The sequence below is a fragment of the Lissotriton helveticus genome, chromosome 12 (genome assembly GCF_964261635.1).
Source record: "Lissotriton helveticus chromosome 12, aLisHel1.1, whole genome shotgun sequence".
NCBI lineage: Eukaryota > Metazoa > Chordata > Amphibia > Caudata > Salamandridae > Lissotriton > Lissotriton helveticus.
In genome coordinates, this window is record NC_136073.1 from 802,757,679 (window position 1) to 802,995,126 (window position 237,448).

General features: G+C 47.0%; 1 protein-coding gene across 5 annotated transcripts; it reads left to right on the forward strand.

Moving 5' to 3' along the window:
- Positions 1-69,890: 69,890 nt before the first annotated feature.
- On the forward strand, positions 69,891-225,022 carry ANXA9 (annexin A9). 5 transcript variants are annotated; one of them, XM_078669116.1, is made up of 15 exons: positions 117,011-117,315; positions 117,400-117,686; positions 119,029-119,435; positions 160,657-160,719; positions 165,378-165,474; positions 170,934-171,028; positions 174,252-174,365; positions 176,042-176,132; positions 180,087-180,166; positions 181,415-181,474; positions 187,290-187,380; positions 196,109-196,204; positions 198,060-198,118; positions 223,290-223,412; positions 224,287-225,022. In XM_078669116.1, the coding sequence occupies exons 4-15, from the start codon at positions 160,672-160,674 to the stop codon at positions 224,347-224,349; spliced, it is 1,017 nt and encodes a 338-aa protein (XP_078525242.1). In that variant the 5' UTR covers positions 117,011-117,315; positions 117,400-117,686; positions 119,029-119,435; positions 160,657-160,671; the 3' UTR covers positions 224,350-225,022. The 5 variants fall into 5 exon arrangements, with proteins under 5 accessions (XP_078525245.1, XP_078525243.1, XP_078525242.1 ...); XM_078669119.1 differs by lacking the exons at positions 117,011-117,315; positions 117,400-117,686; positions 119,029-119,435 and adding exons at positions 69,891-70,008; positions 77,619-77,728; XM_078669117.1 differs by lacking the exons at positions 117,011-117,315; positions 117,400-117,686; positions 119,029-119,435 and adding an exon at positions 108,080-108,167.
- Positions 225,023-237,448: the final 12,426 nt, after the last annotated feature.

Here is a 237,448-nt window from a genome sequence, read left to right on the forward strand (position 1 = left end):
TATTCCATAGCACTGGAAGGGACAACTTAATGCGCGCCTGTGTACAGGGTTCAAGTGCAGAATGCCATTACTTAGAGTCAGGTAAGCCAGTGAAAGATTAAATTACATCATCCAGTGCTCCATCTGTAGCAACATATTGGTGGTGCTTTGCAGTAATAATTTCGATGGGCTGATATTTAGGATTGGGGCTGTGTGAGTACGAAAGGACGAGGGCCATAGAGCAAATAAAGAAAAACCCACACAGGACCAAATTCAAAGTCAGACCCATGAAGGTTTATTCAAATTTAAGAATCATTATAGAAAGCAAAAAGTAGATAGTCAGTATAAATCAGCATTAAAATACATCCTAAATCAAGAGGAAATCTAAGTATAAAGTCAGATAACAGTCTGCCATGGGGGACTGGGAAGTATGAAAGTAAGGAAAAGTCTGGCACACATCCCATAACAAGCATTTGCAATGCAATAGGTCTTGCATTAGGAAAGTTTGAGCTATTGGTATTGTAAATGACACATTTTGTATTCATGTGTTGGTTTTGAAAATAGCTAAATTAATAGCTTTGTCATTTACAATTCCAATAGTTTTAACTTTTGCAAATGTGACACCTATAGCATTTGTAATGCAATATGTGTTGTATTTACGTGACTTAGATGTATTGATATTACAAATAACAATGGCTTTTAAATGTTTTACTTAAATAAAAGTTATTGTCATTTATAATGGCAATAGCTTAAACTTTTGTAAATAACTTTTGTGAAGATTATGTTCAGTGTATTTTATTGTGACGAAAATCCAAGAACAGAAGTGAAATATTAACATCTTTTTATGACATTTGTAATAAAGCTTGAAACATTGAGAGAAAATATTTGAACCAGTTGTTGTTGAATGGTTGCACAGATTGATGCTGTGGTGGTGCTGAGTGATGTTGTGGTGGCGACGAGTGATGCTGTGGTGTTCAGTGATGCTGTGGTAGCGCATAGTGATGTTGTTGTGCCCCTGAGTGATGCTGTGGTGGTGCTGAGTGAGGCTGTGGCGATGCGATAGATAGAGTGATCGCAATAGATAGAGGGAGGGCGATAGATAGATAGAGGGAGGGCGATAGATAGATAGAGGGAGGGCGATAGATTGAGGGAGGGAGGGTGATAGATGGAGGGAGGGCGGTAGATAGAGGGAGGGCGATAGATAGAGGGAGGGCGATAGATAGAGGGAGGGCGATAGATAGAGGGAGGACAATAGATAGATAGATAGATAGAGTGAGGGCGATAGATAGAGTGAGGGAGGGCGATAGATGGAGGGAGGGCGATAGATAGAGGGAGGGCGATAGATAGAGGGAGGGCGATAGATAGAGGGAGGGCGATAGATAGATAGAGGGAGGGTGATAGATAGATAGAGGAAGGGTGATAGATAGAGTGAGGGAGGGCGATAGAGTGAGGGAGGGCGATAGAGTGAGGGAGGGCGATAGAGTGAGGGAGGGTGATAGATAGAGTAAAGGAGGGCGATAGATAGATAGAGTGAGGGATAGAGTGAGTGAGGGCGATAGAGTGAGTGAGGGCAATAGAGTGAGTGAGGGCAATAGAGTGAGTGAGGGCGATAGTGAGTGAGGGCGATAGAGAGGGAGAGTGAGGGCGGTAGAGAGAGTGAGGGCGGTAGAGTGAGGGCGGAAGAGCGAGGGCGGTAGAGACAGGGTGGTAGAGTGGTAGAGTGAGGGCGGTAGAGTGGTAGAGTGAGGGCGGTAGAGTGGTAGAGTGAGGGCGGTAGAGTGATGGCATGAGGGCGGTAGAGTGGTAGAGTGAGGGTGTGAGGGCGGTAGAGAAGTAGAGCGAGGGCGGTAGAGTGGTAGAGTGAGGTCGGTAGAGTGAGGGCATGAGGACGGTAGAGTGAGGGCAGTAGAGTGGTAGAGTGAGGGCGGTAGAGTGGTAGAGTGAGGGCGGTAGAGTGAGGGCGGTAGAGTGGTAGAGTGAGGGCGGTAGGGTGGTAGAGTGAGGGCGGTAGAGTGAGGGCGGTAGAGTGGTAGAGTGAGGGTGGTAGAGTGGTAGAGTGGCAGAGTGGCAGAGTGAGGGCGGTAGAGTGCTACTGTTAAACGGTTAAATGTTGTAAGAAAACAAGGAGAAGAAATCTAGAGTCGAAGCCTAACCACCGCCCTTCTCACAGAAATAGCATGTTTTACGTAATTTCCAACTCACGTGGATAGCAGGAACACATATTTGAAAGGTTGCTTCTGCAATAAAAGAGAAACGATTTTTTCCCACTCAGCCACGTCAAAACATGCAAACAAGTCCCCTAAAAAACGAGAAAAAATTGTGAGCAATGGCACAACATCTTAGAACACCCCTCTTCATGGAAGTCATCATTCTTGTAACATGAGCTATTTCCTTTTTCCTGGGGCTGATAGAAGGCTGACGGAGTGTATTCTGTTCAACACTTGGAAAAAAGTTTTCAAGGAATGTGTGATATATTTGTAAAAATGGTATATACAGCCCTTTACTCCTGGCACCGGAGCTGAGAGCTGCTAACTTGCTGGTAGAACAAAAAAAAATCACGTAATTATTTCCAGACTTCTTCAACTACAGTAGGCAAAAATCAAGTAAAAGTATAACTGTTAGTAAAAAAAAAACTAATCAGTTAGCTGCCCGGCACTCCTCTTTAGGAGCTCTCGCTGGTTTTACAAATGGATGCAAAAATAATACATGGTCTACTTTTTTTTTTTAAACATGTATTTTGCGGTGGCTTAAACACCATCCAATATTGTGTAGTATCGAGTTATATTCTACCTGGAGGAAACGCACACTCCTCCTGTGAACGTTACACGGTAGTGGCTGCCAGCTGACCAATCGTTTAGTGGGCCAAACGCACAGAGAGCATAGTGTCATAAAAATACATAAAAATAGCAAGGAACAAACAGGGGTGTCGGCACCGCGCCGGAAAGGGGAGTTAACAGAGAGGTATGAGGTAACACTGTTATGGCCGAAACTTTGTATGTATTTTCATGAATGCAAAAAATGCAAACCTATAGAGCTGCATGTGTTCAGGGCGATTTGTAACAGTGGTGTCTATGGGAGAAAAGTGTGGCTGTGTCTATGTATGGGGCGTGTGCAAATATTGAGGTGTGTGTATGCATCTGTGTTAAAGTGTGCATGAGTCTGTGTAGAGGGGCTCATATGTTTGTATGTGGTTTTATAGTTGTCAAATTCTTTGTAATCGTTTTACCGCCAACATAGAGAGAGGCAAAGAGGAAATACGGAATGACAGAAAAGAGACGGGTGAAAAGGAAAGCAAACAAGAGAAAACTAATGAAGGTTACACTTGAACAAGCAAACATCATGCAACCGAAGTAGTTTTCCGTGGATAACCAAGATTGGGTGCATTGGCTGCCGTATGACGTGTGAATGCAGCCACTATTTCTGGAAGTGTGAGTAGTGAACAAGTGTGGCCTTCAGGATCTGTTCATGCTGACATTAGTCACAATGGTAAAGGAAATATGAGTGGTTCACGGTTCAGGAAGGTTCCTAAAAAATTTGCTGACTCTATTAGGTATTAAGTAATAGACATGTAAAGTTTATTTTAAATTGTTTTGGGGTTTGGGGGGTGTAATGTTGGCATGTCATCTTCTGCACTTCCAGCGCGCGTTACTGTGCACTATTTAGCTCATGAGATGTATACTGCAAGTGATGTAAATTAATGTAAACTCACACACAGAGCGGATCCTGGCAAGACTTCGAATGGCAAGTCAAAGATGCTGTTTGACCTCCGAGCCAGATGAACGCGGCATGCTGTGGGTGATGTTAAAAGTGGAAATAAACCAGCTTTTCTTAAATAACGCTGTGTTGACTTCACTTACTACAATAACAGCTAAAAGATGCAACTGATAAACACTTGGAGCAGATACGATGAAGATTTAAAAAAAAAAAAGTTGTGACGATACAAACCTGTATTGCTTGCCTTCAGTACATGCTATAATTCCATGTATGCCAAATAGTGAACTGAAATCGTAGCTGCTTTGCATGACATACCGGGGGTCAATTAAGCAATCTGCAATACGTCGGGGTTCAGTAGAATGTATCTCATAAGCTTGCCAAAGACAGCCACAAGACAAAACAAGTAAATAAAGGATCACGAGAGCGAGGCCAGCAAGTTTGGGAGCGCATTCCTTTGAAGTCTGATGGGTGGGGGGGGGGGGGGTGGTTGGGGGAGCACCTTCCTTTGAAGTCTGATGCCGAGGCTCAGACAAATGGTGGTGTGCGAGCGGCTTTCTTTCAAGTCTGATGGGGGGGGGGGCGGGGGAGCAAATGGTGAGCGCGAGCCCGGCGCACGTGCACTGGCCATAATCCGCATTCCAAAGCCCTCTGACAGGCTTTCCTGGAGCCCCTACATAATTCTCGCCGGCGCAATGCGCAAGCGCATTGGCTCAGCGAGACCTAAAAAGCACATTTTATATTTTCAGAGTAGTGAAAAAGAATGCTTTTGGCATGGTGAGAAGCAGTGCCATAGGGCTTACCTAATAAAGCTCCATAAAAATCAAGGCTATAGTTATTTATTATGTTACATGAAACAGGCTACTTTAAGAACCGCCTAAATAATTAATACATAATGATCCACTTTACCCAACAAACAAGGGAAAGACATTGCACTACTAATCTATAATCCATTTAAAATTAATAGGAATATATTTGTGGCTGCAGGCAGAAGCAGCCTTTATTATTGCAACACTACGAGAATATCTCCAACTTCGCTTCCTCCGAAAGCGCATAGTTTGTTACAGTTCAGGAAGCTGCACCCTGAAATGAATCCCATTTGACTATTTTATGAAAATGAAAAAACGCAGAAGAGGAAAGAACTGTGAGGTAAGCCATATTTCTACAGATGTCAGAACAAACATGCAAAAAGGTTTATTTGAATTAGTTTTGTGCCCAGGTTATGTTAACGTAAACATACGTAAATAAACATGAATTTCTAACTATTAGAACACTGTGTCAATAGACAAATAGATAAAATGAACTGACTCAAAGACAACATAGCATTAAGTATATTTTTATTAAAAGATCGAGGTCTTGGCTAACACCAAACATGAAAATTTTAACAGAGAAATTTCATTGTGGAACACAGGGGTACATTCCTACACTTTCTACAACATTTTAACCTGGATAATTCTGATGTAACTTACCTTATGCTAAAATTGTTTGTGGAATTGCATTTATTTGAAAAAGCCTTTTGAATATCTACAAAATTCAGACTAATGCCTTCATTTTTCTTGCTGTGCAAATCCAGATCAGGGTGCAAACTGGAGTTTGCACAGAACTGGCCTTATAATTTGTATGGTAACACTGCACCCCACGTGTTTGTGATCGCACTATTTACCATAGGTAAAATCAGGCACGTATTGTATAAGTTAACACTGCACATTCAGAATTGCCACACCTCGAACATTGGAAAATCGCAGTATTACCAGGTTATGACGCAGTCAAGAATGATACAAACAAGAATGTAAAGAAGACCTTAAGAATTCTGCAGCGGCTGCGGCTCCTCCGTTAAGGCGGAGAAGCGTCGCCCCCATGTTGCAAGCGCAGCAGGTACACACAGACTAATAAAATGATCATTATCATTTTATTATTCGTGCGCCGCCAGCCGTGCAGGCGTGATGGTGGGGACGGGGCGGATAGATTCCTGCGTATTGCAGGGTGACTGCTCTGCTCAGTGCGCATGACAGATTGGCCGGCTGCCTACACTTCAGAGCCTGCAATGCCAGTGCTGTAAAACAGCCGAAGGATTGCGGGCACAGGCCCACAGCTTTAAAAAGAGCCGTGGGTGAGCCTGCTCCAACCAATCTTGGAGCTGCTTTAGCAGCTCCAGGATTGGTTGAATTTGTATGCAGGAAGTAAACATCCTTATTTCCTGCTCGGTGTCAGGCGAGGGGAGAGGAAAACTCGTACTAATCCGCAGGGTAGTAATAATTACGTTTCCCTGGACTGAGATTACCAAAGGGTGTGTCATAAAATTAGGGATGGACGCAGATGCACGAAGTCCGCCCTCTATTTTCACAGAGAGTGTGGTGGCTGTGTTTAAGCTGGTTTCTGGGTGCTTTAAAGTCCAGTCATACTTCCAGAGTCTGCTTGATTTGTAGGAGATGCTTAATACCTGGTTGAATATTTGATCTGATAAGTAACAGCGAACTTCACATCATTAGCATGTCTGTCATCTTGGATAAAGAGCACAGCAGAAAACAAACTACAACAAATATAACTATTAAAAAAACAGCACATTTTTGTTTACTTTATTAACACAGTTTAAAGGTGTAATGCCAACCTCCACTTTTCTATTTAAAAATAGTGTCCTTTTCATCCATTTCTGAACTCAATTGCACATTGATATGTGGAAACATAAATTGTGAGTCATAAGAAGAGCAAAACAGACTACAAAATGTTCTTTTCACATTTGTGTATGATTATGTTAACTTGCTGTTCAGAAAATAAGCAGTTTTCAGTTTAAGTGAAGAATATATAACGGCATAAAATGACTTGTAATGTCACTTCCTGTCATGTTATTGTGCAATATAAATGCTAATTAGTCCCCCACAGTTTTTTAGGTCTTAGCTAGGCAGCGCATGCGCTGTCTCGAAGAGACGTATTGTGTTCTTTCTACCTACTGGCACCCGCGATCGAGCAGCCCCTGAAGCATTACCATCGGTCACTGCACCGTTTTACCCTGAGCGACCTTAATCATTGCCCCCACTGTGGCTCCATTGGCGTTCTCCCGCTGGATTCAAGCATACGGCTCTCCAACAACCTTCCTCGATCTCCTTAGATGCTCCCGCTACTTCCCCGGAGCACTTCACCCTCTGGCTGACACTACCCCTTCCCAGGGTCTGTTCAAATCGACTCTCCCTGTACTCGCCCACCCGAAGCCTCGATTCTGCTGGCTGTCAGATGGCAAATGAGGCTTTTCACTATTAGGCATTTGTTACATGTCCTGATGATGATCCGTATAATGTGGTAAACGGATCGAAACGCCGTCGACAACTAGGCGCACCCTATACACATGAAAAAACCTATATGTCCTTTAAAAGTGTAAAGGTGCCAGTATTGTTCTGTTCTATAATCATAACTGTGCAATTAACAAGTTAACAGAATGCTAAGCTTTTTCCTATAAGCCCTTTGTGTGTGTTTCCCTTCACTTGACCCTCTTCCCTGATGTCTAATTGTGTGATAAGCTGGGTGCAGGCTTGTGCTCTGCCTTGCATACTGGTTGTGAATTGTGTTTATCATTGTTTGAAAAGTAAATACTAGACCTCTGCCTGGTTGGGTATGTCATTTGCATTATAGAAACGACTGTGTCTATGTTCATTGTTTTTGTATTAATGCTTGTAAGGGACCACTGTTGCCTTAATAGTGTTCTATCTGTGGTCTTACAGGTCGCCCATCTCCTACTATTGGTAAACATGAATGTCGCTCTCATTTTCTTTGATGCCGTTCGTCATGGCATGCGGGTGTCATGCTCTCTTCTTGTGTTTGGCCCTCCCATAGCGCATGGACTAAGTACATGCCTCCATCCACTGCTCCCAGTATGCAAATCTATTTTTTTCTTTGTTTTCAAGCACTCAATAGGAGTACTTGTGTTTTCAGGTGGTCTCCTTTGTACACATACACACATACCACTAAAATGCATGTGCGTGTACATAAACAAATGCATTTCTTAAAAAGATGTTAACACCCAAGCAGCACTTTTCAGTTAAAAAAGCGCTAGGATGCAGCCGGGCAGGCCCACGTCATAGCGCTTTTTTGTGTTTGGAGGGGCGAGACAATAAACTGAACATAGGGGGGGTGAAGAGATTCTTCATCGGCTCAACATCCTGTGATACTGGGCTTTCAGTGACTTTCAGCCATGCTGAACAGCAGATGTGTTGCTAGACAACATGGCTAAAAGACATTCACATTGACAATGACAATTAATTGCTTGAGTATTGCAAGACCTACTGACTTTTTCAAAGCTTGTCTTAGGACTTGGGCCCTGCCATAAGGGTCTAGGTGGATGGAGCATCAGATGTCCACAATCTTCCGAGTCCAGTCCAGTAGATGGCGCTCCACACATCCCGTGTGCTGGCTTGATCAATGCCGTCACAGCGTATCAACAAGAAGCTCCTTGGCATCAAAATGTTGACACTGTCGGTACCGGTCAATGCTCTCTGGGACATTGAGGCGAGCCGGTCCCCCTGACGGTGCCAGGCACGGCTAGCTCTGATATATCTATAATGATCAGATTTTTGAAAAACAAGAACGTCCATGAACATAGAAGCAGGGCTACGATTTTGCACCAGCGACTGGCACTGAATGACTAAATTGACACTGTTTGCAAATAAAGAAAATACAAACAAGGATAAAAATTAAAAGTAATTAAATTAAAAGTAATTTTACACCCAACATCATCTATGTTAATTAAGTTGCTTTCTGCCAAAGGCTGCTGACTAATCGTGCAGTGCAACACATGAAAAGTTGCTTCTCTCTGTGTTAAGTTGAACCTCTTTGTTTGTATTTTCTTTTTTTGTGAACAGTGTCAAGGGACACCCAAACCAACAAAATAGGTTGTTGGGGGAATTTAAAGGTTGGTGTTGCCTAGCATGTGTTTGTTCTGTTGCATCTATTTTGAGTCTATGGAGTAACGGCATCTATGTAATTGGTGGGTGTGTGTTGGGATGACCTATCGGCCAGGTCGGGTCGCAGTCAGGTCTGGTTGCAGCAGCAGCCGCCATAAATGAAAGGTGGTGGTGAGGGTGGGGTCACGCGTGCAGGAGGGGGGTTAGAGATAGAAATACAATATTAAAAAAACTTTGCTTTTGCCGCCGGCCGTGTCCAGAGTCGCATCTCGTTGCGCCTCCTCTCTTCTTACTCTGTCCCAGCAGCCCCTTGGACAGACTCCCTGTCCAATCGCCATGCTGCAGAGCAGCGCGGGGATTAGTATTAACGGGCAGGAAAGACGCCATGCTCAGACCAGGCAGTCGATGAGTTTCTCCAGCCCGACTGCTGAATGCAACCGTGCTGGAGAAACATTAAGTGCGCATGTGTGTTTTGGTCGACCTGAGACAGCCGACCAAACACACATGAGCACTTAGGGAGCGAAGTGCATGTAGCATTCCTCCTTCCCCCTCCATTGCCTCGGCCCGCCCCTCCAAACACCGCTGGCTCAGAGCCATCAAATGCAAAATAAAATGATGCAAGAACATTGTTTTATTTTACATTTGCTGGCTCTGAGCCAGGCAGTGGGACGACGCTCATCCGCCATTACGCAGGAACCACCACTGTTGGGTCAGTTCTGGGTGGGTGAAGGCTGTGAGGATCTCACAGGGTGAGCCAGCACTCTGCTTGTGCAAGGCACTGCTTGCTGGGATATTTGTGTCAGCTAGCCCTGCGATGGTCCCCGGAACTGCCAGATTGAGTACCAGCTGAGCAGACACCATCACTCTGATAGGTAATGCTAGCTAGATTTCCCCGGGGAGCCACTACTCTCATGGTGCAGACAGTGATGTCTTAACGCATGGGCACGCTGGGCAGTTGCCCGGGGACCCCATGAGCATAGGGGTCCCATGCAGGCTGTAATTTAACACAAATGTTCCGTTAAACATTTTTATTCCTGTGAGTGATTGTGTAGTCAGGGCTCAGTGCACTGCTTTGCCCGGGGGGCTATAATGCTATTAAGACGGCCCTGGGTGCTGGCACTGCTGGCTAAAATATCCACAAGAGCCACTACTCTGATGGTACTAGGCACTGCTAACTAGACTAGCTCAGTAAGTCAACACCATGGCGTGCAAGGCACTGCTAGCTCTAGTGTTCATGGGAGTCGGGTCTCTGCCATTGGCCGCTAACGCCACCTTTATATGCAGGACTGCGTCGGTAGACTATGACAACAAGAATAACTCACCTGTGGTTACATCTGCTTGTTTTACATTCACCATGGCAACCCTACTTCGCTTGGACATTTGGCACCTAAGCAAGTCATGTCCTCACCGCCCTCCTGTCAACTAAAAAAAACACATATCAGAAGTAGTTAAACCTGTACCACTTGTTCACCATTAAACCAGTGTAACTGCTGAGCAAGTTTTGAGATGACAAACATCTTCCACTTGTGCAAATCCTTACTACAATTATATAAACACATCTAGTATTTTAACATCATCTGCCACAATGTGGTTTTTCCTGACAGCGGCTAATTTGTTACAGGCATTAGCAAAGTCGAAACGTCTCGCCTTCAAAAGACGAGTGTAGAACTATTGGATTTTGCTATTTCTTATTTATGTTTGCATAGGCACTCCAGGACACTTTATTTTTAATTTACTGTTCTAAAATAGCCTTTGGCCATGCTGGAGTGGCTACTTAAAAATGCAAAAATGGCCGCCTTTTCCATCAAAATGCATGCACACTCCTACACACGTGTGGTGGCTATCATAGATTGTTTTTGTTTCTGTGAAAAAAACATTTCTGAGTAACTGCTGGGGCCCCATCACGAATGGACGACATGGTGACGCGATAGTTTATTTTATAAAGAAAAAGAAAAACCATTGCAAGATGGCTGCCATGCGAGTCGTGACATGCCGGATTCCGTTTCTCAATTTGTAACTTGCTGTCCCTATTTAAATGGTAAATTAAAGTGTACAGAATTACCATAACAAGAAGCTGACAGCCCTTTAGCAGTTCACAGTTTCTGGGTCCTTAGAAGAAACAGTAATTCAAAAATATAAAAATATTTAAATATGAGTAGGTGGACTGGGAGGAGTGGTGGAGCAACTGGGAGCAATGGAAAAGTAGGGGCTTGCAAGCAGAAACAGATCTAGAGCACACAAAGAAATGCAATTAAAAAGATTGATAAATATTAAAATATAGAGCAGGAGAGCAACGGATAAGCAGGTCCGGACTGGCCGTAGAGGGCACCGGGCATTTTCACGGTGGGCCGGAAGGGTGGGGGCCGGTTTTGGAGCAGTGGGTGCAGTTTTTGTTACCGGGGCCAGTTTTGCTGCAGTGCTGCAAAATCGCCCCCCGTAACAAAGCAACAGCAGTGTTTTCCACCAGCACACCCCCATACCGGCGCCAGTCCAACGTAATTGCCAGAGCTGGTTTCCAGTCCCACGCCGGCTCGGCAGACAAGTAGGGGGAACAGAAAGATAGAGTTTGTGTCAGAGGGAAAGAGTGGACAGGAAGAGAAGATGTAAAGATATTTACTCCCATGAAAGAAAAATACAACTTGCATTGGTAAAGCCAATAGGTTTCACCTACCCAAGATCTATTGGCTTTGTCGAGGTTTGTTTACATGTTGCGCAGCAGCGCGAGCTGTGCAACATGGCTTTAAGTAAAAAAGAAAAGCGTTATGACGCAGTCAGAACTGACCGCATCTTAGTACTTTAAAAAAAAACTTAACCCCTTGCATGCTGCCGCGATTCTGCGCCTGTGCGACACATTCCGATAGCGGGTGCGGTCATGACGGCCCCAGCCGTCATCAGCACACGAGCACCGTAGTGCTTGCCGGCTGGAGGCCGTCATCAGCATGCAAAGGGTTAAAACCATGTTGCACAGCATGCTGTGCTGCTGTGCAGTATGTCCCAAAACAGTGCGAGGGGTTGGGGAGGGGTCAAGCAACACGAGGGGTAGGGGTGGTGCGAAGCCGATGGCATGAAAAGGGGGCCAAGGGTGGTGAGAAAATACGGTGGGAGGAGGGGGGATTAAAACAGGGACGGAGGAGGAAGGGTGAATAAACAACAGTATCAGGAGGAAGGGGGTGGGTTTTGAGACAACAGAGTGAGGGATGGGTTTGAACAAAACAGGCAGAGGGGTGGGTTTTCACCCAACAAAATGGGGTGGGTTTTGACACAATAAAAGGGGAGGGAGGAGCGAAAATACATCAGAGTGGGAAACGGAGGGCGGGAGGTGGGTGAAAAAGAATGATAACGGGGTGTAAGAGAGGGACTGCCGAGGCAAACACTCTCCAAGAGTGTATGTTATGTTATGTTATGTTACTGCAACTTATAAAGCGCTACAGCTGCCCCAGCAAAAGGGCATCCTGGCGCTGATACCAAGAAAGACTGACATGAGCAGATGGAGCAGACACGGACTATGGTGCAGGGAAAGCGTAAGTCTTAATGGCCTTCCTAAATTCTAAATAGTTGCTAAGGCCACGAATCTGCACAGGGAGTGCGTTCCAAAGAATGGCCGCTCTGCACCGGTAAGAGCGTCCGCCAGCACAAACTCTTCGTGTCCGGGGAACCACCACCAAGTGCTGGCCCTGTGAGCGAAGATGTCCTGAGCGGACATATGGCAAAAGGAGATTAGCCAAAATAGTAGGAGTGGCCAATTTCAGAGCTTTGAAGGAGATGCACAAGGTTTTGAATTCAATATGCTTGGCCACAGGTAACCAATGAAGACGGTGAATGGCATCGGACAGAGAACAGGGCCTGCGCAAACTTAAAAGGGTTCTTGCTGCTGCGTTCTGTGCCCTTTGCAGCCTCAGAACCTCCGCCTTGTTGGACCCCAGATATAGAGAACAGGCATAATCAAGTCTGGACAATACAGAGGCCTGGATGATAACCTGATGCGTAGGTGCATCAAAGAAGCCCAGCAGGGGTCTAAGCCCCCGTAGGAGTCCAAAACAAGTCCCGAAAGTATGCCGAAATGTTTCAAAAAAGAGTACCTGCAGCAGCCAGCTGGCTAGTGGAAGGACACTGGCCCAGGAAGCTGTACTTGATCCATGCTCCACCCGAGGCCAAAGACTAAGGCCATGGAGGAAGCCTGAGGCGAGGAGGAGCAGCTGACCAATAGGAAGCAGGGAAAGAAGAATGACGAGGGAGCCTACCAATGGTGAGGAAAGGTAAGTAATGGGCGGGCTCTTTAAGTAGTTTTTTTGTTTTTGTACAAGAGATGTTGCAAATTCTGAAAAGGCGAAACCTTAAAATGGCTCCCCTAAAGACAGCAGTGGAAGGATACCACTCTTTTGTAAAGCAGATATGCTCGAAGAGCAGAATAAACACAGTGCGAGGAAAGGCATCCTAAAAGAGCAAAAACTTGAGAGACAACCAAAGACCACTTATGTGTTGCATTGTGCCAATAGTTCTTTGACCCATTAAAAATAATGGAGTTGCCCTGTGTCCCTCATAACCTAGGCATTCAATGTTATAAGCTACAACGGTTCTATCGGATAACACAATTCTCAGCAAAAATAACTGTGAGATGTTGAACTATTCAACATCTATGTTAAGGGGTCACAATATGATCCCCTTATTTGACACAAAAGGGATGTTACTCCTAGTTTTCCCTTACCATCGAGTGAAAAAAACTCCATGTAGAATAATGAAAAAACCCAACCCAACACACGAAAACACAAATATCTTGTGATATTTAGGTATATTCAAAGTCATATACCAAATTTTTATTTCAAACACATCATTATTTTCTTAATTTATAAACGTTTGTTTTTTATGTATTGTTGTCCAAAACCCATACAAAAAATATATTAAATTAACATAGATGTTGAATACTTCAACATCTCGCAATTCTTTTTGCTAAGAACTATATTACCCGACAGAACCATTGTAGCTTATAACAATAGTTCTTTGACAACAGAGAGCTAAAGGTGACTGTGAGTGAGACCTATAAAATGAAATGTGAAACAAGCATTGGCAAAGCCAATAGGTCTCACCTATACAAGAGCTATTGGCTTCGCCAAAGTGTTTAGTCATGTTGTACACCAGCGTGGCTACTGTTTAGCATGGCTAAAAGTTAGTGGTGTGAAGTATTGTAGAGCGGAATGGCAAAGAGTGGAGTAGAGTGTTGTAGAGTGGAGTGGCACAAAATGGGGTGGGTTTTTACACAAAAGGTGAGGGAGGAGCTAAAGTACATCAGAGTGGGAAACGGAGGGCGGGAGGTGGGTGAAAAAGAATGAGAACGGGGTGTAAGAGAGGGACTGCTGAGGCAAACACTCTCCAAGAGTGTATGTTATGTTATGTTATGTTACTGCGACTTATAAAGCGCTACAGCTGCCCCAGCAAAGGGGCATCTCGGCGCTGATACCAAGAAAGACTGACATGAGCAGACGGACCTAAATTCTAAATAGTTGCGAAGGCCACGAATCTGCACAGGGAGTGCGTTCCAAAGAATGGCCGCTCTGCACCGGAAAGAGCGGCCGCCAGCACAAACTCTTCGTGTCCGGGGAACCACCACCAAGTGCTGGCCCTGTGAGCAAATATGTTGTGAGGGGACTGTAAGCGTGGAGTGGGAGCGGACCGGAATAACAGGCGTGGAGGCCGTATGTAGTGGGCTATCTCGTAGCCGGTTTTATTAGAGTACAGTGTTCAAGGGATGAGGTACAAGAGAGAAGAGGGTTCTGGATTGCGGCTGTTCCGGCTCTGTGGTGATGGTTCCTCGCTTGGGGACGGTCACAGGTCGTCAGCTGGGTTGGCTGGTCTGCTGAGGCAATGTTCGGTTCAGTCGCGGGACGGTGGCTCCTCGGAGGTATGTGGAAGGAGAGAGAAAAAGTGGCCGTTAGTTCTTCTGGTCAGAACTACTAGTTTGACCTTTCCCTTCACCGGGCGTGTGGGGAAGAAAGCGAACGTGAGGCAGGGTGGGGAGAGGTACGAGATGGGAAGAGGCAGCACGGTTAAGGAGGAGGGTGACTCTGTGCCGGTATGTGAGGGGTAATATAAACAATCGTGATAGTGACACACACGGATATATACACTATTTCACAGTGCGAGGTGTATGGTGAGGGAGGAGCTACTATACAGATACTATATTTACAGGCGGTACTATTTACACAAAGGGGGAACAGGTACTCACTTGGCCCGCCGCAACTCTGTCCTCGAGTTGCGGCCGCTCTCCAGCTTCCTCCTCTGGCCTCCACCAGTCCTCCGTCCAGACGTCGTCTCCTGCTTCTGGTTCCTCGCTCTGCTCCCGGGGTTCATCGCACGCCGTCTCCTGCCACGAGTCTTCCTGCTTGAACGCCCTGTCGTCCGCTGTTCCGGCTTTTCTGTGGTCCGCCTCTGGACAGGGGGAGGGACTTCCGGGGTTACGGGGAAGCACTTCCGGTCTCTACCTCGTCGGGACCGGTTCCTGTAAGGAAGAAGAAAGGGGTGGAGTCCTGGTTGTTATGGACGCCCGTGTACCGGAGGACTGCCGGCAGGACCGGGAGGGGAGGCGTGGCATCGGCGAGGTAGGGATCGCGGTCCCATCACATTCCCTTCCCCTAGCTGTCTTTCTTGATCGGGTAGGAGGGCAAGGGTATCGAGAAAGATAATCTGCGTTCCCTTGGTCCGCGCCTTTCCGATGTAAGGTCCTGAACCTGAAGGGCTGTAGGGACAGGAACCAACGAAGAACCCGTTCGTTGTGTCCTTTGTTACGGGCCATCCATTCCAACGGGGCATGGTCTGTGTAAAGGAGAAAATCTCGTCCTTCGAGATAGTAGTGGAGGCTCTCTACTGCCCATTTGATGGCTAGTGCCTCTTTTTCTACTACGGCGTAGTGTCTCTCCCGGGGAAATAGTTTTCTGCTTAGAAAGAGAATGGGCCGCTCGTCTCCGTTGTGGTCCTTCTGCGATAGGACAGCCCCTAGACCCTGTTCGGAGGCGTCGGTCTGGAGTATAAAGGGCTGGGAATAGTCGGGGCTGATGAGTACGGGACTAGACATCAAGGTGTGTTTAAGGTTCTTGAAGGCCTGTAGCAAGGAGGGATGAGGCTGTCTTAGAGCCTCTTCTGTCTTTGTGGTCTTCTTTAGGAGGTCTGTTAGGGGGGCTGCGACCTGTGAAAAGTTAGGGATGAACCTTCTATAATACCCCAAAAGGCCTAAGAATGCGCGCAGTTCTTTCCGGTTTTGGGGAAAGGGAATGGAGTGGATGGCGGTGATCTTATTGTTTTGAGGGTGAATCAGTCCTTCCCCCAACAGATATCCCAAGTACTTCACTGTCTGAGCGGCCAAGGTGGTTTTTGAGGGGTTGATGGTGAACCCATAGGAACCCAGGGAGGAGATGACGTTGTTCAAGTGGCATAAGTGTTGGTCCCAGTCATCACTGTAGATGATTATGTCATCCAAATAAGCCCCTGCATATAGGAAATGAGGGCGTAGCACCAGGTTCATGGCTCTCTGGAAAGTGGCAGGGGCCCCATGAAGCCCGAAGGGCATCACGGTGAACTGGTACAGTCCTTCGGGGGTGGAGAAGGCCGTCTTCTTTTTGTCTTCTGGTCTTAAGGGGATCTGCCAATAGCCTTTGCAAAGGTCGAGCGTGCTGATATATTTGGCCTTTCCTATGCGTTCAATCATCTCATCAACACGCGGTAAAGGGTAAGTATCAAAGGATGAGATCTTATTGACTTCCCGGAAATCGATGCAAAATCTGACCGATCCGTCGGGCTTTGGTACCAATACAATTGGCGAATTCCAATTGCTAAGGGAGGGTTCGATGATCCCCATATGGAGCATCTGCGCTATCTCCTCCTTTACAATGGGTCTTCGGGCCTCAGGGAGCCGATAAGGTCGCTGGCGTACTGTTTTTCCCGGGTCAGTCAGAATGACATGCTCGATAACAGACGTGAGGCCAGGATAGGAAGAGAACACCTGCTGCAATGGCTGCAAGGTGGTGCGGAGTTCCTGTTTCTGTCCGTCTCTTAGATCTGCGTCCATACAGGCCTCATAGGGGAGCTCCTTTTCTGGGATTCTGCTAGCGAGAACAGGACGGGGTCCCACCCATTCCTTCAGTAGGTTCACGTGGAATATCTGAGTAACTCGTCGGATAGGGTCAAGTTCTATTTCATAGGTCACTGGTGTCACCTGTCTCATGACTGGGAAGGGGCCTTGCCATTGGCCCAGCAACTTGTGGTCTGAGGAGGGCATTAGGAGGAGTACTAGATTGCCAGGTAGAAAGGACCGGGGTTTCGTTCCTTTATCGTATTGCTGTTTTTGCTTTGCTTGGGCTGTCACCAGGTTCTGTCGCACAATGTCTCTTATCTGTCCCAGATGGGTTCTAAGGTTTTCTACGTACTCGGGGAGGGGTCTGGTGCGGTCGGGTTCGGCCTCCCAGGCCTCTTTGGCCATGTTCGGCAGGGTCCGAGGGGGTCTGCCATACAGAAGCTCGTAGGGTGAAAAACCTGTGCTACTCTGGACCTTGCAGCGGATGGCAAAGAGAGCTAAGGGTAGCATCTCCTCCCACCTCTTGCTCTCCAGGGCTAAGAGTTTCTTTAGGGTGGTTTTTAGAGTGGCGTTATAACGCTCAACCAGCCCGTCGGTTTGGGGATGATAGGCGGAAGTTCTTATTTGTTTAACGCCTAATTGGGAGCATACCTGCTTCATGAGTGCCGATACAAAGGGTGTCCCTTGATCCGTGAGTATTTCCCTTGGGAAGCCTACCCTGGAAAAGATGGAAATCAATGCCTTAGCTATATTCTGGCTAGTGGGTTGTCTGAGGGGTACGGCTTCCGGGAATCGGGTTGCGTAGTCCACCAGGACTAAAGCATACCGACACCCACTTCTGGATGGTAGCATGGGACCTATTATATCCATCCCTACCCTACTGAAGGGAATGTCTATCAGAGGTAAGGGCTGAAGAGGAACTCTGGGGGGCCGATATCTGCTATTTTTCTGGCAAACGGGGCAGGCGCGGCAGTACTGTTTTACTTGTTGGTGGATGCCGGGCCAATAGAACTTTTCAAGGATCGCCTGCCCGGTCTTCTCATCGCTGAAGTGGCCCCCGAGAAGGTGACTGTGGGCGAGAAACAGTACCTTATCGCGGAAGGGTCCTGGTACTATTAACTGAGGTGTTTGTTGGGGTCCCCCTTTTCTATATAAAAGGCCGTTCTTCTTATAGAAGTATGGACCTACGTGCAACGGGTCTTCATTGTCCAGGGCCCGTCCCCATGCTTCCTGCAGGATGGGGTCCTCCTGTTGTGCAGCGCGAAATTCCCTGTCGGTTTCCCAGGGATGGTCCTCCACCCTAACCGGCAAGGCCATAGAAAAGTTCCTTTTCTCCTTTTTCTTTTGTGTTTTGGTTTTATGTAGCCTGGCGGTTGTGGGATCTGAGGGAGGAGGGCCGTTGGAAAAAGGGGCTTCTGACCACCATGTTTCTAAGCTGGCGGTGGTGTCGTGTAGGAGGCGAGGAAGTCCGGGATAATCACTGCCCAATATTACTTGCTCTGGCAGAGATGGTACCAGACCCACAGTTAGCATGCTTCGGTGGTCCAGGGGGTGTTGAACTCTGATCCTGGCGGTAGGATACACCTTCGTATCCCCGTGCACACACTGGATGGCTACGGTACCGGTCACAGGTCCCACAGGGTGAGGTAGCTCCTGGGGTCGGAGCACGCTCTGTCTACAGCCTGTGTCGGCAAGGGCCAATACCGGGTGTCCATCTATCCGCACTGGGCGGTGGAAAACAGGAGGGGTGGAATCCGCAGAGAGGCACACATAGTTCCGGGCGAGTCCTACCTCCATCGGTTCTTCTTTCTGGGGACATACCCGGGCGATATGTCCATAACCCCCACAATTGTAGCATTGGGGACCGGGTGGAGGTGGTCGGGGCATCACCGGGTAAGGAAAAAGAGGGGGAGGATCGGGTTTCCTGGCCAAGAAAGGTCTTGGGGCTCGGCTGTGTCCATGCGCTTGGGGTCTATGGCTGTGTTCTTCTTTGGGTTTCTGATAGTCCTGGGCCCGACTGTAAGCGCTGGCGATCTCTATCGCATTGTCCAGTGTCAGACGGGCATGCTGACGAACCCATTTGTGAGTGGCAGGATGGAGAGAGGCTAGGAACTGCTCCAGATATATTTTGGAGAGTATTTCTTCTTTGGTGGCCGTGGAGGATTTCAGCCAAAGATCAGCCAGATCTTTGATCCTGAAAGAGAGAGCTCGTGGAGTCTCTTGTGGTCCCTCTTTGGCTTGGCGTAGACGTACCCGATAGGTTTCATCGTCGATGCCTAGTCTTTCAAGGATACAGGTCTTGATGTCCTCATATGGGGTCTGTCCCTGTAGATTGGCCTGTTGGTATGCTGCTTGCAACTCGCCAGTCAGTAGGGGACCAAGATAATGACCCCAACGGTCAGGGGGCCAGGCAGCGGCTTGGGCCAGCCTTTCAAAATTAGTGAAAAAAAAGTCCGGGTCTTCTCCCGGTACGTACTTTTGAAGAACCACCGAGGGAAGAGTGGTGGTGGGTCTTTGCTGACCTAGGACATCGGTGAGTTTGCCCAATGCTTGGTCTTGGGCCGTGCCCTGGCCCTTCAGGACGTCGTGTAACTGTCCTCTGTCCTCCTCGGCCGTTTTTAGGAACTGCTCCATCAGCTTACCCAGTTGTTCCTGGGAGTCCGCTAGTTTTTTCACCGCGGCCTCCATGCTTCCGGGGGATCCCACTTCTGACACCACCTGTAAGCGTGGAGTGGGAGCGGACCGGAATAACAGGCGTGGAGGCCGTATGTAGTGGGCTATCTCGTAGCCGGTTTTATTAGAGTACAGTGTTCAAGGGATGAGGTACAAGAGAGAAGAGGGTTCTGGATTGCGGCTGTTCCGGCTCTGTGGTGATGGTTCCTCGCTTGGGGACGGTCACAGGTCGTCAGCTGGGTTGGCTGGCCTGCTGAGGCAATGTTCGGTTCAGTCGCGGGACGGTGGCTCCTCGGAGGTATGTGGAAGGAGAGAGAAAAAGTGGCCGTTAGTTCTTCTGGTCAGAACTACTAGTTTGACCTTTCCCTTCACCGGGCGTGTGGGGAAGAAAGCGAACGTGAGGCAGGGTGGGGAGAGGTATGAGATGGGAAGAGGCAGCACGGTTAAGGAGGAGGGTGACTCTGGGCCGGTATGTGAGGGGTAATATAAACAATCGTGATAGTGACACACACGGATATATACACTATTTCACAGTGCGAGGTGTATGGTGAGGGAGGAGCTACTATACAGATACTATATTTACAGGCGGTACTATTTACACAAAGGGGGAACAGGTACTCACTTGGCCCGCCGCAACTCTGTCCTCGAGTTGCGGCCGCTCTCCAGCTTCCTCCTCTGGCCTCCACCAGTCCTCCGTCCAGACGTCGTCTCCTGCTTCTGGTTCCTCGCTCTGCTCCCGGGGTTCGTCGCACGCCGTCTCCTGCCACGAGTCTTCCTGCTTGAACGCCCTGTCGTCCGCTGTTCCGGCTTTTCTGTGGTCCGCCTCTGGACAGGGGGAGGGACTTCCGGGGTTACGGGGAAGCACTTCCGGTCTCTCCCTCGTCGGGACCGGTTCCTGTAAGGAAGAAGAAAGGGGTGGAGTCCTGGTTGTTATGGACGCCCGTGTACCGGAGGACTGCCGCCAGGAACGGGAGGGGAGGCGTGGCATCGGCGAGGTAGGGATCGCGGTCCTATCACAGGGACATATGGCAAAAGGAGATTGGCCAAAATAGTGGGAGTGGCCAATTTCAGAGCTTTGAAGGAGATGCACAAGGTTTTGAATTCAATACGCCTGGCCACAGGTAACCGATGAAGACGGTGAATGGCATCGGACACAGAACAGGGCCTGCCAAACTTAAAAGGGTTCTTGCTGCCGTGTTCTGTGCCCTTTGCAGCCTCAGAACCTCCGCCTTGTTGGACCCCAGATATAGAGAACAGGCATAATCAAGTCTGGACAATACAGATGCCTGGATGATAAACTGATGCGTAGGTGCATCAAAGAAGCACAGCAGGGGTCTAAGCCCCCGAAGGAGTCCAAAACAAGTCCCGAAAGTATTCCGTAATGTTTCAAAAAAGAGTACCTGCAGCAGCCAGCTGGCTAGTAGAAGGACACTGGCCACAGGAAGCTGTACTTGATCCATGCTCCATCCGAGGGCAAAGACTAAGGCCATGGAGGAAGCCCGAGGCGCGGAGGAGCCGCTGACCAATAGGAAGCCATGAAAGAAGAGTGACGAGGGAGCCTACCAATGGTGAAGAAAGGTAAGTAATGGGCGGGCTCTTTAAGTAGTTTTTTTGTTTTTGCACAAGAGATGTTGCAAATTCTAAAAAGGCGAAACCTTAAAACTGGTCCCCTAAAGCCAGCAGTGGAAGGGTATCACTCTTTTGTAAAGCAGATATGCTAGAAGAGCAGAATAAACACAGTGCGAGGAAAGGCATCCTAAAAGAGCAAAAACTTGAGAGACAACCAAAGACCACTTATGTGTTGCATTGTGCCAATAGTTCTTTGACCCATTAAAAATAATGGAGTTGCCCTGTGTCCCTCATAACCTAGGTATTCAATGTTATAAGCTACAACGGTTCTGTCGGATAACACAATTCTCAGCAAAAATAACTGTGAGATGTTGAACTATTCAACATCTATGTTAAGGGGTCACAATATGATCCCCTTATTTGACACAAAAGGGGTGTTACTCCTAGTTTTCCCTTACCATCGAGTGAAAAAAACTCCATGTAGAATAATGAAAAAACCCAACCCAACACACGAAAAAACAAATATCTTGTGATATTTAGGTATATTCAAAGTCATATACCAAATTTTTATATCAAACAAATCATTATTTTCTTAATTTATGAACGTTTGTTTTTTATGTATTGTTGTCCAAAACCCATACAAAAAGTATATTAAATTAACATAGATGTTGAATAGTTCAACATCTCACAGTTCTTTTTGCTAAGAACTATATTACCCGACCGAACCATTGTAGCTTGTAACAATAGTTCTTTGACAACAGAGAGCTAACGGTGACTGTGAGTGAGACCTATGAAATGAAATGTGCAACAAGCATTGGCAAAGCCAATAGGTCTCACCTATGCAAGAGCTATAGGCTTCGCCAAAGTGTTTTAGTCATGTTGTACACCAGCGTGGCTACTGTTCAGCATGGCTAAAAGTTAGTGGTGTGAAGTATTGTAGAGTGGAATGGCGAAGAGTGGTGTAGAGTGGAGTGGCACATAGTAAAATGTATTGGAATGGTATAGAGTGAAGTCGTGAACAGTGGCTTACAGTGGAGTGGCGTAAAGTAGAGTGGAGTGGTGTAAAGTGCATTAGTGTAGAGTGCTGCAGAGTACAGTGGCGCACAGTGCAGCGTTGTAGTATGCAGTGACATAGATTAGTAGAGTGCAATGGCGTACAGTGAAGTGGTGAAGAGTGGAGTGGCATAGAGTGCAGTGTAGTAGTGTACAGTGGCGTAGAGTAGAGTGGCATAGAATGCAGTAGTGTAGAGTGGTGCACAGTAGAGTGGTGCAGAGTACAGTATAGTGGTGTAAAGTGGAGTGGCATAGAGTGCAGTGGCGTAGAGTGGAATACTGCAGAGTGCAGTGCATAAAGTGCAGAGTAGAGTCGTGTAGAGTTCAGTGGCAAAGAGTGCAGCGTAGCAGAGTAGAGTGTCGTAGAGTGCAGTGGTGTAGAGTGGCGTAGAGTGTAGTGGCATAGAGTGCAGTGGCATAGAGTGGAGAAGTGTGGCTCACTGGTTAGAGGAGGCAGACCCTGAAGCAGAGGTCAGACCCGGGACCAGGGTTCAATTCCCGACGCGGCAGGGTCTTGAGCCAAATATCCACGGACTCGATAATTCTCGTTTCGGTGCCTACTTGAATCACGGGTACACACTCTGCAGCTCTGGGCATTAGCTTGCTTAATCTCCACTACCGCCCTCCCGCGGCGGGATGCCTGGCTTTCACCTTGGGGATGCCCAGTACAGGTATCTCACAGGGAAAAAAACCAGGACGGGTTCCCAAGGCAAGCGCCGAGATGCCTCCGGGTAATCGAGCGCTATATAAGAACGCATAATAATAATAATAATAATAATAATAAAGAGCAGTAGTGCAGCGTATAGTCCAGTTGTGTGGAGTGCAATGACTTAGAGCGGAGTGGTTTCAAGTAGAGTGGCACAGAATGCAGTAGCATAGAGTGGAGAAGAGTGCAATAGCATAGAGTAGATGATTGTTTCAGAGTAGAGTGAAGTGGCATAGAGTGCAGTGGTGCAAGGTAAAGTGAAGTGACATAGAGTGGAGTGGTGCAGGGTAGAGTAGAGTGATGTAGAGTAATGGCGTAAAGTGGTGTAGAGTAGAGTGGCATAGAGCACAGAGTAGAGTGACACACAGTGGAGTGGCATAGAGTGTATGGGCGTAGAGTGCAGTGGCATAGAGTGCAGTGTTGCGGAGTGGCATAGATTGTAGTGGTGTAGAGTGGAATGGTGCAGCGTAGAGTGGAGTGGCCTAGACTGGAATGTAGAATGCAATGACGAAGAGTGCAGTGGTGTAGAATAGAGTGGCACAGAGTACATTGGCATAGAGTGGTGCAGAGTAGAAAGGTGTTAAGTGAAGAGAAGTGGTGCAAAGTGGAGTAGCGTGAAGTGACGCATAGGGCAGTAGTGTGGTGTAGAGTGGAGTGGGGCTGAGTTCAGTGGTGCGGAATGGTGCACAGTAGAGTGCAGTGGCGTAGAGTGAAGTATGCATGTGTGGTAGCACACTGCCATTACAGACAACGCATTATCAATCTAAATGATCATTACATTTGCACAAACATACAGTTTAACTAATAAAACTATAAAGCGCACAAACAATGATGTGTGGAACTGGCATCACATAGTGCATTGATTAGTTTTGATCATATTAAAGTATTTATTTCCAACACACTTAAAAATTAACAAAAACTTGCTTCATTTGTGCTTTACTAATTCTGATATATTCTGAAACGCTTGCACAGTTCATTTAAATGTTGTTGTGTTCTAGACGACAACCCTTTCCTACCCCCCCCACCCCAGTATCCAGCAAAATTGTCAAATGCATCCCCTCACTTTGAAGTTAGAGAAAGAAAAGTAAACACCAAGCTCCCTCGGAAAGCCCAGCAAATGTGACAAAAAAAGAACAAGATTTAAAGGTCTGTTTACAGAAAGTGAGTTTGTGGAAGAATAGAGTAAACAAGGTTTGGGCAATGGGAGGGACAAACTCATGCTGGACAGCCTAAAGCAAATATAGTCAGCAAATAGAAAGCCAGAAAATGTGAGTTACAAACCACAATGATAAGCAACGGGCGGAATGCATTCATAGGTCAACTTTCTGAATGTGCCCACAATGTCTTTATCAAACCAGACGGCTGCGCTGTCTTGTATGCTGTGACCTAAAAAGATTCTCTTACTTTGCTCTCGGTTTGAAATGAAATATGTGGAATAAAGTACCCCCGGCTGTATTTCATAAGTATTTGAAAACTTGCTGAAATGTTTCCTGAAACTTTAAGGTTCTGGTGGATTATGTGGCAAGGACAGTAAATCCATAATACGAAAACACTGCTGCCGCATAATAACATAATGACAGTAGCCCTATTTATACCTTACTCTTTAAATACATTACAACCTGTACACCCCTCTTCTTCAGTAGTCGGTGTGAGATTTGAGACACCCTCCGAGGCCACAGATCTTCCTGGTATGAGGCATTAGAGTGGAAATCTGCTGTGAGGTAAAAAGGCAGTATGCAAACGTGTAATATATGGCAAGCAAAAAATGTGAGCAAGAGATGGAAATATTTCAGCTGCATTTAGTTTATATGAACATATACATTGGTTCATGATGCAACTAGGCAGATCGCAGGCGCAACGACAAACAAAGGGCGCCACAAAACATGTACACACAAAAGAATAGATATGCTTCACAGTTAAAGTGCCCACAGTGGGTTTCTGAGCCGCCATGTTGTAAAGTGGGGTGGGTGCAAAGTCCATTAACTTCTCTACACTGTAGCAGCTCTGCCTAGAAAAGGCAAACAGGGCCTCGTGAAGAGCTCTCTTATCTGAAGACTTTGGACTGTCAGAGAAAGTTAACATAAAATGACTCTGGAGCTACTGGGATTATTAAAGTTTAATTAATGCCTGTTAATTTACTCCTGGAGTCCTTATATTTCCCTGTGGTCCAGCCAGCAGGGATTGAGCGTCAGAGCTCGAGTGAGTTTCTCGTGACGTCAGAACTAGTCAAATATAAACTCCATTCCTTCTACAAATGTCACAGGCCTTCCGAGTTTTATAGGGAGGGGTGATAGGTGGAAACCTCTCATTCTGCACCAGAGAATGAGCTCTGCACATGAGCAGGTGTTTTGGGCATTTTTGCAAGTCAGATTGGCTGAACAGTATCCAATTAGTTTGCAGCTTGGTGTCCTGGCCAATCAGATTTAGGGCTCCCGGTTTTATAGTATTTATTTTCTTTACACTTCCATCTGTATTTATCCATATTTATTTTTTGCTAATTTTACCCGCATTTATCAATTTTTAGTTCGGGTTTTCTGAGACAAATGAAGCAAAAATAGTACATTTCCACATGTATTTAAATGATAAATGTAAACTCTTATCTGAATGTGTGACAGATTTCAATAATATGAAGTCCGACGGATGATAAATCAATGTATATATATGGAAAATTAAAATTTTAGTATCAACCTTTTGCATATCTACTTGAATTAAAGCCTCATAACAATAATGTCTTTATTTTTGAATCGCTTTCCAGTCAATCTACACAGCTATTGGCCTGGCAGTCATTCCTGATAGTATTCGGAATCACTCAAAAAAGATACTAATTTCCGTTTTTATCCACATTTACATATAAATACAGACAGGAAAATAAGTGGTTTTCTTTCTGTATTTATCTGTAAAAAACAGTAACAAGCGTTTACGATGCAATGGTCTCGGCTTTGGTAGAGTTAGAGCTATTGGCATTGCAAATGGCATTTTTTTCATTTTTCATTTTTTTAAAAACATAAATAAATGGTATTGTCATTTACAATGGCAATAGATGAGCATTAGAGAGTAGCAGAGAGTATTAGCGGACACAGAGCCACACACACACACACACACACACACACACACACACACACACACAGCCACACACACACAGACACACACACAGAGAGCCACACAAACACACAGAGAGCCACACACACAGCCACACACACACACACACACACACAGAGCCACACACACACACACACACAGAGCCACACACACACAGAGACACACACAGGGCCAGACTGGCTACCGGGCAGTTTGAAATGCTGCTGAGCTGGGGGCTGATTTCGTTGATGGGGACCTGCGGGTACTAAACGAAATTCGTTTTGCTTTTATTATTTTGAAGCACACGCAGGTCTCCAATAAGGAAATTAGCCCCCACTGCAATTAAATCAGCCCACAGCTCAGCAGCATTCCAAACTGCCCGGTAGTCAGTCCAGCTCTGCACACACACACACACACACAGAGCCCCCCCCCCCCACACACACACACACAGAGCCACACACACACACAGAGAGCCACACACAAATTAGCAAGAGATGTGAATAAGCAAGATGGCTGTGGGCTGAAAAGTAGAGGCTTGAGTCAGACAGAGCAGCAGGACATAGTGTTACAGTGAATGGTACACTGAGGAGTACCCCTGTATTTTAGTCTTGCTTGGGGACCAATAGAGAAGGAAAGTACACACGGAATCCTTGTAGCAGTTGACCTGTGACTGCCCAGGGCTTAGCCATAGAGCAGTAGTGCACCAAAATTGATTGTAATGCTTATCGAATGTTGCGCAAAATGTTGTGCAGTCCCTACATCTCACAAACACAATAGTGCTGGAGCCTGTGGCTTACACAAATGATAATCCGTCCTCCCCCTCTTTAGTTACTCACAAAACTTCCGTGCAAACCCTCCCCCACTCTCTAGATTCTTACCTGCTCAAAGGCCGGCACCTCTACACCCATGGAGGATGAGCTTGTAGCGGGCGGGTCGCTTGGCCTGGGGGTCACTGTCGGATTCTGGCCGAGCTCGCTTCTTCCTGGTGGCCGAGAAGTGGGGGGTACACAGGGCGGGCGGGTCCGTGCCGGGCGGCGTGTGAGGCAGGGAGGGCTCGACGGTTCGCGAGGAGCTGAGTGCCGCAGGCTGCTTGCGGCTCTTATACTTGCGCAAGCCTTTCTTGCCTGTTCCAATGCGAGTAGTATGTGGGTCACGCTATGTGACCAAACATAACGGCCATCTTTATTTGGGGTGCAATGTAATTTTTTTACAAACAGATTGCTATGAGGTGAAAAGACGGGTGGGGGAGAGGAGGCGATGTGTCTGCTCACGCTGCCTGCACGCGCCAGTCGGCCCTCTGATTGGTTAATAAGGAACACCAATCAGAGAGCTGACTTGGGCATGCAGGCAGCGTGATGAGGGGCTGCTCTCTACCGATGACGTCAGGGAGAGAAAGAACAGCAAAAGCACACCCCTCTATCCCAAAAAGACGGGGCTTGAATGGAGTGAAGCCCCTCTCCTCCAATGGCTGGCCTCCGTTTAGGAAGCCAGCCAATGGAGAAGAGGGGCGGGTTCAAGCCCCCCATACTGTAAACATAAAATCTCGGCTGCGTGACACTGCTGCGCAGTGTACGCTAGGCCAAGACCTAAAAACGGAACACAGTGAGCCTTGATCATATTAGATACAATTTCATGGTCCCAGCAGCCTTATATGTAGCCGGAAGAACGAAGAAGTTTGCACTAGATTCTGTTTTGAAGGAGGAGTCAGAGGTTTTTATGAGATGGGTAAGGCAAGTAGCTGCCTAGGCCCCCAACTTCCACCGCTCCCTCCCACATGGAGTGATATTTTTCTCTCTGATCCTGTATGTTAACACCAAAGCTTTAAGTGGGCCGGGTCTCACCGGTGCTGAGCACCAGCAGTTTTTTAAAGGGGCCTCAAAAGGGGTCTCTATCGTGCTCTGTTTTGTGCCCTGGCACATGCGGTCCATTTTTTTCCAGACTGCAGTGACATCGATGTATGGTGCTCACACTGCTCACTTCTCACTAGTGGAGAAGTTACGGCATGACGTCATGCCAGGAGAGCGTTGTAGGGGAAGGGAAATCCTTTGAAGTGTCATTTTCTCTCTGGATTACCCTCCTCTTTTTGAATCTCAGGAGCAGCAACATTGTCGTGGTGTGACCAGGGCTCTAAGTGGAAGCTTTTACAATATTATATACAGCCATAGTTGCTGCTTATTTATCTTATGCAACTAACAACCATTTACAAAGACAATAGTGCTGACTTGGGGGGGAGGAGCCAAACTCGCGAGCGTAATGGTCGCCTTTTAGCTCGGCTCCCGCAGCCCTCCGGCCTGATCGTATATCCTGTATCATATCCTGTCCGGAGACGACACATTATCGGAGAATTGGAGACAGTGCACCTCGCTTGTACTCACCGTTTGGCCCGGAGGTTTCGACGTGCAGCGGTTCCGAAGTTGTGCCCTCCGTGGAACCTGGACCGGGACCTAGCCTGTGGGATCCGACGACTGTCGGCCCCGGTCGAGAGAGTGACCCAATGATGAGAGCCGTTGTGCGAACATCCCGGCGATCCTGATCCGGGCCTGCCCTGGTGGCCGCGAGGCTGAGATGGGTGAGATGCGCCGGGGACTGATTCTGTGAAGGGGTTCCCCCCCGCCGCTGCTGTGTCCGGCGGCCCTGGACCTCTGTGCCCGGACTCTGCTTGTTGGGGGCGCCGGTGCTGGCGTAGGCGGAGACCCGTATTGGGCGGACATCCTTTCTGCACCAAGGCTGCCATTGCTGGGAACCCCCCGGAGCTCTGTAAAGTCCTACATTTTTGAACTGTTTTTTGAGAGTCGCGGAAGGTGGCGACTGGGCCGACTTCGCGAAATGGCGGACGACCCTCTGAAACTTGTATCGCCTCGTGGCGGCGGGCTTGGGTTGCCTGATTGCGCGGGGGTCCGGTCTGGTGAGCGTGAGCTTACAGTCGGAGATATCCTGGAAGCTCTGAGATCCCTGCACGCATCCCTGGCCCCCGATGTCCCTGTGAGCCCGCCGCGATCTGCCGCCATTTTGAGCAACCGTTTCTTCTTGCCCCCCTCTTGTTTCAGAGACTCCATTGCCTCGCCCCCCTCGACTGCTGCAAGTGTTGCTGCCGCTGCTCGACGATCATTTTGTGTGCCAGTGACTTTGGAGCTCCCCGCTTTTCGAGGTTCGGACCCCGGAGACTTGGACATTGTGCCGCGGCCCTGTTTGGCTCGGATGCCTAGAAATATTGATGGACTGCCGCCTGCACCTGCATCGCTGGCTACGCATTTGTCTATTGCAGAGAAACCCTCGCTCTCCCAAACGGCGAAACTCAACTCCTGTTCTTCATCACCCGTGCTGCGATTGCTGATGCATTTAAACTCTCTACTCGGACTTTTGCTCACTTGCGGACCGATTGACCCCCCTTGTCTACATGGTAGTCATAATTTTTTTCGATGGTGTGCTGGTCTTGTATTGAGTAGCTCATTTCACATTGTCATGTGGTGGGTGGGATTGGTGGTTCGGAAGGGATGGGGGTGATATGTACGACTCCTGGTGGATTATTGGTGTTCGACTTCGTGGCGCAGTTGTTTGTACCCATAGCGCGGTGGGAGGTCCCCTTCTCTGTAAGTTTTATGGTGCTTGAAATGGTGTCGTCCTGGTCTGTTTTTAATGCGATTGTCTGGTTGGGCGGAGGGCTGCGGCCGACTGTATTGATTTCTGTTTTCATGCTCCTCCCTCCTGTTTTCTTTATTTCTGTTTCTTTTTGTCTCGTTCTTCTTTCTTTCTTTTCTTGCTATATTTCGGGTTCTGGTTTAGGGCGACAGGCACGCTGTCTGAAGGGTAGGCCATAGCCTTCTACAGGGGTGCAGGGTGGGATGGGTGGGTTGGGTTCTATTTGTTGTTTGTTTTATAGTTCTATGGCCCTTTTGTATCTCTTTATAGTAATGCCGCGTCTGTCCTTGCCTCCCGTGGTATGTTCGGGGTGGGGTGAGTGGCGTCGTTGATCCTCCTCTTATGGGTCGGTTGCTTTTAATCTCGATTGCTGTACCCTCCTTGTTGCTGATACTCCTGTTTTCTCCTGTACTCTTGCCACGGGACGCCTGTTTCGGCGTGGTCTTCTTTCTTTCGTTTTTGTATATCATTTCCTTTTATAATTTTTCCGCCTTGTCCTTCTCCCCTTCCCCTCTTTCCCCCCTTTCCCCCCTTTTCCTCGCCCCCCCCCTTTTCCTAGAGGTCACTATGACGGGTTAGTTTTTGATGTAATGTATATCCGATCCCTCTGTTCTGGCTCGGCTGTGATGTTGGGTGGTGGGCATGTACAGATTATAATGATCACGTGTCGATTGTGTTTGAATTATCCCTATCTCCCTGTGTGTATTGTGTTGCCTCTCCTGTATTACGGCCCCGTACCCCCTTATTGTCGCTGAGGATGGTTTTGGGACTTCGGACTCCTCTATATCGAAAGTGAGCCTCTCGTACCCCTTATCCCCATATTATAAAATTAACCTTCTTTGCTCCTGTTTCTTGGCCGTCTGGTTCCTATGTGTTTTCTCCCTTTTTACGATGGTATTGCCTCTGATTCTTGCTGATTGTATCTGTAATGTTTGCCTTAGAATTTCTGACCGCTTTACATATTGAGGCCGGCCGATTTGGTTGTAGGCCTAGACTTGTATATCCTTTTGACGCTAATAAAGGTTTAAAATTTTTTTTTAAAAAAAATAGTGCTGACTTGTTGTAAGTATGATGTTACTTGTTGTCCCACATATCTGGAGGCAATGACAGAAACATCAAAATACAAGTTGGGCGGCACGCTATGCTAAGCACAGATTTTTAGCTTATGTGTTTTTAAGCCACACCCTTAATTACACTGGCCACACCCCTTTAAGAGACCATCCAGTTTTTTCATCCCACTTAAAGCCCTGGTTAACACATCTCCTCCCTGGTTACCTCTGACTCTTCTCTCTTTGCCCAGGGTCATCTTAAGGGTTTTCGGGTGCCAAGCAAGGCATGTGTCTTATTGTTTTTCTAAATACTTTTATTGGTTGTAACTTATTGGCAATAAGGTACAGTAAGCAAGGCTGGCTTTTTGCCATGGCCGAGCTGGGCCCTGGCCCAGGACGCCTAATGTCAGAGGGGCGCAATGACCTTGATTGCAAACCCGCTTTTGGTCTTTCGTTTTATTTTAAGGTCGCAGGCGCCCAGTACCCCCCCCCCCAATCATCTCGCCCAGCCCCCTCCCAAGGCCTCTCAAGTCTAATATAGCATCTAAACTGGCGATTTAGGTGAGGGGAGCGGGAGGAGAGCACCTTCCTGCGAGAGCACCAAACAAATCAATGCAAATAAATTGTAAGTGGCCCTAGGCTCGCTGCCTGCCTCATGCTCACTGCCCTGGTGTCATGTTTCCTTTAAAAACAAAAGTATGCGCTTTACACAGCGTCCAGTGAGCATCAGGAATCTTGTGTAAAGTATTACACTTCCCATGCCGTCATCACTTACCTGCCCCCCCACCCCCCTCTTTTTAGGGCTAGGCCTCCGCCCACGAAAGTGGGAGGAGTTTCGAGCTCCTAATGTTAAAGAAAAAAAAAAGTATCTCCTAGGGCTTTGGCGAGACACATTCCACACATTCCTTAGTGTGTTATGTCATCTGGCCAGTGATTCGTCTTCGCTGTGGTGTCTTTTTAATAGCCTTGAAGTGATAGGGTAAATGTCATTTTGGTCGGCCATGTTGGGCATTTTTCGTTCGTGTGCGCGCAAAGAAGTACATTAATTATAATTAGGAGCTGTCAGGGTGCCTCCGTAAGTGAATCCAGATGGCCGGGCGCGTTCACCATTCAGCAGCGCTCAGCGCGCAGCTGCTGCATGCCAGGCCGGGAAAGGGCTTCATTAGTTCAAGAACAAGAGTCTGACGTTCTGTCATGGGCTGTTCTTGTAATCTCAGTTTCATTTTTTTTCTGGAATGGTCCGTGGCCGGTGTGAATGGAATTGTTCTCTCGAGTTTATTATGTTTTTCTTTGCAGCAGGTTTTGTTTTCGGAGCTGAGGTAATGAATAGCAAGCTGGCAGGCAGCGCCTTTTAGAACTGTTTGCTTTCTGGGCAGAGTCCTGCAGCGGTGTTGAACTTCAGCATAGTCTGACAGCCTGCTGTATTGTTTGTATTTTCCCATACTGCCTGCGTCAACTTTTTTCCACACACGAATTTCCAACAGTTTTGTTCTCTCTGAATAATGCGCCTTGTTACTTCCTTCAGACAGCAAGCAGAGTTTTAAAGGAATGATTCAAGGAGCCCGTCAGTTGTTGACACAACGAAAGGTGAGGTAACTGTTTGCTTGCAGTTACGGACCTTCGTTTGGGGTTTTTATTGGTATTGTTTTTCCTAATGGGATTGGTGTTTGCGAGAAAATTGACTGCCCACAGCTGCGCTTGTAAGACGCGCCTGGCAAAGCGTGTCACGAGGGCTGCGTGGGGCTGATACAGATGCTCGCGCCCTATCAACATTGGGGACTGTATATTGACCGTCGTGCTGAAAGGCGGAGCAGCAGAAGTAGGTTTCCGTTCTTGACTTAAATTCTATTCTTCCGAGCTCTGGGAGAAACCCCGAATGGAATCTAGGTATCCTGCTAGTTGCAGCGTTTGCGCGATGGCAAAAGAGGAAGTGTGCTAAGTTTTATTGTTTTCATTTTTTATAAAGTAAAGAACATTGGTAGGAAAGTTTGTAGAACTCCCCAAGTCTAGCAACTCGGAACACATACTTTGATTATGTCGTTTTTAGAACAGTCTGCCAAAGAATTCATTTCACAACTTGTAAATGCAGTTTGAGAGTTGAGACTGCAGTTTGAGAGTGCAGTTTGAGAGTTGAGAGTGCAGATTGAGAGTGCAGAGTGCAGTTTGAGAGTGCAGAATCAGAGTGCAGTTTGAGAGTGCAGTTTGAGAGTGCAGTTTGAGAGTGAAGTTTGAGAGAGCAGTTTGAGAGCAGTTTGAGAGTGCAGTTTGAGTGCAGTTTGAGAGTGCAGAGTGCAGATTGAGAGTGCAGTTTGAGAGTGCAGATTGAGAGTGCAGATTGCAGATTGAGAGTTGAGAGTGCACGTTGAGAGTGCACATTGAGAGTTGAGAGTGCAGTTTGAGAGTTGAGAGTGCAGTTTGAGAGTTGAGAGTGCAGTTTCAGAGTTGAGAGTGCAGTTACAGAGTGCAGCATGAGAGTTGTGAGTGCAGTTTGAGAGTTGAGAGTGCAGTTTGAGAATGCAGTTTGAGAGTGCAGTTTGAGAGTGCAGTTTGAGAGTGGTGTTTGAGAGTGCAGAGTGCAGTTTGAGAGTGCAGTTTGAGTGCAGTTTGAGAGTGCAGAGTGCAGATTGAGAGTGCAGTTTGAGAGTGCAGATTGAGAGTGCAGAGTGCAGATTGAGAGTGCACGTTGAGAGTGCACATTGAGAGTTGAGAGTGCAGTTTGAGAGTTGAGAGTGCAGTTACAGAGTGCAGCATGAGAGTTGTGAGTGCAGTTTGAGAGTTGAGAGTGCAGTTTGAGAGTGCAGTTTGAGAGTGCAGTTTGAGAGTGCAGTTTGAGAGTGCAGAGTGCAGTTTGAGAGTGCAGAGTGCAGTTTGAGAGTGCAGAGTGCAGTTTGAGAGTTGAGAGTGCAGTTTGAGAGTGCAGTTTGAGAGGGCAGTTTGAGAGTGCAGTTTGAGAGTGCAGTTTGAGAGTGGTGTTTGAGAGTACAGAGTGCAGTTTGAGAGTGCAGAGTGCAGATTGAGAGTTGAGAGTGCAGTTTGAGAGTGCAGATTGAGAGTGCAGATTGAGAGTGCAGATTGAGAGTGCAGTTTGAGAGTGCAGTTTGAGAGTGCAGTTTGAGAGTGCAGTTTGAGAGTGCAGTGTGAGAGTGCAGTTTGAGAGTTGAGAGTGCAGATTGAGAGTTGAGAGTGCAGTTTGAGAGTGCAGTTTGAGAGTGCAGATTGAGAGTGCAGTTTGAGAGTGCAGTTTGAGAGTGCAGTTTGAGAGTGCAGTTTGAGAGTGCAGTTTGAGAGTGCAGTATGAGAGTGCAGTATGAGAGTTGAGAGTGCAGATTGAGAGTGCAGTTTGAGAGTGCAGATTGATAGTGCAGTTTGAGAGTGCAGAATCAGAGTGCAGAGTGCAGATTGCAGTTTGAGAGTGCAGTTTGAGAGTGCAGTTTGAGAGTGCAGAGTGCAGTTTGAGAGTGGAGAGTGCAGATTGAGAGTGCAGATTGAGAGTGCATTTTTAGAGTGCAGTTTGAGAGTGCAGAGTGGCAGTGAGTGCAGACTGAGTGCAGAGTGACAGCGAGTGCAGACTGAGTGCAGAGTGACAGCGAGTGCAGACTGAGTGCAGAGTGACAGTGAGTGCAGAGTGACAGTGAGTGCAGAGTGAGTGCAGAGTGAGTGCAGAGTGAGTGCAGAGTGAGTGCAGAGTGACAGTGAGTGCAGAGTGGCAGTGAGTGCAGAGTGGCAGTGAGTGCAGAGTGGCAGTGAGTGCAGAGTGGCAGTGAGTGCAGAGTGACAGTGAGTGCAGAGTGACAGTGAGTGCAGAGTGACAGTGAGTGCAGAGTGACAGTGAGTGCAGAGTGACAGTGAGTGCAGAGTGAGTGCAGAGTGAGTGCAGAGTGAGTGCAGAGTGAGTGCAGAGTGAGTGCAGAGTGAGTGCAGAGTGAGTGCAGAGTGAGTGCAGAGTGAGTGCAGAGTGACTGTAGAGTGCAGAGTGACTGTAGAGTGCAGAGTGACTGTAGAGTGCAGAGTGACTGTAGAGTGCAGAGTGACTGTAGAGTGCAGAGTGACTGTAGAGTGCAGAGTGACTGTAGAGTGCAGAGTGACAGTGAGTGCAGAGTGACAGTGAGTGCAGAGTGACAGTGAGTGCAGAGTGACAGCAGAGTGACAGTGAGTGCAGAGTGACAGCAGAGTGACAGTGAGTGCAGAGTGACAGTGAGTGCAGAGTGACAGCAGAGTGACAGTGAGTGCAGAGTGACAGTGAGTGCAGAGTGACAGTGAGTACAGAGTGACAGTGAGTGCAGAGTGACAGTGAGTGCAGAGTGACAGTGAGTGCAGAGTGACAGTGAGTGCAGAGTGACAGTGAGTGCAGAGTGACAGCAGAGTGACAGTGAGTGCAGAGTGACAGCAGAGTGACAGTGAATGCAGAGTGACAGTGAGTGCAGAGTGACAGCAGAGTGACAGTGAGTGCAGAGTGACAGCAGAGTGACAGTGAGTGCAGAGTGACAGTGAGTGCAGAGTGACAGCAGAGTGACAGTGAGTGCAGAGTGACAGTGAGTGCAGAGTGACAGTGAGTACAGAGTGACAGTGAGTGCAGAGTGACAGTGAGTGCAGAGTGACAGTGAGTGCAGAGTGACAGCAGAGTGACAGTGAGTGCAGAGTGACAGCAGAGTGACAGTGAGTGCAGAGTGACAGTGAGTGCAGAGTGAGTGCAGAGTGACAGTGAGTGCAGAGTGACAGTGAGTGCAGAGTGACAGCAGAGTGACAGTGAGTGCAGAGTGACAGTGAGTGCAGAGTGACAGTGAGTGCAGAGTGACAGTGAGTACAGAGTGACAGTGAGTGCAGAGTGACAGTGAGTGCAGAGTGAGTGCAGAGTGACAGTGAGTGCAGAGTGACAGTGAGTGCAGAGTGACAGCAGAGTGACAGTGAGTGCAGAGTGACAGTGAGTGCAGAGTGACAGTGAGTGCAGAGTGACAGTGAGTACAGAGTGACAGTGAGTGCAGAGTGACAGTGAGTGCAGAGTGACAGCAGAGTGACAGTGAGTGCAGAGTGACAGCAGAGTGACAGTGAATGCAGAGTGACAGTGAGTGCAGAGTGACAGCAGAGTGACAGTGAGTGCAGAGTGAGTGCAGAGTGAGTGCAGAGTGAGTGCAGAGTGAGTGCAGAGTGAGTGCAGAGTGAGTGCAGAGTGAGTGCAGAGTGAGTGCAGAGTGAGTGCAGAGTGACTGTAGAGTGCAGAGTGACTGTAGAGTGCAGAGTGACTGTAGAGTGCAGAGTGACTGTAGAGTGCAGAGTGACTGTAGAGTGCAGAGTGACAGTGAGTGCAGAGTGACAGTGAGTGCAGAGTGACAGCAGAGTGACAGTGAGTGCAGAGTGACAGTGAGTGCAGAGTGACAGCAGAGTGACAGTGAGTGCAGAGTGACAGTGAGTGCAGAGTGACAGCAGAGTGACAGTGAGTGCAGAGTGACAGTGAGTGCAGAGTGACAGCAGAGTGACAGTGAGTGCAGAGTGACAGTGAGTGCAGAGTGACAGTGAGTACAGAGTGACAGTGAGTGCAGAGTGACAGTGAGTGCAGAGTGACAGTGAGTACAGAGTGACAGTGAGTGCAGAGTGACAGTGAGTGCAGAGTGACAGCAGAGTGACAGTGAGTGCAGAGTGACAGTGAGTGCAGAGTGACAGCAGAGTGACAGTGAATGCAGAGTGACAGTGAGTGCAGAGTGACAGCAGAGTGACAGTGAGTGCAGAGTGACAGTGAGTGCAGAGTGACAGTGAGTGCAGAGTGACAGTGAGTGCAGAGTGACAGTGAGTGCAGAGTGAGTGCAGAGTGACAGTGAGTGCAGAGTGACAGTGAGTGCAGAGTGACAGTGAGTGCAGAGTGGCAGTGAGTGCAGAGTGGCAGTGAGTGCAGAGTGACTGTAGAGTGCAGAGTGACAGTGAGTGCAGAGTGACAGTGAGTGCAGAGTGACAGTGAGTGCAGAGTGACAGTGAGTGCAGAGTGACAGTGAGTGCAGAGTGACAGTGAGTGCAGAGTGACAGTGAGTGCAGAGTGACAGTGAGTGCAGAGTGACTGTAGAGTGCAGAGTGACTGTAGAGTGCAGAGTGACTGTAGAGTGCAGAGTGACAGTGAGTGCAGAGTGACAGTGAGTGCAGAGTGACAGTGAGTGCAGAGTGACAGCAGAGTGACAGTGAGTGCAGAGTGACAGCAGAGTGACAGTGAGTGCAGAGTGACAGTGAGTGCAGAGTGACAGCAGAGTGACAGTGAGTGCAGAGTGACAGTGAGTGCAGAGTGACAGTGAGTACAGAGTGACAGTGAGTGCAGAGTGACAGTGAGTGCAGAGTGACAGTGAGTGCAGAGTGACAGTGAGTGCAGAGTGACAGTGAGTGCAGAGTGACAGTGAGTGCAGAGTGACAGCAGAGTGACAGTGAGTGCAGAGTGACAGTGAGTGCAGAGTGACAGCAGAGTGACAGTGAATGCAGAGTGACAGTGAGTGCAGAGTGACAGCAGAGTGACAGTGAGTGCAGAGTGAGTGCAGAGTGAGTGCAGAGTGAGTGCAGAGTGAGTGCAGAGTGAGTGCAGAGTGAGTGCAGAGTGACTGTAGAGTGCAGAGTGACTGTAGAGTGCAGAGTGACTGTAGAGTGCAGAGTGACTGTAGAGTGCAGAGTGACAGTGAGTGCAGAGTGACAGTGAGTGCAGAGTGACAGCAGAGTGACAGTGAGTGCAGAGTGACAGTGAGTGCAGAGTGACAGCAGAGTGACAGTGAGTGCAGAGTGACAGTGAGTGCAGAGTGACAGCAGAGTGACAGTGAGTGCAGAGTGACAGTGAGTGCAGAGTGACAGTGAGTACAGAGTGACAGTGAGTGCAGAGTGACAGTGAGTGCAGAGTGACAGTGAGTACAGAGTGACAGTGAGTGCAGAGTGACAGTGAGTGCAGAGTGACAGCAGAGTGACAGTGAGTGCAGAGTGACAGTGAGTGCAGAGTGACAGCAGAGTGACAGTGAATGCAGAGTGACAGTGAGTGCAGAGTGACAGCAGAGTGACAGTGAGTGCAGAGTGACAGTGAGTGCAGAGTGACAGTGAGTGCAGAGTGACAGTGAGTGCAGAGTGACAGTGAGTGCAGAGTGAGTGCAGAGTGACAGTGAGTGCAGAGTGACAGTGAGTGCAGAGTGACAGTGAGTGCAGAGTGACAGTGAGTGCAGAGTGACAGTGAGTGCAGAGTGACAGTGAGTGCAGAGTGGCAGTGAGTGCAGAGTGGCAGTGAGTGCAGAGTGACTGTAGAGTGCAGAGTGACAGTGAGTGCAGAGTGACAGTGAGTGCAGAGTGACAGTGAGTGCAGAGTGACAGTGAGTGCAGAGTGACAGTGAGTGCAGAGTGACAGTGAGTGCAGAGTGACAGTGAGTGCAGAGTGACAGTGAGTGCAGAGTGACTGTAGAGTGAGTGCAGAGTGAGTGCAGAGTGACAGTGAGTGCAGAGTGAGTGCAGAGTGACAGTGAGTGCAGAGTGACAGTGAGTGCAGAGTGACTGTAGAGTGCAGAGTGACTGTAGAGTGCAGAGTGACTGTAGAGTGCAGAGTGACTGTGAGTGCAGAGTGACTGTAGAGTGCAGAGTGACTGTAGAGTGCAGAGTGACAGTGAGTGCAGAGTGACAGTAGAGTGCAGAGTGACAGTGAGTGCAGAGTGACAGTGAGTGCAGAGTGACAGTGAGTGCAGAGTGACAGCAGAGTGACAGTGAGTGCAGAGTGACAGCAGAGTGACAGCAGAGTGACAGCAGAGTGACAGTGAGTGCAGAGTGACCGTGAGTGCAGAGTGACAGCAGAGTGACAGTGAGTGCAGAGTGACAGTGAGTGCAGAGTGACAGTGAGTGCAGAGTGACAGTGAGTGCAGAGTGACAGCAGAGTGACAGTGAGTGCAGAGTGACAGTGAGTGCAGAGTGACAGCAGAGTGACAGTGACAGCAGAGTGACAGTGAGTGCAGAGTGACAGTGAGTGCAGAGTGAGTGCAGAGTGACAGTGAGTGCAGAGTGACAGTGAGTGCAGAGTGACAGTGAGTGCAGAGTGACAGTGAGTGCAGAGTGGCAGTGAGTGCAGAGTGACTGTAGAGTGCAGAGTGACTGTAGAGTGCAGAGTGACTGTAGAGTGCAGAGTGACTGTAGAGTGCAGAGTGACTGTAGAGTGCAGAGTGACTGTAGAGTGCAGAGTGACTGTAGAGTGCAGAGTGACAGTGAGTGCAGAGTGAGTGCAGAGTGACAGTGAGTGCAGAGTGACAGTGAGTGCAGAGTGACAGTGAGTGCAGAGTGACAGTGAGTGCAGAGTGACAGTGAGTGCAGAGTGGCAGTGAGTGCAGAGTGACAGTGAGTGCAGAGTGACAGTGAGTGCAGAGTGACAGTGAGTGCAGAGTGACTAGAGTGCAGAGTGACTAGAGTGCAGAGTGACAGTGAGTGCAGAGTGACAGTGAGTGCAGAGTGACAGTGAGTGCAGAGTGACAGTGAGTGCAGAGTGACAGTGAGTGCAGAGTGACAGTGAGTGCAGAGTGACAGTGAGTGCAGAGTGACTGTAGAGTGAGTGCAGAGTGAGTGCAGAGTGACAGTGAGTGCAGAGTGAGTGCAGAGTGACAGTGAGTGCAGAGTGACTGTAGAGTGCAGAGTGACTGTAGAGTGCAGAGTGACTGTAGAGTGCAGAGTGACTGTGAGTGCAAAGTGACTGTAGAGTGCAGAGTGATTGTAGAGTGCAGAGTGACTGTAGAGTGCAGAGTGACTGTAGAGTGCAGAGTGACAGTGAGTGCAGAGTGAGTGCAGAGTGACAGTGAGTGCAGAGTGACAGTGAGTGCAGAGTGACAGCAGAGTGACAGCAGAGTGACAGTGAGTGCAGAGTGACAGTGAGTGCAGAGTGACAGTGAGTGCAGAGTGACAGTGAGTGCAGAGTGACAGTGAGTGCAGAGTGACAGTGAGTGCAGAGTGACAGTGAGTGCAGAGTGACAGCAGAGTGACAGTGAGTGCAGAGTGACAGTGAGTGCAGAGTGACAGCAGAGTGACAGTGAGTGCAGAGTGACAGTGAGTGCAGAGTGAGTGCAGAGTGAGTGCAGAGTGACAGTGAGTGCAGAGTGACAGTGAGTGCAGAGTGACAGTGAGTGCAGAGTGACAGTGAGTGCAGAGTGACAGTGAGTGCAGAGTGACAGTGAGTGCAGAGTGACAGTGAGTGCAGAGTGGCAGTGAGTGCAGAGTGACAGTGAGTGCAGAGTGACTGTAGAGTGCAGAGTGACTGTAGAGTGCAGAGTGACAGTGAGTGCAGAGTGAGTGCAGAGTGACAGTGAGTGCAGAGTGACAGTGAGTGCAGAGTGACAGTGAGTGCAGAGTGACAGTGAGTGCAGAGTGGCAGTGAGTGCAGAGTGACAGTGAGTGCAGAGTGACTGTAGAGTGCAGAGTGACAGTGAGTGCAGAGTGACAGTGAGTGCAGAGTGACAGTGAGTGCAGAGTGACAGTGAGTGCAGAGTGACAGCAGAGTGACAGTGATTGCAGAGTGACAGTGATTGCAGAGTGACAGTGAGTGCAGAGTGACAGTGAGTGCAGAGTGACAGTGAGTGCAGAGTGACAGTGAGTGCAGAGTGACAGCAGAGTGACAGTGAGTGCAGAGTGACAGTGAGTGCAGAGTGAGTGCAGAGTGACAGTGAGTGCAGAGTGACAGTGAGTGCAGAGTGACAGTGAGTGCAGAGTGGCAGTGAGTGCAGAGTGACAGTGAGTGCAGAGTGACAGTGAGTGCAGAGTGACTGTAGAGTGCAGAGTGACAGTGAGTGCAGAGTGAGTGCAGAGTGACAGTGAGTGCAGAGTGACAGTGAGTGCAGAGTGACTGAGTGCAGAGTGACAGTGAGTGCAGAGTGACAGTGAGTGCAGAGTGGCAGTGAGTGCAGAGTGACAGTGAGTGCAGAGTGGCAGTGAGTGCAGAGTGGCAGTGAGTGCAGAGTGACAGTGAGTGCAGAGTGACAGTGAGTGCAGAGTGACAGTGAGTGCAGAGTGACAGTAGAGTGCAGAGTGACAGTAGAGTGCAGAGTGACTGTAGAGTGCAGAGTGACAGTGAGTGCAGAGTGAGTGCAGAGTGACAGTGAGTGCAGAGTGACAGCAGAGTGACAGTGATTGCAGAGTGACAGTGAGTGCAGAGTGACAGTGAGTGCAGAGTGACAGTGAGTGCAGAGTGACAGTGAGTGCAGAGTGACAGTGAGTGCAGAGTGACAGTGAGTGCAGAGTGAGTGCAGAGTGACAGTGAGTGCAGAGTGACAGTGAGTGCAGAGTGACAGTGAGTGCAGAGTGACAGTGAGTGCAGAGTGGCAGTGAGTGCAGAGTGACAGTGAGTGCAGAGTGACAGTGAGTGCAGAGTGACTGTAGAGTGACTGTAGAGTGCAGAGTGACAGTGAGTGCAGAGTGAGTGCAGAGTGACAGTGAGTGCAGAGTGACAGTGAGTGCAGAGTGACAGTGAGTGCAGAGTGACAGTGAGTGCAGAGTGACAGTGAGTGCAGAGTGACAGTGAGTGCAGAGTGGCAGTGAGTGCAGAGTGGCAGTGAGTGCAGAGTGACAGTGAGTGCAGAGTGACAGTGAGTGCAGAGTGACTGTAGAGTGCAGAGTGACAGTGAGTGCAGAGTGACAGTGAGTGCAGAGTGACAGTGAGTGCAGAGTGACAGTGAGTGCAGAGTGACAGCAGAGTGACAGTGTGTGCAGAGTGACAGTGTGTGCAGAGTGACAGTGAGTGCAGAGTGACAGTGAGTGCAGAGTGACAGTGAGTGCAGAGTGACAGTGAGTGCAGAGTGACAGTGAGTGCAGAGTGACAGTGAGTGCAGAGTGACAGTGAGTGCAGAGTGACTGCAGAGACAGTGTGTCAGGGTGCACATTGTGTGAGTGTGCAGAATGAGTGTGCAGGGTAAACAGTGTGTGACTATGCAGGGTGACATTGGGAGTGTGCGGGTGAGCAGTGTGTGAATGTGTAGGGGCAGTGTGTGAGTGTGCAGAAAACACCACACACACATACACCACACACACATACACCACACACACATAACGCACACACAAACCACACACCTCAGTCTCTCAACACCACACACTTGTCACCTCTCAACACAACACACTCACCACCACACTCACTCCCCAGGCTCACCCCCACAGACTCACCACCACACACTCACCAGCACACAGAAAACAACACACACAACAACACACCCCCAGCCGTCAATGAATGCTTTCACCATGCACAAACACCAACAACCATCATCCATCTGTGCACGCTTTTACCAAGCACACACCCACCAGCCGTCAGTGCACCCTTCCACCAGGCACACACACCTCCAGCCGGCAGTGCACTTTTCCACCAAGCAATCGCAGTATGGTACACTTTACTTTTAAACATATTCATATAAAGCACAGCATGCCACCATTGGTAAAATTACAATTCAACCAACATACTTCCACTACACACCACATGCACACACTCCATAACACATGGCAAAAAGACATTGGCATTTACAATGCCATTAGCTCAAACTCAAATAAATCCGAGCCCGATTGCATTTCTAATGCTTGTTATATTTCTTCTTGGTTGCAGGCGCTGGGAAATTGTCTTCCACCCCCTTGAATTAGAAAATCTAGTCCTATTAAAGGTGAAATGAAAGTCGAGAGCCGCTCTTCTTTCTGCCATAAAATAAGCAAATTGCAGCAAGGAATTGGCATTGTAAATTGTTCGTTTTGTCTGAGCGAGAAAGAAGAGAGAGATCCCAGTGGGTTGGTACGCGTTTTATTGTCCCCAGAAGTATGAAGGGATGAGTTGGCCATGCTGTGCTTTGACGCTGTATTGCTCAACTTACTGAGTTATCTTACTTATTTTTCTTAGTGCTTGCACATGCTTTTAAATGTGGATGCACCCTTTCACGTTGGCCAAAGAAGGAAGATTCTGTTGCATGTAAGGCTTTTCTCATCCAGTGTTTGGAAGGTCTAAACGTTTTGACTAATTATTGCTAGAAACTGGTCTCCTTGAACACATAGAAATGTAAAAAGAGCCCTGCACTGGTTTTGAGAGTAACTGGTGAGGGTTCCTGCCTACAGCAACAGATTCCCCCATAAATTAAATTCTCAGAATCTACTTGAACAGACATGTTGAAGAAAAAAAAAATGAAGTGACGAAAGATGCGGCATACATTTTGATAAGTGATAGGCCGTGTGAAGTTGGGAGGGTAGGTACCAGTAACCATGGGGAGTGTAAGGTCTTCCATAGAACACCCCACAAGTACTGGAATACCCCCTAAGTGTCCTTCAAAACCTCTGAATTCGTTTGGACCATTTGTTTGACAATTATGCTATGAAAGTCCCCCTTTGGTACTGTGTTTTTGTTTTTCTTCAGGGTGAACCCCCCCCCATCTGAATGTATTTAGTAGGCGCACCAGCTACTATTGCTTCAAGCAGGCACAATGCAAGCACTGAAGACAGCAAAGACGTTATAGCTAGGTGAAAATTACAGTTAAGACTTACCGGTTTAAATGAACAAAACCACTGACATTTACCAGTTACACTTTTCTGAAATAACTATAACTCGCAGCCCCACCATGCAGAGTGTTGTCATCAGTGATGGGATTTCAGATGCTGCAGTGATGTTATTAATGATGTCACAGATTATATTAAAAGTGATGTAATATGTCAAGTAATTAGCAGGGCATGGGGACGGTGTGAGTTATTGTTGCTTGCCGGCACCCATAACCGGTGCTGGCAGGAGTCGTCTATTGCTTCGCTGTGGGTACCCCAGTGTTCAACAGGGGCATCCACATCTTGCCTTCACTTTGGGGGCCGCGAGGGGATCCCGGAACCCCCACCGTCCCACCAGGCCATCGAGACTTCTCCCCAGCCAGAGCTCATTTTGGTGCTGCCGACAGCCGGCTCACTCACTTTGTCTGCCCTGATAAGGGCAGCATTTTTGTTGCTGTTCCTGCCAGGTGGGAGCAAAGTTGTGTTCCCTGCCCAGGCGATGGCCGTCAGGGTATGCCCACACTCTCCCGGATAGGTCACAGCAGGACACTGCTTGGATACGGCCCTGAGGGTTGGGGCCCCAAGGGCTAATCTACAGCTCTGGGAGGGGATCTGACTTCCCCTTCCTCCTTTAAACAACTGGCCCTGGGAGAGGGGTCCCCAGGGCCTCATAGAGGCTTGGAGAGGGGGCCACATGCCACTTTCATACATGTTTAAACCATCCTGGGGATGGGGTCCCCAGGACCTCAGAGGCCACATGCCCCTACCCTAAAATTAATAAATGTCTCACAGAGCAGCGCATACGCTGGCTCAGGCGAGACTTAAAAACCGCCTCATGCATTGGTGTACCCAGGGCCTGAAGAAGGGTGGTGGGGGTAGGGGGGTGCATGCTCGGCTCTCACTAAGTGAACCTATAGGTCCAATGGGATGATTTTTTATATTTATTTGTACAGCGCACTAATCACCGGTGAGGGTATCAAGGTGCTTGAGAGAGGTAGAGAATAAACTGCAGAATAGAGATGGGGGAGAAGGAACTGAAGAGCATGGCAGAGGAGAGTATGAACTGCAAAGTGGAGAGATGGGAACATGAACTGAATGTTAGAGGTGGAAAGACGGAACTGTAGACTAGAGAGAGGGAAAGAAAGGAGTGTACATCAGAGTTGAAAGGCAGAAACTGCACAGAACACAGGCAGTGCAGGGCAAAGAGTGAACTCTTGAACTGTAGGCTGGAGTATGGGGAAGTAGGTCCTGCAAAATATTACAGAAGATCAGTGGATCCTCTGCAAATTTGCAGTAACCTCTTTGGGTCCCTTTGGGACTCGCCCCACCAGGCCTATGGGGCAGGGTGTCCCTACTCTGCCTCCCTACATGGTTTTTTATGCCTTTTTTTAGGACACGGTTCTGAGTCCAGGCCATAAAAAAGCTGCTGCAACATCTTTGTTAATGATGGATCAGGCTGAAGCTTTCCAGGAAGAAACTGAGGTATATGAGACTTTTTTTGGGAAAGTTTCATGAAGATTCGTCAAATGGCGCCAAAGTTATTAGCAAACCAAAAATGCTTTTCTATATGTTCAATGGGGTAGATTTGCCATGCTGTATGTTATGGGGCCTTCTAGGAATGCTGCACTGCACGGCATTGCTCTTACACAGTTCTGCATGTAAGGCATCGCCGTAATCCAAGCATCCGTTTCGTAAAGACCCTACTACCGTTGGTGACCAATCACGCGGAGCCAAGGGATAATACACTTAAGCCTCCTAACATAGAAGGAAGGAGCGGTGTGTTTGCTTGCTTGTTTGAGGTATTATGTTGCGCTAACCTGCCGCTTCTCGCGACTGCATAGCTCTTTGAGACACTGCAAGCATGAACACAAAAGTATTTAAAATAGAGGAATGCAAACAGGCCCAATGAACAATACTAGCGTTGGGTAAGTGGTGCATGATAACTGAAATGAGGTCCAAAGTGTGTCCATTTCCTCAATTTTTCTAGCACCTAGCTCATACAGACCAAGAGATATCGATTTTATTTGAAAGGTCAATTATCTCTGTTCTCCAGCGCCGAGATACTCTTTTGCAGTAGCGGCTCCTCCACTAAGGCGGAGGAGCGTTGCCTCACTGAACAAAAGGAAAAATAAAATGATAATACCTCTTGGTATTATCATTTTATTTTTGCCACGTACGTCAGTGGCTCGCGGGTGGGGCGGGGCTGGCGGAGAAGGGAGAGGAGTGGTTTTCACTCCTGAAGTGTGCAGGATTGTTTGACAGGCCCTCTCGGGCCGCCCCAAGCAGTCCTGCGCACTTTGCATGTCCCCCACCAGGCTGCTTTACACAGCCTGGTGGAGAACATGCAAACCCTCCCAGTCCACGTCTGAGCGCCGATCCGCTCAGACTAATCACAACACTGCATTGTAGCATTGTTATTGGCTATGGGGAGGCAGGGAGGGCGGGTGCTTCCTGCTGCTGGCCGGTACTGCAGGAAGATGCCGGAGGGAGGGAGGGCGAAGGAGAGGCGGCGGCCAGGACGTTTTCAGGTAAGTGTTTTTTTTGTTTGTTTGTTTTTCTTTTTTGTCCCTGCCCCCCACCCTACCACCCGGGTCTGGTAGCAGCCGCTACTGCTCTTTTGGAGTGAGTCCACTCGATATAAACGACTATAACATAACAGCGACCACCTGTAACCATGTCTTCTGATCCACAACTTAATTCATTCACCCCTTGCCATCTGGATTTCACTTATGCCAAGGTGCACCTTACTACAAACAGGCATAGTTGCCCCATACTTTACCCGAATTTCCATAAAGCCCCCAATGTGGATGACAGTCTTGCCGGATGAACCATATTTGAATCAGCCTCACATCTGACAATCTTAACAATCTTAATAAAGCAGGGTGTCCAACAAAGGCCCAGGAGCGCCCTATTTGAGTGTCTGGTATGAGAATACCATTGGCAGAAACCCCCTTACTTAAATATTGTGACGTGTCATCAATAAAAGTATCGCCCCGTTGCAGCTGATAATATAAAGTCTACACTCTCTACTATATTTTTGTAAACAATATTTAGAACTTGATATGTATATTAGACAGTATTTCTGTGAACAATATTTTGAAATACAAGCATTCTCAGAAAAAACGTAGCTATTGAAATTCATTTCGCTTCACTTTATGTATGTTTTTTATGTTAATATCTTGAAGATCTGTCATGGATCTGGCCTTCCTGGACCGTCATTGGACACCTTTACTCTAAAACATGCAGTGATGCTCCATTGGGGATAGAGACGAATGCCAGACTATCGCTTTTACTGGAAACATGGCTAACTACATTTGTGGTGAGTTCGACAAGCACAAAAGTTCTGCTATCCCACGGTGTTATTTTTTTTTGTTTTTTTGTTCAACTTTCCCCTTTCAAATGTTCACTGTGTGCCGCCTGACCCAATGAGACCACTTAGGGGCCAACTTTCAATTTTCTTTAGACTTGAATATTGGCAGGATTTTTAGGGCTGTTAGTAAAATATTATTTTGCCTCCTGGGGTACTCCCCTACATCTATCTGGAAACTTTGCTCTTTTGGAGCATTCTATAATAATTTGGCCTGCTGCCCTACCTGGCTTTATGGAAGTGCCACTGGTCTGCTGGGAGTCCATGACAATATGGTGGTAAACCTATCAGGCCCCTGACCCTCCATTAAGAAATGTGGAGGTCAGGCAAGCAGTCTCCCTGTCCCCTGAAAAAGTACTTGACATTTAAAGATATAAAGTCCTCTGATCCTTAGCAATCTCTTCCCAAACATTGAGCAGGAATATCTACCAGAAGGAGGAAAAATGTGCCTGCTAAATTCAGCACTTAATTTGTAAAAAAAACAAAAATTGCCAGGGCCCTTGTCAGGAGGCCACCGCAGCTTGCACCACTCATTGCCCCTGCCAGCACTGCCATGACAGTTCCTATACAAGTACTCATCATTACACTGCTGCAAGTGACATTTCAGACTGCTTAAGGCCCCCAAAGACATAAGAATAGCAGGTATTAGTTGTTTTTAATGTATATTGAATTATTAGCACAACTGATGTTCTGGTTATCTCTAAATCCCACAAACAGTGCCACCATGTGGCAGCTGTCATAAGTGCCGCTGCAGAGAACTGGAAAACACTGGCTCAAATTAAGCACTGCTGCAAATTGGCAATATGGAAATTCAGTTTTCCTGGTTCTTTCACCAAGAATTCACCAAAGCTTCAGGGACGCCTGAGGAGTTAGAAAACTTCTACCTTTCTGGGTAGTTTCCAAGACCAGGACTCACTTTCTTTACACTGTGCACATAACTGTTTCCATGAGGTGCTAACAGTGCACCCAATGGGCAGGAGGAAAAACTTGACAGGTGAATTCAGGGAATTGTATCAACCCTTAGAATATCTTTGTACAAGAATATCAAGGGAAAAAATATTCAAAGGTAAGTGCATATACAGAAGTAAAGATTTACTATTCCTAACTCCACACGCATGTGCCTTAACGATATCTGTACCATATGGGTACATATACGTGGAGTTTGATATAGAAAATCTAGCCTTACGCACCTGTCGATTTTTTTTCTTCTTATTTTGTCCTCAATTATTGTTTTCCATCGATATTCTGGGGTTGATATTCAGGGTGCCTGCCCACTCAAAGATGCAGAGTTGGCCTTTAATGTTTGGGCGTCCTCAGTCCTAACCCGGGGCGGCTCCTCCATTAGGGCGGAGGAGCGTTGCCCCACTGCTTTCTCGCAGTGCGAGAAGCAGAAACATAAATTGGTATTTCAAATACCATTTTATGTTTCTGCTTCTCGCGCTGCGAGAAAGCAGAAGGGTATGCCTGATTGGGTGGGCAGGTGGGCGGGTCGGGGAGCAGTGGTTTGCCCAATAATGTGGGTCTTGACTGTTTGGTCCGCCCTCTGGGGCCGACCAAACCAGTCATGCGCACTCTGCATTTTCTCTATGTAGGCTGCCTACATAGATAAAATGGCCTCCCTACAGGCGCCCGAATGGGCGCCGTCAGCACCAATCACAACACTGCCATTGCAGCATTGTGATTGGCTTAGGGTAGGGGAGGGAGGATGCCTGCTTCCTGACGACGGACCCGGCCAGGAGCGGAGGCGGCGTGGGACCCGGTAAATTAAGCTTTCTAATTTATTTTTAATCCCCCCGCGTGAACACCCGCGTGACCCCCCCACCCGCAAGCCAAGCGAGCCGCGACTGGTCCTAACATGTAGGTGCAAGAAGATCTGGCATCCCAAAGCCACCTGAATAGGGACATAGGGATGGGACCACTCTCATTGCCCTGTGAGACTGATCCTGGTCACATCATGAGCGCCCTGACGCAATCTCACTAATTTAGTATAATTTTTAAAGATACTTTATTTTCCAGTGTCTCCAATAGGAATTAAATATGGGCAGGATACTGGACAGTCTCAAAAACTCTGTCCGATTCTGTACCACACTGCCCCTGTCGGTAATGGGCAGAGTGGCTTTGAGTAAAATGGTACTCCTACCCCGGTGCCTCTATAGGATGCAAAAGGTACAGGGTTCGACTAGAGATACTGAAGCTGCATTTAGACAAGGTTGGTCTTGGACTTCCTGATCTATCGCTGCATTACTTAGCAGGTCTCTTGCAGTATGCAGTGATGGAGTGTGAAGATCACCCTAACTGGGAAAAGAATTTGCTTTCGGGGTCCACTGGGACTGCTCGGCTCCCCCGTTTGCTGATGTGTGGTCAGGGACTACTGCTGAGAACCCCATTTTGTGTTGATCTAGTGGCAAGAGCATGAGAAATGGCAATTAGGTAAATTATAAAGAAGGCACCATACACCCCACTTCTCCCGCTTTGGAGGTTGCACCCCTTCTTGCATATCCGTGAGTCTATGAACATCGAGGGCTGTATAGATGGGGCTGTCGGAATGTGGGAGACTTGTATTTGAATGATAATTTTATAACCATGGAGGAAGTGGAAATGCACTTTGGAGTTGATAACCAACAGTTCCTGCAATATGCAAGCATATCACGCAAAACAAACTTTACAACACAGTCATTACATCGTACTACCTTTACAACCCAGTCATTACAACGCAACATCCTTTATATTGCATACCAATACAACGCAGCCATTACATTGCATGTCACTACAACGCATGTCATTACAACGCATGTCACTATAACGCATGCCATTACAACGCAATATAAGGTAAGTAATGGGGAATAGTATTTTTGCCTCTCCCCTATCCAACACTTACCCTACTGTTGCAATCACTGGAGTGAGAAGAATAGTAATTTTTACCCCTATACCCCTATACTATCCAACACTTACCCTACTGTTGCAATCACTGGAGTGGGAATAGTAATTCTTACCCCTACACTATCCAACACTTACCCCACTGTTGCCCTAAAAGTAATATGCATTGTAATGGTATGCGTTGTAATGGAATGCGTTGTAAATATAGTTTCTAAAAATGCACGCCATGTAAAATCATGTGTTGTAATGGATGTTGCGATGTAAAAACTACGTTATAAAGGCATGCGTTGTAAATGCTTGCGTTGTATCATCATGCATTGATATATCACTTACAGTCCATGAGATTTGGCCCACTTTCCCAGGGGGCTCGGAGCAGTCCCGGGTCCTCCAGGAAATTTTGGACTCTGGCTCTTTTAAGGGGATTATATCCTGACTAAATGTAATCTGATAGACGGACGTACGTTGCCCTGAAGCGGGCAGCCTGGGATAGGGAATTCGAGTCGCCATTGTCGAACATGGAATGGTGTAGAGCTCAAGCGCAAGTGTGTGACGTGGCTAGCAATGCCTGCTTTGAGCTGGTGCACTTTTATTTTCTTTATCACGTATATCTGATACCGTCTCGTCTGCATAAGGTGTACCCAGCGGGATCAGCAGGATGTACTAGATGCTGGATGTACTAGATGCAGGATAAAACCTGCAGATTTTTGTCACATCGTATGGACTTGCACGCAACTTTTCGCATACTCGATGACATGCGCATTGAGTAACACAGGGTGACAAGGGTAGCCGTGGAACTTTCAATACGTCACTGTTTTCTGGGACTACTACCTTTCCCTAAGAAGGGGAGAAAAATGCACTATATGTGTTTGCCCAACTGGGCCTCCTGCTGGCACGACTCTGTATAGCAATACACTGGACCAGCCCCATCCCCGGCTCTCACCAAGTGGAGGTCAGATCTTTTGGAAAGAAAAAAATGTCTTCCGCATAAATGGCTCAACTTTTGAAGAAGTGTAATCCTTTGCATCTCTGGGGGGGTGGAAATTAATAGAAACCTCAACTGAGCTTCACACATTCAAACTTGAAAAGCATCAGCAAATGTCATTGTAAGACTTTTAGGAAACATGGACATCGATATTGATTCTTCAACTTCATTGATAAGGTTTTCTTAACAAAGGTAGGAAGCCAAATTTGCTATGGTGCTGAACTTTGGGGTCTGGATAAGTGCATTAACCTTGAAGGCTGTTTCAAGAGGAAATTTGGAAATCAGTCTTTAACCGCTCAAAAGAATTTCCCACTGCAATCCTGGAATTGGATATGGGTTACACTTCCATCGAAAATAAATGTCAGACGGCTCCCAAAAAATACAGTTTAAAAAGATTCAAATCATGCCAAAACATCCTGGTGTATTGAGCTTGGGAGGAACATGTCAAGCTGAATAGCAAGTCCCCTTTTAGAACACTCCGGCTTATAGAAAGTAAGAGACTTAACTTGGCAGTATCCCAAGTCCTGAATAATCTTTAAAGGATCTCAAAGAGACAAATAAACTCTATGGCTACCAAACAATGCTTGTACCTTGCAAAAGAACTGAGAATGTGTGCACGGGACAATCTATCCTACCTCTCTTACAGGGGAATGCTCAACCCTTCGCCGAGTGCACAGCAGTATTTAATTCTGTTATCAAACAAGCGGGAAAGAAGGCTTATTGGATTGACAAGAGAAGGTTGTGTATTAGTAAATAAAACCCTGACCCTAAGAAATATAGCATTTTGCGCTAAACGACTGTGTGGTGCCACTAAAGATCTGAGAATGTTTTTATTAGAACATTGAAGTGTTTAGCGCTTCACTGAAGACAATGGAGTGCTCTGGGCTTCTAATGTCCGGTAGAAGCCCGGAACCCCAACATTCCAATGTTTGTTCACAGCTGTTACTGTGAAAACAAGCCTCAAGGAGCCCAAGGGGATTTCAATCCCCTCAGGCTCTGTGAGCCCTTTATTTGTTAGAATATTTTGCCCTCTAGTGGCAGAATGTTCTAATAGCCTATTGGCCCTCTGTAGCAGTGCTATACTGACAATAAAGTCCTGCTCCCTTGTTAAAGGGACTCGCCTTCGGCTCAGGCCTTTAACCCTGGAGCCGGCCTTTAATGGCTGGTTTAGCCTGCTACGGCAGGCTATACTAGACTGTCCAAAGTACCTTTTCATAAGATCAAGCACTATCAGTAAGTTGCTCCAAAGAGAACAGACATGCAACAAAATGGACTGGAATATTTTTAAGGAAAAGCTAGGACCGGAGGGTAAAATTGGGGAATTAAAAATGATAAGGGGTTAAACATATAGTATTTAAATATGTATATATTTTCTATTGTGTGAAAAGCAGCTTGGTTAAGTGCGTGGGCCGAAAACACTGTTAACAAATTCCAAATTCAGTCCTAATTTTAAGTGGAGTGCTTAGCACAGTGAGACTGGAGGTGAGTCGATCACAGGCTTGTTCAGACTTGGGGCCTTCGGGTCTTGAAGGACAGGATACTTCGTCATAAACGTGCCAAATATCCCATCCGCCGTATTACAAGTACCATAGGATATAATATGCTTGTAATACCGCAGACGGGATATCTGTCATGTTTGTGATGGAGTAACCCATCCGCCAAGATCTAATCTGTCCTTACTTTTAGTTAGGCAGGGCCTCTGTAATTGTGTGGCAATGGAGGGGCAAATTATGCGGCAAGAAAAGCCACATTTTGGGGCAGCTCTATTTTGTTTTTTCCATTGTAACATGCATTAATACTGTCTAGGCAAATGTTTCACCTCATTAGTACCTATAAAGCACCTGAATACTGTAATCAGCAACCGAAAGGTGACTGGTTAACATTGGCGCAGGGAAGCACCCATGCTCGCAGCTTAGTCAGAGTCTACCCTGAGGCCAGAAGGGCTGGTGAATTAGTTATTTATAAACCTCTTCTGTCTGCAGACAAAAAACGTATAAAAATCACTTTTAGGAAATATATATGAAAGAGGGTGTAAGGCCATGGGCTGACACGCACAGAGAAGGAAATAGAGAAATAATTAAAATAATGGAGAAAGAGAGGGATGAATAGACTAAATTAGCATGAGAGAGAAAGGTAAGAAGGAAAAAGTAAGGCTGGTAGACATAAGATGGGTATCTAGAAAAGGCAGAGAAAAGGAGTAAGAAGGAAGGAAGTTTGACTGGAAGGAAGAAAACATGAAAGGAAAGAAGGAAAAAGGGTGAAAGGTAGGGTGGAGGAGGAAGAACGAACAGGTGGAAGGGTGAAAGGTTGGCTACAAGAATGAAAAGTATGACACGTGAAAGGGTGAATGGACAGATGGCGAAAGGTGAACGGATGGATGGGTGGATGAATGGAATGGATACATGAGTATATTGATAGGTGGGTGAAAGGATGGATGTATAGATGGGGTGATGGATAGATGTTGGAGATGCCTAGATAGAAAGGTGAAAAGATGGACAGATGGATGGGTGATTAGATGAAGGGTGGATAGATAGATGGATCATGGAAGTAAGATTAAACGGTGAAAGGCATTTTCATAAGAAAGGTTGTGTTTGGTCAGTTTGTGTGTTCAGTGTGATTGGAGCCATGTTTCAGGTGGGAGGGATTTTCATTTTCTGACTACTCTCTTGCTGATTAGCCTTTACAAAGGTTGTGCCACTGCCGCACATGGTACTTTTTTAATGTTTGATATGTTTAATCTAGAAACAATTTGTGTTGAAATCTGAAAAATGTGTAACAGGTGGTGGATTGTGTGGCAAGTGTGATAAATCCATAATTATGTGGAAAACACCGTTTGCTCACGAACACACAATTCCAGTGGCCCTACCCAGAGGTTAATATAATCACACCCATTGCATACATAGGTGGATGCCTCCCTTCTTTGTGTCACACCTCAGGGGCGGCTCTAGGCTCATGGCGGCCCTGGACAGGGAGCGTAGGTAGGGGGCCCCGGAAGAGGGGTCCGGGCGGAGCGCGGAGGCCGTGAAGAGGGGGTCAGGGTGTTTGGAAGTGGAACAGAGCCGGAGGCCGCCAAATCCCTACCAGGGGCCGCCACACAAATATGTATCCATCCTCAGAGGATTATTATATTAAGGATATACCCCAGGGGCCGTGGTGGCCCCTGGGGTTTGGTGGCCCTGTGCTGGTGCACAGCTTGCACATGCCTAAGGCCGCCCCTGCACACCTGTCAAGAGAGAGAACCTTCTAACTATACCAAATAAAAGCCACTTGGGTTTCACTGGCAACTATCGTTTTGATAGTTCTATCCTATTTAAGTGTGAATTAAAGAAGTCAAGTTTATAAGAGCAAAGTCTCTGACTGCACATTGAACATGGACTTCTCTTAGATGCAGTGATCAAATTTAAGATCTTAAGGACAATTTACCAAGTTTATTCCAAGGAAGGCTAGGGCATCTTCAGAAACTAACAACTCACTTATACCAAACTCTGCTCTGGGATCGTGGAAGTCTAACACGATCACCAAGTTGGGATTCAGAAACATGGAGGTGGACGGCTTGGAGTCCAGTGACTTAAACACAAGAATGTCTTAACCCCATCCTTGAAAGCCAAACCTATCCTCCTTAGTTGCAGGAAACTTTTTAAAATAATTCCCACCAACAACCAGACCAAATAGGATCTCTTTCCTACACATGCCTGATGAGGATCTCGGTGTGGCTGAAGCGAGCTGCCTTGGTTCTCCACTGTGCAGGGCCAGAACTGGTCCCGGAAAGAGAAATCAAAGAGATGTTAGTAAGTCAGTCAATGTTCCCATCACTGATAATTGGTTCTGGTGAAAAACCACCACATCTGGATTCAGATCATTGAAAGAACAGTTCCCTTGATGCTACTGAAGAAGTCACACTCCTATCCTCCCCAGTGTTACCCTTAACCCCTTCGCTGCAGGGGGTAATTCCCTTGCTGTGCTGGGGGGGGGGGGGGCGTACAGCGCCCCATGCTCATGACGAGCTCAGCTCGTCATGAGCCACGGCGCTCCGGTGCTCATGACGAGCTCAGCTCGTCACAGCTGCATCGGTTCCCGTGGAACGCTCGCACAGCAGGGGAATTATCCCCGCGTGTGAGCGATCCACGGCTCATGACGAGCTGAGCTCGTCATGAGCACCGTGCCTCATGACGAGCTCAGCTCGTCATGAGCATGGAAGTTTTTAACATCACATAATATGTATTTGTAAAGCACATGTTCACCCAAGGGTATATTGGCACTGAATAACCTGTTTTTTGTTACCCAACTCAATGGTACTTATTTTATCGACCTCAGAAGGATGAAAGGCTAAGCGGTCCTGGCGCGATTTGAACCTGACACCATGAGGTTGCACACAGGTCCGTATAGTGGACGCCTTTGTCCACTAAGCCACCAGACCCCTTACTAACCTTTTCGTCTACCGTTCATTCCCAGAGTAAAACTTATTAGGGGGCATATTATCAAGAACGGTGTTAAAGAATATTGCCGGTTTAGAGGCCGAAAACTGCTGCTAAAGCGGCGAAAATGGGCTTGATAATATGGCCTTGGCCTTGTGAATTCCACTAGAAGTCCATGTTCTGGTGTGAACATGGGCTTCTATTGGAATTCTCCAGGGCATATTATCAAGCCCATTATCGCCTCTTTAGCAGCAGTTTTCTGCCGCTAAACCGACGATAATTTAACACCGTTCTTGATAATATGCCCCTTTTTGAGTTATCCTAACCCGTCCCTTCCACTGCCCTGACATCTTTAAGAAGTAGCTTTAAGAATGCCAGGAAAAAAACTCCTCCACTAGAGTGCTTTGAAGTGGCTGAAAGGTGAAACATAAGTGTTATAGAAAACTACCATAAAAATGTGTGGATTGTGGGAGCCTCAGATAAGTTGTATTTATATCAACCTTCAGAGGACCCTCCATTGAATTAGATCTTGACTGCTCGACCACTGACATCCGGGAAACTACAATCTTCGTCTAACCATTGCAAACTAAAAACACCCAAAAACGTGTGCCAAAGGGGATAGATAGTTTACTGTGTAACGCTTAAAACTGCCTCTGGTCTCATACAATCAATGAGATTGGAACACAATCCTGAAACATTCTAATAACAAGTTTTTACTGTTATGGTCTTATGTAGGCCTCAATGGACATTTCGCCATCCCATCACGGTGGTACAGTTCATGATCTCTCGCAACATAGCAGAGGGCCGCCATCAAAATTTAGGGATCCCACATGCCTGATCAGGATCCCTCTGCTGTGAATGGAACTGAAACTGCAAAAACTACAAGGTTGACGGATGGAATGATTGAATTAATCTCAGCCACTGGCAATGACGGGGCCACATCCCAATCTGTTAGAAATGAGGTTACCAATTCTACGGGGGGTAGCATGGAGCAGAGCGGGCAGGCCAAACTCCTGAGGACATGTGTGAAGCATCCACACAGTACCCACCGACGACGCACCAGGCCCACTACAAAAGAGACATGACACTGGGTTGGAAGTAAAAGAATAACTCATGTATTGTCTCCAACCTGTAAAGGGAAACCCAGTAAAGCACAGTAATCACCATGGGGCGCCAACTGGCGCCAGGGCAATGGATACCAGGGGGATTATTGACAAGGAAAATGGGAAAAGTAAGAAAAAGGTAAGTCCATTAGTGTCCAGCTGAAATCAAGAGAACGTTAGCAAATGCATGTGACACAGGATCAATATTGCAGGGCCAACTCAGGCACTAATCCTTGGCATCACCTTAGCAGTAGGCTGTAAGCAGGAAATAAAACATGAGGCATAACACACAGTGTGATCTACATTAGCATCCCCTTCAAAAAGAAACATTGAGCATACCATATTAACAACCAGCCTAGACATGCAGCAGCCCTAAATCCTGAGGCAGGAGTAAAACCATTTGGGTAGAGGAATTTAGGCAACGTTTCATTACACAGGCCTCACTAGCAACCTGGAACTTCAGTGGAAGCAATTACATAGGGTAACCGCCAGCAACTTTCATAGGTCCCCTGGGTGCATCATCACATTTAACATGGGGCATCAATAGCTCTTTGGAGAACCCTGGGGCAGGTAAGTGCACCATCAAATAAAACATTAGGTGCAAAACATTGACATCAGACCTACAACAGTTTGTGCTTCAGGCTGTCGCCCAGTTCAGGGTATAACTACCACCTAAGCAGGGCCAAATGGGGGCACCTAAAACATTGTATCCTAACATGAGGTCCCCAAAATTGCAAGTCATGGGGGGGGCGGGCACCGACCCTGTGCCCCGACTCCAGCCCCCAACCACCACTCCGCTGAGCCCTCCACTCACCGGGCTCCTTACGATGCCTCTGCGTCTCCGGGGTGGCTCTGTAGATGCTGCGGGGCTCTCTCTCCACCGGGAGCCCTGCAGGCGTCGGGCCGGTCTCTTCCGGGCAGGCGCGGGGCTTCCCTTTCTGACTGGGAGCCCCGCGGGTCACAGGCGGCACTCTCTCGCAGCCCTGGGGCCCTGCTCGGCCCCTCCTTGGTGCCCCGGCCGCCTCACTTCTCCCAGCTTCACCCGGGCCCCTCTGCCTCACGGGGACCCGGGACTTCAAAGCGGCCTCCGCAAGGCTGCTGGGGTCGTCAGCGGCGGCTTGGCCAGAGCGGGTTAGGCTCCGGCCTTGCTTCCTCTTGGTCTTCACCCGGGTTCCCTCCAGGGACCTGGGGCTCTCGTCGGCCTCCTCGGGCTGCCCGGGAGGCAGCCAATCAATGCGCAGCGGGCTGGGGGGTGCGGTTGGTGATGTCACCGGCGCCCCGCGTGACACAGGCACTCTCGGCTTCACCAGGCCGGCGCGGCCCTCCTCAACTTCGCGGCGGCCCTCCCCCGGATCCGGGGGCCGCCGCAACGGCAACAGCGGGGCAGGCTCCTGTGCCTTCAGGTGGCGCGAGGCAGGGCCAGCACTCCCCGGTCCGCGGCGATAAGATCGGCAGCAATGAGGGGTAGGTTCCCTCTTTCTTCCCTCAGCACACAAGCGCCGCCATTACAAGGGGTAAGCACCAGTTTATAAATCTTTCATCAGGCGGGGCAGGCACCTGCAACAGGGCGCTACAAAGCGGGGTAGGCTCCCGCAGTGCTCCCTCACGCAGTCAGCTCCTTTCTCGGGCCACACAGCGCTTCGGGGGCATAAATCTGGCGCTGTAGCGCTTAGAGGCACAGCGCAGGCCCTATATGCAGCGCTTGGTAGGCAGACAGCTCCTGAGCAACACAGCGCTCCCCAACAACAGTTCTCCGGGGCTCCCACAGCGCTTAGCAGGTACAGCGCTCTCAGATTATAGCACTTGGTAGGCAATCAGCAGGACAGTCTTGGTCACAGCGCTCTGGGGACACAGGCAATCTCCTGCAGGCCAGCGTTTCCAGGCACACAGCGCAAGGGGGGTGGACAGTCCCAGCAGCAAGCCCCAGGGTAACACTCCTCACCTTCTGGGGGGGTCCAAGATGCTCCTTCCCTTTTAGGCTCTTCTTTGCACAGCGCTTCGTGGCGCAGGGTCCCGGCAGCTTCAGGGACCTAGGGGCCCGGGGGACAGAGCAGTAGGCACTACTGGGCCAGGTCAGCAGTTAGTAGGGGCGTCATCAAAACAGGGTGGTAGGCTTTCACCATCACCACTGCAGCGTGGCCCTCCTCCTACACAGCAGCCTGAACTCCTGAAGTGGGGCTTCACAAGTCCTGGGGACAGTAGGGGGGTCCCAGATGGGTGCAGGGTCCAGTACACAGGCCCAAGTGGCGGTATCCCCTGGCAGCAGGTCCCCTCACGTTCCTGTCCCAGCTCTGTCTCTGCACATGGTGGCACATCCCCCTTATTGATATCCCCCTCCCAGACAGTGCCAGCAGCTTCTGGAATTCTCTGGCGAACTGGTTTAAACTGGCTCAGGGGGAGGAGTAGAACACCCTGGGTGCCAGGCTTTCCCTCCAAATGCTGGGGTGGCTGGGTACCTAACAACTAGACCGCTAACCTACTGCAGTCAGGTGCACAACGCACAGCCATGGCATCCATTTTAAAAATAGCAGTTCACCAGGGTACATTTACACAATGGGGGGAATTGACAAGTGCTCACACACATGACATTACACATTAACATGGCGTCTCACACCCCACATGGCCTATACAGTAACCTTTATCATGGGGGATACATCACAAATTAGGGGGGCGAAAAGCTAAAAATTTTGAGGAAAAGGGCCAAGTCCAACACAATCCATAATTTGTTGTCCACCACGTCACATCAGTTTGGACCAATCCATATGCAAATCAGTCTTGACCCTGCTCCAATGGGAACAGTCCAGCCCAAACTGCAAGGGCTGTCTCCCCTGAACCGGAACACAGGCAACCCAGGACTAGTTGGCTTGGCAGTTCGGGCTGGACTGTTTCTATTGGAGCAGGGTCAAGACTGATTTGCTTTCAAAGAGGGTTCATACAGTTCTTCAATATTAGAATCTAGGGGGATCTGATTCCAGACTAGATGTTGCGGAGGGTATTCCACCTCCTCAGCCTCCAGGAGTTTCTTATACCATTTTGAGATTTCCTTTCTCTCAAAGTGTACCTCTTGCAGAGTTTGCTCCGTCTCCTAATCTCCATGTATGTCCCCCTTTTCTGCTGCAAACCAAGAGACTAATTGCAGGTATTTAAATCTTGAGAGACTGCTTCCAATCCTAGCTCTTAAAACCTCCCATGGGTGGACTCCTTCTGAGGATAAAAGTTCTGACCATATAGTGATGCCTGCCCTTCTAATTGATTTTGCAAGGTAATCCTTCAGACATAACGGGGTCCCCAAGGATTCCCAGATTGGAGTGAATTCAGAGTAATACCCGATCCCCCATCTACATCTGACCTTATACCAAAGACTAGGGAAGTCCTAAGTACTTTCAGATGCACCTTTTTGAAGTACCTAGGTGCCCCGAATTTGTACAAAAAAAAGTCTCCCCCATCGACCCCCCTTGTCATTTCAACCAATAGTCTGACCCAAGATGTCTCCTCTGGCTTCGCAAGTAACATCCGAATATTTTTAAATTGAAAGGCGACACAGTACCATCCTATGTCTGGAAGGGCCAGCCCCCCTTTAATGAGCCTATGTCTCAACTTTTTCCATGTCAGTCTAGCACCCTTATGAGCCCAAATAAAACTCACGATCTTACTTTGAATTTTACCAATATCCCGTTCTTGGAAAGTTAAGGGAGATGGCATTAAACAGGTATGTTAGTTTGGGGAGGATGACCATTTTTACTAAGTTGACCCTGCCGAAAATTGTTAGGGGCAGATTCTTCCACCTAGCAAATAGTCGGTACACTTCTTTTATAGTCTTGTTCAAATTAATCTAAGGAATTTTATCTAAATCTTTGACCATAGTGATGACCAAATATTTAAACTCATGGCTCATTCTACCCCAATCCCCCCAGTTATCAATATTCCAACACATTACCTCTGTTTTAGAAGTGTTGGCTAAATACCCTGAAAGAGATCCAAATTCCTCTAACAAAATCTCAACCCTTGGTATTGCCACCACCGGATTGTTAGTATATAGCAGCAAGTCCTCCGGGTATAAAGCAACCTTGCTGCTATATTGGTGGGATCTAAAAGGGATAATCAGATTGTCCGCTCTTATTGCTTGTACCAAGGGCTCTATATAAATGTTAAATAACAGTGGTGAGATGGGGCATCCCAGTCTTGTTCCTCTTAAGATATTGAAACTAGACGTTATCATACCGTTCAATAGACTTTTTGCAGAGGCCCCTTGATAGCAATTTATCAGGGTCTGATTAAAAAATGGGCCCCAAGCCCAACGACCTACATACCTCCCAAAGATATACCCAACAAACTCTATTGAACGCCTTGGCCGCATCGAGTGCCACAATGGCCAAGGGTTCCAATCGTACCTTGGCCAGATCTATATTGCCGATTTAATTATTGTGTTTGTTCCTGGATATATCTTTTGGGTATAAATCCTTTTTGGTCAGCGTTAATCAACTGTGGGGCAATTTTAACCAATCTCCCATCTCAAGTGCTTCACTATTGAAATATTGAGGAAAATATCAAATTTAAAATGAATTGAGTTATAAAAAATACACAATAAATTAGCATCAAGTGCAGCAACACATGAAAGTATTTGTCTATGAAATACATCTTTGAATCTCAATATATCTTCCTTATACATGCATACCCTTTCTATGTAGTCATAAAGCTCTATATTTATTACATTACTCCTACTGTAAAAGAAAAGAAAAAAGAAATACCTTTTACTCGTTTGAATGCACTACTCTGTCTCACCCAGTACCGCTCTCAATATATCCTCTGCCTCCACTCTCGGACTCATCCCAAACCTCATTCTATTACTATAATCTCCAAAATAACCCTTTCAGGACTCTTCCTTCCTCTATCCCTCCTGGCTCACCCCAAATCTCATTTTACTACTATGATCTCCCAAACAACCCTTTCTAAATTCTTCCCTCAAGTATCCCTCCTTTGACTCATCCCAACCCTCATTTTACTGCTATGATTTCCCTAATCTCTTTCTAGAGACTCTTTCCTCCTCGATCTCTCCTTTTATTCATCCTAAACATCATCTAACTACTATGATCTCCCAAATAACACCCTCTAGACTCTTCCCTCTTCTATCCCTCCATTATTCTATTCAATCGTACTAACAGACTCAAGTGTCATGCTCAAATTAACTCATATTTCACTGTAGTAATCCACAGCATGGCAAGTTTCTTTCAGGTAATTTTTATTTTTTCTATATATATTGTTTTGTGTGATCAAGGAAAACATTTTCTAAGACCAAAGGGCCATTTAAAGCTATTTGTTAATGTGCCATCACCCTGTTGCCATAAAGCATGTTCCTAAAGTGGTCTGCTATTAACCTTCTGTCCTTCAATTATGGCCATATTCAACTGTGCCATAATGAAATTGTATTTATATAGTGCTTTCTACCCCTGATGAGAAGTAGAAGCACTAAATGGTGAGTAGCATGTTGTTTTCAATCTGTGGGCTACAGCCTGCCCCTAGGCTTACCATTTGCTCACTTCATTGTCACTTTTGTATCTTTTGTGCCCATTATTCGATGACATGCATGCGTCATGTCTCTTCTTATATGTTGTCCTCCCCTAGAGCATGGACCAAGTATTTGTGTCCATCCACTGCTCCTGTTTTAGGAGCTACTTTTTTCTTTGTGTTGCAGCACTCCATATGAGTGCTTGTGTTTTCAGGCCCTCTCCCATATCCCTGTTCCTGTTGCTTCCTTTCCCTCCCAAACCCCTTCCACGAGCCGTTCTTTTTTAGGGCTCGGGCCTGCCGTACACTGCGCATGCAGTGTCGCGCAGCGAGAGTCCTTTTCCCGGGGAATTGAAAATGGACCTGGAAATTCCACGCAGTTCGTGCGTGTTATTTCCAAGGTCCATTTTCATTGGCCTTCGAGTGCGTGCTGTTTTTTAACAGAACACGCAATAGGCCATGGGCAGTCGCGTAGCTCTGGCCATGGCCTATTGGTGTCTGTTACGCGCACCAGAGGCCATATGTTTTGAATTATTGCGGCTTGACAGCCGCGATAATTCAAAACATATGCTGGCAGTGGCGCGCGCGCGCCACTCACCGTTATTTTGTTTTTTTTACAAAAGCGATCACGCTACTTGTTTTTTTTTAAGAGTCCGGCTGAAGACCAGATAACACGGAGAATTTTTGATGTGATGGGGGAATTATTCCAGAGTTTGGGGAAACGCATGCGAACCGGGTGTACAGCTTTTAATATGCAGGTGTGAGGGTGTGAACCACGATAAGGCGCTACAGCGCAGACTTTGTAGTGAGACATTCCTCGTACAAATAGTGATTTTTCCAGTCTAGTAGAACTCTTTATGCAAAGGCAGGGTCCGGAAGCGGATTCTCCAGCAGACGATGTACAACTATGTGCTTGAGCCTGTCACACTTTCTTAGTTTATAAAATGTTGAATTCTCTGAAGCTCCCTTAGCGAAGAGTCGAATAACCCTTAAAACAGGATGTTCGAATGAATCCTTTCTTGAAACCACGCGAACAGGGACCGCTTGGGGGCTTTCTTTAATAATCTTAGATATAAACAATCGGATGAAAGCGCATTAAAAGGAAGGTGAAGCCCCAGCCCCACCAGTGTGTCCGAGGTACAGGTGTGGGAAGACATCACAGAGAGCGGGAGTCCTTGAGAGACAGGCCTGGTGTGTGTTGATTCGTATATTGTGGGTCTCCAGCAGGGAAACGCCAGATAGTGATTGCAATATTAGCTTTTATTGTTTATTCTGGCCGGTGCCAGGCGTGGGGCGTGGCCGCCTGCTCACACTGCTGCACGCCTCACACTGCTGCACGCCACACACTGCTGCACACCACACACTGCTGCACGCCACACCCTGCTGCACGCCACACCCTGCTGCACGCCACACACTGCTGCACGCCTTACACTGCTGCACGCCACACACTGCTGCACAATGCACGCCACACACTGCTGCACGCCACACACTGCTGCACGCCACACACTGCTGCACGCCACGCACTGATGCACGCTTCACACTGCTGCACACAGCATGTCACACACTGCTGCACGCCTCACACTGCCTCACGACACACACTGCTGCGCGCCTCACACTGCTGCATGCCTCACACTGCTGCATGCCGCACACTGCTGCATTACTCACACTGCTGCACTCCTTACACTGCTGCATTACTCACACTGCTGCTGCATGCTGCACACTGCTTTACGCCTCACACTGCTTTACGCCTCACACTGCTGCATGCCTCACACTGCTGCACACCTCACACTGCTGCACGCCGCACACTGCTGCACGCCTCACACTGCTGCATTACTAACACTGCTGCATGCTGCACACTGCTTCATGCTGCACACTGCTGCACGGCACACTGCTGCATGCCTCACACTGCTGCATGCCTCACACTGCTGCACGTCGCACACTGCTGCACGCTGCACACTGCTGCATGCCTCACACTGCTGCACGCTGCACACTGCTGCATTACTCACACTGCTGCATTCCTCACACTGCTGCACTACTCACACTGCTGCACTACTCACAATGCTGCATGCCTCACACTTCTGCATGCCTCACACTGCTGCACGCCTCACGCTGCTGCACGCCTCACGCTGCTGCACGCCACACACTGCTGCGCGCCACACCCTGCTGCACGCTACACCCTGCTGCACGCCACACCCTGCTGCACGCCTCACACTGCTGCACGCCACACCCTGCTGCATGCCTCACACTGCTGCACGCCTCACACTGCTGCATGCCTCACACTGCTGCATGCCTCACACTGCTGCATGCCTCACACTGCTGCACGCCTCACACTGCTGCACGCCTCACACTGCTGCATGCCTCACACTGCTGCATGCCTCACACTGCTGCACGCCTCACACTGCTGCACGCCACACACTGCTGCACACCACACACTGCTGCACGCCACACACTGCTGCATGCCACACACTGCTGCACGCCACACACTGCAGAGTGAGAGTGACAGCATGAGTGCAGAATGAGAGTGACTGCAGAGTGAGAGTGACAGCATGAGTGACTGCAGAGTGAGAGTGACTGCAGAGTGAGAGTGACTGCAGAGTGAGAGTGAGAGTGACTGCAGAGTGAGAGTGACTGCAGAGTGAGAGCGACTGCAGAGTGAGAGCGACTGCAGAGTGAGAGCGACTGCAGAGTGAGAGCGACTGCAGAGTGAGAGCGACTGCAGAGTGAGAGCGACTGCAGAGTGAGAGCGACTGCAGAGTGAGAGCGACTGCAGAGTGACAGCAGAGTGAGAGTGACTGCAGAGTGAGAGCGATTGCAGAGTGAGAGTGACAGCATGAGTGACTGCAGAGTGAGAGTGACTGCAGAGTGAGAGTGACTGCAGAGTGAGAGTGAGAGTGACTGCAGAGTGAGAGTGAGAGTGACTGCAGAGTGAGAGTGACTGCAGAGTGAGAGCGACTGCAGAGTGAGAGCGACTGCAGAGTGAGAGTGACTGCAGAGTGAGAGTGACTGCAGAGTGAGAGTGACTGCAGAGTGGGAGTGACTGCAGAGTGGGAGTGACTGCAGAGTGGGAGTGACTGCAGAGTGGGAGTGACTGCAGAGTGGGAGTGACTGCAGAGTGGGAGTGACTGCAGAGTGAGAGTGACAGCATGAGTGACAGCAGAGTGAGAGTGACAGCAGAGTGAGAGTGACAGCATGAGTGACAGCAGAGTGAGAGTGACAGCAGAGTGAGAGTGACAGCATGAGTGACAGCAGAGTGAGAGTGACAGCAGAGTGAGAGTGACAGCATGAGTGACAGCAGAGTGAGAGTGACAGCAGAGTGAGAGTGACAGCAGAGTGAGAGTGACTGCAGAGTGAGAGTGACTGCAGAGTGAGAGTGACTGCAGAGTGAGAGTGACTGCAGAGTGAGAGTGACTGCAGAGTGAGAGTGACTGCAGAGTGAGAGTGACAGCAGAGTGAGAGTGACAGCAGAGTGAGAGTGACTGCAGAGTGAGAGTGACTGCAGAGTGAGAGTGACTGCAGAGTGAGAGTGACTGCATGAGTGACTGCATGAGTGACTGCAGAGCAGTAGCGGTCGGCAGTAGGTGTTTCTGTAGGGCGGTGACGTGAGCAGGGGGAGGGGCAGAGTGGGGGTAGTAATGTATGGATTACGGAGTTTTACAGGTAAGTAAACATTTAAATAAATAAAACGAATTTCGCGGCGCGCACTGCATCACCAAATGTGATGCAGTGCGCGCAACAAAATTAGTTTTATTTATTTAAATGTTTACTTACATGTAATACTCCGTAATCCATACATTACTACCCCCCACCTTGCCCCTCCCCCTGCCCACATCACCGCCCTACAGAAACACCGACTGCCGACCGCTACTGCTGCAGAGTGAGAGTGACTGCAGAGTGAGAGTGACTGCAGAGTGAGAGTGACTGCAGAGTGAGAGTGACTGCAGAGTGAGAGTGACAGCATGAGTGACAGCAGAGTGAGAGTGACTGCAGAGTGAGAGTGATTGCAGAGTGAGAGTGACTGCAGAGTGACAGCAGAGTGAGAGTGACTGCAGAGTGAGAGCGATTGCAGAGTGAGAGTGACAGCATGAGTGACTGCAGAGTGAGAGTGACTGCAGAGTGAGAGTGACTGCAGAGTGAGAGTGACTGCAGAGTGGGAGTGACTGCAGAGTGAGAGTGACTGCAGAGTGAGAGTGACTGCAGAGTGGGAGTGACTGCAGAGTGGGAGTGACTGCAGAGTGGGAGTGACTGCAGAGTGGGAGTGACTGCAGAGTGGGAGTGACTGCAGAGTGGGAGTGACTGCAGAGTGGGAGTGACTGCAGAGTGGGAGTGACTGCAGAGTGGGAGTGACTGCAGAGTGGGAGTGACTGCAGAGTGGGAGTGACTGCAGAGTGGGAGTGACTGCAGAGTGAGAGTGACTGCAGAGTGAGAGTGACAGCATGAGTGACAGCAGAGTGAGAGTGACAGCAGAGTGAGAGTGACTGCAGAGTGGGAGTGACTGCAGAGTGGGAGTGACTGCAGAGTGGGAGTGACAGCAGAGTGAGAGTGACTGCAGAGTGAGAGTGACAGCATGAGTGACAGCAGAGTGGGAGTGACTGCAGAGTGGGAGTGACTGCAGAGTGGGAGTGACTGCAGAGTGGGAGTGACTGCAGAGTGGGAGTGACTGCAGAGTGGGAGTGACTGCAGAGTGGGAGTGACTGCAGAGTGGGAGTGACTGCAGAGTGAGAGTGACTGTAGAGTGAGAGTGACTGTAGAGTGAGAGTGACTGCAGAGTGAGAGTGACAGCAGAGTGCACGGTTTCTACAGGCACACACACCACCAGCCATCAGTACACACATCAATTGTTAACGCATCCACAATAAAGTATTGTAGCAATCGCAGTATTGCGCACTTTACATTTAAACATAGTCATCTAAAGCCCAACTTGCCACCATTGCTACAATTCCAATACAACTCACATAATTCCACTACACACCGCATGCATACACTCCATAACAAATGGCTAAAAGACATTGCCATTTACAATGCCATTAGCTCTAACTCAAATAAATCCGAGACCTATTGCATTTCCAATGCTTGTTACACAGAGTGGTTGTGCGGGTCCACAACAACACCTCTTAGAGCAGATGTTAATTTGACCTCCTTGGATGTGGGCTGGAATCTGCCATTGTTTATTTTTCTTGTGGCCTCAGGAGATCTTTATTGTTCTCCCGAGGCTCTTGGTTGTTCTCCGGAGGCTGGTGGTTATCTCCTGTGGTGTTGGTTAAGAGAGTAGGCTGGAGTAGATTGGTGCACTGGCTGAGCTGTTCCCTTTTATTCCTCCTGGCCTTGAGAAAGGTATATTACTTTCTCCAGAGGCTCTCGTTCGTGATATCCAAGTGACGTGTGGGGGAACGACAGCACATATGTATAGACACTTGATGCTGCGGTCCTTTGGCCCGTGATTTATTATTCGGCTGCAAGGAACACTCCAGGCAGAGTGCAGTGCTAGGGCTAAAAGACGTTAACATTGTCAAAGCCAAAAGCTCTTGCAGCGGCAAGACCAATTGGCTTTGCCAATGCTTGTTTAACATTGCTTTTGCAAGGGTCTGGAAGTTTCACACTGTTACCACACCAGTCACTTACCCAGTCACTCACCCCTCCACTGCTTCTCTATTCACAGCACTCCTGTCCCCATTAAAAAAAATTTTTTTTTTTGCTAGAGCTGTCAGCTGTACCTTACTAAAGGCTACACAGTTTTCCTGCACATATGTTATTCTCTTATTGAGCTATTATGCTAAGTTAAGACTAAATCTTTCAAAGCTGGCAGTTTTATGTGTAGCAGTCACTTATTTGCATGCACCGCCGACCATGTAGGAATGTTTTCTATTTTTTATTTAAATCTAAGATGACAGTCGCGTCTTTAAATGCTTGCATGATGGCATCATGGAAGGATTTATTTTTAAACAATAGCAAAAATGATTCTAACAGGGCTGTTTGGTGCCTGCGACTACAGCTTGGAATGTTATTTTTTCTTTTCACTACGAAGGGTTGCCCCCCTCGCACTGCAGGGGCTGCACGGCTGAGTGTTACGTTCCTACCTCCAAAGTGCTGTTGATGGACCGCGTGATTCTGAGCAGGTAAAGGGACCGAGCAAGACATAAAAACCTTTGTCCAATCACTGGTTCTCTCCAGATTGGACTACTGCAACTCTCTACTTGCTAGCCTCCCCAAAACCCACCTATTCCCTCTTAAATCCGTCCTCCATTCAGCGGCCGGTTTCGTATATGGAGCCAAAGGAAACGATCACATCACACCCACTGATTTCTCTTCGCTGGCTTCCCGCCGAAGCCAGGTCAATTGACAAGACTGCCTGCATCACCCACAAAGCCTTGCACACTTCCACCCCTAGCTATCTGGTGAATAAACTCAAAATCTCAGGCAGCTCTAGATCTTCATGCAATGCTGAAAACTTACTGCTCGAGCCCCCTACTGTCAAAAGGGAAAGACTAATGGCTCAGTCCTTCTCAGGCAATGCGGCTAGAATATGGAACTTGCTTCCTACAATCCTCCGACTCACTGCCTCTATCCAGACTTTCAAAACAGATCTTAAATCTCTTCTCTTCCAAAGACACTTACAGGAATAATTCAACCCTTTTTCATGACCCTCAAGGCCGCTTGGCATTCACTTGAGCTCAACATTAAAAATATGTATTATATACCTGTATTAACTTAATTTTGCCATCACTTATTTTATTTTTACCTCTTTATCCTGATTGTCTTTGTAACTTGTTAGGGTGTTAATCTCCTTGTGTAACGTACTTGGGGGCCCATTATGATCACGGACGGACTTGAGTTCGTCCGCGACCATAGAGGAGGAGGGAACCTCCGCATGGACTGCGGAGTTCCCTCCTGTCCAATTAGGATGTGACCGCCACCCTGGCGGTCACATCCTCTATTTTTACCATTGCGGCGGGTGCGGCTTCAAGCTGCACCCACCGCAATGGTAAAAATGCATACATTGCATTTGTATGCAGAAAGCGGCAGGCACCGTGCGGTGCCTGCCGATTTCTGCATACAAATGCAGGGGGGTACCATAGGTACCCCCCATGTGTGCCCTCCACCCCCCTTCACCCAGGGGCCCGCAACGGGCCCCCGCAGTGAAGTTCCACATGCTTTTCCACGGCGGAAAACCCGCCGCGGAAAAGCATTTTTTAAAGCCCATCCTAATATGGCTGGCGGTGTCTGAGAGACACCGCCACCATATTAGAGCTGCGGACGGAAACCAGGACCCACCAGCCATCCTAATGTGGCGGTGGGTCTATGGTGGGTCCGCTGCGGTTTTTCCGCATCCTCCGGGCCGGCGGTGGCTTCCGCCGGCCAGGAGGATGCGGAAAAAACGCAATCGTAATAGGCCCCTTGGTTCTATTGTAAAGCGCTCTGACACCTTTGGGTAAATTGCGCACTATATAGAACTGCATTAAATAAATAGATGGCATTTAAACAAGGGACGCTTTCCTTGGAGACGCTTTCGAGTGCCACCAGTGTCCAAACAGTCGTCATCCCACCCCTGTTTACACAGTAAAACAGCACACCTGAGCTCTCAGCCCCGGCTCGCCTCAGACGAACTGTGTGAAAGTGTCCGGAGCACTGGTCACCACAGTTTAAAGCACTACCAGCCAACAGCTTCAGGGTTTTCCTCTGAGGTTTTTTACCACACGTATACTTAACTGGTAGTGGGGAAAACACAACATTCAGAAGAAGTAAAAATCATGTAGGGTAAGCCGAGAAAAACTATTTTGGATCACGTCACGGAAATACGTCATGGTTATGTGAAGTTACGTCAGGACCAGGCGTCTCGCGCTCAAGCAGTACCGCGAACGCAACATGCGCCATTCGGTCATGAGCGCGTGTACACACCAACGCGCGCACGTTCACGCAGGCAGACGCAGAGGCGTAACACAGGCGTCAACGGTGCAGGGGGCACTTATCTTCAAATGGTGGGGGGGGGTGTTTCAGACTGAGTGGAGGCCCAAGGGCCGCTCACCACGGTCTGCTGTGACAACCCCCCCCCCCCAGCTTTTTATGTTACACTATTGGGCACACAGACCTGTGGAGTGACGCAAAACGATGCCCCCTTCAGATTGTGAAGATGCGCCCCCGGGTCTCCCATATTTCAGAGATATATATTGGTTTAGGGCTGAATGGAGTGGGGCCTTGACGGTTGGGGGGCCCTGAAGTTTTTGGGGTCCCCCTGCGCTGCAGGGGCCTGCAATACGCACCTGACACGGAGCAACATTCACTCACATGCTTGCACTCCCACAAACTCCACGGCCTTCCGCGCGCACCCGCAGACACCTGCACACACCCGCAGACACCTGCACACACCCGCCTGCACATATCAGGCACCCTTGGCCTTTTCCCAGGCAGCTGAAAGGAGATTACAGCAGAGATTCCAGGCTCGTGGCCACAGGGGGAGGCGGGATCCCGCCTGGCAGGTTCCTCCTAGTGAGGCCCACAATCACACCAAGGAATGCAGCTCTGCACAGGGGCACACCCTGCCTCCCACCCTCCACGCTGGTGCACTCATGTGAACTCGGTGGACAGGCCCAGCTGTTCTTATCTGTTGGGGGTGGGGGGTAGACGGGCCTGCATGGCCTTATCTGCAGAAAAAAAGTCCTCTGGAATGGACTCCCGGGGCCTTATCAGCTGAGAAAAGACAGGTCGAGGGCTTCCCTGGTGGTCTGCACTTGCAAGAAGCAGGCCGACTGGACTGACCGAGATAACGTAACTCAGTGAGTTAAGTTTCACTACTGGATCTTTGTCTATCCTGCAGCTTTAAAATCTGCAGGGCCTATTCAGCCTTTCTTCCTTCTGATTTCCCTAAAGTGGGTACCACTAAACTCGGTAAGAACGCCTATTTTTTTTTTATAGTTTAGTAGCAAATGCTATTTAAACAAGCATTGGAAATGCAATAGGTCTCGCACCATTAGAGTTAGTGCTTTTAGAATTGTTCATGGGTTTTTTTTGTAAATGTTTAGCATTTTTGTTTCCTGTAGCCAATGCTAAAGAATTACAAATAAAAAAAGCCATAAACATTTCTTAAAGCTCTAACTGAAATGGTCTGAGACCTATTGCACTGTGTGAGGGTGAGGGGTTGAGGATGAGTGAGGGTGAGGGTGAGAGTGGGTGAGGGTGAGTGAGGGTGAGGGGTTGAGGGTGAGTGAGGGTGAGGGGTTGAGGGTGAGTGAGAGTGAGGGTGAGTGAGGGTGAGTGAGGGTGAGTGAGGGTGAGGGGTTGAGGGTGAGTGAGAGTGAGGGTGAGTGAGGGTGAGGGGTTGAGGTTGAGGGTGAGGTGTTGAGGGTGAGTGAGGGTGAGGGTGAGTGAGGGTGAGGGTGAGTGAGGTGTTGAGGGTGAGTGAGGGTGAGGGTGAGTTAGGGTGAGGGGTTGAGGGTGAGTGAGAGTAGTTGAAGCTGAGTGAGGGTGAGTGAGAGTGAGGGTGAGTGAGGGGTTGAGGGTGAAGGTTTGAGGGTGAGGGTGAGCACACAAGCTTAGGAGTATGTCTTAGCACAACTTGCCCTCACCAATCACCTTTCACTTCTCAGGGCCTATGGACTTTCAAGGCTACAGATAGCATCTGCCATGTGCCTTAGAGGAACATTTATGTTTTAAAAATGTATTTGACAAATAATTATCGATCCATAGTTCAGCGCCGGCGAGATTATGCATTTTTGATATTTTTTGTTGCTGCACAGGCACTCGTGAGCATCATCTTTACCAGACTATACTATGGGTGGGCCGAGAGTTAGGCAGTCCAGGATCTGGGTGTTGCCATTTTAGAATGGCCCCTTACTTGCCAACTGATGGAGAATTGTTGGGTGGTCTCACTACTACTCGCTGATCTTGTAATTCATGCTCTAATACAAATGAACACTAAATAGCTTTTTATTCACCATCTCAGCAAGAGGCCAACAATTGAATAAGCAGAGTGTGAACCCTTCAGTGAACAGCACCAGTGTAAGTTGTGGATGACTTGAGGATTGTCGCTCATATTTTAACAGATTCGTAACTATTTCACATACATCTTTTTAGTACGAAAGATTCGCTGTTTTTTATTTTCTCATCTCTGATGCATTTTACTTGTTTCTTTTCATTCCTGCATAAACCATAGAGCCAACTCGGCACAAACGTGTTATAATGTGGTCAGAGGGAGGGGCACTAGATGACGAGATGTGGACTACCGCCACATTATGCAAGCTTGCCAGAGCCTCTGTGCCTTGTGGTAAACTACAGCTGTTCTTGAAGTGCTCAGAGCTGCTTCTTCATTCAACGTAAGCCATCGCTTCACTCCAATGAGAGCATCTGAGCATCCTGAAATTGACGTCCTTTGCATAATAAAAGTGTTTACATACCTCAAGCTTCTTTCTCTAGGATTCTTTCTGTAGGATTTCCTTCTGTTTCCTGCTCAATGGTTTCTTCAATGAAATGTTCTTAATTGCTTGTTTCTTTGCTGATTTTTTGGAGAGCAGAACTAGAGCACAGCTTGTAGCTACTCCTTTCAGTCTTTCGTCATATTTCAGTTACTGGTGCGTGTACTGCATCATTGAGGCACACGGCCCTGGTGCTGGGTGTGCAGGGTCGATTTTTACATTGACACAAACATGGGAAATAAGTGGTGCAAATTGAAATTATACTGTTTTCGTGCATGCTATTTAAAAAACAAAAATACGCTATTCCCTCAAAGTTATTACCAGCAAAATAACGAGAGTGTAGTTTGCACAAAGCTCTAAAATAGCACTGGAAACAAAGACAACAAGTGAAAGCAAGTTGCGGTAAAGCGGGTTTGGGCTTTCATTTAATGTTATTCCCGAAATGTGCTCCAGGCAACACGTTAATCTCTTTGTACGTCGTGTTTGTGCTGCATATTTGGAGGCTTGACAATAACATGCTAGTTGGGGCTGAGCAACACCAAAATGGTTAAAGGGACTGTAAGAAGGGACGGTGCAAGGAAAACAAACTGCGAGGGGCGGAAGGAAGGAGACAATGTAAAAAAAATTCAAATGAAAAGAAGCGAGACGGGTCAATTACATGTTCCCTCCAAGCGCAATGCCGCTGCCAGCAGCGGCAGAGCAAGAAAGTCAGCACAAACAAACGGTGCGAAGAGGTGGCTCAACATATAACGATGCCGACTTTGGAGAAGGAGAACAGGGTTCGAGCCTCAGCGTGGGCGGCATCATTAATTATAAATTAAATAAACTGAGATCTCCTGCATATTAAATATAAATAAATAAACAGCGTGCGTGGGGTGAGGGCAGGAAGCTGCCAGCTATTTAAAAAACAAAAATACGCTATTCCCTCAAAGTTATTACCAGCAAAATAACGAGAGTGTAGTTTGCACAAAGCTCTAAAATAGCACTGGAAACAAAGACAACAAGTGAAAGCAAGTTGCGGTAAAGCGGGTTTGGGCTTTCATTTAATGTTATTCCCGAAATGTGCTCCAGGCAACACGTTAATCTCTTTGTACGTCGTGTTTGTGCTGCATATTTGGAGGCTTGACAATAACATGCTAGTTGGGGCTGAGCAACACCAAAATGGTTAAAGGGACTGTAAGAAGGGACGGTGCAAGGAAAACAAACTGCGAGGGGCGGAAGGAAGGAGACAATGTAAAAAAAATTCAAATGAAAAGAAGCGAGACGGGTCAATTACATGTTCCCTCCAAGCGCAATGCCGCTGCCAGCAGCGGCAGAGCAAGAAAGGGACTGTAAGAAGGGACGGTGCAAGGAAAACAAACTGCGAGGGGCGGAAGGAAGGAGACAATGTAAAAAAAATTCAAATGAAAAGAAGCGAGACGGGTCAATTACATGTTCCCTCCAAGCGCAATGCCGCTGCCAGCAGCGGCAGAGCAAGAAAGTCAGCACAAACAAACGGTGCGAAGAGGTGGCTCAACATATAACGATGCCGACTTTGGAGAAGGAGAACAGGGTTCGAGCCTCAGCGTGGGCGGCATCATTAATTATAAATTAAATAAACTGAGATCTCCTGCATATTAAATATAAATAAATAAACAGCGTGCGTGGGGTGAGGGCAGGAAGCTGCCAGATATGGAAATACCAGCATCAAAGAAAACAAGACGGAGGGAAGAGAGGGGAGGGGGGAGGGGGGAGGAGAAATGCGACACGGCGGGAAGGGGCAGGCAGGATGACTCAAGGGAGGGGGCGGAGCGGGGCAGAGCGGCATGTGGGTGTGAAGAAGCCGGGCCTTTGAAGTGAAGCTAAGCTTCACTTCAAAGGTGTCGGAGGAATGCGGGCGGCTGTGCACGCGCTTTTAAGCTCAATGCACATGCGCATTGAGCTTAAAGTCACGGGCACTGCAAGGAATCGCCACGATTCCTTGCAAGTTAGATAAAGAGTAGATGAGCCCCTATAGTCTCGCTTGCTCGATGCGCATGCGCATCGACAGGCGAGACCTAAAAAACAAGTGCTTTTAGTCTTATTTTCATTTTTACCTTTGATCTTTTCTTTTTGTCCCCCCCTCCCCCACATTCACTGCCCCAATCTTTCTTTAACAACATCCTTTACCTGTATCTCTGTATTGGTATCATTTTTTATTGCAAGGGCTTCCTCTGGATTTCAACCTTCTTTTTCTCGTTTTCCTCCCATTTTCGTAGCTGTATAATTGATTTGATTTGTTTCTCTCTTGCTCATTTTTCTTTTCTTCTTTACTTTTCCATTCGTTCATCATCGAGTCTCTATCATTTTTGCATACTTTTATCTCTTTATGTAGTATTTACATTTTTTACCCAGCTTCCTTCTTTTTAGGTCTCGCCTGTCGATGCGCATGCGCATCGAGCAAGCGAGACTATAGGGGCTCATCTACTCTTTATCTAACTTGCAAGGAATCGTGGCGATTCCTTGCAGTGCCCGTGACTTTTAAGCTCAATGCGCATGTGCATTGAGCTTAAAAGCGCGTGCACAGCCGCCCGCATTCCTCCGACACCTTTGAAGTGAAGCTTAGCTTCACTTCAAAGGCCCGGCTTCTTCACACCCACATGCCGCTCTGCCCCGCTCCGCCCCCTCCCCTGAGTCATCCTGCCTGCCCCTTCCCGCCGTGTCGCATTTCTCCTCCCCCCTCCCCTCTCCCCTCTCTTCCCTCCGTCTTGTTTTCTTTGATGCTGGTATTTCCATATCTGGCAGCTTCCTGCCCTCACCCCACGCACGCTGTTTATTTATTTATATTTAATATGCAGGAGATCTCAGTTTATTTAATTTATAATTAATGATGCCGCCCACGCTGAGGCTCGAACCCTGTTCTCCTTCTCCAAAGTCGGCATCGTTATATGTTGAGCCACCTCTTCGCACCGTTTGTTTGTGCTGACTTTCTTGCTCTGCCGCTGCTGGCAGCGGCATTGCGCTTGGAGGGAACATGTAATTGACCCGTCTCGCTTCTTTTCATTTGAATTTTTTTTACATTGTCTCCTTCCTTCCGCCCCTCGCAGTTTGTTTTCCTTGCACCGTCCCTTCTTACAGTCCCTTTAACCATTTTGGTGTTGCTCAGCCACAACTAGCATGTTATTGTCAAGCCTCCAAATATGCAGCACAAACACGACGTACAAAGAGATTAACGTGTTGCCTGGAGCACATTTCGGGAATAACATTAAATGAAAGCCCAAACCCGCTTTACCGCAACTTGCTTTCACTTGTTGTCTTTGTTTCCAGTGCTATTTTAGAGCTTTGTGCAAACTACACTCTCGTTATTTTGCTGGTAATAACTTTGAGGGAATAGCGTATTTTTGTTTTTTAAATAGCTGGCAGCTTCCTGCCCTCACCCCACGCACGCTGTTTATTTATTTATATTTAATATGCAGGAGATCTCAGTTTATTTAATTTATAATTAATGATGCCGCCCACGCTGAGGCTCGAACCCTGTTCTCCTTCTCCAAAGTCGGCATCGTTATATGTTGAGCCACCTCTTCGCACCGTTTGTTTGTGCTGACTTTCTTGCTCTGCCGCTGCTGGCAGCGGCATTGCGCTTGGAGGGAACATGTAATTGACCCGTCTCGCTTCTTTTCATTTGATTTTTTTTTACATTGTCTCCTTCCTTCCGCCCCTCGCAGTTTGTTTTCCTTGCACCGTCCCTTCTTACAGTCCCTTTAACCATTTTGGTGTTGCTCAGCCCCAACTAGCATGTTATTGTCAAGCCTCCAAATATGCAGCACAAACACGACGTACAAAGAGATTAACGTGTTGCCTGGAGCACATTTCGGGAATAACATTAAATGAAAGCCCAAACCCGCTTTACCGCAACTTGCTTTCACTTGTTGTCTTTGTTTCCAGTGCTATTTTAGAGCTTTGTGCAAACTACACTCTCGTTATTTTGCTGGTAATAACTTTGAGGGAATAGCGTATTTTTGTTTTTTAAATAGCATGCACGAAAACAGTATAATTTCAATTTGCACCACTTATTTCCCATGTTTGTGTCAATGTAAAAATCGACCCTGCACACCCAGCACCAGGGCCGTGTGCCTCAATGATGCAGTACACGCACCAGTAACTGAAATATGACGAAAGACTGAAAGGAGTAGCTACAAGCTGTGCTCTAGTTCTGCTCTCCAAAAAATCAGCAAAGAAACAAGCAATTAAGAACATTTCATTGAAGAAACCATTGAGCAGGAAACAGAAGGAAATCCTACAGAAAGAATCCTAGAGAAAGAAGCTTGAGGTATGTAAACACTTTTATTATGCAAAGGACGTCAATTTCAGGATGCTCAGATGCTCTCATTGGAGTGAAGCGATGGCTTACGTTGAATGAAGAAGCAGCTCTGAGCACTTCAAGAACAGCTGTAGTTTACCACAAGGCACAGAGGCTCTGGCAAGCTTGCATAATGTGGCGGTAGTCCACATCTCGTCATCTAGTGCCCCTCCCTCTGACCACATTATAACACGTTTGTGCCGAGTTGGCTCTATGGTTTATGCAGGAATGAAAAGAAACAAGTAAAATGCATCAGAGATGAGAAAATAAAAAACAGCGAATCTTTCGTACTAAAAAGATGTATGTGAAATAGTTACGAATCTGTTAAAATATGAGCGACAATCCTCAAGTCATCCACAACTTACACTGGTGCTGTTCACTGAAGGGTTCACACTCTGCTTATTCAATTGTTGGCCTCTTGCTGAGATGGTGAATAAAAAGCTATTTAGTGTTCATTTGTATTAGAGCATGAATTACAAGATCAGCGAGTAGTAGTGAGACCACCCAACAATTCTCCATCAGTTGGCAAGTAAGGGGCCATTCTAAAATGGCAACACCCAGATCCTGGACTGCCTAACTCTCGGCCCACCCATAGTATAGTCTGGTAAAGATGATGCTCACGAGTGCCTGTGCAGCAACAAAAAATATCAAAAATGCATAATCTCGCCGGCGCTGAACTATGGATCGATAATTATTTGTCAAATACATTTTTAAAACATAAATGTTCCTCTAAGGCACATGGCAGATGCTATCTGTAGCCTTGAAAGTCCATAGGCCCTGAGAAGTGAGAGGTGATTGGTGAGGGCAAGTTGTGCTAAGACATACTCCTAAGCTTGTGTGCTCATCCTCACCCTCAAACCTTCACCCTCAACCCCTCACTCACCCTCACTCTCACTCACCCTCACTCAGCCTCAACTACTCTCACTCACCCTCAACCCCTCACCCTAACTCACCCTCACCCTCACTCACCCTCAACACCTCACTCACCCTCACCCTCACTCACCCTCACCCTCACTCACCCTCAACACCTCACCCTCAACCTCAACCCCTCACCCTCACTCACCCTCACTCTCACTCACCCTCAACCCCTCACCCTCACTCACCCTCACTCACCCTCACTCACCCTCACTCTCACTCACCCTCAACCCCTCACCCTCACTCACCCTCAACCCCTCACCCTCACTCACCCTCACCCACTCTCACCCTCACCCTCACTCATCCTCAACCCCTCACCCTCACACAGTGCAATAGGTCTCAGACCATTTCAGTTAGAGCTTTAAGAAATGTTTATGGCTTTTTTTATTTGTAATTCTTTAGCATTGGCTACAGGAAACAAAAATGCTAAACATTTACAAAAAAAAACCATAAACAATTCTAAAAGCACTAACTCTAATGGTGCGAGACCTATTGCATTTCCAATGCTTGTTTTTAATTGTTCTAATGTCCTCTCTTTTTATTTCTATTTTGTTTTCTTTCATTGTTTATTCTTGCAGTCACTTTTTTATGCATCCCCTTTTTTTTACAGCTCCATCTTTGTTTCCATCTTTCTAATTCCACCTGGACTCTTTCCATCTTTATCTTATTTCTTTTTCCTGCTCTTTTTTCTTTGCTTCTCTTTCCCTCTCTTTCCCTTCTTATTGTTCCTTCTTTGCTTCTTTTTTTAATCTTTCACTTTCAACCCATCTTTGTCTCTCTTCTCCTATTTTTTTTCTCTATCTTTGTAAACATGTTCTTGATTGTTTTTTCATCTTTCTTTCCATTTTTATTAGTCATTCAGCAACCTACACATTGCGTACTAAAGAACAAGATTACTGTACTAGAGTGCTGCTCCCACGCTCTATCACCATAAATTCAGACTGCTGTACCCAGTCTTGTGCAGGTATACGATTTATGTAGTTCCAATCATGTGCCCAAATGAATGTGTTGCTTTGTTTGCTTTCATTTTATTTTCATCTTCTCCTTGCTTTGTTCAGTCTTTCATTTGATCTTCTTCCTTCTATCTTTACTTTTTATCTCATTCCTTCCAAATTTCCTTTCATCTTCTTTCTCCTGCCTCAATTTACTTCTCTCCTGTTTTACTTACATTCTCTGCTTTCCTTCTTTTCTGTCATCTCTTTCCTTCCAGCTTTACCTTCACCCCATTACTTTCTTCCACCTTTACTCTCATCCTCTGCTTCTATCCTTGCCCTTATTACCTTCCACCATTTTCCACGCTCTCTCGCATTTAGGTTCTCATGTTGTTTTAGATCTGGGTGTCAGTGCAGCTGTCTGCTGGGCCCATTTAAAAAAAAATTGTAACAGTGTAGGCTCGGGCACCTCCCAAAGGTGTAATTCACTTTCACCTGATGTTATTGGCTGTTTCATGTATCATTCTGCTTCTCGTGAAGTGTTTGCATTACAGTGCGTGAATTACTACTTTACATCTCAAATTACATTTAACCATGACACACTAAACTCTTTATCTCATAGATGCATTGTTTACAGTAAGCAATAGTTTCTGTTTGAGTTTTCACTGCAGCAGGATTTTTTGAATGCATTAGTCAGGATTCAAAATGCAAACCGGGCCCATTGGCTTTGCCGGTGCTTGTTATTTTTGCCATCTTCATAAGTTCATATTATGTCTTTAATATGTTTGTCTCCTTTAACAACCCCTACAAAGACACAACTCTGACATGACATGCTCCGGAAGCAGTGGTTCCTTTGTAAAAAATAAAATAAGTGCACAGGCCTTCGTCAGGTGGCCACTGTAGCTTACTCCACCCACTGCCAGCGCTGTCACTACCAACACAAAGCGATACAAAAGGGGATGATAGACGGAGCGCTTGAGCAAATCAAACACTCACCCCCAGTCAACTGATCTGGGTTTAATCCATCACCATTCTTTAGCCCACTCAGCCACCCTAGTTCAGACATGGCTATATGCAAATCAGTCTGACCCTGTGCCTCATGGGAACAGTCCAGCCCGAACTGCCAAGCCATGTCTTCCCTGGACCGTAAACCAGCATCCTGGGACCGGTTTCGGATTCATAATCCTCATCAGCCAGGCTATCTTGAATCCAGTGGCCAAGTGAGCAAGGGACTCGCGTCTGAGCATACCCAGCCAACTTAGGGCGAACAAAGCGATACAAAAGGGGATGATGGACGGAGCGCTTGAGCAAATCAAACACTCACCCCCAGTCAACTGATCTGGGTTTAATCCATCACTACCAACACAACTACAAACCATCACACTCCTATAAGTGCTACAATTCAGACTATTCCAGACCCCTAGAGCTAAATGAATGGTTTGGGAGGCAGGTATAAGTCCATTTAGTGTATATCTAATTAATCAATAAATAAAAAACGGGGGCTCATGGTTTGATCCCTGGCGCCGCGGCAGGTTAGACCAGCACCATGTGACTCTGGGCAATAACTCACTTAATCTTCCCAACGGCCCCCAGCGCTGTGACACCCTTAGGGGTAATTGTTAGCGCTTTACAAATACCGGTATTTCATTTCACTGTTGTTGTGCTCATCCCTAAATTAGCTAAACAGCACCGCCATGTGGCTGATTGTAATAAGCTCTGGTGTTGGCAATTAAGTGCCAGTCCCAAGCACAGGCTCAAATTAAGCACAGTCTGAAAGTGCTTTTTATAATCTTCAATCTGAAAAGCTTGGAGTTAACAGCAAAGCTAAGAGTGGCCAAGCGCACCAATTCAATCAGCCCAGTGGCAACTTCCGGCCCTGCAGATCATAGCACACATAACAATCCTTACGTTTTCGTCATCACTGTTAGAATATGGTGGCTCCAGCCAGATCCGCAGATATCATTGAGCCAGATGCGAGATCCAGGCATGACCCAATTCAAAATTAGTACATCCCAATCTTAATGTAGCCCGGGGCAGTGTGTGACCACCAGGAGAGATGTTGCAGCATCTTCAGGAACTCCAGAATTCCTTTAAAGCTTTGACTGGCACACTTAAAAGTCTAGCACTATCTGCATTTATATGACAAGTAACGGAGCAGTTCTGGATGGTTGGAGAACAGCTGGAACACAACCAATCTGAAGGCACTTGCCTATATCTTCAAAAGTTGTAGAGACACAACCCAAGATTTGAAAGTGGCTTTTCTCACTTCCTTTTTAGGTCTCGGCTAGCCGCGCGAAGCGCGTCTCCGCCGAGCCCCTTTTGTCGGCATGTGTGCTTCCCAGGAGACAGTCCTGGCCGCGCGCATCGCCTTGGAGGTGATTTGAAAGTGACACGCGAACGAGCGCTGCGGCCAGGCGCTGTCGCCTGGGAAGCACACACGCATGCGCATACACACACAAGCGGCCACATACATACAGAGAGACCCCCCCCCACATGCACACACGCACATACAAGCTGCATTCATGGGTCGGTCCCAAGCACCCTTCTCTCCCTGCTCCCCGAACACCAGCCCAGCTCCCTCCCAAGCTCCGGCTGCGGCTTTACCTTTGCAGCGGCGCCGAGCCGGATGCGCGCTCAGATCTGAAGGAACAGATCCCACGGAAATGGAACCGGGAGAGCGAGCTCCGCCGGGAGGCTCACATCGAGAGGCGCGGGGAGTGGGGCAGCTGCAGTGCGCTTCCACCGACTGCAGGGGGGTGCCACCGAGCGCCTTCCCGAGGAAAGCGGTGGGAGGCAGGGGCCGAGCTTGCGGGAGGAGGTAAGGAGAGGAGGGAGGAGAAACGAGAGCGCGCTCGAGGGCCTGACTGACAGAAGCACGAGGAGGCAGGACTTCTCACGAAAAACAGAATTGAGCTCTAGTTGACACCCCCGGGGTACCTAAGAGTTGTCGGCGTGAAGGAGTAGAAACGTCTCGCCCTGTGGGTATTAGTACTATGATCGATTCGCCCCAGGTTGCAGGGGGCTCAGAACACACAGCTGCAGGCATTCCAACCACATGGCTCTTCAGTTAAAACAAGCATTAGCAAAAGCACTGGTTAGAAAGTCGTGCCCTTCGCTGCTACAAGATGGAAATACCCAGCAGTTATTTCTGTTACACAAAACCAGCCCTGGTCCGTGTGCCAATCTGCAGTATCTGCAGAAAACATCCTTTTCGAAAGCCCCATCTGCTTATACATAGGAGTAAAATAATAAAAATGCCTTCAAAAGTGCAGTGCTTAATAAACTTGGGATAAAGCAATCAATATTCAGCTGACTAACATAGTTCTTTATTTCATGTAGGCTATTTGCAGGGTGCCACGTGAAGGAGGAGGGGTAGTTTACTAACTGTGGGTCACTGGACATGTTTAGCATGTGTGACATCGAGCAGCAGGTGACAGCAGCCCACACACCGGTTCAGCTGCACATAAGCTGTTGGAGACAATGACTTTACTTTCAAATGGGTCGTAGATGGGCTGGATAAGAGGACTGAACAAGAAATAAGATTCCTCCTTGGTAATAATCCGGGTTGGAGGGGGGGGGGGGTTCTCAGGTCACATGCATAAATCAAAAGGAGGATCCATTCAGCCTTTGTCTTTCCAATATCAATAATCTGAGTAACCTAAACAGGATAACATCAGTTTTGTGCAGCACTTAGAAGCTGAGAAAGGTTGTTTTTATGATCTGTACAAAAATATAAGAGTTAAAAAAGGTTTAGTTTATCATAACTTGATTTTTTTATTTTTATTAAAAGGGCAACTCGCCCAACTTGCAGTAGGATCTACCCTAGAACCAGTCACATATCAGCAACCCAACTGCTTTTTTTGTCATCAGTGCCCCATAGTCCAAATCACCCTAGATTAAAAGAGGCCACAAGTAATGGCCGCTGGACAGTGGTGCAAGAGAGGGCATTGGTCGTCTGTCATAAGACCTGCTTCGATTCAGAGGAGCTCAATCTGCATACAAGATCAGCCAGAAGGTATGAATGAACCCATAGAATGTTCGATCCGTATACACAGGCCTGCTGGACTTATGCACCAGCGGGGAAAGAAATTACGCAAGGAAAATCAATAAGGCAGGAATATTAGCCAATTAAGTAGGAATATTATGCAATTAAAAGCAAGTTGAGCAACACATTGTGTGGTATTATCCACTTATTTTGACATTTTAATATACACTGATGCAAAGGAAACTTAGTACTATAGAAAATGCACAGTTAAAAAAAAATCACACATTCAGCTGTTCTCCTCCTCACACACCCCCACACACTCACACACACACACACACTTACTCTCCTATCACACATATAACACACTCCTTTCACTTATACATACAGCACACACACACTCCTATCACTTACACACAAACGCACACTCACAGTCCACACACACACACACACACGCATACACTCCTATCATTTAGACATACAGCATTCACACAAAATAACCCACCGATTATGTTTTGGGAAACTGAAGGCAGTGCATTAAGCTGCAAGTGTGGCTTGGAAAAAAGATGGCTGCTTGTCGTTTGGAGGTACTAGGCCTTGTGGGCGAAAACCTTTAGTAACACCAATACAGACTTTACTAAAAATGTAATGCAACCCATTGTCATATACAATGCCAATAACTCAAACTTTAATGCTGCGAGACCTATTGCATTGCAAATGCTTGTTTTTTTTTAGTCCTCCTACATACAACCAGAAGATATATGCTCTAGATGGGATCTCTCTGTGCCTTTCACACCGACAAACTCGATTGCCGCCCCAATGTCTGTGTGCGGCAAACAGGGTTCACCCTTGTCCAACTCCCTTTCCCTTCGACGGACCATCATGGGAACCAGGGCGGACCAGACCTCAAACCTCTGGCAAAATAGTTGGACCACCGTTAGTTCTTGTCATGATTACGAGCACGCATACAGCCTCCATCCCTCACCTTTCCCGGTTTCGCCTGTCACGTATGAATGCATCAGGGACTACATATCCCACAAGGCTTAGGGGCCTATCTCAGATAGCCAGGAAGGAGCACACTCCGACTTAAACCCCGCCCCCTAAGGAAACGGTGCTTGACAAACTGCCTACGGAGCCTTGGACCTGTTTTGCTGTTTCTAGGTTTCCCTGTGTCCTGCCAAACTTCACGTTTTTGCCGGGATTGGGAACGCGCTACTTGAAGCGCACCTTGCATCCTGAACTCTTAAGTACTTGTTCCTTTGTTTTGCGGTGATTACCGCGGAACCGGTTTGGAGCCCGCGTCTCTGTTCACAGGAGCCGAACAGGAGACGCTGAGACATTTGCGCTGTTTGGGAGCGTGTCAGAAACCTCCCTACAAGCTGAACTCTGACATACACCGAAGCACTTCTCGGCGGACGTGCTGTAAGTCTCGGTTCAGGAACCGAACCGAAGAACTTTGATCATCTTGTTTTACTTTGCCTTCTTGACTTTGGATTTGCGTGGGAGACCAGAGTTCTTTCACGTCCCCTTTATTTTTGTTACGAAGTCACTCCGGAGTAACGTGAACAACGTGAGAGTCGGAGACCGCGCATGTAGGCGCTCTCCTCTCACAACACGCGAAGATCTTCCCAGCGGTACTTCTCTCGGAACCCTCCGACCCTACAGGTTTACCAACACCCTTCCGACTGCGCATCAAGGCACTATCCTCCCAAGGCACCCTCTACCACTAGAACGTTCCTCTGGAGAGAGATCCTGGACAAATTCCTGTAAGTGCGATAGGGGTTGTGTCTTTCTGTGTACTGGTGGGGAGTGTGTTTGCGGTACTTCTCATTCTGTTCTTGTTTTCTTCTATATGCAGGGGTCCCAGAGGGAGTATAGAAGACTGTCACCTATTCCTGTGACGGAACAGGCTTCTTTTGTTATTTTGTCCCATTCCCCTTTTCCCGTGAATACTTCACTACCCATAGTGCACTGATACATTGTGGTGAGTTTAGTGTTTAGGGGAAGTTGGGAAATACTCTTCACGGCTTCGTTCCTGCTGGCCGTTCCTAAGGTTAGTGGCTTATTATTTTTGGTGCTACTGACACCTGACAGTTCTTCACCCAGGCCAACAGTGCTGACCAGACCTTGTCAGCACTCGCTTCATCGCAAGCCATATCTGACTTACTGACCATCATAATATTTTTTAGACAGTCAGCAAATCTGGGAGGAGCTTCCGACTTCCATTCTCTACATATTTCTCTCCTGGCAATGACTATCACATAGAATAGGAATTGTGAAGCAAAGCTATTCATGTTATATCCAGATGGCAGACCAAAAAAAACCAGTCTAGGGGAACATATAATCTCACTTCCAAACTCTATGCATTTAAGAAGATTTGGTCTTTGCATGCCATACGAGAATGCAGGGTGTGTCTGCAAGTGCAATTACACTAATATTCATGTAGTGAGTTCTTAGTAATACGTTTTTATTACTATACTAATTGAATCATTTTCACAATATTGGAATAATGACAGATTGAGGAAAAGTATGGCAACGTTCTAATACCTTGATCTTTGATGCAGGTGCAGAAGCCGCTCACCTGTAATAGCACAGTTGTATCTTGGGGCATGCCAGTAACACAAGGATATCGGAAACAAAAGCATTAACACACTGTGCTACCCTCATGAAGTATGAATCTGTTACTTGCACACTGTGCCCTGAAACAAGCACAATAACCACTGGTGTGATTTTAGTATGCTTCTCTTGAGCGACCAGAGAATACACACATCTCTTCAGCAAGTGCATTAACCTCCAGAGTTATCTTAATGGTGCTATACCTGGAACCTTTCTGGAGAAAATATATATTTCTGCAGCAGGGCACTTAACCCTGGTGTTTTCAGTGTGTGGATCCTGCATGTGTTCACTATCCCCACAGAAAAAAGAGGTGTTGAGAGGGTCCCTACTGGGCTTTCTTTTTCTGTCCTCCCTGGCTCTTCACCACCACCTTAAAAATCTGGAAGCTACCTGCAAAGGAAAATAAACAGCAGAGTGACAACCTTAGAGGCGGTTCCGGTCTGAGCTGCGGAAAGGAAAGGAAGAGGTCCAGAGGGTGCCCTGGCCAGGAAACCATAGCCGTGAGAACCAGGCCTATGAGGACCAAATGGACCAGGAGCAGGAGGACAAGAACCACTGGACCAGGGTCAGGACGAAGGCTAGGCTGGGCACCAGAGGATTAGGATAACAGAGGCTGGTTTTACCAGTGTCAAAAGGGATGACAGGGGGAACAAGAATAAGACCAGGACCTGGAAACCATGACCAGGGAGTTCACGAACAGTCAGGAGGACCAAGAGAACAAGGAGCCTGTGGAGTAGCTGACCAAGGACCTGGAGGGCCAGGGGATCTAGGAGAACCAACACTAGGAAGAACAGGAGAACCAGGACTGGGTGGACCAGGAGAACCAGGACTGGGTGGAACCTGGAAAAGGATGAACAGGAAGAAAAAGCCCAGTGGGACCAAAAGGCCTATCCTATGGGAGAGGATGTGGCTTAACGGCTAAGGCGGCCGACCTTGAAGCTGGGTAACCGTGTTCGAGTCTTGGCAGGGATGCTCAACATCCTGTGATTCTGGGCAAATCACTTAATCTCCCTGTGTCTAACAAAAAATGAATGTGTCCGTCTGTAACGCAACTGGTGCTCATGTTAAAGAGCTCTGATACCTGTGGGTCTAGTTCACGCTATATAAAACTAAAAAAATTATTTTAATAAAAGCATGCCTATATCGACCAAGACCAGGAGGTTGACAATGACCAGCAAGACCAGGACCCAGAAGACCAGGAAGCTCAGGATGAAGACCCCGAGGATGAGGATGTGGAGTTCGGGGCCATGAGTATCGGGAGGACCAGGATCAAGAGGACTAGTTCAGGACCAGGAAGAGGAGGGCCAGGAGGCTGAGGAATCGGAACAGGTACCAGAAGGACAGAGCTCCAATGTAAAAACCAGGAGGATGGAGGTGAGGACTTGTAAAAGACAGGGGAGAATGGGTGGAGGGAATAACCAGGGCTAAATGAACCAGGGCCAGAAGGATCAAGACCAGGGGCCAGATGTAGGTCGCCAAATACCGGTCGGTAACGGCCGATTTCGGCCGTTACCGACCGGTATTTGGCTTATGAGATGTAGGTGGGTCTGAATTTACAGATTCGGTATATTTACCGATTCGGTAAATTTACCACTTCGGTATTTTACCGAATCGGTAAATATACCGATTCTGTAAATCCATATGTAGGTGACACTCCTAAGAATGCCACAGGCCCATGAGAGTCGGTATTTTACCACCCAATCCTATTGGGTGGTAAAATACCGAATTCAGGTGTGCATGCACATCTGTGCCATGTGACACACAGGCCTGTACTTGGGGTGCTGGAGGGTGTCAAAGTGACACCCCCTGCACCCTTGCAGGATTCGGTATTTACCGAATCTGTAAATACCGAATCGGTATTTCACATTGATTCCTAAGGGCCTCAAGGCCCATAGGAATCAATGTGGAATACCGAATCGGTATTTACAGATTCGGTAAATACCGACTCTTACAGATTCGGTAATTTTTTACCTACATCTGCCTCCTTCCTATTTACCGACTCTTAAATACCGATTCGGTATGAGTCGGTATTTAAGAGTCTGTAAATAGGAATTACCTACATCTGGCCCCAGGTGAATAAACATCAGAAATAGGAGGACCAGGGCCTAGTGAGAAGCCGTAATTTTAGGAGGGTAAACAGTGTTTAATTTGAGCCGATGGGGCCCGCCAGCACTCATTATTGAAGAAAAACGTATTTTTCCTTTTGAGCAAGGGACAGAGAAAAACCCAACAAATGGAGAAAGAGGAAGAAAAAGATAGAAAAACAGTGACAGTGAGAAAGCAAGGATAAAAAATCCTACAAGAGTGAGAGAAAGAGGCAGGGAGCGTCTGATGGTGGATTAAAGAGGCATGTGGTGGAATAAAGACTACGCTGCCATGGTATTTGGCAAATGAACTTCTTTGTGATACAAAATGGGATGATGGCCGGAGCGTTTGAGCAAATCAAACATTCACCCCCAGTCAACTGATCTGGGTTTAATCCATCACCATTCTTTAGCCCACTCAGCCACCCCAGTTCAGTCATGGCCATATGCAAATCAGTCTGACCCTGTAACTCATGGGAACAGTCCAGCCCGAAATGCCAAGCCACGTCTTCCCTGGACCGGAAACAAGCATCCTGGGACCGGTTTCGGATTCATAATCCTCATCAGCCAGGCTATCTTGAATCCAGTGGCCAAGTGAGCAAGGGACTCGCGTCCGAGCATACCCTGCCAATTTAGGGCGAACAAAGCGATACAAAAGGGGATGTTGGACGGAGCGTTTGAGCAAATCAAACACTCACCCCCAGTCAACTGATCTGGGTTTAATCCATCACCATTCTTTAGCCCACTCAGCCACCCCAGTTCAGTCATGGCCATATGCAAATCAGTCTGACCCTGTGCCTCATGGGAACAGTCCAGCCCGAACTGCCAAGCCATGTCTTCCCTGGACCGGAAACAAGCATCCTGGGACCGGTTTCGGATTCATTATCCTCATCAGCCAGGCTATCTTGAATCCAGTGGCTAAGTGAGCAAGGGACTCACGTCTGAGCATACCCTGCCACACTTAGGGCGAACAAAGCGATACAAAAGGGGATGATGGACGGAGCGTTTGAGCAAATCAAACACTCACCCCCAGTCAACTGATCTGGGTTTAATCCATCACCATTCTTTAGCCCACTCAGCCACCCCAGTTCAGTCATGACCATATGCAAATCAGCCTGACCCTGTGCCTCATGGGAACAGTCCAGCCCGAACTGCCAAGCCATGTCTTCCCTGGACCGGAAACAAGCATCCTGGGACCGGTTTCAGATTCATGGATTCAAGATAGCCTGGCTGATGAAAATTATGAATCCGAAACCGGTCCCAGGATGCTTGTTTCCGGTCCAGGGAAGACATGGCTTGGCAGTTCGGGCTGGACTGTTCTCATGAGGCACAGGGTCAGACTGATTTGCATATGGCCATGTCTGAACTGAGGTGGCTGAGAGGGCTAAAGAATGGTGATGGATTAAACCCAGATCAGTTGACTGGGGTTGAGTGTTTGATTTGCTGAAACGCTCCGTCCATCATCCCCTTTGGTATCGCTTTGTTCGCCCTAAGTTGGCAGGCTATGCTCAGACGTGAGTCCCTTGCTCACTTGGCCACTGGATTCAAGATAGCCTGGCTGATGAGGATTATGAATCCGAAACCGGTCCCAGGATGCTTGTTTCCGGTCCAGGGAAGACATGGCTTAACAGTTCGGGCTGGACTGTTCCCATGAGGCACAGGGTCAGACTGATTTGCATATGGCCATGTCTGAACTGGGGTGGCTGAGTGGGCTAAAGAATGGTGGTGGATTAAACCCAGATCAGTTGACTCGGAGTGAGTGTTTGATTTGCTCAAACGCTCCGTCCATCATCCCCTTTTGTATCGAAATGAACTTTTTTGTGCCCAGACACTTATTCTTTTACAAATCAAGCACAGCAGGAAAGCTATGAGAAGGGGAGGGGAGACAGGAGGGGAAGACCATGAAGTACAGAAGAACAGGTTAAACAGCAGAAGGACCATTAAGATGGGGAGGAGGAGGAAAAAGACGGAGGGCGAATTGATCAGGAGAAGACTCATGAAGAGCAGCATAAGGACGGGGGGGGGGGGGCAGGTGGAGATGGAAATCAATGTTTTTGGGAACGGGTGTAAAGACACAGATGTGTAGTTTCTCAGACACCGCCACAGTCCCTTCTGAGATCCCCACCTTTTCCGGCCTACTTAAAGCACAGCCCAATATGTTTAGGTATCTTAAAATACAATCTATCACCAATTAAGTGAACCAAAATAGCTTTATTACAAACATTTTCCTTGTTGCCCTTTTCGCTTGCAAGCTCTGATGCTCCCCGACAGGTAATGGGGACGCTGTGACACACATTCTGGCAGGAAGAAAGAAATTCCGGCTGTCGCTCCATTAATGATCCAAGAGCGCCCTCTAGTGAATTTGCTAAATCATTGCGTTAGAAGAGACGCATCAATGAATCCAATGCGGGAAAATGTCTAATGACCCGTGGAGTGGCAGGAGGGAGGCCTTGCGCAGTGGGTGACGTCAAGATCCAGCGTCACTGGTGCTGTAACCACTGGCAGTACGGTTCTAGCTATTTCGAGAATCTTTTTGCATCTGAAAAGTGCAGGTGAACTCCCATTAAATGTATTCCAGCCGTGGGGAGAAGTGCGGTACTCTCCCTTTCAAATTTGCAGGTACTCAGTACCTGCTTAAGTAAGGCGCAGAAAAGAGCAATACTAAAAGCATTGCACAGTGTGGCAATGAAACTCATGCGTAAGTGTGTGGAGGGGCTTCGTGCCGAGCAGTACCTAAGAGGCACTTTTGCAGCCCACCCCACCCTGCCCTCAAGCCCCTCTCCCCCCCCCCCCAAAAAAAAGCTTGATGAGGCTTGTTCTGATGTCATGGGGTGTTTTCACACCTCTCGAAGTTTGGGCTAGAAAATCCCTATTTACAGTGGCTTTCAGCTTGTTTTCCCTGCCAGAGTGTGATATCGGCTCCTCGACCAGGTGATGGGAGCCAATATCATGTGGCTGGCAGGTATGGTACAGTGACCATCTCTCATCCGTTTCCAACAATCCTTGGTCTACCCATCCCCTTTCCATCAATTCCCTGGCCCTCCGTGAAATCTGGGCGCCCCAGGCATAAAACATCATGGTTGGTGTCTACAATGGCAGCGCATATTTCACCATGATTGGCATTCCATTTCCCCTGGATTTTGGTCCATTTATTCAGACAGTCCCTACTTTCATAGATGAGACTTTCTGCCAGCATGCACCAGTCCATGTCACTCTTCTAGTCACTCAAGCGTGTTGCAAGCTCGGCCCTCCACATTCCCGCGTGGTTACGTTTGGCCACCATCAACCCCAGTCACATCCAGATCTGCTCCATCTGGGTAAGGTCAGTTGCATCCCAGACATTTAGGAGGCACCACTTTGCGGATAACTCCTTTTCACTTCACAAACGACCACCGATTTCCAATATTGTTGAAGGACCGGGCAGCTCCATACCATGAGAAAAAAAATATCTACCTGATCACATTTTCTAGTACACAGTGTAGTATCAGCCCTACCCATCTTCATCATAGTAGTGCATGCATAATAACATCTATGCAGGATTATTAGTTGCACTAGACGGAACCTCGATCTTCTGGCCACCTCCCTAGGGGATGGCAGGATCTTGAGCCATTTCTCATCTTCCAAGCCCTCAAGGGAACTCTTCCAGTCTTCTTGTAGACGGACCAGGGTGACATGGGAGTTATTTATTAGTTTCCTATAAATGAGGGAGATTGCCTTTATGGGCATATGTTGGTCTAATAATCCATCTTCGAGCGGGGTTGATTCAGGGGGATCTTCAGCCCTGGGCAGGCATGGGGTATTTGTACATGCCGGTAGGTTTCAGTGGATGCCAGTTGGTACTCGCTGTGCAGGTCTACAAATAGAATCACCCCACTCTGCTTCCACAGGTCCCCACCCTGGACAAACCAATGAGGTCCCACTTATTGAAACTCTGCTGCGTAGCAAGGGTCCCCTGCTGTACAGTGTCCCACAGGGGGGCGGCCCATGTAACCTTGCCTTGCCAACCCACAGGATTAAATGTGGGGTGCCAAAGGGTAAGTGTGACTATATACTATATATATATTCCTGCTACTTAAAATAAATACGGATTATTACTCAGGGAAGATGACATTGTTTACCAGTCCTGCTCTGTATGGATTTTAGTTTGGTCCAGTTCAAATGCTCCCCCTTCCTTTTGCAAACAACCCTTCCCCCGTTCTTTGAAACTCTGCCTTGCCCCCATCACCTGAGCTCCCCATTTGAACTTCTATCTTTCACACCTTTGTCTACTTCTGCATGCTTTAGGCAGGGCTTAATTTGTAAAATATTAAGAGCCACTGCTGCTTGCACCACACAGTGCCCCTGTCATGCTGCCAATGACAGAACCAGAACAACTACAAACCATCACACTCTACAAGTGTGACAATTAGGACTATCCCAGACCCCCAGAGCTGTGAGAATGGTTTGGGCAACAGGTGATTGTAATTTTTAGTGTATATTGAATTAACAATTAACTGTTGTTGTAGTCTTCTGTAAATTAACCAGACAGCGCCACCTTGTGGCAGACTGTCACAAGCACCGGTGTTGGCAATTAAGTGCTGGTGCCGAGCAACCGAAAACACTGATTCAAATTAAGCACTGCTTAAGTGCAGCTCCAAAGTGGCAGAAAGGTGACGCAGTGGCTTTATATGAACAATACAAAAATATATAATAATGCCGCTGTGGTATCCAAGTGCTGTTAGCAACAGAAGTTCATTTGACTCTCAGCTCACTGGCCCTAACCCTTCAGACCGGAGAGGAAAACTAGGCTGAGCTGGCCACAAACACCATTAGGCAAGACAAAGCTGAAAATTGAAACACTTACTCTGGGAAGCCACAAATGGATCAGAAAGAGGGCCATGTCACAAGAATCTTGTTGTGGGCATAATGTTCCATTACACAGGCAGGAGCCAGCATAGTTCCGGCTCAAGGATATCTTCCGGGACTGGAACCTGATTGTATCCACCCAATGTCACTTCTGCAGACCTATTTCATCCAGTGTGCACCGCCAGTGCTTAATATGTAACTAAATAAGTGCCTAGGCTTTCGTCAGGAGGCCACTGCAGCTTGCACTACACATTGCCCTGCCATTATGCCAATGACAGTAACAACAGAACTACTAACCATCTAATTTCTACAAGTGTGACAGTTTAGATTATTCCAGGCCCCAAAGCTATAGAAATGGCGTGGGCGGCAGGTAATAGGCATTTTCAATGTATACTAAGGTAATAATTGACAGTTGTTGATGACATCTCCAAATTTGCAAGATAGCGCCACCTTGTGGCAAACTGTCACAAGTACTGGTGTAAACACTTTCGGTGCTGAGCACCAGAAACCATCAGCTCAAATTAAGCACTGGTGCACCCAAAGCTCTGCAAAAGATGCATCAACTCACAATCCTATCTTATCTCCTAGCATGTGCATAGACTGCCATAGAACAACAAATTGCACCATAAAAATTTCAAGGTGCACTAATTTGGAATATGTTGCCACTTGGCTTGCTGAGCGAGCCTCGTTTTCACTGATTCTGGAAGTTGTTTGAAGCATTTCTGTTTGAAACGTGCTGCACTGCTAAAATATCAACAGTATTGCAACATTTAAATAGCATTTAGTACCCCCTATGTGGGGCACTGAGGTGCTTGCCTACATGGGTAGCATGCTACGTCATATATTGGTTGTGTGGTTGGAAGGGTGCTGTCTTTATTTTGATGCTATGTAGAAAAGCAGACCAGTCCTTTGTCACACTTTGTCTCTAAAAAGTGCTGGCTTAATTTTTTAGATTCATTTATCCTCTGACTCACATATTATTCATCCAAATGTACTGAAATTGTTTTCTAGTCCATATTTTAGTCTGCAATATAATTTGTTTATTAATATTCACCAAAAGGTATTAATTTCCTGCATCACCACTCCTCATATTCTTTCTGGGGAAAGTGTATTTACATCAACCTGAACCACTATATGAAAGGTGAAATTAAGTTAAAAATAGGCTTTGCGAAGAATAAAAGATAAGTCTATTTTATTCACAAAAAGCAGAAGTATTTAAGGGTTGCCGGGGAGAAGAGCTACAGAATGAGACAAAAAGACACCGAAACATGTCGTCAAGTCATTCACTGAGCCTTCCACGTATTTCTGCTGCTTTGAGTCTCGAGGGGTGGTGTGTAGTAGGGGCCTACGAGGTACTTACAAGGGCCTGCACACACTTCAGCGGTTGTCCAACAAGTCTTTTAATGATTAACTAGTGTTTTTATACACACATCATGAATGACAGGAATCTAGGCTGGCGGTATTTGTTCAAGGAAGCAAAATACTGATTTCATGAACTGTGACTGAGTACGAAAGGAGGGGCCTGAGTAAACACAAGCAGGTGAGTGACGTTAAGTAGACCTTTTAGCTAAAGATGGACATATTATTTTACAACACCATTTAAAACATTAAAATAATTTGGGAATATCTGCGAATAAGTCTTACATACACATTGTCAAAATATTGGTTCCTTTTGGCTACCTGCCGATGTCAGGGGTAAAGAAGACATTTTGCCGTGCTTGTGGCCCGAAAGACACTATGGGGGATATGTACAAGGAAGTGGTGGAGTGAGGCGTTATTCTTCCTGGTTGCACCATATTCACAAGAATGTGGTGCAGCCTTGCATTTCCCCCTGCAATGGCGCTAAGTTTAGCAACTTAGAGCCAACACAGGCACCCTTGCACCATAGTGCAAGGGTGTCTGTGTGCAGGGGAGGATTATTTATATGTAGGAAGGTGTCCCTTCCTGCACATAAACAATCCTAGAAATGCCTTTCTGTCACTTTAATGTGTGCTGCTTCATGCAGCACACATGAAAGTGACAATCACATTTAAAAAAAAGTTTGTTTATGTACAGCACCGAGACCGCCCTCATCGCAGCCACCGACGACATCCGAGCCCTGCTCGCCAACGGGGAAACAGCGGCACTCATCCTCCTGGACCTCTCTGCAACGTGCAACACTGTCTGCCACCGCACTCTAGTCCAACGCCTCAGCAACATCGGCATCCAAGAGAAGGCACTGGAGTGGATCATCTCGTTCCTCGCCGGAAGAACACAGAGTCCGCCTCCCCCCATTTCGATCCGAGGCCACCGAAGTCATCTGCGGCGTACCGCAAGGATCATCACTCAGCCCCACCCTCTTCAACGTCTACATGAGACCTCTTGCAGTCATCGCACGCCAACACAACATCAACATCATCTCCTATGCCGACGACACCCAGCTTATCCTCTCCCTCACCAGAAACCCCGACACCGCCAGAACCAGACTACACGAAGGGATGAAAGACGTTGCTGAGTGGATGAAGAACAGCCGCCTGAAACTGAACTCAGACAAGACGGAAGTCCTCATCCTGGGATCATCACCCTCCGCCTGGGACGACTCCTGGTGGCCCCCTGCCCTGGGCACCACTCCCAAGCCAACAGACCACACACGCAACCTGGGCTTCATCCTGGACTCCTCCCTCTCGATGACCAGACAAGTCAACGCCGTCTCCTCATCATGCTTTCACACCCTACGCATGCTCCGCAAGATCTTCCGATGGATCCCGACCGAAACCAGGAAGACGGTCACCCAGGCACTCGTCACCAGCCGACTGGACTACGTAAACACCCTCTACCCCGGCACCACAGCCAAGCTACAGAAAAGACTCCAACGCATCCAGAACGCCTCCGCCGACTCATCCTGGGCATCCCCCGACGCAGCCACATCTCTGGCCACCTGAGGGACCTGCACTGGCTCCCCGTCAACAAGAGGATCACGTTCAGGCTCCTCACCAACGCAAACAAGTCCCTCCACGAACTGGGCCCCAAGTACCTCAATGACCGCCTGACCTTCTACACGCCCACCCGCCAGCTACGATCCACTAGCCTCGCCCTCGCCTCTGTACCACGCATCCGAAGAGCCACCGCCGGAGGAAGATCCTTCTCCTACCTGGCGGCCAAGACATGGAACTCCTTCCCCATCCACCTTCGGCTGACCCAGGACCATCTCGCCTTCAGGAGACAACTCAAGACCTGGCTGTTCGAGCAGTAGCTGACCCCTTCCCCCAAGCGCATTGAGACCCTTCAGGGTGAGTAGTGCGCTATACAAATGCTAGGATTGATTGATTGATTCATTGATTGATTACAGGAAGAGACACCTCGGAGTAATACATTTATCCTTGTTTCGCCAACTTAAGACCAGGTTTTCCCTGGTCTTAATGTTGGCACTGTGTAACAGCATGGGTCCGCCATATGCTCCTGTTCACGACCCAGAGACCGCTCATCAGCTCTCACCTACCTCCTCCCCTTCTTTATGCTCCCTACAGAACGTCAATATTGAGTTTCAAGATCAAGACAACGATTCAGTAGACTGGCCCTTTAACGTTGAGACGGCTGAGAAGTGGGCGGGCCCACACCAAGACGGGGAGACGTCTTATACGAGCACCGGCCAATCAGGAGTGTGCTTGTTCACCCGGAGGGAGAGAGTTGACGAGTGGAGCGGTGAGGAGAGGAAGAGCGTTGCGGAGGAGGAGGTTTTCGGAAACTACGAGGAAGCTGAGACCGGAGGAAGAACAGCGAGTAGCTCGGAGGGAAAGCCAGGAGGCCAACGACTTCACGAGTCGCCCAGCCATACACCCAGGGAAGGTGTATGGCTCACTCAGGTACGGAACAGAATCAGGGGTTGGGTCGGACGTAAGGGCGGTCCCAGAATGTGACATTGGTATCCCCGCGTCCCGGTGTTTCCCTACCCTGAGCACTATCCATCACTTGGTCACTGTCTATAAACAAAGTGCAAGGGTTGTGACTCCCTTCACTCCTTTTCCCTGACATCGATATATCTCATAGAATAGTTCACTCACAAAGTGCTGTCTTGTCTTGTTTATCTCGAGAGTCAAGACGGAGCCAAACGAAGTAACTCCTCGACGGACCCGGGAAAGATCTCGTCGAGCTGAGCCTACGAAGTCCTGCCCTCGGAGGTCCGAAAGGAGTCGTTCCCCGCGTCGGACTTTGCCCAGGAGAACCACATGCACTGACTTTCTGTATAAATCAATAAACACCCATTAACAAAGACCCGCTTGTTGCCCATTACTCCTGCGCCCGTCACACACTGCCTCCCAAGAACGCCACACTTGTACATAAGGGGCAGCAGCAATATGAATGGGTGTTGCAGTGGAACGACCACTGCAACTCCCTCTGCCCACCCCTTTCACGCTAACATAGCGTGAAAGGGGGCCTTATGTACAAGGCAGTGTTAAGCCATGTTAAGTGGCTTAACGCTGCCTTGTACATAAGACGCAGCCCCTATCGCTCCACAACGTCACTATAGGTGACGTTGTGGTGGCGATAGGGGCTTGTACAAATGTCCCTATGTTGCATATTCTTGTGGGATTTTCAAGGAATGGTTGAAAATTTGACAGAACAGTAAAGCCCTAGGTGAGATGTTGTAGCGCTTACTAACCCTACATTAGGCATTGAAGCGCTTGTGCATACGGGTCGCAAATTAAACCTTGCAGGGTGTGTGGTTAGAAAAATATTCTTTTTTGTTGTGAACCTTTGTGGGAACCATTTTGATGCAGTGTGTGAGGGACACGAGTGACCATTGAAGTGCCTTAAGATCTGGTTCGTGAATCGTTGTGAAGAGTACCAGAAATACAAATGGGAAATCGAAAGGGTTTCCAGGGCAAGGAAATAGGATAATATTAGCAGCCAAATAAGTGCTCTTCTTGAGCGGAGTCGCCAGTCACTAACTTACAACCATGGTATAACCAGGGCTACTGGAATTATGTGATTCTGCGGCCGTGGCTTTTTTCCGCATAATTAAGGACGTGCCACATAAAGCAGCATCTGCTGCCTAAACTGACGTTTAAACAAAAATAAAACTTTGTTTCTAGCTCAAAAGGTAACTAAAAACATGGTTATGTGTTTTTCACACCTCGGAAGACCCTTTGTAAAGGGTAACTGGTCATCTTTCAGTTACTTATTTATGTGTTCTCTTGTTAAACTGGTACTAATGAGGTGAAATCTTTGCTCAGAGAGTGTTACCAAGGTACAAGCATTTACAATGCAATGGTCTCGTCTTTGTTAAAGTTCGAGCTATTGGCATTGCTCATGACATTATTTTTGTTTTTAAAACTTATAAACAAATGGCATTGTCATTTACAATGCCAATAGCCAATCCAATCCAATCCAAAAATTCTTTATTTCGGTCGTAGAGACCATAAAAGATACAATAGGCATACATTTGAACATTCATAAAAGGGAAAAATGCAGTTACAAGAATACACCAGAAATTGATTACTAATTTTTTTTAAAAAAAGAAAAAAAACACATCATACAGATTGCTTGCCAGGCTGTTCAAGTCAGATGAGAAGAGACACCAATTCATCATTAAAAAGGACAGTTCATGGAATAATTTGAAAACACAATCCGTTGGATAAATACAATTATCAGTATTCACGGCAGTTATGCATTTAACAATTTTTTCCTAATCAACCACATAGCATGAATGAATTTTGCCACTGCAAAAACTATATGGGGCAGGGTGCTGGTTCTTAATACTCTATACGCATGCATGTGGGTCCTAAATCCCAAATTCCTGCATAGTGGGACCAGCCAGTATTTCCTCGGTCTCTGGTATGCCGGACAAAAAAAGAAAAAGTTTGTTTCATCTTCATCATGAGAATTGCACCCTGGACAAATTTTGTCATCAGCGTGAAGCCAGTTACAGGTGAAGCATTTAAGTGGCAAATTGCCGTACCTCCACTGTATAAACAGCTTCCTGGCTAAAATTGGGTAAATGATATCCATAAAACCTTCGAATGCCAATAGCTTAATCTCTTGCAAATGTGAGACCTATTGCATTTGCACACACACAGAGCCACACGCACCCACACACACAGACAGAGCCACACACACACACACACACTGACAGAGTCACACACACACAGAGAGCCACACACACACACACAGAGAGCCACACACACACAGACAGCGCCACACACACAGACAGAGCTACATACACACAGACAGAGCTACAGACACACAGACAAAGCCACACACAGACAGAGCTACACAGACAGAGCCACACACAGACAGAACCACACACAGACAGAGCCACCCACAGACAGAGCTACACACACAGACAGAGCCACACACACACAGACAGAGCCACACACAGACCGAGCCACACACACACAGAGCCACACACACAGAGAGCCACACATAGCCCAACACACACACACACAGAGCCACACACACAGAGAGCCACACACACACACAGAGCTACACACACACACACAGAGCCACACACACACACACAGAGCCACACACACACAGAGCCACACACACACAGAGCCACATAAACAGAGCCACACACACACACGGAGCCACACACACCGAGCCACACACACACACAAAGAGCCACACACACACACACACACACACACACACACACACACACACAGAGAGACACAGACACACACAGACACACACAGAGCCACACACACACACACACACACAGCCACACACACACACAGGCAAGTAAAACGATCACAAGCAGGTAACAGAGGCACAAAAAACTATCACAAGCAGGGAACAGAGGCACTAAAAACGATCACAAGAAAGGGAACAGAGGCACTAAAAACGATCACAAGCAGGAAACAGAGGCACAGGAACAGAGGCACTAAAAACGATCACAAGCAGGGAACAGAGGCACAGGAACAGAGGTGCTAAAAACGCTTTCCATTTACATCCAAGGAGATACCTGGCTGCTGCAGTTCTGTGGTAAATTCCTGATCAGGATCTTTCTGCGGGTGCACAGCTCCCAGCGTGTTTTCTGCAGCCGGTTCTGGATCTCTTCGGGATCCAGCTCCCCGCACCACCTCCAACTCTTGGGAGGTATGGGTGGGGGCGGGTAGAGCGGGGTGCCGCTGCGCCATAGGCCACGGGCCGCCGCCATTTTGCCCCACACGACTCCTAGATGTTAGTTAAAGGTGGCGCTCTCCCAGACGGAAACGTGAGGCCCCTCTCCCACCGTAAACCCGGACTAACAGGGCTGGCAGCAACTTGGCTTCGGGGAAAGACCCAGGCAAGCCACGTCGCAGCTCAAGCATAGGGCGCCACCGGGGCCTAAAAACGATCACAAGCAGTCTGCTGCCCCTGAGCTCCTTTCCTAATCGGAGCTGGAGCCTCACGCAGGAAAGCAAACCGCCTATTCGAAGGTGCCCTCGTCCTTCCCTGAGCACCAACGCGCCCATCTCTCTGGGCCTCTGCAGCACAACGGCACACCCTCCAACTCCCGTATACCTCGATTGGCCGGGTCGGGCTCCTCCATTCTCTCCGCAGGCAGGGGGGTGTTGCTCGGTCGTTCCGCCCTTTCCGGTACCACTAGTCTTCCGTCAAATGTGAGCACGAAACCAGCAGCATCCATGCAATACTGCATAGAAGTGCCGGCACTTATATATTAGTACACCTGCACCTTAAAGAGAAGTACTGGACTGTCAAATGCCAGTATAGCAACGCTGCAAAAAAGTACTGGGACGGTTCCTTCCCAGTACATCAGCAGCCAAGCAGGGAAGTACTTGCTGTGCCCATACAGTACTGCAAAGAAGTGCTGCCTCTTGCTAGTATAGCTGCAACTTGAAGCAAAGTAATGGACTGTCAAATACAAGTACAGCAACCCTGCAGAGAAGTACTGGAACAGTTCCAGTGCATCAGTAGCCAAGCAGAGAAGTACTTGCAGCACCCATGCAATGCTGCATATAAGTGCCGGCACTTCCATTCGCTTCACAGCTGCAACTTGAAGCAAAGTACTGGACTGTCAAATACAAGTATAGCAACACTGCAAAAAAACACTGGAACGGTTCCTTACCAATACATCAGCAGGCAAGCAGAGAAGTACCAGTAGCACCCATGCAATACTGCAATGAAGTGCCAGCACGTACTAGTACAGCTGCAACTTGAAGAGAAGTACTAGACTATCAAATATGCATTTCTTATACAGAAGCCATGCTCAAAAGTAAAGTACTGATACTGTCTATTTCTGTAAAACAGCGCTACCGCTAAGTGCTGATATCGTCCATTACTAGCATGCCATCCCCAGAAACAAGTACTGATCCTGTCAATTACTAGCATTCCAGCCCTACATACAAGTGCTGATCCTGCCCATCACTAGCAGAGTAACCTTGCCAAGAAGTACTGATATCGACCATCAATATCACGCCAGCCCCAGAAACAAGTACTGGTACTGTCCTTTGCTAGAATACCAACGCTACATGCAAGTACTGATCCTCTTCTTTACTAGCATACCAGCCCTACAAGCAAGTTCTGATTCTGTCCCTTATTAGGATACCAGCCCCAGAAACAAGTACTGATCCTACCCATCACTAGTAGAGCAACCGTGCTGAGAAGTACTGATATCGACCATCAATATCATACCAGTCCCAAAACAAGTACGGGCCCTGTCCATTACTAGCATACCAGTCCTACATGCAAGTACGGGCCCTGTCCATTACTAGCATACCAGCCCTACATGCAAGTACGGGCCCTGTCCATTACTAGCATACCAGTCCTACATGCAAGTACGGGCCCTGTCCTTTACTAGCAAACCAGCCCTACATGCAAGTACGGGCCCTGTCCATTACTAGCATACCAGTCCTACATGCAAGTACGGGCCCTGTCCATTACTAGCATACCATCCCTACATGCAAGTACTGGCCCTGTCCTTTACTAGCATACCAGTCCTACATGCAAGTACGGGCCCTGTCCATTACTAGCATACCAGTCCTACATGCAAGTACGGGCCCTGTCCATTACTAGCATACCAGCCCTACATGCAAGTACGGGCCCTGTCCATTACTAGCATACCAGTCCTACATGCAAGTACGGGCCCTGTCCTTTACTAGCAAACCAGCCCTACATGCAAGTACGGGCCCTGTCCATTACTAGCATACCAGTCCTACATGCAAGTACGGGCCCTGTCCATTACTAGCATACCATCCCTACATGCAAGTACTGGCCCTGTCCTTTACTAGCATACCAGTCCTACATGCAAGTACGGGCCCTGTCCATTACTAGCATACCAGTCCTACATGCAAGTACGGGCCCTGTCCATTACTAGCATACCAGCCCTACATGCAAGTACTGGCCCTGTCCTTTACTAGCATACCAGTCCTACATGCAAGTACGGGCCCTGTCCATTACTAGCATACCAGACCTACATGCAAGTACGGGCCCTGTCCTTTACTAGCATACCAGCCCTACATGCAAGTACGGGCCCTGTCCATTACTAGCATACCAGTCCTACATGCAAGTACGGGCCCTGTCCATTACTAGCATACCAGCTCTACATGCAAGTACTGACCCTGTCCATTACTAGCATACCAGTCCTACATGCAAGTACGGGCCCTGTCCATTACTAGCATACCAGCCCTACATGCAAGTACGGGTCCTGTCCATTACTAGCATACCAGCCCTACATGCAAGTACGGGCCCTGTCCATTACTAGCATACCAGTCCTACATGCAAGTACGGGCCCTGTCCATTACTAGCATACCAGTCCTACATGCAAGTACGGGCCCTGTCTATTACTAGCATACCAGTCCTACATGCAAGTACGGGCCCTGTCCATTACTAGCATACCAGTCCTACATGCAAGTACGGCCATGTCAATTACTAGCATACCAGCCCTACATGCAAGTACTGACCCTGTCCATTACTAGCATACCAGCCCTACATGCAAGTACTGACCCTGTCCATTACTAGCATACCAGTCCTACATGCAAGTATGGGCCCTGTCCATTACTAGCATACCAGTCCTACATGCAAGTACGGGCCCTGTCCTTTACTAGCATACCAGCCCTACATGCAAGTACGGGCCCTGTCCATTACTAGCATACCAGTCCTACATGCAAGTACGGGCCCTGTCCATTACTAGCATACCAGCCCTACATGCAAGTACTGGCCCTGTCCTTTACTAGCATACCAGTCCTACATGCAAGTACGGGCCCTGTCCATTACTAGCATACCAGTCCTACATGCAAGTACGGGCCCTGTCCATTACTAGCATACCAGCCCTACATGCAAGTACTGACCCTGTCCATTACTAGCATGCCAGCTCTACATGCAAGTACTGGCCCTGTCCTTTACTGGCATACCAGTCCTACATGCAAGTACGGGCCCTGTCCATTACTAGCATACGAGTCCTACATGCAAGTACGGTCCCTGTCCATTACTAGCATACCAGTCCTACATGCAAGTACGGGCCCTGTCCATTACTAGCATACCAGCCCTACATGCAAGTACGGGCCCTGTCCATTACTAGCATACCAGTCCTACATGCAAGTACGGGCCCTGTCCATTACTAGCATACCAGTCCTACATGCAAGTACGAGCCCTGTCCATTACTAGTATACCAGTCCTACATGCAAGTACGGGCCCTGTCCATTACTAGCATGCCAGCTCTACATGCAAGTACTGACCCTGTCCATTACTAGCATACCAGTCCTACATGCAAGTACGGGCCCTGTCCATTACTAGCATACCAGCCCTACATGCAAGTACGGGCCCTGTCCATTACTAGCATGCCAGCTCTACATGCAAGTACGGGCCCTGTCCATTACTAGCATACCAGCCCTACATGCAAGTACGGGCCCTGTCCATTACTAGCATACCAGCCCTACATGCAAGTACGGGCCCTGTCCATTACTAGCATACCAGTCCTACATGCAAGTACGGGCCCTGTCCATTACTAGCATACCAGTCCTACATGCAAGTACGGGCCCTGTCCATTACTAGCATACCAGTCCTACATGCAAGTACGGGCCCTGTCCATTACTAGCATACCAGTCCTACATGCAAGTACGGGCCCTGTCCATTACTAGCATACCAGTCCTACATGCAAGTACGGGCCCTGTCAATTACTAGCATACCAGCCCTACATGCAAGTACTGACCCTGTCCATTACTAGCATACCAGCCCTACATGCAAGTACTGACCCTGTCCATTACTAGCATACCAGCCCTACATGCAAGTACGGGCCCTGTCCATTACTAGCATACCAGTCCTACATGCAAGTACGGGCCCTGTCCATTACTAGCATACCAGCCCTACATGCAAGTACGGGCCCTGTCCATTACTAGCATACCAGTCCTACATGCAAGTACGGGCCCTGTCCATTACTAGCATACCAGCCCTACATGCAAGTACGGGCCCTGTCCATTACTAGCATACCAGTCCTACATGCAAGTACGGGCCCTGTCCATTACTAGCATACCAGCCCTACATGCAAGTACGGGCCCTGTCCATTACTAGCATACCAGCCCTACATGCAAGTACTGGCCCTGTCCTTTACTAGCATACCAGTCCTACATGCAAGTACGGGCCCTGTCCATTACTAGCATACCAGTCCTACATGCAAGTACGGGCCCTGTCCATTACTAGCATACCAGTCCTACATGCAAGTACGGGCCCTGTCCATTACTAGCATACCAGTCCTACATGCAAGTACGGGCCCTGTCCATTACTAGCATACCAGCCCTACATGCAAGTACTGACCCTGTCCATTACTAGCATGCCAGCTCTACATGCAAGTACTGACCCTGTCCATTACTAGCATACCAGCCCTACATGCAAGTACGGGCCCTGTCCATTACTAGCATACCAGTCCTACATGCAAGTACGGGCCCTGTCCATTACTAGCATACCAGTCCTACATGCAAGTACGGGCCCTGTCCATTACTAGCTTACCAGTCCTACATGCAAGTACGGGCCCTGTCCATTACTAGCATACCAGTCCTACATGCAAGTACGGGCCCTGTCAATTACTAGCATACCAGCCCTACATGCAAGTACTGACCCTGTCCATTACTAGCATACCAGCCCTACATGCAAGTACTGACCCTGTCCATTACTAGCATACCAGTCCTACATGCAAGTACGGGCCCTGTCCATTACTAGCATACCAGTCCTACATGCAAGTACGGGCCCTGTCAATTACTAGCATGCCAGCTCTACATGCAAGTACGGGCCCTGTCCATTACTAGCATACCAGTCCTACATGCAAGTACGGGCCCTGTCCATTACAAGCATACCAGTCCTACATGCAAGTACTGGCCCTGTCCTTTACTAGCATACCAGTCCTACATGCAAGTACGGGCCCTGTCAATTACTAGCATACCCGCCCTACATGCAAGTACTGACCCTGTCCATTACTAGCATACCAGTCCTACATGCAAGTACGGGCCCTGTCCATTACTAGCATACCAGCCCTACATGCAAGTACTGACCCTGTCCATTACTAGCATGCCAGCTCTACATGCAAGTACTGGCCCTGTCCTTTACTAGCATACCAGTCCTACATGCAAGTACTGGCCCTGTCCTTTACTAGCATACCAGTCCTACATGCAAGTACGGGCCCTGTCCATTACTAGCATACCAGTCCTACATGCAAGTACGGGCCCTGTCCATTACTAGCATACCAGTCCTACATGCAAGTACGGGCCCTGTCCATTACTAGCATACCAGCCCTACATGCAAGTACTGGCCCTGTCCATTACTAGCATACCAGTCCTACATGCAAGTACGGGCCCTGTCCATTACTAGCATACCAGTCCTACATGCAAGTACGGGCCCTGTCCATTACTAGCATACCAGCCCTACATGCAAGTACTGACCCTGTCCATTACTAGCATGCCAGCTCTACATGCAAGTACTGACCCTGTCCATTACTAGCATACCAGCCCTACATGCAAGTACTGGCCCTGTCCTTTACTAGCATACCAGTCCTACATGCAAGTACGGGCCCTGTCCATTACTAGCATACCAGTCCTACATGCAAGTACGGGCCCTGTCAATTACTAGCATACCAGCCCTACATGCAAGTACTGACCCTGTCCATTACTAGCATACCAGCCCTACATGCAAGTACTGACCCTGTCCATTACTAGCATACCAGTCCTACATGCAAGTACGGGCCCTGTCCATTACTAGCATACCAGCCCTACATGCAAGTACTGACCCTGTCCATTACTAGCATACCAGCCCTACATGCAAGTACTGACCCTGTCCATTACTAGCATGCCAGCTCTACATGCAAGTACTGACCCTGTCCATTACTAGCATGCCAGCTCTACATGCAAGTACTGACCCTGTCCATTACTAGCATACCAGCCCCAGAAACAAGTACTGATCCTGTCCAATACTAGCATACCAGCCCCAGAAACAAGTACTGATCCTGTTCATCACAGCTACATATTACATCCTTACCCCTCTCCTACTGAATAAATTTACTGCACGTGTTCATTGTGTGACGCATAGATTTTTCACAGTCCCTATAGCTTAAGTGATGTAAAATGAATGACAGCACTTCCACTCTAAAAAATTGCTCCAGCATCCCTAGCGCATGCCAATTGCAAAATGTAATTCATGCAGAGCCCTTGTTGGTACACTTCTTTTGAACAATCCTGTTTCTTCGCAAGTCTCGAAGGAAGCAGCATGCTGTAATTTAAATAGCATGGGCTCAAATCTAGCTTGCACTTCTCAGCTTTTACATCAGTAGTAAGTGCTAACACACAAGTGCTGAAAAAGAACAGTCTTTACAAATGAAGCATATATACAGATAACCGTATTACCATCTGTAATTCACATCTCAACAAAACATAATGGATGTTAAAAGGACAAATTCGGAGGCCTTCTTGCAAGAATCTAAAAATACAGAGATATAATTAAAAGCAATGAAGGAATATTTGCACGAACTTTATAAACCACAATTAGAATAACCACCTAATATGGTCCTTTTACCAGCAATACTTAAAATGCAGGTATCGTCGGGGAGGGGGTTTTATCAAAGAGTTTTTATAGCGCTTGTAACCTATCTGATTCTGTTTCTAAGCATTCCTAATGTTTAAAGATAAGGGAACAAAGGGCTAAAGAGATTATGAGGGCTTAGGTTATATTTTATTCCAATGTAATAATCAAGTTCATTCTTTTGCACACTTGACTCACTAAAGGTAGCGATAGAAAGCAGAGAAGGTTTATCCCAGGGTATGGTACAGAGATTCAGATACAGCATACCGCAGTAGTGTCAAATCAGTGTCTCCACTAGAGATTAGGAGCATCATTTATAGGGCAGAATGGACTGAATCCCTCAAAATAACTCCATAACTCATAGTCCACTCCTTGGACATGCTTCACTCCACCTGGACCCACCGTACATCCTTTTCTGGATGTACGGCCCTCCACCGCAACACAGACCATACTTTTGGCCCCATGGAAGATGTTTGTGAGTATCCATGGTGTACATCATTAAAAGCCACTAACAAAGCCCAAAGGTGAGACCTATTGGCTTTGCCAGTGCTTGTTTTCACTTCCTGCACAAAGATCTTCCCTTGTCTCACGTCCTAACCCGAGGAAGAGATATCTCACAATCTACTAATGAGGTTTTGTAGTGTATAGGAATCGCAGTGTTTGTATTAAAAAGCAATAAATGAGCTGGCACTGTCTGAAGTGCAGCATTCCTTACACTAATATCTCTGCGCTATCACCACGTGTTCCACCCCATTGCAAGACCCTCAGGGAACGTCACACTTGTGCACACTCCCTTCAGGTTGCACATATTTGCAACTCACCAGGGACAGAACCCAGGATCTGGATTCTGCGGCCTGCAGGTTTCACACAGATCTCTGCAACAGGTGCCTCGTGAGAGTTATAAAGCGCTACATATAAGCAACTGCAGTGCAATACCCCCACAGCTAGCTTATTGAATGAGTGACCTAGAGGTTACAAGAAGGTAGATTTCTGCAACCGGCACGTTTGTCATGCCTGGGCGTGAAATTCGGCTCAGGTCGCGGAGTTTTACCCGCTCCGCATAGTGCGCGGAGTTCCGAAAAACTCTGATCCACATAACAGAGCTGAAGTTTTTTTCTCGCTCACGCACATTGCTAAGTTGGCGAGCAAGGAAAATCTTACTCCAGACCACCTCCCGGCGAGATTTCCCCTACGCGGGCAGTCGCAGATGGTCACCACCGCTCGCATTGGGAAACCTTCCGTTCGCGTTGAGGAAGCTGTCGCTCGAGTAGAACATCTACTGGAGCTGCAGAAAGAGCAGCGCCCTCTTGGGCTGCGGGTGGTGTCGTTCACGCTGATTTTACTGCGCAGGAGTGGACAAACACCCAGTGCTAAAAATCAGCATGACATCATGCACTCCACCACTTGCGGAACTCTGCGTATGTTTTTGGTCACTTCGCGGAGCTCTGCGCAAACTCTGCCCAGGCCTATGGGATTAGATACTGCAACCAACAGGTCAAAGGTGTTTTCAGAAGGTATACTAATTCATACATTATTTGATGTGTTTGGCACCTGCCCAGTACCACAGATATCGGAACCTGGCATAACAAACTGCTAATTTTACTGAGATTCGAATTTGAGGTATGTGGATTGAACGGCAGTCTCTGCAGCAGGCGCGTTATCCCTCTCAGCTACACAATCTGTATCACCCAGCCTCTCCCTCGTCCGTCCAGTTTCTTTGGTTGCCAGCACGCAGGGCCCACAGGAGGTAACCCCGAGGGACGGCCGAGCCTGTTCCGCAGCATTCCTGCCTCCCAGGCACATTCTGCGGGACCGGTTCTAATCCCGTTCCACGGACACACCCCGGTCCCCTCCCGAGATACCGCAGCCTGGAGAGGCGGGGGGCGTTTCACCTCATGCCTGAGTGCGCCCCGTGTCAGACTGTATAGATCTTTATCATGATCTGACTGCTTGGATAGCGCAGTGGGTTTAGTAACTGTTGCAGGAATGTATGTGCTATCTTTGTGCAGGTCACAACTTTCCAAGTATTGTAAAAAGACGAAGGCCGGGTTGCTCTGAAACGACAGACCTGAGGGGGGAGCTGCCATGTTTCCAGTACACTATTATACATTTTATTATAACGATTGAACATTCTAAACCCTTTTGTTAACCCAATATCAGGGTTGCAGCAGTGAGCACACACAGACATCTCTCCATTTAGTGGCCCATGTATATATGTTCCAGCGATGTCCAGAGACATCCCCTCTCTGTGATCTGTGGCGCATTGCCAGGTCTCCCTTACCCGTGGTCACCAGAGCAGTCATGTTGTCAATGCCAAGGCCATGTGTGTGAGCATCCCAGTCAGTCCAGGTTTTCCCTTTGCATTCTGGGACGTGTAGTCCCCTTTATCCCATTAAAACTCTGGACTACAGGTCAGGTACACAATGTAAAGAAAACAACCGAAGTGGAGACCACGCAAGCATGGGCCGGGGGAACTGGCGAACTCAGTGGCTTATTTACAAGCCCCTTGCGCCGCCGGTGCGTCACTTTTAATATGGGGGGGGGGAAGTGACACACCGGCGGCGAAAGGGTCTAGTAAATAAGCCCCTCTGTGTTTACCTGGACAAGCCGTTGTTATGTTACAAACACAACCAAACATGACGCACCGTGCTGTAATGTAACACCAAGCTGCTGTACCATGCCACACAATTCTTCACCACACAAGTGTCAATTCACGTTTCCCTGCTAAGGCGCCTGTCACTGCCCGGAGAAGCCCCCGGGGAGCACAGGGTGCAGAAATAGCGCATTACTGAGCACAACGGGCTCCCAGCAGCTGCCGTGAGGCTGCTGGGCGTGGCCCAGCCGTCAGTCACGTGACTCCCGTGCACTTGGCCCCGCCCTTAGTGTCAGGACAGGGGCTCCCCACACCTTCACGGTTATCACGGAGTCCTCTGCTGTACTGTCCGGGAGGACCGCAGCCAGGTGGGTGCGAGAGTGTGGGCGTGTGCGTGTGGCACGGCAGCTGTGAGCCGCCTCGAGTGTGCACTGGTGAGGGCACACCTGTCAGGGCAGGGTTACCGGGGCGGCAGGTTTCCCGCTCTGTGCTTCCCCTTGACCCCTGAGACTTATCGCAGGCATTGATCGACCTGCAAGGAACTGGATACAACTCCCAGTATGCATCGGGTTCATAACTACAAGGACTAGACTGAAAGCAATAATTTGTAAAATAAAGCCCAGGGTTAAAACATAGTATTATGTCAAAACATGGTAATTCACTCAAGAGTGGTGTGTTCAGTTATTCAATTTTGGTGTTTTATAAAGTGTTTCTATTGGAGGAGTTACTTTATGTAAGTGCTAGCTTTTTATTTACAACCTAGTGCATTCAAGGATTTTTAGGCCTGGGACTACTAGAATGGAACCACTTAGAGTGGTTTACAGGAGCTTAAATCCCCGAACTGGAGCTAAGTGTTCGGTGACACTGGTTTTTAGGTCAAAACCTACCAGACATTGCAGCTGCCTGGTTGGGAAAATATTTTTGGGTAACATTCTGAAAGCTTCCCTGGGAATGCATTCTGTGTGTTGCTTACCATTGATTTGTAATTTACATTTGCTTGCTTTTCTATTTGCTGGTTTTATGTTTTTTATGCTGCCCAGAATGTCTTTGTTCCGCCTGTGGAGCATTGCCTGTTTGCCACCACTCCTTGCATTCTTCCCTGAGTGTTCTCATTAGCTTTCTATTTGCTGGCATGTTTTGTTTTAGGCTGTTCCGTTTGTCTTTGTACCTTCTGTGGAGCATAGCCTGTTTACTGTATTCTACCACAAGTGTTCGCTTTCTGTAAACAGACCTTTAAGTGCTCTTATCTTGTCATATTTGCTATGCGTTCAAAGACTGAGGTCAAAAGTCAGGCTGTGTCTTCTGAGGGAGCTTGGTGTTTACTTCTCTTTTGCGGACTTCAAAGTGAGAGGATTCATTTTACAATCGTGCTGGACTCTGTGGGGTGGGAAAGGAGCATTTTTTTTCTAGCACACAACAAAATTAAAATGTCAGTAAATGAACTGTGCAGATATTTCAGACTATATCAGAATTAGGAAATCCCAAATGAAGCACATATTTTGGTAATTCTGAAGTATGGTGGAAACAAGTATTTCAATACAATCAAATCAATACACTGGTTGATGCCTTTTCCACACATTATCATTTGTGCGCTGTATAGTTTTATGAGTAAAACTGTATGTGCAAATGTAATGGTGATTTCAATTGAAAATATGCTGTCTATAATGGCAACGCGCTACCACACCATGCATACTCCTCTTTATGCCACTCTACGACACTCCACTCCAAGGCACTGAAGTCCATGACACTTTACTACACTCTATGCTACAACACTCCACTCTACACAATTCCCTCTTTGCCACCCCACAATACTTTACTCTATTCTAAGCCTTCCACTCTATACCCCTCCACTCAATAGCACAACACTACACTTAACAACTCTCCACGCCACTGCAGTCGACCCCACTCTCCTCTACTAAGCTGCAGCCAAGCTGAGCAGCATCCATGCTGCTGTACAACATTGCTAAAAAGCATTGGCAAGGCCAGTAGCTCTTGCATGGGCGAGATCTATTGGATTTGTCAATGCTTGTTTTTACTGCTAACACTAGCTGCCACATAAGTTATTGTTGGTCTCAGTGGTGCTAGAACAATTTTCAGAGTAGGGGTGCTGCCATCAATGTTACATCATTGTAGTCATAGCAACTCTGAAAAGTCCAAGTGCAACACAAAGAGGAAGTGTAACAAATGTGCCACGCCCAGGAGAGCGGTAAGGGCGGAGGATGTACATGGATGGTGGCTGTTGGAGCACGCTGCTGTAAATATATTACACAGGCCTGGTGCGGCAGTACACTGCCATTTACAGACCGCACGTTTCCATGGAAATGGACCCACATTTACACAGGTATGCAGTTTTACTGCTAAAATTATACAGCACATAAAGGATACTGTGTAATATTTATCATTTGCGCATCACAAACTAAAGTATCTTGATTTGATCCTATTAAAATCTTTGTTTCCACCAAACCTCTGAATTACAAGAAAAATGTGTTTCATTTGTGCTTCCCCAACTGCTGACATATTTTTTTTAAACTATTTGTACAGTTCCTTTACAGATATTTAAATGTTGTTGTATTAAAAAAAAATGGCACCCTACGCCATTTCCTTTCAAACTCCCTGTATCCCATCAAGATCATCACTCAGTTGCTTTTACCAAAGTCTCTCAATTTGCAGCCAGAGAAAGAAAAGTAAATCCCAATCTCCATGTTAAAATAATAAGCAGCAATTTGTCAGAAGACATAGTCTGACATTTGACCACTATTCTTGAAACACACAGCAAATGTGACAAGATTAAAAAAAATGTTAAGACCTCTTTCTTGCTCCTTCACTTTCTGAACTCCAGCACGGTTCTTATGGGGGTGCTGCAGCACCCCACACCCCTACTTTCATCACCTGTTTCAGCAACATGCTGGAAGGAAAAGGCTATACCAAAGAATGATGCTGGATTATACCCAGATCAGTTGACTGGGGGTGAGTGTTTGATTTGCTCAAACGCTCCGTCCATCATCCCCTTTGGTATCGCTTTGTTCGCCCTAAGTTGGCAGGGTACGCCCAGACGTGGGTCCTTTGCTCACTTTGCCACTGGATTCAAGCTAGCCTGGCTGAAGACGGCTGATTAGCTAGAAACCGGTCCCAGGATGCTTGTTTCTGGTCCAGGGAAGGCATGGCTTGGCAGTTCGGCTGGACTGTTCCCATGAGGCACAGGGTCAGTCTGATTTGCATATGGCCATGTCTGAATTGGGGTGGTGGAGTGAGCTAAATAATGATGATGGATTACACCCAGATCAGTTGACTGGGGGTGAGTGTTTGATTTGTTCAAACGTTCCGTCCATCATCCCCTTTGGTATCGCTTTGGAAGGAAAAGGCTGTCTGTTGGTCCTGTGCCATATGTCGCACCTTCAGCCAGTCCTGCCTTTTTATCCTGCAACACGTTGCATGCTGGAACTTTTGAGTGGCGTTAAAAATAAAACTGCAAGACCTTAACAGGGACCATCTGTCTATAAGCGGGACTAGCTTAATAATGTACATCCGCCTTGCATGTATGAATTGCATATCTAGAATGTATATAGATGTATGTTCCTTACTCCACTATTGTGATTGCACAATTAACAGTGGTTTCAAAAGCCATAATTATATCATGCACATAAATTATGGATGGTCCCCAACCGCATACCCGAAACAATCCTATCAATAACATACAATACCAAAATATGCATATGTTATGTTGAGCAATAAAACATGTAAAAGAAAGAAGAAGCAAATGTTCTTTATTCGGTTAAATAAATAACCATAAAGGACATAAAACAGGCTAAAACCACCGTAAAAACCAATACAAAAATGGAAAGCAAGACTCGTAATGCAAAATATATAAAAAACAAGTCACACTATCAACAAATAACATTTTAAAATACACAATCGATAAGAAACGAGTGAACTTGTTTACAGATACCATATAATCCAATGTGAATATGAACCTTTATCTTTTCAATGTTTGGGCAGCATTTACAACCCCCACTAACCTTGCAACTGTCAGCAGATCCCATAGGGATTTCTATACGATCAAGTGTATTGGTTCTCGGTTTCTTGTGCATGGTCGGAAGAGTGGATTTAAATGGACATCCAGTGAAGAAAAACACAGTTCTCTTTGCCCAGTTCTGCGTTACTACCTTGCAGGAAGCTGCCTGGTTTATTGAGGACTGTGTGAGTTCTGACTTGTAATGAGACATAATTCACCGGATGGACCCTTTAAGGTGTGTAGATGAGTGTAACCGACTCCCTCCATGTCATCACGGACATTCTTTCGAGTCCTGAACGTATGTGTGATAACCTAATTAATGCATTCTGGGTGTTTTGTTTGCTTCTATTGAACAAATTGGACTAACACACATGAAAACAACGAATTGTTGGTGAAAAGTTCAGGACTGGAGACAGTGTACTTAATGACCGGGAGTGAGGTGGTCTCCTATTGCAGACTGTCATGTTTTTATTCAGCGGGGTCTTTCATCGATTGGCAGGTGGCTTGTAGCAGCACTTATGCCTGAAGGTGCTTCCGATAGTGAGTGAGATGTCGGTTTGTGGTTGGGTACGTAATGATCTGTCTAGTAAACAGCACCTGAAGGCAGGTGCTGTAGACAGCTGAGTCTTCGTTGATTTCCATGATTCTCCTACATCTCCCCTAAAGGGTGGAATGGACTTCTCCTCCACATCAGATTCTCTGCCTCCTCTGTTCTTGAATTCCACAAGAAGCTGAAGACCTGGCTTTTCAATTAACCAACCTACCATAGGCAGGTGTGAGCATACACACACCAGCACAGCACCAGGATACCCTCACGGGTGATAGTGCGCTGTGCAAATACACACCATTCTAGATAATCTTAATGGTCCGTATTCATTCAGTAGTAGCGTTCCAGTCTACCAGATGCGTGTCCATAGGAGTCATGCTTTGGGTTTGAATGTATTAACATCCTATTTAGGTTCAAAGGAGGCATTGTTTTACCTCCTAAATGTGTGCACCTCGATTCATTTATTTGTCAAGGGCAGCCTGACATTTCAAGGAGAAATGCTGCCCAAAAAGACAGAGTTGGTACATAGACCAACACACTCAAGGCATAACTCAACCAGAGGAAATAATTGAGGCGTTTTTTTAAATATGCAGATTTGGAAACAGTCATCAGCGAAACAAATCTCACTTGTAGACGGGTCACTGGGTGTTGTATTCATATATATCTATTTATGCTTTAGATATGAGGGCATCTTTAGGTTTTGTTTCATCCTGTTGTCTCGAGATTGCATGTTTGAAACTAGTTTAGTTTGGGCGTGTTGGGATGTCTACAGACAGGGACCTACAAGGGGACAGGATAGAAATCAGGATGCCACACATGGCTTAGGTGGGACCAGCATGTTCTGGTTTCTGTGTCATAAATTCATGGTGGAAGGTTAGCTGGTCAAAATGTTGGGAAAGAAGTGTAGGAAAAATCATGAACCACTTTGAAAGGGTTGTCAACAGTTTCTGGACTACCTTGTTTTTGTCCTCAAGAGCCACCAAGCTTCATGACGAAAGGGAGCGCTGAGTGACAGCCGGGGCAAGTTGAGGAACTGCAGGAGAAGTTTAGCAACTTGTCCAATGTGGGTAAATGGGAGATGAAGGAGGCCCCCAAGCAGTTTGTTGCAATAATCCAATGTGCTAATAATTATACAATTAATTAATGCTGCATTGGACTGGAATGGGAGACACTGGACTATCACAGAATGAACAACCAGAAGTAAGGTAGTCAGTGCAAGGATCTCTCAATCCTCAGCATGTCGGGTTAAGAGTGTAAGTCTAAATCTTTATGAAGCAGGAATTCCACCCTGTGTTTTTGCTCTTTTTGGTGAATGCTTTGCTGTCATCTTTTTTGTCATCCTGAGATCTTTGAGTCCCAGAGGCTACAATTGTGTGCCCTCTCTTTCTCACCAACAAAGACATAGGCTGCTGAATTTTGTCTATTTGCTCTTAGTTAATTAAAACCGTTCCACATTTAAATCACTCAATACAAAAAAAATACACACAGAGCAACTACGTAAACAAAGTGCGTGCCACTGTTCAGAGTTCTATACGTGCAAAATAGTTATCGATTGTGAGGCGTGACGTTGATAACCTGTTGGCTTATTCAGAATTAATGGCCAGTATTATTTGCACAGACATATGTACATTTAAAATCAAGTTTATGGTTGGCCCTGAGATTGTCATGGAATATTTGTGCGAAATATAAAGTGCTCTAAGCGCAACTATTAATGTTAAATGGCTATTTATGTCAAATACATTTAACATCTGCCTAGAAAGCTTGTTCTGTCTTTGCACTCAGGGTGGAGGGGATCGAACTGGATAAATTGAGGTTACCAATGATTGTTCATCCATAGTCACAAATTGGCATCAATATGTCAGGAGCACCAACTGCCATAGGCTGCTTGTTAGTGGGTACCAAAATGAAGCTCACACTTGAAGAAGCAATCGACCTCGACTTGTTATGGGATCCTGCTTGCTTTGTTGTGGTGTCGCTGAGTTCAGGTGTAGGACCTTTTAGTCTTCCCCAGCAGTAATGCCTATTGGTCCCATGTGTAACATCCACGCAGTCCGTTATCAAGTTTTGCCTGGTAAAAAGCCTGTAATACATAAGTGAGCTCCCTACTAGAGCCACGTGTGTCTGATATAGCACCTCACCACTAGAGGGACATACTTTTATTGCCACCCACCTCCCTCTGAGGCACAGAAATATCCATTGCCTTATATGGAGTTATGTTTTTCCGTCTGGTAGCTGGCTGGAATATACATGAAACAAACATATATGCTTCCGGCTGAATGGCCAGACCATTCAAACTTTGAACAATGCTCAATTTTCATTGGGTGCTGGGCTTATGTCCACAGAACAGGAACAGAATAAATAATGGTCTTAAAATCACCTTTGGTTTAGACTGTACTACTAGAACAGCATTAGGATTAGAAGGTGTCGGACGTCATTACCCTGCACCAATGACTTTTCATGTTCGTGACAATGCCTTACCTTGCACCTCATTGTTGAAAGTGATGCCTGCCTGGGTCTATCCGGCAGCATGTTCACTCCACTGGTCGTGGAGCCTTGAGGCGGGGTTGGGTCGCCGCCACACTCCATCTTCGATGTGTCGTTGGATACACTGTCTGCACATTACCTCCACAGGGCAGCCTTGAGGTCCACCTCTCATGCCCAGATCCGCCTAGGTCATTGTTGATTAACATTTAAGAGCCTTTGTAAGGAGTCTTGAGGTCTCCTGTCTTTCCTACAGCCCTTGCCTGAGCCTAATCAAGAAAAGACCGATGCATAAGCAACCACAGGCGGAAGAAAAACTGCACCAGAAATGACCTACTGGCCAAACAAATATTTAAGTTAACTTATGGGACCTGGTGATCTCTGAGGAGGGCCTCTGGAATTATGCAGTAATTAGGGCCAAAATTATGTATCAGGTTGACTAAATAATTTTAGTATTGAGTGACTGAATGTTCTAGGCGTGAGACATCTGGAAGGCTTGGAGTTGGATGCAGTTCCTGGTGACTTGAATAATAAACTTATATCGGAGTACAGGTATCTTCACCTTGGTTCATTTCTTGTACCTTTTAACAGTGGCGACGAGGATGGGATATGAACCTATGTGTGCAAAGTACAATGGATTAGCTTCGTGGGCAACTGCACAGCAGGTTAATTGGATACAGAAAAATAAAAGGCAAATTATGTGGCAAGTTGCTACCTTCTTTGTCAGTACTGTTTTGCCATTGTGACACATTAATATGTACGGTCAACCGTTTTGAGTCATTAGAACCTGCAGGACTCCTAGTCAGAAACTTGGAGGTGACCAGTTAACCTTTTGAAAAAGGCCTGAAATGGTGACAAGCCACATGTATTTTAGTAATGATATATCAGCTTGAGCGAGAATGAATATTTATTGTTTAAGACTGCAAATTTTGGAGCAGATGCTACATTATGTAGCAAATTAGGTAAATCCACATCTGGGGGTATAGCACTAAGGCTTAAGAGTGTTATAATTCCAGGTGACCCTTGACTAGAACTCGAGGTACCAGGAGACCTCGTCGTCCTTGGGACATGATGACATTTTCGAAGGGAAAAGACAAAAATATACTTTTATCAAAAAATGCAAAGGGGCACAAAGACTGCAATAACACGGTATTTCTGTACTTCCCAACAAAAGTCTCTCATAAGAAATTTCCTCTCCAGAGATGTTTTCAGATCTAGCGTGCTGAAAAGTGTTAGGATAACTGTCGAGCACTAGCCACGTCTTCTCTTTTTTTATTTTTTAGTCATTCATTTATTTATTTATTTATTTTTAAGGCACACAAATACTATCCAAACCTTACTGGCCCACAGGATAACACTGGTTTATTCTTTTCTGGTTGAGGCAGCCGTTCTGAATACCTACTCGGTTAACAATTGCTCCAGTATTTCTGCGAGAGCCAAGGTGGCAAATGCATTTGGGGGTGTTATCTTTTGAGTTACTTGGACTAGAGACCTCGGGTTGTCACTGTGAACCATTATTTCAAACTGTCCCTTCTACGTGTTTAATACCTATACCGTACACATATTTCAAGTGCGCACCAGGCGATCCTAGTGCAGTCTCCATAAAGTGAATTTTCTTTTGAATAGATGTAGCCCTGACTGGGGGTTTACCGTAAATGATTTTATTGTATGTTAACACCACCTGCCAGGAGCAAGACCTGGGCTGCTGTACCCCAAATACCAGTGCTTAATTTGTGCCGGTGTTTGCAGGTGGGCCCATCAGTATTCATTTTTGCAACCAGCGCTTACTGTTCCCCCTCACCAGACTTTCACCAAGAGAGAAAAACAAGGAGAGAACGGTAGAAAGTGACAAAGAAGGCAGGGATGGAAAACGACTCCGACAGAGTGAGATGAAAGGACAGGGAGTGTCTGGTGAGGGTTTGAAGAAGCCCTGGGGCTCGGCACACTTGACATCTGAAAGGCCCGCCGCGGGCTTCTGAGCAGGACTTTGGCCCCGTCACTTAACTGCAGCTCCCACTGCAGAGTCCAGCAAGCCTCACTGCCCAGATACACTGCCCACCACCCTCGGCCAGGCGGGGGAGCATGTAGTGTAGCCTTTACGACAGTGAGGTGGGAGAGGCTGCCTCGTGGACTTTGCCCCGCACATATGTTTCTGAAGCTCGGTTTCGGTTTATATAAGAAACAAGAGGCTTGGAGTGAGCTTTGCTCTGTGGAGTCTTCACGCGCCTTGGGGTTTTGTAAGAGCCGTTTGTGTATCTAAGGCAAAGGCGCTCTGGCAAGAAAAACCGGCGAGTAGGCATTCTTGGGCTTTTTCCAGGCATTAAATGGACCAGGAAATGGTGCAATTATTTGTTGAAGACAATTTTTTTTTAAACCGAGAGGACAGAAGCTCACAGCCTGTGCAGCTGCCACCGCACAGGGTGCACGAAGTGAGACGCCCCGCAGAAGGTCCCAAGAGCGAGGACCTCTTCTGAAGGTGCTACGCTTGAGGCCATCAGTGGAAGGGTCACTGGTAACGAACCACCGCAGAAGGTCCCAAGAGCGAGGACCTCTTCTGAAGGTGCTACGCTTGAGGCCATCAGTGGAAGGGTCACTGGTAACGAACCACCGCAGAAGGTCCCAAGAGCGAGGACCTCTTCTGAAGGTGCTACGCTTGAGGCCATCGGTAGAAGGGTCACTGGTAACGAACCACCGCAGAAGGTCCCAAGAGCGAGGACCTCTTCTGAAGGTACCGTGCTTGAGGCCATCAGTAGAAGGGTCACTGGACACGAACTACCACAGAAGGTCCACAAGCGAGGACCTCCTCTGAAGGTGCTACGCTTGAGGCCATCGGTAGAAGGGTCACTGGTAACGAACCACCGCAGAAGGTCCCAAGAGCGAGGACCTCTTCTGAAGGTGCTACGCTTGAGGCCATCAGTGGAAGGGTCACTGGTAACGAACCACCGCAGAAGGTCCCAGGAGCGAGGACCTCTTCTGAAGGTGCTACGCTTGAGGCCATCGGTAGAAGGGTCACTGGTAACGAACCACCGCAGAAGGTCCCAAGAGCGAGGACCTCTTCTGAAGGTGCTACGCTTGAGGCCATCGGTAGAAGGGTCACTGGACACGATCCACCGCAGAAGGTCCCAAGAGCGAGGACCTCTTCTGAAGGTACCGTGCTTGAGGCCATCAGTAGAAGGGTCACTGGACACGAACTACCACAGAAGGTCCACAAGCGAGGACCTCCTCTGAAGGTGCTACGCTTGAGGCCATCGGTAGAAGGGTCACTGGTAACGAACCACCGCAGAAGGTCCCAAGAGCGAGGACCTCTTCTGAAGGTGCTACGCTTGAGGCCATCAGTGGAAGGGTCACTGGTAACGAACCACAGCAGAAGGTCCCAAGAGCGAGGACCTCTTCTGAAGGTGCTACGCTTGAGGCCATCGGTAGAAGGGTCACTGGTAACGAACCACCGCAGAAGGTCCCAAGAGCGAGGACCTCTTCTGAAGGTGCTACGCTTGAGGCCATCGGTAGAAGGGTCACTGGACACGATCCACCGCAGAAGGTCCCAAGAGCGAGGACCTCTTCTGAAGGTACCGTGCTTGAGGCCATCAGTAGAAGGGTCACTGGACACGAACTACCACAGAAGGTCCACAAGCGAGGACCTCCTCTGAAGGTGCTACGCTTGAGGCCATCGGTAGAAGGGTCACTGGTAACGAACCACCGCAGAAGGTCCCAAGAGCGAGGACCTCTTCTGAAGGTGCTACGCTTGAGGCCGTCGGTAGAAGGGTCACTGGACACGATCCACCGCAGAAGGTCCCAAGAGCGAGGACCTCTTCTGAAGGTGCTACGCTTGAGGCCATCGGTAGACGGGTCACTGGACACGATCCACCGCAGAAGGTCCCAAGAGCGAGGACCTCTTCTGAAGGTACCGTGCTTGAGGCCATCAGTAGAAGGGTCACTGGACACGAACTACCACAGAAGGTCCACAAGCGAGGACCTCCTCTGAAGGTGCTACGCTTGAGGCCATCGGTAGAAGGGTCACTGGTAACGAACCACCGCAGAAGGTCCCAAGAGCGAGGACCTCTTCTGAAGGTGCTACTCTTGAGGCCATCGGTAGAAGGGTCACTGGACACGAACCACCGCAGAAGGTCCCAAGAGCGAGGACCTCTTCTGGAGGTGCCACGCTTGAGGCCATCGGTAGACGGATCACTAGACAGCAACCAGCTCAGATGATCCAATAAACCAGACCTCATCCTCCAGGCGTCACAGGTGAGATCAGCCGCTGAAAGTTTACTAGCGTGGAACCACCACAGAAGGTCCAACAGAGTAGAACCAGCTCTGAAGATCCCACACATTAAATAAACCGTGGAAGACCGGACAAGGGAAACGGGATAAGAACAATCACAAACATCCAAGGACACGCACCACCGTAGAAGTCCATCCACCATACAATAACTACTACGAACGGTCCAATAGGTGAAGCAGACTAAGGAAAAACAACCAAAGAAAACCCTACAGACTACGACATCTGTCGAGCATCCATTTGTGAGACGCACACTACACAAATTTCACAAGACAAGAACCATCTGACCAGGCCTTCATCGTACGTGTTCTGCTCAGGTGAGTGTCGCACAAAATACGAGGTCATTCAATGGAGATCTTTTGTGTTTGTTTGGAATAAGACCTGGCCTTTTTTTAATAGTTGAGTGACCCTGAAGATAGCAGGGTTGAGGCAAAGAATGGAAGCCTGGATGAGGTGACATGGGGAGGGCACAAGACCAATGTTGTAAGGAAAGTGGAAGCAGGGGGTCGTTCGGGGAAGAATGGAGGTGAAGATTCAGAGTGCTCATGGACGCAAGGTGTGCCAGGGGATGTCAGGGGGAGGGAACCTTCCTGCACATCTTATGGGAATGTCCTGAGATTGCACACTACTGGCCCGGGGTAGTAAAGGTCATATCCAGGGTGGTGGGTTTGACAGTCCCCCTAGACGCAAAGTGGCTACTATTGATGATTACAACTGATGCTGACTGGTCCAGACACCAGGGTCTGTCTGTCTTTTGCTGCAGGAGTGGCTAAAAGGAACATTGCCAGAAAGTGGGGGGCACCGATGCTGGAGGAGTGGAAGCGGGACCTCGATTGGTGCCAACGTGCAGAAGAAACAGTATATAAAAGAAGGGGGGCCATTAAGAAATGGGGGAAAATCTGGGCGCCTTGGCGGAAATATAGAGGGTGATCTTGAGATCCTGACTCATGTTGAGGGTGTTGTCTGCCGCCTATTCTTCAGTGCATTGTATCACTTCTGCACAATGGTGTCTGCCTGTAGTGTAACTCTGACTATGTATACGGTCTGCAATTTTCCTGAGCTTTAATAAAAAGAGAGAGAAAAAAAAAAGATTCAGAGTGCTGATGGTGGGTGAATGGAAGTAAAAATGAGAATGGAAGAAGGGTTTATGGGCAATCGGAAGTCTAGATGGAGAGAGAAAGCAAGAAAAGTCAGAGGTGAATGGAAGTAAAGAAAAAAATGGAAGAGTAGAGGTCCTAAGTGAATGGGAGTAGAGATTGACAAACAGGAGGAAAGGTTTGTATGTGAATGGAAGTAATGAAGAGAATGCGAAAATAGAGTACTATGCAAATAGAAGAAGGGGATTTAGATGAGTGGAAATAAAATAGGGCCAATCAGAAGGAGGTTGTCACAGGAGGAAAGAGTTTAAAGACTGAGTTCGGCTCAGGAGGAGGTCTCAGAGAAGAACGGAGAGAAATATGGGGTGAACGGAGGTAGCGCCCGCTGGGATGTCCCTACGCGGATGAGTCGTGCGCTATATCAAGATTTAAATAACATAACATAATGAGGGAGTGGAAGTAATAAACAATGTATCTAGGAGTGTGTCTTTCTGTTCGAGGTGTGGGATCAGTAGCTCCAAGACTACAACACCCTGGATGGTTTCCTGCAAAATATCGATAGTAAAAATATCTTCAGTCATAAGTATTGGAGCTGAAGTATAGTTTACAAAAATATCACTCTATCGGGTATAGATTTTCTCTCATTAATTCTAATGGGGTAATATTTAGGATGCTTCATTTTTGTCGGGAAAAATGTAGGCCTCTATAGTTTGGTGCACGGTGCTTAATTTTTGTAAGAATACGTGCAGGGGCCCAATGTTTTGCACATGAACCCACGGCTGGTGCTGTGGGAGGTCGGGTGCCGAATACAAAGGCTGCGTAGTCTTCATTCGCCTACATGTTTCTTTAATCCACCACCAGACACTCCCTGCCCCTCTATCTCACTTTTGCAGGTTTTCTTGCAGGTTTAGGGGCATAGAGTGCATTGGTGTAGAGTAGAGAGCAGTGGCATATAGTGCAGTGTTGCAGAATAGATTGGCATAGAGTGCAGTGGTGTGTTGCGGCATGGAGTGGCGTGGTGCAGAGTGCAATAGAGAGGCGTGGACTGCAATGGTTGAGTAGATTGTCTCAGGGTAGAGTGAAATGGCGTAAAGTGCAGTCTATTGAGGATAAATAGATGCTGGTCGACTAAAATGAGTGCCTTAGCTTAAACTGGGAGCCATGGACAAGCTCTGGGAGCAGGTGTGGGTATTTATTTTATTTATTTATTTAGTTCATTTGTATAGCGCAACAGCTACCCAACAAAGGGTTTCCCGGCGCTAAAGATCCAGTGGTTTGATTTAAATAAGGTCTTTTAGATGTTAAACAGCCAGGTTTTTAAGGCTTTCCTGAATTTCATGTAACTTGTTTTGTTCCGAAGTGTCGGTGGAAGAGCGTTCCAGAGTGAGGGTCCAAGAAATGAAAAGGATTTGCCGCCCATCCGTGACAACCTAATTTTAGGAATCACAAAATGGTTAGCCGTAGCTGATCGAAGAGTTCGAGATTATTATGCTATGACTCTTCATCACTGATTTGTGTTCTGCTACCTTTTGGCTAAATTACCAATATAGAAATACCATATACCTACCTACAAGCATACATACATACACCTAGATCCAGTAGTGGCGCTTCACAGTGGAAGCTTAATTGGGAGGCTAGGTAGTTACTACTTGTCAGTTGGCTGATGCCTTCTTGGTAAGACCTAGCTGGTGTTCATTTTGTCAGTGGAAAGGCCCTTTGTCACGTGTAAACTTTGGCTAGTCTCAACTTTTTAGCCAGCATCACTTTGCATGCTAGGATTTGTAGGCCATGCTTACAATGTTAGAGGTAAAAACTACGAGACCCCGAATGCAATGTGCTGATTGATAACTCACCATGACTACTTAAAGGTGTTACACATGACAGGGGCTCACCCACCAGTGAGAAACCATTTAGGGCAGTGATGAGCTGTGCTCTTTTCAAAATAGTGTCAACACCATTTTTAAGTGATCTCTAAATTCAGCACTACCGAAAGGACAAATTATTTGTCAAAAATCCATTCTTTGCTTCTCTTTTTCGGTATAAAAAGCAGTTACTATTATCTTTTAATCTGGTATTCATTTATTTTCTAATTAGCAGCTTATGAACATTTCGTTAATTAGGAGTGTTATTTTATGCATTTACCTAAGGTATATATAAAGCGAGCTAGATTAGAGAAGCAGTGAAAGGTAACATTTATAAGACTATAGCGTATAGATATCCTTGACCACTTGCTTGTCACCGGGGCCACTGGAGTTATGTGGTTCTGCAGCCTCAACTTTTTTCGCATATGGTTTTGACACATTTGCCACATAGGACCTAATTACGAGTCTGGCGGCGCAAGGACCGCCAGACTCGTGGAGGAGTGGCGGTCCAGCCACTGCCGCACCGGTGCTCCGACCGCCCTATTACAACTAGGCAGGTCTGCACCACCAGTGCCGACAGGTAACCACTTTTCCCTTGAGGTGACCAGGGGTTGTAGAGGCAGCAATATGCTTGGCAGGACCGATGCGGTCCCGCCAAGCATGTTATGAGTTTCCTCTCCGCCAGCCGCTGGAGGTTCTCCTGCATGTACACCATGGCGGAGAGGAAGCAAAGGGAGCCCTACAGGGCCCCTGTGCCTCCTCCGCATGGAGATGCATGCAGGCGGCACAACATGTGCCCCCCTGTGTGCATGCCCCCCAGTTCCTGAGTAGCACGGACTTTCGAACTCATGCCGTGCAGGAACTGTTTTTGGCAACCCCATCACAGTGCCCATTTTCAGGACACCGCCATGGAAACTTTAAAAAAAAGCCCGCCAGGCTCGAGAAACACTCATACTATGGCGGGAAGCCCGACCACGGGTTTGGCGGTGCGGGAATAGGCTGCCGGCATGGCAGTCCGCTCCAGCACCGCCAAACTGGTAATCAAGACTATGGCAATGTAGACTCGCGCACAGTGGAAGGCCCTTTGTAAAGGTTAACTGGTCATCTTTCAGTTGCTTTTTTCTGTATTTGGTTGTTAAACTGGTACTAATGAGGTAAAGTCTTTGCCAAGACAACATGACCATGTGTAAAATGTACAAAATAATCAAGTAACAGTATCAAAAAATGTGCCGCATAATTTGCCTTGCGGCGTCATTTAGTCAACCCTGCCACATAATGTGGTTCTTCCCTGCCGCATAATTCCTGTAGCCCTGCTTCTGATGGCACAACCTCATGTGACCCGTCCAAGGCTTTATACTTAGAGATCCTTGTTATTTGTCGATACTCTGGTTCTAAGCAAATCAACAAAGACTAAAACTCCAATTTCGCACTGATTTCTGAAGTGAAAGATTAAGACCGAAAGGGTGGTGTACTGCTAAAATAGAGAGAGCTGGCATCCCTTGGTGGAGGGGGGCCGGGAATGTAATAGGGTCATCGTGAGGGAATATCAAGGGTATGGGGCAGATGTACAGAGCCCGTTTTAGAGAATCCTCGCCCTTCACTCGTCACTCTTCATTCATCATCTCTCATTTATCATCCCTTGTCCATCATCTCTTGTCCATAATCTATCCTCCTTTATCTTCCATCCCTCATCTTTCATCCTTTGTCCATCATTCCCCATCTCTCATCCATAATTCATTATTCCTCATCCTTCGTCCCTCCCTCCTCATCATGGTTCTCCCAGGAATAATTCCAGGTTTGCACACGCCTTATTCACATGCTGGTGAGTCACAGAACATGCATAGGACGGGGGAGTGGTTAAACTTTAATTTTCAGTTTAATAATAGATTTTTGTGGCTATTTCATGTCCTGACCAACGGCGGCCCCCCGCCCAGCAGCGGAAAAAATAAAAAATAAAACAATAATAAATTCTTGTTTATTGTTGTTTTATTTTGGCTGTCGGAGCTGAGGCATGTGGGGCGGGACCAGAGATGACAGGCTGGTGGAGGAGTGTTCTGCACTGTAATCACTGAGCATGGCGGTTTGGTGGGCTGTCTCAGGACGGCCAAACCACCATGCGCACTGAAGCTCTCTCCAAACCGAGCTGCATTGCCGGGTTGGAGAGAGCAGGCACAGGCTCCCAGTCTAACTGGGAGCGCAAGTCCACGGTCCTCGGGCCAATCCTGGTGCTACGGTTATGCAGCATTATGATTGGCTGTAGGGGATTCTGGGAGTCTGGGCTTGAAGTGCACGGACCAAATACAAAATAGACCTAGACCTAGTTGGCACTTAAACTTTTATTTCTTTTAAGGTATACTGAATGTTGCATAATCATTGCCAAACTTACTCCCCATCTGTTAACAATCAGGGTAGTCCGTATATCCTAATGATGTGCCTCCTTTAACAATCGCCCATTCCCTGAGAGTAGAAATCCAGTTGCGAGACAACACAGATAAACACACTTAGAGTCTGGTAGTAACACAAGAAGACCGAAAAAAGTGTGTGAGAGCAAGATGGCACCTCACGGGTGCACCACCAACGGGAACCTGGCAGGTACTCACCAGGGTTGCCCTGTTCTCATCATTGGCACCATCAAGCTCATGAAAGAAAAATGTGTCCCATAAGCACAAATAGAGATATTTTGTGAAAAAATGCAGTGAAAGAAAACCACAAAACAACCAAAGAGTGTCAAAACAACATATTAACCGACACGACAACACAGATATGCAATTTTATTCTGTCTCTGTCTCTAGTGTTGGGTGTGGAATCTAAAAAAGTGAGTGTGGTTACTAACTATCCAACCAACACCACTTTACTTGCCAACATGTTTCATTGCCATTGGAATTTTTGGCAATTTCTTCAGGGCGTCATGTACATTAAAACCACTGCATAAGGACAACCTAGTCTCTGCAACCTCACTCGGCCATCAGAGCTCATACCAGCCGGGAGGACAATATCATCGTATATCTGTAACCCCAAATGTGGGTCGTTGGACCTTCCCTTTCAATTTGCACTGTTACCGAAGGTGTCCGGCGTAAAATCAGCACGGAGCCAGATCGGAGCGTGGATGCAGGTAAACTCCTTTTTATTTTTTTGTATTTTGTTGTCCGTCCCCAGTTTTCCCCTGCCCCGCCACTTTGCCCAAATGCTGGCCGCTACTGGTCCTGACCAGGACTAACTCCTGAATATATCATGAGGGTCAGGCGAGTGAAGTGGCTATATAATGATGTCTCACCCACTCCCTCCCACCCAAATACCACAGGTGTTTTCCAGCTGTTAGTGCCAGACCTGTAAAGTGTTGCTCGGAGAGCTATGCAGAGTGTGCTTACTACCTGCTCTGTGCCCTGCTCTTTGTGTGACCACAGATAATCCAATAGAGATCATATACCTGCTGCCTCTCCGTCCTCCAGCGCCCTTTTTGCAGCCCCCCTCCCCCTCTATCAGCGCCCTCTTGAGAGCTGCACCTGGTCCACGAAGAATATGGCAAAAAGTGCTGCCCTGTCTAGTAATTGCTTTGAGGGGAACCCTCTGCTGCTTTGCCTTCCATGTACATTTATGGCTCTGTCTATACAAAACTCAATGAAATTTAAATACTAAAACTGGAACTGTAGCCCTTTGAGGGGAAGGGTGAATGGGTGTGTTGCTAGCTTTTCAGACCCGTTTTAAAAAAAAAAAAGTACACTAATTGGCGCATCCTTAGAATGGAGACAATCTACTCAAACAATACACATAGAAGACATTTAATATACATTCTGAAGTAAGTATCCTTAGGTCTCAGTAACTTGCCACCAACGTTGTTTTTACACAGTTCCAGACCACTTGATAATCAAGATGTGATTTCTGGGTTACTAAAAAGTGATTCAGGCATTTTATTGGATGTCTAACTTAGAAAAAACAATAATTAATATTTCTGATTTATATCCTGCACTCTTCACCAGTCACTATTATGTGAATAGCCGCAGTGAGAGAGCCTCATTATCCAGTCAGTACTTACACCACTTCCACAGCCATTCCATCTTTATCTGTTGGTCTAAACTTTAAAGAAGTTTAATCTCTAGTGCTGCAAACAGCATCTGTCTTGAAAATAAGCTATTTTTGGGTTCATCTGACAGAGCATTTCACATCGGTGAAAGGAGCACAGCAGACAAGTACTGTCTGTACCTCTGTGTGATGCAAGTATTAACCCCTTCGAATATCCTCACGTGGTCAATTTCAGAAGTGCAAGTGACCGAGGTGATCATGCACTGACCCAAACCTGCGACCAAAAGATTGCACACGGACCACTGCAGTCTATGTTGTATGTTCTCTGTTCACACATATCTGTCTTCCGTGTGGTCAGTGTGAGCATACGCTATAGGAGATGGTACAAAAGGGGGTGGTGATGGACGGAGCATCTGAACCAATCAAACACTCACACCCAGTCAACAGGGCTGAAGACGGCTGAAATGCCAGAAATCGTTCCTCGGAAGCTTGTTTCCGGTCCAGGGAAGGCATGGCTTGGAAGTTCGGGCTGGACTGATTTGCATATGGCCATGTCTGAACTGGGGTGGCAGAGTGGGCTAAAGAACGGTGATGGATTAAACCCAGATCTGTTGACTGGGTGTGAGTGTTTGATTGGTTCAGATGCTCCGTCCATCACCACCCCCTTTTGTACCGCTTTGTTCGCCATAAGTTGGCAGGGAATGCTCAGACGTGAGTCCCTTGCTCACTTTGCCACTGGATTCAAGCAAGCCGGGCTGAAGACGGCTGAAATGCCAGAAACCGGTCCTCGGAAGCCTGATTTGCATATGGCCATGTGTGAACTGGGGTGGCAGAGTGGGCTAAAGAACGGTGATGGATTAAACCCAGATCTGTTGACTGGGTGTGAGTGTTTGATTGGTTCAGATGCTCCGTCCATCACCACCCCCCCTTTGCTACGCTATAGGAGAGGCAGGCAACCTGTTGTTTGCAAAGGCTGCTTTAGGAATTGCTCCTTCCTCTCAAGATCTAGGATAGCACAGCTTTTATAAAAGTGCTGTTTGGCGCTACACAACATTAATAACAAGTTGCTTATTCATGGATCGTGAGTCCGGGGTGTATGCTCATTCCACCGGCGCAGGCGTCGGAGGCTACCCTGGGACATGCTAGGCATTTGGCCTCGATGGAGTCACCTTGGCATTACGCCCAACCAAAAACTTGATGAAACAGGCTCCCACGTGGAGGGGCAGTAACCGAACAGCTAGATACATGTCCCCTGCAGGTGAGGAAATCCATTCTGCCCGTACTTTACCTTTTATAGCTTTTTGTCTTCATATTACCACTGTTGCTCCCATGTTGTACCACCCCTTGGTTCTTACCACCCGTCCCTCATACTAACGGACCTCTTCCCACCACCTCACTCTGGCATTGTCTCTGGCCGGCCCTTAGCACCTGCTGCCACCTGCAGTGTTTTCATTCTGCCTGACCTCTGACCTCACAGTGAGGGACGTGTTTCCTGTTCCGTGCTCAGGACGTGATGCTCGCAACCACTGGGCAGCGACGGGCGGAAGAGTGCAAATTGCACTGAGATCGGCCACAGCGCAGGTGCCCTCTTCACCCGAATGATGGAATGGCAGTGCTTAATTTGAGCCGGGGCTTTCCGGTGCTCGGCACCGGCATCTAATTGTCAACAACAACACAAAGAACAGTCTACCACATGGTGGTGCTGCTCACCTTTTTTAAAGAGATAAGCAAAACAACGGTTGTTTATGAATACAAAATACATTACAATTGCTCATACCTGCCTCCCTAGCCATTCCTTTAGCTTTGGGGACATGGAATAATCTGAACTGTCGTATTTGGTAAACAACTTTTACAACACAACTTTTACCACGCAGTGCCTTTACAATGCAACTTTTACAACGCAAACCATTACAACGTATTGCGCTGGGGGGCGCTCTAGGATAGGGAATAGGTTTAATGTACTATCCAACACCTTCCCTACTATCCACGGGGACTGGAGTTGGAATAGTAAATTAAACAATTCACTATCCAGCGCCTAAAAGCACTATGCGTTGTAAAAACCGCGTTGTAAAAGCATGCGATGTAAAAGCATGCGTTGTAATGTCATACATCCGTCGTATTTACATGGAAGAGAGATGATTATTAGTTTTTTTGGCAGCGATGACAAGGGCGATAGGTGGTACAAGCTGCAGTGGCCTCCCGGTCAGAGCCCTGGCCCTTAATATTTTACAAATTAAGCACTGTGGAATGGACCCTATAGACTTGTTTGTGCTGTTCTGTAAGCTACATGCAGAGATTGTATGTATGCTGTGCTCATCTTAGTGAATAAAACAAGCACTGGCAAGCCATATGATCGCACCCATGCAAGAGCTATACGCCAATATGTTTTGGCAATATTATACACCAGAGTGGCTGCTGTTCAGCACAGCAAAAAGTTAGTGGGGTAAAGGAGAGTGGCATGGAGTGTCGTAAAGTAGAGTTGAGTGATGTGGAGAGGAGTGGCATGGAGTAGTGTACAGTGTTGTGTGTTGTCATGGAGGTAGTAGAGTGTCATAAAGTGGAAGGGCATAGAGTAGAGTGGAGCACACTGCCAGAGTTGAATAGAGTATCATGGATTGGCATAGAGTGTCCTGGAGTGGTGTAGAGCAGAGTGGAGTGGCGTAGAGAGAGTTGCATAGAGTGGAATAGAGTGTTGTAGAGTAGAGTTGCGTACAGCAGAGTAGATTGTCATAGAGTGGAGTAGAGTTGATTTAAGGTGCGTGGAGTGGCATAGAGGGAGTTGTGTAGTGCGTTGTAGAGTGGAGTAGTGTCAGAGTGGAGTAGAGAGCTGTGAATTGGAGTGGCATAGAGTGTTAGGGGAGCAAAGGTTCATGGAGTAGAGCATCATAGAGTGGAGTATCGTGGCGTGGAGTGTAGTAGAGTGGCCTAGCATGAAGTGCCGTAAAGTTCAGTGGTGCAGAGTAGATTGGCATAGAGTGCATTGATTTTGAGTACGATGGCATAGACTGCATTGGCGTAGAGTAGTGTAGAGTGCAGTGACATAGAGTAAAGCGGAGCAGAGTAGACTGCAGTGGTTTGTAATGAAGTAGCATAGAATGGAGTGGCGTTGAGTGCAGTAGAGTGGTGTAGAGCCGAGTGGTGCAGAGTAGAGTGCAGTCATGCAGAGTAGAATGTCAGAGAGCAGGGTAGAAGAGTGGTGCAGTGTAAAGTGGTGGAGAGAGCTGTGACATAGAGTACAGTGGTGCAGAGTAGAATAGAGTGACGTAGAGTTCAGTGGCACAGAATGCAGTACTTGTAGAGTGCAGTGGTGCAGAGTAGAATAGAGTGACGTAGAGTTCAGTGGCACAGAATGCAGTACTTGTAGAGTGCAGTGGTGCAGAGTAGAATAGAGTGACGTAGAGTTCAGTGGCACAGAATGCAGTACTTGTAGAGTGCAGTGGTGCAGAGTAGAATAGAGTGACGTAGAGTTCAGTGGCACAGAATGCAGTACTTGTAGAGTGCAGTGGTGCAGAGTAGATTGGCAGAGTGCAATGGTGTAGTGTGGAGTGGCGTGGTGCAGAGTGCAGTGTTGAAGAGTATACTGTTGTAGAGTGCAGTGGTGTACAGTAAAGTGGTGTGGAGTGCCTTGCTATAGAGTGCAGTTGCGCAGAATAGAGTCACATAGAGTGGAGTGGCACAGATTAGAGTGTTGTAGTGAGCAGTGGCATATAGTACAGTGGTGCAGAGTAGAATAGCGTGACGTAGAGTTCAGTGGCACAGAATGCAGTACTTGTAGAGTGCAGTGGTGCAGAGTAGAATAGAGTGACGTAGAGTTTAGTGGCACAGAATGCAGTACTTGTAGAGTGCAGTGGTGCAGAGTAGATTGGCAGAGTGCAATGGTGTAGTGTGGAGTGGCGTGGTGCCGAGTGCAGTGTTGACGAGTATACTGTTGTAGAGTGCAGTGGTGTACAGTAAAGTGGTGTGGAGTGCATTGCTACAGAGTGCAGTTGCGCAGAATAGAGTCGCATATAGTGGAGTGGCACAGAGTAGAGTGTTGTAGTGAGCAGTGGCATATAGTACAGTGGTGCAGAGTAGAATAGGGAGGCGTAGAGTGCAGTGATGCAGAGTAGAATAGAGTGGTGTAAAGTACAGTGGCGTAGAGTATAGTGGCGTAGAGTGATTTGGTGCAGAGTAGATTGCCTAGAGCGCATTGGTTTTTGAGTTCAGTGGCGTAGAGTGCAGTGGCATAGAGTGCAGTGTTGCAGAGTAGGGTGGCATAGAGTGGAGTGGCACAGATTGGTGTAAAGTGCAGTGGTGCATAGTAGAGTAGTGTGAAGTAGAGTGCATTGGCATAGAGTGGAGAGGAGTAGAGGCATGGAGTGGTGCAGAAAAGAGTGCAGTGACGCAGCGTGGAGGGGAGTGGCGTAGTGTGGAGTGGTGCAGAGTAGAGTAGAGTGCAGTGGCGTGGAGTGGTGCAGAGTGGACTGAGGTGACGTGGAGTATGCATGGTATGGTAGCATATTGCTATTACAGACAACACATCTTTAATTGAAATGACCACTACATTTGGACTCACATACAGTTTTACTGATAAAAGTATACAGCACACAAACGATAATGTGTAGAAATGTCTTCACCCATTGTATTGATTTGATCATCAGCACAGTTCATTTACAGACATTTAAAAATGGTGTTGTGTATTCGGGGAAAAATAGCATTTGTACAGCCTTCCTCCAGCAGAACCCACTATCCAGCATAATTGTCACACAAATACTCACTTTGAAGTCTGAGAAATAAAAATAAACACCAAGCTCCCTGGAAGACACAGCCTGACATTTAACTTTTGTTGTTGATGGGTTGTGGACTCCAGGCCCCAGAAGCCCCGGGCAGGGGATACCGCCACCAGCTTTTGCATGCCCAGAGTTGCTTGACATTATAGTCGGCCTGGTGCTCCCGGAGCGCTGGATCGTTGTTGGCCAACAGACTCCATCCCTCCGAAGCTCCATGCAGGGGGATAGTGCCCACAGCTTTTGCGCGCCCGGACGCACTTGACATTAAAGGTGGGCTGGTGCTCCCGCACTGCGGGACGGGCGCTGGTGGCGCCCGGGCGAAGCCTCTGCCAAGAGCAGACCTGTCTGTACCCATTCGCGGCCTACTGAGGCCTAGCCCTCCCTCTGACATGGACTTTTTTGCTCATTCCCAGCACTTTGAGCACCTTGGGCGAGTGATCTATCTGAGGTAATTCAACATGGTAAAGCGCAAGGCCACATGATCTGTCACTACCCTCGTAGGGTGACCAGCATTGATACTATGCTAGAACGAGCAATGGGGGTTGTCTCAAACGAAATAGCGCAAGCCGAGCACAGACTGTGTATGGAGTATGGAAGAATGCCCAACCATAAAGGCTAGCTTGGCCAGTTCACATGGGAGCCCTCCTGGAGAGGCAGTGGTTCCAATTTCAGCTACTCCTGGGGGATGCAACTCTGTTCATGACATTATTCAGAGCTACCCAGTAGGTAAACGCGGAAATGCGCACAATTTATTGAATTCTAAATCCCCTGACGAACCAGCAGTGAAGCGCAAAGTCTAGTAGATGCGCACTCCCCGTCCCCCCGCCGCCCCAACCACAGTTCCAACTTTGACCAACGAAGCCAAGTAAAGAGTCAGGCCAGTCCAGATTGGGCCTACCCAGTATAGAGGAACTATTTGAAATATTTGCCATTATCTTACATGAGCAACTTAACCCAATTAAGGAGAGACTGGCCACCATGGATATTGAATGAGTGGGCTTAAGCAGAGCCATCTAGTCTGCCACTGTACCAGCGAAGAGCATCAGCTCAAACAAATTACAAACCAGCAGCCGTGGATCTGAGTAAAGGCCTGGGGCATTGCATGTGTTTCAAATAGGAACTCCCAAAACTAACCCCATTGGGATAGGTGTGTCATCTGATTCCAGCTCACGCATTGTAGGGCCAGCTGTTATGGGCCAGGCCAGAAAAACGAACACTGGAACCCGTAAAACCCCAAATTTTTTTACCGGTCATGATTGTAGGGCCCCAGTTAACAATGGAAAAAATGGCTATGCCATTAATTTGAAAGTCCAAGGCAAAATGTTCCCCTCAGCACCATGTCTCTATATTTTGATATTGGCAGGTGTACCCCTTTTAGAGCACAATCAGTCAGAAAGCTGGGAGCACTTGCATAATAAGGTTACCCAATGGCTCAGCATTTACAAAAAGTTTAGAGTGTCAGAAAGAGACATAATCCTGATGGTGTGCAGGGTGAGTTGGGTGGGTCCTTCATTAAAAAATATAGACGATGATTGTATCGTTGTCGACTTCAAACAGCAGACTAGTGCCAGGAAACTGTTGAGGATAAGCATTTTGGTATGACAAGTATGGTCCCTCTTACTCTTGGGAACTTCTATAAACCCTCTAGGTTGACAACTTGTTTACTTGTTTTTGACCCATTTTGCCCTAACAGAGATCTAGTCTGCAGCAATAGGTATACGCCCCTTTTGGGTCTTTCGGAGGTTCATCGACTCAGGACGACAGAGCAATCGGCAGCTGAAATTCCACCGGATGAACCTGTGGGTCAAATAGTTCCTCAAACGCCCAGTATATCTTCTTCTATCCTTAGAGGCAAGGGAAATATGATGAAAATCTTGAGCTGGAACATTGAGGGATTATGATCCAAAATGCATCTCCCAGATTGGCAATCCCTGGTTCGTGGTTCTGATGTCCTCATGTTTTAAGAAACTTGGGCCACCAGTCCTATTCTGCTCGATGAATATTCATGTTTTACAATATAGGCCACCCCATCTTGCTCGGGTCGTACCTCAGGGGGTTTAATCGTTTGGGGTAAGCCTCTCCCATGGAGGTCATACAGTAGTTGTAAATACCCCAGGAAGTGATTGCTAGGCTGTACTCTACAAGGGGGACGTTACATTGTATTTCATCAACTTTTATAATAATGACTTTATCAATGGCCCCAGTCGTAGGTTCCCTGATTTGTTCAGATCTTTTGATTCATGTGTGAAGGGCGGCAAGCTCATTTGTGTTTAGCAGGGTATATTAATGCAAACCTGCCCCCCTCCAATAGAAGAGATAGGGAGGTGACTGACGGGGGGGCTGATCAATCAATGGGGCAAGGAACTGGAGGCCTTTCTTGAACCTCTGGACCTATACAACGTCCTGGAGGAGGCAGGCTGAGGCGATGCTGGTATGCCAACCTTTAGGGGCAGAAACTGTTCATCTGTTATTGACTACATATTCATTACAGGTAATCTACTTAATCGATTGATGTTGGGTCTATTGCATGCACAGATTTTGGTTATCACAATCCCATTGAGATAGATCTGATTGTGACACTGAGGATGGAAGCTAATATTCATCCCAAACTGCGTATCCTTCGGACATCTACGGACTACTTAAAAGTATGCTGGAAACTTTCTAATCCTACCCAATTCCTTGCCGCAAAAATGTCCAAAATCTTTGAGCTAATTATGTGAGGACAGGGGTCATAATACATTATTTTGGACCCTGTGCTAAAGTATTTAAAAAAACAAAAACCTTTCTAAGGCGGTGAAACCAGTGACTTCAGTCCAGTCATCTCCAAGATGGTTTGACCATGAATGTTCAGCAGCTAACCAAGCCCTCTGCATGGCATTAACTGCTCTTCCTGGGGACCCCTCTAAGGTGGTTAGCCAGCGTAAACGGTATAAAACAGTAACAAAAAAGAGGGGGGGGTGATTAATTGGCAGTGGGTTAGCCTGGCACACTTAGCAACCACTAAGAATAGTAAGTTTTGATTTAATTTGATTTGATATTTATATAGCGCAACATTCACCCGAAGGCATCAAGGCGCTAAGAGAAAGGCCATACCGACCACGGAATCTAGAAAAAAGGGAAAGAACTCCAGCTCACCGTTCAACTGTGAACAGCCAGGTTTTAAAAGCCTTTCTGAATGGGAGCAGAAGAGGGATAGATCTAAGAGCAAGGGGTAGGGAGTTCCAGAGTTTGCTTGTTGCCATTAAGAATGCCCTATCCCCCACTCACTCTTCTTGGTTCTTGGAACCAGTAGTTGCTTTTGAAGTCTTTCTGGTGTTCAGTCTAAGCTTTGAGGACCGTTACCAGAACAGTATCGCTGATTAGCTGTCATATTAGCAGTGAGGTGTGGGAGGTGCATTTCTCACAAATATATCCCGCGAGGGACTTGGTATTACACGCTAGAGAGATGGCCAACTTGCGTCCCACTGTAGTTATAAGATGAAGTTACAGCTGCAATACAGCAGAGTGGAGGAGGAAAGGCACCTGGCACGGACGGAATGCCCATTGATTTAATAAAGTGTAATATCAATCTATGGACACCCTTGCAGACTAATGTTTATAACAACTTAAAATTTGCATCCCCTCCGGATCCAGGATGTCGTCTATCATCGTGCAGATATTTAAGAAGGGGGACCGATCCTCATCCCAGCCAAAATTTATGGGAGGGTTTTTTATAACAGGAATATTGAGTGGGTGGAGGAGAATAAGATTTTAAACCCATGTCAATAGGGCTTTGTCAAGCGTATAGAGACGTTAGAGCAGTATCTGAACCTCAATCTGATACCTGGCAAATATACTGTGGCGAAACATACCCCACTATAGTTGGCTTCCATGGGTCTTTCCATGGCTTCCGACTGTCTAAACCTGTCAAAGCAATGTCAAAATAGGAAACACAATAAGATGATGGATGGAGTGCTGAAACTTTTCAACCACTGACCCCCAGTCAAGTGATCTGGGTTTAATCCATCATTTCTTTTGCTCAATATGCCATCCCAGTTTGAACACAGCCATGTGCAAATCAGTCTTGACCATCCTTCTATTGGGAACAGTCCAGCCCGAACTGACAGACCAGGAACTCCCTTGACCGGAAACAAGCATCCTGGGACCGGTTTAAGGGTATGAACCCTAACCAGCCAGACTAGCTTGAATCCAGTGGCAAAGTGAGAAGGGGACCCACATCTGGGCATACCCTGGCCACCTAAGGCGAACATAGCAAGCCCATCCTCCTATGGCAACACCAATTGGGCATGGGGATGGAGGCGCCTCTTGTAATATTGTGCATAGAAGCCACAAAATACACAAGGGCCAGAGTGAGGTTCCGCCAAAATGGTGAACTCTCTAAGGAGATTCAAATTAGGCACAGGATACGGCTGGGGTGCGTGCTCACCCCCCTCCTGTTCATTCTTTATGTTAATTTTATTTTATTTTAAAGGTTTTATATAGCGCTGGCTAGACCCGGAAGTATCAGAGCGCTTTACATGTGCATCAGTTCATGGTTACAGGTTACACCGTTACAAAGGTTACACAGTTATTAGAGCATGGCAACATAGTTACTTGTAAGGTCAAGATAAACAATAAGCACACATACAAAAAGGGAAAGCAGGCAAGGGAAAAGATTCAGGGGAGGGGAAAGGAGCTGAGGAAGTAGACAGGTAATGAAGGCGGGAAAGAGGAGGGGAGGGTGAAGGACATCGCATGGAAAGAGGAGGGGAAGGGCGACAGGGACACAAACCGGTAGACGAGTCAAAGCAACGTCCAAAGTCCAGTAAGCTGTGATCCCAGGGGAAGTGGTATCACTTCCCTATCTCTGTTGCGGGAGGCTCCCTTTACGCAGTGGACTCTCTCAGAGGGGTCTCTGAGACTCCAAGGCCTACATACTGGATCCTTCCCCAAAAAGGGGAGAGGGAGTGCTTTGGCAAGGGGCGCCATACCATACCTCAGCTGTGAGTGGCTCCCTTGGCTCAGTGGACTCTCTCAGCAGGTACGCTGAGACTCCAGAGTATAAATATTGGATCTTTCCCCAACAAGGGGAGAAGGAGTGCTTAGTCAAAGGGCACAAAGGACAGGGGGCTAGGCAGACTAGCAGGCAAAGTGAGAGATTCAGGGGAGAGTGGAAAGGAGCTAGGGAGGTACACAAAGGGAGAAAGAGTACTAAATGGGAACACATTTTATTAATGAGTTATTATATAGCGCTGGCTACACCCGATGGAATCAGAGCACTTTACATGAGAGACAATAATGTTGCAAATTACATCAGTTAAAAGTTACATAAGTATCAAGAAAAGCATTAAAAGAACATAGGGGACAAGGTGAATGGAGCAGGAAGGGTAAGGGGATAGGGTAAAGGGGTAGGAGGAAGACAGGACGTAGAGACGAGGGGAAAATCTGCCCAAGGTCCGGCTGGGTAGGTGACGGCAGGGAGGGGGAGTCCACAACCCATCTTCTATTTAGCTATATGGTAGCTCCACTGGGCATCAGCCAAATCGCTAGGTCTCAACAGTCTGGGGTAGGTTCCACAGGTTCCACGTCCTGATGTGTAGGCAGGTTAGGGGGATAGGTTAAAGGTCTGGTCAATGTCCAATTGTTGTCCCAGGGAAGTAAAACAATGTGTAGGGGACCACTATGGAAGCCATCTTGGGGTCAGGCAGGGGACTGTACTGTACACCCTGTACACTGGTGGCCAGCCTAATGTTAGGCATCATTCAGTTAAAGTCAATATCCAGGACAGTGGCCACCAGAAAATAACAAATCCAGCGTGCACACATTATCACATGCACAGACCAGCACAAGCGCACACCAATGTGAGCACACACTCTCATATGCACACTGACGCAAACAGACAAGCACATAGCCAGAAACATCCAAGAACACAAGCACACATAAAATCCCATGCTCTAATACAAAAACACCCAAATATATCCACACGCACAGACAAGCACAAGCACACACAAATGCGCTCACTCTCATATACACGCAGACACGCACAAACGCACATACATAAACTATCACAAAAAAAACACAAGCACACATACAATCACATGCTCCAGAACAAAAATACCCAAGGACGTGCACACAAATACATGCACACTAACACACCATCTCACGCACAGACATGCACAAGCACACAACAAATGTGTGCACACACTCTCATACGCGAACAGAGGGCGCACATACAGAAACATCCACACGCACAAGCACACATACAATTCCATGCTCTAATACAAAAACACTCGAATACATGCACACACCATCACACGCACAGACATAAGCACACATACACAAACATCTGCGCACACAAACACAAGCATACATAGAATCACATGCTTTAATACAAAACTACTAATGGGTTACATACAGTGGAACTGGAGGAGGGAAAGAGAAAAGGGCATATGACCTAGGTTCACATTTAACACCGTGCACCCCAGATGTTCCCATGGTTTATGGTACTCCTCACCCAGTCCTGTTATATGCGGATGATGCAGTTTTATTAGCTCGTACGCCAAGGGCTCTGCGTTCATTGATTCACTCATTTGGGAAATTTAGGGACTCTCATGATCTGCAACCAATTATTCTAAATCTTTTGTTACGGCGTGTGGACCGAAGAGCATCCCACTTTCAGGTATTGCGGTTGGGTCAAACCATCTACTAAGCACAAGCCGTTTTTCATATTCTGGGGTGATTTTTAGTTCTACTGGCTCATGGACACCTAATATAGGTATTCAGGGATGTTGGTTCCATTTCAGTCTACCGTCTTCACCGGGCGAACGGGCTGTGCTGCGTATGTTACAAATGTATTGCTCACAATGTGTACCAGGGCCTGTGTATGGGGCGGAAGTGTGGAGCATCAGGGACATATCAGTTATCCAGGTGGAGAAAAATAGTTTTTGTCGGAAGCTTTTATCCGTTCCGTTTTCTACCTCCCGTTTTATTTGCCATAATGAGCTGGGGTTAAGTTACTTAGGGGATCAAATTCGAACCTGCCCCCCTCTGTTATGGCGGTCCATCTTGAAAAAGGAAGAGGCGTCATTAACAAGAAACATGATTGAAGATTGTACAGAGTGTGACAAAGACATTGACATCCCATGGTTGGCATTTGTGAAAAAATCTTTTGATGACGTTGGTTTACCTCAGGCATTTACTATTGTTGCAAGAGGCGCCACCCTGAGGAGTAAGCTGTCGTGTATTTCTATAGGTTCTGATTCGATCCCCCTATTCCTGACCCTATTCTGGTTAAACTTACTAGCTAGTTAACTAACAGTCAGCCCATGAGGCAAGAAATCCCCCATGATGCAGATACCGTTATCTGACGCAGTCACACTACGGCACAGGAACGTGTTATCTGATTAGGTCATAACGCTTGAGATCTAATTAGACAAGCGACATTCCTCCAGCCCCTGATAAGGCATACGACGTTCTCATAACAAATCAAACCTATGACAACCTGGATAATCCGTGCGGCCATTGTTTTGATTTCACAGAGAACTTTAGTAAAGAATGTGCTAACGAGCAAGTCGTATGACATCTTTATTGACGTACCTATGTCCATCCTTACGTCAATCTCGGCACCTTTAAGGTATAAATATTGCCGACCTTGCCCTATGCAAACACACGCGTGGTGACAAGACGGAGCAGCCATACTTGCCGAAGCCGAGAGCAGAAGCAGACCCCGCAGGCAGCAGCCCCGCCTTCCTGACGCGCTGAGAGACGCGCTGCTATCTCAAGCCGAGAGACCCAGCACCGGCGCTTCTGGGCAGCCCTCGCAGGCAGCCTGGAATATCGAGAGCAGAGAAAGAGATACCATTCCTCATTCATCCTAAATTCCAGGTACAGAACTGAATAACCCCTCCTAGAGAATTCTTTAGTTATTCACTTGGCAAAAACAAACTTAAACTAAACTGTAACTTTCTATTCCCGCCCACGCATTAGACTTAGGTCAGGTACACGGGGTAGGCGTATTTAGAAACACCAGTTGAGTACGTTTAGTCAAATGTATATGTGTATGTAAATATATTTTAATCATTTTAAACATCATATGGCTCAGAAACCATATCAATGTTTTTACAGTATTATTTTATACTATTGCTTCTAATGTATGCACTTTACTTAACTATAAGTATTGCAATAATATCGATCCATTTCTCTTGTACGAGAAAAGAGACTGATCAATAAATAACATCTTTTATTGAACACGCCCGTCTCTTCCTTTTCTCTACATTCTGATGAGACTAAGAATGCACGTACTGACTGAGTAAAATAATTGCCTTGTGCTCACACGACTCTCGAGATTGACTCTCGATTAGGGGAGAGCAAAGTTGTCATGTTCTATGGTTGTCAGAAACTAAATCCCTTCTTGTCTAATCAGGGGAGTTAATCCTTCCTTGAACATTCGAGAAAGTTTCTAGCGAACTCTGAGCTTAGCTGGCAAACCCAAAAATTAAGTCTAGTATCGACAGTAGTAGACCTAGTTAACGTCTGGCCTAGGCCTTTACTGCTGTAGGCACTATTCCAATGCGCAGAGCCTATTGGGAAAATAGGAGCTACACTACATGGCGCCCAACGCGTTTGGAAAGGGCGATAAAACTAACGTAAGACATTTAGAGTAACTCAGTCGTGCTTTCTCACTCAGACCCCTTTTCCCAAATACTCCAAAGACGTCTGGAGTGGGTGAAAGGTTATTATATCCTCCAAAACCTCGCAGGAGGGAACTCCTATGTACGGTTCTTGGTCTAGTCAACGTTGAAGGATAAAACAGTTCCAAAATATTGTGCACCTAATCTCTGTTTCCATAAAGAAACCTGATCTGCAAACAAAAATAATACCATCCTGTCAGTAAAATGGGAGACAGCGATGGAGAAAGAGAGGCAATTAGATTAGCTACTGAAATAGCAGATGCTGATGCTACCATGCAAGCAGCAGACGCGGATATAATACTTATTCCGGTCATTAAAAGGAGATCTATAACCTTAAAACTTATAGAAAATGGACTGACACCTAGAGGTGGCACAGTCATATTCGTAATTGAGGCACACGAATATCGGCAGACAGAGGTATACTATACATGGATACATTTTCCAGCAGCAAATGCTGTAACAAAGTACTTCCACTATTACAAAGTAGAGGAACCTCCTGAAACGTACACTCCTTTCGAGGAGGTGGAAGTACCACTCAAATTCCAAGAGCATTTGCTCTTATTTGATGGCGCCCTAATACATAACAATCACATTACAAGGCTCGGTCCTTTAGGAAGACCAGGAGCAACGTGGCCGGTCCTAGCCGGATACACACCACATCCAGACATCGAAAGAATGCCTGCAGCAGAGCTATTAATACAGCTAAAACAACTACTAAAAATTCATAGACAATTAGTTCAGTATGTAATGCGGACTTCAACAATTCAGCCAGCGATTAAAATTCCACAGCTGACCCCTCACCAGGGGAACACAAATAAAATCACACCACAGAACATCCAATCCTGCCTAGGTAAAGTTCCAGCTAAACGGGAACAAATACCATTCTGGTTGGCACAGAAAATTACCCAAATAGAGGCGGTGTTTCCTGACACCACCCCATTAGAAAAACACAGGATTCTGACTATATGTCTCCCAATGGGAATCGCACCACACATTGAGGACTGTGACACTTGGGGTACAGTCTTTGCTTCCATCTATACAAAAACGCACGGTGTTCCATCCATTTCGGTGATACCAGATGTGCTAAAACAAATTCAAGATGAATACGGTCCAGAACCTGCTTTAACTCTTGGTATGAAATTACTGAAAGACTTCAAGCAGGTCTCGGCTATATTACTAGCCAACATAAAGGGTGAAGCAGCAAACGTGGCGATCCGCCAGAGGTTAAAAGAGACAGATATAGCAGACCAACCAGCTGAAATTGCCAGAATCATAGAAAAATCCTATGAAGAACTAGGCAGAGATAGTCTAGGTGGAATACTAGTAAAACCGCAACTGACTACAAGTCCAGAAAAAATATTTTTTAATAATAATTCACCAAAAAAGAACTGGGATGGAAATAAACAATCCAATCCTAAAGAAAAGAAATTCCAGTCCAGAGGAAGGTCTCCTAGGCGAAGAGAGAAATCTCCGAACCCGAGACAAAGGTCACCTCAGAGTGAACCCTCTGGGAATAGAAATAACCTTAGAAATAGGGATAATATTAAAAAACCTGATAGATATCAAGACATTGATACACGTCCCTCTCAATCTTTTCAGAATTCCTCGCAGAAATCGGAAAGAAGAGGACGATCAGAAGAGCACGCCAAGTCCAAAGACAAGGAACCTGCTCAACTGAAAAAGAAATCACAATTTCCAAAAAAGAAGGTAGCCAGTATCAAGGTAGTTAACAATGCCGAGAATACTGAGGACACAACTGAAAAACGGAGAGTGGGCTCAGACAATGCTAGACAGCGCAGCAGAGGTGAGCATAGCTCGCAAAGTCCTTATGAATCATCTGGAGACAGTGGACACGAATGAATACCTTCAAGTGGAAACTGCAGATACCAGAGTTAGCAAGCCCCACAAAATATACGAGATAACATTACGTATAGAGGGAGATAAGACTAGGAAAATAAGGGGACTATTTTGGGATAACCTATCCAAGGGCTATGACATCCTTCTAGCTGAAAAAGACTGGCCACCAGAGTTTGTCAGGGAGTGCCCTCATGGCGAAGAAGTAATTATGCCTGCCTTCTCGAATCAAATACCGATTCATAAAAAATACACACTTGCTAGAAAGTGGGCAGTGGCCTTAGCACCTGCTTTATATAAAAATCATGTAGGATGGGATGAGGATTCTCCTCCTCACAAAGTCCAGTTAAAATCACAACCTACTGCACAAAGGCAGTACCCAATTAAGCAAGAAGCTAAAAAACAAGTAAATGAAATACTAGATCAGCTAGAATACCAAGGGGTGATTGAAACTTGCACCTCACAAATGAACAATCCTTTATTTCCGGTCTCCAAACCAGACAATTCGTACCGTCTAGTTTTGGATTACCGACACCTTAACACATGTTGCAAAACTTTTGCAGTGCAAAACTCACACAGTGCTGCACTAATGAATAACATAGTGCGCAAAAAATACAAAACAACCTTGGACATCTCCAACGGATTCTTTTGTCAAAACATAGCACCAGAGAGCAGATATTTAACTGCATTCTCAGTAAATGGCACTCAAAAACAATTCTGTCGGTTAGCCCAGGGGTACAAGAACAGCCCGGGGGTATTCTCAGCGAGAGTAACAGAATTACTACAACTATATGATGATGAAGCATTATCTTATGTCGATGACATTTACTTAACAGATGATGACTTGGAAACTCACTTGAAAAGAGTGAACACCATAATACTTGGTTTCGCTGCAGAGGGTTACAAATTCAACTTCAAAAAGTCCAGAATTGCCCATCTGACGGTCCTATTCTTAGGATATGAGTTATCAAGTGAAGGCAAAAGCCTGGCAGACAATTTCCTAGAGAAATGTGCCGTAATCCAAGCTCCTAAAACACTAAAAAACCTACAGTCAATTCTAGGCTTCCTAAATTTCGGAAGAACATATATTGCAAATTACGCAGAAAGGGTCAAACCCCTTTATGATCTAATTAAACCAGACTTTAAAAGATCCAGTTGGACTCAAGCACACACAGAAATTTTGAGATCCTTACAAACAGACATGCTAATTAAAACAAAATTAGAAACCCGTGATAATACACGCAACCTTGTGATCCGAGTCATCCCAGGGAGATACGGATTCACATACCTAACCTCTAATGAGGGAGATAAGGTACCAATTGCATTCAAATCACATTTGTACACAAAAGCTGAACAGAGATTCAACAACAAAGGAAAAATTGTTCAAGCAGTTCAAACCGCAATAGCTAGAGAAAAAGACATAGCTGACGGTAGACATATCACAGTCAGAACAGCAGAATCAGCTTTTGAGGCATTAACAACACCGTGTAATTTACCAACAACAACATTGGATCCAGAATGGTTACAATGGGTAAATTCAATCACAACGGACAAAGTATATTACTTCTTTGATCCAGAACTAGAAGAATTAAAAAATCTAAAATATGAAAAAACGTATCCTCTGCCAATCGACATTCTGCCTCTACGACATTACGCCTGTGTAATCTATACAGACGGACATGCTCAACCCTCCGTTTGGGGAGAACATGCATACAATCCCACATGTGAGATTACAAAAGAAGTGTGGCACGGAGGTAAACTAAGACCTCTATTAACAAAATCACACTCAGTAGAAACTAATTCAGAACTACAAACTGAAATATTAGCTTTGAAAATGGCGCTAGATAATGCGGATCGCGAATTCCCGACGCTTATAGTGTCAGATTCATATTTCTGCGTCAAAGCATATAACAAGGATTTGCAGACCTGGATTCAGAACGATTACAAAGATGACACGGATGCACCAATAAAGCAGAGACTGCTCTGGGAACAGGTAGCTCTTTTGAAAAAAGAACTACCAAAGACTCACGTGACACACTCACTGAGTCACCAGCGTGATGGCGTTCACGTTGTAGGGAATTCATTGGCTGAAACAGCCGCAGCGGCAGCCAGTAAACCGGCTCCCGTAGATCGAAAAAAGCGTACATTAAAATACATTGACGGCGAAACATTGCTGGCAGTAAAAACGTCATCAAAAGGCGACTGCTCGGCGTTACCGATCAACTATCCACTCAATTACACATACATCATAGATGCAAACTCCATTCCTTTTGCTCGAATCCCTGGAGTGGGGGATAGAGTGATTCCAAACATGGACAGGAGAAACTTGTTAATCGCAGACGCACACATGGGCGAGGGTCTCAGACACCTTAAATTAAAGGATTCTCTGGAAGAATTACAATCACGGTACTGGTGGCCAGGCATGAGCCTGCACTACACCATGTTTGTAAAAAACTGCCCAAACTGCAACAGAGATCGCAGTGGGGAGAGAAGCAGTTTAATACCTCGTCGTATCAAGGCAGATAACATCACCACTAAAAAGAATGGCTTGCGATTAACATATACAGGCTAGTTCCCACTTATAATGTAGATCCACAACACTCGGCTGACGTCCGGACTGTTATACAAGATTTGCGAGTCTAAATGGCATATACGCTAAGAGCATGCTACGTTCGACCAATTTTTTTTTCCTTTTCTCAGGCAATCCAGCCTGGGGGGGGAAAGAATGGCCAAATGAGCACAGCCCAGCGGGAATCTTCTCACTTCCTTCCTGAGGGTATGGGATGGTGTAAAGAAAAAACCAAGACAGAAAGCAATCTATAATAGAAAGGATATTAGGTTCGGGAGCTGGGTGGGTCAAACATCTAATAAGTGTCCAACGTAGTCTTAATAACTTGCCAAGAAATTCTCTGAAGGGATTCAGTCCGTACGAATTATTATTCGGAACTAGGATGTTGATCTCTGACCTTGATAGTCAGACTTCAGTGGTAACAGAAAAAAGCTTTGATGTCAAAGACCGTTTGGCTATTTTGCAGGACTTAAACAAAACAAGAAAAGACCTGAGCAACATACAGTTGAAAGAACAGCCAACGACCACTGAAGAATCACCACCTGTCCCAGCAAGACCTGTCTGGATTCCAAAAGTCGGGGATCTAGTCAGGGAGAAGATCGCGGTAAAGAAGGAATTTGGGCCTTCTTACAGAAAAGCAGTTCCTGTATTGTCTGTCAACGGGACAAGATCAGTTGTACTACCGCCACTTGCTGGAAAAAAGGAGAACCGAGTTGTATCCATCGACCTGGTAAAACCACAACATGTGGCCGATAACAAACAGTAGGCCAAGTGGACTCCCAATAAGTAGCAGAACACCAAGGTTTGCTACCAGTACAGAGGTCCTATCAAAGAGGCTCATCACATTCGAAACGCCTACGGAAGAACAACAAGGACTATGCAACAATGCAATAGAACTTAGACCTCTGAAAACCCAAATAAAGACATTTAGCAGAGACACACCAATCTATACAGAAGTACCAAGTGAAAATGCGAGAAACAAAAATCCTGAACCAATTGGAACAATTGACAGAACTGCATCCGGTTACTTCATCAACTTCGATGATTCCTCTGACGGCTTCAGCGAACAAAAGACACAGCCATCATCAAAATCCTTTAAAGACAAAGCTAAGGAACTTTTGAAACAACTGAAAGAAACATATCTAGTTTCTCCATGGATTGAATTTTGGGTGGGTTTTGGTGCATTTATCCTCATACTTTGGCTCATCATGGTATTTACCTTGGGACGCTTCATTGAGGGAAAATATGCTAAAATGGACACAGCAAGTCAGAACATCAACTTGGTCCTCAAACCACACACATCTTCACACGTCGAGAAAAGAGAACTTTCTTCAGAACTTTCTTCAGCCAACTTCACAGCAATTCCAATACCTGGTGGGGTAGCCTGGGACAACACTGACTATGAAATTTATGGTCCGGTCGAGATCCTGAAATATCCACACCAAATCAAGATCTCCTTGAGTGACTTTGCAAAACCAAACTCATTTGCTGATGATTGGGACTTTGAAAGTATAAACAATATGATGTCTGACTTAGTAATGTCTGCTAAATTTACAAAACATGATTATTTGCAGGGTTCTACAAATTATGACAGCATGTACTGCTATAACCATTATGGTAACCATTTCTTGCATAAATCTGCACAACCTAGAAATGTTTTAAATTTTAATCAATGGGAACATTGTGCTACACCTCCAAAAGGGAGCTCTAGAACCATGTATGGCAAATATTCATATTTTTCAGGTTTTAACATAACTAATGCTGAAACATTTTATTACAAATTGTCAAACAAGACAGGGATGAAAACCATGATAACCAACACAAAATTGATATATTCAGATTCTTTCTTTGAAAAAATGAATACTTTTGGATTTGATTATTGGGACAAACATGTTGATTTGAAAAGTGTTTGGGGCACAAAAGAATGGCAAGTACAGGGTTTAGAAGCTTTGTTTAGAGCCTGCATGATCAACAAACCACCTGTCTTGGCTTAGCCAAAATCAAAGATTTAAATAACCTGTCTATTCCAAAGCCAACAATGTTTAGCAATAACTCTGAAACAGATGAAGAAATAGACATAAACCATATACTTAACCAAAACAGAACACATCCTGATTGGAAACAATGGTTGATCTGGCCCACAGATACAAATAACTGTCAAGATAGATTCCTGAATAAAACAAAGGGTTTCAAAATGACCAGGCCAGACCCTAGATATCCCCAAAGACATCACCCAGGGATAATAACAACCTACAGTGTGGGCAAATTATGCCTTCAATGGCTACAAACTTCCACACTGCCTGAAATTAAGCAACACCTAACTTTACTTACTGATGGTGCTGACTTGCGTGATTTCATAATGGGACCACGCAAACAGCGTCAAAAGCGTTTCATAGCAGCCTCTGTATATGCAGCATACAATGAGGCCTGGAAGGTTACTCAAATTGAGACAGCAGAGAGAATACGGGAAATTGACCGTATTAATTTGGAAAAATCACTTTCTGTAGTGGACAATGGGTTAATGACTCTGTCCTCCAGAATTTTTTCATTGGACAGCATTGTGTCTTCAGCAATCGATATATTATCGCAAGACTTACTGTTATTACAACATGGTCAGTCACAATTGCGTTCTATTGTACAGCTTGGCTGGACGTTACAAAATCTGCGTTCAGGCTATGTGCCTTGGCGTTTAATCAACACAACGTCACTATTCCAAATCTTTAACCTTACTGATAGACAAATCGGTATGGCTCAGAAGGGTGCTGATTATACAATCTTGAGCATTGAAAAACTAGAAAGATTACCGTTGACAATGTCAGAACGACCTGTCAGTGAATGGATAATCCACGGAATCATAAATATTCCAATCTCAACCTTCAGGTTTCAATACTGCCAAAAATATATACAGGCTGGCATGTACGAGAAATTGGGAAAGGGGTACCTTAAAACAACATGGAACCTGCCCTATTCACATGCATGTGTCAGTAACAAAGGACAGAAAGTGTTTCTTAGTGGCAACAATTGTGCTATGTCACTAAGCGGCACGCTTCTGTGTAACGGTATTAGTTTGCACGGAGCCTGTGAAGGGAATTCATACAACCTTTCATGTCACCAGCAAGGCGCACCTGCAACTGAAATAGAACCATTCTTTCAAAGACTCTATAATGGGAGTTACATTCTTATTGTAGACCGCAGATGCTGTAGTCTTATGCCCGGGACTCCTTATCTCGTCACTACGACGGCGAAGGTCAAGTGCTGTGGACGTTCTTTGTTTCCCAGCTCCTTTCCAGACAGGGAGGCAAGGGCATGGCCCAGTTTGAAAATTACTTCTATTCGAATAGACACTTTAAGCAGAATGAAAACAGTGCTTCTTCAGACGCCTACAAGGCTCACGTCATCTAAAGAAACGTATGATCTACAAGTCGCAAGGACGACTGCAGAGATACATACATTATTATCAACTAATTCCCCCGTACATTTCGCGGAAATCCTGAGCGAAATCTTAAATATTTCTGATACCACTGGGGTCTCAAAGGTATTTAAGACAGTATTTTCGATGGCATTAACACCATTCAAAGCCATACTGGGTATTTTTCCAGACTTCGTCCATTCGATTTTTGGCGGACTTCCCCTGATCCTAGGACTAATTGCAGGAATCCTATTCCTAGTCCTTATTTTTCGTTATGGCAACCCATGTCACAGATCAAACTCTCGCGACAATGGAAGATACGATCCTAGCCATTGGATACCGGGACCGGATATCAAAAATCCTGGGACTATCCCGGCTTAGAGACCTAAACATGACTTGGTTTCTATCATTTCGACCAATGTGGCAAAGGTGTGTTTTACCTGTACTAAGGTGTCTGCTATGCGGAGAAGAATGCGTGTTAGACACCTGTCTGACGCTACAATCGGATGCGCCGGTGGATGCAGATACACTGTTGGTTCCTACCAAGGTTCACGCACTGTGCTGCCCTCAAAGGCTGCCAATTCTGATGACGGCATTCCTGGAATCTTCACCACTGCGATTGAAGAGTAGTGAAGTTCAAGATGAAAGCAGCATCGAACAGGTACGACCTTCTGTCAGCAATGCAAATCAGAATGTCAATGGAGACAATCATGCGCATGAATGCATGGTTACCCCTATTTCCGACTTAGAGGAACTTTCCCATGAAGCTGTTGACAGTTTTTTCGAAAGCCTGAATGATATGATGTTCTCTCCGGAACAGAAATAGAGACTTTTGAGTAAACTCGCACACGGCGTTCCCTGAATTCGGCCTTCAACTTTAAAAATAAAGTCACATGAACAATTACAATCCAGTTCACGGACAGCAACTTTTTTCAGCAAGCCCCTAAAATATTTTTCTATATATTTTTTCCCGGGACACTGATTTTCTGCTTAAAGTAAGAGACTATTCCTAGAGAACTAAGATTTCTATTTTAGATACTTTATAGACTTTATAGACTTTAGCTGCCCGCTGGTATGTTCGCAATAGATTTTATGTGATGAAATGGTTTCGACTTTTTTTCTGTATAGCCATATTAAGAGCCATTTCATGTGTATTTCTCATATACCAACAATCAATAATGCATAACAATGTGTGTTCACTTTTGCATCTAATTCATAGCTTAAGTGCATACAATATATATGACTGCAATTTTTCAGTATATTTGAAAATTTCGAAATGCATTTATGTATTTTGGGGTGGTAAGGTATACACTATACTCTATAGTATGTTGTACTATGTTATACTATGCATAGATTAGTAGATATGACCATAGTTAGCGTGGAGTGGGTGTCGTGTATTTCTATAGGTTCTGATTCGATCCCCCTATTCCTGACCCTATTCTGGTTAAACTTACTAGCTAGTTAACTAACAGTCAGCCCATGAGGCAAGAAATCCCCCATGATGCAGATACCGTTATCTGACGCAGTCACACTACGGCACAGGAACGTGTTATCTGATTAGGTCATAACGCTTGAGATCTAATTAGACAAGCGACATTCCTCCAGCCCCTGATAAGGCATACGACGTTCTCATAACAAATCAAACCTATGACAACCTGGATAATCCGTGCGGCCATTGTTTTGATTTCACAGAGAACTTTAGTAAAGAATGTGCTAACGAGCAAGTCGTATGACATCTTTATTGACGTACCTATGTCCATCCTTACGTCAATCTCGGCACCTTTAAGGTATAAATATTGCCGACCTTGCCCTATGCAAACACACGCGTGGTGACAAGACGGAGCAGCCATACTTGCCGAAGCCGAGAGCAGAAGCAGACCCCGCAGGCAGCAGCCCCGCCTTCCTGACGCGCTGAGAGACGCGCTGCTATCTCAAGCCGAGAGACCCAGCACCGGCGCTTCTGGGCAGCCCTCGCAGGCAGCCTGGAATATCGAGAGCAGAGAAAGAGATACCATTCCTCATTCATCCTAAATTCCAGGTACAGAACTGAATAACCCCTCCTAGAGAATTCTTTAGTTATTCACTTGGCAAAAACAAACTTAAACTAAACTGTAACTTTCTATTCCCGCCCACGCATTAGACTTAGGTCAGGTACACGGGGTAGGCGTATTTAGAAACACCAGTTGAGTACGTTTAGTCAAATGTATATGTGTATGTAAATATATTTTAATCATTTTAAACATCATATGGCTCAGAAACCATATCAATGTTTTTACAGTATTATTTTATACTATTGCTTCTAATGTATGCACTTTACTTAACTATAAGTATTGCAATAATATCGATCCATTTCTCTTGTACGAGAAAAGAGACTGATCAATAAATAACATCTTTTATTGAACACGCCCGTCTCTTCCTTTTCTCTACATTCTGATGAGACTAAGAATGCACGTACTGACTGAGTAAAATAATTGCCTTGTGCTCACACGACTCTCGAGATTGACTCTTGATTAGGGGAGAGCAAAGTTGTCATGTTCTATGGTTGTCAGAAACTAAATCCCTTCTTGTCTAATCAGGGGAGTTAATCCTTCCTTGAACATTCGAGAAAGTTTCTAGCGAACTCTGAGCTTAGCTGGCAAACCCAAAAATTAAGTCTAGTATCGACAGTAGTAGACCTAGTTAACGTCTGGCCTAGGCCTTTACTGCTGTAGGCACTATTCCAATGCGCAGAGCCTATTGGGAAAATAGGAGCTACACTACAAGCAAGTTCAAACTTTATTAGTATCCCATGCCCCAGAAAAAAAGATTAAGGACACAAACATTAAAATCTTCTATTCCCACGTATTTTTGAGTAAATTCTGAAAACGCGTAGCAATTATTTATGTAGTGGAAAAGGACGTTTGGGAATGTTCCCTAATGTTTCGTTTTCAGGCTGATACAATAACATATTTATTATGGTTCCCACTAGTCTTCCAGAGCAATCTAGAATGATGTGTATTTCCCTGTAATGACACCTCAAGACACGCCACGCTACATTTTTAGGTCTCGCCTGTCGATGCGCATGCGCATCGAGCAAGGCGAGAGTATTGGCACTTATCCGCTCTTTATCCACACTGCAAGGAATCGTGGCGATTCCTTGCAGTGCACGAGAAATTTAAGCTCAATGCGCATGCGCATTGAGCTTAAATGCGCGTGCACATGCCCCCAGCCGCCTGCCTTGCCTACTCTCTCTCACAGCCTCCCCCAGCTCCGCCCCCTCACTACTTGATTGCACGGCCGCTAGGCCGTGCCTCCCCTACTCTCCTCCCCCCTCCTCCTCTCCTCCCCTGCCTGCCTGCCGCTAGCCTTGCCTACTCTCTCTCACAGCCTCCCCCAGCTCCGCCCCCTCACTACTTGATTGCACGGCCGCTAGGCCGTGCCTCCCCTACTCTCCTCCCCCCTCCTCCTCCTACTCTCCTCCCCTGCCTGCCTGCCGTGTCGCACCTCTCCCCTCTCCGCCCCCTCCCCTGCCCGCCGTGTTACGGTGAAAGGCTTGTTTAGTTAAAAGGCTGTGGATTCTGCAGGTAAAGGTCGTCGGCAGACCGCCTGAATGGCGTGCACTTACTTAATGTCAGTTGACGGGAAGCATCGGGTTTTTCCTAAAATGGGGCGCCACCTCTATAGTCTATTTGAAGATCACCGTTTGTGCTGCGGGGGTAAAAGGGATTTGGTATTAACGGGACATGTTTTCTACGTTAGTGTTAACTGTTTTGAGCAGTTCGTTCTAATATCATGCACTTACGTTATTTGTGTCACAAACATACTGAGCGCCGAGCTTTCGGTCGGTGGGGCGCCGCCTTTTTCGATCTGTTCCGAAGTTGCCGCTTATGCTACAGAGTCAAGGGGAATACTTGTTAGAAGGGGCATATTTTACAATTTGGAATGCTCTACCGATTGTTTCAGAGCGGGCGCTTACGGCATTTACCTGCAGTGTTCGATATTGGTGCTTCCGTCTGCCGAAAATCCACTCGTGTGAGTGAATCTTGCGGTCACATGATTGTTTAAAGACTGGACATGTGATCTAGCGCTTCTGGGACGTGTAGTCCAGAACATTAGTTATTCTTTGGGGGATTTTTCTTCTTTTGTCAGTGGTCAGTTTTACATTGGACCTGTCTACTGATTATAGCATTCTCCATATTCATTCAGACCTGTGCTCACGCAGTCGTATTTTAAAATCAGATATGCTTCTCTCTTTAGTAGTAGTGTTTCAACATTTCCTCCTCGAGGTGGAGCATTTATCTTTGATATCACTGTCCATTTTAGATCTCTTTCCGAGTGACCTTGGTCTATGCAGTGTTGGACAATTGGTGCATTTAACACCTTTTGTTTTATCCGGGATCGATGTTGGGCCAATCTTTGTGCGATTTGTTGTGTAGTTTTGCCGATGTAAAGTTTATCACAAGGGCAAATAATTGCATAAACAACAGTTTGCTTTTGTAATTAGTAAACTCAGTATGAGTCCATCTGATGGCATTGTGTTCAAACAAGGAGCCTTCAATGGTGCTGACGCACGATATGCAGGTTCCACATTTGTGGTGGCCAGTCACTGGATTTAACTTCCATAGTGTGCGTAAGTCACTCTTGGTTTGAGGGATACCCAAATCTGCTCTGATTATTTGCTGTCCTATGTTTTTATTTTTTCTCAATGCAAACATCGGTTTTGGAAACGGAATGTTCAAATTAGACAATAAATGCCAGTTTTTCAAAATTATTGATTTGAATTTATTGGTGAGTGGACCATATGTGGTAACACACACCAATTGTTCTAGTAGCTTTTTTTCTTTTTTTACTACTAACGCTTCCCTGGGCGTGAACCACGCGCGTTTTAGCATTTTTTTGGGGTATCCTCTTTTGGAGAGTTGATCACATAGCATTTCTGCATGTGTTAAGTAGTCCTCCTTTCTCGAACAGTTGCGCCTGATTCGTAGCAACTGGCTGTATGGTAGGTTCTCCTTCAGACTTTGTGGGTGAAAGCTCCGGTAGTGGAGGATGATGTTTTTGTCTGTTTTTTTACGATGTAAAGTTATTGCTAACTTACCATTCTGGTGAAACACTTCTACGTCTAGAAATGTTAAGCGTATATTGCTGCTAGCCATACTGAATTTTATGTCCGGGTGTCTATTGTTATTGTTGTTGTCTATTAGGACCCCTGGCACCCTTGCTCTCCGCTGAGGTCCCTATGGGGACCATTGCCCACCAGTAACAACCACGAGGGACAGGATGGGGACTGAAGCAGGCACGTGGAAAAGAGTGTGATACACATTAAAAACTCACATTTTGTCTCAGCTGGTTTGAGTCTCGACTGAAGAACAGTGGATTTGGAGGGAGACACAATTGAAATTAATTAACAGGACTATGTTATGGCGGGTGGGGAAGGATTTCACGGTGGCAGGGGCAGCACATGGAATGATATGCGATATTATGTGCACATCCCTCACGTCAGCACATAGGTAGAGTTCAGCTCACTGACACGATATGCACATGATAGGTAGACTTTGATCCTTCAAACGCCTTCATCTGGCCTGCATAAAGTCAGTCCATGGCAAGACGGGGATAATAGGGAAGGGGGGCTATTAGAGTGTGAATTTGATAATTCTGTGTGCTCTGAAACAGCAGGACTAGCCAGTTGAATTTACAAAGCCAGTAGATATGGGATTGGCTACCATCCTTGTGGCTTTGCCAATGCTTTTTTGTCGAGTTGGCAGACTCAGCTGAGAGGCCAACAACTGAATGGGTGCGTGCGAAGAGTCAGGTAGCCTGTACTTCTGCCACTACACCAATTCAAATTTTAAATTTTTTGGGGGATGCAACGCATTGTCATATACAATGCCAAAAACTCAAACTTTAATGCTGCGAGACCTATTGCATTGTAAATGCTTGTTATTTTTTGTGTGAGAGTTTTTATCAAAAATCAAAAATCTACAAAACTCCTTAATTCCTCTTATTAAATCTAAAAATTTGATGCTCTTCTCGCAAGCGTTTATTTTTTTTTTAACAGCTTCGTGATGAAGAAACTTACTTGTATGTAGGCTCTTTCTTACATGCTGAGGTACACTCCAGAAGTACAATGCTCCTTGAGTAGGATGTTTGCATGTGATGTTTTTACTCTTTACAATTGTTAGACTATTTATTGTTGTTAAATCGGCATATTTATGTATTTATTGCAAACTTTTAACTTTTTTGGTTGCTTCACAGCCGAATAAAGGTTCCTCTGATATGATCTGACTTCTGTCTTTGAATGCACAGTAAATGTGACAAGATAAGAACAAGATTTAAATGCCTGTTAACAGAGAGCGAAAGAGTTTGTGGAAGAATACAGTAAACCAGGTTTGGGCAAGGGGAGGGAGGAACTTGAGCTGGGCAGCCTAAAACAAATAAAGCTAGCAAATAGAAAGCCACAAAATGTGAGTTACAAACCACAAAGCCAATGGTAAGCAACCAGCAGAATGCATTCCAAGGTAAACTTTCTGAATGTCCCCAAGATGTCTTTAGCAAATCAGACAGATGCGCTGTCTGGTAGGCAGCGACCTAAAAAGTACCTGCACACAATCACACTGATTCACCCAGTCTTTGGACTGATGCGCAGATGTGTCGCCGTGAGTCGGGTAAGATGATAAGTCTACCATGAGCAAGTCCTACAACCTGTGGCTCTTATTGGCCCTCATTACTTTCTTCTTTTTGTCTCTGGCATCCCTCAACTCTAATCTTACTGCTCCACATCTCTGCCCAACCTAAAATGTTTCTGCCCTTGGCTCTGGCAGCATACCATGTTTAACTTCTTCCCACAGTTCCTACTGCTTGGCAGCCCAAATTGCTTATTGTCTTTGGCATCGCTAAGCTGCCACCCCCCATTTCTTACAGTATATGGTTGACTGCATTGCTCTTACCGCCTGTTTGCTGGCCAGTCACTACAATCACACGCCACATTCTTGCAAACCACATTGTAGGTATATATTTGTATGTGGAGGTGGGGCAGGGGCCATGGCAGGTTTCAAGTAAACAAGGAATAGAGGTTGATGTATGCGTAGGAGGGGGGTGGATGACAGTTGGTGCTTACACAAGAACCGCAAAAACAAGCTCCGCCGGCTCCTTTATGTGTGGGTGAATACAATGGACATAGTCAGGTTATGGTATGTGGAGGATGAGGTGCAGGCAGTTCCCTGCTGAATGGTCTCCGTTCGTTCTCCACCTTACAGACCAAAGATCACATGAATTTCTCATGCTGACACCTTACACATGACGCTGTAGGGTGATAGCACGAAAAATGCGATGGACCACATACCGGTGCGAGCCAAACGGACCTACGGCTAAATCTGGAAGGCCTATCAGTGGGTGCAGTCAGACATGTAAGAGATGAATGTATGACGTTACTACGACATACTTAACTACGCAGTAGGTTACAACGCGGACGTTACATCGTCCGCATTGTTACCACTGATGGCTTTACATCGCAAGTTGTTTCTACGACTTGCACTGGATGGCGCGCTGGATTTAGGAATAGTAGAAATTACTATTGTGTTGGATTTAAAATCCAACACATTTCTTGGTGTTGGGCGCCATCTAGCGCAAGTCATAGAAACGACTTGCAATGTAATGCCATGCGTGGTAACAACGCGGACGATGTAACATCCGCGTTGTTACCTACCCGCGTTGTATTGACAGCGTTATAAACGCTGTTTCCCGTCTCTTATAGCATTTCTATAGCGCTGACTACCCATATGTGGGGTGCTGAAGCACTTACTTGCATTGATAGCGACTTGTACCATATAGGGTGAGTGGTTGGAAGGATGTTCTCTTTGTTTTGATCTCATATGGGAAGGGTTTTCATGTTGTGCTCGATGACCACCGAGGTGTGGTTATCCAGTTCTGGGACGCAGAGCCTTGTGGTGGGATGGTTAGGGCGTGTGAGAGAGACACTCGAATTATAATAAGGACTGAACTTTATAGGCAGCTACACAGCACTAGCCTGGCCATCGGGGCATCAGCATGGTCATTGTGTGTATGCCAAATAAAAGGGGTATTTGGAGAAAGCCCAGTAGTCCATATGGCAACATTTGCCCTGCAGAGTTGGTGTCAAATCAGTAAAAAGATACTAAAACAGCAGGAACTGGAATTTGTGCCATGAGCAGTGCACATGCCATTTTCCTTTTAAAGGCAAGGGTACTGCCCACGCCTTAAAGAAATACATACCATGAAGGAGCAACCAGGAGCATTCAAGGCTGGCAACCTCGGCAAACGCTATACAATCTTTAAAAGTCCTAGATGCCACCTACTTCTGCTAGGCCAAAGGAAGTCAAAATGTTTAACAGGGCTTAATGCCCCAAGCTCACCTAGGCTCCCAAAGGCACATACGATGGTGAGGCAAACCTGTTGGAAGGCTGCAGAGTTGACGGAACAAGAGGGGATCGACGTAACTCATGGTACCCGTCTATTCTCACCCCTCAAGGCAACTTTCGTTACTAGTGGTGAATGACATTTCACAAGCTTTGGTAAAGCCAATAGCTCTGGCATTGGTTGCTTACTTTTGGATTTTGTCAATGTTTGTATCGTTATGAAGTTGTAGACGAGGGATACTTTTTGTGTAACTCTCACCTCTAACAGGAGGCATTTGATTTGAGCCAGAAGTAGCCAATAGGTGCCATTTCCTGTCCTAGACAACTCCTAATTTAACTAGTCTGAATGCAACAAACAATGTTTCTTCAGAACCAAAAGGTAAAATAATTTGAGCCTTGCATATCAAACCAGGGCTGGACCGGCCTTTTATTCCATTGGGCATTTCCCCAGTGGGCTGGAGCCCTGTTTTGAAAGCACTTGGGTGCTCCTGGTGTATCTGTCACGTTCCCCGGCTCCCAGAGGTTAATTGCAGCTGGCAATGGAAGGCTTCAAGAGTGAGAGAAAGAGAAGAAGGATGGGACCGGAATCAAGCATCCAAGGACCAGTTTCTGGCTATCAGCCTTCATCAGCCTGAATAGCTTGACTCCAGTGGTGTGGAGAGCCTGGGACTCACGTCTGAGCATACCCAGCCCACTCGGTGAAAATTGCAAAAAACACAGTTGATGGACAGAATGTAGAACAATGTCATACATTCACCCCAGTACAAGGATCTGGGCCTAAATCCATCGTTTTTTTTACACTCCACACCACCCTGGGTTAGACACTGGCTATATGCAAATCAGCTCTGACCCTGTGCCTCATGGGAACAGTCCGGTCCGAACTACCAAGCCATGTCTTTCCCAGACCGGAATCAAGCATCCAAGGACCGGTTTCTGGCTATCAGCCTTCATCAGCCTGGATAGCTTGACTCCACCATATGGTGGCACTGTTTGTCTATGTTATGTTAGGTTTTTTTTTGTATAGCGCGTGACTCACCCAGGGCATCTCAGCGCTTGACCTAAGGGATAACGTAAGGCGGATCAAGATGGTGTTTGCTCGAGAAAAAGGACCTAATTAGACCAAAAAGGTTTTTCGTTGTTTCCTGAAGGCCATAAGAGATGTAGATTTACGCAAAGTCTCAGGAAGTGAATTCCAATATTTGGGAGCCACATAGGAGAAAGCTCTACCACCTGTGCGATTTAAGCGGATGCGCGGGACCTTCAGGAAAGCTCGTGAATTGGATCTTAAATTGCATTCAGACCGGTGCTTGGATAGTTTGTTCTGCAAATAGCGGGGGCCCTCCCCTTTAAGAGCTTTAAAAGAGAGGCAGCAGATTTTGAACAGTGATCTCTTTTTCACTGGAAGCCAGTGCAGTTCTCTAAGAAGGGGAAGAGAAGGGGTTCCAGGGGGTTGGTTTAAAACCATTCTTGCTGACGTATTTTGAATCACTTGAAGTTTGGTTAGAGTTGTCTCCCCCAGTTTAGCCAACAACGCGTTCCCATAGTCAAGCCGACTCACCACCATTGCCTGAACTACTGTTCTGAGGTGTTTCAGTGGTAAATAGGGAAGTATTTTTCGGAGGAGGCGAAGGCTGTAGTAACATGACCCAGAGATATTCTTGATATTGTCTTCCATCGTGAGTTTATGGTCCAGTTGAATTCCCAGACTTTTTACTGAGAGGGAGCTTCACCCAGCTCTGATGGCCACCAGCCAGGTGAACAGAATTGAGCGGCTTTGCCTAGAAGCATAAGCTCTGTTTTCCCCGGGTTGAGCTGAAGGCAATGCTCACTCATCTACTCCGAGATAGCCAACATTCCACCCGAGAAACGTAAATTCTCGTCGGTGGAGTTGGTGCCGACGGGAAAAAGCAGTTGAGTATCATCGACGTAAGAAACTATCTCAAAGCCAAATGGTTGCACAATTTTCGCTATGCGGGCCATATATATATTAAAGAGCATGGGGCTCAGACATGAGCCCTGAGGCACACCCTTATCCAGCAGGAATTTTTGAGATGCAAAGGGGCCAAGGATAGTGGTTTGGCATCTATCCGTTAGAAAATTCCGTAGCACCTGCAAAGCCTCCCCCCGATACCGCATTCCTGTAGTCTCTCCGCCAACAGTTGGTGGGATATAGTATTAAAAGCGGCGGAGAGATCTAACAGGATCAATATCATGGATCCTCCGGCATCAAGGGTTAGTCTAAGAGTATCAGTTACAGCCAGGATGGCTGTTTCTGTACTGAAGCCGGGGCGAAAACCTGACTGTGAGGGGTCAAGAAGGTTGTTACATTCTAGGTACTGGCTAAGCTGTTTATTTACAACCGATTCTAGCATTTTTCCCAGCAGGGATAACAGAGATATCGGTCTGTAATTACCGAGAACCAGAGGGTTGGCAGATGGTTTCTTTTATATGGGGCGCACAAATGCTTCTTTCCAAGTGGGTGGGATGCGACCGGTCAGAATCGAAGAATTGAAGATTTTTTGTATTACTGGAGCACAGGTTGGAGACGGAAGAGCCATAGTGCTAGGGGGGTAAAGATCAGATGGGGAACCAGATTTTGCTGCCAGGTAGAGGACACCAGTTTAAAAATTAAATACACATCTTAAAAAAAAACGCGTCCAGGCAATTTTTACTGTTTTGGGTTGTCTGGATTTGTCCAAAGTGTCACAGTTATAGGAGTGTGGTGTTTAGTAGGGAGCTTTTAGTGGCATTGATTACGGGTCCAGTTGGCGGTGCAAGTGGCAGTAGCTTCCTGAACAATACCTCGGGCCCTGGCAAACAGAACTCGTTCATCAGTGTAACGGCCAGAGCTGCCGACTTTGGAGCCCTGGAATCGGGTTCAAGTCTCTGCGTTGGCACAATCAACAGCCTGTGATTCTGGGCAAATCATGTAATCTCCCCACGTCTACCACAAACGAATGTGTCCTTGTGTAATGTAACTGGTGCTCATGTAAAGCGCTCCAATACCTTCGGGCGAGTTTGCGCTGTATAAAACCTTAAAAAAAAAAAATTGTCTCAGAAATAACTAAAGGACCCATCTTTGCAGACCAACACGTGTGATTCTTAGGGTCCTGGGTAACCCCTTGGAAGTGTTGTGCATTGTAGTGCACCTCGGGAGACTTGCTTAAGTGCAATGTGCATTTCCTTTGGAGGCGGTAGTGCAAGGCTGAACACTTTCCAAGTGCATGTACAATCTCCTATACAAACCTGTTGTGGGTAGCCTATATCTGCATAAAAAGCAAGAATGCAAACATAAAGCAGAATAAAAGCCCCCAAAATGCCAGCTGCAGTGGTGGGAGATGTACAGACTTTCAATCCTTCATCTGAAGGACATAGCGCTTGACACTGTACAGCGCCCTCTGCCTTTTGTCTAGGTTTGCGCTGTAGAAATACCACATACATACCCTTCCAAGCACTTTGGAGTATCAGTTTTGCAAGCTGGCTCGTTGGCCTCAGAAAGGCCTGTAGAGCCGAGGAAGGCATGTCGCAAGCAGGCCTTTGAAAGACTTGGAGGTGAACCAGGGCATTCAGTCATATCTCGAGCCTTTAACCCCTTCCATGCTGATGACGGGCCCCGGCCGTCATGAACCTGCACACTCATTAAAAGCGCCGCACGGGCGCAGAATCGCGGCCGCGCCCAAGGGGTTAAAGGCTGATGGGGCTGGGGAGGTCAAATCGGTTACATGTACGTTGAAAGGGGGAAGGATACCCAATGTCAGTCGCTTGTGCGGTGCCTGTGTTGGGTACCTGTTGTTGTTATGTTATGCAAATTTATAGAGCGCTCCATCACCTGGGAGGGTGTCCTGGCGCTGAGCAGGTGTGAGTCTAGCCACACCCAGGGCCTGGTGGGAGTACCCGCAAAGCCAGATCCTCTGCTTCCTAAGAAGTAAGAGGGTGGCACTTATGTGTAGCGGCAGGTCATTCCATGCTTTAGGAGTGACGTCATTTAGTTCATCTGTAGATTCATATAACGCAGCTTATCACCCGTGAGGGTATCCAGGCGATTTGCCCAGAACCACAGGAAGTTGCGCTTGATGGCAAGAACCGAACCCGGATTCCCAGCTCCCGAGTCAGCAGCTCTGGCCGCTGCGCCACATCCTCAGAGAAGGCTTGACTCCACCTGTATCTGAAACACAAGGGGGGCCAGACTGGAAACTAAGATTAGCCCTGGAAAAAAATATTCGTACCGATAACAGGAGAATGCGACTAGAATGTGGTCAAGGGGCATAGTGTGTCGTGGCAGCCTCCCCCTGCTGTGAAAAACGCCCCTAGCATGCAGCCTCCCGGGAAAGTGCCCGAGGGACCGAATGGCCAGTCCAACCTGGCTGAGGTAAAATCATGTGTGGGGTGGCTTTTTTTCCAGACGCTGCCTGAGTCTTTCATACATCAGACCGGCCCCTGCCCACCCCCTCCGCCTGCCATAGTGGGGCGGGAGCGGACAGGAGCTGCCATCCTTCTCCCCAGCGGGCACGGTGCGCGCAGGGCCTGGCGCCAGGCCCCAGATGCATTGTCACTGTTGATCTTGTGCACAATCCAGATCCAGCGGCGGCGAGGCGGGACGAGCCGCGGGTGGGGCGTGGGTGCGCTGGGAGGGCACGGAGGGCACCGCCCGGAGAGGCAGAGGCGCGCTCGGCAGGTAGGTACCGCAGATGATGGGTCTGTGTTTGGAGTCTGCACCTGGGCAGGTAGGTCGGTGGGACAGGGGGTGTTTGGGGAGGGGGCAGAAAGGATGTGCTTTGAGCCACCGCCCAAAGCTGCCATTGGTTTCTAATTAGACCACCTTTGCATAACACCCACTGTTACATTATTCGTGACTTTTTACGTCATCTACTTTTTTATTCTTGTTGTTTCATATTGCTTTTTCCCCCTCTTTTTCAGTGCTAAAACCCCAGGATGTCTCTACCGTTGGAGATTCTCGGACAGCTCTCCCTGGCAGATAAAGTGAGTGTGTCTCTGAGATGGGTGCTCTGTGAAATCCCGGCGCTCCCGCGATGCCTGTGTGATCTGGGTGCTGCAGTAAGGGTCAGATACTCAGGATGCTACGGCCTGGCTGCTGTGCACGTGCTGTATGCTATTGAGAGGCGCGTGCCAGTGGGAGCCACTTGCAATTGCAGAAATTATCAAATGATCTTTCAAACGTTCACCTGGTATTAATGAGATGCAGCCAGTGGCCAGACTCCCACCGCAGACCAGGAACCCATTAATTGATAAATTGTGGGTCAGGTGTGGCAGAGGAAAGGGGGTGGAGTCGCGAGGGGCAGAGCTTGGAAAGCAGAGTCGTACAGTGTATATATATATATATATATTCACAAACTTTCGGCGATACAACCAGCGCCTCCTTTGATCGCGCCGGGCTGCAGCGGGGTTCGCCAACCCCCCTTAATCCACAAAACAGTCGTTTTCAGGTTCCAAACAACAGACTGCAGCCCATATTCATGATCTTCAGATGAAATTTATTATGGTGTTTGTGCCATAATATATTTCATCTGACGATCATGAATATGGGCTGCAGTCTGTTGTTTGGAACCTGAGAACGACTGTTTTGTGGATTAAGGGGGGTTGGCGAACCCCGCTGCAGCCCGGCGTGATCAAAGGAGGCGCTGGTTGTATCGCCGAAAGTTTGTGGATATATATATATATATATATATATATATATATATATCCGCTGCAAAGAAATTGGCAACAAGGACATATGTGACAGTAAACCTGCTCTAGATTACTTAATCAGTCACAAAAGTCTACATTTTAAAATATCTTACAGGGTTAAAAGCAATTCTTTAAATGGGCAGGAACTGTTCGCAACAGAGTACCTACAATTCTTCAATTTGAAAGGCAGAGTACTGGCACTTCTCAGTACTGCTGCAATACATTTAATGGGAGAGTACCGGCACTTTTCAGCGCTGCTGCAATGCATTTAATGGGAGAGTACCTGCACTTCTCAGCGCTGCTGCAATGCATTTAATGAGAGAGTACCAGTACTTCTCAGTACTGCTGCAATACATTTAATGGGAGAGTACCGGCACTTCTAAGCGCTGCTGCAATGCATTTAATGGGAGAGTACCTGCACTTCTCAGCGCTGCTGCAATGCATTTAATGGGAGAGTACCGGCACTTCTCAGCGCTGCTGCAATACATTTAATGGGAGAGTACCAGCACTTCTCAGCACTGTTGCAATACATTTAATGGGAGAGTACCAGCACTTCTCTGCGCTGCTGCAATGCATTTAATGAGAGAGTACCGGCACTTCTCAGCGCTGCTGCAATGCATTTAATGGGAGAGTACCTGCACTTCTCAGCGCTGCTGCAATGCATTTAATGGGAGAGTACCGGCACTTCTCAGCGCTGCTGCAATACATTTATTGGGATAGTAGCAGCACTTCTCAGCGCTGCTGCAATGCATTTAATGAGAGAGTACCAGTACTTCTCAGTACTGCTGCAATACATTTAATGGGAGAGTACCGGCACTTCTAAGCGCTGCTGCAATGCATTTAATGGGAGAGTACCTGCACTTCTCAGCGCTGCTGCAATGCATTTAATGGGAGAGTACCGGCACTTCTCAGCGCTGCTGCAATACATTTAATGGGAGAGTACCAGCACTTCTCAGCACTGTTGCAATACATTTAATGGGAGAGTACCGGCACTTCTCTGCGCTGCTGCAATGCATTTAATGAGAGAGTACCGGGACTTCTCAGCGCTGCTGCAATACATTTAATGGGAGAGTACCGGCACTTCTCAGCGCTGCTGCAATGCATTTAATGGGAGAGTTCCTGCACTTCTCAGCGCTGCTGCAATGCATTTAATGGGAGAGTACCGGCACTTCTCAGCGCTGCTGCAATACATTTAATGGGAGAGTACCAGCACTTCCCAGCGCTACTGCAATGCATTTAATGGGAGAGTACCGGCACTTCTCAGCGCTGCTGCAATACATTTAATGGGAGAGTACCAGCACTTCCCAGCGCTACTGCAATTCATTTAATCGTAGCGTGGCAGCACTTTGCAGTATCACAATGGTCCTCTAAATAGCGAGTACCTGCACTTCTATATTTCCATTAAAAGAATTAAATTAAAAAAAATAGTAGGTGCAATTTACGTCAATATTTGTGCAATTAATTGAGCAAGCGCATCTTTTACATAGGGAGTTGAACAAAGTTAAAAACCTGTCCCAGGTCATAGTTTCTCTTAAGTGCTTGTGGAGTGATAACACACTGTGCACCTTGGTTTCCTTGCTTTGCTATTGCACTTAGGTTAAGCTCCAGATAGCTTCCATCTAGCCATCTAGTCAAACACTCGTCTGGCTGATAGCCCTTTACATCAGGCTTTTTGTGGGGACCAGCTGTACGTGTAAATAAGAAAGCCCCCTTGTCGCCTGCATGTGGCTGCTCTGAACAGAATGCAGACAAGGTGCAAACGCTGCTGAAATGTGAGTAGGTGTAGGAAAATGACACTAGGAGAAATTCAGCCTATTACAGTGGGGATATAGCTGCCGAAACCGGGATCCGTTGCGATTCCTCTACAGTTCAGCACTGCTTGCCACATAATTTAGTCAATCCAACTGCATACATTGGTTTGCACTGCTGCATAGTTCCAGTGGCCCATGTTAGAGTCCAGGCTTGTCCTGATACCAGATTGATTCGATCATCCTCATATTTGGCATTATGCGTTGCACACTATTGCATGGGCTTTATTTCGCCTCCCTATCAAGTCTTTGAATCTTGATTGCACGTCTTTTGATATTCTCACTTTATAGGGTAACTACCACTATAAATAGTGTATTTAAAAATTCAACTGTCAACTTTCATTCACTTTCAATAATGTAAATATTTTGTATGTACATATGTAACCTGTTGAAATGAGCTAATGTAAAGCGTTCTAACATCCCTTTCAATAATGTCAGCGAGATAGAAAATAAAACCCTTATGTAGTGCCCGGTATGGAAGACCATTTGTAGGTAATGATGCCTGCTGGACTGTAGTGGGTGCTGTGAGACCGATGTACTTACGGTACCCCTGTAAAGTTTGAGTTCCGATACCTGTACTTTTGGTTCTGCTACTCTTTTTTTTTTTTCCCCTCTCTCATACAACTGTCCTTCCCATTCCTTCTTGTACCTAAGGGATGAGTGACAACTGCTCTGTGCTTGAATGGTCCCTAACCTCTAAACTAGTCTCCTCCATCTGTTTGAGCGCTGTAGATCAGTGCTGTATTTGAGCCGGTGGCTACCAGTGCTCAGCACCTGCACCTAATTGTTAACACCGACACTTATGACAGTCTGCCACATGGTGGTGCTGTCTGTCTAATTTAGAGATGAAGACAACAACAGTTGTTTATTAATTCAGTACACATTACAAATAACTAATACCTCCCATCCAAACCATTCTTGCAACTTTAGAGGCATGGAATAGCCTGAATATCCACACTTGTAGGAGTGTGATGGTTAGTAGATATGTTGGTACTTTCATTGGCAGCGCTGGCAGGGTAAATGGGTGGAGTAAGCTGCAGCGGCCTCCTGACGAGGGCTATGGCACTTATTTTGTTTTCCAAATTAAGCGCTGCTGTAGAGGCTCTGTGCACAGCTAAGCCCTTGGGAAACGATTAGAACTTTTGAAGGTTGAGAGCTCTGTTGAAGGCAATGGAGCAGCAGCGAGTTATAAACATTGACATAACTTTTCAGTATACAGCCTTAGACTCTCCATCCCCTCCCTCTCCAAGACCTGTAGACTGGAAGGGATTGAGAGAGGAAAAGGCTGTGGGTGAGGGCATGCAGAGAGCTTACCTCTCTCCGTTCTCCCATGTGGCACTGGGTGGGGGGGGCTAACTTCAGCCCCCTTGAAGCTCCCTCTTTTTCTGTTTTATGCTTGTCACATGACCATGCACCCAGCAGCAACAGTTCTAGAAAGACAGCAGGAGCTGTGATAGGCTCAGCAGCTTCTGCGCTGTGGGGGTTTTAAACTCACTTGGTATCTGTGGCGGCTTTTCTTTTCAGTTGGGGCACTCTGTCCTCATCGGGGAGAATGTTCTAATAGCCTTATAGCCTGCAGTAGAAGACTATACCGACCATTAATATTCCGCTCCCTTGTAATATGCCATCGCATTTGCTTGGACCAATAATGCCTTTAATGAACCTCTAATGGTCGGCAGCTCTGATGGATGGTCTAGATTGCAAAATGGTAAGATCAAAGCATATCCCGACTGTCAGTGTGTAGCTCACTGAGCTATATACCCCACATCTAATGATATCTACCCTCTGATAATGTCATTCAATGCTTGTATTTTGGGTCAGAAGTAGTGGTACCTCTTTGGAGAGAGTGGCTGTGTACATGCGCTCCATGCAAAGGCTCATGTTGATGTGAGCTTTGTGGTTCTCTCCATGGCGCTGAGAACACAATGCCGCTTTCTCTGTAATCCACAATTAAGAACTGTAGTATGAATTTTTCACAGGTGTGCTTATAAATGTTGGAATATTTGGAGTGCATCTCTCATTGGTGGGAGGTATTGGTGGGAGGTAACGCCATATCCGCTCTGTATGTGACTGAGCCTGGTCGGTCTTCTGGGGTAGCACCTCAGCTTGCCACCCTTGTCATTCACTCTCCCTTATTTTGACTAGGTCGCAGCTTGGGGGACCCTCGGCACCGTGAAACCCCACCCGGGGTTTGAACCGCAGATCGATGTGGAAGATCTTGCAGACGCAATAGACCAAAAAGGTACAAGTACACCTAATAGAAGCCAGCACAGTGAACTGCTCTGCCGAGCTCAATCGCGAGACAAGTCGGTGATCTGGCCGTGGACAGGATTTAACATCGCAGCACTTAACATCATTATTCGTGTTACATATTTTTTTAATATTGCATGATCTATTAATTGATTTTAGAACTCTTCATAAAAATGTGAGCATCATTGTTTAATATCTATTGTTCTCCTGAGACTGCAGATATGTCTGTCAGTGTGTTTTGAAATATGTGTTTTTTTGGTTTGCGATTTTTATTTTCACACACAGTGGAGGATTTATTTATAGAGAATATGTCTCGTTATCCCGCATGCTTTTTTTACGCATGCCTTTACTCCACATGTCGGAACAATTACTTCCTCCTTGGGGGCTGGATGTTTGAATATTATAATTTACTATTCCAACTCCAGTCTGTGCATCAGTAGGGAAGGTGTTGGATTTTAAATACAACACCTTCTGACCCCTAGAGCAAGTTGTTGTTCTGACTTGCGGAGTAATGGCATGCGTTGTAACAACACAGTCGTTGTAACAACCGCATTATAATGGCATGTGGTGTTCCAGTTTCGGGGTAAACTATGTTTTCCATTTATTGATGTGTGCACTGATGATGGACCTGCAAGGATGAGCTTATCAGGTGTGCCAATTAATGCTCTGAAGAGCAGTATCGTCATTGTGAAAGTGTTCTTTTTTCAGCATAGACAGAAAAACGATGTGCTGTGTAAAACATCCATTAAAGTTTATTATTTGTTTACGGAAGCTAAACATTCTGCAAATGAATTCAGCATTGTGAATTAAAATTTACAGTTAACTTCTGTCTAGTCAACAACAAGTTTGAACATCCAATAAGAAGGCCTAAACGTTATATATTCACGGAAAAAAATAAAGGTTACAGTGTCGTTCTAGTTGGGCTCAGATTTCACTGTTACATAACCATAGAAATTCAACATTTATAGTTACCTGAGCTAATTAGAAGTTATGCCCCTGCAATGCACTTCTTATGACCTCACATATTACATCACTCATGACATGGTCAGTGACATCACTGATGACATCTCGAATGACATCATTGAATACATCATCCAGGGAGTGATTTCTAAAAGTTAAACAGATTTACTAAGATACTACAACATTCAAAGGACTATACTTTGTGTACTGCTGAGTGAAACAATTTTGAACATATATTATGTGAGTGGCTGTGTGACTGTGTGTATCCGTAGTGTTAGAGTGGCTCTATGGGTGTCTGAGTGCTTGTATGGTTGAGTGAGTGGCTGTAGGGGCGAGTAAGTAAATGTGTGTGTGGTTGTGTGCATGAGTGAGTGGATGAGTCAGTGGTGTATGGGTGGGTGAGTGGGTATGTGAGAGGCTGTGTAGGTGAGTGATGGAGTATGTGAGTGGCTGTAGGGGTGACAGTGCATGAGTGGTATATGGATGAGTGCGTGGGTAACTGAGGGAATGTGAGAGTGGCTGTATGGGTGAGTGTGTGCTTGCGTCTCTGACTGTATAGGTGAATGAGTACATGTCAGTATCTGTATGAGTAAGTGAGTGAATGTGTGAGTAACTGTATAGGTGAGTGAGTGGCTGTATGATTGACCGAATGGGTGAGAGAGTAGGTGTGTGAGTAGTTGTATAACTGACTGGCTCAGTGTGTGATTGACTGTATGGGTGTGTGAGTTAGTGTCTATGTCTGTTTGACTGGATGTGTGAGTGTCTGTATTAGTGAGTGGGTGCATGAGTGGCTATATGGGCAAGTTAGTGGTTGTGTGAGTGGCTGCATGAGCACCTCAATATGTGAATGGGTCCATGAATTAGTGAGTGGGTGTGTGAGTACTTGTATGGGTCTGTGAATGGATTTATGAGTGGTTGTGTGGAGGGGTATATGTGAGGTTGTATAGGGGTGTGGGTGGCTGAGTGAATGGTTTGGTGGATTATGCCATCAGTGATGTCATTTGAGATGTCATCAGTGATTTCACTGACATGTCATCAGTGATGTAATGTGTGTGGTCATAAGCACTGCATTGCGGGGGCATACGTTATAGTTAGCTTAGGTATCTATAATTGCAGAATTTCTATGGTTTAGTAAGAGTGAAATCTGAGCCCAACTATGACAACCCTGTAACCTTAGCTTTTTTCAGTGAATGTCTACAGTTTTTTAAATCCTATTTCCTAACGATAATGTCAATGTATCCTTCATTTTTTTAAGTGAGTTCCTAGGGTTTTTTGTATTTTATTTAGTAAATGTAACCATTAACTTTGACAGGGAGCGTGTGAGTGAGTGCATGAGTATCTCAGTAGGTCTGGGTGGGTGTGCGAGTCTCTGAGTGGGTCTGTGAGTCAATGCGAGAGTGCTTCAGTAGGTCTGTGTGTGGGTGTGTCTGAGTGCTCTCTGTTTTGGGCTCGTCTGCTCGTTCTCTGCTCATTTTCTGCTTATTCTACTCACTGCTGACCTTTATTTTGCCTCTTTCTGCTCGTTGCTGAGCATTATTTTGCCTGTTACTGCTAGTTTCACACCCTTATTTTTCCTCATTATGCTAGTTTCTGATCTCTATTCTGCCTCTTCCTGACCTTTATTTTGCCCCTTTTTGCTCGTTGCTGACTCTTATTTTGCCTCTTTCTGCTCATTGGTGACCGTTTTTTTGCCTGTTTCTTCTCCTTCCTGACCTTTTTTTGCCTCTTTCTGCTCATTGGTGACCGTTTTTTTGCCTGTTTCTTCTCCTTTCTGACCTTTATTTAGCCTCTTTCTGCTCATTGCTGACCCTTATTCTGCCTCTTTCTGTTCTTTTCTGACCTTTTATTCTACCTCTTTCTGCTAATTTCTGACCTCGATTTTGCCTCTTTCTGTTTGTTGCTGACCTGTATGCTGCCTCTGCCTGCTAATTTCTGACCTCTATTTTGCCTCTTTCTGCTCGTTGCCGACCTTTATTCTGCCTCGTTCTGCTCCCTTCTGACCTTTATCTGCTAGTTTCTCACTTTTTTCTGGCTCTATCTGTTCATTGCTGACCTTAATTCTGCCTCTTTTGGGTAATTTCTTACCTTTATCTTCCCTCTTTCTGCTCGTTTCTCACCTTTATTCTGCCTCTTTCTGTTTGTTTCTCACCATTTTATTCTGCTTCTTGCTGCTGGTTCTCACCTTTATTTTGCCTCTTTCTGCTAGTTACTGACCTTTATTCTGCTAGTTTCTGACCTTCACTCTGCCCTTTTTGGTTGTTTCTCACGTTTATCTTGCTCTTGCTGCACCCTGCAGACCTTTTTCTGCCTGTTGCTGCTCATTTCTCACCCCTATTTTGCGTCTCTGCTCATTGCTGACCTTTATTCTACCTCTTTCTGCTTTTTTCTCACCTTTATCTTGCCTCTTTCTGCTCGTTGCTGACCTTTTTTCCTGCATCCTTCTGTTCTTTTCTGACCTTTTATTCTAAGTCTTTCTGCTAATTTCTAACCTCAATTTTGCCTCTTTCTGCTAGTTGCTTACCTTTATTCTGCCTCTTTCTGCTAGTTTCTGACCTTTATTCTGCCTCTTTCTGCCTGTTATTGGCCTTTATTTTGTGTCTTTCTGCTTGTTTCTGACTTTTCTGCCTCTTTTTGCTTGTTTCTGACCTCAATTTTGACTCTTTATGCTCGTTGCTGAACTTTATTCTGACTCTATCTGCTAGTTTCTCACCTTTATTCTGGCTCTTGCTCATTTCTGACCTTTGTTTAGCCTCTGTCAGCTCATTTCTGACATTTATTCTGCCTCTTTCAGCTCGTTTCTCACCTTTATTTTGCCTCTTTCTGCTCTTTTCCACGTGGACGGCGGGGGGAGCCTCTAGGCACCCACCGTCTCCACCAACTGCCTCCTCCTGCAGTAGCCGCCGTTGCTGCTAAACAGAGGGAGCTGCTGAAAGGCTGCTCCCTCCATGCAAGAGCAATCATTTTGTCAGTTTCCCTGCCCGCTTGATAGCGGGCAGAAAAACAGATGAAACCTCCGCTTCCAGCAAGCGAGAGCATTTTGTCAGCTCTCGCTTGCTGGAAGCGGAGTGTTTGCTCTGACTTGGTGGGAGCTGCCAAAGCTCCTGCCAAGTCCCAGCAAACCGGTATGTAGCGGGGGTTGGCACCACAGAACAGCAGGAGCACCCTGGGGGCCATTATTGACTCCAGGAGGGGACCGCATGGCCCCTCCCTTCTGGGAGAATGGGCTGGCCCAAGGGAGGTGGTGGTCTCCTGGGCCATATATGGCCTGGGAGTTGGGCCGCGCAGCCCCCTTCCTAGTTTTAATTACCTTTTAGGCCCCAGGGACGTGGTGGTCCCCGGGGCTTTGAGTGTCCACATCTCCTCCCCCCTCCATCCCCCTTATTTTTAATTTAGCCCCAGGGAGGTGGTGGTCCCTGGGGATCAAAAGAGCCCAGGAGGGGGGTCCGCACAGCCCCCTCTATTATATTTTTTTTAAAAGCCCCAGGGAGGTGGTTGTCCCTGGGGCTTAATAGAGCCTCAGGATGATGGCCAGGTGCGCCCCCTCCTTTTATTAGACCTTCATGCCCCTGGGAACTGGCCCTCCCAGGGTCCAAAAAGTAGAGAAGTGCAGGAGCCCACACTTTTCTTTTTTTTCTTTTTCGGCAGGAGCCGCAGATCCCCTGCAACTCCAGCCAACAAAAAAATGCTTCTTTGCTCCCAGTCAGGGTCCCGGTGGTAGCCTCCCCCCTCCCCCTCAAGAGACCTAAGATGGCAGCCAACACTTCCTGGTTGAAGTGTTGGCACCCAATAAAGCCAATCGCATTTCAGTACAGGGACGGTCGGATCCTTGGAGGATCTGTGTCTATATATACAAATTAATTTTTTTAATTTCTCAAAATCTACTAAACGGATTACCACCAAATAACCAAAATGGTTCTTTCTGGACCAAGAGCTACCTTTCTGCCAAATTTTGTGTGCTTCCATCCAGCGGTTTGGGCTGCAGTCGAGACTAAAATCTCTATGGACATTCACTCCCTCTCCCCTTTTTCTCTGCCCCCGCTTGACGGATCACCCTCAAAATTTCCATGTGCAACAAGAATCACTGGGGCACTTTTTAAATAAAAGTTTGCGAAGATTTGTCAACCGGTGCCAAAGATATAGGCAAGTCAACAAACGCTTTTCTTATGGAAACATGGTCCTAAATATAACTATCTACTGGCAACCGCCAGTAGGTAATATATAATATTCGAAATATGTCTCTGGGCCTAGCCGTAAAAATAAATTGGAAGTAAAAGCCTATAAGGGCTGAATGTACACGTGGTGATATTAGAATTCAGGAGCTTAGTTTCTCTAGAGCGAGCATTGTAAAAACTCCAGAAAGTCTGTTGTCTTCCTTCAGCTGCCGCCCGCTATTAGATCCCCTGGATGCACACGACTTGGGACACTGTAGAAATCATAACCAGTATTAGCATGTTATTCTACATATTGACACCCAACTCTGTTCCTCCCAAGCTGTACAAAAGGACATCATCGTAGACATCGTCACCGGGCGGAACAACTCCCAGAGGCAACAGATTGTCACCCTGTTCAAGACCCTGGTCAATGAGGTAAAGATGGATGGAGGGAGGGATGGAGTGAGTGAGGGTGAGAGACCATGGAGAGATGAAAAGGAAATACATATAACATTGGAACTGGGGAGGAGACGTGGAGAGGCTCAGAAGTGGAGGTGAGGTACAGAGATTGTTGGATCAGGGAGCTGGGAAGTAGAGGGATGAGGTACAGAGATTGTTGGATCAGGGAGCTGGGATGTGGAGGGATGAGGTACAGAGATTGTTGGATCAGGGAGCTGGGATGTGTAGGTGAGGTACAGAGATTGTTGGATCAGAGAGCTGGGATGTGGAGGGATGAGGTACAGAGATTGTTGGATCAGGGAGCTGGGATGTGGAGGGATGAGGTACAGAGATTGTTGGATCAGGGAGCTGGGATGTGGAGGGATGAGGTACAGAGATTGTTGGATCAGGGAGCTGGGATGTGTAGGTGAGGTACAGAGATTGTTGGATCAGAGAGCTGGGATGTGGAGGGATGAGGTACAGAGATTGTTGGATCAGGGAGCTGGGATGTGGAGGGATGAGGTACAGAGATTGTTGGATCAGGGAGCTGGGATGTGGAGGGATGAGGTACAGAGATTGTTGGATCAGGGAGCTGGGATGTGGAGGGATGAGGTACAGAGATTGTTGGATCAGGGAGCTGGGATGTGGAGGGATGAGGTACAGAGATTGTTGGATCAGGGAGCTGGGATGTGGAGGGATGAGGTACAGAGATTGTTGGACCAGGGAGCTGGGATGTGGAGGGATGAGGTACAGAGATTGTTGGATCAGGGAGCTGGGATGTGTAGGTAAGGTACAGAGATTGTTGGATCAGAGAGCTGGGATGTGGAGGGATGAGGTACAGAGATTGTTGGATCAGGGAGCTGGGATGTGGAGGGATGAGGTACAGAGATTGTTGGATCAGGGAGCTGGGATGTGGAGGGATGAGGTACAGAGATTGTTGGATCAGGGAGCTGGGATGTGTAGGTGAGGTACAGAGATTGTTGGATCAGAGAGCTGGGATGTGGAGGGATGAGGTACAGAGATTGTTGGATCAGGGAGCTGGGATGTGGAGGGATGAGGTACAGAGATTGTTGGATCAGGGAGCTGGGATGTGGAGGGATGAGGTACAGAGATTGTTGGATCAGGGAGCTGGGATGTGGAGGGATGAGGTACAGAGATTGTTGGATCAGGGAGCTGGGATGTGGAGGGATGAGGTACAGAGATTGTTGGATCAGGGAGCTGGGATGTGGAGGGATGAGGTACAGAGATTGTTGGATCAGGGAGCTGGGATGTGGAGGGATGAGGTACAGAGATTGTTGGATCAGAGAGCTGGGATGTGGAGGGATGAGGTACAGAGATTGTTGGATCAGGGAGCTGGGATGTGGAGGGATGAGGTACAGAGATTGTTGGATCAGAGAGCTGGGATGTGGAGGGATGAGGTACAGAGATTGTTGGATCAGGGAGCTGGGATGTGGAGGGATGAGGTACAGAGATTGTTGGATCAGGGAGCTGGGATGTGGAGGGATGAGGTACAGATATTGTTGGATCAGGGAGCTGGGATGTGGAGGGATGAGGTACAGAGATTGTTGGATCAGAGAGCTGGGATGTGGAGGGATGAGGTACAGAGATTGTTGGATCAGGGAGCTGGGATGTGGAGGGATGAGGTACAGAGATTGTTGGATCAGGGAGCTGGGATGTGGAGGGATGATGTACAGAGAATGTTGGGACAGGGAATAAGGCACGGAGAGGGTCGGGGTGAAATAAGGCATAGAGAATATTGGGACAGGCCGATGGGAATGCAGGAAGGGTCTGGGGGTGAGATGAGGTACAGAAAACATTGGAACAGGGAGAAGATGACCAGGAGAAGGATTTAGGTCAGAGATTGTTGAATCAGGGAGATGGGTGTGGAATGTCCGGTGAAGAGATGAGGTACAGGGAATGTTGAGACCGGGAGGTAGGGTGCAGAGTGAGTTAAGGAGCTAAATGAACTACAGAGAATGTGGAAGAGGGAGATGGGTGCAGGGAGGTTCAGGGGGGGGGGGATACGAGGTGCAGAAAATGTCAGAGCAGGGTTAGGAGATGTGAAGACTATCGTGAGGTGAGATGGGTTACAGAGATCGTGTGCACAGCAGAATGGGGCCCGGAGAAGGTCCGCCATGGGAGGGAAGGTACAGAGATCACTAGGCCAGAAGACGGGGTGCAGAGAGGATCAGGAGGGATGATGAGGTACAGATAATTTTGGAAAGGAGAGAAGTTTGTTGGTAGTAGAGGAAGTACTGAGAAAGGTGGGAGCGGGGATGAGGTCCAACAAAAGGCTGTAAGGGTTGAAATGCAGAGAGCGGATGAGGTTGAGAGCAGGTGGGGTAGTACAGAGAGTGGGAGTATGGGTGGTGGGTACAGATAAGGTTGAGTTTGATAGTGGAGCCAGAGTAGGGAGGGAGGACAAGGTAGACCGAATGTCTTTGGACAGTGGCCTGTCCACGCCTGTTGCTCCTACCTGGGCAGAGGACAGTAGGATTTAGAAACTGCTACTGGTGAGCAACATGGTGCCTCAATAACGCTTTCAGTGGGCATAACAACGGGCACTCCTTTGTGCCTAGTGGACGGGGCACCGGCCATACTTACAAGCACAAAACCATTGCATATTTCATGAATCCCAGTTATATTCCGGGAGCACCAATGCAATCCCAAGGGAGTGGGTGCAATACTCTGCATTCCTCAGAAATACCTTTATATTCCATGGGCCCTATATATGGTATCCATTGTGCTATAGTGGGCACACTTACACTCCGTAAGCAGTATACCAGACACACCTGTATAGGCTATGGGCAGTATAACAAGCACACTGTATATTCTCTGAAGGATACAGGACACACTTCTATATTTTGTGGTTGTTACACTGGGAGCACCTGTACATTTTGCAGGAAGGATATCAGACACTTCGGTATATTTCGCAGGCAGTATATTGGGCACTGTTGTGTTTTCTGTCAGAAGGATATAGTGCACTCTTATATATCCCGGCCAGGACATTGGCCGCTCCTGTATATTACATGCAAGAATTCTGGAGACTCCTGTATATTCTGTACGCAAGGCACTAGTCATCCTTCTAAGGGCAATGGGCGCAATGCAAGGTCCCATATTCCTCTGACGCATTGGCAGGCGCCGTCATACAAACCCAACCCTTGTCGCACAGGATGGAAAGATGTAGAATTCACATATGATTAATGTTCTGTATCCACAGGACCTGGTCCAAACCATGACCGTGGCACTGTCTGGCCACCTGAAGGACCTCATCGTGGGCCTCCTGAGGTGCCCTGCCCAGTATGATGCCCTCGAGCTGAAAGGTGCCATGAAGGTAAGAACCCTGCGCTGTGATGTTGGCACCCATCCTGTGCCCTTAAAGGAACATGTGTGTTTTGTAGTTTCAGTGGGCGCCTATCCAGTGCTTGGGCAGTGTAATATGTCATTTGGAGTGTTGTTCTATGAAGCGGTCAGTTGGAGTAGGGCTGAGTGCCTAGCTGGGTGCTCCTGGTGGGGCTATCTATTGATGTACTACTGATCTCCATCTATCTTCAATAAATCTACTTAAATATCACCAACCTTCGTGGAGTCAGTTACTACAGGCAGTTTAGGGCAAAGGTGTAGGCTTTGTACTAATGCCATGTCTGGAAGCTTGCCCAGGGTGAGGACAAACAAGGATGTGTGCACACTACGAAGTTATAGTAGCACGTGTGGCCATTCCAGGCTGCACCTTGGAGTGACCAGGCAGTGAATGGAAACAAGTCTGTCTAACTGAATGGCCTTCATTGGTATCCTATCAGAATTCAGCATCATTGATTGGTATCCTATCAGTATTCAGCATCATTGATTGGTATCCTATCAGAATTCAGCATCATTGATTGGTATCCTATCAGAATTTAGCATCACTGATCGCAGAGAGAGTAAATGTTCGGTAAACATTTCTCAGTTTAAAAAAAAAAAATGTTTAATCAAGACCCATTTTTATCGACATCCCGTATATGCAACCTACACCAGACAGGGGTGGAGTGGCATAGGTGGCAGAAGGACACACGCATGCACCCCTCTTAAAGGTCACGTCATTTCAGGACTCTTTTTAGCACACACTCAAGAGGGTCTCTTTTATGGAGGTCAGGCAGTATTTTAAATCATATTAAACTAATTCATATTGTAATAATCCCAACCCTGAATTTTTTATTTTAAAAAGACATTATTCTAATTGTTATACTTACACTAAGCCTTTTTCTAACCCCTAGTTTAAGTAATAGTAAGAACTAAAACTATATGAATTTTTAAGTTAAAAAAAATACTATATTCTAAACACAAAGTTAAAATTACACTTACATTTAAAGTCCAATTCTTGATCCTTTTGAGCAAAGCACTAAAATCCCTTAGAATATGAAGACTACAGATCGGCATTGGAGTACAAGACTTGCTTTAAATTGGTGGCGGAAAATCCGGCTCAGCGTAGGTCTGCATAACCTGGTTAGATGGTTTGGGAAATTAGGCACTCTCCAGAAAGTCTGAAATAAGATCAAAGTGCAGCAGCTTATCCCTCAGATGCTGGAGAATCTAGCACCATAAAATGACCCACAGCTTAATTGTACCCTGAAAAATTCTTAAGTTAATGCGAAAAATTAGTGGGAAACAGACTGATGGGGAAAGCACAACAGCACTTGTCAATGCTGCACCAAACGGACCCTGTGCCATCTTTAAACTTGTCCATTATTGGGAACTTAAATCGTTTTCTTTAATATGTATATTCATTTTGCACAACTCACCTAGTTTTATTGGTATATTGTTATGGTTTTAATTACCTTCAACAAAAAAGATTGAAAAATAAAAAATGCCCTAAAATTGATTACCGTTGACCACACTGCCTAGAAATCACAGAAGTTCACTAAACCATGATGTATAACAATATTATTAGTTTGCCACCTGCTACGAGCAGGCTGGCAAAATCAAACCACCAGTGCTAACCCATCAAAACACCATGTCTCATTGTCTGTGTAGGGCCTGGGGACCGACGAAGCCACCGTCTCCGAGATTCTAGCCACGCGAACCAACCAGCAGCTCCAGGAAATCCGAACTGTTTATAAGGAAGGTATGATGCTGGACCAGGTTTGCACATTTGTTCCAGACATTTTTTTTTCACCTCAAACTGTCTTCAAGAGCACGTCGACGCCCTCTGAGAGGCCTAGACTCACTCTTGTTGTGACCCATATCGTGCCTAAATATTCAACTGTGTATCTATTTGAACCAGATAAATACGACCGTATGCAATATATATGTGGCTAGGCCTACTAGGACTGTGACCTTTAACCAGTCATATTGTGATAAAATATGTAAGGTGCCCTCTCTTTATTTTTTCCATTTACTTTCCCTTCTCACTGATTCACACTGAGCACCACTATTTCCTTACACACCTTCCCCTTGGAGCAACCTTCTCTGTTTTAGAATATTGAATGTTGTATATATAAATGAAATTGATATATCACCAGCTAAATCGAAATACATTAAATTGCATGGTGAATCAGGTTTTGTTTTGTTGCATTTTGTCTATTTAATATATGAATAATGAACCTAGAATCGTTAGCTGTATAATTTAAATTGTATCACAGCTCGCCTACTCATTGATAAATTGTAATTTGATGGATTAGTGATTTATGACGTATCCAAATAAGGTTTGGCACCACTGTATTTTGTATCGCGTTACACCCAGGACCAGAACTGTGTAAACCCCATTTTTTGAAATGTCTTCAAGAGCAGGCAGCTCTAGAAGACCAAGTAGCCAATGAGAAGAAAAATCTATGGGAGAACACGTCCACCTGTAGGATGGTACAAGAGCGACTATCCGTGGTTACTGGACAGTATCTGTGGGGGTACTGTGGTTTACTACTGAAGTTCCAGGGCTTCCAACTGGGGACCCTAGTGAAACCCTCCTGGTACTAACTCTCCAGTGGCAACAAGGCCAAACAATCAAGACTTTTTCTAAGAGGTGGTGTTATGAATCCCAATGTACTCGAATATAGGCCTAGGTAGCTACAAAACTGTGGCAGGAATTAACGACTATGAACTCGATGCCCAGTCCGATCCATCATATCTGACAAGAACATGTATTTATTCACAAGTTATTTGGATTTTTTTTTAAAGGAATGTACTAGCTTTTCTTAGGCTAACGTGAAAAGTGTAAACATTGTTACAGCATTTAAGTATTATGTCCTAAATCTACTAAAGTTGTTTGTGCGGGCACTCACGTGACATGACCCAAATGATAGCGTCTACTAACCATTGTAAATGTCTGTGACCGCAGTACTACACCTCCAGTAAACTTGGGCTGACTTTTCCGTAAACCGATAACAAGTGGCCTTGCAGCCAATGGTCACAGAAGGATCAGTTGTGTGTGGGCCACATTTTATTTGATTATTTTTTATCTTGTCAATGCTATGATTGACAGGGAATAAACGCATGGAAATCAAGCGTGGCACCTCCCAAAACGCAGTCCAATCCAAAAAGCTAGGATATTTTTCATTTGAAAAGGACATAAGAAACCGAAGACCAGTTTTCACCTTGTTGGTCATAGTCAGTAAAGAGCAGCTCCATGTCCTTCACAGCCCAGACCTTGGTGTAACTTGCTCCTTAAAGGATCTCAGAAAAACCAAAACAGTGGTGAATGAAAGGCTTCTATTAATATCAAGAGCCAGAAACTACTCAGGGCCACATCTGAGCATTTTGTCTTTCTTCAGCTCCGTTCAGCTCCCTCCAAGACTAATTTGAATATGGCTAGCCCATGACTGTAGGATCACTGTGTGCAAAATGTGGTGGATTAGGACGCAGCCAAGAGCAACTACCGAAGCAGCCATTAATATAATATTTTCATTCAGTAAAATTGTTTCTTTACACAGCTCATAAGTTATCAGAGTCATACAGGAGGTGTGATTTGTTAGGTTAACAGCATAACTGATGACCTGGAAGTCGTAGAGTGGATGTGACCTGATGTCAGATGTTACATTGGACATGGAAGTTGTACAGCAATTGTGATGAGCCCAAAGTCACACACCACATATCTAACCTGGGGCCATATGATGGATGCATCTTTCAAAAGGTGCGCCCATCACAATTCAGGAAAATGTCCCGCTTTATGGTGAATCCCCTGCCCCAAGGGCAGAAGCGAACTCAAGGTGCCCTGGGGAAAGCGCATTCATACGACCAACAGAGAGGCTGCTTTAAAGCTGCTCAGCATTCATGTGACAAACAGAGAGGCTGCTTTAAAGCTGCTCAGCATTCATGTGACAAACAGAGAGGCTGCTTTAAAGCTGCACAGTGTTTTCACAGTGCAGGCGGTACCTGCCCTCACTTTTGAAGGAGATTAGAGATCCCCTTGCAGGCGGGTGCAGTCAGTGACTGCACCCTCACTGTTGAAGGGGATGCCTGAGGGGTCCATGGAACCTCCTTTCCCCCCATACCAGTGGGCTGCAATCAGGGGGCGTACTGGCAATGCTCCACCTTTTAGGCGGCGCACTGGCGGTCTGCCTCCTGAGAGCTTTTCTGGCTCTGCGCTCGCATCTATAATACGGCACGTGTGCAGAGGCAAAGGGATTCCCTCATTTGCATGGGTCAGGGCCCTCATTCAGATGAGGGAACGCCCGTTTGAGGAAGTGCTGGCGCTGTACGTGCACCAGCGCGTTCAGTATTACGGAAGAGGATGCACAAGCACCTGAGGCCCCTTCTGTAATACCAAAGTGCCCCAGGGGTGAGCAAAGTGGGTGCAAACACCAGTTGCCCTCCTATGCACTTCTATAATATGGCCCCTGGAAGTTTTCAGTAGTTCTGACCAGGAATCTATAAAGCCTATCAACTTTGTATTACTACAACTGAACAGACCGGGGAGTTAGTCTGAACAGACCGGGGAGTTAGTCAGTAGAGATATAATACATCAGATCTGACCTGGAAGTTATACTGTAGGCTATAACCTAACCTGAAGTCATACAATAGTTTCAGTGCTTAATTTGAGCCGGTGATTTCCAGTGCTCAGCACTGGCACTTTATCAACACTGGTACTTATGACAGTCTGCCACATGGTGGCGTTGTCTATCTAATTTAGAGATGAGCACAACAACAGTTGTTTACTCTTCAATATACATAAAAAAATGACAAATACCTGCCACCCAAGCCATTCTCATAGATTTGATGGCCTGGAATAGTCCAAATTGTCACACTTGTAACAGTGTGACGGTTAGTAATTGTGTTGGTATTGTCATTGGCGGTGCTGCCATGACAACGGGTGGTGCAAGCTGCAGTGGCCTCCTGACAAGAGCCCCGGTACTTATTTTCTTCTACAAATAAAGCAAGGATTGAGATATCTAGGTTATGTCACAGTCCTGATTCATTCATATCAGAATTGTTTTCAAACATATCATAGCTCTGACAATGAAGGCAGATACCAGATGTGGACATTGAACTCTGACGTTAGGACTCACTTGAACTAATAGTCATCCAGTTAAGCATCTTATTCAATTATTACAAACCTGGATGATCTGTTGTTGAGGAGTCACAAACAACATTACATGATCTCCAAGCTCACTTCTATATTAAGACTGTTCTATTTAAGCACTTTAATCATATTTATTAATATTATTTTTGAGTTTTATATAGCACCAGCTAGACCCAAAGGTATCAGAGCGCTTTACATGTTATGTGATAACGTTTACAAGAGGTACGTGAGGGGATTCATAAGAGTCCGAGTTTAACAATGCAGCATTAGGTGGTTATTAAGTGACACAAGTATAACACAAGGACGCACTGAGGAATGGCATTGGGGACGCAATAGGAGACTGAAAGTGTCATGTGTCCGTCGTGAAGGATCTAATCAAAGAGGGAAACGTAGAACAGCATGTGCGCATGTTGAAATAGCTATTTAGGAGTGGGCATTTAAGGTCCCGTGGACATCGCCTGTAGTTTGGTTTCTGCATGCGAAGAGTGGTTCCTTTATTGACGGATGTTTTGCTAAATTTAAATAAAGCCAGACCCTTGATAGCCCTAATATGTTTGTTTGTAGATTTCAAATCAACTTTGGAGAATGACGTAGGACAGGAAACGAGTGGTGAATACAAGGATCTCCTTCTCGCCTTACTGAAAGTAAGTGGATTGCGCGGCGTCGGCAGGCGATCAGGTTTGTGATCATGTGTATAGTGTCTTTTCAGTTTGTTCTTCAGGAAGACTCAAGATAATTTACATGCGATCAGAGTGGGGTTGTGGCCTCCTCTAAGCATAAAGGTGTAGTCAGAGCAATCCAGAGATATGAACAAGGTATGGATGTAGCAAGCACAGCATTGGCACAGTGCACTCGTGGATGGAAAGGACAGAACAGATCTAAGTAAGACAGAGGTGTCCACAGTAAGTTCATGAAGATTAAATCCATGATAGTTTTCAGAATACCCACTGACTACATAAGTGAGCTCCCTTTGGATTAATCATGTACATTTATATGGTCAAATATCCTGAAATTCTAAGATGGGTCTGACATTTCTGGATTTACTCTGGAAAGACAATCTATAGGTAGAATTAGAGCAGGAATCTGCTTACACTGTGAAATGTGTACTTGTTAGATCTGCAGAAGCACAGACAGGGTACCTTGGATCTAAAGTAACATATAGCAATGAAGTTAGTCAAAGTGGGAGGGAGGGGGGTTAGGGGGATGGGGGGGGGGATTCTTAGGGGTTTGGATAATAAGATGAAACCGGCTCCCAATGACGGTTGTTTGCCAAGTGAGTGAGTACTTACTATGCCACGATTCCTAATTGAGCATGGGGAACATAAGACATGAACATTATTTGACAGTAGCGTGGACATATATCTGTGCACGTAGATACTTGATGGGTGGGGGAGAGGGAAGTGTGGTTGTTGTGTAGTTGGATATTTGCTTCCTGTAATGAAAATCAATAAAATATGTTTAAAAAAACCCAATGAAGTTAGTCAATTTTTGCATGAGTTAGGACAGTCACAGAAATGAAGCTTGTGCGAGTCCCTTCTGCTTCTTCGTTAAAGCTTTGGCCAGGCTACCAAGGTCCAGGCGTCTCATTCCGAGGCTCCATAAGCATGAATACAATGTGAATGTCTCAGCTCAGCGTGAGACTGGTAGAGGTTCCGACAGAGTAGAGTTGGACTCCAAGGCATGACTATAGTAAGCAATCGATTATCTATTGCATTGTGCTTCGAACGCATGACGAGGCTCTAAAGTGCTCTGACTTTCTTTGGATCCTGGGATCTCTTTGAGAAGGAGGAGGTTTAGAAGGGTTCTGGGTGTAGTATGTTCTGTACCTCTGCCTTTACTCATGCTTTCAATGTCTTGAAACCAATGTGCCCCCTTTCTGATTTCACTCTCAGGGGACCCGCGAGAAGAATTCTGGAGTTATCGATTATGTGCAGATTAACCAGGATGCACAAGTGAGTATAAGTTTGACAATGATCTCAAAGTACAACTTGGGCGCCTTTCAACGCAGGGCCCAAGAACAAACACATGACTGCATGCCTAGTGATATTTTCTAGAGAAAGAATACATTCAGCTAACCTTGTTAAAGTAATCTGTATATGGGAACATGATAGTTGTTTATTTTGCGTAGAAGTTTTTTTTTTCTACGTGGGATGTCATTTTCTCTCCAAATTCACTTGTATGCCTAGAGCCATGTTGCATTGAGCGGCCATCTTTAAGTGTTACCGCTGCTGCATCTCTAGCTGCCAGCATGGTCATTGCATTGTAGCTCCGCCTCCACCTCTCATTCCCCACCCCTTCTCTGGTACCCTGCTTACAGAAGCATGACCAAGCTCAAGACTTTAAGAGAGGGGGAGATTAGAGGAGTGAATAATTGGAAGAAGAACACCTTCGGTAAGCAAGTAAACCTTTTCTAAAGCGCACAAATACCAAAGTGTCTTAGCGCTAATGGTGTACCTCAGTAGGGCAAATCTTTACAACAGCACCAAAGACATAGAAAATTGCACAGGCTCTTGCGGAAACCATTTTAGCTGCGCTAAAAATGAAGGCCTAGATGAGAGCTCTCTACTTCCTTTTATTTGGGCAAAACATTTGTTACAGCATTTTAAATGTTTCATTTACTTGCCATTTTCCTATTTCTCCTTGTGTTATTTGTATAACGTTCCACTTTCATAGTGTTGCATAATGGTACTTCTGGTGAGCTACAATCAGGTGTGTCCGTCCCTCCATGGCCAATGTTTAATGAGCCCTTTGTGCTTGGTTTGTCCTTGGACCAAGTAATTGCTTTTGCTAATGGAATTCTTTGTTTAATGTGTTTTATTTAGCTAGAATAAACTTGTAATCAAAGCACTGCATTAACCCACTCGTTGGACAGAGTAGGCGCGGCTATAAGAACATTTTGGTTAGTGCTTCCTTTCCCACAGAATAAGCATTGGCAATGCCAAGAGGTCTGGCTTTAAACTACAGATCCATGTGTGAAGCATACAGCTCTTGAATTACTTTTTTGCGCATATGTAAAAGCACTTACGTCTGGTGACATTCACTATATAAACAATGCCAGCATGCACAGAATACATGATGCCCTCAGTCTTTTCATTCACTAGTCTGTGTGCGTACTTTCTTTTTCTTGTAGACTATTTAAAACTGCAGAACACACTCCGAAATGTGTTCTGTATCTGCATTGACTATCCCTGACTAACATCTAAAGTAAACAAAGACAGATAAGTCATGTTGCAAATCAATACATAAGCTTTCCTTGAACGTCATGCTGTGTATCGCGCCCAGGTCTTTGCAGGCTTCTAACGCAACAACAATGGACCGGCATTTTCTCTTGGAAAGGTGTAATGCCTCATGCGCTCCACAAAAACCTGGCCGAACAGCATTGCTAAGAATTTTTTTTTTTTTAAAACAGCGACGCAGGGGTAGGTGGGAGGGACAAATGCTGCATTAAAATGCAAGCAGCTATGGCGCTGAAGCTGAACACGAGCAAACAGTAACACGAGTAGGAAACCAAGAAAAAATAGGCCCCCAAAAACAGATAAACAACAAAAGCATAAAGATAAAGTACTTTGTCCTTCCTTTTTAGGTTTCGCCTGGCGATCCGCTGCGCAGCAGCGTTCGCGCAGGCGAAATCTTTTGAAAACATATATGTGCCTTTGTCCCGCCTCTCACTTCCATTGGCTAGCTCCATAAATGGAGGCTAGCCATTGGAAGAGAGAGGCGTCCGTCATTGTCCGAGGTGATTCGTGGGTTTTCCGGCGATTTTTTTCCCTCTCCGCCCCTTGTAGAACGTCATTGCGGTGGTGGGCGTTTTTTTTTTTGTGCTAAGGATTGCTTTGTTTCATTCCTCCGAAGATGGCGACGGGGCCCGTCGACTTCTCGCATCTACTGGTACGTTGCAGAGCGTTCGGTCTTTGCGTGTAATTGCCTTGGCCGCTACCACCTCTGAGGGCTCCCTCCCACCCTCCCTAACACCAGAGGGCCCCTGGATGTCATCCGGTTTGCTGGAGCGTGCCATTGCCTTGGGGTCCCCTCTAGCCACTCTTCACTCCACCTAAGTGCCTTGTGACCCGTGAGGAGGGAGACCCCGGCTTGCAGCTTCCCGCTGCTGCGGACGGCGTGCCAGCTCGACTCGATGATGCTGCGACCTCACCGTCTGTGTCTTCTCTGGTGAGTTGCCTGTCGGCAGGATCGGGCTGAGCGTCGGTCCCCTGCCTTCTGTCGGGGACTCCCTGGGGCCAGCCTAGTGGTTGCAGAAGCGACTGCTCAGGCCTGGCAGAGAGCGGGAATCGGACTGAGGATCAGCAACCTCTCCACCCTCTGTTGCCACCCAGCTTTGTACACTGTGATTGCCATGCCCTGAGGCTCTGTACATGCAGCCGCTGTCCCTCCCCCGCATTCACAAAAATTAGTGGTCATCACTCTGCCTGGAACGTGCCTACTATCACTGCCTCACCAGTCCTCACTATCAATTCCCTGGCCCCTCTGGAATTGAGGTGCGGCATGCACCACACGTGGAGGTTGTGGCCTTGCTTGGAATGACTGGGCAGGGGTGTGAATTGGAATCGCAGGATTAGGTGGGGCCTTGGAGATTAATTGTCTTTTGAGACTGTTGTTACCTTGCCTCCGTGGCCCCTCGGCACCCCAGAATTGTTGCCTTGTACCTGGGGTAATCTTTACGGAGGGAAAAATGCCACAGCCTGTGACGCCCATTCTTCAACTGCTCGCTGTGATAGCTCAGGCCCCTGCATCCTGCCCTGACATTTAAGGCCCTGGAAGGTCTCTCAGGCCTGTTTCTGTGTGGGGTGACTCTTTGGGGGCGTGAGGTAAGGAGCACATAGAGCAACTCCAGGAATCCCTCATTGCCCTTTTGCATATCCACTCGACCTCTCTATGATGCAGAGATGCGACCTGGGTGTGTGTGTGTGGAATTGTCTTTTGAGACTGTTGTTACCTTGCCTCCGTGGCCCCTCGGCACCCCAGAATTGTTGCCTTGTACCTGGGGTAATCTTTACGAAGGGAAAGATGCCACAGCCTGTGACGCCCATTCTTCAACTGCTCGCTGTGATAGCTCAGGCCCCTGCATTCTGCCATTTAAGGCCCTGGAAGGTCTCTCAGGCCTGTTTCTGTGTGGGGAGACTCTTTGGGGGCGTGAGGTAAGGAGCACATAAAGCAACTCCAGGAATCCCCCATTGCCCTTTTGCATATCCACTCGACCTCTCTATGATGCAGAGATGCAACCTGGGTGTGTGTGTGTGTGGCTCTGGGTGTGTGTGTGTGTGTGTGTGGCTGGCTCTGGGTGTGTGTGTGTGTGTGTGTGTGTGTGTGTGTGTGTGTGTGTGTGGCTGGCTCTGGGTGTGTGTGGCTGGCTGGCTCTGGGTGTGGCTGGCTGGCTCTGGGTGTGTGTGGCTGGCTCTGGGTGTGTGTGGCTGGCTCTGGGTGTGTGGTAGTAATTGCTGTCTGCTGAGCTCGTCCGTAGGGTACAATAGGTCTCACATTTGCGAGAGATTAAGCTAATGGCAATGCAAATGACGATGCCATTTATTTATGTTTTCAAAACCAACACATAAATACAAATTTTGTCATTTACAATGCCAATAGCTCTAACTTTTCCAAAGGCGAAACCATTGCATTGTAAATGCTTGTTCTCTTTCCTTCCTCCCATGGAGCAGGGACCAAGAGGCAGGACTGACCACCAGCAAGCAAGGATTTTTAAAGGATACTGAGGCAAACGCATGAAAAGCAGAGGGTGGCCTTAAGCCTACAAGAGAAGTATATGCTAAAATATATATAAAAGTTCATGAATATGGAAAAGAAAATAATTTCTAGTCCAAGGTGTGCTGAATAGTATAGGGCCAAATAGACCATTATACACACAGTAAAAATATAAACATTGCACAAATAAACTTGAAGTGTCAGTGTACTTATGTTTGTGTTTTGGGGTGTTTGTTCCCATGCAATAGTGTGTGTGCGCGCCTGCACACGCATCATATTGGGGTTTGTTTTGTGTGGTGAGGACTGATGCCTGAAAGTAGAGAGAGATATGCACACATTCAGTTCGAATGATTGAACCACATAAAATAAAACTCCCCCATTAACTTTTAATTAATTTAGATGACATATAAGCATGTATGCTTGTGTATTTGGAACACGCCAATGACCAGAGGTCAGTATACAGTAGACCACACTCAATTCATTTAAATGCATCTTGAATAAACCTCCACTAAGGCTTGTGGGCGCGACCACAGTTCTTTTCTGATCATCATCTTCTGCTCTTCGTTTCTCAAATATATAGGCCCTGGACTCACAAATCAAACATAAAATCCAAGGTTAAATCAGAACAAAGTTAGGGCAGCAAAATTGTAGCTGGTTTGTACCAAATGTTCAACCAGGCAATGCTCTTTTATTTACTAACATATAGCAAACCCCAAGGGATTTTGAGAGTCGAATGCAGTAACTGGACTTCCGGTCAAATTGCTGGTTTTGCAAGTGCAACAATCTGTTCATTATTTCAAGAATTATTTGTGTGCATGCACGGAGAAAGAATTTAACGACTATTGGCACTGAAAAGAAAAGTAATGTGCTGTGCAATGTGTTTGGACTTGGGGATGACTTGCAATGTCTGGCTCTAGTGCTTACACCGCGCTGACACTAAATGGTCTCCTGCAGTAACTTCTACATCATGCAGTACTAGGGGCATTCATGAACTAGGGAGAACATTTGATGCTGACCACACACGTGAGATCTGTTCTACTGCGCTCATTGTACAATCCTGGGAACTGTATCCTAGGAGTCTTTATCCATTTGGTGACCTGGTCTATGACCTCAGCACAACAGTGGCGACGAGACCGGCTACAACACCATACTCTAGGTGAAGCATATAGAACTGGACACAATGTTCTTGATAAGGTCTATTGAACTGGTTCTTTGAAGTAAAAACAAAAAGCACAGTAATTCAGATGTGGCCTCCAAAAGAGGAGATACCAATATATAGATGTGATTTCCAGAACTGGAAAATAGTTCTGCAGATATTAGTTTCAGAATGGGATTCAAGACAGATGTTCACCCATTAGTGATGTATGTGTTAGTTATACAACGTTTGATGGTCTGGTAGGTATATCTCCCAACATTCTCACTGCCTTGACACACTTTAAATCATAGAGGTCAGATTGGCTAGCCAAGGTTTTCCTTGGCTAGCCAAAGAGAGCCTTGAATTGAATTCAAGGCTCTCATCATAGTCTTCAAGGCCCTAAAATTGGCTACCCCTAGCATCCTGGCCAACCTGCTCTTGCCATATGTTCCTCCACGACATCTCCGCTCCCTGGGGCAACACCTGGTGGTGGTTCCCCGGACACGGAGAGTCCGTGCTGGAGGCCACTCTTTTCGCAGTAGGATGGCTCTCCTCTGAAACTCACTGCCTGCTCACATCCGCGGCCTTAACAACTACCTGGAATTCAGGAAGCCCATTAAAACTCACCTCTTTTCTGCACCATAGACCTACTCTCTGCTCCATCCGTACGTGTCAGTTGCTCTGCTGTCAGCGCTGGGACGCCCCTTTGCTGGGGCAGCTGTTGCGCTTTACAAGTTGTGGTAACATAACAGCCTCCAGTATCGCACTTTTCCTTTGTCTCTGCTGCATCCACTTGTGTGGTCTACCTTTCAAGTGTTGAATACAATCCTTTTGGCAATGGGTGAGGTGGCTAGAGCCGCCCAAACACCCTGATCAATAAAATAATGAAATAACACAATTCCTGTTCTGTAACCTTGCAGGTGTTAAGTGAAGTGTCGAAGAAAAATAATCGAAGCGCCAGCCAATGGATCAGCATTTTATCAGTGCGCAGCCAGGATCATCTAAACCGAGGTAAGTCCTTTGTAGGTACTCAGAGGCAGCTTGAGGAAAATGCTTGTACCAGACAGTAGAACTGCTTCTTCCCCAGCTTAATCCTTCACAAACCAAGAGACACCTCTGACTTAATTAACCACTCTGATACGAAGTCTAGCATGCAATGAGCTAAAGTGCTTAGGACCTCCAGAATGTCTGCCAATAAGCAAAGCACTACAAAAGGGGGTGGTAATGGACGGAGCATCTGAACCAATCAAACACTCACACCCAGTCAACAGATCTGGGTTTGATCCATCACCGTTCTTTAGCCCACTCTGCCACCCCAGTTCAGACATGGCTATATGCAAATCAGTCTGACCCTGTGCCTCATGGGAACAGTCCAGCCCGAACTGCCAAGCCATGCCTTCCCTGGACCGGAAACAAGCTTCCGAGGACCGGTTTCTGGCATTACAGCCGTCTTCAGCCGCAAAGCACAGCACGTGGAGCAGTGTGGCACAGCAGCCAGAGAGGCCGACCCCGGAGCGTGTAGCTCACGGTTCGATCCCCATGCCGGCTGCAACTCAGCATCATGTGACTCTGGGCAATAGCTCACTTAATCTCCCCGACGCCCGAGCGCCTGGACACCCTTAGGGGTGATATGTCGAACTTAATATATCTTGGATTTATTTATTTAGTATAAACTGACTTGTGTGGTAGAACCTCGTCCCTCTGTCTAAGCAATGAACCAGTTTACTGACTTTCAGCACCAGTTACTTTATTTTTTCTTAAACCCTACAGTGATTTCAAATCTACCGTATCATATAGATCTGAATATCCTGATTCGCTGCACAGGGTCAGTAACTTACGAGCAAAGTGCGGCTATGTAGCTGCCATGCAGTTGGACTGGGACAGAAAATTGTCCCGGCCCCAAAATAAAAATTACTCCCATTACTGAAATAGAAAACTAAAAAAGTAACCCATGTTTCCAAATTGAGGCAGTTTTGAACGAGTAAAGATAGGCTATGTAAGTGGTTTGCAAGGTATGGAAGACTGCATGAATTTGAGCCAGCTGCCGGCCATGTTTGTGCTAATACCGGGAAATCAACAGTAGAAACCCACCCAATAGACTATAACAGACCCATGAACAGATTTCTCTGAAATATGGTTTTATGTTCTAGGAAATATAGCTGTATGAGCGAGTGTAAATATATTCCACTGACTCGTCCCATTCATGTATGTTGAACATCCCATACCTGACATCATATGTCAATATACTGTTTCCTGCTGCACTCATTGACTGCTTCTCCAGGCTTCACTGTCCAAAAATATTTAATAATTTTGGTTTGAACGCGGTCTGTTGATTGTTTTTTTTCTGATTGAGTGCCATGGACCAGTGATGCAACTGATGGTTTGTTGCTGCACCTGCCTGGATGCGGTTTGCACAAAACCATTCATGACAATATTACAATGCGGGGAACCTGAACTATTCAGAGACTGTTAGGAGTGAACAAGGTAGACTGGGGCTGCCTCCTCGTGTTAGAGGAATCATAGGGTGCTGTACGCTGACTGAGAAGCAAGCGTAATGTGCTGCATGCTGACTGAGAACCAAGCGTAATGTGCTGCATGCTGACTGAGATGCAAGCGTGAGGTGCGTGCTGATTGAGAGGCAAGCATGAGGTGCTGCGTGCTGACTGAGAGGCAAGCGTAATGTGCTGACGGGGGGGCAAGCGTGAGGTGATGCGTGCTGACTGAGAGGCAAGTGTAATGTGCTGACTGAGAGGCAAGCGTGAGATGCTGTGTGCTGACTGAGAGGCAAGCGTGAGGTGCTGCGTGCTGACTGAGAGGCAAGCGTGAGGTGCTGCGTGCTGACTGACTGAGAGGCAAGCGTGAGGTGCTGCGTGCTGACTGAGAGGCAAGCGTGAGGTGCTGCACGCTGACTGAGAGGCAAGCATGAGGTGCTGCACGCTGACAGAGGAAGCGTGAGGTGATGCACGCTCACTGAGGCCAGCGTGAGGTGCTGCCCGCTCACAGTGGCCAGCGTGAGGTGCTGCCCGCTCACAGCGGCCAGCGTGAGGTGCTGCCCGCTCACAGAGGCCAGCGTGAGGTGCTGCCCGCTCACAGCGGCCAGCGTGAGGTGCTGCCCGCTCACAGCGGCCAGCGTGAGGTGCTGCCCGCTCACAGAGGCCAGCGTGAGGTGCTGCCCACTCACAGCGGCCAGCGTGAAGTGCTGCCCGCTCACAGCGGCCAGCGTGAGGTGCTGCCCGCTCACAGAGGCCAGCGTGAGGTTCTGCCCGCTCACAGCGGCCAGCGTGAGGTGCTGCCCGCTCAGAGAGGCCAGCGTGAGGTGCTGCCTGTAGCGGGCGCATTCTAGTTTATGCACGTCACGCTGACGTGACGTGCACCGGCCATGTTGAAAGCTGCGCGCGCATCCCCAGGGAGAGCGCGGGGAGTCTGAGTAGCGATCGGAAGCGCCGGCCATAAGTTGTAATTCTAAATAAATACCTTACTTACCCTCAACGAGAGTTGTGCTTACCTTTGTACACCCATACATTACAGTGGCGACAAGGTCGGGAGGCTCCAGCTGGCCATCTCGGCAGGAAAAAAAAATCGAATCCTCCACCACGTGGGCAACAGCAGGGTAAGCAGCCCCCTGACCACCTGTACACAGCGTTCAGCAGCCCCACGAGGCCACAGTGTGGAGGGCACAAGGGGGGCACGGAGGAGCCCACCCAGGAACGACAGATTGAGGAGCGTGGCAGTGCCACAGCCACCGGAGGGGCGGCGCAGTGGCCGGAGAGGTAACACCGCGCCCCGCAGCAGATAAACCACCGTGCAGACCATCCCACGAAGCCGCAGAAGGTAGGAACAGCGCTGGCTGCCAAAGGGGAAGAAGTGGGGACTGGCACTAGGAGTCCCCAGGAGGACGCCGATACAGAAGTAAAAGACAGCACCCCAGGGAGCCCCACCAGCAAGGCCGTCAAAGCGACAGAGAGCAGGGAGGTGAGGATGAGCACACCGGCAGGCTATGCAATCGCACCGGTGCAATTCCTACCGAAACCTGGTCAACCCCTGATGAAGTGGGAGGATTGGAAGGAATATATTGATAATTTCATTGGGGTCCTGGAGGACGAAAATGAAGAGAAGTTCACCCCCCAAAGGAAGAAACGCATCTTGCTGCTGAACCTGGGACCGGAGGGTCTCAGGATTTACAAGAGTCTGGTGCCCAAGAAGAGAGAGGACACCGATACGGATGTATATGCCCATGCAATAGAAGACCTGGATGAGAGGTACCGCCCCACCATATGTGTGTCTGTGGACAGGTTCAACTTCCAGCAAAGGAAACAATGGACTGGAGAAACCATAGAGGAATATGTAGGGGCCTTAAGGAAACTAGCGGCCCCGTGTAAATACGCACTGTGGGAGGATGAATTCATAAAGGACCAGATCGTGATGCACACTACGAGTACACAGGTCCAAGACAAGTTGTGGGCGAGCGGCGACACCACGCTCAAAGAAGTTATGGTCATCGTAAAAAGGGCCGAGCTTGCTAGGAGGTGTGCGGCAGCAACCAAGAAAGATGTGGTCACTCCGACAATGGTGAACAGGATACAAGAAGGAGACCACCGCAAGGACCAAAGAGGAAAAGACTCAGCAGCCAAAGGAACTAGCAGGTGGCAAGGGAAACAACCAGGGAGCGACAGCAAGAAATCGTGCTACAGATGCGGCAGTTGGTCCCACGATGCCCGTGACAGAAGATGTCCCGCGTTCAGAGCCAAGTGCCTACACTGCGGTATCCTGGGCCACTATGAAAAGGTGTGTAGGAAGAAACATTCGAAGGAAACTGTGAAATGCGTTGAGCAAGGGGAAGAAGATCTGGAAGAAGTAGCGGAAGAAGAGGTGATCACTGTCCTGTGCATATACGACCAGGTGATGAGCATAGAAGGGAGGAAATCCACAAAACCCATCCTGGACATGTCAATGGGAGGAATCACCATCACCGTGGTGGCGGACACAGGATCCCCCTTCACCATCATCCAACAGGCAGTATGGGAAGAAACATTCAGACCCAAGTTGGGACCGGAGTTGGAAAAGCTAGACATCAGACCGGTCACTTACAATGGGGACCGCATTCCAATGTTGGGGTTCCGCCGCCTACTGTTCGAATTCAGGGGCCGGTCAGCATGGTGCAAGCTGTACATTGCAGAAAAGGGACCCTCGGTCCTGGGATGGCTAGACCAGGGGGACCTAGGAATTAAACTGGATCCAGGAGGGAAAGAGCAGATTTTACTTACTGAGCAAGAAGAATGGCCGGACATGAACAAATGGAAGGAGAACTACCCGAAAGTATTTGGTGGCACAGTGGGACGGATGGAAAACTTCCAACACAGGATTGTGCTCAAGGAAGGGGCCATTCCGGTAGCCCACAAGGTGAGGAACGTGCCGATTGCGGTGAGAGAAGCAGTCCAAACTGAACTCCAAGAGCTGGAAAAGAAAGGAATAATCGAGCCGATAACATGTGCAGAATGGTTGGCGCCCCTGGTGGTCGTAATGAAGCCAAATGGGAAGGTCCGGCTCTGCGTGGACCTGAGAGAACTGAATAAGAATATCGTTGTGGAGAAATTTCCCCTCCCCAGAATCGAGGAAATGTTGACCAAGACCAGAGGGGTGCAGTGGTACTCCACTATCGACTTGACCTCGGCCTATCACCAAATTGCACTGCACCCGGACAGCAAACGGCTCACATCCTTCATCACCCCGTTTGGGTGTTACCAATTTTGTCGAATGCCTTTTGGGCTGGCCTCAGCAGCTGCTGTTTTCCAGAAAATGATGCACCAACTGTTCAGAGACTGCAAGGATGTCCAGTATTTTCAGGATGACATCTTGGTGATGGGGCGAGACCAGCAGGATCACGATCAGAAGCTGGGAAAGGTGTTGAAAACACTAGAGAACAAAGGCCTCACGGCGGAGTGGTCGAAGTGTCGGTTGGGCCTGCAGTCAGTAACGTACCTAGGTCACGAGATCGGACGACAGGGTGTCACCCCCAAATCGGAAAATATCAAAGCCATCGAAGCACCGCCGCCCAGGAACAAGGAAGAGGTCAGGTCGTTCCTGGGGATGGCGGAGTACTACAGCAAGTTTGTAGTACACTTCGCTTCCAAAACCCACAACTTGAGGCTATTGACCAGAGACAGCACAGTGTTCCAGTGGACACCAGAAGCCCAAGCAGAGTTCGAATTGATCAAAAGGGATGTGACCGGAGCTGTTCCCCTCAAGGGGTACGACCCACAAGGCACCACTATACTGACGACAGATGCCAGCGACAAAGGCCTGGGTGCTGTACTCATGCAAGACAGAGGCAGAGGGGAGATGGAGACCATCAGCTTTGCATCCAGAGCACTGACAGATACGGAGAGCAAATACAGCGTGATCGAGAAAGAAATGCTGGCGGTCGTATGGGCCATGATGAGATTCCGGCAATTTCTGTGGGGAACACGCTTCCTACTCAGAACAGACCACAAACCGTTGGTGAAGGTGTTGACGTCGAGCGGACATGCCAGTGCCACCCCTCGGATATCCAAGATGTCTCTAAAGTTGCTCGAGTTCAGGTATGATGTTGAGTACATTCCCGGGAGCCGGAACCGAGTAGCGGACTATCTGAGCAGGGCAGCTGCCATGGAGCCAGGAGAGGAAGATCCTGCCGGCAGTGGGGATTTGGTAGCTCTAATAGAGGACCAAGAGAAACTGATCAGTCTACAAGAATGGACAGAGTCATATGAAGAAGACACTGACATAAAGGAAGTGAAGGGGTACATCGTACGTGGATGGCCGGATAAAAGGAACGTGAGAGCAAGCCTCAAGCCGTACTTCGAAGTGCGGGAAGAACTGTCGATAGGAGACCGAGGAATCTTCATATACAGAGGAGATAAGGTGATTCCCCCAAGGAACCTCACCTCAAAACTGATGGACTTGCTACACGAGGGACACCTGGGCATAGGGAAACTCAAGGCACGTGCAAAACAGAATTACTGGTGGCCCGGCATGGACATAAGGGCTGAAAGGCATGTCCGAGAGTGTCCCCAATGTCAACGGGCGGACAAAACATTAAAACCATTGAGGCCAGCGATAGGAAAGTTTGATCCCCCTTCAAATCCGTGGGAAGAACTATCCATAGACATTTTGGGACCGGTCCTAGATGACCAAGGTACACAGAAATATGTGTGTGTGCTCATGGATCGCTACTCGAAGTGGCCAGAGTTGAGAGTAGAGGAATCCATGGACACGGAGAACATCCTTAAGTTCCTGTCAGAGACTTTCACGAGGGAAGGAATACCGAAATCAATCTTGAGTGACAATGGACCTCAGTTCACGTCAGAAAAATGGACTAAGTTCATGCAAAGAAATGGCGTCACCGTCAAACACACTGCAATCTACCATCCGGCCGGAAACGGTTTAGTGGAGAGATTTAACAGGGTAGTGATGGGAGCCATACAAGCGGCCATCTCAAGTGAACAGAATTGGGAGAAGGCGTTAGAGAACATGGTATGGGCCTACAGAATACTGGCACGGGGTACAGTCCATTCCAAATATTGAGGGGACTTGAACCTTTTACTCACGACAACAGAATTTGGAAGGAAAAGCTCATCACCAGTGAATGGTCCCCTGCAGTGGTGCGGGCCAACCTGGAAAAAGCACAGACAATTTACAGCAACCACTACAACAAACGTAGGAATGTCAAAAGCACAGGTCTGGAACAAGGAGAGTGGGTAAGAGTAAGATTGGCCACCCTGCAGAAGAAGGGGGACCGCAAGTACAGCAAGCCGTTGCAAGTGGTAGAGGTGTATGATCGGGCAGCTCTATTAAGTGACGGAAACGTGTGGTCCCAAGATCGCATGGCCAGGTGCAATAAAGTTTTGGGCTGGGAGCAACTGGGCACCGACTGGGAAGACAAGGAAGGTTCTGAGGTGGAGAAGAGTCAAGCGGCCGCTGAGCAGCAAGGAGGAGTGAGAGCTGAAATGGAAAGTGAAGAGGAAGGAGAAACTGGAAGTCCAGGAATGGAAAGGGACAGGTTGGAGAGAAGCATGCATGAAGAAGGAGCTCTAGATGAAGGAACAGTAAGCAATGAGTTGCAGAGTCAAGAGACAATGGAGAACCCAGTCAGGGTCACAAGGAGTGGAAGGCAGGTGGTAAGACCTTCCAGATATCGAGATTTTGAATTGGACGATGAACTGTAAGTGACTCATTTAAGTTTGGTAAAAAGGGGGAGATATGTAGCGGGCGCATTCTAGTTTATGCACGTCACGCTGACGTGACGTGCACCGGCCATGTTGAAAGCTGCGCGCGCATCCCCAGGGAGAGCGCGGGGAGTCTGAGTAGCGATCGGAAGCGCCGGCCGGCGCTCCTCAATCATAAGTTGTAATTCTAAATAAATACCTTACTTACCCTCAACGAGAGTTGTGCTTACCTTTGTACACCCATACATTACACTGCCCACTCACAGAGGCCAGCGTGAGGTGCTGCCCGCTCACGTGAGCAGAAGCGTGAGGTGATGCACGCTCACTGAGGCCAGCGTGAGGTGCTGCCCGCTCACAGAGGCCAGCGTGAGGTGCTGCCCGCTCACAGAGGCCAGCGTGAGGTGCTGCCCGCTCAGAGAGGCCAGCGTGAGGTGCTGCCCGCTCAGAGAGGCCAGCGTGAGGTGCTGCCCGCTCAGAGAGGCCAGCGTGAGGTGCTGCCCACTCACAGAGGCCAGCGTGAGGTGCTGCCCGCTCACGTGAGCGGAAGCGTGAGGTGATGCACGCTCAGAGAGGCCAGCGTGAGGTGCTGCCCGCTCAGAGAGGCCAGCGTGAGGTGCTGCCCGCTCACGTGAGCGGAAGCGTGAGGTGATGCACGCTCACTGAGGCCAGCGTGAGGTGCTGCCCGCTCACAGAGGCCAGCTTGGGGTGCTGCACCCTGTCTGAGAGGCAAGCGTGAGGTGATGCACCCTGACTGAGTGGCAAGCGTGAGGTGATGCACCCTGACTGAGAGGCAAGCGTGAGGTGATGCACCCTGACTGAGAGGCAAGCGTGAGGAGCTGCAAATGACTGAGATGCAAGCTGACAGATGCCAGCGTGAGATGCTTCATGCTGACAGATGCAAGCATGAGGTGCCGCACACTGACTGACGCATGAGTGGTGTGTTGCACGCTAAAGACGTAAGAGCGATGTGCTGACGGAGGTGCAAGAGTTAGGTGCTGCACCCTGTCTGAGAGGCAAGCGTGAGGTGATGCACCCTGACTGAGAGGCAAGCGTGAGGTGATGCACGCTGACGGAGAGGCAAGCGTGAGGAGCTGCAAATGACTGAGATGCAAGCTGACAGATGCCAGCGTGAGATGCTTCATGCTGACAGATGCAAGCATGAGGTGCCGCACACTGACTGACGCATGAGTGGTGTGTTGCACGCTAAAGACGTAAGAGCGATGTGCTGACGGAGGTGCAAGAGTTAGGTGCTGCACCCTGGCTGGGAGGTAGGCACTTGGTGCTGCATGCTGACTGAGGCACAAGTGGGGTACTGCACGCTAATGGAGAGGCGAGTGAGGTGCTGTATATTGGAAAACAGGGTTGGGAAGGACTCGAGAAGCTGCATATTAGTACCCAGAGGAAGATATCTCTTGGCATAGTAGTCTGACATCACTGAATTTTTCCCCTACTTCTTTTCGCAACCTAAGGGCATCCCTGATTGTTTTGTGGCCTACATCACATGTACCAACATCCCTCTCTCTTTGGCTCCACAGTTTTCGACCAGTTTCAGGCACTCACCTCCTCAGATGTGGAAGAAAGCATCCAGAAGCACTTCAAAGGGGACTTCCAGAAGGGGCTGCTCACTCTAGGTAAGAGAAGGAACCGGTAGGAGAATGAGGAGTGAGAAGAATGACAAAACTGACAAGATGAGTAAGACCATAGACACCATTACCTAATAGAACATCATCCAAATTCTAACAGAGACTCTCAGTACCATCAGGCAGCATTTAATATACACCCACAGACCCAAATGTAACCTCGCGTACCTTTGTAAAACCAGGGCGACCCAACCACAACTGTAGAGCGAAAGAACCTCTAGAGCAAAATAATTAAGCTGCCTCCACTAGAACATACACCCTCAAACATTAAATCTGTCCTTATATTGAGCTTGCAAAATTAAATCACATCAAAGGAACTGGTGTAAGCTGTGCAAAAGAGTTTCACTGTGGACAATACTTGTCTTATGCCCTAGTCAGGTGAACACTTGTCCTCTGTCCCAGCCAGCAGAGGTTCACCGTGCAGAACATTCAGATACTGTCCCAGACAGGTGACCACTTGCACTCTGCAGTAGCAGGTCCAGGTTTACCGTGCAGAACACGTCCGCAGACCCAGCAGATAGAGGTTTACCTTGCAAAGCGCATGTCCACTGTCCCACTCAGTAGATGTTTAACATCCAGAATACTTTGCTGTTTCAGCAAACACAGAGTCAACATATTAAATGCTGTGCTGACTGGACAGTGTATAATCCTGTGAAGATTGCCTCCCAGAATGTGTCCTCCATCCAGAATACTCTGTCATGACCACAATATGGAACACTCTGGCTGGAATGGGCGACCATCTAGAAAATAGACCACTTCATGTAGGCAGATGGGCCACCACATAGAACACTGTGCCTGTACCATTTTAAACTCACACTCCAACTAGGTCTGGTGTTTCTAGGAACTCCAGCACTTTCAAAGAGGCTTTGAACACCAACGCCCACCTTGTACCTACACCACCAACCACAGAACATTCAATGAAACGAGAAGTCTCATAAACGAATCGAGGAGATACGCAAGCCTTACGTGCACCATACAAGCTACTAAAGTGTTAATGTTATTCTTAATTTATTGATTTAGATTAGGATTCACATTCCTCCAATAGCATACTCAGAAATGCTAAAAATATAGCAAACTCTTTGAAGGAAACCTTCTTGTCGCCATCCAAGTCCATCATTTTCATCACCTCTTTTGCCTTGTCCTCGTCTTTCCCAGAGGCAGATAGACCTGGGAACTCTTCGTTCAGAAGTTAGCTCAACTCCTCCTGGTTCAGCTCTCCAGTATTCCCATCAGCCCCAGAGTATTTCTTGATGGTCTGGATCATAGCCCCACACAGCTCTTCCAGAGGCATCTTGACTGTTTCGATCAGCACCTTACCGCACGCGTCGCATCACAAGCAGTGAGTGGAGAAGGAAGCTACTAGAGTGATAAACAATAGGCACAAGCACATATTATACAGCACATATAAAGTAATAAAGATCTAGTTACTGTTTCCATGAAACACACAGAGGTGGCCGAAGCCCAAAGCAATGAAGAGAGTGGCTAGCAGGCTTGAGTCATCAGGATTAATGTGAACCAAAGGCGATCCATGCAGGGCTGGACTAGAAACACAATCATCCCTGTCAAAAATGATCCAATACACCCAACGCTGTGGGAGGCGACGACTGGGATGGGCCCAAGGAGGCTTGGTTGGGGCGCAGCAGCACAACCTGCTCTGAAAGCAGTACCATAATCATCAGACCACATAGAAAGTGTTCCGAGTGGTCCTAGTCCACTGGGATTCAGCCAGCGGTATATAGCATTAGTGTCTGTGGATAAAAAATACGCCACTGCAAAGTTTCGTATTGTAGATGTTTTGCCACATTCAGAACTCAATGCTGAATTACATTTCTTTGTGTTTTTTCAGTTTCTGCGATCAAGAACACGCCGCTGTATTTTGCCGATAAACTCTACACATCAGTGAAGGTGAGAGTCCCTGCATGCCTTGTCTCATCAGATACACCTATGTTCTTATCCAGTATTAGGGGTATTTTTGATAGATTCACATGCCTGAATCATTCCCAGTCATCGGGGTGGGAGTCCCCGGTACATAAAAAGAGTAATGTCATAAAGACATATACATAGTAATAGGCCAGAGGCCTCTCATTAGTAACATATCCATGTCCTTTTGTAAAAAGGACCAAACTTTGGCCAAGAGCCAATCAGATATCACCACCCTCTAGAACCTTCCTGGAAGGAGCCCTAGTCCCTCAGCTTTTCTACCGCACGTCGTGCTAAGGGAGTCTCCACTGAGCTCTGCTCAGCTTCTTTGTATTTCTGGATTTTTTCCACATATTTTTCTCAGAATTGTTTTTCTGTGAGGGATTTTCAGTTTAGCCATGGCTGATACTCCAAAAAAGGGACTCTTTAGATCTTGTACCTCTTGTGGCAAGAAGAGGCTTCATGTGGATGACAGGCATGAGGACTGCCTTTACTGTCTCTACCGTGACCATTCAGCAAAGGATTGTAAAGTCTGCCGCACTTTTTCAGCAAAAACTCTCAAGGACAGAGAGGGCCGCCTTCTGATATGGCTTCAGAGACTCAAGGACAAGGACCATGCAGTCCCTTCAGGTGAGAGTGGGTGTTCCATTAGGGTATACACTCTTCTCCCAAGAGGCCTAGAACGTCATCCCCAGAACTGTCTTTGCAGCCACCTCAAAAGAGGACGCCCAAGTCTTCAGAGGTTCGTTCTAAGGCCATGGCTGTGAAGGTTTCTCAACAAGACCCTGCCTTCAAGAAACCTTTTGTGACGTCTTCAGCTCTGCCTGTGACAACGTCGAAAGCCACTATCTCCACGTCGATGGCGTCATCTTTAACATCAACGTCTACGACTACTTCATCCTCGTCGTCGACGGGTAGGTCTGTTCCATCTATTATTGTTATCAAAAAGTCGTCGACGACGCCACCGTCGACAAGCGCCTCATCGTCGACGAAGTCAAAATCGTCATCGTCGACAAAAGCTCCATGGACGTCGACAAAATCCTCATCATCGAAATCGTCATCGACGGTAAAGGCTCCGTTGACGACGACAGTTTCATAGTCGATGAGATCATCGTCGTTGACACCAGCGTCGACTAGGCCGTCGACGGGCCCGTCGACGTCGACACCAGCGTCGGCGAAGCAACCATCGTCGACGACGAAGACACCGTCGACGACGGAATCTGCTTTGATTGTCGATGTTCCCCCGTCGACGGGCTCGACGACGTTAGAGTCGCCTCCCTTGAAGTGTACTTATACGCACTTCAAGATGACCACGCGTACTCTCGCGCCGGAATTGACCTCTCTGAGCAGGGTCCAGCCATTCCCACCTGCTCATCTTCTGGATACTGAGGACTCTGATGAGGGCTCTATGTTCCGAACAGCGACCAGCCCATCTCAGCTACACGTAAAACTACATGAAAGTTCAGATTGTGAGGAACAAGAACAGGATGATGTGGAGTACCAGGAGAAATTCCAACCTCCTCTGCCTCCTCTACAGCCTATGGTGTGTCTCCCAGCCTCCATAGTGACAGATCCGCAGTTTCTGATTGCGGACTATAAGCAAAGGTTTCCGTCCACTCCTCCGCCTCCGCCAGTTGTGACACCGCCACCTAGGACTCGCCCTCCTCCTCTAGTCCTTCAACCAGATCCGGTTCCTTCGCGTCCTCCGCCATCCGCTGATGAGGAAGACGAAGAAGAGGAGCAACAACAGGAGGAAGGGGAGCTCCAGGACACACAAGACAAATGGGATGACTACGTGATTCCAGGTCCAGCATCCCCTGTTCAGGCACAAGCGGATTCACCCCCGGAAGACATTGGGGGATTCCACAATATCCTAGAAAGGGCGGCATTACGATTCAAACTCAAGGTAACGTTGAAACAACAGGATTGCTTCCTTTATGATTTTAAGGAACCATTCAAAAAGACTGGACGGTCCATTCCCATCATTGATTACATCTGGGAACAAGGGGAGAAAATAATGCAAAACCCTTCCTCTCTGCCTCCAGTACTGCCCAGACTGGACAAAAAATATAAAGCGCCTAAGACAGCTCCAGCTTGCCTTACTGGCCATCCAAAGCCGGACTCAGTCATTACCCAGGCTGCGCAGCGCAAGTCAAAAAATCCATCGGCTGCGTTGGCTGCGCCGCCAGATAAGGAAGGTCGAAAACTAGACAACATAGGGAAGAGGTTTTCGTCCATGTCAGCTCTAACAGTGCGTGCAGCAAACTCTTTGGCACTGTTAGGATGCTACAACCGTCAAATGTGGGCAGATATCACTCCATATTTGGATTCGCTTCCAGAAGAGCAGAAAGACGAGGCGAAAAAGATTCTCCTTGAAGGCGAGCGTTCTGCTTCGGAGATGATTGATGTGGCGATGGATATCACATCCACGGGGTTCCGCCAGCTGGCAGGAGCTGCAGTCCTGAGGCGCCAAGGTTGGCTTAAAGCAACATCTTTCCGGCCTGAAGTTTAGACCAAGGTATTGGACATGCCGTATGACGGTCAACTTCTTTTTGGGCAACACATCGATGAGATGTTCCAGGGTATCAAAAAAGATACTGATACCGCAAAGGCTCTAGGTACCCTCCAATACAAAAACCCTTCCTTTCGGGGCTCCAGAGGAAGAGGTCAGTCCTCGAGAGGTGACTATCAGGGGTATAAATCCACGTACAGCTCAAATCAGCAGTACAAACCCCAGAACCAACAAAGACAGCAGCAAAACCAGTCGTCCTACAACAAGTCTTCCTTTCGCGGAGGGAAGGACACAGCCAGAAGGCAATGACTTCTCTCTGCCACAGGTCTCCATTTCCTATCCACCTTGCAAAGTTGGCGGGAGAATTTCATCCTTCCTTCGCAATTGGCAACAAATTACAACGGATCGGTGGGTCCTCCAACTTGTTCAATTCATACACTCTCTGGAGTTCATGGAAACTCCTCCTCAAAAGCCGCCAATACCAATGCTGCACAAAAATCTGCATCTGCTGCAATTGGAACTCTCCCTCATGCTCAAACAAGCATTTGCAATGCAATAGGTCTCGCATTATTAAAGTTTGAGATATTGTCATTGCTAATAATAATGCAACACCAATAGCAATAGCTATTGCATTGCATTGCATTTTTGCATGCGCGCTGCTACAGGCTCGACCTAAAAATTAGCTGAAACACTGGCGATGAGAGAGGGAGAAGAGAGAATAGAAGGCATTAGTGACGAGGCAGAGGTGATACAGAAAAAAAGCATTGTACAAGGACGAGAGAGAGCAAATGACAGTTGAGAGGAGGCTCGAAAACGAAATTGTAGTGAGACCGCTGCAGTAAAAAAGAGTAGAGCGATGGCTGCATAACCGCTCGGCTCCGTGAGCCTCCTCACCCCGCACATACATCCTGACACTTATCCTGAGCTGCAACGGCATCTACATGTAGGCGAAGGATCAATCTCACTTACCGCTTGCTCCTGAGGCGTCTGCTTGCTGCAGACCCGTTGGATTGTCCCTGACTGTTTTGAGGCCTTCGCGGAGCTGGGACCGGGGTCTCGAGTGCGGAGAGTGGCCGGCCGCGAATGCAACAACAGCGGCCTCTGGTGATGGTGAGGACTCGGCCGGAGGGAACTGAAGCCTGATTGCCGAAGGCGACAGTGCCGACCCAGCCCAACTGGTGGAGAACCATGCGGGGAGTGTGATGCGGCTGGGTCGGAGGAGGTGTATGATTCTTAGCCCCCCATTCCGGTGTTGTATCCGGGCCCATTACCGACTTTGCCCGGAGTTAGCGGGCGGCCCCCGGGGTGTGGCGGAGTTTTTAGCCTTTCGGTGACTCTCCGCTGCGGAACCGGCCTTGACTTGTGAGATTCCCGCTGTGAATCCTGTTCCTCCCTGATGTGAGACCCGGTCCCGAGGTGAGGTGGAGAAGGACGAGGCCGGAACAGCTAAGATGGCGGAGAGCGCCCTCGTACGCACACCTCACCCGGGCAGAGAAGCCGCTATGCGAGAGAGTCCTGGGGTCTGGAGACACGAGAGAGAGCCCACGTCCAGAGATGTTTTGGCTGCGTTAACAACTCTGCATGTGACCCTGATCCGGGACGCCCTGGATCTGGGTAGGAGGATGGCCGCCATTGTTGTCCCACCACTCCACATGGGTAGGGATGAATCGCAAGGATGCGCCGATGTGCCCGCCTTTGCGTCAGTGATGAACGTTCCAGCTGCGCCTACGTTTATGGAGACGCCGATAGACCTGGTCCGTGAATCCGCTTTCGATTGCTCTGTTGTGTTTGGGAGTGACTCATCGGGGCCCTTATCCGTACGGCGGCGGAAGATACAACATCGATCCATAGTTTGGGTTGCCCCGGCGGCGTCTCAACTATTGTCGGATTGTGTGACTTTCTCCTCCTGGCTGCTGAGACTGTGTTCTGCCTGGGGGATGTTTCCGGTGTCGGTATTGCCACAGACGGAGTTCCACCATGAGTACTTGGCTGGGATTTGGGGGCTTCAGTCCCATGGAGTATTGGCGCTTCCCGGACCGCCCGGTTCGGTTGGACCCACCACACTGTACTGTTTGTCGCTTGATGAATGGCCGTCTGTGGGTACCATTGATAGAGAAGGCCAGGGATGACATCGTTTAGGGTATGATGGACCACATTGTTGGCTGACGGTGTTTTGGAAGGACACTCCACGGGGATGTTACTGATTGAATTTATGATTCTTTCTTATTGTGGCTATTCTGACTTTGCTTCTGATGTATGTTGTGCGCGATAGGTGAGGGGGGGGCCGTGTGGTCTGCTCGAGGGCCCTTCTCCATAACTTTTCCTTCCTTTTCCTTCCTTTTTTCTTCTATATTTTGGGTCTCTTCTTTAGGGCGATAGGCACGCTGCTGGGGGGGGGGGGGGGGTAGGCCATAGCCTTCTGCAGGGGTGCAGGGTGGGGGGTAGGGGGTAGAGGGTTGTTTATTTGTTCTTTCTTTGTCTCTATGGCCCTTTGCCTTTTCTTTTTCTGGGTGTCATCGTCTTCATGTTTCCCACAATCTGTTTTGTTTTTAAGAGCTGGGGTGCTGATTCGACATGACATGTATGTGTTCTTTACATTTATCCTGACTCGTATGCTTTGCCCCCGTGTCCTTCAGTGTGTTCGCACTCATTGCGGTTTTCTGTTGTATGTCGCTACTGTGGGATCATGTGTGACCGTATGGCACTTCTTCTGATATTTCTTCTGTTTTACTTTCTTTATTGTAAAATTAACCTTCTTAATGCCTGCTTCTCTCGCTGTGCGCTTAAGTACGAGTCGTATCCTGGATACTTACCTGACCCTGGCTTATGGCCCGCTGTTTCTTTTTATATTGCTCTGCTGACCCTAAGAATTGCCTAGCGGCCGGCCAGGGATGGTTGTAGGCCCATGCTTGTATTTATGTGCCGTGATAATAAAGGTTTTTTTTTTTTAAAAAGAAAAAAAAAAGAGGAGAGAGAAGGAAGGATAGAAATGAGGCAAGGCCAAAAATATGTGTAAGGAAACATCCATCTGGAATTGGGGGGGGGGGAATACAGAAATAAGTGAAGCGAGCAACAGCAGAAAGAGTGGTGAGACGGTCAAACCAAGAACTATCAGACAGACAGACATGGTGAGAGGTACCAGAACTAAATATGGTGGTGAGAGCTTCAGAACAAGAATTAGTCTGGAGGCGAGATAAAGAAAGAGAAAAAGTGCAGCAGATTGAGAGGGGCCAACAAGCAATACTGCCGGAACAAAATGGCTTCAGATGATAGAGAGTGGACAGAAGAAAAATATTGACGAGGAGAGGACAAGGACAGAGTGATAGGAATGGGAAGAGGCAGGATAAGAGAGCAGAGAGAAAGTGGAGCCCAGAGAAGGGCCAAGTGCGACAGAGCTAAAAATGCAAGAGAAGGACAAAACCATAACTAATTTAGGGAAGGGCAGAAAAAGAGGAAATTGTAGAATAAATATATTAGAGAGGAGGGAAAAGCCGGACTGGAGAGAGGGCTTAACAGTAAATGTAGAAGAAAAACATAGAAATACATATTAGGAAAGTTTCGATAGATATTGGGCAAGGAGAAAGTGTTATACAAAGGGAGAGAATAAGGGTGCAGGAGGACGAGAGAGAACAAGACAGTGAGGAGATAAATTGAGGTGGGGAGAAAGAGAGCGAGCGCTCAAAACAGAGCAGCTATATAAAAAAAAATAGGTGAAGGAGAAATCTATTCACACTGTGCATGTTGTCTAATGACATGTACAACACACTGCAGGAAAAAGCACAATACAAATATTTTATAAAAACTTGAAAGAGCTCCGATTGAGAAACGTCCTACCCCTTACCAACAGCTCCCTCAGCACTTCCAGAATAACCCGAAGGAGAGGGGTCGGGGAAGGGGGGGGATTAATGCAAACAGCATCCAGCCTGTTACAGAAGCCAATTCCAGGCCGGTGGCCCAGCGGGGACTTCAGTCACGGGCCAATTTTTGTCGCTGAGAAGGCAAAGAAATAAGGACACACATTACCCCTCCCCCGCTATCGTGCAACTAACTCCCCCCTCCTCCCTACAGTACTGTGAGGGGGAAAAAAAGAAGTAAAGCTTTGCATGTAAATGGTGCTACTCCAGCGGCACAGTGAGTGGAGCTATCCTGGGAATCGGGATGAGGTGAGGCGGACAGTGCTACTGCCACAGCGAGGACGGTCAGATACGCTGTGCGACAGTTTTCTGCCAGGGTAAGTACTTTTGCCAACGTGTCTAGTTTGGTGCATTACTGCCCACAGTCAACATTAACCAGAACAGTGAGCGTACCTCCGGCCAGTGTGCGTGTCAGTTTAAGTCTGCTAATTAAACAAGGGAGAAGAGCTGAAAGAGGGCACAAAAGGGAAAAGGCAAGTGATGGTACACCACATAAAGTGAAGATTGTATGGAGTAAAGGAACTGGTAGATGTTTTCAAGTGTCTAGGGTTAGTGTGGGGTGGCTCAAGTGTGGATTTTTAGAAACTGACAATGTATTAGCAAGGAGGGGTGGTTATAGCATGTAAGGCACTGAAAGGGATTGGTTTCTTCTTAGTCCAGACCTGTCTAATTAAAGGTTCTTTTTTCACAATATACCGTGCCTGTTGCAGTTATCCCACCTGCCTAAAGAAAGGCAACGGGGGCCGGGCTCATGAACAATGTCAATAACATACCGTTCAGTGCAGCACTTTCTAGCAAAGGAACGAGAGAAGCCAGGCAAATCCCGAAAGAAAAACCATGTCTTTAGGGGACACTGCAAAACATTGTTAACTTAATGGTAATCTAATCCCAGACTAATAAAGCAGAGTAAGAAGGGATTTTGGAGTGGCGTGGAAGAGAGAAACACCATAGAAGTAAATGCCCAACTTTGTGACAGACTTCAAGCAAAATCAAAATCCAGGAATGCAAATACCGTTTAAGCAAATAAAAGTCACGTTTTCAATATGAGACAGTAAAAAAAGGGATTTCGGAGTTTGTCGCGTTTTCTTTACCCATTTCTACATGTGCCAACTAGCCATAGTGTTGGTCCCCTCCATCAACTTAAAAAAAAAACATAAGCGCTCCAGGACGGAACATACGCTTAGGCTATCTGCTTAAGACCAAAGACCATCTGAAAATCAAAGCTAGAAATCGGGGCTTTAAGAGGGACGAAAACACGGGGGGGGGGGTTAAATATCAAAGGAGAGCAGCGTGTCATTGTATCCAGATATATAACAATACAAATAACATACAACAAGCCAGGGCTATTGGCTTCGTCAATGGTGTCAGTTGCCTAAGATAAATAAGCAACAACTATGGCTTTGTTTAGAATATTGAAATACTTCATTTCTGAAATGAGAATAATCTATCTATAACGGGTCTCTGAAGTTAGATCAAAGGCAGTGAAGGGTGGCACGGCAGAGTTACCATCTTTTTTCTTTTCATCAAGGGTGATGGCGAAAATGGAGAACTCGATAGGTACCCATCTCAGCACCTGATTTTTAGAACTGTTAATGCGCAGCACCGGCAGGACCCAGCAGCCCACTTAAAGCCCTGCAAAGAATGCCTGTGGAGACCTCTGATATGCGGCAGCATAGGAAGTGCAGCGGGTGTCTCCTGCAATCCGCTTAAAGTTTACAAGTGAAGCCTCCCAGCGCTACAGAGGAAAATGTTGCAGCTCGTATATTATAAAATAAATAAATCACCACTCCTTCTAGAGGCAACGAAGTCCTTACGCTAACAATACCCAACGGGGAAAAATACCTCCTACATCCCGGCGATTGTAGGCGTCGAAATATCAATCTCCACAACCAATTCACCTTGCTCACTAACACCGCTTCAAGACAAACGCAGCTCTTCGCGTCTATAATAACAAGCTTAGTATCCGGGCTGGGAGGAGTGGGAGGGCGGGGGCTGCCTGCGCATGCGCAACATTTTAAAGCTTCGTTTTGAGGTCGGAGCGTGAGCCCGGAGCGACAGAGAAGTGCCGTACCGTACCTGAAGTCCCGGGACCCAGGAGGGGGCCCGGGCGAAGACCAGCGGGGAGACTGCGGGACCCCCAAGCCTAAGGGGAGAGCCCCGCTTCTTGCTGGAATGACAAAGGAGCTCGAGTGCTCTGCGAGGCTCCCGAGAAGCCCGAAGCCCAGTTAGGTTGGGGAGGGGGAGGGGGAGGGTGTGTGTGTGTGTGTGTGTGTGTGTGTGTGTGTGTGTGTGTGTGTGTGCGCGTGTGTGCGCGTGCGTGCGTGCGTGTGTACGCACGCGTTAGGCTGACTTGCTGGGAATGTGGACGGAGCCGACGTGCGCGTTCACGCAGGCAAATCCAGCAGCAGAAGCGCGTGGCACCCTCCTGTCCCTAATTCCCCCGAGACGGACGACTAAAGTTGTCGAACTGGAGCATCCTTCGGATGCAACTCCAGCTCGACCTAAAAAGGAGCGATAGAAAGAGTCCCTCGGAATCAGAAGGGCAAGGGATTCTACTCCCGATTCTTCCGAATTCGAAAGAAGGAGAAAAAATGGAGACCTATATTGGACTTAAGAGACCTCAACCAATACCTCAAAAAAGTCATTCCGTATGGTGTCCATCCAGGAGGTGCTGCAACTCCTCAATGCGAACGACTTCATGGTGTCTTTAGACCTTCAAGACGCGTACTTTCATATACCAATCCACAGGAACCACAAGCAATTCCTCAGGTTCGCGGTGGCGGGCAAGCACTACCAGTTTCGGGTATTGCCTTTCGGCCTGAAGTCGGCACCACGCATTTTTACCAAATGTCTCTCTCCAGTAGCAGCATACCTCCGCCAACATCACCAGACCATGTCCTACAACGCCTGTCTTCAGCTCTTCAACGGTCTGGGACTTACTCTCAACGAAGAGAAAGGAGTAGTTTCTGTCCTGTAACTCCAGTTCTGTAGTAGGGGTATCTCTGTTATAGTCATAATCTAGTGAATAGTCCCGCCCATGTGTGTGGACCCCGGAGCAATCAAAAATAATCTTTTACAGTGTCAAAAAATGCAGAAATGCATAGACACTTAAGAGAGAATTTAAAGACAGATAATGCAGCCTAAAAAGGCTACACTGTCCAGTACTTCAACTAGAAATTCCACCACAAAATCCACAAAACAGCAAAAGCCTGTACAGATTTCCATTGCTTTAACATCAAACTCCCTCAGGAATGATAGAGAGAAGAGCCTGGACAGACAAGCCCCATAGGCTGCCATTATGTGGCTCAGAACAGGATACTGTGCCTTTAAGAGAATCTTCCAGAACCTTCTCCCAGTATCCCAGAATGCATAGCAGGTCCAACTTACTTTCAGTTCTTTTTGAAGGCGTAACACGCCAGACCTGTAGCATTCCTTAAAGGAATATGTCTCTCTCCACCGGGGAGGAGGGAGGGCGCTTATGACTATAACAGAGATACCCCTACAACAGAACTGGAGTTACAGGACAGAAACTACTCCTTCTGTAGTAGGGGATCTCTGTGTATAGTCATAATCTAGTGAATAGAATGGCAAGCCCATCCCCACACCAAAGCGGCGGTGGAGAAAAGAGAATCAACACCACTATTTTGCGAACAGATTTCGCAGTGAAGCCTGTCCAACCTGAGCATCTGCCCTAGCATCAGTGTCCAGGCAGTAATGCTTAGCAAAGGTATGAACCGACTTCCAAGTGGCCGCCTTGCAGATTTCTGCAATCGGAACATTACGGAGCAATGCTGTCGTGGCAGCCTTGCCCCTGGTGGAATGAGCCTTAGGCTTACCTCCTACGGTCTTATTAGCTTTTTGGTAACACAGCTGTATGCAGGACACAATCCACCTAGAGATGGACTGCTTAGAGGTCGCAAGACCCGTCCTGACTGATCCATAATTGATGAACAATTGGTCTGACCTACGAATATCACTGGTTTTATCCAGATAAAATTTCAGCACCCTCCTAACATCCAGGGAATGCAAAGACCTTTCCGCTGGAGATGAAGGATTCTGAAAGAACGTAGGTAAAGTTATAGTCTGGTTGATATGAAAATCAGAAACAACCTTGGGAAGAAACTTAGGGTGAGTACGCATAACAACCTTAGCAGCATGAAATACAGTATAAGGTTCTTGGCAACACAACGCCTGAATTTCACTCACCCTGCGGGCCGATGTAATGGCCACGAGGAACGCCGCCTTCCAGGACAGGTGCTGCAACGAAGCCTTATGAATAGGTTCAAAAGGCTCCTTCATCAACCTGGACAGCACCACATTCAAGTCCCATGAAGGCGAAGGAAGCCTGACAGGAGGGAATACTTTCTTCAAGCCTTCTAGAAAATCCTTGATCACAGGGATCTGGAAGAAGGAAGTCTGTGAAGGGCATTTCCTGTAGGCGGTCAAAGCAGCCAGATGAACCTTAATGGAATGGACATTAAGGCCAGACTGCGCCAGATGTAGCAGATATGGAAGGATGACATCTTCCTTGCATGTCGTAGGGTCATAGTTCTTAGACGAGCACCAGATGCAAAACCTCTTCCACTTGTAAGCATAAGAAGTCCTAGTGGAAGGTCGCTTAGCCTCCTTCAGTATGTCCATACAATCCTCTGGGAGATTCAAATGGCCATATTGCACTATTTCAGGAGCCATGCCGCCAAACTCAAAGATGAGAGGTTGGGGTGCACCATCCGCCCCCCGAACTTCGTGAGAAGGTCCGGCCTGCACGGCAGCTTCATGTGAGGAAGGAGAGACCGGTGAAGCAGGTCCGTGAACCACCACTGCCTGGGCCATTCCGGGGCAATCAGGATCATCTTCGCCCTGGATTGGGAGAGCTTGATGAGAACCGCTGGAATCAGGGGAATGGGTGGAAAAGCGTACAGAAAGCTGTTCGACCAGTTGATCCATAACGCATTCCCCAGAGTCCCCGGCTGGTAGTACCTGGAGGCGAAGTCTCTGCATTTGCTGTTTACGGCGGTGGCGAACAGATCTACGTCTGGAGTTCCCCACCTTGCGAAGACTTCTCCTAGTACTTAGTCGTTTATGACCCATTCGTGGTTTTCCTGAATCAGTCTGCTCAGCTCGTCTGCCTGAACATTCTGCACACCTGGCAGATGAGTGGCCGTAATCGAGAGTCCTCGAGCCAGAAGCCAATGCCAGATCGCCTGCGCCTCCAGAGACAGAGTGCGTGATCTCGAGCCCCCCTGCTTGTTGAGGTAATACATCGTGGTCGTATTGTCCGTCTGTACAAGCAGAGAGTTGGTCCGGAAGGACGGTTGAAAGGCCTTCAGCGCCAAGTGAACAGCCCTGAGTTCTAGGAAATTGATGTGGTACGTGGACTCCGACGGGGACCACGTCCCTTGAATCTGCAGGTCTCCGGAGTGCGCTCCCCATCCCAGGAGAGAAGCATCCGTCACGATAGTCTGAGTGGGAATGTCCTTGTGGAAGGGAACCCCTTTGAGGAGATTCTCCGCTGGACACCACCACTTCAGAGACTGAAGAGCATGTAGAGACAGTCGTATCTTGTCGTCCCAAGAGCCTCTCCTCTGGTCCCACTGATCTTCCAAGCACTCCTGCAGCGGTCTCATGTGCAGCCGTGCATGTGGTGTCAGGAAGATGCAAGAGGCCATCGATCCCAGCAGAGAAGACACCGTCCTCACTGTCGTGGATGGAGTAGACATGAGAGCCTGAGCCTTCCGAAGGAGTGATTAACGTCGCTCTTCCGAAGGAGACACGCTTGCCGACAGCGTATCGATGGAGGCTCCCAAGTACTGGATGCACTGGACCGGAGTCGGGACAGACTTGGACATGTTGATGTGCAACCCCAGCTTGTTCAAGAGAACGCACGTCTTCTGGAAGTGTGCTTGAGCTTCCAAGAAGGAGGAGGCCTTGATCAATCAATCGTCCAGGTATGGGTAGACAAACACCTTGTTCTTCCTCAGGTGTGCCGCTACCACTGCCATGCACTTCGAGAACGTCCGGGGCGCAGACTTCAGCCCGAACGGAAGTACCGTGTACTGATAGTGATTGGTGCCGACTTGAAATCGCAGGAACTTCCTGGGTTTGCGTGCAATGGGCACATGGAAGTACGCATCCTGTAGGTCTATGGCGCAAAGCCAGTCTCCCCGCTGCAGCTGAGGATAAATCTGATGCAGCGACAGCATGCGAAACTTTTCTCTGCGAATCCATTTGTTTGCCTGTCGCAAGTCCAGAATGGGCCTGAACTCGTTCTTGTCCTTCTTGCGGACCAGAAAGAACCGGGAGTACAGACCTCTTCCTCTTTGAGACAGAGGTACATCTTCTATCGCCCTTTTCCTTAAAAGGATGTCTGCCTCCGCCTGGAGCTCGCGCAGTTGATACTGCGAGCTGACCGGCGGAATCGCTGGAGGAGGGCTGATGAACCGAAGACTGTATCCATTGCAAACAATATTCAGCACCCACTTGTCCTGAGTAATTTTTCTCCACTCTGGCAGAAAAAATTTAACGCTTCCCCCCACCGGAGCGGGTAACGGACGAAGGGGAAGTAACCGCTCAGGGTCGAGACCCAGCCGGGCCCTTGTTCGCGGTAGAGGACTGCTGTCCACCTCTACCCCTCTGACGTTTCTGGAAGGGTCTTCTGTATTGCTGCTGTTGTTGCTGCTGCTGCTGTTGCCCAGAAGACTGTCCCCTTCCTCTACCCTGCGACCCGAACCGTCGTTGGAACTGGCGGTAGGGTTTCTTGTCTTTGGGCTTCTCCAAGCCCACGGCCGTCAGGGTTTCAGCCTCGGCCTTCATGCTGGCCATTTCGTCATCTGCATGTTTCCCGAAGAGGGTGTTGCCGGAAAACGGCAGATTTGCCACTCGCTGTTGCGCTTCAGGCTTGAGCGACGTCAGCCGGAGCCAAGCATGGCGTCTCTGATTGATACCATGGCAGTATCCATGTGCGGCCAACAGGGAGCTATCCGCCGCGGCGCTGATGGCTTGGTTCGAAACCAGCATCCCTTCCTGGACGATCTCCATGAAGTCCTCTTTCCTGTCCCGCGGGACAAGGTCCGCAAACTGTTCCATGGAGTCCCTCAGCGCACGGTCGTACCGCCCCAGCAACGCCGAGTCGCTGGAGGCCTTCATCGTCGTGGAAGACGTCCCACACGCCTTCCGTCCAGCTGAGTCAATCCAGCGGCTCTCCTTATCCGGAGGTACAGTGGAGGACGGGGAGGTAGCATGTAGTTTCCTAGCCGCCGTCACAATCACCGAATCAGGCACTGGGTCCATCCGTAAGAAGGCCGGGTCCGACTCTGGCGCCCTGTACTTCTTGACAAGCCTGGAGGGAGCGGCTTTCACCACCGCCGGCGTAAGGAAGAGCTGTTCAGCAGGCTCAACCAGTCCTGGCACCAAAGGCAGTAGGGGGCGAGACAGGTGCTTCTTGTGCAAAGTCTCGAAGATCACAGAAGTCGTCGGCGTAGGGGCCGTCACCTTGATCCCCAACTTCGCTGCCCCCCTCAGGAGAACCTCCTGGAAAGTGCCAATGTCATCTATCTGAGACACCCTCGTCTCCGGTGAATCCGACAATGTAGGTGAATATGAACGGGTCCTAGAGGTCGAACGGGACCTGGACCTATGCCTCCTATGGTGATGTCTGGATCTAGAGGAGGATCCGTGTCTACTCCTAGATCTGTCTCTCTTCCCTGAGCGCGACCTCGATCGCCTGGGTCTGGGACGCTCCGCCGGCCTCCCCGGGACGGACGTCTTGGGCTTAGGAGGAACCTTCGACTTCGGAGTCTTCTTCGGAGGTGTCGGAAGTCTGGGCATTGAGACCGATCTCGGTGGAACCGTAGGGGGAGCACCAGGCACAGGGGCCTGTGGTCCTGACGGAAGAGCAGGTAGAGGAGGCAATGGAGGAGGGGTTGGAGCCCTCGGAGGAGGACCTCTAGGCAAAGGAGGAGGAGGAGGAGGTGTAATAGTCTTCTTCGGGGTATACACCTCTGAGTACACCGTTCCCGGCGACCCACCATCCTTTCCGGACTGAGGGGAGCCCCCCACAGTCCTCGGCCTGTCCTTACGACCCCCTGACGTCGAAGACCGGTGTCCAGACGTCGAACGTGGTCCCCTCGACGTCGAGCGGCCCTTCCGCGTTGACCGTTTCACACGCCTCGGCGTCGACCGGCTTCTATGCCTCGACGTCGATCCTAACCAGATGGACGATCCTCTATACCTCGACGGCGAGCGCTTACGCCTCGACGGCGACCTCGACCGCCTCGACGGCGACCTCTTCGATCGCCTCGACGTCGACCTCGATCGTCTCGACGTCGACTTCTTCTGCGCCGGAGACCTCTTCCGCCTCGACGGCGACCTTGTCCGCTTCGACGGCGGCCTCGACGACGAGGATCCCCTCGACGACGACGATGTCCTCGCCCTCGACGGCGAACGGCGGTGTCGCCTCGACGGCGAGCGCCGACGCCGGGTCCTTCGACGCCGTCTACCCGACGGCGACGACGAAGAAATCGACACAGGGTTCGACGGCGGCCTGTGTAAGTCCCTCGACGTTGACGGGCGACGTTTTCTCGACCCAGAGCCCTGGGAAGACCGGGAACTGGCCGTGGACCTTCCTCTCGACGTCGTGATCAGTGCAACCGACCCAGACGGAGACAATGGACGTTTGCTGGACTTCCTGCCCCTGGGGAGCCCCCCAGAGGCCTCAGCATGGGCAGTAGAAGCCCCTCCAGACCCACCTTGAGCCTTCAGTCTTCTCTCCTCAAGGCCCTGAAGTCTGATCTTCCTCCTGTCCTTCAGGGTCCTGCCAGAGAAGCCTTTACAGATCTCACACTCCTCTGGGATGTGGGAAGAGGGAAGGCAGAGGATACACACCTCATGGGGATCTGACTTGGACTTCTTCCTGGAGCACTCTGGGCATTTGTCAAATAATGCAGGCATTATGGACAACAAAAGGGTGCAGCAAACCAAGAAGAAAGTCACCAGAGTACTTTAAAAGTACACAAAATCGAATTTAGTGAAAAAACACCAACAAAACCCTTGAAAAGGGAGAGCTCAATGCTCCAGGGTCCTGCTTGCAGGAGCCGGAAAAAAGAACTGAAAGTAAGTTGGACCTGCTATGCATTCTGGGATACTGGGAGAAGGTTCTGGAAGATTCTCTTAAAGGCACAGTATCCTGTTCTGAGCCACATAATGGCAGCCTATGGGGCTTGTCTGTCCAGGTTCTTCTCTCTATCATTCCTGAGGGAGTTTGCTGTTAAAGCAATGGAAATCTGTACAGGCTTTTGCTGTTTTGTGGATTTTGTGGTGGAATTTCTAGTTGAAGTACTGGACAGTGTAGCCTTTTTAGGCTGCATTATCTGTCTTTAAATTCTCTCTTAAGTGTCTATGCATTTCTGCATTTTTTGACACTGTAAGAGATTATTTTTGATTGCTCCGGGGTCCACGCACATGGGCGGGACTATTCACTAGATTATGACTATACACAGAGATTCCCTACTACAGAATCCATCCTTCAGCCGTCCCAGTGTCTCACTTTCCTAGGAGCTGTCCTAGATACTACTCAGAGAAAGGCTTTCCCTTCACAGGAACGTCAATTGAAATTAAGGACCTTGGCCGCCCGGATTCAATCCAAAAAGTCAATCACGGTGCGCCTGTACAAATCCTTGTTAGGGATGATGTCTTCAAACATCCTGTTGGTTCCACACTGCCGCCTTCGTATGCGTCCCCTTCAGGAGGCGATATCCGCTCAGTGGATTCAATGCAGGGGATCTTTCGACGACTTAATCCGGATAACTCCTACCATTGTCCATGCTCTGAACTGGTGGCTTCACAAACATAATCTGAGGCGGGGTCTTTCGTTCATACTTCCAGTTTCGCCACATGTGATAACTACAGATGCGTCTTTGGAAGGATGGGGTGCGTTCCTTCAGGACCTTCAAATCAACGGGTAGTGGTCCCTTGCAGAGAAGCAACTGCACATAAACCTCCTCGAGTTAAGGGCAGTCTACCTGGCATTAAGAGCGTTCCTGCCCAGGATCAAAGATTCCCCAGTGCTTGTGAGAACAGACAACACCACCACAATGCACTATCTAAACAAACAAGGGGGAACTCGCTCTCTGACGTTGTCTCAAAAATCTCAACGGATTTGGAAATGGCTACTTCAACACATTTCCCTTCGGGCAGAGTACGTCCCAGGGTCGGACAATGTCCTGGCGGACTCTCTGATCAGAAAACGCTCGGTATACCACGAGTGGGAGCTGGATCAACAACTTCTCAGATCTGTATTCGCCCGATGGGGCAGGCCTCACCTGGATCTGTTTGGGACACAGCACAACGCAAAATGCCAACATTACGTAAGCTGGCATCCCCAGAAGGGATCGTTAGGGAATGCATTTTCGATCGCATGGTGCAACGTCTTTGCATACGCATTTCCTCCGTTTCCCCTAATTCCCAGGGTCCTCCGGAAACTGAAGGCAGAGCATTGCACCCTGATCTTGATAGCCCCAGCGTGGCCGCGCCAGCATTGGTTCACAGAGCTTCATCTCCTGTCGCTGGAACCGCCGATTCTATTCAAGTCTTGTCCGACTCTCCTCACAATGAACCAGGGGCAAGTCTAGCATCCGGATCCAGCATCTCTCAGATTGTCTGCTTGGCTCCTGAGTTCAGGGAGTTTCAGAACCTAGACATTCCTCAAGAATGCAGAGCAGTCTTGGCTCGGGCCAACAGTACCAACAAGACGTATTCTCTAAAATGGAAAAGGTTCTGTGTATGGTGTAAAGCAAACAAGATACACCCCTTTTCATCAACACCTGCACAAATTCTACCTTACCTTCTCCATTTGGCGCACTCAGGATTGGCCCATGCTTCTATTAAAGTCCACCTGGCGGCCATATCTCGGTTCAGGCTTTCGTCATCTGGTACTTCCCTCTGGTCCAATAGACTGGTTAAGCAATTTCTAAAAGGCCTGTTCAGGACATTCCCTCCAGTGAGAGCTTTACCACCCACCTGGCAGCTAAACATTGTGCTTGCTCAACTGATGAAAAATCCCTTTGAGCCAATACACAAAGCCAACATCAAATACCTGTCTTGGAAAACCGCTCTCTTACTAGCGCTCACATCAGCAAGACGTGTAAGTGAGCTGCAAGCCTTCTCTATTCAGGATCCTTTCCTGCAGTTCAAACAGAACAGAGTTATTCTACGGACCAACCCTAAATTCATCCCAAAGGTTCCGTCTAATTTTCACCTGAATGAACCTATAGTCTTGCGGACTTTCTTCCCAAATCCACTTTCCGCAGCAGAGAGGTCTCTCCACTCTTTAGACCTCAAACGTTGTTTGAAGTTCTACATCCCCTGAACAGGACAGTTTTGGAAATCCAACCAGCTTTTTGTTGCCGTCAGCAGGCCCAGAAAGGGTCTTCCATTAACTAAGCAGAGCATTTCTCGCTGGATCTCTGCAGCCATTACTTTCTGCCATCAACAGGCAGGTCAGCCTCTGCATTCTAAAGTTCGGGCTCATTCAACCAGAGCTGTCTCCACTTCAATGGCGCTCTTTGCAGGAGTGCCCATTATCGACATATGCAGAGCGGCGACTTGGAAGACACCACATACGTTCACCAGGCACTACTGCTTGGATTCTGAACTTATGAAAGATGCAGCAGTAGGACAAGCTGTGCTCAGTCATCTATTTCACTAGAGGTGAGCCTTCTCTCTTTCATCCCGCCTTCCTACTGTCTACTCACACATTTCTCTTTTATATGGTATTTTGGTACTTGTTATATTTCACAATTGGTATTCTAATATCGAGTGATTTTACATGTTTTGTGTACCATACGAAATGTGCTGGTGATTGCTTGCTACTCTGATTCAGGCATGTGAATCTATGAAAGATACCCCTAATACTGGATAAGAAATGCGTTACTTACCTGTAACTGCAGTTATCCAGTATTGGTATCTTTCATAGATTCACATGCAACCCACCCACCTCCCCTGGAAGGGCTCATCTTAGTTCTCTCAGTAGGTACTACTTTGCACTGTGCTTACGAAAATCTGAGGGACTAGGGCTCCTTCCAGGAAGGTTCTAGAGGGTAGTGATATCTGATTGGCTCTTAGCCAAAGTTTGGTCCTTTTTACAAAAGGACATGGATATGTTACTAACGAGAGGCCTCTGGCCTATTACTATGTATATGTCTTCATGACATTACTCTTTTTATGTACCGGGGACTCCCACCCAGATGACGGGGAATGATGCAGGCATGCAAATCTATGAAAGATACCAATACTGGATAACTGCAGTTACAGGTAAGTAACGCATTTCTTATTATTGGTCATACAGATGTTCGCTTTCAACAAGCCCTTCGATGATTTGTGAACTTCTCCCCCATCTGCTGAGCTCCTTACTTCACGTCATAGTACAACTCATCAGTCACTAACATCTAAACACCTGCCTCCCAAGCAGTGTCAAGCTCTGCCCACCATGTACAATCTCAACACACATTTTGTGTTTTTTCAACATCCTTTCAGAAACACCCTAGTACTTCCATGGTACCACTGCTGGCAGCAATCGTGGCTGTCTGCAGGGCGGACACAGAACAACAGAGGGCTTGTGTGTTGTGGGCTAAAATGAGACCAATGTAAGAAATTCTGCCAATTTTGTTTGTAGTTAACAACTATTTGCAGTGGTAGGTAGGTGGTGGAGAAGTGTGTCTCACCGATTAGAGCGGCAGACCCTGAGGCAAAGGTCTGGCCCGGGACCAGGGTTCAATTCCCGCCTCGGCGGGTCTTGGGCTCAGTGTCCACGGACTCGATAATTCTCGCCTAGGTGCCTAATCTAATCATGGGTCCCACTCTGCAACTCTGGGCAATAGCTTGCTTCATCTCCACAACGGCCCCGAAAGTGCTAGGAGGCCTGGCCTCACCTTGGAGGTGCCCAGTAAGGGGCATCTCACAGGGAAAGCCAGGAAGGGTTCCACAGCGGTATATCTAGGTGATAGTGTGCTTTACAAGTATACACACATTTACATTTATAGGTAAAACCACTTGGGCACTCTCACGTTCATGTGCTGCTATCCATCTGCCATGGGTCATTCATGAGTCCGAACACTCCGCCCGTGTGCCTGTGGTTGGCTGCACCGGTCTTGCTCCACCATCATTGGGGGTACCACCGCTACCAAGTAGGGAGTGCTTGTGTCCACCCACTTCACGTTCCTCCGGTCACTTTATACCGATGTAGTTATTTTGTCTCTTTACTGGTCTCACACTAAATAGGCTGCCGGGAACCAGGTTGGAGAAGTGTGCTCCTGTGTCCCTTTGAGCTCTGCCCTTTTCCTTTTTTTGTGCGATAAAAGGAACTCATTCCTAGTTCTTTCACTATTCCTTTGTAATGAGAACAAATTACGGCACTCCCTACTATTTGTTTCCCATCATCGTCATCTAGCCCGTTCTCTACCCCATCTCTTATTGCCAATATTCTTGTTATTTCTGCACTCCATGTAGGAAGCTGGCTCTCTATATAGCATACAAATATGAGGTGGTGTCCAGGTATCCCGTACTAGTGTACAGGGGCTTGCCTTAACAATCCTGAGGTGCTCTATTTGTGGAGAGTGGTCGAGCTGCCTTAGGCTTATCAGAGGGGAGTGTTTGTTGCACACACAGTCAATAAATGAGACAGACACTCAATAAGGTAACCCAATACCAATTTACAAAGATAACATTTGTATTTAGACACCAAGATTTACGACATTTAGTAAGTGCTTTTTGGGTTGGTGATTTTCAGGTACTTAATACAGCTGTCAGATTTGAGGCATGAGCCTCAAACCCGGTAATGTTGTCCTATTGGAGAAACACACAGCAAAGGGTCTCTTGCTGCCGACTTACAGGGTTGTTCTTCTGGACGTAAGGTAAGTAGGGGGCCAAGGTCCTTAGAACCACCAGCAGTTTCGGTTTACCAGTCCAGGTGCAGAGGTGCTGCTTGCAAGGGTAGCCTTGAACACTACCACTGAAGTCTGTGGAGAAACCTGTAAGCCGAAAAATGCATCAGGGGGGACCTGGGGACCCAAAGGGGGAGGGGGGCTCAGTACTTGAGGGTATCTGAAGCAAGAGTTCACTGTTGGTAGGTTCGTCCTTGGAGGGGGCTTGTGTGCAGAGGTGATTTGTCCGGCAGGTTGCTTGCATTGGAGGATCTCGCTTATGGGGGCGACCAGTAGATGTGGACAAAACAGGACAGCTGGGCCACTCTCGGTGCTGGTCTTGGTGAATCTGACATCCCACGTCGGTCGGTTGTTCTTGGTGCAGGAAGGCTCCTGGGGGGGTCTAGGCCTCTACAACTTGGTAAGGAGACAGATTTGATCTCCAGGATCACAGTGACATCCTCCTGGGCGGCTGCTGCGTCAGTGGGCCCGGTGGTCAGCAGATCGGGTTATCCGGACATTGCAGTCGGTGCCTGCAGGCAAGTGGCTTTCCAACTTTAAGGGAGATGCTGATGGGTTGGAGAAGTTCTGGCAGCCCTCCGAGTCTTTTGGAGGACGCTCAGCTGCAGGACCGGTCAGGTCTTTGTAATTGTCGAGACAGAAGCAGGCAGGGTATGGCGCCAAGTCCACAGCTAGTCTTCAGTTCTTGCAGTCTTCGGTTCTTCTTTGCGCAGGTAAATCAGAGTTCCTGGTGCCATCTAAATACTCAAATTTGGGGAGTGAAGGGTAGTAGCCAATGGGCTACTTACACTTGGGGTCACTACAACCCCCTATATGATCACTTCCTGTGGGGATTCAGCATAATCCACTCCCAGAGTTCCTAATTCCACCAAAAACAAGATTGTGGAATCCTTTCGTGGAGTACATTCGGTTGCCCACCTTAGGGGTGGGACTAGCGTGGTGGTGCAACATGCTTACTGCATAGCAAATTTCCCACCTGTCTTGTTGCCAAATGGGTCTCAAAGCAGGGGGTGGCATCTCCCAGGCCTGGGGGAAGCCATGGTTGCATATCAAAGGGGGGCAGGGACTTTGAAATATCTGGCCTTGATGTGCTAAATCACTAGCCATTCAGCTGGAGGAGGGGTGAACACATTTATCAGAGCAGGAATTGCTTCTGGCCTGAGAGGGTTGGAAACTAGTCGGTGGTGGCAGGCTGGTCGATACCAGTCAGCCAGCACACTAGACAGTGGTAGTTTTTCCAGGGGGCACCTTTAAGGTGCCCTGTGGGTGCTTGCCATAATAAATCTTGTAATGGCAACAGTACAGGTGTATTAATAGAAGGTGTTTGACACCAAACACCATAGGTTTCAGTAAAGCCATCATGTAGCTGGGGAACTCTTAGTGATCAGTGCCCAGTACATGTATGTAAGATGGCTTCCCTGTTCACTTGAACCCTCTAGTAATTGAATTAGACAGCACAGGGACATAGCTGTTCGTGCAGATATGCCCTCACATGTAATATTATCCACACTGTCTTAGGGTTACAAGGCCTACTGCAGGGGGGTGACTTAAATATATTATATGCAGTCACTTACGCATGGCACATAGAGAGGGTGCCATGTTGTGTTTTCACTCATGGTTTGCACCATCACGCAGTCTGTCTGCAGCGCTTAGAGACCCTTTTTAGTACCCATGCCCTAGGTACCAGGGGTACTGTAGGCGCTGGCTCTTTACACATTAAAAATGATATATTGAGTAAAGAGTCCAGTGGTTCCCTTATGAGTGGACAGGGTACTTGCTACCGCAATTCCAAGGTGCTCAGTTTGGGTGTAGTGTGATTGAGCTGCCTTAGGCCTAACACAGAGGAGTGCAAGACATCTGAAAATACACACAATGTTCAATAAACGAGACACATGACAAAAAGGAGATCCACACCAATTTATAAAAATAGCTAGTATCTTTATATAGGTTTACGCCTCAGAAGAAAATTGTTCAGGTTAGTAGGTTTTTAAATAGAAATATTTTTCAGTTCAAAAAGTCGATTTCTGAGTTCTGCAGTGTTAACCTATGGGAGGAAAATCATATGCAGTTTATCTGTTCTTGTCAGCGACTTACAGGACCTTTCTCCAGCAGTTAAGGTGAGTGGTGGGCTAGGCCAAAGGCAGCATCAGCAGAACACTACCAGCGGCACTGGGGCAGCCAAGTGCAGAGGTGCAAACCAGTGTCAGATGCCCAATGTTATCCAATGGAGAGCAGTTGCGGTAGAAAGAGGCTGCAGGAGAAGACTGAGTGACCAGTCCAGTGAACCAGAGTGGCTTCGGTTCTTGTAATGTTGGAGGATGTGGGAGACACCTTTGGTCCTCTTCTTCTCTGGACGGGGCATCTGGGTGAGGAGGGTCTTTGGGGTGTCTGGTTTCTCTGTCCAGCGACACTCGCGGTTGAGAGGCTCTGCCAACAGAGGCTGCAGGCGACACCAGGGAGTGCATGAGAAGTCGCTCCATAGTGTACTGGGTACCTTGAGGGCTTGGAGATCATGCTGACACTGCTGACCCCACTTCGACACGGGCTGGGGGGCTCAGGTGCAGTGGTGCTTGGCAGCATGAGGTTTTGGCGGACCGGAGTGCTCTTGATTTTGTTTTGCTGTCTGAAGGATACAGGGGACAATTCCCCTGTTCCTCTGGAGGTTTTGGTTCCTGGGCAAAGTCAGGTAGGTTTCCCGGGTTTTGGGGACTCAGCAGCTGTATAACAAGTCGACTTTTGGGGCAATAGGCAAAGACGGCAGGCCGGCCGGCAGGGTTGGTACTAAATCATTTGCTGGGTCTTCTGTTCTTGCTGTGCAATTATTCTCACCCGTCTCCTTTCTTCAGGGCACTAGGATCTGCTCTTCTGGTGCTAGGGGCTCCACTAAATATTCAATTTAGGGGCATTAAGGGAGTGTAGGGTAGTAGACAATGGGCTACTTACCATTGGAGTCACTACGTCTCCTATATGACCATTTCCTGTTGGAAGTGTACACAATTCTGTCCCAGAATTTCTAAGTATGCCATCATAAAGATGGCTACTTTTGAAAAATGGTGTCCACCTCAGTTTAGCCTACCTTATGGGTAGTACTAGCCCGGGGGTGGTTGGCACACCTACCAGACTAGCTAATTTTCCAACATATCTAGGTGCCAGAGGGGTTTTAGACAAGGAGCTCAGCTTCCTCTCCTATGAGGGGGAGTTAGATTCACATTTGAAAGGCAGCAGCTCTTTAAAGCTTGCCGGCTTAGGAAGGCTAATCAGCAGGTCATCCAATGGGAGGGGGTGTGACATCCTCTTACTGGACAGGCTTCTGTTCTGGGTCACCTGAGGGCAAAGGCTCTCACCCTAGGAGGTGAGAACAGTGTCTCAGTGGCAGGCTGGCAGAAACCAGTCGGGGAGCACGCCAGAGGCTAGTAGGGTTTCAGGGGCACCTCTAAGGTGCCCTCAGGGTGCATCTATTTGTAAATCCAACACTGACATAAGTGTGGGTTTATCAATACAAGATGTTTGATGCCAAACATCCCTATCTTCCGTAAAGCAATCATGTAACTGAGGAACTCGTTTTCACCAGTGTCTAGCACATGTTTTAAAATGGCTTCCCTGGTCACTTGTACTGGCAGTAATAGGACTGACCAGCACAGGTGTTTATCTGCTCATTCATGCAGGTATGCCCTCACATGTAATATACAGCACCCTGCCTTAGGAATGTTGGCCTACTGTAGGGGTGACATACAAATATTACATGCAGTGCTAGGGGACATGGAGCACAGGATGTGAGGCAAATCATGTTTTCACCTTTGTCTGCACCAAGGCACGCAGCCTGTCATGTGCTTGGCAAGGAGTCCCTTAGGGTGGCACCATTCATGCTGCTGCCTTAACCACTTGCATGCTAATGACAAGGTGAACTCGTCATGAGGCACACTGAATCTGTGCTCATGACAAGGTCAACTCGTCATGTATAATGGGATTCATAAATATGCAGCAGAGGAGGGGAAAACCCCTTAGCAGCCAAGTGGTTAAGGGACCCTCTTTGGTACCTCAGGCCCAGGTACATCAAAGTTATATTAAAAAAAAGGCAAAAAGTGGGGGAAAGGGTACTGCAACAATAACCCGGCTCCCTACAGGTACCATTTACTAGGGACTTATAGGGGTGCTAAAGTCCTTGCTAATTGGGTTATATTAATATTTAACTTGTTTTAGGGGAAAGGGCACCAAGGTATGGTCAGCAGGCTTCAGTACACTGTCTGAGTAGAAAACCAGCATCTTGTAGTCTAAAAGCAGGGATGGGGGAGTGGTGGCGGAGGGGTGGGGTAGAGGACCATAACCCCACAAAAAAATTCCAGTTTCTTCACTCCTCACCTGTCGTTTGACCTGTCGCAGCAGAAACTGTGTTGCCCACATTGCATTATTTTCCGCGTCGCTTTACCAGCATTATTATATTCTCATTACTGCAAAGAGCTGTTTTCTTCTTAAGAAAATTCACTAAAGTTGTTTGGCTCAGTGTGCATGTAATGGGGTGTCAAATTAGGTCCCTGGATGGCCAGAGCCATGCCACATTTAAGGATAACGTGTGACTATGTAAATTAGTTCTACTTCGGAAGGTTACTAAATTTATTCCAGGTGTATGTTGCCGAAATCTGGAACGGAACTGACCCTCCTTTAGTCTAACCTAATGGTTTCCGGTCCTGTCAATGTCTTCTTGCTTTACGAAAGTCTCCTTCTGATGAACGAGTTAGAGAATCTGCTAAGTTTGACATGTTAAACATTTCTGAATGTATTCCTTCTGTGTTCAGGGACTTGGAACCAAGGAGAATATTCTGAACAGGATCATGATCTCGCGTAGTGAAACAGACCTTCTAAGCATCAGGGCGGAGTTCAGGAAGAAGTATGGAAAGTCCTTGTATTCTATGCTACAGGTCAGTGTCTCTCCTTTTCTATTGCTATCTCATAAATCAAGTTTGTCTTTAAAATGGCATAGGGAAGAACAGCCAGTTCAAATATGTGGATACTCGCAAGTAATAGAATAGCTGTAGTCTTATTTGTCAGAGAAGGGGCATCTGCAGTACTTATTGTACCTCAATATAGGGCCCGTCTAAGGACCGAACTCTGTAGTGGAACCCTCTTGCTTTTTTGTTATTTACGCTCGGTATAGGGGATTCCTTTAGACTCATTTACACTTGCTCTTGCAGTGTACTTTATTCAGCTGGAGTACTTAACCACATTGACGCGGATGACGAGCTCGTCTCGTCATGAGGTACACCTCTCGTACGCTGATGACGAGCTGAGCTCATCATGAACCGCGGTATTTACGAATCTTCAGCGCACGGTGGGAAAATGCGCCGCACCGATGCGGTTAAAAGTTAGTTAGTATCTTCTGATCACCTTTTGTGGTTGGAAAAGCCAGCCATATGGTTTTTTGTTGTCTCTGGTTACCAGTCTTTGGGGTTTGCATAACTCCTTAAGCTCATAGACATAACAGGTGTATCAGTGATGAATAAATATCTATAGTGACCGCCGCAAGATTTGCCTCCTTAAAGCTCTAATTTTCATGGTGGGGGTGCCCAATAACGCCCTCAGCCAAGGATGGCTTATTACTACTTATAGTAACAGATGGGTAGTTTTTGGTTGCAGACTGTGCGTGTTCCCTATTGCTGGCCGATACAAAGGCCATTGTCTCCTGAGCACTTTGGTTAAAACCAGATAATGCTGCGAGGCATGAAGTTTGGCTCCAGACTAAAGGCCCGGGCCATTGAGTCTTCCACAAACTAAATCTAGCTTTTTTTGTTTCAGAGTAATATCACTGGTGACTACGCTACTGCTCTACTCTCTCTGTGCAGAGCAGAAGATCTTTGAGTCCAGGTACTTTCCTGCCTCACATGCGGTTTCCATAGCCTGAAGTTTGTCCATTTGCGCACAACCCGACCAGCCCACGTGGTTCAGTCAAGTGACATTTCTCAGGTGCTAAAATCCAATGGGAGACAGATCTGGTGGAAGCTGCATCAGTGGCAGAAAATACAGCGTTTCACAATTGAGTCCGTGATCAGAGGCAGAAGAATGAATTCCAGTGTGACACCAGTTGCCTCTAGGTCAGGAACATCATCGACTTGAGGACAGCCCAGCTATCAAAAACATATCGGTATGAGTAAGTTGGAGACAAACAAACTTATCAAGAACATAATGGAAGAAGTGGAACAATGATTAGCTCTTCACGGCCAACATATTCTGGAGGATCCAATTAATACCCTGTGTCTTCTCCATGGACACAGGAAGGGCTACCGCTGACACTTGACTGCATAGCTGGCTAAACAGGATTAAGGGGCAGCCAAAAAATGAACAAACTATAGCCAAGCTTCAAATAAGATTTTTATTATTAGAGAGGGGTTATTCTACCATCAACTTTAAGAACTTGGGAGTAAAAAAAAGTGATTTTATTGAGAAATGAACATTTAGGTTAACTTTTAAACATGAATATTTTGTATCTGTGTAGGCGGAAATAAATCAATGAAAAAACACAAGTTCCTCGTTACTAAGGCCTCTTTTGATTACTTACTGTATGCCATATTAAATCTGTTGGGAATGTTGCAACCACCATTTGTATTGGGGGCCTCAACACTATTCAACATATTCTTGCGTAGGGCATGATCAATTCTTATTTTTTCATCCAGAAGTACTCTTATGCCTTTTTGTTTCGCATACTGGTATGAACGAATGTGGAATGTCTAATTGATGTGAATGCTGCCATGATATCAGAAATGTAAACCTCTCTTTAGCTTTGTATACATTTTACTTTCCAGATGCGAATCAGCTATAGGTAATTTTTACTGTTATTCCTTTTATTGAGAAAATATATGCATGTTCCCGAATGACTAAACTAATGAATTATTCATTTTAAATATTTCCAAGTGGTGCTGAGCTTTGGTAATGGAGCTCAAAAATCAACATCCAAGGAATATTTTTTTCTCTAAAAAGTTTAGTTTAAAGTCATGTTCACCGAGAACACTGGCCGACTTAGCAGCCAGGTGACAAATTAAAGTGAAACATTATTAAACCGCATGCGCGCTAGCAGTTTTCCCGCTGCGCTTTGAAAAAACCCGCGTTACATGACTAGCTCAGCTCGTCATCAGCGTACAACAGGCGTCGCTGATGACGAGCTGAGCTCGTCATCAGTGTCGAGTAAAGTGTAAAGAAACAGTTGAAGTTAACTTCAAAATGATTTCCATTTATGATGCTGGTCACAGAACCAGAGATTTTTCTTATAATTAACAATCAGTTGTAGTCTGATGAATACATACACTTCTTTCCTGTAGAGAGCGACCTCCATAGACAGATACAATATCACTATTCTTGGTCGCTTCTTATTGGACATTCCTAAAGCACGTGCTTAACGGAATGCTTCTTGATGCCCCAATCATTGCCCAGCCTTTCTAGTTCCATGGTCCCCCTTTCATCTACAGTGGAAAAAACATGGGAGAAAAGTGGGACTCTACTCACTCAGGTATGTAACTAGTATCAATTAGGCAACATCTACTCGAGGCCTTAATGGTCATGCTAATTAAGGTGTACTTCACACGTGCTTTTAATTATTTTGATTTCGTGCTTCTGGTAATCCGAGGCAGACTTTGGAAGCCAAGCCAAACACCATTTGAAAAAGGGCTCGCAAGTAAAATGAGAACAAAGCATCTTCTTGAAAACATGCTGAATAAATCTAGATGCTCCACATAAAAAAACAAAAACTTTTAGGGCTTAGAAAGATGTGCCATAAACACACAGATGATTAGCCTGGAGACTGGGCCATGCCAAAGATCATAGCACTTCACAGGAAATTACACCACAGTGAAAATGTGCTCTGTATTTACAATCAATTTCATATTTTGGGTTGAAAAGAGTATATTATATATATATATATCTATATAGCAAATGTTCTTATTTGTTCCACATCCGAAGTTTCATGTCAAAATTTCTTGCCGCCCATATGCACTCCAAAAGTGATTTTGATTTTCTTTGTATTCAAATTCCCTGTTATTTCCGTTATGTTTCTACAGGGACATGTTTAAACCTTACACTTGTCCGCATACAATCTACATTGTAGTCCTAGAATGTTATTCAATATCTCCGGTTACACTCAGTTCTGGGCAAGTAAGTACAGACTGTCAGTTCCCTGACCGGCACCTGTAATTAGCGAAGGATTAATCCAATGTTTCCACTAGTTGCTTCGAAACAAGTTTCAGAAGCTTGTTGGCCTTGGCTGCTATTTCCGCATAATTGTAGGGTTAGCACCGATTTGGCAATGATTAGTGGTTTTAAAAAAAACTGGCTGGGCCAGGGATGTAGCAGACACTCCTCCAATGTTCGTGGCAGACTACACACATGCATAAGAGAAAGCAAAAGATACAGATTCGATTGCAAGGCTCAGAAACAATATGCATTTCCAGTGCTGGATAGTCCCTCAGTCTACCGATTCTGGAGTTGCCGCTCCTGATGACAGCACATTAACTTGTCTCATATGTACCCCTTCTGTGTTTAGAAAGACGCCCCCTAACAGTAACAGCCTGAAATAAAGTTGCTTACAGTGTGGGCAAAAAAGAAATATAAAACACGGTTGGGAAGACGCAAACTAGACATTCTAAGCAATATAAGAACTTAGAGAACCCTAGCAAAAGTGAGATGAGAGGCATTCGATAAGGTGTTTCATGCTACCATACTGTCATTAACTACGCTCTGGATGACATCTGTGATGTCCGAATAGTGCAACAGGGACTTATGGTGTGTGCATTAACAGAGCATGGGCACTTTGAGGTTTTACATTATACCCTGCACACCAGCAACTAATTACTCATTTGGGCTAATAATGTGTCAGGAAAACTTAAAAACAGCGGAATAACAATCATATTTATGTAGGCAAGTATAAAGAAATACACAGATGCCAACCCAGAATCCAATACAGGCTTTCTGTGGATGTCCCCCCTGGGACTGCAACCCCACCAAGAGTATATCTACCCATACACCAGTGGAGAAGACACTGAGTAAACACAATGTCTAGTGGTGGCAGCAGGATGTTTGGCATGGACAGGACCAGTGGGAGATTAATCTTGAAACCATGATTGGTGTGATCATAAACATAGCACACTCAGCACCAGTGAAAACTTAGATCATCAACAGGCAGGGACAACAGAAGGGTATAATACACACTCCTAACAGATGGTGGGTTCAACCATCCCAGAGATCCCAATTTGATTTTTATATACACTTAGCACAACTTATTTGGCAATAGCAGAAAACAGACTGTAACGTCTCTATGAAGGATTTTGATGAAAATCTTACAGAGGAGGCCTTGCACGTGCAGATTACATCAGTCACTAAATGAAACACTGGTCACCTTTCTCAACAACCTGTAGAGGGCAACACTTAATCCCTAGGAATCCACTGGTATGATCAAAGTCACTGTTATTCCCACATAATAAAGGGAACACCTCTGTAAACATTTTTATGTTGGGGATAGGAGCTTATAAAGCTCTTCAGAAACCAGTGCTCAGAAAACAAAGTTATAGATTGGGATTTCTTATTCCCCCAACAAAAAATACCCAGCAGGTGCAAATATACATTGCGCTACCATAATCCCGATACAAATTTACCACAGAGAAACGAATGGCAGAAAACTTTGTAGGAGTTCAAGGATTGGAGGACTTTACAGTAACCTACTTCTCCTATATTCATGCCCCCCTCTCCCCAGTACAAAGACTTCAAAAGAAACTTTTGATGGCTGTAAGACTTTAAAAAATATGGGATGTGTGCATGAAACCATTACATTGCACAATATTTTGAAGAGCGAAGGGGTTTAGAAACAGGAGGTATGTAAAGATTGAAGATAAGCGGAAACAGTGTATGTCATGTAATCGAAGGGAGGTTATGCTTCAGGCAAAGTCCGGTTTAGACAGTTCCCATTAAATGCTCTGCCCGAGTACATGCAGAGTGCCCATTCGGCCTCAAGGCAACCTTCGACTCTAGTAACAGAACTATTTCTACATTTATGTAAAGGTCATTACGAGGGGAGCTCATATGGCCCATGTTTCGAGGTCTTGTGCCAACCATCCATTCACTATGGGGTCTTCAGCAACATTTGCTAGAACTGGTTGTTCGAGACAGAAAGCCCAGAGAAGACACGGCATACCTTTCTACAGCAGCCACATGTCAAACAGCACTCTCCCATAACTTCTTGTGACTGCTGAATGAGTCAGAGCTATGACCTCTGGCAGACCTTTGAAATAACTAGCAACGACATCCAACAAAACCTGTCAGATAACTTCAGCTAAGCAGAATTACGACTAAATCACATACCCGGAGGAAAATAATCTGCAACAAAGGCCACTGAAACTTGAGATTTTCTAATATATCAAGCGAAGCGACATGTTAAATAGGAAACAATTACAAGTAAAATGCCAGTTTATCAAAGCATTTAGTCTATAAACTACTCACAAAATCTCTTGAGTAGTAAGGCAACCAGACACTCGTAAGACAACTGGCCCAAAATGAAACATTGGCATTTGTAGATAGACTAGCACAAGTCAAGAGTGAATGTAGCCACTTTCAATGGTTCCCTTGGAGTCTGTTGACATTTCATATTCCTCCCAGAGCATACATTATATACTAAGGACATCAACTTTAGAGACTTAGGCTGCAAATTTATTCTTAAAGCTGCCGCAGCTTGATTGAGTTAAGTTGGGAAATATTGAGGACAGCTAAACCGTATTTGTAAGAATTGTGTTGCTTCATTACAAAGAGGATGTGTTCAGAAGTCTTAATATCTGTGAGGCAAATTCACTTGAACTAGACAAAAGATACCCCTTAACATTAAGTAAATCTCAATAAATGAGACCGTGTTAAAATATTGCATCTTGGGACACCTGCAATCCTGGAGTTTTTCCACAGATGGGTCCCTAGAATCCTGGGCTGCCTTCCTCTGGACTCCCAATTGAATATTTCTTTTAAAAACTCCTGGATTACATTTTTTTATCCACGTTAAGTTTTATTAACCCACACCTACGCTTATTCTGAATCCAGCGCCTGTATTTGCAGTCCTGCATCTTTACAAGGGTGGCAGCTCAAATCTTGGTTAAGTGCACATTTTCAAGGATTTGTGGAAGCCATTTTGTGAACACAGATATAAAATGGCCGGCATAACCTATCACAGCAACCACATCTTGCTCCTCCAAGTGTTCAGTCTGTGACTGGGCGCAAATAACCTAACTTCTGAACACTCCAGCAGACTGTATATGTTTGGCAGCTATGCTTCCAAGGCTTCACATGAGACGCCACACTCCACATCAGTTCTGCTGAATACCGCTTAATTTCTTTTGAGCCCGAAATTTACACTCCGCAATATCTAAGTCTGCCTCTTCAATTTTCACACTCTAACTTATTTATTGTACTAGACCTCTGGATCAATTAGACTGCTAATATGACCTGGATTCTCCTTTGGTTTAAGCCCATGATTCAAGCTTTGAAGATCTTGGACAAGACATCTAGGTGGACCTTGGTATTGGCATCTCGCTGACCTGAGAGATGTATTTTACAATCAAACTAAACGTATCCCTTTCTGAAGTAAAATACAGAGATAGCAGTCAGAGAAGCAGCAATTGGCTCTGAAACCAAAACAGATTGCTTGTGGTGAAGACAACTCAACGGGGCAAATTTACAAGCCCCTTACGCCAGATTTGTGCCGATGTTGCGTCACTTATGTGAGCAGCGGGCTATTTACATTGTGACTCATCTAGGGAGATGCGTCACGTTGTAAAGCCCTGCGCCGCATGTGGGCGTTCCTGCACAGGGGGAGGGGCGTTCCGGTGCAGAACCGCCTCTGAAAAGTGGCTGAGTGAAATCTACAAGATTTCACTCAGTCACTTTTCCGGCCATGCTGCGTCAAAACCCTGCACCTGCTTGAAGCAGGCGCAAGGATTGACGCAGCATGTTAGGGATAGGTGCACCCCGAGCCTTGCTGGAGCAGCGTCGTCACACGGTGCTCCGCATTGTAAATGCGGCGCATGAGTGGTGGCGCACGGGTGGGCAGATGCGTCGCAACTCTTCTGGCGCATCCCTGCTGATTAGCAGAGATGCGCCAGAAGTAGTAAATCTGCCCCAACGTATTTATTGTCAAGATCTCAAATTGCGCTATTAAAACAATAAATAAATAAATAGTTCTAACTTACCACAGTGAAGCCTGAGGGACATTACACAGTATGGCAAAAATACTGCCACACACAGGCGTGAGTGACCACAAGCCTTGGCTATCCTTAGTTTCACATTCTCATTGATGCAGAGAACTCTAGTAAGAGCACATGCACACCAGGATGGCCCTAGATTTTTAACGCCACTCTCTCCCCTTAATTTGATGAAGGCCGAAACGTAGGCCTCTTGTCGCCTCATAATCAAAGCCTAACTCTACATTGGTGCACACGTGCCTTTCCACTTCAAACGGGGTCCCAAGTAAAACAGTATTTGCCCACATTCTGATTGCACATGTGGCATTTGCCCTTGTGAAACCTGCATAACATGTGCAATTTACTTTACCTATAGTAGGTTTAACTTGGTGCAGAAGAAATTCAAATGACCCGACTGAGTAACAAAATAAAATGTGCACAAACAGAATTTCGTACTATTTCCAACACGATTCTGAAAACAAAAAACATCTGCTGATTGATCCAGTTAATTTTTGCACCTAGGGCGGCACCAGAGAAGGCAGTGGAAAGTGCACTGTGCTAACATTAGAACAAGCCATGCAAGGTAATACTTTCATGACCGGCAGAGCACTGGCTTAGCTTCCGCCCAGGATTTGGTCAAAAGGATAACATCGCTTAGTTCTCCCATCCTTGTATTGTCGTGCAGTAACTCCATCAATAGGCAATGGTTTGTTTTGCCGGCTGTTGCTGAATGCAGAGAGAACAGATGTGTTCTCTAATGCAGAATGTGGATTCTGCTCCCAGGCGCAGCTCTATACCTTAAAGGGACCTCCATCTTTCTAACCGCATAGAGACCTTCCTGGCTTCCATGAACTGACTTAAGCTTCAAGCTCCAGAGCAGGCATAATTTGATGCAAGATGGAGCCCATTTCAAAAAGTTACCGCACAGCCTGCAAGGCCTGACGTAGCTAGGCACCCGTTTACAACTTAAATAATAGAACATATGGCTTCAGAGGGAAAGAAACAAAAAAACACCCACTTCAGCATCAGACACCATGTAGGAGTAGTATAGCAGGGTTAGCGGCCTTATTAATAAACAAGCAGCTTCCTTGAAAATCTTCTAATACATTTTAAGCCACCAGGGAGGGTCTGGAAAAACATGCAGCCTAGGGAATGATGCACGCACCTCCAACCCCTGCCCCAAAGTCATCTCATGATCCACAGCCTTTGATCTCGTTCCACGGAATCTTCTGTGGATAACATTACGAGACATGGGGGTCCCAGGTGAGCTACTTAACGAATTAATTAGATTACACACAGATAACTATGCAAAAGTTAGATGGGGAAAGGATGGTGAATTATCAAAGCCCATACCTGTAAGCCGTGGCGTACGCCAAGGATGTGTTTTGGCACCTACGCTATTCTCACTGTACGTTAATGATATACCAGAGTTTTTAAGGAACTGTGACCATGACTCTCCAAGGTTAGGAGATGAGGCAATCACGGCATTACTTTTTGCCGATGATACAATCCTCATCTCACAGACCCCGAAGGGCCTCCAAAACCTGGTGAATTCCTTTAATGGTTACTGTGAAAAGAAGGGGCTGGAAATAAACTCATCCAAAACAAAATATATGTCAATAAACCCACAAAAGTCTTTTAAGAAAAATTTGGCCTTAAATAAACAAAAATTGGAACATGTGGAGAGCTTTAACTACCTAGGTATCACACTGTACAGTAACAACTCATGGAAGGGACACCCGACAAAGAGTAGGTTGGCTTTTAAGCAAAATTCCATGCCCATCCTAAAAGTGCATGGAGCTAGTGATTCTAAAGCCATCACACCGGCACTGGAAGTCTTCAAAGCAAAGGCCCAATCGGCAGCACTTTACGGCGCTGAGGTTTGGGGACATTGCTGTAAACATAACTTTGGACGGGAAGAAAACCACTTTGTGCGCAGATTATTGAAAATACCAACTAGAACCCCACTAGTTCCAGTATTCCTAGATCTGGATCTTAGACGGACAGATCATCATGCAGCTCTGAGGCCATTGATGTATTGGGTAAGGTTATGGACAACCCCCGAGTTGTGTAACTATAAAAAGGGATTGAATGAAATTACCCAGATTGACGAGTACAAGAAAATTGCATGGCTAAAACACATTGAACATTGGTGTATCAGGTTAGGGCTGTCCCATTTCTGGGACGAACCCCATAATATGACTTCGGTGTGTAAAAAGATTTTAAAAACTACCTATTGGTCCCATGTTAATGACGAGCTATCTCATTGCCCATCTACTGGTATATTGACCCAGACATTTTTGTCCATAAAAGACACTGCTGCATTCGAAACGTTTATGGATGAGATAAACCCACCACTAGCAAAAACATAATATTTACAATTTAGATATGGGGTATTACAGACCCATGCTCATTCATGCAAATGGGGAGTAAGAAACGAGGATGGTATCTGTACCCTTTGCCCACTAAAGGCCAAGGAAGATGATGCCCATCTATTGTTTTTCTGTCCCGTTTATGCGTCACCTAGACAGCATTGGTTAAAACCCTTGTGTAAAAATTTGGGTGTCAGGACGTATAAAGAGGCTGAGCGTATTATAAGGTCTAATACCTCAAAACTGGTGGTTTTTGGCATAAGCAGATTCTTACTCAATGTGTTCCTTATTAGAAAACGTTTTGGACATAAACTATAATGTAATAATGAAATCTGCAGTCTTCCCCTACAATGTTAAATAACGTAGAATGCACGGAGTCTACTTTTTGTATAAATTATGTGTTTTTAAAGATTTGAATCTAGGTTTTATTCTGGCTTTTTATAAAGAATCAACCTTTTTTACGGTTTTAATTAGATTTTATGTAATATGAATAATTAATTACACAGAATTAACTGTTACTCTGCCCCATTATATATGAACTGTAATGTGTCCTGTGTTCAATTGTTGTCAAATGTACTCTTTTAGTTCCCGTTTGTAAATGTCTTTTTTTTTATCTGTACTTCCTGCTTTTATGGCTATAAGCCGAAATAAAGTTGAACTGAACTGATCCACAGGTAAAATCCATAACCAGGGTATGCAACACACGTACTGGTGATCGAATCATAGTAATATGGTATTTCACCCGATTGTCTAGTACACCTACTCCATTCAACATTGAGATCAGCTGGTCTCAAATGAACTACACCCCGAGTAGACACCGGCAACCTGTCCCCAATCAGCCACGAGAACTGCTTGGCACTCGAGTCACCATCTGCTTTCCTCGGGTGGGGCCCAAAGTATTTGAGTGATGGGTTTTAACCTTGAGGGTTTTTTAGGCAGTACCGTCCTAAAACCCAGCAGCCAGGGCTTTAGCCTGCTGAGTTGCCCAACCTGCACCTACAGCCAGAGGGCGCTGAAAGAGAACCAGGGTTATCATAGTGACTTTGCAGCACTGCTATTCTTGGCCTTGCACCTCTGTTTCACGGACTAAATTAACTTACATAGGAAAACAAAGTAGGCCCAACAATATCCAAGAGCTCCAGAATACTGCCTAGAAGGACAACACTGACCACAGGCTCAATGTTAGCACAAAATCTAGCGAACCAAGTTTAAACATTACACGTCAGGGGATGACATCGCTTTTAGTTTTTTATCTGTGTGTATTATAGTTGTAACTATTAGTTTTTCTTACCTTTATAAAGTCCCATTCTATTTTGAAGGTACTCCGCTAACCAGACTGACTTATTTACCGAGGCACGCTGTATGGGAGTTCCCAATACAGTCCAGTCACCTTTATGGAAGAGTGTTCCTGTCTAATGAAATTCTTCAAACAAAAGTAGAGAATAGCAGGAGAAGGTTACCCATCATCCATACAGTGACGCCATACATGAAAACTCCTTAACGCGCACAACACCCCTCCAATTGTACCAATAGGAACCCACAGATAAGGAAGAGGTTATAATCGGCTGCATTTGCCAGGTCTTCCCTGCTCTAGGGTACCAGAATGTTAGTGATACAGTAATGTTAGCTTGGCAGTTAGAGTAGGCTGAGCAGAGAAGACGCTGCTATTCATGGGGTATTCGCTAACTGTAAGTAGTCTGGGGGGTTCCTACCCATGTGGCTAATGGCCACCATGTGGGGACCCAGTTTTCTCACTATACCTGTATCTTTTCTATCTTTTAACCAGACGGCAGAACGCTTTTATAGCGCGACTCTGCCAACACTCATGGAGTCTTAGCCCAGCATTATCAGTGGTACGGTCACTTGTTGAGCCTCGTTTTATCCTTCATTGCGCATGATAGACCAGACGTAATTGCACATGACCGGAATCCACTAGATGGAGACCCTTATGTAACCATACCCACTTCACCTGACACGGTGTGTTTATTAATCCTTGTCACCACTGCTGTGTACTAGACGCAAGAGACCTCCTAACTGTATGCAATTGAAGAGTTACATTACATCGGGCCTCACACCTACCTAGAACTTCACACGAGGTACCTTTAGCTGATCACTGGGTTTCCTCTCCACTCAGTGTATGGCTTGCTAAAACCACTTAATGAAATGTCTTTCACCCTAAGGGTCACTGTGTCTTACTGTCATGACCATTGATGTTCTGTGATTATTGTTGTACTGTTACCCACATCCGGCACTGATTAGATGCATGCAATTGCATTATATGCCCATTTCTTTTCAGCATCAGTTCTGCCACTTAATGAACATTATTGCTGTTTTCTTACTTCCTTTTTTCCCCCCGTAGGTCGGTTTACCTATCGATTGCACCAAGGTATACAATATACACTCTAATGCACTGGGGTTGGTACGGCCTTAGGGAACACATTTCTTCTGCCCGCCCTTCCTATGAGTAGTTTAGTTTTAGTTTTTTTTTCTCTTTTCACGGTCTCTATGACTTGCCTCGATGTTTTTTGACATATTCATGGCAAGAAATATTTTGACCAACACTTTTTTTTAGACCCAATGTGGACCATTATATCCACTCTGGCCTACACCTGTTTTTAGCAGAACCAAGTGTTCCATACATTAAAACCTTTGCTTTATTAACACCCAAAGTTATTTTTCATCCACCATTCTACTCACAACTTCACATAGCACCTCACAATTCACTATGGTAGCTCAAAAGAACTCTGGCCAAGAGCCCCCCAGCGGGGCCCATTGGACATTGCAGTGCCGGCCCAACGAGGAGCTGACCTATGATGAAGCATGACACCCCTTGGGGTGTGTGAGGGCTCTTGCTCCTGAGGGATCAGATCCCCGGCTTGATCCCTCAGGTTCCCCCAACCTCCCCCCACTATAGGAACTGTACACCTCTACGTTTACTCACATTCCTGGGGGCGCATGTGCTGGATCTTAAACGTCCCTCCTTTTGATTATTCAAGATCCGTATATGCCACTGGTCCTGTGTGCAAGAGGGTAAAAGCCTCTAGTGTATTTTCCCAATCCTGTCCGACAGCACATTAGACGGCAAGAGTAAAGCTGCAGGCTCCTGGCTATAAAGTGTGTGCATTAGAGAATTTGGATGTTGTTTATATTCCTGTGAGCAAAGAGGGTGAATGCGTTGTCCCCCTGGTATTTTGTGTGGTCGAGGTGTGTGTAAGGTGTGGTTTCATTAGTATGGTGTTTGCAGTGCCTGTGTACAGGTGCATTTTAAGTTGTGTGCAACGTTTGTGCAGGCAGTTTACCTGGCTTATCCCAAATAGCTCGACAGTTTTTATTATTTTCTATGGGAAGGAGCGCTGACTAATCTGCTCTGTAATGCCTTCCCTGCTCTGCTTAGCTGTGTCACAGAATGTCGGGGTGTCACTGTACACCTGTTAGAGAAAGTGCAAAGAAGCTGTTGCTTCTGTTGGGGTGTTCACTAGGTAACTTGCACCCTAACTTTTACAATTAAGCTACAACCGGGCAGCCTACACGACTCTAGCCAACTAAAAATATCCCCAATTAAAACAGAAGATGTCCATGATTTGCCATTTCATCTGTTGACAAGGTCAATAGAAATTTTAAAACCACAATAAAACGCAGGAATTCATCCAATGAGCACAGCTCACTGAACAGAATGCGTTAATCAGGCGCAGCAGAAAGATACAAATCATCACTGGGTGGCTTATGGTCTGTATGGAGAGGATATATTTTACCAGTAGAGCGCATGATGCTGCATTTGGGGTGCTCTGATTTCTCCTGTAACAGAAACGTGGAATGCATGAATGCAGCTACCTCAGATAACAAGTGGCAGGTACCGCCATCACAACTTAAAAATATTATTTAGAAAGGATCGCAAGCTGTTGGGCAGATTCATCTTTTCATCTGCATTTGACTTGTGCTACTTAAGAGAATTCACACCTCTCCATTCCACAACTCTATTATGTTTCCTGCCTTAGGCAGGACATTAGAACAGAGTAGTCTAGGAAAGGAAAAGAATCCTTCTCCTTTCAGGGTGGTTTCTTACACAGTTACATTCTGATAGGTGGGACATCTTCTAGATGACACTGCCTGGCATGTAAGAAGCTTGTATGGATGAAATACAGGTTTTCTCCAAGATGGCAACTATCTCAAATCTCATCAGATGATGGTACTTCTACACGCCATACAAAATAGGATAGTAAGATACTACAGGAGTATGACCCATAAACCAGGTTGGGATCTGGGTAGAAGGATGAAACGAACAGACAATATCCCAAAAGGTATCAATATATAGACAATTAAACATGTATGCCAAAGGCATTACTTGCAAGGAAAAAGGAGACTCAATTAGTTTTAGAACGTGCTATT

Bases quoted from the DNA above. Each gene is read 5' to 3' on its own strand.
- ANXA9 (XM_078669119.1), top strand. From the start codon at position 160,672: ATGTCTCTACCGTTGGAGATTCTCGGACAGCTCTCCCTGGCAGATAAA. The intron at 174,366-176,041 runs GTAAGAACCCTG...TTGTCTGTGTAG, and splicing joins AGCTGAAAGGTGCCATGAAG to GGCCTGGGGACCGACGAAGC. The intron at 180,167-181,414 runs GTAAGTGGATTG...TTTCACTCTCAG, and splicing joins TCCTTCTCGCCTTACTGAAA to GGGACCCGCGAGAAGAATTC.